Source organism: Rhinolophus sinicus, linkage group LG03 (genome assembly GCF_036562045.2).
Source record: "Rhinolophus sinicus isolate RSC01 linkage group LG03, ASM3656204v1, whole genome shotgun sequence".
Lineage (NCBI taxonomy): Eukaryota > Metazoa > Chordata > Mammalia > Chiroptera > Rhinolophidae > Rhinolophus > Rhinolophus sinicus.
The window spans coordinates 135,823,557-136,052,164 of record NC_133753.1 but is presented as its reverse complement, the minus strand read 5'-3'; the positions used below and the strand labels follow the sequence as shown (position 1 = coordinate 136,052,164).

Below are 228,608 nucleotides of genomic sequence, written 5' to 3'. Positions count from 1 at the left end.
TGCAAAGCAGTTTTAAAAAGTTACTTTAAAAAAATGAGACTCTTGTTTCCCTCAGATTGTAAAACATTGTTGCGTTTTATAGGGATTCCCCAGAAAAACCCAGAGGCATTTAATCAGTATTTCCCATCTTTTTAAATTGGATACATTTTTCAAAAAGGTCCAAGTGGGAGTTTTTCATAATTTACCATTCCCCTCGCCCCCAGACGCACTGGATAAATAAATTCCTTCCTCAGCCTATGGATACAGGAGGCAGACTCTCACGCATCGTATGTGTACAGTATGAATTACAGAACTAATTCTCCTTCCATAGAGTAATGGATTAATTTGAAACACCTGTATTAAGTGTAGTTTCATCACATAAGAGCATTTTTTAAATTGACTTAATTTCAATCCACTAGAATTGGCTAAGTGTTAAGATATGATTAACACTTGTTAATTTAATTTACTAAATTACTAGAGTATTAATTATCTTAAATTCATTGAATAGAAAAATTAGGGCAATCACAAAAAATCCAAAAATATAATTTTATACTTGAATTCTATTTTTTGTGTGTTTGCTTTATTTTGATAGGGAAGTATTTACTTTGACATATGTAAATCCTTAATTATTTTGCCCGGGGGCGGGGGGGGGGGCAGGGGGAGAGGATGGGGATGGTGAGAGGGAGGCGTTTGACTAGAACAAGTAAAACCTGTATCCCACTGCTTTTCTGGTGAAGGTGGGTAAATCCCCGCCCACATGGCATCTTAACTTGACCTCCTATTACTCAGAACCTCTGATGATATCTGAGAGGTGGGGGAGGAGCAAGAGTGGTTTTCACTGTAATTTTCAAATGTGTGACCTGCAGCCACTTTCTAGTAATCGATTTTCTTTTCATCATTGTAGAAAAATTTTTCTCATGCCTTATTTTAGTAGGTAACATAATCTTTCAGTGGATAATAAATTATTGTAGTGAGTTCTTGTTTTTCTGTATTTTTCCACTTTTGAGCTTTGTGACTATAGTAGGAAGCAATGACCATATACAAAGTAATATGGTAATCTATTAATAGTGGTGTTGCATAGTACACATGCCTGCCTGAATCAGATGGCAAGTTGTGATACTGATAAGAGTCATTCCTTTTCAGGAGGCTGATGAAAGTTGCTCTTTGGGAAGTTTGCCATTGGTATAGATGTTTTCTGTATCATTATTCAGTTAAAATAATTATTGAATGACAATTAAGTGTGAAATGCTGTGGAGGTTTAAAAATTAAACAGTATAGTCTCTTATTTAAAGAAATTTTCTGTTTAAACATCGCATATGAACTAACATACTGAAAGCAAAGCAATTAGAGAATTAATAAATGCTAATTCGCGTGGTGGTGATAAGCTCAAAAATGTAAAGAAAGAAGTCTGGAAAGGTTTCGCGGAGGTGTTAGAACTTGAACGTCTCTCAAGGGCTGAGTAGATTCTAGATAAGTGCAGGTGGTATACATGGGGAGAGGCCAACTCAAAATTATCTTAATGATCATTCTAGCCGAACCCATTCATTTTATGAATGAGAAAATTGAGACACCGTTAATTTAAAAGCAATTGCCTACCAACCTTAAAAAATTAAATAGCCAAGGTAGTACATGAGAGCTCTCCCTCTATAGCTTCCAAACAATTTGAATGTTTCCTTCATTCATTTTCACAATGCCTAACTTATTATAACCAGGAGAGGCAGAGGCTGAATCAGCTGGTTAAGTGTCCTTCTAATCACTGTTTACACTGAGTAGCTATTACTTGGATTTAATAACTGAGAAAAAATATGTCTTACATGGTAATGCAGTGCAAGGAAAAGACAGAAAGGAAGTCACCCGATGCAGGGCCTCTTCCATCTCTGATGTCTTAGCGCACAGTGCAGGTGAGGACCTGTGAACATCAAGGCCTTTGCTGGCCTTCAAATGTTAAGCCACCCCTCAGTCCTGTTGTCATACTTAGTGACCATTTCTTACTTCTCTCTGCAGCTGAGCTCATGAGTTCAGATGCCTTCAGGGACCATTAGGTACCCAAAATGAGTGAAGCAAGCCAGACACAGTGCCATTGGGACCGAAGGTGCTGAACTGGGGTGAGCTGGGGGAGTTTGAAGGGCTCAGTGGTTTTCTGGTGCCGGTGATTGTTGCCAGGTGAAGTTGCAATCTTCTCATTTTTCGAGAAAAGCTGGAAATAACAGAATTTTACATGAGCTTTCTGATTTTTATTTGTTGACTAATTAAAAGTTTCAATAAATATTTTGCAGACATTGAAGGTCTTTGGGCCTGAGTTAGCCCACAGCTTTCTAGTTTTCAACCTCTAGCAATTTCCTGTACAAAAGGCCATTCTTTCTTATATCTGTCTTAACAGTTTTGTGAGTTATTTCTTAAAGCCACTTATTAAAATAGTTTGTACTAATGTCTAAATACAAGGCAATGGCTTCTGTTATGAAAGGAGAACACAGAATCCTTTAGAGTTATAGCAGAGAGGCTCTCGGGCGAATTTTCAGGTGGAAATTCTTTCCCCTTGAGGTTCTCTCTGATGCCTCCTGCCCCCGTTGTGTTTGACTCCCCACCATTACACTGTTCTCCTGTCAAGACTTTGCCCAGTCCCATGCAAAAATCTCTTCCTTTCCTTGGACACAACTGAAGTAGGAGCTTGAAGGTTTTAAAAGAACTTCGCTAAAGGTTTATAGGGAGTAAAAGTGAAGTACCTACACAGGGACATAAACATTTGAGGCCTAAACACAGATTTTAAGCTGAACAATTATTGTATCATGTATGATGGTTTACTTCACTCTAAGTGTAAGAAATATCACATTGCATTATTCATCATCATCATCGATAAAGCTGGCTGAGCCCCCCCATCTTGTTGAGTAGTAGAACAATAAATCCACAGGTCTTACAAAAGTCCTAGGATGCATGGGGCAGCCTCTCTGGTTTGTGTCCATCACTGCTGGTATATCCATTAGAAGCGCAAGCATTTCCCTTTAGGAAGGGTTTGGGATTTGGTGCCATCTAGAAGGAAGGAACCAAACGACCTGAATTGAAACTGGGTTTGTACAGTAAACATACTGGTTTTACGTGGACTGTGTATTTATTTGGTGGTGGGATTGAGGGTGGCACTGATGGGCAGTATGAGAAGGAAATCTGCAACTCTCCCCAGCCACTACTGGGCACCAAAACATGTATGATGATGGTCTACATGATTTCCTGAAAGGTAGAGCTCATCTGGGAACTTTGCTGAGATTGACAGCATTGGGGAACCAGGTCCAACCTCCATCTCCAGATGTGCACTTTCCTGGGGAGCTGAAAGGACAGTGGGCTTAGGCTGTACCCTCCTGGGATTGGCAGCTTCTGCCCCTTCCCAGTCTGAGGGGAAGATATCCCAGCCCTGGACTTCCACCTCTACACTCTGTTAATCTTCAAACTTCTTTCCTCCTCCTAGGACACTCTGGTTCTTTTCAAAATTGTGATCTGGGAGTAAGGAAAGTGCCTCCTATCCCCCTGATATTCCCCTACCTCCCGTTCAAATCCCTTTTTTTTTTAAGGTTTCTTTTTTTTCCAATTTATTTTTCAACTACAGTTGACAAACAATATTATATTAGTTTCAGGTGTACAACATAGTGATTAGACCTTTATATACTTTACGAAGTGATCACCTCAGTAAGTCTAGTCCCCATCTGACACCATACATAGTTATTACAATATCATTGACTATATTCCTTATGTTGTACTTTACATCCCTGTGACTATTTTTATAACTGGGAACTTGAACTTATCAATCCCTTTCACCTTTTTCACCAACTCCCCTCCAATCTGGGGACCCTCAATTTATTCTCTTTATGAGTCCAAAACACTAATTCAAAAAGACATATTGCAGCATTATTTATGATAGCCAAATATAAGGAAGCAACCTAAGTTCCATCAATAGATGAATGGATAAAGAAGAGGTGGTATATATACACAATGGAATGCTACTCTGCCATAAAGAAAAGAGAACGCTTACCATTTGCGACAACATGGTTGGACCTAGAGGGTATTACGCTAAGTGAAATAAGTCAGACTGAGAAAGACAAATACCATGTGATCTCACTTATATGTGGAACCTAAAAAACAAAATAAATGAACAAACAAAACAGAAACAAACTCGTAGATCAAATCCCCTCTTTACTCTCGGTGGGGCTGAGCAAGGAGGCTAGGTGTGCAGGACTCATTCTTTCAGATAAACAGAAAACACAACTCAGGCTTCCTAAGAGACAGATGCTCAGACTTTACTAGTACCTTTCCAGCCTTGTTTCCCTCTTTGTTTCCTGCCTTTCCCCACTTGAAGAGCAGTCTCTAGGAATTGTATGACCTTTGAAAGCAAAAGACTCAGGCTCAGTTCTCCTTTACACCAAAAAAAACTCCCTCCTGTACTGATGGAGAAAAATGTTCTACCCACAGAATTGCACAATAAAGTGACTAAAGTGTCTCTTTCTCCCCATGATAATTGTTTTTATGGCTTCTCAGCATACTGGAAAGTGCCCTGAAAAGTTTCAAATAAACTCTGAGAATGAGAAGGTTGACCTCACCACTCTTACTGTTTCCATGCTGTTTTGTACTGAAAAGGAGCACATGTGTTTCTGAATAAATTGAGGAGGTAGGAATACAGGGGCAGGTTGGGAGGGGGGGCGGGTGGCAAAATATCTGTTCAGCTTGTCACTTTTAAACATGCTAATAGTGGGCCAAATGCCGTCAACATCACAAACAATATTGATCATTAATAATAGTTTATTCTTGATGGGGCTTTTCAGTTTACAAGCAATTAAGTTATGTTATCTTTCCGAATTTTCTTTCTACTCTATGAGGTAGCCATTGTTTTATACTCATTTTACCTTTGAGGTAAATGAAGCTCAGAGAGGACGTGTATCACCTGGTTGGTAAGTGACACAGCCTGGTCAGAACCTAATGTTTCCCTTCCCAAATTTAGCACTTCTGTCTTTGAACACGGCTCTAAGTTCTGAGGAATTATACTGAATGTGTCAGGTTATGTATTACAGTAAAATTAATAAAGAGAAAATGGTTGGTTCTACTTTTTCGGGCAGCTGGTGTGTTAGTTTTATTGTTGGTCTTGAAAGCATCACTTACGTCCTTTCCATCACCTTCTCTACACAAACACCAAACAATTTGATTAAATAGTAAGAAGGCAAATAAAATGATCCATCCCACATTGATTTATTATAGTTAGCATATTGAATAGTGAGATTTTTGAAAGCTAATTCTATTTTTATCTGCGGCATAATTTATGATATATTGGAACCCTTGGTACAACAAATGTACGTAGTCACAGGTGTCCATTTTAAAATGTTCATATTATAATTTTAAATTATAAGGGTTTACAGTTGTTATATCTTTGCTTTTATTTCGTGTCGTAGCTATAATTTATTTGATTATGAATCTTTGGTCCCCAAACATATCATTCCCATAGGAAAATACCACTCACTTTGTAACATGGTTTCTAGAATATCGCATTATGGCAAAAAATGGAGAATAAATATATGACACAGAAGACTTTTCTGTTTCTACTTAGAGAATTAGAATTGTAGTCACCCTGTCCCATTTTGTTTTCAATCATCGAATTATTCAATCATCACATCTTTGATCTTTTCATCTGTTACAGCCTACTATTTGGAAGTTTATGCTGTTGCTTTGGATTTGGAAATTCAAGAACGAACATGACCCTTACAGGTTAGAATATTTACATAATTGGAAACATAACTGTATAGTCTAATAGTGGATACAAGACATGAGGTTAAGGGATATTAGACGAGAAGTACCATACAGCCCTAATTCAGAGATGTAGGAGTTCTGAATTGCTAGAACATACTTAGCTCGGGGCACTGGGAGAAGTTTCATGGAAGAGTTAGCATTGGAATATCAAAGGTTTGTAGCTGTGATAATGGAAGTACTGAAACATTCTAAGTTTAGGGATCTTATAAGCAGTGGTTTGCTATCACAAGGTGTTTTGGTGGAAAGACAGTAATCTGGTTTAACTGGCATATGGGGCATATGAAGGTGGTTGTGACTGATGGAGACAGAAAAATGGGGTGTGGACAGACTGTGAAAAGAGCTTTCAATATTGGGATGAGGGGTATGGACTTTTATGTTTGAGCCATGGGGAGCATTTGGAGGCTTCCGACCATGAAGTGGCATAATCTGATCCATATGTTAGGACAACCCAGGTGAAAGCAGTATGGTAATGGGTTGGAGGGTGGGGGAGATACGGGGGAAAGGAAGCGGAATTGGAATTAGCGGGCAACAGGTAGTAAGGCCTGTGCTGGGTTATTGATGATGGGGATGGAGAAGAGGAGGAGGATCTGAAAGGCTCTGCTAAAGTAGAGTTGACTGATTTGGCAGCTTTATTTGGTGTGAGAGGTGAGTGGGCATGAAGAACCATAAATCACTAGCTTCAAGTTTGGTGTACTAGAAGATAAGTACTGATATGAAAAGAAATAAGGAAATCAGGAGACGGAGCTGGTTTAGGTTAGACGTCGTGGTAGAACCTTTGAGTGAAAATGTTTGGCAGGCATTTGGAAATGTGGTTCTTAGGCTTCCATGGCCCATTGAGATAATATTAGGAGTCATGGAATTGGACAACTTTCTGAGGGAGGTTATAAGGAAAGAGGAGAAGGGAAAAAAACTGGAGAGTATTTCTAAGCCAGGCCCACCCTAAAGACTGTACACCTCCTTCCCGTGTAGAATTGTGGCTATAGGAGGCCACGTTACTGACAGGTGTCTTATGCCTGAGGTGTGTGTGTGTGTGTGTTCCTGTATACATTTCCAAGATTTTCCCCAATATTTACATCATCCTCATTCACTTGCCCTCAACCATGTGTTTGGGAGTGGGAGAAAAGGGGGGTAAATTAACAACTGCTGCTTAGGAGATGTGTTGATTTGCACACCTCATTCCCTGGGTCTCTTATGACAGAAAGTAGATATTGTAGGCAGTTGCGGGGGGTTGGGAGGAGCCCGAAGGCACTTGAATTGTAATGGTAACAAGAGCTTATTAGGGAAAGAGCCAGGAGACTAAAGTTCAGAGAAGACTCGGAGTTGAAATAGGGTACTATCAGGGGAAACAATGAACAGTGTGAAGCATAAGCGAGTATTTGCAAAAAGCATGTAAGAGTAAGGGATCATGGGTACTGACAGTAGCTGCAAGCTTCCTGTGTAAAGTTTGCTGGGTGTTTGTTGAATATTATCCATCCTAAATAGATTAAAATTTCAGTGTAATCCTAGGGAATGTTATACATCTGGAAAAGGAAAGGAATACATTTATCCCCAAGGGCTGCTATTATTGCATAGTACTTAAAGTGGTAATGTCCCTTCCAAATTGTTATAGGAAATTCATTTTAACGATGACCAATTAACAGGTGTTTGATAATCTGTAGTCTGATCTCAGAAGCAAGGCCGTTAACTGAGCATAAGGGGAGAACTGCTCTGTTTAGGATTCCATCCCTCTAATCCTTGCTGTGGATAAATCACTTCTCTAAAGTGTACAATGATTTTAGGTGATTTAAATACTCTGGTTATTTGAATTGTGATGTTTCTCTTCAGTATTTCTCAACTGCGCCAACATAAAAATTATAAAAAGTATAGCACATGATTTGATTTACCTGCAGAAGAGTATTAACCTCATATTGCAATATAAATGTATCAAATCAATGTGATATACACCTTAAACATAATACAATGTTATATGTATTATGTTTTAAATACATATAACATGTTTTAAAACCATGTTTTAAAACCATAGTATTAGCCTCTAGCAGGGGCATTTACATTTCTTAAAAACAACAGCAGTCCGGAATCTTAATGATCTATTATGACTCTGATCCCTCATAAAATGGTGCTGGAGTTAGGATTGGATTAAACTTCAATAGTATAGAAAGCCAAACAGCATGATTTAGCTTTGTCAAGTGTTGACAAACCTTGCATTTTGCATGGAGAACGAGGTCTGTCCTATGTAGATTTTGACTTGGTTAGTATTTTTGTTTCATTTTTTAGTTTCCTGAATCTCCTTTTAAAAGTTTCTATCTTGTAGTTTTAAAATTAACCTATTACACATTAACTCTAAGCATATAGATTTGAATAGATCAACTGAATGTTGTTTTGGAATATTTTCCAAAATAGAAACATGACATTGGAAATTTACTTTAAAAATAGAAAATTTGAAGGCATTTTTTGGTTTGCCATGAAAATTATCCCAGAAAGTATACTGTAAAATACTCCAGTGTGAGCTCAGAATAAACTCTTTAAAACTTATTTTTAACTTACATACAATAAAATTTACTTTTTGTTGTATATATTTGACAAACAAAACAGTTCTATTACCCTTAAAACACTCCCTCATGCTGTTCCTTTATCAGACCTTCTCCCCTCTTCCCTCCATTCTTTACCTCTGGCAAGCACTGGTCTGTTTTCTATCCTTATAGTTTTGCTTTTCCAGAATGTCACATAAAAGGAATCATACAGTGGGTAACCTTTTCAGTCTGGCTTCTTCCACTATGCATAATGCATCTGCGATTCATCCATGTTGTTGCCTGTTTTTGTAGTTTGTTTGTTTTTTATTGCTGAATAGTATTTCATCACATGGGTGTTCCATACTTTGTTTAGTCACCAGTTGAAGGACATTGCCATTTATCCATTTTGCAGTGATTCTGAGTAAATCTGCTGTAAACATTCACAAACAATTTTGTATGTAAACATAAGTCTTATTTCTCTTGGACAATTACCTAAGTGCAGGAGTAACTGCATATAGTAAGTATATATTTAATATTATAATAAACTGCCACACTGTTTTCCAAAATGGCTGCACCCTTTTGCATTGGAGAGTTTGGGTTTCTTTGCCAGCACTTCATATTGTCAAGTTTCTGTTTTTAATTTAAGTCATTCTGTAGGGTGCATATTAGTATCTCATTGTGGTTTTAATTTGAATTTCCCTAATTACTAATGATGTAGAGTATCTTTTTATATGTTTATTTGCCTTCCTTACATCTTCTTTGTTGAAGTGTCTTCAGATCTTTAGTCCATTTTTAAAGTTTGGTTGTTTGTTTTCGTGTTGTTGAGATCTGAAAATTCTTTATATAGTCTGATACAAGTTATTTGTCAGATAATGTGATTTGCAAATATTTTCCCCCAGTCTGTGGCTTGTTTTTAAAATTCTTTAAAAGTGTCTTTTGCAGAGCAAAATATGCCTTCTTTAGAAAGCAAAAAAGGTTCTTAATTTTGATGAAGTCTAATTTAACAATTTTTTTTAATGGATAGTGCTTTTGGTGTTATATCTTAAGAACTCTTTGAATAGCTGAAAGTCACAAAAAATGTCCCTGTATGCTTTGTCTAAATGTTTTATAGTTTTACATTTATATTTAGGTCTCTGACCCATTTGGAGTTAATCAATTGACCATAGCATTTATGTGGATCGATTTCTGGATTCTCTATTCTTTATTGATCCATGTGTCTATCCTTTCACCAATACCATACCACATTGTCATGATTATTGCAGCTTTATAGTAGAATCAACTTTAAACATCTCTGGCAGAAAGAAACAAGTTCACTATAGCACTCTCATCAATTTCCTTTCCAATCTTCTTATCCAAACAAATGTATTATTTCTCAATAATTTTAGTGTTTTCTATTTTCATTCAGTCTATATATTGATTATAAACTCAAATGGGCTATAATTTGTCCCAATGTTTGCGAACTTCTTTGACCTCCTAACAAGTATTCTGTTTTGAAATAGTGTTCATAGGTCTATCTGAGCTAACAAAATGACAAGTTTTTGTGGCAATCAGTCAATAAATACACTGAAAAAAATATATAAGAAAAACAAATTTTAAAATATTGGTAAAGGGAAAGTATACTGGTTTTTATGAGTCACCCCAAATTAACATCGTCCTTTACTTTAGAGAAGACAAGAGACTGTGATGATGATGGAGAAAGACCTTGATTAAGTTTGGAATATATCAATCATGGTACTTGTTGTGTGCATGGTGGGATGAAAGGGAGCCTGCTCCCAACAGCCTTGTAGAGGATGGGCCATATTTCTATAGTGATGCTGTATAGCTTCTTTGCCACAGTTGAATTATGCCCCTGAATGTGAGAGAGTCAAACTGTGGCTGGAATTCTTGTAACACTAAGAAGTGCTGATTTCCTATAGCCAATTACAGTTGTGTTAGAAGTTCAGCATTTTATAATATTTGGTAGTAACAGGTAATTTTTAGCTTTGGATTGGTGATACCCTAGGGCAGGAGTTCTCAAACTTTAATAAGAACCCCCTGGGGATCTTGTTAAACTGTAGGTCCCTGGGCTTCAGCCTTCAAAAGTCTGTATTTATTAGGTCTAGTGAGAGGCCAAGAATCTGCATTTTAACAACAACCTCACACCGTTTGGCACCCTGAGTCATCTCTTAAGAAGTGGCAAAATTCTCCTAGCAAACACTATTGTCTCTCAACTGAATTTTAAAAATAACTATTTCATGTAGCACAAGTAGGTGTTATGAAATCTAATGATTGAATGCTGAAGCATTCCAAAGAGGTTAGCAATAACTAGTTTAGATTCCCTATGCGTGAAGTAAGATATACATGCAATGAGCAGTACACAGAGACTTAGGTTAGATTTCTTTCAATTAGAAGTTATTAGTTACACAATTTCCATTTCCAGGTCATCTGTGCATCCATAGATGGTATTAGATAAGGAGGTAGGTAGACCAGGCATAGATACCTGGGGAATTTCACGAGGTTGTCTGTAATCATTTATAGCCTACTGTGCCCTTAATGATGTTACTCAGAATCCCATTAAGTTAGCTGTGAATATAGTAATTGGTCCCTTGACAATAGCCAAGGGAGTGTCAAATCCTGTGGCTCCACCCCATTCTGGTCCTGTTGGAATCAAGGTAGAAATTATTGCCTATAATCTTCAAGGGCACTTTCCTTTCTGAGGACAGGGCACCTACCTGTGCTCCAAAGCAGTTTTCTTAAAACACAGCAGGAGTCCCTACTAGAGTTTTCCTCTAATTCAAGCAGGCATTTATGACCTACTTTTAAAAGTAATTTGAAAATCCCATCAAATACAAGTAATCAAATCCAGATTATCCACCAGGTATTCTGTAGACCTAGCATTGCATCAGTTCCATCTGCCCACACCAATAGTTTAAATATATTTTGAATAGGTTTTTTTAACCTTCCTTTTGTTGATACTTAGATAAGATGGAGGATTTCTAGTTTTTGGATTCAAAGCAACAGCACAAATGAATATGCTAGGATATAAATTGGTTCTTCCTGTATGTTACAAAGAGAGTAAGATTAACTGACCTGGTTTTCAAATTCTAAGTTCTGCAGCTTGCAGAATTAGAACACCCGAGACCGAGGTTGTTCTTCCTTCCTTGGAAGCTTTGTGCTTGTGGTTCATGTATATACCTTAAGAAACTTTGCTAACTTTTCAAAGCAAACTGACAAGGCAAAGAGATTTGCAGAATCTTCCAGAGTTAGAAGGTACTTTAAAGAACCTCTAATCCCATCACTTACCTGTTTTTTTTAATGCCATCGTGCTTCTCTTTTACTTCTCCCACTTAATTGTCAGCATCCTAAGGGAGAAGTTTCTTACTCATCTACATTTTTAATCACCATGAGATTATCTTCATAATCAAGTTCAGCGTTTTTGAAGTAGAAGGCTTTGTTTTGCACAATTGACTGTGGATAAAAAAAGGGGATCTGTGGATAGTAATCTCCCAGAGTTATCTAATCACATATTCCTAACACCCCAGGCATGTAACTTCTTTAGTAAAAGGCTTATTTTTACTTTAAGCAAACCCTGTGCATTGTTTGTGTGCATCTAGGTGAACACTCCCTTTCAGACCCCTCCTTCGAAAGCCTGACAACCTTCTAGAGAGCACATAATCTTTACCGTGTAATCCATCCCTGCTTTGCTTTCTCCCACCCTAATATAATCTTCCTTCTGTTCCCTCCTTAATTTCAAGTGCATAGAAAAACTGCAAAACTGTTATTCTCCAGAACATTTGAAATCTTGCTCCCCAGCATGTGTCATCAGCTGGGCTCAAATAAACTCATAAAAATTTTCTACAGTTGACATGACCTAAATAAAGATTGGCGAATTTGATTGTTAAATTGGCAGATATCCTTTTTCATTCCCTATTTTCCAGTTGCATGGGTTTGGCAACCACATTTCCTCAATTCAGATTCTTGCCCTGTCACTTAATACTTGTGTGACGTTGAGCAAATTACTTAACCTCTCCGTGCCTCAGTTTTCTTCCTTTTCGAATGGCACTCAACAAATGATAGCATGATCCTGACCGCCATCAGCCAGACCATACGATCTTCACTTTAATCATTTCAGGGTGTCTTTTACAAGATTTTTGTCATCTCTCCTGTTTGCACTGGCGCCTTCAGCTCTCTTTAAAATCAGCCTGCATTTTCTGCATTTATTCGTTTTTGGCTATATCTTGCCCAGTAGACTTCTGCAGTACCAAGAATTGTATGGCAGTGCTCCAGGCTCCGGGAAGATGGTTTGAAGGCTTATGAGATGGTATAGCATGACACAGGCTGTGAGGCAGCCTGGTGTGATCCTAGATCTGCCACTTACTTCACTTTACCTCGGTAAACTCAATTCCTTACATGTAAAACGGAGACAATAATAGTACCTGTCATGAGGAATAGTAGTAAGTGATTTAACCTACGTAAAAGCACTCCGAATGGTGACTAGTACATAAAATAAATACCAAGCCCCGCCCTGAGAGTCTGATTAAATTGATCTGGGGTGGGGCTCAGGCTTCTGTATCTTTAAAAAACTCTCTAGGAGACTATTGCACAGTAAGGATTGAGAACCACTAGACTGAATGACTCAAAATCTAGTCCTAAATAGCAGTGGTACAGGCTTCCATGCTTATGCTTCCTGTCCTTTCATTTTACAATTTAAGTTCTGTCTAGAAAATACTATGGGAAGACAGAAGTTATTGAAAGCTGTTGAAAGTATGGAAAATTAGCAGTTACAGTTATTTAGGGTGTACATACTGGACATACTTTATTATGGTTCTCCATGACTCTAAGTCACGCAATTTTTCAATTGAAAAGTGTAATAAGGAGTTTTTAAGCTGATTCAACTCACTGTCCTACAATATAATATGGAAAATAACTGGTTTTAAAAAAAGCAATCTACGTGATTCTGTTAACAAACACAGGATATGTATGCTCATGTAGAGCAGAAGAGTAAATTAATTGGGTATTTGGAGTCTGATAGGTTATAATGAATTGGGTTATCAGGTGGTGAGTTAATTGGGCTAGTGAATGAATTAACACCCCTTAAATGTGGAAAGTTCACACTTAGCTTCATCACTCCTCTCTGTGAACTGGTGGCAGTATCCAAAAGATCAAATTACATTTCTGAAAAAAATCCAAGTAGTTCATATTAAAGAATAATGAGCATCAGAGGCATTAGGACCCTATCATGTAATGTTTCTAATGTGTCCAATAATATTCACTGCAGACAAACTGGGAAACTACAGAGAAATGGAAGAAAACTAAAATCACCTATAATACCATGCCCTGAAACAACCATTACTAAACTACTAAGAACTTTATATAATGAGCTCCTCCTGGCCAAAATTTTATATATATATATATATATATATATATATATATATGATTAAATTTTGCATTTATCCCATTAAACAAACTCACCAAGAGCACCTTGCAAGACAAAATAACTTTTAAGCCTTTGCTTTCTCCTCAGTTATACATGAGATATGCTAAATATTAATAAGTTCAAGATAAAGGATGTAAGTAAAAGAAAGATTGGCACTACTCTGGGTAGAGAAACAAGACAATGAAGAATAAATAATGTGTATTCTTTTTAATACACTTTTTTTATTCATCAATAAATTATTTATGGGGAAGAGTTGGAAAAGGCAAGGATTTAAAGTTATTTACGGAAAAAGTATAGGATCTCAAAAATGCTTGAGAGAAAATTGGTTAAGTTCACTAATGATCTTTTAGGGAGTGGCTCAATGAGTAATTATTTCATGAACTGAATAAGGAAGAACTAAACATAGGAATATAAATATATTCCCTAAAACCTGAAATCCTTTGTTTGTCTTTCTTCCCAGACTTATTATTCCAAAGTCACACTTTTTTTTTTTCTATATTCTGCCACTCAGGAATTTTAATTTCTAAAAGTGGAGAAAGAATTACTGCTGATTATATCTTCTTTTTTAAAATTTAGAAAATATGGAAGTGCTAGTAGGTATAAACACAAAGAACTGGGAGATTTGTGCTTACAATTCTTGGTGGAGGCTTTTATTTTCCATGGTGGAAAGTCTTTGCTTGGCCTTTAAAGAGAAGGGTTTCTTATGTTGCCGAAGGGTTCCTAAGCCATCTTGTAGTAAAGGCTGCTTTTGGTACTCATTAGAGTTCACCATTGAACCCATGCACTGGCCATGTAGGTGTTAGAAGTTCATCTTTTGATTCCCAATAGTCTCTGTAGCACTGGCTACATAATTGCCAGGCCAAGTGCAAAGTGAAAAATGTGGAACCCTTTGTTAAAAGAGCAAGAAAATGAAAATATAAAGCTCTTTCCTTTCTTCCCCAGTCAGTCAGTCAGTAATGGTGTTTATATTTATTGCTTAATGTCCTCAGTTATGGGGAAACTTGCCCAGCAAATGCAGATTATCACAGGGCCCCATCCTGTGACTAAGCATACACGCCACCCACCAGCCACCACATAGACCTGTGTCCTGGCAGGAGGCAGAGAAATCATGGCAGGCATTCCCCCTTTCCCTGGGCCACTGCCCGTGGGAATGCACAGTGGATGGGGGGCCTTCTGAAGCAGTGCAACCTCCATGCCGGAATGTGATAGGTACCTGGATTGGAGGTGGGCTGGAGGCACCAGTCACCTCTGAACACTCCATGTGCTGCCAGCCCTGGATGGGGATGGCTGCTGCGATGCCTTGCCTTGAGACATCTTGGAGCATCAGCAACCCTGTGTCCCGACCTCTGAGGGGCTGGAGGTCAGCAGTCATTGTTGGATGAGGACCGGGAGAGGGGAGGCCAAGGGGTCCCAGAGTACCAGGGCAGCTGACAACCTATCCCAGTGAGGCAGGGACGTGGGTTGGTGGGTAAACTGAGGCCCCAAGCTCCTAGTGAACGTTCTGTGATCTCATAGATCTTCACTTACAAAACATAAAGGCAAATATAAAATTATTAAGAATTTCAAGATAGTATTAAACCTCCTGGGGGGAGGAGAGTCTTTTGGGCCAGTACCCAGTGTGACTGAACTGGTTGCATACTAATGAATCAGGACCTGGGCCTCCGGAATAACCTTTCTGACATGAAAATGAAGAAACTGTTGTTTAAAAGAATGAGAAATACTTGAATATCACTTTTTCAAGTATTTGCTCCTTTTCCAGCAATGCTTCTAAATTTTAATGTCCATATGAATCTCTGAATTTCTTGTTAAATTGCAGATTCTAATTTAGTAGATCTAGGATGGGGTCTGAGAGTCTGCATTTCTATCATGTTCCCAGCTGATGCCAAAGCCGGTCTGGAAATGACCCTTCCGCCCCTCTCCCCACCAAAGGAAAAAGAAAAAACCCATTTTGTTTGGAAATAATTATAGACTCACAAGAAGTCGCAAAAATAGTATATAGACTCCCATGTACCCTTCAGCCCCCAATGGTGACATCTGACATGAAATACAATATGATATGTAATATGACTGTAATACACTATCCCAACCAGGAAACTGACATCAGTACAATGTTGTTAACTACACTATAGACCTGATACCATTTGCATTATTTTTTACCTGCATACATGTGTGTATGTATGTGTGCGTAGTTGCATATTATTTCATCCCAGGTATAGATCTGAGTTAACTACCAGCACAATTAAGATACGGAACTGTTCTGTCACCACAGAGGAACTTCCCCATGCTACCCCTTTAATTCATGCCTCCCCACAGGATGTATACAATACATTGATAAGTTTCAATAATTCATACAATAATAAGACCATTCTTTTTGCATAGAGAGAATTGTCTCTAAGATGCAGTGAATCATGTGTTTGGCAGTTTTAAGTGCACTGAGGCAATGAGGTGAGATGAAGCTTGTGGGACAAAAATAACCCTGGTCATTGGAGGAAATACAACATCCTTTGTTTTAGTGTTATCCATTCATTCTGGAGTGTGCCTTGCATGCCCAAAGGCACGTGCAAATTTTTGGGAATCATTTTACTTAAAAGAGCCATGATGAAAATAAGAATCAGATATACTCAGTAGATGTCCAGGACTCATTATGGAAATCAGTGAATATTAATGGCTAATGATGAAGTAAGATTTTATCATCATAATGTTCAGAGGGCTTTCTAATTGCTTTAGCTGTGCATCAGACAGCCACTAACTCTCACACATAAAAGAAGACTTGTTACCTAAGAAGTGCCCCATAAAAAGGCAATATATATCAGAACTTTGGTAAGTGACTCATAGTTATCAACCTCTCTTGGGACTATGGCTGCCTCTCCTTGTATTTTGGTTGTATAGCCTAGTAATTAAGCACTTTACTTTTATCATCTGTGTGACTTTGGCTAAGTGACATAACATCTCTATGCCCCAGTTTCATTATTATCTGTCAATTGTGGATGGTTATAGGACCTAAGTCATAGGGTTGTAGAACAGTGCTTTGCAGCGCTCAGTGTCAGTTAATATGGTATCATTCATATCGGGGTTGACTTTGGGTGTCTTCTGCTAACAATTGCCCCAACTTTTGCTTCTTTATATTCAAACTATTTTTTTTAAGGAGGGCGGAGCTCAGAGTGGCCCACGCGGGTATCAAACTGGCAACCTTGGTCTTATTAGCACCATGCTCTAACCAATTGAGCAAACCGGCCACCCCTTTATATCCAAACTATTGATCTCAGCAACTTTTATATTGACCATATATAGATTTTTATGGATAAAGGGTCTTTTACAGACTAAGGTTAAGTACATAGGCTTTGGGTTCAAGTTTCAGTCCTTACTAATTACAGACTAATTATAGGACTTGGGCAAAGAATTTCCCTAAGTGGTAGCTTCCTTATATATAATCAGGGGGATAGTGACAGCACTTACCTGATAAACTTGTTATAAGGATTAAATGAAATAAGTCATGTAACATGTTTGGCACATAATTAGCACTTTATTGAGATTAGCTGTTATTTTTTATTGATTCCTGGTTTCCCCAGTAAGTGTAGATAGCTCACAGAGGTCCAGGGGTACTTGTGTGAGAAGTGACGTTAAACCAATTATGAAAGAGTATCTTTCCAGCCCAGTAGAGGTCACACCTTGAGGACAGAGGAGTTGGAGTTGCTAACAATGTAGATCCCCAGGTGCTGCAGAGACTTCTCATTATCCCCAATATCCGTCCTCTTCTTCCTTTTAGTAATTGAACCCTGTGCCTTGCCAGTTTTAGGACAGCACATGGCCCATAGAGCCAGAAACCACACGTTCCCTGCCTGCTTTGTAACTGGGAAGGGCCATGTTTTTTGCCAATAGAATGTGCACAGCTTCTGTGCTTTCTGACAAATTGCTCGTGCTCTACTTTAAAAAAAAAATTTTTAAGGAGGGTGCATGCAGGGATCAAACCTACAACCTTGGTGTTATCAGCACCATGTGCTAACCAACTGAGCTAAGCGGCCAGACCTGTGCTCTACTTTCTTGTTTTCTCCTTCCCTCTGCTGAGACTGGGATAGTCCATGGACATGGTGGGGGACCAGCTTGTACCATGCAAGCAAGGCCGCAATCTGCAGATTGGCAGAGCAAATAGACAGCATTAATTTGATTCCCTGGACAACTTTATGGAATAGAGCTGCCTTCTCCGCCTTGGCCGGCCTGCGTCGTACTGGGCTGTTAAATGAGAAGGAAGTAAACTTGTGTCTTGGTGCCACAGTATTTTGGAGTCTCTTGGTTCCAGCAATTTAGACTCTCCTAACTAATTTATCAGGACCATCTACAAAGATACTAGGAAATGTGCATTTTGATAAGATCCTCCAGTAACTGTGATGCCAGCAATCTAGGAACTACATTTTTAAAAACACAACCAGTGTGCTCTGAAGTTGTCTCTTTGCCTCTAAGCAAAATAAAAGTTTTGAAAAGGGGTCTAGAATTTAGAAGATATGAACATCCCTTGTTAAAATTTTATTGTATTGGAACCAAAATTTATTGTATTGGAGTTCTAAAATAATTAACATGCTACCTCATTTTACATTAACAGTAGGATTACTTTCTAAGTTAAAAATACTGATTTCTAAAGATAAATATTGAAGAAGTTCTTTACAACATTATTCATAATGACCAAAAAAGTGAAAATAATTTGGTTATTCATCAGGCCTTTTGTTCAGTTTTATACCATGGACTCAAAAAGATGAGGTAATTTTATATATGTGTGTGTGTGTGTGTGTCTATATATAATATGTAATATATAATATATAACATATAATATACTATATATAGATTATATATAACATATATAATCTATATAATCTATATCTATATATAGCTATTAATATATAGAATCTATATGTATATTTTATATATATAGACTAAGATGCCCTATATGTATTAAGTTAAAAATAAACAAATATTGCAAATAAAAGAAGCCAGACACAAAAGAATACATATGGTATGATGCCACTTATTTAAAGCCTAAAAACAGGAAAAATTATGGTGCTTAATGATGGGTACTTAGGCAGTAAAATTAAGAAGAAAAACAAGGAATTGATTAAAAATCCAGCGAGTGCAAACCTTTGAGGGGGAAGGTGGGTGGGGTTAGTAAATAGGAGGAATATGAGAAGGGCTTCTAGGGGCTGGCAGCGTTTTAGTTTTCAATCTGGTGATTGTAAGGGGGTTCGCTTTGTTGTTTTGGACACTTATGTATGTGTATACTAGATTTTACAATAAAACTATATAACTACATTAAGTATATATACGTATGTGTGTATGTATGTATATAATCCTGTGTATTAACAGAATTTTATACAAAGGATACACAAAGATAAAGAAAGACCTATGCGCATTTGTTATTACTTTTGTGTAGTAGGAATGTGGGGTAGGGAAAGGTTCATTTTTCATTTTACAATTTGCATTTTGCCATAATTTGTATTTTATCTATAATAATGTGTTAGTTTATTTTCAGATACCCCCTCAAATATTGTATGCGAATATAATCATTCTATTTTTGTATGCTTTTTTCTTATTTGAATTTTCCTCATAATCATGTGCTACTTTAAAAATACTCTCTCAAAATTTGCATATGAATACATATGTATATGCATATGTGGATATTGTGGATACATATTTTCATATGCTTGGAGAATTCTGTGATGATACGCCTAAAACTTTTGTTGACGTTAGACAAGTAGACAGCCAGATATTTCTCCAGCAAAATGGGTTTATTCAGGAACAAAATTTCAATGCAGGCAATCTAATGGTGAGTTCAGAGAAACAAAGGAGTAGTGTGCTCTTTTATGGACCTGGGAGGGGATGTTGTAAACGAAGAGTTCTTTGGAGGAAACTGAAAGTTCGAAGTATAGTGACTTTTCATTGACTGAGGTATGGCAGTCTCCTATTGGCTGAGCTGTTACTGGGCAAGGAGGAATCTTTTCTTCCTCCTGCTGAGGTAGTAAAATGGTATCCCTTCCTGTCTGAGATGCAAGGTACCTCTCTTCCTGCTGGGGTCATTAGTCTGCATTGAGTGGCCCATGGGTGAAAGTTTTCTGGTCTCCCGACTCCATTTTAAATGAGGTTTCTTTTTATTAATTTTCACTCTATAACGGTGGTCACCTCTGGTGGGTGCACCTGGGGACAATGCATTGAGAGAAGAGAACTTTCTCTTTTTACTTTATATACAGAGGGAGCCAAAAAATGTATATACATTTTAAGAAAGGAAAACTGTATTAAAATTGTAATACTCAATATATACCGATAACAAAAGATGAATACAAGTTACGTTTGACTTGTGCAATTACAAGAGGTGCTCAATGTTGTTACCATCAGCGTCCAGACACTTCTGATTACAGCAAACTACTGCTTGAGCAATGTTGACCAAAGTGTCCACTTTTATACCTTTTTTTGGCACCCCTGGTATTTCTGGTTTGTTTCAATATTTTATTTTACAATGAGGATGTGCTACTTTTACATTTATAGCACACACCAAAAGTGGTACATAGTGTATTTCAGTGTATTTTGTTTTATAGACAGAATAAACTGAGAGGAATAGAAAGGGGTCTATTTAACAACATGTCTCATTTGGGAGGAAGAAAAAGATAACCTAGAACACAAACATATGCCTCTGCCCCAACATACACATGCTTGAGCCTCTGATAATGGGCTACTGTGATGGAACCTTTGAAATTTTACCACCAAGTCAGGAATCCTTAACACCAAACACAGGTCCTGGAGGGTATTTATCAGGTATTTGTTTGAATTCATAGGACAAAAGTAAGGGTTTAAATGACATTTTACTAACTAAACTTTCACTGCTTGTCGATGCTTTATGTTTTGTAACATGTAGGTGTTTTTTTAAATTTTATTTATGTATGTATGTATGTATGTATGTATGTATGTATTTGTTTTTTTTAAAGATTTTATTGGGGAAGGGGAACAGGACTTTATTGTTTTTTCCAAGTCAAATTGTTGTCCTTTCAATCTTAGCTGTTGAGGGTGCCAGTCAGCTTCAAGTTGTTGTCCTTTCAGTCTTAGTTGTGGAGGGTGCAGCTCAGCTCCAGGTCCAGTTGCTGTTGTTATTTGCAGGGGGCACAGCCCACCATCCCTTGTGGGAGTCGAACCAGCAACCTTGTAGTTGAGAGCCCACGCTCCAACCAGCTGAGTCATCCCGGAGCTCGGCGGCAGCTCAGCTCAAGGTATGCCATCTTCAATCTTAGTTGCAGGGGACGGAGCCCACCATCCCTTGCGGGACTTGAGGAGTTGAACCGGCAACCTTGTGTTTGAGAGCCCATTGGCCCATGTGGGAATCGAACTGGCAGCCTTCAGAGTTAGGAGCAGGGAGCTACAACTGCCTGAGCCACCGGGCCGGCCCCAACATGTAGGTGTTTTGTTCGTGAGAGGGTTGAGCGGTGCAGAACATGATTGATAGGATGCAAATGGCTAACCTGCTTTCTAAAAACATAAGATAAGTTTCAGATTGTTAATTAACAAGGATAGTATATCCTAATTGTTCTGTGAAGCTCAGAGTAAATTATCTAAAATTCAATAGGAATGATTGAGCCAGGCAAGAACAAGTACTGGTATTAATCAAAGCTCTGATACTGAAGTTCTATGAATAATCTAAGTAGATCCAACACTTTGTTGCTGATAATTAGATATTGCCAACAAATTATAACCAATAAGAATATTTTGTTTGCAACAGAGGCAATCAAGTATACAGATGGAGAAGTGAGCTACTCACTGAAATAGAGCTTTTTTGCAATAATGTTCAGCACTGGTATAAAACTGTGTTACTCAAAACGGTAGTAATTACCTCATGTGGCTACTGAGCACTTAAACTTTGGCTGGTCTGAACTGAGATGTCTTGTGCTGAATATACACTAGATTTTGAATACTTAGTTTAAAAAATGGAATGTAAAGTGTTAATAATCATATTAATACTGTTTAATATTGATTATATGTTGAAATGACAATATTTTGAATTGGGATGAAAAAAGTATTATTAAAATTAACTTGACCTGTTTCTTTTTTTAAAAAAATTTAAATTACCAATGTGGCTCACATTTATAGCTGACTTATGATTCTGTTAGTGCTGGTATAGAAGGTTTGCATTAGAAGTGAACCAAGAATCAGCGTTTTCACTTTTCTTACTTTTCAATAGGGAAAATAATTCTAGGGAGGGAAGTGCTTTGCTCAAAGGCACAAACACAGTGGGAAGAAATGAGGAGTACAGCTTCCATTTTTTGCTTCTTTGTCTCCTACCGTGTTTCCCCGAAAATAAGACCTAGCCAGACCATCAGCTCTAATGCGTCTTTTGGAGCAAAAATTAGTATAAGACCTGGTCTTCTTTTAATATAATGTAAGACCAGGTATAATATAATATAATATAATATAATATAATATAATATAATATAATATAATACTAGATCTTATATTAATTTTTGCTCCAAAAGACTCATTAGAGCTGATGGTCCAGCTAGGTCTTATTTTCGGGGAAACAGTATTTTTCTGGCTTACACAACTAGCCCCTAATGGAAAGTTTGAGGCCATGAGAAACAGACTTCCTTAGTACCTTACACATCAGACACTGTGTTTCTTTCACCTTTTAAGAGCTAGTCAAGAATTAAAAAAATAATAATTCTAGGGATTTGGAATAGGATTGAGAGTTTTTAGGGGTTAGAAGACTTTAATGTTTTATTTTACACACCTCTGTATTAATTTTAAACGTTGGCCATGTATTACTATGAAGAAAGAAAAGAAAAGGTCTGGGGTGGGGTGGGATGCAAAGCAGACAGATAAGATTCAAAAGTTAACTATGGCTTGAAATTCAAGTCTGGAGATATTTGAGTGGCTTTTTCTATTATTATCTTCTTTCACATCTCTAAACACCCTTAGTTTATTCTTTCTGCTCTCTTTGGGGTGCTTCACTTTTTACATTACTAAAGCAAAATCTTCAGGTACAAACTAATTTTTGACTCTGCAGCTGTGGCTGGGAAAACCTGTGTGCTTTCCCGACTTTTGTGAGCAGCAGGCATTAAGAATGATTGGTGATTTTGTTTCAAGAGAATTCAAGTCCTGCCTTCTAAAGGGCACTTGCCAACAGACTAGATGTTTCTATTTGAAGCTATGTGCTCCAATCATCCTTGAGATTTTTTCCTCATGACTTTCAGAGCCGTTACTTGTAAAGGCAGATTCTTAGAACACATTTGGCTTGGCTTCAGAATATACCACAACCTCCTTTTTGGAGCAGCTGTGCTGAGTTCTTGAATGGAGAGATGATTTCCACAGTGCATTTTACAGCCATACCGTTCATGAGGATCATCTAAAACACAAATTCTTTTTATTTTTACTCCTTTATTGTAGGAAAGACATACTTGGCTAGTCTGAGGGGTAATGTTTACAACCGCATTTTCTATTTTTGTGGCAGTTTCCTTCAAGACCTTGCATTGTTGACTTTCTCAACCCCCAGAACTTGATGTAGTGGTCTCCTGACCCAAGACAAGGATAAATGCAGGTTGCCTATGCTCGACAAGATACTTGGAGGACGTATGGGGTGGTATAAATTCTTCTTTTTGTCAATATTCCCATTTTCTCTTCTTATTTCCTCACGTTCAAGCTTTTCAGCCCCTGAAACAAAAAATAATCCTATCCTAGACATTGCTGTCATCGTCTCTAACCACTTTTGTGAGCAAGTGTGAAGGTTCTAAAGGGCCTTTTTAATTTGATTTTTTAAAAAAGTTATTTACCAAATACATATTCAGATATCGAAATCAATCTAGAAACTGAATAATCTCAGTCTCTTGAATTCCAAAATCTGTTTCATTCATTTCACAGTCATAATATTAAGCAGCCACTACTATCTACCAGGGTAGGCTTTCATCCATTAGAAATAACCTTGGAAGCTCATCACGAGAAAAAAAATATTGTAACCATGTGTTGTAATGGATGTTACCTACACTTATTGTCATGATCATTTTGCATTATGTAAAATATGGAATTATTATGTTGTACATCTGAAACTAATATAATACGTCAATTCTATCTCAATTAAAAAAAAAAAAAGTAACCTTGGCAGAGTGAAAAATACTGCACAGAAGCCCTGGGACGACTCCTAAGGACCTTGGGAGGGGCAGAAAGAAGGGATGGAGAGGATGAAGCTGACTAGCCTAGGAGAGCCGCACATTCCCACCTCTAGAAATAGTCAAATGCTACACACTCCCAACCTTCGTCTACCTTTGGGCTTCTGAGTTGCTTTAAAGCATGGGCTTTAAATCCCTGAGCTTTCCTGACCTTTGCTCTTTTGCTGTCTCCACAATTCCATAAACTGGAGCATTTACATATAACCCATACCTGGACCCTGGTCTTAGTGCTGTCAAGACACCAGCCACGTGACCTCACTCTAGCTCAGAGTAACTGTTCTTTGGTCATTTAATCTGCAAAAGGAAAAAGTGGGACTCTTTTTAGAATTCAACTGTGAACCATGCTTAAGAGAAGAGGCAGAGGTAGAAGAACTTCACCACAGCTCCCTTCTGGAAATGGCTATCCACTGCTACGGATCCTGTCACACCCGTGGTGTTGCACAGTGGAAGTTTCAGAGATATGCATGTGTTGGGCCCTGCCCCAGACCAATTAAGTAAAACTTTCTGGGGACTGGGACCTGGGGACAAGTAGTTTTAAAAAGCACACCAGCTAATAATGCAGCCAGTGTTGGTAACCACTGGTACCCTGTTTCCCCGAAAATAAGACCTAGCCAGACAATCAGCTCTAATGCGTCTTTTGGAGCAAAAATTAATATAAGACCCATATTATATTATATTATATTATATTATATTATATTATATTATATTATATTATATTAAAGACCCGGTCTTATATTATATTAAAATAAGACTGGGTCTTATGTTAATTTTTGCTCCAAAAGATGCATTAGAGCTCATTGTCTGGCTAGGTCTTATTTTCAGGAAACACGGTAGGGAAACATCAGGCCTTGAGAGAGACAGGCGTGGGTATAAAAACAGAATTTACCACTTATGAGTTGTAAATCCATAAGCAAGTTACTTAATGTCTCTGAGACTCAGTTTCCTTATCTGTAAAATGGGGACAAAATTGTAACTTCCTCAAAGGTAGTTATATAGCACATAGTAGATACTCAGTGAATAGTAGTTATTCAAATGAGTCTATAGCTGTTCTGTTCAAATGATAGCCATTAGCCATATGTGACTATATAATCAAAATGAAATAAAGTAAAAAAGTTTCTTCCCAAGTCCCATTAGCCACATTTCAAATGCTTAGTAGCCACATGTGGCTAGTCGCTACCATATTGAATAGCAGAGATGTTTACACATTTCTTTCATCACAGAAAGTTCTATATACTGGACAATGCTAGACTATAGGATCTGCTTCATTAAGACATAACTCTGTTCTGGAAAACGTACTACATTTGTTTCTGTCAGGTAAACAGCAGGACTTTTGGCTTGAGCAGAGAAGTGAAGGAAAGTCAGTAACCATCTCTTCTATGGGTTTTTTTTTTCCTTTTTTTCTTTTTCCTTTTCTTGTCCCTATATACCTGTAAATGACTTTACCTAGAAGTAAACAAACAAGTGGGAACATCCAATCAATTGTTCAAATAATGATCTCTCCTCCCCTTCCCACCCTACAAGTTCTGAGGCCACACTTATCATTCAGTCCATTTTTTGAAGTAGAACATTAACTTTTTCCTGCCTTTTTAGTATCACAGGCGCTATCAGTGAAGCTGCTGCTGCTACTGCTGTGTGTGTGTGTGTGTGTGTGTGTGTGTGTGTGTGTGTGTGTGTGCTGGAAAGTGGAAGAGGAAGGGGCAGAAAGAGGAAGAAAGAGCTAGCATTGGTAAGGGAAGTCACTAAATATCTGTCAGTGGGAAAACCAAGGTCCTAGATAAGATGTGTTTTATGATTTTATTGTCAGTAATATTTATTTCAGGTACTTGGATAGCCCTTCTGTTCTAAATATTCTTTAGTGTCATTTTGATTGGCCTAGTGTTGGTAAGAGCACAGGCTCTGAAATTCAGACTGCCTGAGTTTAAACCATATTTCAGTATTTACTAGCTGAGTGACTTTGAGCAGGTTATTTAATTTTTCTAAACCTCAGTTTCTCCATCTACAGAATTAAGATGAATATTAGTATCTACCCCTCATCGGATTGTTACAAAGATTAAATAGAAAATACATGTAAAGTCCTATGTATAACATCTAACACAAGGTAGATGACTTTATGAACTTTAAAAAATTATTTAAAGAAAAGAAAGAATATTTTGTCAGTAAATAAATGATGTGATAGTTTTAACTACAAGATGCATATATTCGCCACAGAAGTTTTAAATCTGTTTTAAAATGTAATGCTCCTATATCCCTTTGTCATATCTTCCAGAATGTGTAGGCCTTTTTGTTTCTCAAAAAAGATTTATAGTTTGTGTGTTACATAAATGTTCCACTTGCACTACTGTACTTGTTTAGTTAAGCACAAGCCTAGCAGCTGGGGAAGTGTCAAAGTCTGAAGAGCAAATGTATTGTTGATTTGAGCTATTTACCATGTGTTAAAAATTGCAATATAACCAAGTGGCCTTAAAAACAAGGCAGGTTCTTGATGGAAAAGGGACCACAACCTACCTCTTAAATTCACTTTATATTTGTTTAGTCTCCCTGCAATGATGTTTTTATTGGCAAAGTTACTTTATTATTTTTTTAAATCCCAAAACATGGCATGTCTTTTGGGTTTTTTATTACTTCTACGTTTCACACTCTTTTGTTTTGTTATTCAGTGTGACAGTGTGACAACCTAAAAACTAACTCCCCAGTGAGTGGAAAGTGCTACTATTTATTTTTAGTAAGGACGCTGTATTGGTTCATATAGCCACTTTCCCAGCTGAAATAACATAGCAGATTGGTGCTGTTTGAACACTGTTAATTGCTGAAAGTTCTTCAGCTAGTAAATAGATCTGATTAGCTGGAATCTAAACAGTAACCCAAAGAGACCAAACCACTTTTGATAAGATAAACACTCTACTAACCTTAAACATTCCTTTTGGATTATTTTACAGTGGCATGAAATGTTAAACTAAAAAATTTTTTTCTATTTTGAAAGACTTCAGGAAAATATGCTTGGGATATTTGAAACCAAGTTAAAGGTCAGTATGTCCATTGTACGATTTAGTAGTTAATTATCAGCAATGCTTTTGCTATGTCATTAGCTCATGCGAGCTGAGCAGTAAAGGTGGACCAGTTCATAACAGACAGCCTTGATTTACGTGTAAGAGCGCGTTGTACCCTGTCACTTTTGTTTGGGCAACTGCAAACAGTAGTAACTCTAACACAGGAAAGAAGAGCTTTTAATAAATAAAGTGTGATTTTATTTATTTAGATTCTTTATTTATTTAGAAGTCTTTCAAAATAGAAAAAAATTTTTCTTAAATCTCAAAACTGGAAAGCTTTCTAGAATAAAATTCTACTTCTACTCAGTATTTGAAATATTCATTGGGAGCATAACTCTCAAAGTCTTTCCATATTCCAGGTTCTTGAGCTTTGGGGTGTTTTATTTAATGTTTTAATTAAATGTTGTTCATTTGAAATATGCCCATTCCCTTAACCATAGAGATACAGTCTGGAACACGTCAAACATAACCAAAATGTGGTATGATGCCCAAAGAGTCAGGAGGTACCAGTTTTAGGGTGCTGCCAATGCACTTTGTGGACTTATACAAATATTTAAAACTCTCTGTACCTCCTATTGATAAGAAAATTGTCTTATCAATGAAGTACAGGAGGTAAACTTTCTAAAGTGTTTTCCAGCTCAGAAATTCAATAATAAGGTAAAGTTTTTAAGATTAAAAAAATCTTACTGTTTTCTTGGCTCACTATTGAAAAATAGCAAGAAGTTTGAAGAAAGAAAAAGCTACAGTCTCACTAGCCATGATTAAGATTTTGGTATAGTAACTTCTAGTCTCTTTTCTATATTAAAAGAATATCAGAATTGAGCTTATACAGAACATACATATACTTAAATTATAATATTAAAAGCTTTTCATAAACATCATTTTTAAAAATGGCTTTGTGAATATAAGCATTTCTTTTTCTATTGGACATTTAAGTAGTATCATTGTTTTATATTATAAATAATGCTTTAGTAAAAATATTTTTGTGTAAGGGTCACTCTTCCCCTAACTCTACTTAACATTATTTTCATTGGTTAGAGTCTCAGAAGTGGAATTTCTATGTCGGAGATAAGAATAATTTTAAGGCTTTTGTACGTTTGTTTTCCAAAAGAGTTAACCAAGCTATATTACCATTTAAAACTATTACTCTACAGAATTATTCCCATTTTACCATAGCATGGACAGCATTGAATAATTTTACCAAGATTTTAATATGATTCTCCCATGTTTGATATTTCAGGATTTGAAATTTTAAACAAGTATGAAACCATCAATTTCATGTAGTCAAATTCATTTGACACAGAGAAAAGGTCTGTTTCATGATCACAGACTGTCTATTTATTGTTGGTGAGCTTTAAGATTGTAAAATGGCTTAGCATAGATTGTGGTTATGACTCTAAAGGTATTTTAAAGATAATAGCATGAATTTGTCCTTCTATTTTTTCCCATCTACCTTTAAGACGTATTTGATGCAATGTTGGGTTCTTCTTCCAGCAATGGCTCATTTAGATCTTACTGAACTTACCTTCTCCAGATAACAACTATAGACTCTGGAATATGTGAACAATAATAATAATAATTATTATAATAGCAGATACTTGAAAGTACAGGAGAGTGAACAGAAACAGACATCCTGGTGAGAAATCCATGATTCTAGGAGGTGAGGGAAATTAAAGAAGACTGAAATAAGTAGAGAGATAAACCATGTTTATGGGGTTGGAAAACTCCATGTTATTAAGATGGCAGTTCTCCTCAAATTGATATATAGATTCACTGCAACCCCAATCAAAATTCTAGCAGGCTTTTAAAAAGGAAATTGACTCTAAGGTTAACATCATTAGTGATGCCGTGTTGGATATCAGGTATCCGGGTATTATGGGATGAGAAGTGCACTAACCTCTTTGTAATTCTTTCTGAAAACCCATGACCCCAGTCTAATCATGAGAAAAACGTCAGATAAAACAAATTGTGGGGCAATTTGTAAAATACCTGACTAGTACTCCTTAAGACCTTTAAGGTCACACATGAAAAATAAGGAAAGTCTGAGAACTGTCGCAGGTCAGAGGAGAGAGGCAAAGACGCGATAACTAAATGCAACAAGGTATTCTAGCGTGTGTCCTGGAACAGAAAGAGGACGTTCATAGAAAAGCTGGTGAAATCCAAATGAAGTTTTCAGTTTAGTTAATAACAATGCTAGTTTCTTAGTTTTGAAAGATGTATCACAGTAATGTAAGATAGTAGTAATGAGGAGAAACAGAAACTGTGTGAGGAGTATATGGGAACTCTTTACACTATCTTTGCCACTTCTCTGCAAATCTAAAATTATTCCAAAATTAAAAGTTTGTTAAAGAAATGGACAAGCTTGTTCTAAAATGTACAGAAAGGCAAAGAACCTAGAATAACCAAACCAATTTTGAAAATAAATGAGGTATTTAGATTACCTAATTTCATAACTTATTATAAAGCTCTAATAATCAAGACTGTGTGGTATTGGCATAAAGATAGACATACAGAAATGGAACAGAATAGAGAATTCAGTAATAGGTTCTCGTTTATATGATCAAGTGATTTTTGAGTGAAGTGCCAAGGTAATCCAGTGGGTGAAAGCGTAGTCTTTTCAACAAATGGTGCTAGACAAATTGGATGTCTGTATGCAACAAAAAATAAACTTTAGGCGGCTGGTTGGCTCAGTTGGTTAGAGCGCAGTGTTCATAACTGTTCCCAATATTCCCCCGCCCCACCAAAAGAACTTTGATCCTTAACTCAGCCTTATACAGAAATTAACTTGACATTGATTACAGACCTAAATGTAAGAGCTAAAGCTGTAAAACTTCTAAAAATAGGAGAAAATCTTTGTGGCATTGAGTTAGGCCAGTGGTTCTCAACCAGAGGCAATTTTGTCCTTCAAGGGACATTTGGCAATGTCTGGAGGCAGTTTTGATCGTCACCACTGGGGTGGGGAGCATGCTATTGATATCTAATGAATAGAGGCCAGACATGCTGATAAACGTGCTACAATGCACAGGATAGTACCCTATGAGAAAGAATTATCTGGTCTAAAACTTCAGTAGTAGGCTGAAAATGCCTGGGTTAATCAAAGATTTCTTAAGTAGATCACAAAAATCATGAATCATAAAAGAAAGCAATTGACAAAATGAACTTCATGAAAATTTAAAACGTTTGCTCTGTGAAAGACACAGTTAAGAAGATGAAAGGGATCAAAGAGGAGGAGAAAGTTTGTATTTGCAAAACATCTGACAAAAGCTCGGATTCAGAATATATATATATACTCTTACAACCAATAATAAGAAAATAAGCAACCTAATAAAAAAGTAGCCAAAGGATTTTAACAGACACTTCAAAAAAGAACATATAAGTATAGCCGATAAGCACATGAAAAAATGCGCAGCATCACTAGTCATCAGGAAATGTAAATTAAAATCATAGTGAGACAACACGACACACTTAATAGAATAACTGAAATTAAAAAGCCTGGCAATATCAGATGTTGACAAAGATGTGGAGCAACTAGAACTCTCATACATTTCTGGTGGGATTGCAAAATGGTTCAGCTTCTCTGGAAAACAACTTGGCACTGCCTTATATAGTAAACATATATTAATCACAGAATCCAGCACTCCTACTTCCTGGGCATTTACCCAAGAGAAATGAAAACATATGTCCATACAAAATCTTGTATGTGAATGTTTATAGCCACATTATTCATAATAGCCTCAAATGAAACAATCCAATTATCCATTAACTGGTTAATGGGTAAACAAGTTGTGGTATAACCATACTATGGAATTCTATTTGGTAATAAAAAAAGGAATGAAATACTGATACACAACAACATGGATGAATTTCACAAACTTCTGTATGATTCCATTCATATAAAATTCTAGAAAAGATAAAACTATGGTGACAGAAAGTAGATCAGTGGTTGCCTGAGGCTGGGTGTCAAGGGAGGGATCATGCAAAAAGGAAATTTTTTTAGGGTGATGAAAATATTTATAACTTGATTGTAGTGATGCTCCACATTGATTATATGCAATTGTAAAAACTTATCAAATTGTACATTTGAAATGAGTGAATTTTAAGTTAAATATAACCAACAGAAATATAAATTGAAAAAAGAGTCTGAGACTTTAAAATTAATAATGCACTATTAAAAGACTATGAAACAAATAATAAAGGAAAAAAGTCGATTATACCCCCTCCCCCGAAAAAAAACAGCTAAAGGTAATTATTGCAATTGAACTCTAAATTTAGCTTCATGGTTCCTGGTAGATAACACAAAAATGAAAATTGCATGTGCTTTATACTTTTTATTATGTCATAAATGGAAGAGGGTTTGCCTGTCAGAAGATGACACATTTTTTATAGTCAGGAAAAACCATGTTTCCCTGAAAATAAGACTTAGCTGGACAATCAGCTCTAATGCACTTTTTGGAGCAAAAATTAATATAAGACCCGGTCTTATATTGTAGTAAAATAAGACTGGATCTTATAGTAAAATAAGAGCAAGTCTTATAGTAAAATAAGACCGGGTCTTATATTAATTTTTGCTCCAAAAGATGCATTAGAGCTGATTGTCTGGCTAAGTCTTATTTTCGGGGAAACACGGGAATACTTCTCTGTGAGCATCTTCACATAAGAACATTAAATGCCACACTGGGAAATATTTTTTAAAGGAGTTTTAAAAAGTTGGAAATATTTTTCATATGGTTGACTCTTATACTGACCATGAATAAATTATTTTTCTAGGAGCAAAAGTAAGGTACATAGCTTCCTATTGTTCTACCCCTTGGGCAGCATTTTGGATGTTAGTAAACTGACCAAGACGACGGATGTGAGCTCAAGAACAAAGGAAGTATGGTTGAAGTCTGTGGATCTAAAAATGAGGTTTGTCGGTGTTGACATTTTTAAAAATTTTATTACATAATAGCTGTTTTTAAAAAATTTATTTTTATTTTTTTTGTTTTATTGTCTTCTTGTTATTAGTTTCAGGTGTACAGAACAATGTAATACTTAGACATTTTACCCCTCATAAAGTGATAACCCCCGGGGTTGACATTTTTATAAGAAGCAAACACCCTGACCTTAGTGAAACTCATGCCCCCCCCCCACCTCCATGGGGTTTTATCTGCTTAATGTTTAGACAAGCATTCTGTTGAATTCCTAAATTTCATATTACAAGTAGAGAAGACAAATTCCATTGATAGGAATTAATACTTACCTGCTTCTTCTATAGAACTTTAATATGAATCACGTGCAATGTTTTGATTTGAGTTGGTCTACAACCTGATAAGCCTTCCAAGTTATTTTCAAGAAATAAACTCAGATAATTATGTTAGTTGACCTACTGAATTTTTCACTATTTTCTATCTGAGTGCTGCTAAAATTTGTATGTGGAAAATGAATATTTGCGCGTTGGCATATTTGATATTGGATTGTTAATTTCTGAAGCAGTTGATTAACAGACTCAGTTATTTCCTGTGGCCTCAGGTCATTAGCGGAGGGGACGATTTTTGCATTCCCATCTACTGTGCCAGAATCCAGCTCAGACTGTTTAAGTCTGGTTAAAGGAGAGGGCGTTTGGAAACAGCTATATTAAATCCCCTTGGGGGCGAGAATACGTTCTGTCAAGTGCTCATTTTCTCGTACATCTCTGAAATGAACCAAATGTTTATGTGTCCCCAAAATTCATGTTGAATTTTGGAGAGACATATTCCCTAAGGTGGGAGGAAGTAGGACCTTTGGGAGGTGACTAGGTCATGAGGGCCAAGCCCTCTTGAATGGGATGAGTGCTATTATAGAAGAGATCACAGAGCGATCCCTTAGTTATATGAAGGCACAGTGAGAAGAGTCTATGAACCAGGAAAGAGGCCCTCCCAGACATTGAATCTGCTGGCATCTTGACCTTGGAATTCTCAGCTTCCACAACTGTCAGAAATAAAATTTCTGTTTTTATATAAACCACCCAGTCTATGGTATTTTTGTTATAGCAGCCCAAACAGATTAAGAGAACCTCCTACATTCAACGAAGGCCCCAGATCTGGGCAATGAGGTACTTCTTATCCCTGACCTCAGTAAGAAGCGTTAACGCGGAGTGGCTGACAGCCTAGGTTCTGGAGATGGACTATGTGGTAGACATATAACATCACAGCAGCTCAGAAGCTCTTGACCATATACTCCATGCTTTGATAGTTCCCTGCATTGTGAATTTCACCTTTCCAAGGTAGCATAAAAACAAAAAGAAAAAGCTACGTTTCCTTGTCTCCCCTGTAGCTAGTGTCCAGATATGTGACCTGGTGATAGCAGTTTGATGCACCAAGGAAGACCTTCACTCGGAAGTGAGGTACAGGAGGAAACAGGCCGGTCACAGGCATCATTCTTTTGTCTCCGGAGTGGATGGCAGAGGCCAGCCCTTCTTAGGATCAGAGGTGGCAACAACTTGATTCATCCCATTCTTAAGTGTGATTACTGAGAGCATCCTGACGAAGACAAAGCCTCAAAACTGGCTGACCCAGCCTAAAGCTCTAGCTGTAAAACCCAACTCAGATATTTCCTCTCTATGATATTTTCTGATGCTCAGTCAATCTCATCCTCCTTTGTGCCCTTATTTAACAATGACAATTATTTTCATGATATTGATAATTTTATAGTAGTTTTTTTGGAGACTCTTTATTCTAGAAGCTTATTATGTAAAAAGTATCAGCACCAAGAATATTATACAAGGCCACTCTGACACATGATTACCAATGAACCTAATGGAGACGTCTGTCATTCTACTGTGGGACACTTGTTTGTGGTGTGAGTCTCTCTAGGACTCAGCACAGCACCGAACTCTCAAACTTCAGCTGTAGAGCTTGTTACGATATATATGCCTGGGCTCTACCCACAGAGATTCTGATTCGATTAGGCTAAGGTGGGGCCCAGGAATCTGCTTTTTTAATAACTTTTCAGGTGATGCAGATACAGGTGGTCCAGAGACCATACTTTTATAAACATTGGACTATACTTGAACTTCTTATACATGTTTACTTATTTATCCTCATTCATCAATGTCAGCCCAGGGCCTGGCCCGTGATAGGTACTCTGTAAGTGTTTACATAATGGCTGAATTTGTTCATTGAATGATAAACAGTAAAAGACAAAAATATTGAAAACAGTGATACTTTACTATACATGTCACTCAAAAGCTAAGAATGAGTTGGAAGCAAAGAACCAAATTGAGCAATATTTTTCCATACAGTGATTCAGCAGATTCTCTAAGGGTCAAACTTCTGGTTCAGTGGGTTTCTCACTAAAGCCAGCATTCTTTTTCTATGCATGGTCAATCTTTTTCTATGCATGTATAAGATACTACATAGTCATTTTTGACTCACATTTTATCAGGGGACATTTTACCCATGTGTCTGACATATTTATCACTAAGTGAGGTGTGTTTTTCCAGAGCTTTAGTGCTTGTTTTCTGGTGGGACTTCCTTTCCTACTTCTCTCCTAGCCCTCCCCTCTATGACATTGTCTCTGGGTGTCTGGAGCTTACATTTTGGAAAACTGGCATTTGTGAAATGGTACCTTTTAAAGTACAATTATGTATTGATGATGTGGATGGAGATAACTTATTCACAAGGCTCACATGAAAGCTCAATTATTTCTGCAATTTCTGCTCTTTATCTGCCTGAGCTTGAATAGTTAGGCATGATAACAGGGCCAACAGCAGGTGAGCGTAGTTTGGCAAGAGAAGAGGAAGATCGGGAACAAGGATTGTAGCTTAAAGCACTCAGAATAGATGCACTCACCCACTGGCCCTAGTCAAAGAGGTCTTGTACAGCTCATTTCTACCTGTGGCAATTCTGACTGTCATGTAGTGTCTTGTTCCGATGGTCCCTCCTACAGAATGACTTTCTTGGTTTTCCCCCATCCAAACCCAATAGGATCTTGCCATCCTCAGAACCTCTATTTCATAGTAATTTCTGTGAATCCTCTATCTCTTCTGTCAAATGGTGAACATTTTTTTTTTAAATTTTATTTTATTAAATTTATTGGGGTGACAATTGTTAGTAAAATTACATAGATTTCAGGTGTACAATTCTGTATTACATCATCTATAAATCCCATTGTGTATTCATCACCCAGAGTCAGTTCTCCTTCCATCAAAATGGTGAGCATTTTGAGAGCAAAGTACCTGGACTGGATAATGATTCCATAAAAATGTGAATGACCTACTGTCAAAGGGCCCACGTTTCCCTGCTGTGAGTGAGAGGATTTGGACATATATGCTAAAATGTACGAAGGGCTTTTGAGAGAGTTTTTGTGTGGGCCAGGGGCGGGGAGAGTAAGGATCTTAAAGATAAAGAGAGTAGAGAGCTTCTGGAAATTGGCAGCATATCCACATAACGGAATACTAAAAGACAACGAAGAGAAGGATTTTACCAAGTGATGTAAGTGGGACAATGATTCATTCACTTGTCTTTTTTGAAAAAACCAACTAAGTGAGGTGTATTTTACATATCATAAAATTCATCCATTTTAAGTGTACAATTCAGTGGTTATTAGTAACTTTACCAAGTGGTGCAACCATCACCGTAAATCAGTTTTAGAACATTTTCATCTATTTCAACAAGATCCCTTATGCCCATTTATATTAGGTTGGTGCAAATGTAATTGCAGTTTAAAAGGTTAAAAACAACTGCAAAAACGGAAATTACTGTCACACCAACCTGATAGTTGTCCCCGTTCCGGCTCCCAGGCCCCGGCAACTGCTCGTCTACTTTCTGTCTATACATTGGCCTTTTCTGGACACTTCATACAAATAGAATCATGCAATATGTGGTCTCTTGTGTCTGGCTACTTTTTCTTTGCATAATGTTTTTGAGTTTCATCTGTAATGTAGCGTGTGTTAGTGTTCCTTCCTTTTTATTGGCAAATAGTATTCCATTACGTGGATATACCACATTTAGGCTATCCATTCACGGGGTGATTGGCATTTAGGTTGTTTCCAGTTAGGGGCTATTCTGAGTAAGTTTTCTATGAATATTTCTATGCTAGTCTTGATGTACACATGGTGTGTGTGTGTGTGCGCACGTGTGTGTAGTCGATTCTAGGAGTGTAATGGCTGGGTCGTTTGGTAGTTACTGTTTAGCTTTTTCACAAATACTAAACTTTTTCAAAGTAGCAGCCCTCCTTTATAGTCCCACTAGCAACTTATGAGGAGGTCCCATTTCTCCACATGCTCACCAATATTTTGTTATTGTCTGCTTTATTTATTAGTAGGTGTGATATAGTATCTCATTCTTGTTTCTATTTACTTTTCCCTAATGACTAAAAATGTTGAACATCTTTTCATGTTTTCATTAGCCTTTCGCCATTTGTACATTTTCTTTAGTGAAATATCAGTTCATATATTTTGCCTATTCTTTTATTGGGTCATTTGCCTTTTTGTTACTGAGTTATAGGGTTCTTTGTATATTCTGAATATGAATCCTTCATCAGATATGTGTTTTGCAAATATTTTCTCATAGGCTATTGCTTGCCTTTTTATTTTTTTAATGGTGTCGTATGTAGTGCAAACTCTTTAATGTTTGATGAAGTCCAATTTACAATTTTTTCCTTTTATGGAATGTGTTTTTTATATCATATCTAAAAAAATCCTTGCCTTACTTTAGGTCTCAAAGATTTTCTTCTATGTGTTTTTCTGTTTAGCTCTTACGTTTAAGTCTGTGATCCATTTGAGTTAATATTTGTATATGGTGTGAAATGATGGTCTAAGTTCCTCATTTTGCATATGGATATCCAATTGTCCTCACTTGTCTTATAAATTGGCACCTATTGAGTGATTGGCTTTGAGGTAGGCCCTGGTGATACAAAGATGAATTATGTAATTTCCAACTTTAAGTACAGGGAAGGGAGGTATATGTCCATAACCAATGAGAACCAATAAGTGTACAACAGAGGGACACACCAACCTAAGATCTGGTGACTTCAAGAAGAATGACTCTAAGGTAAAACAAGGGGGTGACTTTGGTGTCCTCAGGGACCTGCACATATTAGTCTAGTCTAGCATAATGTTTTCAGCTTCTTTGCTTTCTTAGCACACTAGTTTGTCACCATATGTTTTAAAGAGTATCTTAAAAATGTATAATTAAGGGTTTAAATACAAATGTTTGCTAATGATTAAAAACAACACTTGATATGCTTAGAGTGGGGGCCACAGTGATATCTTAGAGTTGAGCACTCTCAGGTTATGTCCTGGGAACATGTCTACAGTGTGAACATTATTAAAAAAAATGGATGAAAACTCTGATTTAGTGGATGAATATAGGTTAGGAATCAAGAGACTTAGTCGTGGGACTAGCACGAATGGCTTTGTGTTCTTGGAATATCACTCAACTTCTGAGACCCTCAATTTTCTCCCAGTATAAAGTGGTAGTTAATTTCCAAGGTCTTTTCCTCGGAATGTTCTATGTGTTCATTCAGTCAGCATTTACTGAGTACTCATTTTGTGCCATGCATTGTAAGGCACTATAAAGCCAAGGTAAGACGAAGATGCCAGATGATTTTATACAGGGATGTGAAAACAAATTATTAAAAGATAATGTTGCATGTTTTATGCTAGTTCTAGGATTCCCTTGGTCTAGAAATGCATATATTTTTTTCTGACTGAGGAGTTAACTGGGGAGAATGTATCAAGAAGGAAAATGCAGGAGAGAATTCACATGTCAAACATGTGACAGAGGAGTTGCAGCCTGTATAGCTGGAACCAACCTTTGGGCAATGAAATTTCCTCACATCGTGGCAAAAAGTTATGTTTATTTCCCTAAAAGTCATAACAGGGAAAGGTATATAACACTTGGGACTATATAAAAAACTTGGCAGATACTGGGTGTCCAGGTCTCTTTATTTTATTGAAAGTTACCATCTATCTATCTATCTATCTATCTATCTATCTATCTATCTATCTATCTATCTGCCTGCCTGCCTGCCTGCCTGCCTGCCTGCCTGTCTGTCTATCTATGTCTGTCTGTCTGTCTGTCTGTCTGTCTGTCTATCTATCTATCTATCTATCTATCTATCTATCTATCTATCTATCTACCTACCTACCTACCTACCTACCTACCTACCTATCTATCTATCTATCTATCTATCTATCTATCTATCTATCTATCTATCTTTTATGTCTGGTTTTCCCAAAAAAGCAAACCTACAGTATAAGACATTTTGTTAAGAATGTTTTTCATATATTGCAAGAACATGAATCTGATATAAACTGAGTTCTCTTTTTGTTTCAAGGCTTGTCTTTCAGATTTTGAGTCACATTATCTCTAATACATTTTCTTCCTTTTATAACTAGTGCACCTCAGACTTGAACCTATAACCTAATAGTCTTTCATGTAAAGCACAGACACTGAACTTCTCACTTTTGAAAACTTTACAGACCAGAGTTGCCCGTGCTCCTTTGGCTTCATTTCCCTTTCCAATTCTCCTCTGTTTACCTCCACACACATGTGCATTTTCTCATCTGGACAGTAGACAGTCTGGGGCTGCTTATATGTGAATAGTGGAACTGTTTGCAAAGTTATAAGAAAATTAAGCTAACATTACATTGTAGTCATATAACTTTATAATCTTTACTTGGCAGATGTATCATTAGGAACAACCAGTGTTCAAGTGTACTTAGATATGCCTTAAGTGTACATTGTGTTTTGAAAAGGCCTTGCCTTGGTGTATTAGTCAGGATACATGGTTGCCAGTGACAGAAATCCAACTCAGATTAACTCAAGCCAAAAGAAAATTTTTTGGCTCTTTTAACTAGAAAGTCCAAGTGTGGCTCTGGCTTTAGCACAACTGAATCCAGGGACTCAACAGAATTCTTGGCTGTCTCACCTTTTGTCACTCAATTCAGCATTCCTGTGGGTAATGGCATCATTCTCAGGCAAATTCCCTGTGTATGTGGTAGTCAAAGATGATAACTTGTACCTCCAGATTTATTTGGTCTTTGTAAGTCAAGATTATCAGACGAGAGACTCTATGGAGTTCATATACTAGATCTCATCAGGGTACTCTGATTGGTCCTGCTTAGGTCATATGCTCACCCCTTGCACCAATCTTTGTGAACAGCAAAAGATATAAAGATTGACTAGCCAAGGAACTGTCCCAGCTCATGAAGCCAGGGCAGAGTAAAGCCCTCTGATTGACAAATTCTCCAAATCCATGTGGGGTGGAAGAGAAGCATGTCCCTAGTGGATGTCAAGCAAGCACACATAACAGATGTCCACTACATTTGATAAGGTGTTATTAAACACTTTTAAATGAAAGGAGAACTGGCTCTCATTTGCCACAAAAAATGTAAAACTGCTAATAATATTGCAACATTTATCTTTGAAGCCATGTCAAATATTCTAGGGATCTATTTAACTCATTGTGTCTTGATCTTACTTATGGTAATATAATACCTTTTTACTGCATTGACATTGTGTCAATTCTTAATATTGATTTTCAAATTTTATCAAGTTTTTGTAAATATTCCCATTGTGATTGCTTGCATGAACTATGTTTATCTCACACTAAAAATCACAAGTATACTAGTTTAGAGAAATCATTTAAAACGTAGTTCCTCTTTGATAACTTAAATGTGTTGATGGTGTTTCATTACCTAGAATTAAAATGTTTTTTGAGTGGGATTTTTCTCAAAACTTTAATATAGACTATAAAAGAGTTTTTAAGTGACCACAGATACAAGCTTCAGTTAAACCACGTTTCTCTTGTATAAAACATGTTCAATTCTCAGATCTTGACCCTAATAAGCTTTCTGATAGGGGAAAATTCCAAAACACATATGAAGAAGAGAATTACATTTATGTGTTTTAAATAGCAAGTCCAAATTCAGTAATTTTTTTTTTCATACTTATAAATTAGGGCAGTTTCGGCTGTTAGAATAGAGTAAGAAGAAGAGGTGGCATGCATACAGAATAAACCAACATTTAAATATAGCACACTAGAATTCTTTGTATATCAAAGACAAGTAATAAAATTTAAGTTGATTTTGGCTTTAGAAAACCTTCTAAATGGTGGTTGGTCATGTCATGTTACCGTGCTCTAGAGCTTTATGGGGCCTCCGTTATAGGATGAAAGAAAAGGTGAAATTATTACAGAAAGGCCTTGATGTATTGTTATCATTAAATTTTTTTGGACTATGTCAGCATAGCTATATAGAGAATTACTATGTATACAGTTAATTTTAGCAAGAGCATATCTTGTTCCTTCAATCTAATGATCATGAAGTTAGAAGCATTATGTGAGAGCATGACTTGTTCCCAGGAAATGCACACTGAAATATTTAGTGGTAAAGGGCAGGATGTCTCCAACTTATTCTCAAATGGTTTAGAGGATAACATGGTGTTATATTACATAAATATTTCATAATTGATTTAATCAGTCCTATGTGCGTAATTGTATGTGGAGACAAATGAGAAAACTGGACAACTTTAACTCAGGTGATTGGGTTTTCTTCAAGTAGCTTTATTATTTGGCTTGAAATGCTATACATTCCAAAGTTTTAAACCATGTTCCAAAGTCGATATACATGCCATTAGACTATACACTTAAAATATGACCCCAAATGACTTGTGTAAAATGTAGGAATGAAGTCATTAATAGATGAGAGATTTCAACACCATTTCAGAAGCTAGAAAGCAAAGAATAAGATGCTAAAACACGAGTGTCCAGTCTGAAAGGGCCACTGAGTACCTAGCACAATGAAGGAGAAGAGACTCTTCATAAAATGTCAGCACCCTAGGAGTAAAGAGAAAATTCTACAAGACCAGCTCATATATAGTAGGTAATAAAACGGCATAGTGTACCTCAGTAGAAATTTTGGAATATAGAAGACAATGATACAATGCTACTAGAATTCTGAGAAAAAATGGTTTCCAACCTAGAATTCTATACTCAGCCAAACAATCTATTGTGAGTGTAGAATAGACAGTTTTAGATAAGTGATGTTTAAAAAATTATCTCCCTTGAGTTTTTTCATAGGAAGTGATTAGAAGATTTGTTTGATTCCAAGAAAATGAGGGTGCCACCCAAGAAAGACAAAATCCTGAGGCCTAAGAAAGTAGTTATCCAACACAGGAGATTGGCGAAGGAAATCTCAGCTTTGCATCAAGCCTAGAGAGCCACCAGCTGCAGACTGGAGCAGGAGAATGGGAGTTCCATTCTCATTGGAAATAAGGGGAATAAATGAAATGGATGAATTATCTGATAACACTAGACTGCTCAGAACGTCATATTGATAGGTCTGTGATAAGTCTGATAGAGCATTTAAAAAAAAATCAAAATCTCTAATATCAATAAATTAAGGATTTATAGCATACATGTTATTTAGAAGCACAGAGATTAAATAACTAGAAGAAATAGATATACAAATGAAAGTGATTACTCATGAGGAAGAATGCAACGGGGACTGATGAATTTCTTTTTTTTTTCTTCTTGTTCTCTTCTTTTTTTTTTTTTTTTAAGATTTTATTGGGGACTTTTTATTGGGGAACAGTGTGTACTTCCAGGCCTTTTTTCCAAGTCAAATTGTTGTCCCTTCAATCTCAGTTGTGGCGGGTTCTGTTCAGCTTCAAGTTGTTGTCCTTTCAGTCTTAGTTGTGGAGGGCGCAACTCAGCTCCAGATCCAGTTGCCATTCCTAGTTGCAGGGGGCGCAGCCCACCATCCCTTGTGGGAGTCGAACCGGCAACCTTGTGGTTAAGAGGACGCACTCCAACCAACTGAGCCATCCAGGAGCTCAGCGGCAGCTCAGGTCAAGGTGCCGTGTTCAATCTTAGTTGCAGGGGGCACTGCCCACCATCCCTTGTGGGACTTGAGGAATTGAACTGGCAGCCTTGTGGTTGAGAGCCCACTGGCCCATGTGGGAATGGAACCTGCAGCCTTCGGAGTTAGGAGCATGGAGCTCTAACTGCCTGAGCCACCGGGCTGGTCCTGATGACTTTATCAGCTTTTTAGTACTTTTTAATTATATTATTAAGTATACCAGTCGTATTGATTAAAATAAAATCAAGTGGCAATAAAAGCCATTCAAACAAAAATAAGTCTTTTAAAGATGTTAATAACAGGGGGAACTGGGTGTGGGGGTATAGGAACTGTTCTTCACAATTTTGTTGTTGTTGTTGTTGTTTTTTGCTGGGAGACAATGAAGTGATCTCTTCATGTTCTTTCCCAGTATGAACTGACACATAAATAAAAAACAGCACAGGGCACAGTGGACTGAAGGCCACATGGTCTTGACCTTATTCATTTACCACCTCTGAGGTGTTCAGCTCAGATGCACTGGTTAGACCTGACCTGACCTTTACTGTGCAGGGAGAATGTTACACAGCGAGACCTTGAGGCCATGCAGACAGCACAGGACCACTCTGGGAGGAGAAATGTCTGCGTAGTTAAAGTTGAACTTCAAAGGATTACACTTATTCTTAGGTGCATCTAGTAAACTGCTAAGGTTGAAGAGTTTGAATTTGGGATGGTTGAAGTCACAATGATGAGAAATCCCTGTGTGAGGCTATGTAAACTGTCATTGTCCCAGCACCTGACTGCTTTCACTGAGGGATGTGCAGACACCTGAGTGAAGGCTGTACTTATTTGCAACCATCCATTAGGTCACTGCACAATTTTTCTATTAATCTAAAACTGTTCTGGAAAATAAAATCTCTTAAAAAATTGAATTGAAGCAACAGGAAAGTTGAAATTAGAGAAGAGTACAGTATAATACATGCTGTATCATATATTAAAGATAGTAAAATAAAATTAATGAATATCAAAATATAAAAAAAATAAAATCAATTTCATTATTGATTTTCAAAGTGAAATAAATTATAATAAACTATTGCACTATTGTTAATAAATATTATCTATACATATGTCTTATATTTTGAATTATTCAATATTACCAGTCAATTTATTCTTCTTCATGGAAACATATGATTTTTAAAGTAATGAATGACCACCCATGTTTAAGATGAAGTGGTTGACATGTCTTTTCCATCAGTGGATTAATATAGTTTGGGATTATGATTATTCAAGCTCACCTCTTCATCTTCATTTAAGCATCATAAATCCCTAAGAGCAGACCACATGAGAAGTTATACAGGACAGTTAGGGGTTGTCAAAGAGCATGTCTGGCTAGGCCACATCTTTAAAATGTTGCGAGATCTATTGTCGGGCATTATTGCTCCCTTGTTCCTCTCAGTCAGTTTGGCTAAATGCTAGTCCAGTTTCATAGGAACTACGTAATTTATCTGCTGATCTAGTGGTAGAATGGGGCTTAGAAATCAAGGCCTCTGATGCTAAGGGTAGGAATGTAACTTTGTTCAGATCACCAAAGATATGTGGTGTCTACTGTTGCTGTCGTCATAATAAGCACTAAACTGGAAAGCATAAACTCCAGGACAGTGAGATTGACCTTGAAGCAAAAGTATGGTGAGTATGCAGTGCTTGGATTGGGCTCTATATCAAATTTTAAGGCAGGTTTACTTATTTTCTTATTTTTTTCTATAATTTTAAAATCTCTTTTCTTATTTTAAGCACTAGACATTGCAGGAAACTCCTCTGATACCTTGTTTTCTCTCTGTAGATCCAGCAAAGTAAATGATAGCCCTGCAATAGCTAAATATCTAAGCTTTAAAAACATATTTTAAAAGCCCTAATTGGCATAATAACCTATAATTTTCTTTTCTTTTTTGGCATCACCCATTTTATACCTTGTACTTCCAGTTTCCTTCAGTCACATAATTATCAGATATTCATTTGGATTTTAAAAGTGGTTTTGATGTCATGTTTTTCAATTAATTGACCAGTGTGCTTCCATTAAGTGTAATCTCTTATGCTTGGACTTTCTGCCTATGGGACATAGTCTAATTCAGTAGTACCCTTTGAGGCTTTTTTCCTGATTTGTTCATGTTAATACTGGTTCTGGGTCCAAGCAAGGACTCTTGGAGGTGGTACAAAGAATGTTCTTCTCACCTTTCATGCAGATTAAGCTTCCCTAAGAGTAATGCTATTTCTGGGTGCAAGATTGAATTAACCATCTTTGGGCCTGTTGATTTTCATTGTGTGAATAATGGCTAAATAAACTTCATTCTTTTGAGCATTCCCTTGACTTTTGAACTAACTTGGTTACAGCTCTTTTGCAGGCTGTTATAAACTGAATGTTTATATCCCTTCAAAATTCACATGTTGAAGACCTTCCCCCAATATGGTAGTTTCTGGAGGTGCGGCCTTTGGGAGATATTTAGTTTTAGGTGACGTCATAAGGGTGGTGCCCTCATGATGGAATTAATGCCCTTATAAGAAGAAGAAAAGACCGAGAGCTCTTCCTCCCCACAAGAACATACTGAGAAATAGCCAAGTGGGCACACCATGAGAAGGCAGCTGTCTACAAGGCACGAAGATGGCCCTTACCAAGAACCCAATCTGCTGTCACCTTGATCTTGGATTTCCCTACCTCCAGAACTGGTAGAAATAAGCGTCTATTATTTAAGCCACAAATAGGTCGATGGTGTTTTGCTATAGCAGCCTGGCTATCTAAGACTCAGGCCGTCTCCAACCTCTCTAGTTTTTGGATTCAGTATGACTAAGACAGGACAGTATTAAGCATATGAAGGTGATGTTTTACTTCCTTCAGACCTAGCACCCATTCATTTTTTCCTGCTACCATACTCTAAAACTAAATAGAAAAAGAGAGTATTTTTGGAGACAGTACCTTTATGTTCTTAAGAGTCTTATTTATCCTTTCATTTGGCCATGCCCAGCATTTTTTGTCAACAACGTAGATAAGGGTTGTAGTGTAAATATCTCATTTTTTCCTTTCTCTCTCATCCATTCCCCTACAACCTGGTTGCAATGCCTTGTTTTCCTTGGGAAATCACCTTTTCCCATTCTCACTCCTCAGTCCGTGTGGTTTTGAAGGGAGGCTTGTCTCATCTATGAGTAGTTACTCTTACTAACTTCATTTTACAGGTGATAGAACAAGGATTTAAAGATATTTAGAAACGTTTTCAAGGCCATATAGCTAAAAAGTGGTAGTGTTGGGTGCTTAATCCAGGTTTGTTATGATGGTCAGTTTACTGTGCCAACTTGGCTAGGCTACAGGCCTCCCTGTGAGATTCAGTCAAACACTAGTTTGGGTGTTGATGAGAAGGTATTTCATACATGTGATTAAAGTCCATAATCAGATGACTTTGAGTAAGCGAGACTATCCTCCATAATCTGCATGGGCCTAACTCAATCAGTGGAAAGGTCATAAGAGCAGAGCTGAAGCTTCCCTAAAGAAGAAATTCTTGCAGACTGCACCTTTAGTTGCCTGAGAGCTCCGACCAACTCTTCCTGATGGTCTGCCCTAGCCAGCTCCCATAATCATGTAAGCCAGTTCTCTGCAATAAATCTCTTAATATGAATCTCCTACTTGGTTCTGTTTCTCTGGTTGTACCCAGGTTGTACCTTTGTCCAACTCCAAAGCTCAAGCACTAACCAAGATGCTACATTCTCTTTGTACAGATGGTCCCTGACTTACAATAGTTAGGCTTACAATTTTTCAACTTCACGATGGTGTGAAAGCATATTCAGTAGAAACCATACTTTGAATTTTGATGTTATCTCGGTCTAGCAATATGTGGTATGATATTCTTTGAGATGCTGGGCAGTGGCAGCAAGCTGCAGCTCCCAATCAGCCACAGGGCCACGTGTGTAAACAACCAATACTTAATAGTGTATTCATTGTGTTAGATGATTTTGCCCAACTACAGGCTACTGCAAGTGTTCTGAGCACATTTAAGGTAGGCCAGGCTAAGCTATGATGTTTGGTAGGTTAGGTGTGTTGAATGCATTTTCCACTTATAATATTTTCAACTGATAATAGATTTATCAGGGCATAACTCCTACCGTAAGTCAAGGAGCATCTGTATATGGCAAATTAGGACTTTGAACCCATGTCCAGATCTCTGTTCTGCATCTGCATGTGAACCACACATTACACTTATCAAAAGATATTATACTGTTAGCTTTTATATTTTGTACCCTCCAACTTGGTAAGCATTTTAGAGAAAGACACCAGGTTTTGTTTATCTCCTTTTCCCTATGCTGTACATCGTGCACACAGGATCCACAGCTATGTTGTCAAAATGCTTTCTCCCACACCTGCACACCACTGTATGTCATTTGCCGTCTTGTTTTTATACTCTCTTAAATTTGGGGGCCATAATTATTTTTCCTTTTCTAACTTTTCTTTCATCTTTCTGTTTTAATTCTTAACTTACAAGCTTTTAAGAGCTTAGAACTTTAGGCAATGTTGCTGTCCTCTGTCTTATTAATTATTAGGGATTTTCCTGGGTAATGTAAAACCTTAATGGGAGAAAGAGGTGTTATTCTCTCAGAGTGTCGAGTAGTGATTTGGTTTAGCTGTTTTAATCTGTGTTACAGTTCATCCAGGGCTGGACCTCTGACAAATACTGACAAGTAAAATTCAAAGTCTTCCAATTCTCTAGTGAGTACAGTTCGTATGGGAGGAACATGTTCCTTGCTATATATAAACCTTAATTCCAAGGTCAAAATGTTATTATCAAAGACCAGATCCTAAGGACTGATTAAGTGATAGGTCCCAAAAGACACTTTTTTGTTTTTCTCCTTTACCATTTGTGTTTTATTTCTTAAGTAAGATCTCCCTTTAACATTTTCTCATCTCAAGTCAGTTAGGCTCAAAATAAATCATTTGCTAAGAGAATAAGAGGGCCTCCTCAGAACTTCTTATGACTTAGCCGGCTTGTTTGTAATAAATTTAACTTTCGCATTCTATGGTGACATTTCCTTTATAGTTCTCAAAGATATGGCGATATTAAAAATAATAACAGTTGGTACTTATATAATATTTGGTTTCATTGTCATGAGTCAATAAATCTTTGTTTTAGAGCATCAGAAAAAGATCTGTATGTCTGTTGCTGTTATAAAGACTAAGGAAACAAAATATAAAAAATAGTAGGCCCCTCTTAGCATTTACTTCAATCATAATCAGAATTAAAATGAGAACTTACATTTTTTGACTGTGCTTAGAGAGTGAGAAATTACTTTTATTTGTTTAGATGGATCATATACTATGTGATCTGAACCACAAAAATGTGGAATGTCTCTCACTTTCCTAAGGTTACAAAATTTTTTATTAAAGTTTATATGGGATACATTTATTTTATTTGAAAGTAAAACCACATACATCTTGTTTTGAAAAATCTTGAAACCAGTATAAAAGCCAAGATAGTTATTTAACTTTATGCCAAGTAATTTAGCTGCTGGTACTGTATTGCCTTGTTTATTTGCCCGCTGAAAAAATTAGGTATCTATGTTCTGCATCCTCTTGCTAATTCTGTTTTTCTACCAGAATTTTGTAAGGAATACTTCCTTACGTGGGAGTCACACAGAAGACATGTAAACATCCAATATACTTTTGCAAATCTGGGAAGTATAAAGTCGAGCATATTCAACTTTTCCCAATATAGACTACCAAGGAAAATATACAAAAATCTATTTTGAAATATAAACATGTATAAGGACCACTGCAAACTATCAAAAAAAAAAAAAAAAAAAAAACGGAATGAAACCTCGTTTGTTTACTTCTAAGTATGAATGACTTGATAAGGAGGTTTATTTAATTAAGTAAGCATAGACATGGTGCCAGGGATGTCAGTGATTATTGCTATTGAGCATGTAGGTTATAGAACACTTCATTAATACTAAAGCCCGATTCTGTTCTTAAAGGGGTTCCATTTGTGTTATCCCTACACTATGAAAAGGGACGTCTGACCCCTGGAAAGCAAATAAAAATGATTATTTTACATTGTTCCCATTGGTATTAAACATATCTGCCAACACTTTGACTTTACAAAGGGCAAGGTTGACTTATCACTTTATAATTTCCCCAACATGACAGCATGTAAGCAAGACCTGTTAAAGAACACTTTTGCAAAGAGAGAATGGAACTCCATAAAGGATGTGGCCCATTCCTGTCTTCCCATAATCACTCTCTTTGGTAGGTACACAAAAATTTAGAGACCGCTCTAGTCCTCGCTCTAAACTCATTGTTTTTAGGATACTTGAGTTTGAATTCTGCTCCCTCACTTTCTAGTTATGTGCTTGTGCCTCACGATCATTAGGGCTGTTCATCAGTATTTTGGTTTCCTCCTTGGGCACAATGTAGGTTTGTATTTCTCCTCCTCCTTGAAGTAGGTCATGGCCACATGACTTCTAGGGAGCATAAGTCACTATCTTTCTCTTCCCCTTGCGTGACAATCAGCTTCAAATCAGACAATAGATGCTCCATCATTTTACAAAGAGCAGAGCCCTAGCCAAATCACAATGGACAGGTAGCACGAACTGTTGTTTGAAACTACTGAGATTTGGGGGGTTGTTTGCTATTATAATCTCACCTGTCATTACTAACGAAATGACCTTGACTAAGTACTCAACTTCTGTCTACAGAAGAAGACTACAGATAAGTCTTCTTATCTGTAAGACAGGAATAATAGTACTGGTTACCTTGGCGTTGATGTGCCGATTAAATGAGATTATCCAGTTAAAGCACTCTGCACAGTGTCTGGCCCAGAGTGCATCTTCAGTCAGTGTTGGCTGCTGTTGACCTCTCATTATCATTATCCAGAAACTTGAGGGCTGAAATATTCCTATATATTTTTTAAATTTCCAGTGTTTACCCCCTGTATGTGAAAAGAATTATTTTTCTTGCACGTCTTTCTAAACTGTATCACATCCATTCTAAGTTAAATAGAGTTCTTAAGGATTTAGGGCCATCATTATAACTGTCAATTATTATACTGTAATGTAATATAGTTCGGGACACTTTGAGGTGTGTAGGGCATCTACTGTGATGTTTTGGGGGTTTTTGTATTTTTTTTATAGCAGTTTTTGTTCTTTGTCACTTCTTTGCTGTTCTCAGGGTACTTTTGACAACATTTTCTTTCTAATCTCATTGACCTCCTAATATATTGCTTTCAGTATGCTACAAATTTTGGAAGACATTAATCAGTGATTTTTAGAATACTACATAATTAAAAAAAAGTAGCCTGAAGTAAGTGACCACTTGGTAAGCATACGTTGCTGTAAAGAGTCCCATCTAATCCTCTGTTACTATTGGAACATTTCCACTTCAATGTAGTTGAGAAGCTAAAGAGAGTCTAAATTGGATAGTGTTTGTATTTCATCACTTTTACCATCCATCAGAAGTATAAGTAGATCAGCCTCACCAGTACACTTCCAGTATAAACACATCAAGACCGTGCTATTGGTCCCTGCCTCGCAAGCCCATCCGAACTGAAAGTTGGGACTGGCAGATATTGCCACTGTTCCTGCCACTTTCATAAACTGTGGTGGCAAAGACCAGTAAAGGTGGGAAAAGAGGGTGGGAAGCAGAGCAGATTTTCCCAATGTACTGCTCCTAATGTGCACATGAAAATGGAAATTGGTCATTACCATTTCCAGGTGATGTCAGTTTATTCAGGAGTATTGGGCATTAAAGAAATAACAGTTTCTAAACGTTATTATTTATCCAATACACATGATGGTGATGAATTATCAGGGAATATGATATCTGAAAAACAATCAAAGGCAATACTTCTGTACATATAGGGTATTTGTTTCCTCACTGGCATCCATTTCTCCTTCCTCTATAACAGCCCTTGGACTTTGCTTTAGGGGTGCAAAGTAAAGGTGATAATTTGGAAAGAAATCTACTTTCCCTCCACCAATCTAGGCCAATTATATGCTATCTCCAGGAATTTGAATCTTGGTGACAAAATGACTTAAACAACTGGAATAGCAGCAACAAAACCCTGATGGTCATTAGCGTCTGTTATCTAGATTCCCCAGAACTGCCTGATGACTGATCTTTCCTGTGGCTTCTCACACCCTTCCAGAAATTCAGTTTCTACTTTAGTCAATTTCTGTTGCTTAAAAAAATTCCTACACAATACACTTTTGTGTTTTATGTTTCACAGTGAGAATTAACACAAATAGATATTTTAAAGGTTATTTACTTTTAAAATATATTAAACAAAAAAAAACATTTTCTTAGAACAGAACTTTAATGATTTTGATTAAAGACAGTTTCTAAAATAGGGGGTTATCTACCATTTATTGAGCATGTGTTACTTGACAAGTATGCTAAATGCATGTGTATATTTTTTTCCATTTTAATTTTAATTTTATTATTTTAATAATGGTTTTATTTTTCAATTAGAGTTGACATACAATATTATATTAGTTTCAGGTGTACAACATGATGCTTAGACATTTATATAACTTTTGTGGTGATCATCCTGATAAATCTAGTAGCCATCTGACACCATACATAGTTATTACAATATTATTGACTATATTCTTTATGCTATACTTTATATCCCCATGACTACTTTGTAAGTACCAATTTGTACTTCTTAATCCCTTCCCTCTTTTCACCCATTTCTCCCACCCCTCCTAACTGGCATCCATAAAAATGTTCTCTGTATGTATGAATTTGTTTCTGTTTTGTTTGTTAATTTTTCTCTTTAGATTCCATATATAAATGAAAGCATATGACATTTATCTTTCCCTGTCTGACTTATTCCACTCAGCACAATACCCTCTAGGTCCATCCCTGTTATTGCAGATGGCAAGATTTCATTCTTTTATATGGCTGAGTAATATTCCATTGTATATATGTATCACATCTTTTTTATCCAGGCATCCATTGATGAACACCCAGGTTTCCTCCATATCATTGTAAATAATGGTGTAATGCACACATGGATGCACATATCCCTTTGAAGGAGTGTATTGGGTTTCTTTGTATAAATACCTAGAAATGAGATTACTGAGTCTTCCTCTGTCTCTTGCGATAGCCTTTGTTTTAGTCTATTTTGTCTGATATAAGTATTGCTACTCCAGATTTTTTGTTTGTTTGCTTCCATTTTCATGAAATATCATTTTCCATTTCTTTACTTTTAGTCTGTGTGTGTCTTTTGATCTGAAGTGAGTCTCTTGTAGGCAATATATGTAAGGATCTTGTTTTCTTATCCATTCAGCCACCCTATGTTTTGACTGAAGCGTTTAATCCTTTTATATTGGAAGCAATTATTGATATATATGTAGTTATTGACATTTTATTATTCACATTTTTTCCTCCTCCTTCTCCTTCTTCTTAACTAAGTCCCTCTAACATTTCTTAAAATACTTGTTTGGTATTGATAAACTCCTTTAGCTCTTTCTTGTCTGGGAAGTTCTTTATCTGTCCTTTGATTCTAACTGATAGCTTTGCTGTGTAATCTTGGTTGTAGGTCCTTACTTTTCATCATTTTGAATATTTTGTGCCAATCCCTTCCGGCCTGCAAAGTTTCTGTTGAGAAGTCAGCTGACAGTCTTATGGGAGCTCCCTTGTAGGTAACTAACTGCTTTTCTCTTGAGGCTTTTAAGATTCTCTCTTTGTCTTTAATCTTTGGCATTTTAGTTATGATGTGTCTTGGTGTGGGCCTCCTTGGGTCATCTTGTTTGGGACTCTCAGCACTTCCTGGACTTATATGTCTATTTCCTTTGCCAGGTTAGGGAAGTTTTCAGTCATTATTTCTTCAAATAGGTTCTCAATCCCAGGTTGATGGAGACTCAGATATGGCAGCTGCCTAAGTGCACACCCAGAGGGGGAAGGGCTGAAAAAAGAAATAATGGGTTTTTCCAGCACTTCTGTCTGGAAAAAGCTGCTCCTTCAGCCCTTGCCCTAAAGCCAGACAACTTAGTTCCTCCCCATATGTCCCTGGCACTTTTTGAGCTGCTGCCCCAGTGCTGGAGCTCAAAGCAAGTAAGTCTGTCAGTGAGTAAGTCTGTGTGGAGGCCTTTTAAGAGCAGTGCTTGGGACTCCATCTCACTCAGCCTCAATCTCCACTGGTTTTCACAGCCAGAAGTTTTGTAGACCTCTCTTTTTGGCACTGGAGTCCTGGGCTAGAGAGCCTTGGTCTGGGGCTGGGATCCCTCGCTCCTCAGGGGGGACCACTGCAGCTGAGATATCCCTCCTGATTTTTAACTGCCACACATGTGTGGGACCAACTCGTTCCATGTCTCTACCCCTCCTACCATTCTCAAGGTGTCTTCTTCTGTATGTTCTTAGTTATAGGACTTCCGTTCAGCTAGAAGTCCTACATGCTTATGTATTGTTCCTGTCTCTCTCTCTCTCTCTCTCTCTCTCTCTCTCTCTCCATATATATATATATATATATATATATATATATATATATATATAATATGTATATATTATCTCTCTCTATATATGTATATATTATGTATATATTATCTATCTACACCTATTATATCTATACCTATTACATATGTAGATAGATAGAATATATATATGTATATATGTATATATATACACACATATATATATCTCCTATATATATGTAGATGGGTGTGTTTATAGTTACTTGTTTTAAATATATGTATAAAAATTGTCATTGCAATGACTCAGCAAGTAAGATTACTATTGCATTTTGCATATGAATATACTGAAGCCTAGAGTATTGAATTTGACAAATTCATACAGCTGCAAAGTGGTGGAGCTAGGATTTATACCCAGGTAGTTGACTGAACCATCATGATATATTGCTTTCTGTCGACATAAGAAATGTCCAAACCTGTAAAGAGGTTTTATAAGAGTTTATTTGAGCTAAAACTGATGGCATATGCTGGGGAGCAAGATCTCAAATACTCTGGAGAGTAAATTTTACAGTTTCTTTTATGCATTTGAAATTAAGGATGGAAAATAAGTAATATTTCATGAAGGTGGAAGAAAGCAAAGTGGGATTGTATTATAGGATAATGTGATTATGTCTCAGAGTCTCAGAAGGATGGGTCTGAAAAGCAACATTTCAAACATGTGTTAACTTGGATACATAGAAATAATGGAAAAGGCTTGTTTAAGGCAATGATAGCCTTTTACTAAAAAGTTATATGCCTGGGCATGACTACTCACCATGACCTGCCCAGTTAGGCATTTATGATCAGATCACCTTGTGAGGTTGCTTTCCATAGAAACCCCACCCCCCCTTTTTTCATCCATACTCCCAGATCACAAATAATGTTATGTTTTGGACTTAACTATAAGCCAATACCTGCACAGAAATTAGGTATGTTCTCTTTATTAGGGCTCTGATTGCAAGACAGAATAAATGCTAATAAAAATAAGCAGCAGATTTATAGCACATCTTTAAAGTTTAAATGGTTGTAAAGATTAGGGATCTAACCCTGTACCATCACTACATTTGTTTCACATTCTGTTTTCAAAAGAGAGAGATTTAATTCAGTTATCTTAGATAATTCTAAGCTTAGTCAGAAGTTAAATTTAAAATTTTTTCATTTAAATTTTACTTGAATTAGAATTTAATTTCTTATTTTTTTAGGATCTGGTATTTTTTTCCTATTTCTTTACATAAATTATTGAAAATCTAGAATATGCCTAATCACATATAGAGCAGGAAAGCAAGTGAGAGTGTTCAACTAAGACTCATCATGAACTCTAGTATCACGCAATGAATGGAGAGAGCTTTATCAGTGTAACTGTGCTTTCTGAAATTCCTAAACATTTATGATGGAAAATTAGCTGACATGACAGAACTTTTCCACACAAAAGAATAATTTAAAAAAATTATAGATGCCTCTCGTATTTAGTGTTGTAAAAGCATGCCACAAGAAACCAGCTTGTGCCTAAAGAGCCCCATTGTTCAATTGTTTCAAGCTAGTGTTATTTATAAGATCCTTGTTGATCAGCATTTTCCATTTTCACAATTCAGTTAGTTTTTGACATTTGTACAAAATTTTTTTAGGAAATGGTTTCCTTATCTTAAAAGAATTATAGATTTTCAATATAACTTGAATGTACTAATTAAATATAATTATATCAAATACATCTATGCCTAAACACTATTGAAATGAAATACCTAGATACCAAAATATATGTCATATTGTCAAAGATTATGGGTTCATATAACAACAACAACAAAAAATCTAATTTCTATCATAAATATTTGCCAAAAGATTGAGGTAGATTTGTGAGACCCTGCCTGTAGTACAAATAGAATTACGTATTTAAAATGAAGCAAAAAAAAAAAAGATATAGAAAAGGCATCTAGTACAGTGGTCCCCCATGTATGCATAGCTAAACATGGGAGAAAACTACTCGTATGTTCTGGTTTCCTACAGGGGTCCTCCCAAGTAGAAAGCATAGTTTTTAGAACCATGGTTTTCCAACATGAACAGGCTTCTTAATTCATGACTTCTTCTCTTAGTTCAGAATATACAAATCCATGAGGTAGGGCCAGAAATGGAATAAAGCTCTGTATCAGTTAGAGTCCTTCAGAGAAATAGAACCAATACGTACATTAATACATATAAAGAGATTTGTTTCAGAGAACTGGCTTATGAGATTGTAGGGACTGACAAGTCTGAAATCTGTAAGGCAGGCAGGCTGGCAGGCTGGAAACTCAGGCAGAAGTTGGTGTTTCGGCCATAAGGCAAAATTCCTTCTCCAGGAAACCTCAGTTTTTGCTCTTAAGGCCTTCAACTGATTGATGAGGTCCACTCACATTATTGAGGGCAATCTCCTTTACTTAAAAGCAACTGATTATAAATATTAACCATATCTACAAAAATACTTTCACAGCAACACCTAGATTAGTGTTTGATTAATTAACTGGTTACTATAGCATAGCCAAGATGACACATGGACGAATCATAGCCTAGTCTCTATGGGGCAGCCATGTTGGCAGAAAAAAGCCTCTGGAAGTTTTTCAGACATAGCCAAACCTGCTTAAAAGTGGTTGGGGAAAGGAGGTAGAATAGGTGTCACTTCTTGCCCTTTCTTTCCTCCAGACATCCCCCATACTCCTTCCCCAATGATTTTGCAGCCATGATGGTGAGCTGAAGGGAAGCTGTGCTCTAGATAAGCTAGGAAATAGTGGTTTCATTATTTCTGGGAAACTTGGGAGTAAGAGATCAGGATCTAAATGATTTTATGGTGGCTCTCGACAAATAGCTCTGGTAGTGTCAGGAGGGCATCATTTTCACTAAAAAAAGATGCCCTTGGTTTCACTTTGCTGATGACAATTTTAATGATAAGGTTTTACTTTGAAATGCTACTTATGGAAGCTATTTATTTGGGCCTCCCCTCTCCCCTTGTCACAAACTTATAATATTTAATAATAAATTGTTACCATCCTAGGCTCAAGACTAGATTTGAGGTTTCCAAATCTCTCTTGCTTTCAGAATCTCTGAAATATGTTTTCTTCTTATATCTGGTTTATGCTAAAAGTCTGTGAACTGGGACACAGAGAACAGGAACAGTAATGGAAAGATTGGGTCCCAGATAAACATAAAATTACTCACTATTTAAAAGTCTTGAAAGTATGGGTCATGGAAATTCTTAAGGACATAACAATGTTATGAGACAATCTTACAGTTCTATTTTGTGTAGCAGGCCAGTTAAATAATGAAGGGTAGGAATGAAAAAATAAGACTTATGTAACATGATAAGGAGATGAAATTTTATTTCCAACTTTACCTTTAGAAACATGGGGAGTTAATAAGATCCTGTGGAAAGTACTTTTCTGTGTCCCCCTAATAAAACCTGACCAACAAGAAAAGGCAATATACTGTGTTCCTCTGAAAATAAGACCTAGCTGGACCATTAGCTTTAATGTGTCTTTTGGAGCAAAAATTAATATAAGACCTGGTCTTATTTTAATATAATATAAGACCGGATCTTTTATAATATAATATAATATAATATAATATAATATAATATAATATAATATAATATAATATAAATGATATGATATGATATAATACGGGGTTTTGTTTTAATATAAGACTGGGTCTTATATAATATAATATAAGACTGGGTCTTATATTAATTTTTGCTCCAAAAGATGCCTTAGAGCTGATGGTCCAGCTAGGTCTTACTTTTGGGGAAACATGGTATTTCCCACTAATGAAACAGTTACAAAATAAACCCAGACTTTAATTTATTTTGGAGTAATTTTAGCCAAGAAACAAAATCACTAACAAAAACCAAAGTTATTATCATCTGATGCCAATGCATTTACTGAAACCATAATCCCCCAAGTTGATACTAACTGCAAATACTGCAGAAAAATTGTCCAGTATTTGCCCCACGTGACTTTTTAGCAAAATCTACCTCTAGAACACCCTGAAAGCTTATTATTTTAAAATAAAGGATTTCAATTTACTCATATTGTGCCAGGACCAGCACTTAGTTCTGTCATTTTTTAATGTTAAGGCTTTTGTGTATTTGCTGTTCAAAAGAGTTAATCAAACTGTATTACCATTAAAAATAACCGGAAAACAAATAATCCAAGACAGGTGGGGAGCATACTTACATGATGCTTTTAAAAGGTGAAAGTCAAAACATTTCTGCACTTGAAAATGACTGAAACCTTGAAGTAATCTTTCACTTCCCAGTTGTGGCCAAGTGGGAAGCACTGTAGCAGTGCTATTTGGAATTCCTAGGGATAGGGCTCCTCTCAAACACAAAGAAAAGTGCTTTGTTTGCTCCAAAGAGAATTTACACGGAATCTCAGCAAAAATATCTGCTGTTTTACAGCAGATAAATCTATTGAGGTTTACAGATAGAAGCAGGATCATAGACAGTTATTAGGACCTCTATTTCCATTGTCTTACCTGATAGAAACAGATGACTTAGACTCTTTACTTCTAAGACCTCAAAGCCCTCTTTACTTGTGTGAAGTAAAGACCTCAAAGCGATTTTCACTTTGTTTTCTTAGGAGTAGAAAAAAAAATCATAGTTTTCCCTTCTCTTTTTCTAAGGCCGCAGAATCAGAGTATCCAATACTCCCTTTCTCAGAACTTGATGGTACACTTTTTTCGCCAGGATAATCTCTTTGGTTTCAAATGGAGGTCAGCCTTCTGGCATGGTTAAATGTCATATTCTAGGTCATGTTTTTGCTAATTTCTTTCTTAACACATTAACAATGTTTTCTGCTCCTGAGTTTCATTTAGTAAAGCTTTGACAGAGCCAGTAAACTAGTGCTTGATCATTTGCGTTTGAGTGTAAGTAGTCTGATGCTTTTCCACATTTCCCCAAACTGAGTTTAATAAAATACTTCTCTACCCTGGGGAAACTTTAGGTAGAAAGTTCAGTTGTTTGACACGAAGTTGGCCAGTGCCCCCAGGCCACATGGACAGTCACTCATGAGAATGAAGTATCCTGTTTGACTGTCTCTGACTTGACTTGCCATTTCCAATTAATGATGCCATTGCTTAAAATAGATGAAGACTTAAATAAGAAAACAAATCCATCTAATAAAAAAACTTTCACTGTTAATTCAACTTAACAACAGTTACTTTGTGGCTTGTGATGTCAGTGTCCAATTACTACAGTCCAATTTTGCTGTCTTTTCCTTTAAAGTACAAGGAAAATCATCAGAAGAGTCAGAGACCAAATATCCTGAAAATGTCTATAGGCCAGCTGAAGTGGCAGAAAGCTAAATTAAAGTTTGGTCTGTGTCCACCAAATATTGGGAGTAGTGGGAAAATGTAGAGAGACACATTATCATCATTTGTTAGCTCTTCTAGTTTTTCAAGTTCTCAGCAGAACCAGGAAGAAAGTCATTCTATAATAAACAAATGGTTTCATGGTAATGGAGTTAAAACTTGCAAAGAAAAGGAATCAAGAAACTTTCTGGAAATACTTGTTTGTGTTTCCCCTGGCTGCTTAGTGTCTGAGTAAAACTAAACACTGAGGATAAATTCAAAAAATATGATCTTTTTAAAAAATGTGCTTCCTAGTTCTCATGTCAATCAGTATTCAAAATGCTTGATTTGAGGAAAATATACTTATTGCTAAAGTTGACCATGCTCTGTGGCCACACTTAAGATTTTGCTAACCAATGAAAATATTCCTAAAATTGCTGTAACGCATATGCTTAGCATGAAAACAGTCTTTTCTATATATAGTATTTACCACAACTTTGGAAAGAGTTCACTGGCACATATGTGCTCAGGTGTAAACACATGATGTGAAATCATGTCAGGGGCCAAAAGAAATTTTCAGTTTTTTTCTGACATAAAGGAAAAAGGGGATTTGAATTAGTCAGAGAGGGCTGGGAAAGCTTTCCCAAGAAGATACAACTAAGCCAAGATCTAAAAGACGAATAGATTTTCTTTGCCACATGATTGACTAAGGTCTAAAAGGGAGAAAGAAATGTAAGATACAGCTGATTGGCTCCATTAGTTAATTAATTAAATCTTGAGTGTCTTCTATATACACAACATAGGCTAAGCTCTGGGGATATAACGGTGAGCCCAAATACACTCCGGCGTACTCCTCTTGTCAGTTCTTCTCTGTGGAGGGAGACAAACACTAATCAAATTACAGAAACAAATGTAAAATCGTCGCTCTGCTAAATGGAACAAGATGCTGTGGGAACGTATACAAAGGGGATTGGAACTAACTGAGACTGCCAAGCAAAGTTTTTCTGTGGAAATTGCAATTGAGCTGAGATCTATGTAAGAGTTAAATAGCCAAAGAGAAGAGAACATAATGTTTTAGGGAGAGGGACAAAAATGTGACTGCCCATCCCTATTAGAAGGGCTTCTGCTCTCCTCACACATAACTTTTTATAACACATGAGAGTCTGAAGAACGTTTTCAGTTTAAATTCTAAGTAAATCACGGAATGGCTGAAAAACTAAATTAATTAGTCAGGGCCTTAAAATGGGCTGGTGGGGACAGTGATTTTGAGGCGTGGAGGCAGTGAACTTCCAAACGGGGGAGAGGAAAATGTAGAAAGATGAGCTCAGTACCGTGCTTAGATCTGAGAAAAAGAGGTTCTGGGCTTTAGAGGACCCTCAAATCACAACTAAATACAACCTTTAAATAATAAATTGCTTATAAACCATAGGCACTTGTGTCTCTAAACATTCATGCTTGTGACGAACTCTCAACATGTTACAGGGAGATTCTTTTCTACATCTTTTAACCTATCTTCTGGTAATAAAAAACAATTGCATCTGATTACTATGACATCTTGTGGGGTATGATACTTCCAATATGAAAAAAAAGAGAATGCTCCAGAGTCCAGGGAGGATTTGAATGGCAGAGGTACTTAAATAAGAGAAAAGATAAATTAATTAACTTGTCAAATCCTTCTTATAGCATGAATGCAATAGGTACTTGCATAATGAAATTTCATTTCCCACTAGTGCTGAGCATCCGTTTTCTTGCTTCTCTTCTTATAAACCAATTCATAGTTCTGGAATTATTCCAGATATGCTCAGTATTTGCAATTATTGCATGTGATGGCTGAGGAATATTTTGTAATATTAAATAATTCATATTGATTTTAAATTTATATGCATTTATGTCTAGATGTAATATACTTAAAATAGGATACCAATTCTTAACGTTGGCAACTAGAAATAGTTTTATTTTTATAACAATGTTTAATAATATTAATTATACTTTCAAATATTAAAATAAAAATTCAGCATTCATTATTTAATTTTGCTTTATAATTGATATTCATCACAGCTTATATTTTGCCTTGTAATTTTAATATTTTTATATTTTGGAAGAAAAATGTTACCACATGAAAAGTTTTCATTTTACTGTATTTTAAATTTACATTTTCAATTAAAATGTATTTAAATTTTATACCCTTCATACAGCTACAATTTACTTTTTAATCTTTTAAACTCACTGAGAATGAGAGCCAGTGAAGACTAGAGAATTGTGGTAGAAATAAGTGAAAAATAGAGACTAGAAAAGAAAAAAGCTAGAAAAAAATAGAAATAGAAAAATTTCAAAGAGGAGTTCTATTTAAATTAAAAAGAAAAATATGGGAACAGTGAAAGTGAGCAGACTTCTGTTAAGTGTAACCCTAATAGAGCTGGAAAACAAGAAATTACAAATTCTTATTTTAACTACTGATCAAAACAATGCAAATTAATAAGGACATTGTTCTCATTAAATCCACAAAATTAAATGGACAGATAAAAGAAAACTCTTGCAACTTCATATTCTTTATTAAATTAAGTTTTAATTACTAATTAAAACAGTGAGAATGAAAAGAGAATCAATTTTATATCAATTTCATAACCCAGAAACAAAAGCTATTCTGGCCTGCCCATTAGTAGATGGAGAAATGAATGGTCTTGAAATCAGCAAATATAGGAAGAAATTCTTCAGAGCATTTGGCTAGATGATAATAAATTATTCTGAAAAATCACGGACTATTGCTTTAAAAATTTTATTTACAATTCCATTTGCCACTACCTCAGCAGAGCTAAGTTTCTCCAAATGGAATTAATAAAACTGTGTAATAATTTTGACCCAAGAAAGTTTGTCTAATTTGGCATTTTCTGTCAGTAGAACTCAAATTATGTAAAAATCTTGATTTAAAAAAAATAATTAGTAATTTTGGTGAACCAAAGGTAGGAAAAAATATATTTTGTAGGATATATAATATTTTATAAATTATGACTGTCTCTATTTTGTTACTCACCCAAATATCACTCAGTTGGATGCATTAATAATTAAATTTAGTAGTCTGTTATTTTGTTGACTTTCAGTCATATAAAACCCATAGCTTTGCACATATTTTAAAAATTTTGTTGGTATGAAATTATTTATTTGCCAAGCTAGGAAGACGTTTTAGCTAACAATTTTGGTAGCCTGATTTGTAACTTAAATAAGGGCCTCCATTTGTGTTCTTGCCACAGTGCTGCAAGTGGTAGGGGTAGGCCTGGGTGAGCTGCTTCTTTCATGTGCATGTGATTTATTAGATACAGAGCAATGGATCTGCCTGTTGGACAGTAGCCCGAAGGCCCGTGCTTGGTCAGCCTCATTTAGGTTAATGATTGGTAGGATTAGATTATGGACAGCTTGGAGTTAGACCATATAAAGATAGACAACAAACAACACTATTAGTGGTGCCTTGAAAGATTAACAGCAGGATGGAAAGAGCTTAAGAATACCAGGTGCTTGAGGATAATGGTAAGGAGGAGAAGGTTATTTTTAAGTGGTACTTTTCACCATCTCTCCTTCATCCCCATTCCCATTCTGGGACTTGCCACCCTAAATTAGACAAGTACCCAAGAGCTACTAGATGATATTACCTAGGCTTAGCCCTAATGCTTATAAACACCACGTATGCACTTAATATCTTCTGTCCGAGTCCCCTCATTTAGAAATTGTATTAGAGTATTAACCTGTTATACCATATTGCTCTGATAGGTAGTAGGTAAAAATAATTATAAGATACGTGGCTCCAGTAAAACCCAAATGAGTGTGCCATGATAATATTTGGTGTAATACATTAAAAACTTATGTTGTTGTGTTTTGTCATTTGCAACATTTCCACTTAGTTGTTAACTACTTTCTTGGAAATATTTTTATATGGATCATCAAAAACTTACCAGAGATTTAAATGAACTTTCTTCAGACTTAATTATAGGCTTTTTTCCAAGAGCATGACCCTTTAAAAAAATAAAAATAAAAATAAGGAAAAGAAAAGTATGTACCTTGGACAGAGAAAAATTCAGTTCTATTTATTTTCTCTCTCCAGGTCTTCTGGTGGTAATTAACAGATGGTCTTTGTTTTCTATTTGATAAACTAGTGAGCAAACATGTGCTTCATCTTTAGCCTGCAGAAGTAGTTTGTCATCTGAGGCTGTGTGTCAGAGTCTGGCACAGCACTGAGCTGGATTTACAAAACCACTTCCACCCAGTTGGTAGGTTATTTCATTTTTCAATCATACTAGTTCAAACATCAAATTCTTTTTGTTTTAAATTAAAGTTCATTGGGGTGACAATTGTTAGTAAAGTTACATAAATTTCAGGTATACAATTCTATACTAAATCCTCTATAAAGCACATTGTGTGTTCACCACCCAGGTCAGTTCTCCTTCCATCACCATATATTTGATCCCCTTTACCCTCAGCTACAATCCCCCTCCCCCCTTCCCCTCTGGTAACCACTAAACTATTGTCTGTGTCTATGAGTTTTTGTTTCTCATTTGTTTGTCTTGTTCTTTTGTTGTTTTTGGTTTATATACCACATATCAGTGAAATCATATGGTTCTCTGCTTTTTCTGTCTGACTTATTTCGCTTAGTATTATAATCTCAAGATCCATCTATGTTGTCACAAATGGGCCTATTTCATCTTTTCTTACTGCCGAATAGTATTCCATTGTGTATATGTACCACAACTTCTTTATCCATTCATCTATCGAAGGACATTTTGGTTGTTTCCATGTCTTGGCCACCGTAAATAAAGCTGCAATGAACATTGGAGCTCACTTGTCTTTATGTATAAATGTTTTCATATTTTTTGGGTAGATACCCAGGAGAGGGATTGCTGGGTCATATGGCAATTCTATTTGTAATTTTTTGAGGAACCTCCACACTGCCTTCCATAGCAGCTGCACTAGTCTACATTCCCACCAACAGTGTATGAGGGTTCCTTTTTCTCCACAACCTCTCCAACACTTGTTACTATTTGTCTTGTTGATGATAGCCATTCTGACTGGGATGAGGTGATATCTCATTGTGTTTTTTATTTGCATTTCTCTGATGATTAGTGATGTTAAGCATTTTTTCATATGTCTATTTGCCATTTGTATGTCCTCTTTGGAGAAATGTCTCTTCAGGTCCTCTGCCCATTTTTCAATTGGGTTGTTTTTTGTTGTTGTTGTTGAGTTGTATGAGTTCCTTGTATATTTTGGATAGTAGCCCCTTACCAGAGGCACTGTTTGCAAAAATCTTCTCCCATTCAGTTGTTTGCCTCTTTATTTTGTCAATGGTTTCTTTTGCTGTGCAGAAGCTTTTAAGTTTGATACAGTCCCATTCATTTATTTTTGCTTTTACTTCCCTTGCCTTTGGAGTCAAATTCATAAAACGCTCTTTGAAGGTCCATAAGTTTAGTACCTATATTTTCTTCTATGCTGTTTATTGTTTCAGGTCTTATTCTTAAGTCTTTGATCCATTTCAAATTAATTTTGGTACATGGTGACAGATAGCAGTCCAGTTTCATTCATTTGCACGTGGCTTTCCAATTATGCCATCACCATTTATTGAAGAGGCTGTCTTTCCTCCATTGTATGTTTTTTGCTTCTTTGTCAAAAATTATCTGTTCATATTTATGTGGTTTTATTTCTGGGTTCTCAATTCTATTCCATTGGTCTATGTGTCTGTTTTTCTGCCAATACCATGCTGTTTTGATTATTGTTGCTCTGTAGTACAAGCTAAAGTCAGGGAGTATGATACCTCCAGCATTGTTCTTTTTTCTTAGGATTGCTTGGCTATTTGGGGTCTTTTATGGTTCCAAACAAATCTGATGATTTTTTGTTCTATTTTTAAAAAAAATGCCATTGGGATTTTTGATGGGGATTGCATTAAATCTGTATATTGCTTTGGGTAATATGGCCATTTTAACTATGTTGATTCTTCCAATCCATGAGCACGGAATATCTTTCCATTTCTTTGTGTCTTCTTCAATTTCTTTTAAAAATATCTTATAGTTTTCAGCATATAGGTCTTTCACATCCGTGGTTAAGTTTATTCCTAGGTATTTTATTCTTTTTGCTGCAATTGCAAAAGGAATTGTTTTTTTATTTTTTTATTTCTTTTTCTGAGATTTCATTGTTAGTATATAGGAATGCAATGGACTTCTGTACATTGATTTTGTAGCTGGCAACTTTACTGTATTCATTGATTGTTTCTAATAGCTTTTTGGTGGAGTCTTTAGGATTTTGTATATATATCATGTCATCTGCAAAGAGTGACAGTTTAACTTCTTCATTTCCAATTTGGATGCCTTTTATTTCTTTCTCTTGCCTGATTGCTCTGGCGAGGACTTCCAACACTATGTTGAAAAGCAGAGGTGATAGGGGACAGCCCTATCGTGTTCTTGAATGTAGAGCAAAGGGCTTCAGTTTTTCACCGTTAATTATGAGATTAGCGGAGGGTTTGTCATATATGGCCTTTATTATGTTAAGGTATTTTTCTTCTATACCTGTTTTATTAAGTGTTTTAATCATAAATGGATGCTGTATCTTTTCTGATATAATCATATGATTTTTGTCCTTTATTTTGTTTATATGATGTATCACATTGATGGATTTGTGTATGTTGAACCATCCGTATGTCCCTGGTATAAACCCTACTTGGTCATGATGAATAATCTTTTTAATGTATTCTTGCATTCGATTTGCTAAAATTTTGTTTAGGATTTTGCATCTGTATTCATCAGAGATGTTGGTCTGTAGTTTTCTTTTTCTGTGTTGTCCTTTCCAGGTTTTGGTATCAGGGTAATGTTTTCCTCATAAAATGAGTTAGGGAGTATTGTTTCTTCTTCAGTTTGTTGGAAGAGTTTGAGCAGGATTGGTATTAGATCCTCTTTGAAGGTTTGGTAGAATTCACTAGTGAAGCCATCTGGTCCCAGACTTTTGCTTTTGGGAAGGTTTTGGATGACTGATTCAATTTCCTTACTGGTGATCGGTCTGTTTAGATTTTCCAGTTCTTCATGATTCAGCCTAGGAAGGCTATACAAACATCAAATTCTGATAGATATTTTCCCTGACTTTTTAGTTGAAGTGAACTTGCCCTGATGTTTTTAATCTATTTTCAGTACCAGTCCTTGATAAAGCAAAGCAAAAAGTTAACAATGTTCGGGAAGTGTAAAAAAAAAAAAATTAAAAAAACATATTGAAGTGATTTTTTTTTTTAAGGCAAAAATCTCCCCCCCTCCCTTCCCTCAAGTGACTGTGGTCTATATCAATGTAGATTGCTTTAGAGGCAAGTATCTACTGTGTTTTGTTTTTTCCATCTAGGTAATAGAAACTTATACTAGTTACATATCAATGCATAACAGATTACTAGAATAGTTAGTGGCTTAAAACAACAAACATGTATTATTTCATAGTTCTGTGAGTAAGGAATAGGGGAGCAGATTAACTGTAGGGCTCAGACTCAGGGTGCCTCTTGAAGTTGCAATATAAACTGGATATAAACTGGGCCTGCAGTCACCTGAAAGCTTGACTGGCACTGAAAGAACTGCTTCCAAGATGGCTTATTCCCATGACTGATGGCAATTTCCCACCACGTGGTCCTTCCTAGAGGGCTGTTTGAGTATCCTAATCACGTGGTAGCTAGATTCTCTTACAGTGAGTGACCTAACCTTTGAAGACACATCTCTTTAAAGACATGTCTCTTGTGTTCATTGGTCATGCAGACCAATCCTGACACAGTGTGGGAGGAGGACTATTAGGTCATGAATACCAAGAGGTGGGATTCCCCGGGAGCCAGCTTGGAGACTGGCTGCCACAAACACGGTTGTGTTCGAAGCACTCAGCAACTAGAATTGAAGCCAAAATGCATCCAGGAGAAGCTGTGTCATTTGAGTTCTTCTTAATATTTGATACATGTATTGGCTAGCATTTGAAGCTATGGTCAAAAAAAAAAAAAGAAAAAAGAAAAGAAATGTTGGACTTGGGAGCCAGAAATGTTGGTTCAAATTCTAGCTCCTGACTATAAATTGGAAGAGGTTTGATCAAAATATGACTATCTCAGTTTGTTTTCTTTAAAATGGAGAAATTAATACACATGTATCATTTGCTTAGTATGTTGTATCCAAGATACAACTTAGTTCTAAGTATAGAACCAGGCATGCAAGAGCTAAACAAATGCCAGTTTCCTTTCTCCTTCCCCACAAGATACTCCAAAGCAGAATATCCCAAACATTGTGCTGTGAAATACCATTTTTCATCTTGCCATCCCTCCGAAGCCCCTGGGTTGGTTGTCTCTGGCTGACAGTGGCCTTTTCCAGTATGCCAAACAAGTATTAACATTATATATGTTTATCCTTGTGAAAGATTTATCCTTGTGAAAGCACTTCTCTAAAAGAGCATTTATTTTAAAAAGCCATTCAAAAAGACATCTAATCAGGTACTCGGGATCTAACTATAATTACTAGTCCATAAGAAAACTTTCAATACAGGCATGAGAACATATTTAGCAACGTCTTAGAAGAGTCTCCCAAACATTCCTGATCCTAAAACCAGAGATTCAGATTAGATGGGAATCTCCAAAGGATGGGGCTGGGGATCCAACATTTTAACAAGAACTCCTAAAATTCTTGAGATTTGGCAAGTCTAGGAAATACTATATCTGGTTAATTTACCTCTGAAAGTGTAATTTGAGGAGTTGGGGTGAGTGGCTGGGCATCTGGAGAAAAGGGAAGCATGTCTTGAGATTTTCTTATAAATTCTGACATTGTCACTGATTTTGCATTTCCAGGTCCATGGTGTGTGTGTGTGTGTGTGTGTGTGTGTAAAGTGGGGAGTGGGGCAACTAACAATCTATGGATATTTTATTTGCAATTCATTCAGTATAACTAGTATGTAGGATGCACTGACTACGTTTAAGGCATCTTACTATGTAGTGGCCTCCCCATCCCTGCTCAGCTACTTTGGGGTGATGAATGAGGCACAACATGTCTCTTCTCCCACTCTGCCTTTGCTACTATTACTCTAGCTGCAACTGAAATGCCTACTATGGCTGGACATGAACTGCTATGAGAGAAACTGACTGGTTTAAGGTGATAGAGAAAAAGATCTCCAAGTGTAATTTTATTGAAAAAAGCAAGATAAAAAGCAGTGTGTGTAATGAATTCCTTTGTAAAGACAGACTATGCATATTTTCTTAAATTTGCATATTTTCTTAAATTTGCCTAAGGAGACTCTAGAACACAAAAGGAACGAATAAAAGATTTTGTCTTGACAGAAGTTGGGGCAGATGGGTAGATAAGACACAGAGGTGGGAGTGAGGTTTTTCACAATATACCATTTAAAAAAAAGATTTTGAACTAGATGAATTTATTACCTTTTTAACAAAACAAAATATAACAATATTTAGGCCAAATCAGACAAGACCGTGGACTGAATTTGTCTCCATGGACTGACATTTGAAACTTCTGTATTACACAAATCCTGAAACTTAAATCATTTAAGTCTGAATCATTTATTCATCCAGTAAACACTGAATACCTCCTAAGGTTCAGTCTTCATGTTCAGGGCACTATCTCTGGCCTCAAGGAAGCTTCTATTTTTAGATTCCAGTGGCCCTTTCGGTGACCATAAAAATATTTTGATCTTAGCTATTTTGAAATAAACCCTCTTAGCCTTGTTTATTCTTTTAATTTGTTAGGCAAATACTTTCTTCATTATCTCAATATAAACTTACACTGAAGCCAAGTCAAATTATTTCAAATTCTAGATGAAATGAATATGTATTAATGAAGCTTAAATATATTTGCAAATGAAGTGTCTGAGAACAAACTATTCTCAATGAGAGACAGGAAATATGAATAAAGAGAGGAGGGCAACCAGAAATAAAATAGAAATCCAACCTGTGTCCCCTTGTAGGTTGTAACATAGCCTCCTTGAATCTGGTAATCTAATCTTAACACTAATAATCTTATCTCTTCTGAAGGTGTATTTTGGCTTCTTTCCACAGCTTGCCCTCCCCACCCCTATTGACTCCCGGAAATGTACAGTTCTTGTAGAAAAGCAACATGTTCTGCCTTTTGGAAGAATGGAGACCTGTGTTCCTCAAACTCTTGTAAAGGTGCCAATAGAAGTTTATATTGGCTCAAATATAGAAATATATTTTCCACCATGACACTGGGAAACATTTCAGATTTCTGAAGTCTTAAGGATTTTGCTGCCTGAAAATCTTATTCAGAAGTTGACTTAGTATGACTAATTGTTAGGCAGACAGAAGAGTTACTCAAGACTAATAGTACTGTTTTTGAACTGACATTAATATCTCTGGAAAGCCTAACTATCTGTATAGAATAATGTTTCTGAACAGAATGCTACCTGAAGAGCCCCAGAGATTACATAACTAGTTGAGAAGAAAAAGACTCAATAACATTTTGTCACATGTCTGGATAAATGATTTCTTCTGGGTGAGAAAACAAGAAAGCTGTCACTATATGCTGTTTAATAAAACATGTTGTAGTTTGAGAGTTAATACCACATCTAGTAGATTTTTGCAGCCATTTGAGTTATCTTTTGCTATATCACAAACCGCCCCCAAATTTAGTGGCTTAAAACAAAAATTCATTGCTATCATTCATGGTTCTGTAGGTTGACCATGCTCAACTGAACTTGGCTTAGGGTCTCTCTTATTGTTGCAGTCAGATGGTGGCTGAGGCTAGAATAATCTGAAGGTTCGACTGGGTTGGACATCTAAGATGGGTTCCTGGCACACATATTTGGCTCTTCAGCTAAAATGGCTGGAAGAGCTAGAGGCTAGTATCTGTCTCTCTTTCCACATGACCTATTCACGTGGCTAGCTTGGGGTTCCTCACAGCATTACAGTCTCAGGATAGAGTTCTTACATGGGGACTATTTCCCTTAGAGTGAGGGTTCAAGAAACCCTGGCAGAAAATGCAAGACTTTTTATGACCTAGCTTCAGAAGTCATGCAGCATCATTTTTGTTTCATTCTGTTGGTCAAAAAAGCTAGTCATACACAGGAGTCAACTGACAGAGCTCCCAATGGCCTTAGCAGGAATAATTTGAGCATTAAAATAAATAAAATAGTATTGTATTATAAACCAAAGTATAAGAGAGATCTGTTGAGTCCATATTGATATAAATAAAGGATTGAATAATAAATAAATGGGGGAGAAGAGACAAGTCTTTCTTCGAAGAATTCCCAATAATTTAGGTAGATACTCCACCCTAAATGAGGGGAAGCATCAATTCCCACTCCATAAGAGCGGGCTGCTTATAATGACTTCCTTCCAAAGAGTGCAGAATGGAAGGGAATAAAAAGTATCTCAGCCATATGATCAAGGTCATTATTGACAGTGAAAAACCATGTCAACAGTATGTATCCTTGATATGGTGTGATGAAAGTAGCACTTCTGTGGTCTTTCTGCTCAAAATCCATAACCCTTGAGAAAAACCCATCATAAAAACATCAAACAAGTTCTAGTAGAAGAACGTCCTAGACAATACTTGATCAATACTCCTTAAAACTGTCAAGGTCATGAAAAACAAGAAAAGTCTGAGAAACTGTCATAGTCAAGAAGAGCCTAAGGAGTCAATGACAAGTAAATGTAATGTGGTGTCCTGGAGCAGAAAAAGACATTAGGCAAAAACTAAGGAAATCTGAATAAATCACTGCAGACTTTAGTCAAAAACATTGTATTAATATGTGTTTACTAATTGTAACAAATATACCACACAGATATAAAATGTTAATAATAGGAGAAATTGGGTGAGGGAGTATGTGAAAACTGTCTATACTATGGCCTCATTTTTTCTATAAATCTAAAACTATTCTTAAAAATAAGATCTATTGAAAAAAAAGCTAGTCATAGGACTCAGATTTGGAAGGAGGAGACTACAAAGGTGTGAATAGAAGGTGTGCTTCATTGGGGGAACATCTACAATAGCATCCATCCTAATGATTTCCTTCTAAAGGATCCATCTCTCTACCCCTATTTCCAGTTCACATGGCTGAAGTCTCATCCTTTGCTTCCAGAGGTGGAGTCAGTTACTCTGGCCTAAGATAATTGGTGACTTTCTCCCTCACTAGAATTGAAGAATTGCATCTCCTTTGCCACAGCTTAGTTTCAGGAGTGGGCAGTGGCTTAAGCCAAGGCAATCAGTAATTTTAAGTAGAAAAGTCCTTCTGGCCTTGAACTTGGATTTGTGTGAGGTGGGAGCTGCTGCCTCTTATGTTGCTGTCAGTAGGGAAGAACTTGGAGGTACCAAGAACTACCAACTAGAGTCTGAGAAAGAAGCCAACAAAATGGGGGTATTTGGTGGGAGTGGATAGAACCAAAAGATGGAAAAAACAATCTGTGGGACATTATGGAGCCCAGAATCCATCCATGCTTGTAGGAACTCTGCCTCTGGACATTTCTTAATTATGCAAGTGAGAATGTAAGCCTAGAAAATCCAACTCTAGAGTCTGGCCTTTAACCATGATGCCTATTGCCTCTAATTTTCGTGAGGGGAGACAGACAAAAACAAACATAGGTACAGAAAGTATCTCAGATGACCATAACTATAACAGAGGAAAAACCACAATATAGAGACAAAGTGACAAGGAGGATTATTGTTTTAAATAGCGTGATTAGGGAAGGATTCCTTTTTTGAAAAACAAGCAAGATTTGAACAGAGACATGAAGGAAGTGAGTGAGCCATGTGGATATCTGAGCAACACGTGTTTTAGGCAAAAGAAATAGCAAGTACAGAGGACCTGAGGTGTGGTTAGTAAGTTCAAGAAATAGCTAGGATGCCAAGATGGCTAAAATAGAATAAGATGAGGGAGAGTGGGAGGAGATGCAGTCAGAGTTAATGACCAACAGATCACGTATGGCCTTGTAGTCTTTATAGGGATATATGAGGTTGGACAATTAAGTTCGCGAACTCATCGTAGAAAAAGTGCTACATACCTCATTGCTGAATATCACTACAGTCACCTTGGAAGTACTCCCCTTGGGAAGCTATGCACCGATGCCAGTGCCTAGTCCACCCTTCAAAGCAATTTTGGAACTCTTTTTCTGGAACGGCCATCAGAGCTGTTGTCATATTACCCTTGATGTCCTGAATGTCATCAAAATGTCTTTCAATATTTCTTTTATCTTCGGGTAAAGAAAGAAGTCATTGGAGGCCAGATCAGGTGAGTAGGGAGGGTGTTCCAATACAATTACTTGTTTACTGGCTAAAAACTCCCTCACAGACAGTGCTATGTGAGGTGGTGCATTGTCGTGATGCAAGAGCCATGAATTGTTGGCGAAAAGTTCAGGTCTTCTAACTTTTTCATGCAGCCTTTTCAGCACTTCCAAAAAGTCAACTTGGTTAACTGTCCAGTTGGTACAAATTCATAATGAATAATCCCTCTAATATCAAAATAGGTTAGCAACATCGTGGCAACAATTTTGCGAACTTAATTGTCATACCTCGTATACATACCGAATGGTATACATAGTAAACATATTAGAGTGAGTGCTTACTGTAGGGAGGGGAATGGGTGAGGGGATATACAAAGGAAGGACTTAGGACTAACCTATTAGGCGAGAGTGTCATAAGTATTATTAACTCAATTCTCCACCTGAGTTGTGGGGTAGAAGTGGGAAAAACTCTTTCATAAGCTTTCACAAAGAGGGGTCTAGACTCCACCTCCACACCATCACAAATTATCCACAAAGTGAAATGATTGCATCAAATCTTCACTTCAGAGAAGAAAGATATGCCCTATGTGTGTTCGGGCTTCTCCATTTCTAACCGTTCATTCCTGTGCAGGCAGCAGTATCTACAATGGGCAGCACTACCCCTGGCCTGCAATGTGATAAGAGACTTCTTTTTCTTTTGACAAAGCATCTTAACAAAAGCGTAATAATAAGACATAGTTCCTAAAAAGACATGTATTAACATCAATCGTCTAAAAAGTGTAAAACCTAATGGTTTAATTTTTCCTAGGAATGTCAGGCATGTTGACAAACTTCACATGTTCATGGTTAAAACATTATGATTTCTTCAAACATCCTGCATGTACACCAATAAACCCCAAGGAGTGCGAAGCCTTATTATTTATGTTTAAAATTAAGTAGGTTATTTTTTGCCCGGGGGAAAACAAAAGTCTACACTTCATTGGTAGTATGAGAGATTTTGTTTTAGGTTAGAGAGGTTTTGATGTTATTCAAGTTAATTATTGCAAATTCTGCCTCCTTCATTATTTTTGGGTTCTCAAAACCCAGAAAAGTATCTTTTAAAAAAGGACAATTGTCCTGTACCAATTCAGATGAAAGGATATTTTAAAAGCATTGTATCCTGGGAGTGCAGAAGTTACACTTTAGACCTCATCAAGGACTTTCAAAGAAAAAAGAAGAGTAGAAAGAGACCCATCTTCTGTGATATGACTCTCAAATGAGCTTCTAGGTTTCAGGTCTACATTAAAATGGAATTGTAAAGCGGGGGCACTCTGCACACAATTGCTATGCATTTATTCATCTGTCCACTACTGAATGTCTCCTGAAAGTCAAACACTGTGTTAAGTACCTGGGATATACTGCTGAGGGAAAACACCTGTAATCCTGCCTCCATAGTGCTATGGGTTATCAGGGTAGTGGACATCAGTAAAGACACAAGCCACACAAACTGCAAGTGTGACAAACACTGTGGAGAAGGGCTCTGGGTACAATGAGAGCCTGTAAGGAGGACTCGGGTCTACTGTGTTTCCCTGAAAAGAAGACCTAGCTGGACCATCAGCTCTAATGCGTCTTTTGGAGCAAAAATTAATATAAGACCCAGTATTATATTACATTATATTATATTAGACCCGGTCTTATGTTAAAATAAGACCGGGTCTTATATAAAATAATATTGATTTTTGCATTAGAGCTGGTGGTCTGGCTAGGTTTTACTTTAGGGGAAACACGGTAGTTAGGTTGGTTAGGGAAGGCCTCTCTGGAGACATGACGATTACATTCTGATCTGAAGGGAGAACCTGGGAATTAACTTGGTGAAGGAGGAAAAGAAAAGGGGGTAAAACAGAGGGAAAAGCCAAGTGATTGGAGAGAACATAGAACTGAAAAAAAGTCAGTAGGGCTGGAATTCTTGGTTAGAGAAAGGAGGAGTATACATGAAGGTCATATTCATTCAAAGTTTATTGAATGCCTACTGTATACCAAATCTTGTTCTAGGTGCTGGGAATGTTAAAGAGTGTTGACTTTGTCGTAAAAGTAAAGAAAGACATTAAAAAGTTTTAACCCATGCAGCGATGGGGGTGATATGATCATATTTGTGTTTTGCAAAGATAACTAGCTCCAGGATGGAGAATGGATGAGAGAGGCCAGAGTGGATTCTGTGGACCAGTTAAGAGGCTATCACAATAGTTCTGCTGAGACTATGATGGCTTGGATGAAGAGAGGGATACTGGAGATGACCGAAAGTGGGTGGCTTCAAGAATAATTTAGGAGGCAAAATAGGACATTGTGATAGGTTAAGGGGGCAGGGAGGGAAATGTCAAGAATGTGTCTGAGGTTTCTAGCTTGCACAGCTGTATGGGTTACATAATATAATGGCCAGCTCTGTTGACCCGAGTTTTGGGGTAGTGAGAGGCTGAGGGTAGGAATTACTGCAGTACAGTTTTTAATCAAAGTATAGTCCTTCCTCCAACTCACCATAAATGACCAAAAAACAATTGCCTCAAATCTGCACTTGTTTTTTTTTTGACAGAGTAGACATATCCTAAGTATGTTAGAATGTCACTGGTTCTGATGCTCCCTGTGAACAGTGAAACCTCTCACGAGTCGCTCTGCTTTGGGTCATGTAGTATCATCTTGAGTCCTTTTTCCCTTTAGACACAGCATCTTCTGAAAAGGACAACAAGACATAGTTTCCAATGAGCAAATTAAGTTTCCAGTGGAGGAGAGAAAGCAAGGAGTAGAGAAGAACATACCCCAGAATCTCAGTGGGGAGCCAGGTAAGATCAAAGCCCCTAGAATAGGGCACCTTCTGGCCTGGTGGGGGATGAGGCTGGAAGACCAGGCTGAGGTGAGTGACATCTGGAAGACCCTCTGCGCTTGGCTAAGGTTGGATTTTACCCAAAGGCAGGGAGGAAATATTGAAAAGGTTAGGAAAATATTAGGAACAAGATTAGATTTGCATTTTAGAAAGATGACTTTATAATAATTTAAGCTATTCTTATTTATGCAATTTCATGTATATGTGTTATTTTCAAAATAAAAATAATTTTTGAAAAAGGAAAGCTTATTTTGTCTGCAGTGTAGATTGGACTAAACTTGGAATGTGAGACAAGATGCAGGAAGACCAGTTAGGAAGCCATTGCAACAGGAGGTTGCTAAGACTTGAATTTGGATGGACCCTGGCTCTGCCACTTCTGGACTGCATGAACTTGAGCAGCGATTTTTCCTCTCTTGGTTTCAGATTTTTCATTTGTAAAAACATGGATAATAGTACCTCCTTACATTATTCTCTGTTGTGAGAATTACGTATATTAAGTTCCCATCATATAGTACTCTCAGTAAACTAGTTACTATTTTAGTGATGGAAAGAGTCTGAATTATGGCATGAGCAATGGGAATGGAGAAGGGGGAATAGATGGCAGTGATGTTAAGGAGCTAAATTGTACAAGGACTGACTGAATGAGTGTGGGGGAGCTGCCATACTTCCCAGGGTTCCCACTGGGTGGAATTAGGCAGATGGTGGTTCTGTTCACCTAGAAAAAGAAAATGGGAAGAAGGTAAGAGTTATTGGTTGAGGGGGTGTTGAGATTAAGGGGAATTATGAAGTCATTGTGAGACTTGTTACACTTGAGATACCCCGAAAACAGTCGGCTCTATGGATCTATAGCCCTATGGGAGAGTTGGGGCTTCAGGATGGATACTGGGGAGGTGGTACTTTTTAATGAAAATATGTTTAGAGTGATGAGTAGAGGATCAAGGATAGAGCCGGAGGGAGCGTGAGCATTTTATGAGGTAGATGACAGGACAGGAGCTGCAAAAGGGGGATGAGAAAAGAAAATGGTCATATGTATTAAGAGGAGAAGTAGGCGTTATAAGCTAAGAGAGAAGAAAATTTCAAGAGGAAAGGAGTGATTAAGGAGTGATTAACTCTTATGAAGAGGTCAGCTGAGGTTTACACTTAAAAAAAACACACATTGGATTTTGCAACTGGGGGTGGGGGTGAGGGTGGTGTCACAGTTTTGCCAGAGACCCTTGAGGGGAGTGATAGGGCTGGAATTGATTGCCGTCTGTGGAGGAGGTGGACGGCAGATAACAAGTGGTGTGGAATCCGCCCCTGTTCTTTTTGTGAAGGGAAAGAGAAAAATAGGGATAGTGAAGTTTTGTTTGTTGGTTTTTAAGAAGTGAACCATTGGGGAAGTAGCCAAACTAGAAAGATGAAAAAGGATGATTGTGAATGATGTGGGAGGGAATTTGCCGGCACAGGTGAAGGAATTAGCCAGCAACCAGAAAAGGGAGGTCACTTCCTCTGGAATGAGAGGAAAGCTAGCACTGATGGGTACCGATAAAAATAGATAAATGCGTGGGTTGGGGAGGTGTGAGATGTTGAGGAAGTTCACGCTGATGATCTCGGTAGTTTTTGTGAAGAGGTCTGTGGCAGGAATGGCACTGGCTCCAGGGTATGAGGGTTAGGAAGAGGACACTTGGTTGCATTAAGCTGTTTGGGGGGCCAGGAGCAGTTGCTCACAAGTGGCCTCTGGGAGGGATTGCTGAGTGGTAATCCAGGCCCTGCTGGAGCTGAAGATAGTCTGCTGGCCAGGCGTCCTCGACCAGTGTCCCCATTGTAGCCGCAGGACTAACGATGGGGCTGACAGAAGAGAAGGGGTTGGGGAAGATGGCGGGCAGGAGCTGAAAGTATGGAGGTGCTGAGTGGGAGGCCAGGGGCAGAGGGCTTCCTGAGGAGTTAGGCCTTGGTGGGTAGCAGGACTGGTGAGCATGTGGTTAGGAATCTGAGGCCATGGTTTTAGCAAAATGGCCTCTCCTCCTCCTCCCCCAACACCTGTAGTCTGAACAGAAAGGCACAGGGTGGGGCACATGGTTAATCCCAAGGCTAGTTTTAGTTAGAAGGTCTCTAGTTGGTGGTCCCTCTGGTTTTCTCTTTCCTCAGAAAAGGCCATGACTTTAAGAAACCTAATTAAAAAGAAACGATTTATGTAATTTGAAGTCTTTGGACACTGGAAACACAGAAAAGATCTTACAATACTGGTGAGACAAAAACAATATTTACAGAGGGATTGCAAACAATTTGGGCCTTATTCTAAATTAAATAAATAAATAAAAAGATTGTTTTAAGACAATGAATACGTTCTTCATTCTTTTTGTCCTAAATTGCCCTAAATCTTTTATATCGTATCTTAGTGAGAGGAAATAAAATGGGTTATAATAGCCATTGTTACTGGATTTTTTATTCAGGCTATTGTGTGTGTGTGTGTGTGTGTGTGTGTGTGTGTGTGTGTGTGTGTTCGCGTGCTTGTGCCAATCTAGGAGTCCCTCTTCACATTTTGTGGCATTAGATGTCAAGTGTGAGTGCTAAAGAAGATCTGTGGGAGTTAATATCAGTAGCTACAATTTTATGAGCAGTTAACTTTTTAATGATAGGAATAAAGTATTGAAATCAAACTTTTCAGGAATTTGTCTTTCACATAAAAATATCTGGCACGAGGTGGACTATGTAAGCAGCTAGACTGGCGTTAGAGGTAACAGGATAGTTCTGGAGGGGGCTAGTTATGCCAATAAATGTTTGCTGCTAAGTGTTCTCTTTTAAAGGAGTGCTTGCCCCTTTTATGGGTTCCCTCCCTTGGGTGCCTTGAACTGGTCTTGTTGTGGGAGGAGAAATTAAGTCTCTTAGGGTAGCCCATCAATGACTCTTGTGGGTAATGGGGTTAGTGTGATGGTAGCCAGATTTCCTGCCAGAAGTCTACCTGGTGCTATAAAATGTCAGGAAAAGTGTTCATAGTATTACTGTTCTTAATAGCCCCCAAATGGAAACACAAAAAGGACAACTATAGGAGAATAGATAAATACATTATAGTTCATTCTCACCATGGAATATGTACTTGCAATGAATGAAAGTAAAGTTACACACAACACCCAGATGAATCTGTTGCAAAATGTTGAGTGAAAAAAGAAAATCCCAGAAAACTATATATAGTACAATACCATTTTTGTAACATTCAAAAACAAGTAAAGGAATAATAAACACAAAGTTCAGGACAGTGGTTACCCCTGAGGTGGCAAGGGTGGAGGGCACACAGAGGATGACATAGAGCATTTAAATAGATATAAGTTATTGTTAACGTCATTGTTTGGGTTAGATGGTGTATTTATAGGTGTTTATATGCTATTTAAAATAAAATAAATAAAACAAAGAAAGCTATGAATGGATTGATGGAGAGAGTACATTGGAAACCAAAGAAATATACATTTCAACCAGCATGACGTTATGAGCAGCAAATATAACCATAACAGGTGTCCTTTTGGCAAGCCCAGCCCTTCTCACCTGGTGAGCAAGACTGAAGAGACTCTTTCCACAGGGGTTTACCTTCTAGTATTGAAGATGGACTGTAAACAAAGAATTTCAGAAAGTCATAAATGGCATGAAGAAAACCCCACCATAATAATATCTCTTTGAGTAGGTATGCTCGTATATAGGTGTTTCTAGGGTAGGTACCTAGAAATAGATTAGTTGGATGGAAGAATATGTACATTTAAATTTTTGATAGATCCTGCCAAATTACTTTCCAAAACAGGTGGTACTAATTTACATTTCCACAGCCTTGTTTTACAACATCCTTGCCAACACTGGTGATTGTCAATGATTATCAATCTTTTGGCTTAGCCAGCTGGCAAAAATATGGTAACTCATTTTTGTTTCAAACAGCCAACTTTTAGATGAGTTTTTGGCGTGGGACTCATTAGTGAATTGAAGACTCTGTATGCTTATTTCTGTTCCATTATTGGCAAAAGAATGGCAGTAGTTGTATTTGCCTAAAAATTCTTTGGGGACAGTTGTGACTGTGATTAGATCTATTATTATTCTAATCTCCTTGGTCAGGAAGTAGAATTTACCTAAAATGCTTGGAGGTGGGAGGGAGGAATAGAAAGGGAAGAGAGATTTATTTGGAGGTTTTGTGAGCCAAGTAGTGGGGCTAGGTGCTTTCACATGTTCTCTCATTTAGTTTCTTCTTCATGGCAGCCATCTGAAGAAATCTGGAGACTCAGAGAATTGACTTGCCTTAATCATAAAGATAGGAAGTGATTTAACTAGCTACACTTAATTTCTCATCCTTTTTCCCCCCTTAAGCCTAACAGAAGACAGTACCATTTTCAGGATTTGGTCTTTTAATGGGTCTATTCCAGTGGTTCTCAACCTTGGCTATACATCGAAATCTCCTGGGAAGCCTGAAAAAAATACTCAGGTCTGGGTTCTATTCCCAGAGATTCTGATGTAATTGGTCTGAGGTGTAGCCTGCACATTAGGATTAGAAATACTCCCAGGGGAGTCTACTGTTCAGCCCAGGTTGAGAGTCACTGGTCTAATTCAATAATCTCCAGATTTCTTTTTAGACTTGCATTACATATAATTTGATTTTGTGACACATTTGCCACCTTATCTTCTAAAAGTTTTGCAACTTTTTTCTTTGGTTTATTTTGAGACTTTTGGAAAAATTCCATCATGGATTTTGGGATAATTGCAGCTATCTGAGTGCGAGATGGGTAGAAAGACTGCATTACTAAATTGAGGTCAGGAATTGCTGAGCTAATTATTTCTCAGATCTTTCTACTGCAGATTTTAAAATCGGTAAACCAACTGCAGCATGACATAAGCAGTCTTCTTCTTGAACAAGAATATCAGCAAAATATTAATACAGTAATGACTTTTCACAAATACATTTTCATCTGAACATCAAATAGGGCAAGGAAGGGAGCTCAGAAAAGGAAATACATCTGCTATAATAAATGACATCTGATTCAAATGCCACTCAGTTTTTCTGAGAATATTTACCCACCGCCCTATTTTACATCTGATTGTGTACCACATAATGTACTAACCTTAGTTGGTAAAAACATTTTTCCCATCTATAATATCAAGATGCCTTCCCCCACCCACAATGCAGCTTTAGAAAAACTAGACATAATTGTTTTGGCATCTCAAATGGGGATCATAACGCCTCTCACCTATTAAGTTGTTGTGGTTCATTCTTAAAATGTGTTGATTTTTGAGATTGTGTTTCTTGGTGGTATGGGCGGCAGGAAAGCCATGTGGTGATTTTAGCAGAGACCTTGTTTTTTTCTTTTCCAAAGCACTTATTATTGTTGTTAATACTTGAACTTGTAGGTTTTTCTCAAACAAGTTTAATGTAACTCTGACTATGAGATCCTGTTCAATTTCTGTGTGTACTGGGAGCTTTCCCCTTCACGTTCCTGTCTTTTTTTCTGAGTCTCATTCATTATGGCCTTGTCGGAAGATCAGCTTTGTAAAACGCATGCGCTGGAAAAGGGACCCCGCGTGATGGCACAGGAAAAGCCAGACTTGGAAGATTTTGCTTTTGATTCCATATCCATGATTTTCCTGTAGAATTTTGAGTTATTCTGTCATGATGTCCTTAATCTGTAAAATGCAGACAATAGTTACTAAGGTGCAAACAATAGACTGAATGTGGAAACACTGAAATATATAAAGTGTAGTGCAGTTCGGTACTATTTATTTTTAACTAGCTCATTTTTCCTTCTAACATCTACAAAGTCAGGAAAACAAATCAAAAACCATCTTGAAGCTATACTGTACTGTGTGATAAGCGTGTGAGATTGGAGGTAGAAGGCCTGGTGTGAATCAGGGCAAATCATTTCATCTCAGCCTTAGTTTCCATCTTTAAAATGAGGACAATAGAAGCCATCTCAGAGGGTGGGTAGATTAAATACTACCATGAATATGAAAGTACTTCAAAAATAGCAAAGCACCTCACATACATTAGCTAATTCCTCATTTAAATTTGGATGCCTGACATTGTTGAAGTCATTAAGATTTGTCCTTCAAGCCAGGTGTTTTCCTCAGCCACAAAGGCCCAGAATCTCAGTGCTACTTCCAGAATTCCCACTTTCTCTCATTTTGCTGCTCCTTTACCAGGTCCTCACATCTAGACATCTCCACTTGCTGACCTTTCCTTCCTTCTTTCATCTTTACTCCCACCCCTCCCCCAAATTACATTGACATTTTCCTTCCCTAGGTTTTATTTTCTTAATTATGAAATGCTTCTGTTAATATACATTACGATTACATTAGCTTTTTAGCAGCTGATTTACAGCTGCTGTGGTTAGCATTTTAAATGCCTAGTTAATCTGCTGAATGAATCCAAAATAAATGTGAATAGATTGTGCTGTTTCTTCAGAGAGTGTGTTGTATTTCAGCAGTGACCCAGAGTCTCAGAACCCAAAGTAATGATGAGTGTAAGCATTTCAGGTCTGTGTTAGATTTGAGGTATGTGTTTAAGGAAAGATGTGCCTTTTGTTACCATTTAGTGTACCCTTTCTAGTCAGCTCTTCGCTCTGCTAAATTATAGTGCTGCTCCTACATGGCAATAAATAGATAAATACATAGCTAAAGAATAAAATTGTATTTCTCTCCTTTTTTTGGATTCTGATGAAGTTATTTAACAATATCTTGATTATGTTTTAAACAATTTTAATAACCTATCAATATAATATATTTTCATTCTTTTGTTGAACTGTGATTCAAATACAAGATAGTAAACTTTTAAAATGTTACACAAATCCTCTGAAACATATGTGTAACATGACATCCTGTCTTTAAAAAAACCCAGTCAGTTCTGTTCCAATTTTAGTGGTATTCTACAATGTTTTCAACCCCCAAAATCTCCCAATATCCTTTTTCTTTAAAAATCGTCATTTCTAGGAGAATATTCTTTGAAGTGCAGAGTTCCTAAAATCAGCTGACTTCCCCCAAGTTATGTATACGTAATGTGGAGCAGTCGATTTTTGAAGCTTTTCTGTGAACTCACAGGAGAAAATAGAAACAAGCAGAAAACCAAACCAAATAAACATCTGTGATTATTCTAGAGAATTTTGTTCCTGGGAATACTTTATCTTTTGCTTTCTTGCAGGTGTTTTACTAAGTCACAATTTTCAACAACAAACCAATTTTCCACAACTACTTTGTATACCTCCCCCCATTACCCCCAAAAAGTTGCTTCTCCTGGATAACAAAGACTTTTGAGAAATTGTTCAAAACAATGCCTCCTTCCCTTGGGCTGTGAGATGCTTTGGGCTGAAAGAGATTGAATATTATGTAGCCCCAATTCCTGTATTTATTCCCAGATGTAGGAACTGGGCCCCAAGGAGGTGACAGTTTACTTGAGTTCACACAGATGAGGCACTTCTTGAGAAAGTGTATGGATGGGCATATCAAGATATGAAATTGGAAGTATCTGAGTTACATTGGTTTGTTAATGAGCTCTGCCATTTCATCTTTCAGATGTTAGTTTTCCATGCTTCTGTTTTCTTGGCAAGGTGGAATAGTAGAAGCAGGATTCCTGTTCTATTGCTGAGCTTGGGAGGCTTTTATGTATAATACATACGTTTAAGGAGGAGTAAAGGAAAAATTAGCTTCTCTTTTATTATTTACGCCTTCCTTGGTCTGGGATGGTCTTAGTCCTTAATCTTTTTTTTTTTTTTTTTAATTTTTATTGGGGAATATTGGGGAACAGTGTGTTTCTCCCAGACCCATCAGCTTCAAGTCAAGTCGTTGTCCTTCAATCTAGTTGTGGAGGACGCAGCTCACTGGCCCATGTGGGAATCCAACTGGCAACCTTGTTGTTAAGAGCAACTGCTCTAACCAACTGAGCCATCTGGCTGCCCCTAGTCCTTAATCTTGGCCTTAGAAAAATAACGTTTTTAATGTGTGTGTGGTGGGGGGACCCCCAGCATTCTCGAGGGAGCCTGGCTTGGATCCTTTGAGGGCAGGGCTATTACTGCTCAGTCCATTGTCGCACAGCTCTAACTATCTGAAAGTTTTTCATTATATTGAGTTTAGAGCTGTTCCCTTTAATTTCTACCCACAAATCCTAGTCCTTCTTTCTGGAGAAACCCAGATCCCATATATTCAATTAACTCCTTTCCTGATGAAGGTCTATCCTTTCTGGAGTAACCAGGTCCCTACCCTTCAGCTTTTCTTCCAGGACATTATTTTCAAACCTCTGATTGCCATTCTCAGGACTCAGTCTGGTTTTGAATTGTGTCTTTTAAAATATGAGGCTGAGAAGTGAGTGTCTCTCCAAATGTGGTTGTTCATTATGGGATATATGGCAGAACCATAACATCTGCTAGTGGCACTATATTTCTATTTTAGAGACTAAATGCATTTACTTTCTTGGTAGTGGTCTTTATACTCTTGAAACGTAGGTAAGCTTGGAAACAACTTCCCCCCTTCCTGAGATATTTTCTACATGAAATGTTATCATATCAGGCCTCCTCTAGTATGTGTTTGCGCAATTAAATATTTTGAGCTGACATTTATCTGTGTTAGATGTTATGTTTTGGTTTCATTTGTGGCAAGAACATTTAAATTCTTGACCCTTGAAATCATTTCTGTACTTCCCTTGTGATGGAAGAACAGTCTTCCACATTTTGAAGGGTGGGGTGCCTTATTTTTCTTAGAAATATCTAGCAAAGAAACCTTGTTTCTTGACCTTATCCTAGGTCTCATTAAAAAAAAAAAAAAGTGTGTGTGTGCGTGTGCATGTGTGTGTGTGTGTGTATGTGTGTGTAGTGTTTATACTACACAGTGGCTATTGAGGTATACTACCCAGATCTCCGCTTCAGAACCAAGTCACTAATTCCCCCAATAACCGAGAAAGTTGGAGGCTGAGAGCGCTAAGCTAAGTCTCTCCCAGGGACTTGCCCTCAGCCAGAGTTGTCTCACACTAGATCACAGCAACTTCCCAGGGGCAGCTTACATATAGTGACTAGTCAGGCAGGGGAATAAAGACTCAATCTCATTGCTTTGAGGAAGGGCCATCCTTGCTCCAGAGATTCCCAGTGTGACAGCTGAATCCTTTGTTGTGACTGCACAGAAGTTCAACTTGTCTCTCTGTCCACACCTACTTCTTTTACTCCCCCTAGGCATCAATCCCAAGGGCCCTCCTCAACAAAATTTCTGTACTCAACTCTCCTTCAGAATCTGTTTCCCAGGGAAACTGACTTACGAGATTTGGTATCAGAAGTGGTCCGAGGCAGCTTGACTCTAAAACAGGATTTTGGAGTGGGGTTCCTGCAGCTGGCTGGCAAAGGTGATGGATAATCCCCATCACGAAGTAGCTGATTGTATGCTTCCACCAGTGGTGAAATGGGATGAGATCCCCATGGAAGGGAAGGATCTGGCTGGTGCAACATCTCCGACTTTTTAGAGGTGAAAGAACTAAGTACAATGATAGTGGTATTGGATGGCTCTTGCTAATTGTCATTAATTCATAGGAGGAAGAGTGATTAATTACCAATTGAAGAGATGTGTGAAAGTCAAGGGGTGATAAAGAGATTTATCTCCTGCAGCCTGGGGGCAGAAAACACTGAGAACCACCACCAGGGTTTAATTTTAAAAGTAGTACATTTCCAGGAAAGGTAAAACTTTCAGTGCCAGCAAATTTGATAAGCCAAGCCCATATGACAAATTTTGTCTGCTATGCCAAATTCTCCCCACTTGGGAAAAGCATAAAACTGTAAAACTTGAGAGTGGAATATCTGGGTCAACGCACTTAGCTCTTCTTGAACGTTCTAGGTCTATAAAAGTAGCTTTTTGTTTCTGTGAGAGACTCCGCCCCTCACCTGAAGGCAGTGCAGAGGCCTTTGCCTTGCAAAACCACATAAGCACCCCATCCCACCCCAGCTTCTCAGATCCCAGCCGATACCTAGGGTCAGGTCAAACTGAACCTGGCCCGGGAAATGCTGAGCTTCTAAGGAAAGAAAAAGGGACTAAACCTGAAAGTAGCTGCAGGATCGAGGAGGATGGATAATCAGGAAGTTGAGGGCAACTGCGTTAATAAAAAGCCACCGTCCTTTGCCCAGGTTTTGGATCTGAGCCCATTTGCAGACTTAGAAGCCATGAATTGAAGTTTCCTTCAATTGGATCCTCAGGAAGAAGCGTCTACTCTTTTTTCTCCAAAATACGACCGGGCCTTATATTAATTTTTGCTCCAAAAGACGCACTAGTGCTTATGTTCAGGGGATGTCATCCTGAAAAATCCTGCTGCGCTTATTTTCTGGTTAGGTCTTATTTCTGGGGAAACATGGTGGTAACAGCATGGCAAATGTATGCGGTAATGTTTCTTTCCATCCTTCCCCAAAGGACCTAAGACCATTTACTCAGGTAACTGCATACTGGGAAAAGGAGAATACTCAAACCTTTGAAGTCTGTTGGAGATAGGGTCCAAGTTGACATTGATACCTGGAGACCTGTGGTCCCTCTGCTATGGAAAAGAGGATAGGGGTGTATGGAGGCCAGTGATAAATGGAATCGTGGCTCAGGTATGGCTCACAATGTGTCTGGTGGATCCGCAGTTCCACTCTGTGGTCACTTTCCTGGGCTCTAAATGTATGATTAGAATGGGTATATAGGTAGTTGGCAAAACTTAGTAGAAGACAGTGAAATTACCCTTCAGCCCCAGCCCAGAGTGTAAATCCACAACAATACCATATCCTGGAGGCAATGGACAGAGATTAGTGCCGCCCTTAAAGACCTAAAGGATACACGTGGTCCCTATCATATCCACATTTCATTTACCAGTCGTGTCTGGCCTCTTGAAAACCCCGAGATCCTGGACGATTAGAGTGAGCTATTGCACACTCCACCAACTAACAGCCCGATATCAGCAACTGTGCCAGATGTGGTATCTTTGCTAGATTAACACAGCCTCAGGTACATGGCATATGAGGATTATTCTGGTGTTCTTTTCCATTCCTAACAGAAAGGAGGAGCAGGAACAGGTTGCATTCATTAGAATGATAATAGTCCTAAGCTTATACCAACTCTCCCACCCTCTAACATGAAAAAGCCCAAAGGGCTGTGCACCATCTGGACATTCTGTCATATGTCACCTTCATCCTCTGCATCAGTAGCACCACATTAATTGGACTGGATGAACTAGAAATGACAAGTATCTTGGAAGTATTGGTAGACACACATGCGTTAGATGGAAGATAAACCCTCTGAAGGCTCAGGTGTTCCCAACAATAGTGAAGATTTTTGGAGTCCATTGATTTGGTACATACTGGGATATCTGTCCAAAATAAATAACACATTGTTGCATTTCAAGCCTCTTATCACTAAGAAGGAAGTACATCTGCTAGGCCTCTTATGTTCTGGAGGCAGGATATGACATCTTGGGAATGTTTCTTCAATACCTTTTTCCGAACGACATAAGTTGCCAGCTTCAAATAGGGCCCACAGCAGAAAAGCACTCTGTACTAGTTCTAGGCTACGGTGCAGGTGGCCTGGCTGCTTAGGCCATGGGACCCAGCAGATTCTGATATAAGAGGTGCTGGTGATGGGAAAAGACACTGTGTGGAGTTGGTGGAAAGTCCCCTGTGTTAGTCTGCTTGGGCTACCATAACAAAATACCAGAGACTGAGGGGCTTAACAGAAATTTATTTTCTCACAGATCTGAAGGCTAGAAGTTTTGGATCAGCGTCCCGCAGGATCAGATTCTGGTGAGAGCTGTCCCCCCACTTGCAGATGCCTGCCTTCTCAGTGTGTTCTCACCAGACCTTTTCTAGTACATGGGCAGAGTCAGAGGGAATTCTCGGGTGTCTCTTCTTATAAGGACATCCATCCTATTGGATCAGGGCCCCAACCTTGTCACTTCATTGAACCCTAGTTGCTTTCTTAAAGGACCTATCCCCAAATAAAGCCCCACTAGGTTAGAGCTTCAATGTATGAATTTTGGGGGACAAACATTTGGTCTTTAACACCGCCCAAGGAGAATCAAAATGCAGATTCCTAGCACATGCAATGTAGAGAATTATACACTGGGTTCTAGACTGTGGGATGCCCAAGGACCATGCGGCTAGATTTGCTTCTCATGAACTGAGGTGGGTCACACCACCAAGTGTAAAGTCTGCTGAGCTCAGCAACAACCAATTAGAAATTAAAATTATATGTTAACGAAGTCCATGCCATCTGCCATTGTTGCACTGGTGCTTCTTTTTCAACTCACATAGAGGGCTGCAGGGATAACACATCCTTATGACTTGCTAACAAAACTCCTGAGCTTGACTCAGATGAGTGGGTGTCAGCCAAAAACACACTGCTGCATTACCACCCCTCAGAGATGGCCCTAAATGGCACTGGTGAGGAGAAATCCTCCTAATGGGTAGGATTCTGGGTGGTGGCGTTGTTATCCATTGTGTGTGCAAAGAGAAGTAGCCTGCAATAAGACTATTTATAAACTCATAGGCTGTGTAAAGCGGTTTGTCTGGTGGGGCAGGGGACTAGAAGGAGGAAGATTAGAAGAGGGGATAAGGAGGTCTGGAGAGAAGCATATAGATGGACACACAGGAGTGGACACATAGAGTGAAGGTATTTATATCATATGTTAATCTCTACCAGAGAGTATCCATCATGGAAAAGGCACTAAACAGCCAATTAGACCAAATGACTTCGCTGATGTCAATCAATCTCTGTTATTGGCCATTTCAATGCTTACATAATGGGAACATAAGTGGAGCAGCCATGGTAGCAGTGATGGAGGCTGTGCATGGCTCAACAGCATGCGCTCACCCTTACAGGGTTCATTTAGTTACTACTGCCGCTGAATGTCCAAATGCCAGCAGTAGATACTGTTTTAGTTCAGGATGCTATAAAAATGTGCCATAGACTGGGTGGCTTATAGATAACAGAAATGTATTTCTTCTCACAATTCTAGAGGTTCGAAGTCTGAAATCGGGGTGTCAGTGTGGTCCAGTTCTGGTGAGGGCCTCTTCCAAGTTGCAGACTGCTGACTTCTCAGTATCCTCACGTGGTAGAGAGCAGAGAAGGGAAGCAAGCTCGCTTGTGACTTTTCTAAGGGCACTAATCCCATTCATAAGGACTTCACCCTCAGGACCTCATCTAACCCTAATCACCTCCCAAAGGCCCCACCTCCTAGTACCATCACATTGGGGGTAGGGTTTTAGCATATAAATACTGGGGGACACAAACATTCAATTCATAACAGGGACCAATGCTGGGTCTATTATATTGCACCATCTCTTAAGAAGAGCAACCAGTCTGGTGACAGCCTGATTACACTGGATCCTTTTCACCTTGGAATCAGCATATGTTTTGAGTCCAGGTTTTCCTTACCTTCCTGCAGGGCTCAATCAGCACTACTATCCTACAGTTTAGCTCAGTCAGCACAGGCTCTGCATAGCATTGTATCAAACCAAGAACACTTTGTACAGCAAAGGGGGAGTGGAAGTGGATACGTGATTATAGGATCCACTAGACTTATCAAATACCACATCACCCAGAGGCTGCCTGCCTAGTCCTGATAGGATAACCTTCTGAAAGCACGATGAGTGCCAGATTGGACCTGATAACTTGTAAGGATGCGGTGTAAGTGCAGTGTGTCCCCTCAATCATGATACAGTTCTGTATGTCCAAGAGGCAGAATACATGAATCCAGGGACCAAGGGTTGTAGGTAGGAGCAGCCCCATTTACCAACTTTCCCAGTGGCCCATTTGGAGGATTTGGGCTTCCTGTCCCATAGCTTTGAGACCTGTGGGTTTAGAGATCCTGTTTCCCAGAAGAGGGGCACTTCCATCAGGACAGCTTTACAATCCTATTAAACTTTAAGCTGTGCTGACATGCCATCACTTCGGGCTCCTCAGGCCAGGAGACCAGCAGTCAAGGAAAGGAGTCACCATGCTGGCAGGGGTAACTGACCCTGAAGAGAAAGCAGCAAGCCTCTGTACCACGGGGCATGGAAAAATCTGTTTGGCACTTAGGTGATCCACTGGGAAATTTCTTAGTACTTCTTTGCCCAATTTTAAGAGTAAATGGAAAAATATATCAGTCATGGCCTGAGAAGGATGAGGTCTGTGTCACCCCACAAATTAAACCACCTACACAAACGTTCAATTCATAACAGAGACCAATGCTGAGTCTCTTATATGGCACCATCCCTTAAGAAGACCAATCAGCAATTAGTGACAGCCTGATTACACTGGATTCTTTTCAACCTGGAGTCGGGGTGCTAGCTGAGGGTAAGAAGAATCTAGAATAGGTAATAGAGGAGGGAGATAATGAATATCAGCTACAGTCTTGAGACCAGCTGCAGTGAGTTTATCCCAGTAACTTCTTCCTTGTAAGCTACCCAGGAAAAGAGACCAATCAGAATCTTGGAGGACTTTTCCTCAGAATTTATAAGAAGCAAGTGGATCCAAGTGGCACAAGTGCAGGGCTGCAGTGGATATGGTGCCCTGCTGAGATTATACGCTTCAGGACTGAGGCACTGAGTTTCTGGGCTGTTGCTGGCTGGTGGTTCTTAGCTGCATCCCTTTCTGGGCACTACCCTCAGCTGAAGAGAGCCACCTCACTCTAGGTCATCTCTCCCTGGGGATTTTAAAGTTGAGTCCCTTGAGTCAAGTGGTATAACTCAAAAGGACCATCCCAGCTGAGTCTTCGGTTGCATTTGCAGTACAGTTTAACCCATCTCTGTGCCTATTCCTATTTCCTTGATTTCTCCATAATTGTTGATTCGGAGGGCATTTCTCAAGAACTTTCCTGCATAGAAACATCCACGTCAGTGTCCATTCCCCTGGGACACAACTGAAGCCATACTGCATCTTATTCTGGTAGATCAGCAGAGATCAGAAACCCCGTTCAATCTCATCACACGTTATAAAACTGTACTTCGGTATACAATCCTGATGTATGGTCTTATTTAGTTGGGGGCTATAGTAGGCACTTTACGTGCCTTATTTTATTTAATCCTTTCAACAACTCTGGGAGGTAGCTTTGTGTGATTCCCAATTTGCAGATGAAGAAACTGAGGAGCACAGAAGTTAGGCACGTTGCTGAATTCACACAAGTGGTTAGCCCCAAAGCTGGGATCTGAGGCTCATCATTCCGCATCCTACTACCCTATGCTGTTAGAAAGGCTTTTGGAACACAAGATAGTGCCTATTTGTTGGAGGCTCCTAATCCATCCTTGGTTTGAACTGAGTATGTAAAACTGTGGGTAAGGGCCTCCTAAGCAGTCCATGATCCGTTCCTAAGTTTACCTGTGGCGAATCCAGTCTAGTGGGCATTGTGGCTTACCCTCAGATGGAGACAGGAGAATAATTTCATTTGGTAACTTTCTCAGGATGGATTTAATTGTGAAAGGATTTTAAATGGCACCGATTTATATGTCCTATTGGAAAAACATGGTAGCAAAGGAAAGGTAGTTCGTTCTGCGTTGACTCCAGTGTTTCTTGATGCTACGTACTAGATGGTGGTTGGAAGCCCCAGCTGTTCTCTTGCCTCTTGTTGCCGTGGGCAATAGTGAGTGTGGAATAGAGATTATGTGAGGGAGTGGAGGAAGTCAGAGACCCTCGTAAACCCAGGGTCTCAAGCCTTTATTTAAATTGCTTTGCTGAAAACTAACTTTGGTTCTATCATGTTGCAAATAAAGTTGGCATTAGAGTCTTACAGACAGCTGTTGAGTGATGGGCAACAGTATGTAATTGCAGCTCTTATACAGATTTCATTTTTGTCCTTTCAGTAAATTGATGATGATTAAATTTAAAGACTTCAGCCTTTACTAATTACAGAATGTGCTTCAAACCCTGACCATGGGGTAGTTATTGTGGTGAAGTCTCTTGGTGCTGTCTATAGTTTATTGCATTTGTGAAACTCCTTTTCATTCTGTCTTATTTTCACAAGTGATATTTATTGTCTGTGGTTTGTGTTATGTGGCCTACAGGGGAAAAAAGCCACCTGCTTAACTATTTAAATAGTCATAAGGCTATAGTTTCCTGAAATAACCCAGTCTAAGTTTCTCAGAAAGGTGTGAAATTCCCTTTTCTGGGAATTGTTTTTTGCTTCTGATTTTGCCCTCAGTGACATCTAGGCTGGTGTCTTATTTCCATGCTAAGCGAGATAAAGTTAAAAAGCATAAAAATTAACAAAAGTTTTCCCCCCAAAATAGCCAGGTCAGATGCCCCCTTGGTCAACTTCCTTCATCCTCTTTCCACTGACCTCACATGTTAATCATGGCTCTATACTGGGGTGTGTTTCTGGATTAAATTTTTTAAAAAGTTAAGAATTGTCTCCTGGTACTTGTTGTTCCTGTTATCAAATATTTCTCAGACATGATTTTTTCCTAAAAATGTTTTTTTAAAAAATCCCTAATGAGTGAATTCAAAAGGCCAGTGTTTGATGAGAGGGGTAGTACATTTTTTCTTGATGTAAACCATGAACACAGGTAAGGGTTTTTTTCCCTCTTTTTTCCATCACTATTTTTTGAATCTTTGAAAGCACATCAGTGAATCAAACCAGCTTCTCCAAACATCAGTGGATTGAGCATAGCTGAGAGTTATTGTCTCTAACTTTCATTTTTACTTTAAAAAATGTTTCAATGCTATGGAAAAAAATTTTTGAGGAAGTAGTACAGAGAGCCTTTTGGGTGCTGGAAATTATATCCTGATCTGGAATGGTGGTTACATGGGAATGAGTGTGTGTGTGTGTGTGTGTGTGTGTGTGTGTGTGTGTGTGTATGTATAAATTCTTCAATTTGTGTGCTTAAGACTTGTGCTTTGTGCTCTGTATATGTTGTACCACAATAAAGCAAGTTAATATTTTCTGGTTTTGAACGGCCTTTTATTTTAAAGCATTTAGAACATGAGATAAGGGAAGGGAAAGACTTTTAAAAGTGTAAAGTGCTATTTAGTTAAAAGATATCATGATCTAGAAATAGAACTGGCATATTTGATATACAAATTGGATTGTCCTCCACCCTCTAGCCCTGGTTCTTTTCCACTCTGCGTCAGTCCCTCAACTTGAGGCCAAAGAGGGAGCTCTCTTTGTGCCGGGACGATTGTTACCTCTGCCCCTGCTGTGGAACTTACAGGTTTAATTCTAGGGAAATTAACCTGCAGATATTTCTCAAAACCTGTCACCTGACAATGACTTATGAAATAGCACATATTGTCCCTGGGATACTCCTGGGCAGAGTTTCCAGCAGCTGGAGGGGGATTCAGTGGAGTCAGGGGCTTTCTCAGGAAACCCATCAAGGAGGTAGAGAGAACGCATCAGAAGGGTATACTGAGGACAACAATAAATTAGAACACTTACGTTCCTGTCAGCACTTTGTTCAGCATTTTGTAACAGAAAATGTTAGTGCTGGCAGATTAATGAAGAGAGAAAAACTGTTCTGTGAGTTCTAAACTAGGTCCCTCATTTAAAACAGGTTTAACTGTCACTTGGACACTGTCAAGTTATAGTATATCCTGTGAGTATGCGTCTTGCAAACAGTCAGCCCAAACGACCTGTCCCTGAGAGCCAGCCGGGCTGCCTTTTGCTATCGCGGAATTTGATCTTGCATGATTTCAGACTCTGTTTCCTCCTCTGACTCTACTGTCCCATGTGTTCCCATACCTTGCTATTTGATGACAGCGTCTCTAACTACTTCCATTTCGTTTTTCTATCTCTGCACTTTCCACCTTTGCTTCCCATTTTTAAGTCCTTTCCTGGACTTGTTTGTAAGCCAGCTTGGGTACAAACTGTTGCCGTTCTACCTCTCACCCATCTCTCCTTCAACAGCAAGCTCAAGTTCCATATCTCTCACCATATTGGTCTCTCCTTTCCTGCTGCGCTGGCTGTCTGTGACTTTCAGTGTGGCACTACATGCTTTCTAACCTCATTTCTGAAATGGTTCATGTGAAGGGCTTATTTCTCCATCTTTCTTGGAGGGAAAGCTTTACTCACATTTTGTTTCCACTTTAAGGGATAGATAGTACAGTGCTGCTTTAGAGGTAATAGATAATCAGAAAATACCTGTGAACAAATGATATATTCAAGTCTTCTATAACATCAGTTAATCTTTTGTTTAAAGTTAATGCCGTGTAAAAATGGGTACATAAGGACATTATAGTATTTTGAATCTCCAGTAATCTCATTCGTAAGGTTACATTCTTTATTTGCTTTAAATTTTCATTTTACAATTCAGCCTGACAAGGGGGGCCATTTGTGCAAGTGTGAGAAATCCTTGGCCCAATATAGCTTTCCAGTAAATACAGGTTTTAAATAATGCAATACGGATACAGCTCATTATAGTCTCTAAATAATTACCGGGACCCTTCAATAACGGAAATACTTTTCTGATGGATCATTAGAAACACATTTGAGGTAGACTTTTAAACCATTCATAATCATAGACACTGTCTTAATTGCTTTTGGAGTGAAGAATTCTTTTGAAATATGAAGAAACACTTGCTAATATATCTATTTTGCTAGACTGGATTTTCTTTAATTGGCTTGCTTTAAAATGGGCCTATTTGCACTTTAAAAAGCTCCAGAGACCTTCCATCTATCTAAAAATACAAAAATAGCAGTAATGACTGACAGTCACCCCCTTCCCTCCTCTCAGTTATGGGGACTATTTAAGGTTCTATCTTTTTCATGCTCTAGAAGTAATATACGGTTTAGATTCAACTCCCTTTAATCTGAAACACTGACTGAGCTCCAAACCACTTAGCAGCCTGCCATTTTTCAATGGGAGGGGAAAACAGCAATGTAATTTACTGTCCACATTTTATAGTTTTCCCTTTAAAAAACCTGCTTACACAGTCCCTGTGTTTGCAGAGTCTAGAAATGGCTTTTAAATGTGGCCCTGGCTGGGCAATTCCGGAAAGCCTACAGCACCCGACAGGCTACCCTAGCTGGTGCAAGGTGATGAGAGGTAAGAGGTCTGGGAATAACGGTGTCCGGGAGACTGTAAGGGAAGATTTAGGGGACACAACAGGTGTGATGAGCCAAAAGCGGAGCACAGTATGGGAATGACAGAGGCTCAGGGCTGGCTTGCACTGCTGAATGTAGGTGCACACCTAGGTAGCAATTGTGTCATCGTTTTAGTCAGGCAACAGCGTGTACTGGGCACTGACTCACTGCTTGGGAGTTTCTTCACCATTACCCTGTCTGAACCCTGGTCTCTTAGAGGTTCAGTCAAAAGAACCTCTGTCTTTATTACTGAATAGGCAGTGTCTGCCCTGGGCCTTGTCTAGGAAAACTGGGTAAGCGGTGTGATTCCTGAAGCCTTGCCCTCAGGATGGTGTTCTACCCCACCAGGCCTTTCCTCTCACTCCTGCTCCCCAGGCTCGATTGCCTCACATTGGTCAGCAGTTTTCTGAATCTTCTGCTATTCACTTCATCCATTCACTTCCAGCTCCATCCATTCATGGGGGCAGTTACTGAGCATCTACCATGGAAAGGCATGTAGTGGAGAAATAGTGTATTAGCCAGGGTTCTCAGAGAAACAGAATCAATAGGATATATACACACATACACATATCCCCCATAGGATCTATCCCATCTATCTATCTGTTTATCTATCTGTCGATCATCATCTATCTATTCATCTTCCTCTAGATTTATTTTTAGGAATCATTTTGTCACTGTGGGTAGTAAGAAAGGCTTTGTCATTTGTGGTGGATGCAATTTGTGGTAGCTGTAGAAAGCTAAGTGAACAAAGGTAAGGGCTGGGGAGAGGAAAACATCCTAGGTCCAGCAAAAACAGAGCTTGAGATCATTTGCGCTCATTTTTTTTTTTTTTGAGGAACCTCCATACTGATTTCCACAGTGGCTGCACCAATCTGTAATCCCACCAGCAGTGCACGAAGGATCCTCTTTCTCCACATCCTCACCAATACTTGTTGTTTGTTGATTTATTGATAGTCATTTTGACCGGAGTGAGGTGGTATCTCATTGTGGTTTTTATTTACATTTCTCTGATGATTAGTGACATTGAGCATCTTTTCGTATGTCTATTGGCCATGTGTGGATCCTATTGGAGAAATGTCTATTCAGGTCCTCTGCCCATTTTTTTAACTGGATTGTTTGTCATTTTGGTGTTGAATTGTATGAGTTCTTTATCAAGTTGGATGTTAACCCCTTATCAGATATATCATTGGTGAATACCGTCTCTCATTCAGTAGGTTGTCTTTTCATTTTGTTGATGGTTTCCTTTGCTGTACAAAAACTTTTTAGTTTGATGCAGTCCCATTTATTTGTTTGTTTCCTTTGCCCTAGGAGATATATTAGAAAAAAATATTACTAAGAGCAATATCAGAGAGTTTACTGCCTTTGTTTTCTTCAGGGAGTTTTATGGTTACATTTAAGTCTTTTATCCATTTTGAGTTTATTCTTGTATATGGACTAAGAAAATGGTCCAGTTTTGTTTTTTTTTTTTGCATGTACCTGTCCAGTTTTCCAAACACCATTTATCAAATAGATTATTTTTACCCTATTATATATTCTTGCCTCCTTTGTCATACATTAAATGGCCATATAGGTGTGGGTTTATTTCTGGGCCCTCTCTTTTATTCCCTTGATTGATGTGTCTGTTTTTATGCCAGGAAATTGCTGTTTGGGTTACTGTAGCTTTGTCTTGTGTTTTTTCTTTCTTTTTTTTATTGGGGAAGGGGAACAGGACTTTTATTGGGGAACAGTGTGTACTTCCAGGCCTTTTTTCCAAGTCAAGTTGTTGTCCTTTCAATCTTAGTTGTGGAGGGCGCAGCACAGCTCCAGGTCCAGTTGCCATTTTCTAGTTGCAGGGAGCACAGCCCACCATCCCTTGCGGGAGTTGAACTGGCAACCTTGTGGTTGAGAGCCCGCTGGCCCATGTGGGAATCGAACCGGCAGCCTTCGGAGTTAGGAGCATGGAGCTCTAACCGCCTGAGCCACCGGGACGGCCCTGTCTTGTGTTTTGAAGCTGTGAAGTGTGGAGCCTCCATCTTTGTTCTATGTTCTCCAGATAGTTCTGGCTACTGGGGTCCTTTGTGATTCCACACGTATTTTAGGATTTTTTTCTCTTTCTATAGAAATGACATTGAGCTTTTGATAGGTGTTGGATTGCCTTCAAATTTCATTGAGGGCAATTTCCATGCCTTTTACTGTTCTAGGTGCTGATGGAATGCAAAGAGGATGCATCTCTATTCAGAATAAATAACGATAGTGGTTACTCTTTGTGAGTGAAGCTTGTCATGTGTCAGGTACTATGCCAAGTGTTTACACTCATTATCTCACTTATTATCCTAACGCCCTGTAGGAAAAGGTCTCAGTGGTGAAGCTCAGCCAGTGGAGTGTCATCTCAGTGCACTGTGGGGGTTCTACTGAGTATATTCCTGGGGCCCAGGAAGGACAGGGAATTGCCCAAGGCAGAGAGGCTGAGGCTGAAGGGCTTTTTCATTGCTAGGTTGGGCCTGGAGCAGGCAGGGCTTAAGCCCAGCCTGAGCTCACACCCCAGGTGATTCTGTAGCTCTTCTGGTATACATAGATGGAACTTGTGTGACAGTACCCAGGGAAATGGAATCTGTAATAGTCCTGTCTTCAATTCTTTGCTAAATTTGCTTCCACTAAAGTAAACACTCTCATTATCCCAAGAAAACGGAGAATGGGAGAGCTTAAATAAATTTTTCATAATTCCGCAGATAGTAATTTGAGGTTCAACCTGTGATGCCTGACATTAAAACTTGTGCTCTTTCCACTTAGCCACCTTACCTCCCAGGCTAATGGGCCAACAGTGATTGCTATGGTTGGACTTTTTGTGTCCCAAGCCCCATCTCCCAAATTCATATGTTGAAGTCCTAATGCCCAATATGATGGTATTAGGAGGAGGGGCCTTTGGGAGGTGATTCGGTCATGCACATGGATCCCTCTTGAATGGGATTAGAGGGACCCCACAGACAGAGCACCCTCAGTCCTACCACCATGTGACGATGCAATGGGAAGTTTACTAGATAGAGGAGGGCCCTCACCAACCATGTTGGCACCCTGATCTCAGACTTCCAGCCTCCACAACTGTGAGAAATAAATTTCTGTTGTTTATAAGCTACCCAGTCTGTGGTATTTTTTTTTTTTTTTTTTAGCAGCCGGATGATGAAGACAGTGATGTAAACAAATAACTCCAAAGAAAGGGTCAGTTATATACTGGAGGTATCTCTAAGGTACAGATGACAGAGTGATGAGATCCATAGGAGATGTGAGCAAAGGTATAAACATTGAAGGGGTGCTAAAACAAGGGGGCCTGGGAGCCGACTTAGCCAGTGGAGCCAGAACCAAGATAGAGGCAATGGGAATGCAGAGGAGAGACTTAGCATTAGAATATTTCATAATCCAGAAGACAAAACTTAGTAACTGATTTTGGGAATGTGGAGCAACTTAGGTGTCAGGGCACTTACTTGCAAGCAAAGGAACACCCTTTCCTAACTGAAGTAGAAAAAGGGTATTTTGTAGGTCACAGGATTTCCAGGAAATCCAGATGGGAGCCCTGTAGTCAGGAACCATGCTCACACCACGCCGTATGAAAAATCCGCTGTTGGCGCCACTGGACACTCCATATCACACCACAGGTGACCACTGATGCTGGGCATGGGATGCCAGCATCTCTTCCACTGCTGGCCCCAAACTGCACACGTCTACCTCCAACCTCATGAAAGTGCTACCTGTACAGCTCTGGTTTCCTCACTGGGTCAAAAGCCTGTACCTGGCTGCAAAGGCGGCTGCGAAAGGGCGGTTCTAGCTTCTACTTTTGGAAGTTTGTGGAATTTCTCAAATGTAGATGCCAGTAGCCACAAACATGCCTACTCCAGGTGGTGAAGGAGAGGAAGGAATCAAAACTGATTCCAAAGTTTCTCATTCAGCAAATGGATGACTGGAGATGCTGTGACCGAGATAATGAAAATGGGAGGAAGAATAGATTTGTGGGGCTGAAAAAGTTCATTTGTTTTTGAATACATTGCATTTAAGATATCTGCAGCATGTCAATGTGGAGACAGTTGTACAATAGGCATTTAGAAATTTGGGTCCTGGGCTCAAGATGACAGGTAGGGCTAAGATGTAGATTTGGAACCAATATATAGATATAGGAATAGGTGACGTTGGTGAGGAAATGTGTAATCCTGGTGAACATTAGCTCTGAAGGGCAGATAGAAGGGGAGGAAGACCCACTCAAGGATTTTTAGGGCAACAAGTTGGGGAGATAGATTGAGAATCTAAAGACTGAGAAAACTAGAATGTCGTGGAAATCAAAGGGGCAAAGGAAGGAGTGGTGATGAAGAGCAAAATACTACAGAGAAATGAGAAGAGTGAGGGCTAGAGGTCACTGGGTCTCACAGTTAGGAATTCATTGATGGTGAGCAGTTCTTTCACTTTAGGCCAAGGTCATGACCTACTTAGGGTGGACAGTCACATACCCTAACCTCTCCTCAGTCCACACCCAGTGTACAGCTTTCATTGCTTTGTTCCCACCAAGTTTTCAACTTCCCTTCTCTTAACCCTTGCAGTGTCCCTTCTCAAGACAGCCTTACTCTCCATTCCCTATCAAAAGACCCCTCCCCAAAGCAGCCCACGACTGTGCTTTCCCCAGTGCATGTCACTGTTCCCTCAACCTCTTCTCCTTCTCAGTCTCAGGTCCCAACCCCTCTCAGGTCTCTTTGGTGTTTCTCCAAGGGCAGGGTCACTTATCTAGCACTTCTTATCAGTCCCAGGCCTGAACCGGTTCCCCGATTTCCATCCTTCCCATCCCTATTCCTGGGTATACTTCCCATTCAGCAATGGCACTTCCATTTCCCCCAGAGTTCTGCCAGCACTTCCTATACCAGAGCCTTCTCCTGTACCCACCATTTTCCTGGCACGAGGACTGTTGCTCTCAGTTTTCGGAGACTTTGCTGGCCAGCCCTTGTCCTACTTTTCTCTGCCTGTCTCTCTCATTTCTAGTCCCTTCTCTCGCTTTGGATGGTGTTTTTCTCTCTGGACAATGGTCCTTCCTTTTGTACCTGTCCTTTTTCCTTATCTGCTAATTAAAATATATATATATATATATATATATATATATATATATATATATATATATGTCTAAAAAAATCCTTGTCTTTCAGGAACACATACTGAAGTTTTGTTTTTTTTAATGCAATGATATGATGACTGGGATTTGATTCAAAATATTTTGGATGGGGCAAGCAGGGGAGTATAAATGGAGAAATGACTGGTTATGAGTTGATAATTGTTGAAGCTAGTGAGTACATAAGGGCTCCTTACATTATTCTTTCTGGTTCGTATATGTTTACAATTTTCCATTAAAAAAGGTTTTACTTAAAAGAGTTTAAACGTATGTAAGTAAATAAAATGAATTGATATCAAGAAAACTGTTAAGTAATACTGGTACAGATGGCAAAAATATGATGGTGACATTGGAATGCATGTCGTGAGGGAAAGACTCAGATAATAGAGAAGGAACTCAGAATGAGCGGGGATACAGAGCATTAGAGCAAGCTTGAGGAGAGAGGGAAGGAGTCTTAGCAATTCCATTATTTAGGCCTGACCCTCTTGGTGAAGGAGCCCATATGCTCTCCAGGGAGTGAGGGGGTAGGGAGCAGGGAGGACTTGAATGAAGAATTTTCAGACAGCCATTGTGGGGAAGGGAAAGGAAGCCAGCTAGAGGAAGGCTGCAGCTGAGTTTGGAGGACACAAATCTGTAGTCAGGCTGCTCACCATTATCTTAGTCTAAATAGTCTTCTGAATGATTCTAGGGATCCTCACTGGTGCTTCAGCTTTTCTGCAAAACATGAGAAGTCATATCTGTAAATCAATAAAGACGTAAACTGCCTGTAGAACCTATTTGTTTAGGAAATCTGTTTTACATACTGGGTTTCAGGGAAGATTTTTATCAAAAACTGTTTCATTGCTAAAATGTTGGACTAAGTAACATTATCCCTGACATAGATGTGTAATTGTTGGTGTCTTACGGACTTGGTGCTACTTATTTTAAAAATTTTTTTACTAAACTATAGTTGGCATACAGCATCATATTAATTTCAGTTGTATAACATAGTGGTTCGACGTTTATATACTTTGCGATGTGATCACTACACTAAGGCTAGTACCCATCTGTCACTGTGCAAAGTTATTACAATATTATTGACTATATTCCCTGAGCTGTATACTACATCTCTGTGGCTTATTTATTTTATAACTAGAAGTTTGTGCCTCTTATTCACCTTTACCACCCATCTCCCCTCTGGCAACTGTCAATTTGTTCTCTATTTCTGAGGCTGTGTTTTTTGTTTTGGTTTTGTTTGTTTGTTTTTAGATTTCATATATCAGTGAAATCATATGATATGTGTCTATCTCTGCCTGAATTATTTCACTTAGGATAATACCCTATAAGTACATCCATGTTGTCTCAAATGACAATTTTTCATTCTTTTTTATTTCTGAGTAATGATCTATTGTGCATAGCTACCACATCATCTTTATCCATTCATCTATTGATGGACACCTCAGTGGCTTCCATATCTTGACTATTGCTTTTAACGCTGCAATGAACATTGAGGTGCATATATCTTTTCAAATTAGTGTTGTTGTTTTCCTGCGCTAAATACCCAGCAGTGAAATTGTTGGGTTGTATGGTAGTTCAATTTTTAATTTTTTAAGGAATTGCCATACTGTTTTCCATAGCGGCTGCACCAGTTTACATTTACATTACATACTGCACAGGGATTCCCTTTTTTTCACACCCTCGCCAACACTTGTTTGCTGACTTTTTGATAATAGACATTCTGACTGGTGTGAGGTGGCATTTCATTGTGATTTTGATTTTAATTTCCCTGATGATTAGTGATGTTGAGCATCTTTTCATATGTCTGTTGACTATCTGTATGTCTTTTTGGAGAAACGTCTATTCATGTCCTCTGCTCATATTTTAATTGGATTGTTTGTTTTTTTGATATTGAGTAGTATGAGTTCCTTACATATTTTGGATATTAACCCCTTATCGGGTATATCATTGGCTAATATCTTCTCCCTTTCAGGAGGTTGTATTTTTATTTTGTTGACGGTTCTCGCTGCTACTTATGTTGTAGATGTTAGTGGGATGCACTGGCACTGATGGATATCGGGTTCGGGTTTGTCTCAAAGGGAGAATTTCGAAAGTGGCTGTTGCTCTTTGCCATGGTTCATAGGGGTTTATCTTCCCTGTGGTTAAGGCAGTGGTTTTCAACCTATGTGTGTGTATGTGTGCACAAGCACACACATGCATGCGCGCACAAAGTTTTGCATGTCATTTCAAGGAGTTCAGACACCAAAGACCCCAGTTAAAGTCCCAGATCTAAGCCACATGGTGAGAGACCTCAAAGGGGAACATGTGAATTTGTGTTTAGCCAACAGAAAGCTCATTTTTTTGGCTCTCAGAAATGGTGAGCAGTATTGACACTGAGATCTTATGTTCTGCAGACCTCTAATGTCTAAACTTGACCTTCTTGACTTAGTCCAGGAGGATTTAATCAAACTTATTCATTTAAGTCAGACTCAAAGTCCGTTATCCCTTTAATGTCAGATAATTGCTTAATATATAAAACAGTTGTAACAGTATCACATGTCCACATAGTACAAGTTGCATATGATTTTGTATTTTAGAAGTGAACTCTGTGTGTGCACAGACTTATACAACTCATCAGCAGCTGTCCGGCCATAAGTAAGAGGGAGAAGGGAAGGGACTTAACATTTGTTGAGCATTAAGGACACAGCAAGTGCTCTGTGTGTAACTTATTTAGTTAATACCGTGTTGCCTTTAGATAGATCTTACTTTTCCATTTTGAATGATGCAGAAACTGGGGTTCAGAAAGTCTAATAAATTCACCCAAGATGAGCAGTGAATGAATGGCTGAGCCAGCGTTAAAAGGGGGCAGATGAGGGTAAATGGGATCAAATATATGGTGATGGAAGGAGAACAGACTGGGTGGTGAACACACAAAGTGATATGTAGATGACGTATTACAGAATTGTACACCTGAAAGTTATGTAACTTTACTAACCGTTGTCACCCCAATCAATTTTAATTAAAAACAAACAAAAAAGAAATACTGTTTTCTCTTAAGTCTTTGCTTAACAGAGAACATTGTCATTTGCTATTTTCTGGCTACCTTGTATTCATTTTTCTCTCTCTTTTTTTTTTTTTTTTTTGGAGAATTATTCCCCATTCTCCACCCCACCCCCACCCCTTCTGTAATGTGCCCCTAAAACTATTAATCAAGATACCCAGCCTCACAACTCAAGCTAGGATAGTCACATTCTCTTTGAGTGGTTTGAATCTTGCATGGGGAGAGACGCAAAGATGGAAAACTTTGTTGGAAGGGGAAGGGATGAAGAAGCATAAACTGGTAGTTACAAAACAGTCATGGGATATAAAGTATAGCATATGGAATATGGTCAATAATACAGTAATAACTATGTATGGTGTCAGATGGATACTATATTTATCAGGGTGATCAGTTTATAAGTTATATAAATGTCTAATCACTATATGGTACACCTGAAATGAATATAATATTGTACATCAACTGTAATTGAAAAATAAAAACAAGAAATAGAACTTTGTTGTAACTAACTCTTTGTAGTATTGACACCATGAACGAACTAACTGGTGGTTCCTGCTACCTTCTCCTCCTGAGCTACCCTGCTGGTTCTCTAGATTTCTCTTTCATTGTGTGAGCTATTCAGTATCCTTTAATCAACTCATTTCTTTTGTAGGTTACGTAGTGCTATGGGCTGAATTGTGGCCTCCCACCCACTCCTGCCAAATTCCTATGTTGAGGCCCTAACCTCTCATGGAATGATATTCGGAGATGGGAACTTTGGGAGGTAATGAGGTTTCAATGAAGTCGTGAAAGTGAGGCCCTCATGATGAGATTAGAGTCTGTAAGAAGAGACACGCGAGCACTTGCTTCCTCTCTCTCTGCCATGTGAGGACAGTGAGAAGGTGGCTGTTTGCAGGCCAGGAGGAGGGTCCTCACTGGGGAACCAAATTGGCCATCACCTTGATCTTAGACTTCCCAGACTCCAGGATTGTGAGAAATAAATTCCTGTCTATGGTATTTTGTTAAGGCAGCCTGGGCTGACTAATATAAATGGTTTCTGTTGATTGCTACCAAAGAATTGACGGCTATACAAAATGACTGGTGAGAAGCCATAATTTTAGCTTTTAGTACCTTGGTTCTGAAATGGGGAAGAAAGAAAAACGAAGGTTCAAACTAGCAAATTTAGTGATTTACTATCATGTCTAGGAGGAAAAGTTTTTTGAATAAGGAGGGAGTTGAAACTATTTCATAATGTAGGATTTATTTGGGAATTATTTATGGATTATACTAATTCTTATTCTCCTTGTGTCCTGTTTGCACATTCCTCATTCCTAACTTGATCATGATTTAGCTCTAATGGTGATAAGCCAATGCAGAGTTAGAAAATAAGTTGGCCCAGGATAACCTTTCCTTCAGGCTGCAGAACTGGTAAAATGAAAGCTAATCCCTAGAAAGTGGTCTGCCAAGAAGAAAATCTGCTCTAAAATAGGCACCTAAATTTTTCCTTCCTACTTGTTTGCTTTGGTCTTGAAGAATGTAAGAAATTCCTCCTGCAGAAATTTCTTTACTGGCTCCCAATCACCTCTTCCTAACATAGGTTCATCTTTTATTTTTAGAGCTTTGTTTTGATCTATATGTCTTTTAGCTCTGACTAATTCATTCCGTGAGATGATTCAGTTCTGAGAAATCAAGCCAGGTGAAGATGAAATGTAAGGTTTTACCACCTCTATTACACTTTATCTGCTTTGAAAAATGTATAGCTTCCCACCAGTATTTCTTGGCACCATCTTTTTCCCCCCTATTAGTTACAGAACAGTTTGAATTTGATGGTATCCTAGCAATCATGCAGTTTGTCCTTCTTATTTTGCAGATGAAGAAATAGAGACCTAGCAAATATCTGGCTTGTCAATAATTATGTAGTTAATTAGTAACTGAAAAGGGACTTGAACACCGGTTTTCAGATTTCCAGTTCAACATGCATTCTGCTTCCACAAGCTGATGACTAATTGACCAAGACAAGAGAATAAAAGAAATTCCCATTCAACCCGAACCAAAGAAAAATACGGAAATGAAGAAGAAATTGAAAGAGTTTTCCAAGTATTGAATTTCACTGAGCAAAAGGGGAAGACTTTGAGCCATGTGGAGGAAAGAGGCAGAGGGCAGGGAGGTAATGCTTTTTTGGAAGGATTGCTTTTAAACCTACTGCCAGATTGCTTTATTCTCTGGACAAGTGCCTGCATGTTTATTTCATGGGTTAAATGATCCCTATAAGGTGAATGAAACACTGTCCCATTTCCTTGTGAACAAAAATTTTAAAAAGAATTTATTTTTTCCCTTGAGAGTTTGTCACATTAAATCCACTTGGTTTCGGCATCTATGTTGAAAACAGGCTAAGGGCAGCTGGGACTTCATCTTATTTCTCTAATTGGCTGTGTGCCTTCCTGTCTCGTGAATGTTGTCTGGGCTCCCTGCTCCCTTTTCAGCTCTAGAATGAACATTCAGCGTCTGTTTGGTAGCTTGTCTCTTTCTGGATAACCACGCCCTTGGTCAGGATGGTTTGGTTTTAGTATAGGGCCAGCTGTTCCAGGATTACGTTTTTCAGGGTTGGAAACCATGAGTTTGGACTCTGAGGCAAAAGGCTGAGAATAAAAATGTAAAGAGAAAGGTCAAGTAACATTTTGTTGGATTGTCGACTTTCTGTTTGAAACTGAGTCTTTCTTTAGTATTCCTGCTCTAAACATTGTTCTAAAGAGCATATGATGAAAAGTCATAAATATTAAGTGAAAATATAACACTATGGGCTTGGGTTCTGGGCCTGCACTCTCAAGTCCCTTTGTGTGTAAAAAAGAAGACAGCTATCAAAGCAAACATTTTGATGAGGAAAACAACTTCAGAGCCATCCTTGCATAATGGGCTACTGAAGTTGAATAATTAGTAGTTACAGAATTTAGAGCAGGGTTTTAGGAAGTCAATCTCTGTGGCTGAAAGCATATGCCATGTCATAAGGATTTGCTGTGTCATAAGAATATTCAGTGAAAGAAAAAGAAAAGTAATAATATCAAGTTCAATAATTGAAACTTGTATTTTGTAAAAAATTGGCTATTTTTTTCCCTTGTATTTAGATTATACTTACAAACCTTTGAATGCTAAATCCCTGTGATTTTTAATAAAGGTCAACAATAATATAAATAAACATTTGAAAACAATTCATAATCACATTTCTTCATACAATGATACATACTTTCGCATAATAGTTTCTAGTTCTTCTCATAGGCCTGTGTATTTTGTAATATTTACAACCATGTTTTATATTATGCTTTTTTCATGTAACATTCTCAACATTAAAATTTCCTGTGTTTTTATATCACATTAACAATTGCTATTTTAAATGAAATGCATATTATCTATCTTAATTTGCTAGCTTCTATCGGCCACTTGCTTTAAACTTATTAAATTATAGAAATCTAGATGTATATTACAGATAATGTTGTATTGAGCATCTTCTCGTCTATGGCTTTTGATTTTGTTAGTATTCAGTTGAATTGCTTTCTCATAATTAATTTCCCCCAAATGATATAAAAGTTAAAGATTATGAGCATCTTTATGGTTCTTGCTGCTTATCAACACACTACTTTCTAACATGTGACCGTTTGGCTTCTGCTGTAGTGTCACGTGTATTGGGTATCATCATTTGTTTGTTTTAATTTGCTTTTTTTTTATTACTACTGGAATGAACATTTTTCTTTGTAGATTTCATTCTATCATTTTGGCTAGTTTTATTTATTTGAATGTAACTTGTCTATGACAGTTTAACAACTTATTTTTTCCTGTTTAGTAATTTCTCTGCAGAACAGTATACTTTGACTTCTGGACTCTTGAGTTTCTATTCTCAGGTGATCTTCAGGCCAGTGTGGACGAAAAAGGAGCCACATGCTATACCTGACAAGCTCAGGGGATGCCAGCATGGTGGGTCCTACAAATTCAGAGACCGAAATGAATCACATAGGATGGTCTGAACATAAAATTTCCTAACTAAAATCACATCATGGTATGTCACTTTTTTGACAAAGCTCAACCTTTACCTTAAATGAGGCTGTCTGTTTTTCTGCATCTAAGATAACATACTCTTGAAATGTCAGAGTAATCCCTTTTTTTTAGGACCCCTCAGGGTACAACGTGCCATACTGGGGCACGAGACCAGAGAACCCCTCATTGTCATCTTGTTTCCTGAATCCTATCTCTATGTGCTATAAACATTAATTATTAACTACCATGTACTCACCAATGTAAAAGAAGTATGTGTCTCTCCATTTTACTTTTCATCCAATCCCAGAGATTTCTCCACTTTGCTTTCTCCTTCCCCCTTAATCTACCATCAATGGATTTCATGTAACCCTTCTTATGTCTCCTCCTTTGATTCTAATGTATAAAATAAGCTGCAAAACTGCCCTTCTCCAGCACATTTTCTTAATCCGTTGAGATTTTGCTTCCTGACAATTGTCATCAGTTTGGTTCAAACTCATTAAAATTCTCTGCAGGTTTGGACATTTCTTATGTTAATACCAGGAACATTAGAACAACTTTTCTATTTGTACCATGGGGAAAATATCCCACCTTCTCACTGTGTCTTCACTTAGGAGAGAGAGAGAGAGGAAAAGAGGGTCCTTTCTGGTGTTTCTTATGAGGGCATTAATCCCATCATACGGCCCCATCCTTACAACCCCATCTAACCCTAATTACCTCCTAGAGTTCCCATTTCCAAATACTATCACATTGGAAGTTAGAGCGTCAACACATGAATTTGAGGGAGGGGGACACAAACAGTGAATCCATAACACTCCCCCTTTCCCTCAGGTCACCCCAGGGTTTACCCAAATATACAGAGGGTGACTAAAAAATGTATACACATTTTAAGAAAGGAAAAAAAAAAAACTGTATTAACGTTGTAATACTCAATATATACCAATAACAAAAATGAACACAAGGCACCCCCGGTACATCCTCCTAGTTAAGGGGAATTTGGTGAGTGTTAAAAACAGATAAAATGTCACAAACACCTGTTTGAGCTTTCAAAAAACCAAACCAGGAGATATGGAACAAAATGAAACAAACAAGCAAAAGAACGGTCATTGGAAAGAAAGTCATTGGAGCACTTTATGTCAGGGTCACCCACTGAGCATTATTTGTCTTATGGGTATTGATTGTGGCATGTGGTGTGTGTTGGGACTTAAGAGTCCATTTGAGGGAGTATTTTTACATCTTGTAAATCCTGTACTCTGAATTTTGAATCCTGTCTTGAATGATATGGATGGCGCTTCTTAATGTAGCCATCTTAGCAGGAATTTCCTCTGGTACCATCTCCTCCACCCTCCCTTTCCCCAGCGCTTCCCTCATTTCATTCCTTTCCCACATCCCTTGCCCTAAACTCCCAATATACCAACTGACATCAGGCTAGTTACACATTTGGCAATTTTTAAAATTTTCTTTTGTGAGTCAGAAATGAATCAATATCCTGGCAAGGAGTTTAGAAGGCTGTTTTTTTCAAAGAATTGCTTTGTAGGTGACTACAAACACGATAATTTGAAAGTGCTTAGAAACACTTTCAAGTGACTATGTTCTTTAATTATATGATTCTTAAGCTTGAATGGTTATTTTAGGATTAAAAAAATTCCATTCGTTGATAATTAAAAAATGTTTGTGGAATCTGAATAAATCTTATTTGCACATAGTAAAAAATGCAAACATTACCAAAAGGTACGCAGTGAAAAATAAGCTATCTTCCCATCCCACGTTGCCAGTTCCTTTGTCTCTCTTCTCCTCGGAGGCAACCACTACTAATTTTTTGCTAGCACTCTATAGAAACACTCTCTATGTAATCAAATATTATTTATACACCTCTCTTTTAACAAAACCAAGTAGAAAATACTATGTACACCGTCTTCTTGCCATTGTGTTTTACTTTTAACTTAACTATGTCTTATTTCTTGGAGATTGGTCCATTTAGGCATATCTAGCTTCATCCTCTTCTTTTTACTATCTGTATGAGGAGGATATGCTGTAATTTATTAAATTAGCCCCCTGTTAATAGGTATTTAGGTTATTTCTAGTCTTTTAAAAAACAAACCGCACTGTAATGAAAATCTCGTATGTATGTATTTGTGCACTTGTGTACGTATGTTAGGTTGGTGCAAAAGTAATTGTGGTTTAAAATGTTAAAAACAATTGCAAAAACTGCAATTGCTTTTGCACCAACCTAATAATATATTTGTAAGCTGAGTAACAGCATGAAGAGAAATGTGGTGGTGTAGTGGTTAAAAGCACGAATATTAGGGTTTTGCTGTTCACTACCTGCCTACCACTTACTAGCCATAAAACTTATCCCCAGTAGGGAAAGTTACTTAATTTTCTGTGCCTCAGTTTACTTATCTATAAAGGGAGTATAAATAATACTACATACTGTGGAGATATGAGTATGAAGGCATCTAGTACAAGTACAGCATTCTGACATCGGCGTATAATACGTTCTTCAGAAATTATCTTATTAAGATTCTTTTCTAGAAGTCAGGACCTTCCTTTTTAGAAACATCAATGATATTACTAGAGCATAACTTCCTTTTTTTCAAAACCTCGATAAAGAAGAACTCACTGCTAAGCTTGTTACACATGTTGATATTGATGCATAAATTTGGCTCGAAGGAAAAGGGTGGGAAAGTAAATAGGAGTTCCTGCTGTAGGTAGAAGTGGACCTCAATGTTCTTGTCTATTATATGCAGGGATTAGATTAGATGATCCCTAAAGTAACTTCCAGTTCAAACAATTATGTCTGTGCTTCTTCCGTTCTCAAAATGAGATGTAATGAATATGATTTAGCCAGTGGAGATAAATTTAAATCATGACTCACGTAACAGTGTCACTTTGCACATGTTGTTCCTCCTGTGCGGAATGCCCTTCCCCTTTGTCTGAATGTGCAGCTCAGCTCTGACTCATCATCAGACTGAGCTCTGGCTGGACCCTCACTGTGAAGTGTGCCGAGTGTCCCAGGTCCGTTACGTACTTTTGCCCTTTGAGCTGTCTTAGCGGCTGCGTTATGTGGTGGGATATGAGTTTTCAAACATTAGCTGATAGTTTTTGTTACCCCAGACTTGTCTTTGGTATGGCATTTCTTTTTTCACTTTTTGTTTGTTTGTTTATTTACTTATTTATTTTATTTTTTTATTTTTTTTTTGGTATGGCATTTTTGATGTATCGAGGAAGAGATTACACAGTCTTTTCTTGGGTTTTAAATGTCAAAATTCTGGGCCCTTCATGGAATGAAGAGATACATATATGCATAGATAAAACAACCACTGGGAGAAGACAGTGTAGAGCTTCCAAGCTCCAGAAGACAGAAAGTGCTCCAGACAAGTGTAGGCAAGGGATGAGCTGACACCTTGGACCTCTGACAAAGAGCGAGACTCTCAGCCTAATCTCAGCACAGGGACAGGAGAGTGACAGAACCCCCTGGGAGGTGTGTGAAATCTGAGCACAGAGGGAACCCAGCTTTCCTTTCCTGGAGAGAGCTCAATTTGGTAAGAAAAACCCAGTGTAGAAATGGCTGCACAGGGCACCCAGGCAGACAGGCCCGAGGAAGCTTGCCGAGGTTCCGTGGAGCCTGGCAGGGCACGGGAGCAGGACAGTATCCCAGTGCTGCGAGAGGAGCATGGAAGCAATAACGGGCTGAGGATGGTCCTGGAACACAAGCTCTTTGAGGGAGGTGACTAGCTCTTTAATTTCTACTTTATTTGTTCCTGTATCTTACAAGTGCCAACACAGAGGAGTCGTACCATAAGCTTTCTGAATGAGTAAATGGACATTTATTGGATGGCTATTCCGTGCCACAACCTATCCTAGGTGCTTTCCCAGTCCTGTAGACTAGGCATCATTAGTTCCATTTCACAGGTAAGAACACCAAGGCGCAGATAACTAATATAACCTACTCATGGGCACGGGGAGGCAGATCTGTCATTCACACTGTACACCAGTCAGCCTTCCTAGGTAAAAATGAATCTTTTCTCTTACTGTCTGAATATAACTATGGATTAAGAATGAAAACTAGTTTTTCACTTGTTTTAGTACATTTTTACATAGTTCTTGCTTTAGTACTTCCAAATAAAGAGCAGAGTGTTCTGCTCATTTTACTTTTATTGTAATTACAAATTAGAAAAAAGTACCTGGTACAGTATGACCATGATATCATAAATATAACAAACACAGATAAAGCTTAATATTCTTGCAAACACTGCCTTGTTTATTTATAAAATAAATAAATGTTCTTTGTAGATGATACATAAATAAATGTAAGAAGTTAAAATTCACGAATAATTCTGCTTTCTACATATACCTATTATTAACCTTCAGTTATAGTTCACCCTGATTTTAGAAAAGTGGAAAATGGATATCACTACGTTGTTAATATATCATACCACGAGAGATCTGCCTAGCACAGGATGTTTAGAGCTCATGGAACAGAAACTCTTCAGATGGCAGTGCTCCATGGGAGAAGAAGTTATTGGGGTTAGGGGGTCACTGGTCAATGGAGGTACTCAATATGCAAATCTAGATACTCTACTAGAAAACTTTTAAAGATTCAAGGACAGTAAAAAGATACATATAACCCAGTAAGATTGTCATGACTACAATAAACTTTAATTGCAATTTGAAATAGGAAGAAAATAAAAATCAGCTCAAACATGGTTTGTGAATGGCTTACCAGTCCTGCTGGAGAGAGGAGGGGCCTCATATCCAGGAGGGATTTGACCCCCTGACCTCAGTGTACCATCCTTATCCAGAGACAGATTTGTTGCTTTTTCTGTTTTCTTGAGCTAAAGAGAGAGAAGTTAGAAAATCAGCCATGGGCCCCGCAGTGATGGAACAATTGTAGCAACATTCGTCCTCCATCTCTCACAGGTGGTGAAACGCTGGGCTACAACAAGGAGTAAAAGTTTAGCATTAGATTTACCTTCCAGACTTTCCAGAAAAGGAACATGTCTGTTTCAGACCAATTCAAGGAGAAAGGCACCTTCTACTCAAGGTAGTCAAATCTTTTCAGTGTGAACGGAAACCACTGTTGAATGTTTTGGCTGTTTCCTTGGTGTTTAATAAAGAGGAGGTCTGGAGAATACTCCAAATTGACTCGATGATTTTAGGTTTTTGACATGTGGGGACTAATCTTATTTCCATGCCAATGTACCTGTCCATGGTTGCAGATAAAATATGATTAGCTCTCCCCTTTAATTGGCCATGTAATAAACCCATCATCTCAAAACCATGGCTTGGTGGTTCAGAGGACAGTCTTGGAGCCAGACTGCCTGCACTTGATTCTGCTCTTTATGGGCTTTGAGACTTCAGGCAAGCTATTAAAGAGCTTTAGGCCTCATTCTCCTCATTTGTTCTTATCTCGGGGGCGGGAGTTAAAATGTATAAAGCACTTCGGATATTGCCTGGTGCAGAGTAAGAGCTATGCAAGTGCTAAATAAGAAGTAGCATCATTAGGCTTCCAATTGGTGCTTGCTGATGAACTGGAGGCCAAACAGCTCACTGGGAGTGGGCTAATGACACACGGCTGACTTGAACATCTCATACTAATGAGAGGGTGCCAATGTTTTCGTGGCAGAATGGGTGGGCAGCTAAGCAAGAAATAGGAAGGTTAGGGAAGAGTACTGTAGGGTCTTTACACCCACTGGGTTGCTTTACTAGACAAGGTGTATTAGGGCTGGCCTGGGGTATGACTTGGAAAACTTCAGGAACAGGATCAATATTCAAAGATGGACTGGGACTTCTCAGATGACTTACCTGGACAGTGGGTAAATTTTTTAAGAGAAGCAAACTGAGTCTGGGAATAGAGTTATTCCTTCTTGCTAGGCTTTTGGATAAATCAGATAGATTTTTAATCTTCATTTCACTATTTCTCTTAGTTACCATTTGTTGGGTGCTAGCACATAAATCACTTCTGTCTAACTGAATCATAGAAGTAATTTATTGGAAGTCAGGAAGGTCAAACAACCAAAAGGAAAAGCAAGAGCCTTGGAAAGACTGGGAAGTAAGACCACTGGCGGTTGGGAAACAGAGACTGCTGGCTGGTCCCTTTGGGGTCAGTCAGCCTCTTGTCGTAGTTCATATTCCAGAGAGAGAAATCTGATCAGCCTCGCTTGGGTCAGGTGCCCACCTCTTGGATAGAGAACATAAGAGCATCCTGACTATATCTGATGGAGGAGTTCCTTCAAAGCAAAATCAGCATGCTATTACCAGAAGGAAGAAAGAAAGCACGGCTGACAAAAACAACAAATGTCCATGTCACTACTCTATATGGCTTCAAGCAACTGATGAAGAAGATGGAAGGCATAAGGAATGAAGGAGATCCTGAAAACTTTGATTTTTAATCTTTCTCCCCTATCCAGTTGTCTTCTCCTCTGACCCTGAAGCTAGGTTCTAAAACCTGGACTTACACCGGAAGGAATCCTCAGTCTCTGATGGAATTTTCTTCTGGTCCTACCACAGTCTGACTTAAAGAAAAGAGCTCAAAACACTGTATGGATTTTCATCTAAATGACAATAGTTATTCTTCCATTAGATGCTCATTGGGTGTCTACCATCCATCAATAAGGAACAAATAATCCCTGTCCCCTGCTTTTCAGAAATTTATAGTCAGGGAAGCATGACAGACATATGAACAAATAAATTACATGATTACAGTGCTGTGTGGAGAATAGTATAATAGAGGAACCAAAAAAGGCACAGCTCAATATGCCTAGGGGAGTCAGGGGAAGTGATATTTGAATGAAGTCTTGAAAAATGAATGAGCACTTATAATTTTAAATTGAGGCATTTAGCATGAAAACAAAACTGACCCAAAATTATAAACACTTTTCACACCGCTGTCAGAGACACCAATGTTATGGCAGCATAAATATTGTTCTTCTGTCTTCTAAGGCTAAGAAGTGAGCTGAGCTGGTAGATACTACTTTGAAAGTTAAAAACTGAGGAATAAATAAGCTGTTGCATTCCTAAATTACAATTTGTGAACAAAACCCTGTTGCTAATAATCGTAGTTTCCTGAACTTATCTAGGTGTGAAATGTGTCAGATTCCCCCAGGATTTTGGAAACCCTTCTGTAGCTGTCACCCATTGGCTGGGCTTCTTGAACGTCAGACCCTCTCCTGGATCAGGCAGGGGTCTTGGGTCAGCTACTGACTTTTTAGTAGAGGGGCTACTTATGCATATAACATTCATATCTTGACTAGAACTCATTTATAGTCTGCCTTTCGGTTAGCAATGTGACTGGGTTTCAGTCTTCTCTAGGAACTGTAAAATGAGTGTTAGGAATACAGTGGTCACAAAGAACTCAAAATCAGTGGGGAGAAAAAGAATCTCATCACAAACTAGAATGATCAATCCCCACCTATTAGTAGATTATTCTCAATTAGTAAAAATAGTGTCAGAATTTCTTATAATGGGAGTGTATGTTTCTGTGGAAAATGAATACTTCTAAAGTGTTGAAAATAGTTTTATGTTGATACACATGCTTTATCTTGTTGCACGTCACGTGTCTTTCTCTTTAGGTTACCTCAGATCACTTTTTAGACCAAGATGGGAAAGCAAAGAGGAAATGAATGACTGACTGAATGAATAAGGTCTATTTTAAAAGTTGCATTAATTATCTAATTTGAGTTCATGAAAACTGTCCAGAGTCCTATACAATGGATCCTTTGGCCCTCTTAGTTTGCTGCAGATAAACTAGGAGTTAGAAGACTGGAATTTTGCCTACCTGTGTGAGCCCAGGTGAAATACTAGGATGACCCTGATAGATTAATTGAGGAAATTTCTAAATGAGTTGGTTAGTCCTACCTTTCTGAAATCTTTTCAAGTCACTTATCAATTTACCTCAAGTGTTACCACTACTTAAAATAAATCAACCCAAACCATATAATCTGTGAAATATTAGTGTAGACTTATTTGGTTGAGGTCCTCTTTTCATTTTAGTAAACAGTCCTACTATCTGTTTTGATTAAAACCTTTCTGATACAAAACACCTCTTAAGGCTGTTGGTGGGCAAGGATAGATTCTAGTTTACCTACGGATTTCCCTTTTGTAGCAACTCAAGAACACCTTTCTCAATAGTTACATGATGAGCTTTCATAAAACTACTATAATAGATAGTATTCCCTAAGTGTTGGTGGGGAGAACTCATTAGGCATAACATTTTGATCAATGCAGTTTATGTATTGGATTATTTTATTATTGAAGGTCTCATTCATTTTCCTGGAGTCATCTTAAATTATATAACATAGAAGAGCTAAGAGTATATATACGTTTTTTATTGTTTTTAGCATATCCCACTTAAAACTTGGAAGACCAGTCTTATGTAAATTTTGAACTTCGGTTTAATTATTTTCCTTTTTTAAGATTCTTAATTTCCTCATCTTTCTATTTTTCATAGATTCTCATGAATTCTTGCTTATGAAATCTTTCTCTATACCAGAAGTACATCACAGTGAAAAAAAAGCTCAGTGGAATGGAGGGAGTGAGGTAATCATGGAAACCCACATTGATCTAAACGAACCCTGGAACACAATCTGAAGATGAGTGTTCCAAATTATTTTTTCTCTGTCCAGATGATGGACTAATAAAGGAATCAATCAATCAAGCAATCAATCAACCAAACTTCATCAATGAGAATGGGGCAGAGCTCATCTGAGTGGTGATGGATGGTACTTGAAAGTGAGTTAGTGACTGATTTGCAGAGATTTCAGAGGAATTGAGCTAACAATGGCAAATCAGGTTAACTTATGTATTTTGTTGACAGGATGAGGGAAAGGCGACAGCAAATTCTACCCAACAGCCTCCAGCTGCCGGTGAAGCTGACCCAAAGTCTGCTTCAGATCTGATGGATCGAAACAAGTTCATCCAAAATCCTTTTTTGCAGTCCTGTAATTTTCATAATAATAATGTATTGAGCCTAAGAAACCTACATTTAAGTATCTGAATACATCTGCACAGAGACATACAGCTCCCAATAATACCTCCATGACAATATGCTGTTGGTTGCTAACTGGAAAAAAAGTGCAAGTAATAATTATAAGGCGTTCTGTTGCTTGCTGGGGGGCCGGGGTGGTGGTGGTGTCTTTCCCTAAATGGTTAAAATATTCAGCTGGGCAACCACCTGGTCTGAAAATCTTTGACAAGAGGTGTTAGCAGTGCATATTGACTTGTTCTTTTAGACATATGTTACCTGTGCACAAGCTCAAAAATCTAGCCAAGCTGCATATGGTCATCAGTATGACCACTGCTAGGACCTCATCACCCCCTCCAGAGACAAAGTCCTTCTCATGTCAGTGCATCATCAGTGCCCACTATGCCCCTGCCCTTCCTCTCTGTCCTCTCAGGACCATGGTGCCAGCTCTTTTCCCTGGGTGCTGACAATCAACACTGCATCGAGGTGATTTGCCAAATGAAAGAGGAACATTTTGTAATGCAGTCTGTCAAACCCAGACTTTCAGCAGAGTCAGGTAAGCAAAGTTAAGAAAGAGAAAGCGTCGGCTTCACATTCTCTCAGCCTTTGAAGCCCAGGATTCCTGCTCAGATCCTACAGTTTTGATTAGACTGCACCACTGGATGGAATGTGGCAAGTCCATTATGGGTTTATTCACTCTAGAAAGTTTTTATATTGAAAAATATAAGATGTTTCATTTGTGCCATATCTATCTCCCCCTCATTTCTGTACAGTTAGGAGACTTGGCAGTCTCCCTTTAGTCTTATGTTTCTGCCCCTCCCCTACGCTCTTTTTCCCCAGCGAGCAGCGATAGACAGTAGATTTGAATGTCCCTGCTTGTGGCAGATGTCCCATTCCTGGCTCACAGCCAGCTCTGGCCTTGTGCAGCAGGCTGAGGAGGGGGGGTTACCGGGATACCCAAGGGTGACGCGCATGGCTCTGGCGGTACCCTGGTGAATTGAGCTGATTAGTTACAGCCAACTGCTTGTTTTCAGGTATTTATTCCATTTTTCTACTTTGCCAATGTCATCTATTTGAGGACCAGATGCTTTTAATCAGCATCTTCTACAGTGCTAGGAGCTCCAAAAATCTCCTTTTACTCCAGCAATCTAATGCCCAGGCCTGAATATAAAGGTGTCCCCTATTCATTCTGAGGAGGAAGTTTGTGACTTTTAAAGGAGCAGGTGAACATATGGTGCTTTTCTTTTCAACAAAGAATGGAACACTGTTTTGGAGACAGTGGGGGAAGAAAGCATGAGTATATATTTTAGGGATTGTAAATTTGTGCACACTTTTTGGAGGCATTTTGGTTCTATGTATCAAGATTTAAAATGCACATGCTGTTGATCAAGAAATTTTACTTCTAAGCATGTATTTCCAAAGTATACCAACATACATGTTCAAGGAAGAATGTATAAGGTTGTTCATATAGCATTATTTACACTAACGAAAGATTGGGAACAATCTAAGTGACCATTTACTTAATAGCGGATAGTTAAATAAATTGTCATACATCCATACAAAAGTATCTTCTATCAATTGTTAAAAGAATGAGACAGGTCTATATGTACCAATATGGGAAATTGCCTAGATATACTAGGTAGTAAGAAGGGATAGACAATGCTGCAATTTATGTGAAGAAAGGGCTGTACGTACACACGTGGGTACATTTGTGTCTGTGTAGCCTATCTTGACATATTATTATCAGCAACTGCCTCTGCTGAAGGGAACTGGAGAACTGAGAGAGAGGGATAGAAGGAGTCTTATTTTCATTGTGTGCCCCTTATGAAATGTTTTCCTTGTGCATACAATTCCTATTCAAATAAGTAGACAAACAATTAAAAAAGATGTTAATTTTTCCTCCTCTCTTTAGGATTTCTTCTTATTGCTTGCTTTTCACAGAAAGGATTTTCTTCCTAGGCCTTGGGGTCTGATAGACTTTTAGTTCTGACTAGTTGTGTGATACTCAGCAAATGATTTAGTGTTACCCAGAGCCTCATCGTTTTTTCCCTTGTAGAAGAGATTACTATCTCAAAACTTACTGTGAGGCTCAAATAAGACAAGGTTCCTCTGTAGTGCCTAGGACACAATCTTTCATGGAGCTCCAATAAAAGGGAATTCTGTTCCCCTTTTGAGACTTCCAGAGATAATGCTGGTGGAATATCTGTTTCTAGCACCTCACTGAAGCTCAAATTCTTTCCTTTGTCCTTTTTTGAAGGCAAGTCTTCCCCTCACAGCTCACTGAAGGTTTTATGGCTTGCTAAATTAAAAGAAACAAACAAAAAAAAACAAGAAGATATCATAAAATAAATAAACAAAACATCTCCACTGGTGTTATGATTCAAAACAGGTTTCCATGAGGGCCTCGGTCTGGAGTGAGAGCAGGTGGGGCTGTGTCCCGGCTGAGCTCCCAGCGTCCTCCCCAGGGCCCCCAAAGCTTTACGGTTCTTTGTGGCTGTGACCCTTAGGCCCTCTGGGGTCCTCTTAGTTTGGCAGCTGCTCAGTGCAGAAGGGCCAAACAGCCACTGAGCTACCCAGAGTCTTTTTCCCCATTTGCCTGAGGCCTTTACTTTCAGGAAGAGTTTATGTTTTGCTTTGTTTTGTTTTTTTCTTGCTTTTAATTTTTATTTTTCAAACATGTGTACAATATTGTTTCTATTTCGGTAGGAGGAAGAAGGTACTTTTTGAATCAACTACTCTCCAGGGGAATTGCTGTGACAAAGGAGTGTGTGTGCCTGTGTGTGCGTGTATACATGTTTCTTTTTGGAGATCAGCAGAGAATATGAAGCAACTGAAATATTTCGCTTTCGTCCCCCTGTGGCCTTGGTCTAGTTGCAGTACACCACATCCTGGGTAGTTTCACACATCAGCCTCAGATGCTGTTGAAGTCGGAGGCCATGGCCTTGAACCCACAGAGGACGACCAAGTTCTTTTGACCTCTGGTGACAGGCCAGATACCCACCCATTCTTCCCAGCTTTTGGGATTTGTTCTAGTGTGCAGGCGTCCAGGTGCATTTTGGTGGGGGTGGATAGGTCTGTGAGTAACAAAGGACATATGCTCTGCATCCCACTGCCTCCATTACCACTGGCCACATCATACCGCCCACGTCAGTTTCTAGCGGAGCCTGCAGTGTGGTGGAGGGTGCTGGCTGTGGAGACAGACATACCTGGCTTTGAAAGCCAGCCTTGTTCCTTTTTAGCAGTAGCCCTGGTGTCTTCATTTATTCACGCGACTATCACAGAATACCATAAACTGGCGGCTTATAAACAACAGAAATGTATTTCTCACAGTTCTGGAGGCTGAGAATTCTAAGATCAGGCTCTGGCAGATTTGGTGTCTGGTGAGGGCCCACTTCCTCATAAATTGTGTCTTTTTGCTTGTAACCTCACAGGGCGGAGGAAGGGGTGAGGGGTTTCTCTGGGATCTCTTTTAAAAGGGTACTAATCCCTCAGGCTTCATCCGCATGACCTAATTACTGATCCCACCTCCTCATACCATCATATTGGGGTTTAGAATTTCAACATATGAATTTTGAGGGGACACACACATTCAGTCATAGCACTTGGGTAAGTTACTGAATCTCCCAAAGCCTTAGTTTCTTCATTCATGATAGAGGGATTGTAATGGTACCTGCCTCATGGGGCATTTACTTAGCATCGTGCCTGGAACAGAGCCCTCAGTCAGGGGCAGTACTAGCTGGACCCGTGGTCTTTTCACTTGACAGTGAGATCTTGTAGGATATACACCGTGTCGTTGCCTTTATTATATCCCAGTGCCCAGCACATCCCTAAGCGCTGGATGGATAAATGAATGAATGCGATCCCCAAAGCAGAATCACAGTGTGGCTGGTTTTTGTGGCATATTTACCGTTCCTGTTGGACTGGCATCCTGGGAACACCCCCTTTGAACCTCATTTCCTTCTTGACTCCTCCTCTCCCCTTTGAAAACTCTCCTTCTTCTCTGTATTTCTTTATACATTGTCTTTCACAGGTGCCTTATTATAACTTATTTTCTTTTTTTTTGTCTTAAGAAACTCATTCGGAAGATCTCATTTTTTAAATTTTGGTCTTAAGAAACTCTCTCATCCTCAAGACCAAATAGAAAAAAAAAAAAGAAAGATCTCAGAGACTTATACCTTATTTGGTTAGCATTTCTTGTTACTTAAAATATGTATTTGGCTAGAAAGTAGGAGAATATTTGCTTTTCAGGATTTTTTGGTACACAATTCTCTTAGATCTACACTGTGGCATTCAATATATATCCTTGGACTATTTCCTGCCAAACCTGAGTTGGACCTCTTAAATTTTCATGTAGCTTCATGATGTAGTTTTATGACATCTAAATTCAAGATAGACCATTACTGAGTTGATTCAAAATATAAGTTTTCACTTTTAGAAAGTGAAAACTAGTGACCTCTTTTTTATTTGACCTAGAAGGTTACTATAGCATGTTACCTAATAAATGGGAATAATTTGATACCAATTTTCCCTCCAAATATTAATATTGTGATTATAAAGGTAACACAGTGGGGTTTTTCTATTTCCTCTTTAAAACCTCTTTACTTTTGCTTTTCAGACGTGACCAAACGAGACTCTGATACTTTGTTGGCAGCTTTAGAATCACAGAAAGAGCCGAAAGGGATCAGAGAGGTCACCCAGTTCAACCCCTCATTTTGCAGAGACATTGCATGGCTCAACCAGGCTCACAGAGCTAGGTAGTCGCAGGGTCGTGCCTAGAAGCCGGTTCTCCTAAGTCATTGTTCAGTGATGTTCTTCTAGTTCACCCAATGCCTTTTCTCCTACACTCAAGCTTGAGAGGTTTTACTGATGTGTGGTCTGATGTTGTTATTCTTAATTTAAATAATTTGAGGATGGATGGCAGAAGATTGATTTCATTGAGGACATTCCATAGGCAGTGATGAGAGTGTGCCAAATGATTAAAATGGAAAAAAAAAAAAAAAAGGAAGGATCACATGAGATGTAGTTGGGATCACATTTGGCATGAGGACCAGCATTCTGTGACCTATTTATTATCTAGTTATGGAGACGAGTCTGGTGCACGTGAAATGAGTTGTGAACAGTATACAGATGTTTTGTGAAGTGATAGATTACACGGCACAGAGAAAACGTTGGTTAAGGAGTGCCAGAGGGAGAGAAGGCTTCACGGAGGAGGTGGGACTAAATCTCTAGGCCCTGAAGAATGAGTCGGGTTTGGATATGCAGTTGGACAAGCAGGGCTTCCACACAAGAGCAAGCAGTATGTGTGAAATAGTGGAAGGGGCACTAGAGCAGTGTGGGTGTGTGTCTTGTGTGTTCATGAAGGAACGGTGAGAAAGCCAGTCTGACTGGAAAATAAGGACAGGCCGGTAGGGTGGAGGCAGCTTATGAAGGACTTTGAAAGTGAGGTAAATGAGGTCAGACTTCTAGACCACAGGGAGCTCACCTTGCTTTTTGAGCTCAATTGTCTTGCTAGAGACCTGCTGGAGATTGTCACGTGGGCAAGTGAGTTTGGAGTCTGAATGACTAGCTCTGAGGCACTTGAGTATCTGGCAAGAGATGGGAAGATTTCAGAGACAAGTGGAGATGGAAAAGAAGGAGAAAATATAAAGATATTTCAAAGGAATAATCACTTGGGGGTAACTGTTTAGATTTGGTAGATAGAGAGAAGAAATTGTTCAAGGTTGGAGCTCAGGATTTTAACCTGGCTGATCGAGCTCCAGAAAGTTTGTCCACGTCCCTGAACTTCATTTCCTGCCAGGATTAGGGTTTGAGCTGATTGCTCTACTAGAACCTATTCCAGCTTGTCAATCTTTCTCTCCCCACATCGCTTTTCTTCTTGTTTCAGGTTACAGAACTGTTGTATTAAAGGCGTGTCTTATTTCCCTTAAGGAAAAACAATATTTGTAAAAAAAGTTGCTTGGTTCGTCGCACCTGCCTTCTGATTATTGTTGACCTTGCCATTTAGTTATCTCGTTGTTAAATATATAGAGAAATATCCCTGGAGCCCATTAGTCTCTGCAGGTGAGAATGTATTTAATCTATGGGAGAAAACAAAATTACTTACCTGGAATGTTTGTTCTCTGACTAATAGTGTAGTCACATTGATCTACCCTCTATGCCCGGTGAGTTCCCAGTGAGGTTTTGGTGTGGGGAGGGGGCATTAGAAATGATTTAATTCACACATGTAACTAAGAGAACTAGTTGGGGGACCTTGGTAACACTCACTAGGAGACTGGCAAAATTTAAAAAGACTCTAGTGTGTAGAAGCCTGCAGATCTTTTACAAAGAGAGGAATTTTTTTCTAGTACAAGGGATGTCCCATTCTATCACTGCTGTATCTTCATCCTGAGAGAGGCTGAAAAGATACGCCAGGTGATGGCCGTGCTGCAACTTTTTCTAATGCGAGCAAATATTTATGTAGTAAAAAAACATTCTTATTATTGTTATTATTATTATTATATCTTCACAGTACTCTTGTGAGGTAGGTATAATTATCAGTCTCATTTTACAGATAATGATACTGAGAAAGGCTGAGAGAGGTAAAATGAGTTGAGTGTTAAACCGGCCATCTGACTTTAATCCTGAGTCTGAATTTTTTCTCACTCTACTGGGCAGATCATGGTCAAGAAATCAGGCTCAGAGAACCTGCCAGTTTGTTTTCATGTTTTATTTTTCAGTTACGGACATTGGTTCTTTGTGGATTGTTTGGACGTGTATATTACAGCAAGCAATTCAGAGGGTTGTGTGTTTCTTTCCATTTGCGATTAGCTCCTGTGAACTAATTATGCTGCAAAAGTCATCCTTACAGCTGTTTAAATTATGCAGCAAATCCATATCCTTGTTTTGCTTCTTACAAGGTCCTGCTTGATATGGGAAAAAAAAATAAAATAAAATAATGGGTGTTCCATATTTGTCACTATATTTAGCTGCCTGGAATGGTAACTTGTACCTGCTCTTTGGGACTTTGGCTTAAGCCAAGGTGGCTGCACAAGGGAAGGGTGAAGTGTCTTCATTTAGGCTGTGTCTTGTGTCAGCCATTTTTTTACAAGGCAGCAGCATTTTGAGAAAAATGTTACCACATGGCTGAAAGAAATGCTGATTTGCGAACATACTTGGTGTAGTTTGCTATGATTTTTCTCATTTGCCAACCCCCCCCCCCCATTACCCCCATTAAACTTTTTTGATCAGCTTGCCTTTTGGCCCCTTCACTCTAAAACAGAGTTCTCTGAAAGGTGGCATGTTCTTTGCTTGAACCTGTGGCAAATCATCAACATTTTCCCTTTTGAAATTCCAAAAATACATGCTAGGCACAAAGGAAAAACTGGTTGGCGTTTCTTCTGCATGTGATACAATCATTGCATTCCTTCACTCAAGAAACCTTGAAAGGTCAACTTGTGCTTTCTACCTTGCTCCTATCTTCTTGACATGGATCCATTAAATGTATCCTCAGAAAAGGCATCAAATTTTGTTAAACCCCTTTGGAGGGTACAACTTTTTGTTATGAAATCTAGTGTTTAGCAATTTAGAATGTGTTTAAGGAACAGAAAATAAAGCAGATGATGACAAGATCTACTAAGTCTTGTCATAGCCATCTTTCCATTTGTTTTGGCCCAATACACAGCCAAGCGAATTGATTATGTAAACATCACCTATTCGTATGGAAGAAGACGTCAGACTGGATTATATGACAACCCCCTTGCCCCTGCCACCCCCCCACCCCACCCCCCGTCATTCCCAGGACCAAAAGTAGTTCGATGGCCTTAGCTTTTACTCTTGTGGGCCTGGCATGAGTCCTGCCACACACAGGTTGTGTCTGGTGTGCCACATCTGAGGGCTGTGTGATCTCTCGGTTGGATGCCTCCTTCCCCCAACAGGTTGGCTTCTGCCTCTGCTTACCCGCCTAACTTTCCAGTTGGTCTTAGCCCACTACCCCAGTCCCCTGCCTTCTGCTTACTGCCTGGCTCTGGCCTCTTCTCTCCTGTGGTCTGCTCTCTGGACTCCCTACCAACTGATCCCAGAGCTCATAGAGTGGAGTGACCTGTGGGGCCAACAGTGGATCTCTAGAATTAACCTGCCTGGGTTGGAATTTGGCTCAGCCACTGTGAACTTGGGCAAATGACCTAACCACTCCTTGGTTTCGTCATCTTACTTTCTCCATCTTTCATACCTTAGTTTCTTCATCTGTAAAACAGAAACAATAGTATCTACCTCACAGAATTGTAAGAATGAAATGCGACAACACATGTAAAATACTTAGAACATGCTTAATAAGTGTAAGCTACTCTTGTTGTGATTATTACTGCTACCGGAGAGTGGGCCCTTCGTGGTGAGAAGTCTGGGCTTGGCTCCCACACCCAGGGGGGTGGCCTGGGGAGGAACACTGGGAAGCTTAGCTGCGACGTTACCGAAGGATGGGCGTACCTTGATGCTGTGCCCAGGTTCTCGGCATCTCGAGCAAAGAATTGAATGAGATACCGAGGTAAAGCAGTGAAAAAACAGTTTATTAGAAGAAAAAGTACATTTCAAAGAAACAGAAGCAGACCTGAGCAGTAGAAAATGGCTCAAGGGCCTTACTAGTAGAGAAAATACACTCCAAAGGGTTTGGGGCAGGCTCCGAGCAAAAGCAGGGCTCAAAAAGGCGTGGCTCTCAGGAGCCTGGGACGGGCTGTTTCTCTCCGGGTGCGGAACCACTTGATTGACACCTGTGATTGACAAAGGGCTATTACCTTATCTCTCCAGGCTGTGCATGTTCTCTGCAGTTTGAAATTGTTAACTACAAACTGATTGTCCCTTCCCTGTACCTGGGCAGTTAATCTTGGCAGGCTCTGTAGCTTGAATGGTTTTGTTACAAGCTAAATGGCCCTCCCCACCCTACGCCTGAGCCAATTACTCTGGCTGGTCCTGCAGCTTGAACAAAGTTATTTCCTCTGGCTTTGTTATGGTCTCGGCCTTAATTCCTTCCACTGTGGCCATGTCCCTGACTGCTTATGATTTTTCTGTCTGATTGCTGGCTTACTTAAAGCCATGAAACCATTGCCTGCTTGATTGCAGATTTCATCTGCTACATGAAATGGAGTTCACCACTTCTTTTGGACACCATCTATTGTGCTGCCCAACACATGAGTTCCCAGCTGCTTATTCTCTCCCATCTTCACCCTTCACTTCCTCACAATGTTAGCTATGTTTCTGTGGACCCTCAAACCTCTTTCCCAACCAGTCTCATTTATGACAATTTATTCTCTTCAGTTTTCTTGCCTTTTTTTTTTTTCTGACTGAATTGACCAAGTTCTTTTTTGGCTTTAATTTCCAATCACTCAATCATCCTTATGCCTCCACTTTAAATCTTTTCCAAATTCTTTTCTCATTTAGTTGCTGAAACCAAAGGCAGTTTTTAAAGGCTACAAACCAAGCTGAGAGTGGTGGAAAGATTATCTTGGGGTTTCTACACGTTCCCCCCAATTCTCCATTCAGGATCACACTAACATGGTGAACCTCAGAATGCAGCTGTTCTTTGGCTGCTTACATACGCTCCCTGGCACCCAATAATTTTCTGTATTTTGTTATATTCTTTTACAAAAATAAATAAGATCTCCTGAAGAAACTGTCACTCTATTAAGAGAGTCTTAGATAGGCTGCTTTTTTTGTTTGTTTGTTTGCAATGGTGAAGATAGGGAATTAATGATGAGACAAGAAGGAAAAGAGTGTTGATATTTATTCAGTAAATATTTAATTAGTACCTATTTTGTACCAGATGTTGGTCTAGGTGCTGAGGAGAATGTGAATTAATAAAATAGGCAAAGATCCATGTCATGGAAATCTTCCATCAGAGATAGACACAAACTCAATAGTTGTTTTATAATAAAAAATATTTTTGTTAAAATTTGGAGGGCAGAAATATTTTAAGATGTGTTAAAGTTTAAACAGATCATCAAGGATTAGGAATTATGACATTTTATAACATACTTGGCACAACACAGATGTTATCGATGATATTTGTATCAGTACACAATAAATATAATAAATGATAAATGTAATCAGTTTTTGGATTGACATATTTTACATTTTCAAAAGCTAAACCAAATAATGAAAGGCATACAATTTTGTCCTGGTGATCTGGAATCTTTTAGAAAATGTTGATGAAGTTATGAGGCTCTAAGGTAAATTGTGTGTGGTAATATTTACAAATACTGTTTGACAGGGCTCAGTCGACCTTTAAGAGGGATTAGCAATGAGAGGGGTTCAAAAAATCAGAACTTCATTTATTATTTTCTCAGTAGTAGCAGGTGTGATGTCCCTATCTGAGAGGAGGTAAGAGTGATGGTGGCAAGAATGGTGGGAGGGCAGGAATGACAGTGGCTTAAAGATCATGTTCTCTGCACGTTTGTGTTAGTGTTATCTGGTGGGTGTAGGTTATTTCAGGACACTCTGGGGGCAGCAAAACTGACAGAGGATACAGAAAAGGGAGGGTGGTTCCCCCCAGCCTTTCTAAATACAGATCACTCTGGGAAGAGTCCCATCTTAACTCTTTACAAACTAACGTCTTAATATGGGAAAGAAAAGTGCATAAAACTATGTTTTAAAATAGTTCTGATATGTTAGTGCATTTAAATTATGTGTTGAAATATTAAAAAGAGAAAAATACAGCACAGTTCTTAAAAGAAACAGAGTGGAAATTCAGAAATTCAGGGAGAACTCAACAACTGTTACAAAAATCCAGCCTGTATCCAGCATTTGCCAAGCCTTGTGAATACAAAAGTTGGCTAAGACACATCTCTAGTTCTCAAAGAACTCACGATATAGTAGAGGGTGAGGGTGACACACATAACACCAGATAAATACTGTTCAATGTTGTAGATGGTCTATCAGGCTAGATTTCCTCCAATTACAATGGGGTGGAGGGTGAGCTGGTTCTGAGAAGCTTTTTTTTGTGTGTGTTATTGCTATTCTTTTTTATTATATATAGCTATCTATCTATCTATCTATCTATCTATCTATCTATCTATCTACATAGATTTTTTTTAGGTGTACAAAACAATGCAATAGACATTTCACCCCTCACAAAATGATAACACCCCTCCCCCAATCTACTACCCCTCTGACATTGTATATAGCTGTTCCAATTCCATTGACTCCATATCCCATGACTATATATATTAAATTTTAGTTGACATACAATATTATTGGTTCTGAGAAGTTTTGTTTTCAGGTTTTCTCTTTCTCTCTTTTACCCTTGTGTTTTTTTGATCTTATGTTTTCATTGTATGTGTGGCTTTTTTGTGCAAGTCATCTCAAATCCTTTTGAGTAGTAGACAATGTCCTTTAACAATGAATTGATAAAGATAATCCTCTGATAAAGTAAAATTTGAATACACAAATCATAGAGTAAACTTAAATCATTATGTATAAGACACCCCTCAAACAAGTAGGCTGTGCAGAAAAAGTCTCAGAGTGAATTAGCTGGCGGACTTGTCAGAAGTCATGTTTTTTTCCTGATTCAAAGAGATTATCACTGGGTAATTTCCTTGCATCCATATGTCAGTTAGCTAGTTCTTTGTATTCTAGTCAAGGCACAAAGAATCTGGCCAGGATTGGGAAGAGAGGGTAACTGAAAGAGGAATCTCCAGAAAGGAAGGCTGGTGAAATTCTGGTTCTGCTGTATTGTAGGAGGAGGAAAATGGGGCATGCCTCGGTAATTAAGAAGGAGACGGTTAAAAATTTAGATTCTATGTCTAATCCCATGTATGATCCCAGGGAGCAGATTGAACAGGTAAACTTTCACTCAGTAGCTTGAGAGCATAATCAAATGACTACGTACAACATAAATATTTCCCATTCTAAAAATAAAGGCAGAGAGAAATTTTGTTTGGGTCTGAGAAGCAACACTGCATTAAATTAAACAAGTGGTGGCAAGAGTCAAAGAATCATGTGATGAAAGACACCAGTTTATTTGTATGGGTTTGCATTTCTTTAATCTTATTTTATGTAGTTTTAAAACTATATTTTATATTGTTTTCAATTAGCAATGTTAATGAGTAGTTTTCTCTGTATATTGTTAGTTTAGTAGAAGTTTCTTTTATATAAAAGGAAAAACTGACACAATTCTATGCTGAATATTCTGAGAGATTGGCGAAAGTCAGTCGGAATACATGACATAATCCAGGAATCCATCGTATCCCCTAGTGGTAACAACACAAATTGCAGGCATAGTGATCCTACCCAGGAAGAATTAACCATCCTTGCAAATTCAAACCTACTGAGTAACAGTAAACATCAAATCATGTCAAAGATTGGTTGGCAAACTCTTTAAATCAAGAATGGAGCATATTACCATTGCTTACTCCTATACCCTCCACTGGGTGATAGTTTTGTGAGAGCAAGGACTACATTTGTTGTACTTAAAGTTACATCTTTAGAGCCTAACAGTATGTGATTCATAGTTGATATTTGAGATAAGTTATTAAATGAATGAGACAGTGTGGTGAGGATTGGGGAGAGAAGGAAAAAAAGGAGATAGGAGGACCTCAAAATTGACCTGTATTTATTTCCCAAATTTGCCTAGAATCCTTCTTGGCTTTTCCCATGAGTCATAGATGGTTGACTCCACCGACAAGGGCTTCTTAAGTACCAAAGAGAGTCTTAATTTTAGTTTCAAAATATAGATTTGTATTTCCATCAGCAGCATTTTAACAAAAATGTTAGTGATTTGATTGGTAGTTTCTTTGCAGTATTGGAAGTAAGACTGCAGGACAAAGATGTGAGATTTCAGACCACATTATATTTTCCATCACCTGAAATGCACCAAATCAAATAAGACTATTGTCTCTGGGGAACCCTCGGCATGCAGGCCTGTCCATTTTATAGACAGTAGGTAAGGTGACCCCTTTATGAAAGAACATACTTAATTCGTCTGAATTAAGTGGGAACAACAAACAGAAGAGATTTAACCACAGAAATAAAGTAACCGTCTGAACTGCCAAGCGAAGAATGAGTCCAAGTTAATGGACACACATTAGGAAAGGCTTAGGAGAGCCCATAAGAACAGGCACTGCAAAAATACAAAGCGGAGTCTTGCAAAGTCTCTTCTCCATAAGGATTAAGGATTAGTGCTTTGAAAATATCCTAGCACATAGAAAAATAGCATTAGGAACTGAAAAAGCCATTTTCCAAAGCAGCTGTTCTCACCCAGAGTGCAAAATACGCCTTTCAGCTGGAGTGGCTTTTGCCATTGCCTGGTGCCAGGACGCTGCAGCGTTGGCAGGCAGTTTCACACAGCTCCCTCTCTGCAGGAGTGCCAGCAAGGAGAGGCTTCCAGTGCAAGCCTGCACAGGAGACCAGAACGCTCAGGTTCCTTCAGGCCTAAATAAGGAGATTCATTCTGACGAGGATTCTCCCTTAGTCAATTCTTGCTGACTCCAGAGACAGTGGCCCTGTTGGTTTCATTACGGTATTTAAAAGAATGTATTGGAGAAAATGTTAATACTCGAAGGACCCTATGACATTATACCACAAGATAAGGTCAATTTTTCACGCCTTTTATATTATTGGTCTCTCTATTTTATATACTACTAGCCAGACTTCTTAGGTCTTCCTAGAATTTCAGTGAACAATCCCAGACATCCAAGAAACATTTTTGTACAAGTACTGTTTTTCAATAATGAGCATATGAAAATAAAAATTTGACCATCACTTCTCGGCAAAGGTACCTTTTTAGATGGCAAATAAACAGAAGGTTGTTTTAAAAGTGTAGCAAACCTGGGCAAGGAGAAGCAGTCTGGAGATAAATACAAGAGCATGAGGGATGACAGAAAGGGGAGGAGCAATGTGGGTGGGATATTCTACAATCCTGTGACTTGAAGCCTGGGCTGTGGGCCGGTATATCTGCAACATCTGGCAGAATCTGTGTTCCCCTTCTCCACCGACCACGGAATCAGAATCTCCTTGTTAAAAGGATTCCAGGTGATCTGTATGCACACTGAAGTTTGAGAGCTCAGCTCTAGGAGTCCTGAGAGGTAGGGTTCTGAGTAAATCTGCAATTGCTAGGGCTCTCCAACTTTTGTATGTATGGGAAATACTTAGGGAAGTTGTTAAAAAGGCAAGTTCAGGGCCCAGATCCAAGAGGTTATGATTCCGTAGGCTTGTGTGGTACCCAGACATTCTGTATTTCTAACAAAGTTCCCAGGGGTTCTGGCAAATTTGGTGTTCATTGGACCATTTGTTAAGAAACCTCTGCCTCTGATATCATATCTGGTGAAGGAAGAATATGCTTACAACAAAACCTATTGAAGCAGCACAATCAATTGAAATAGCCAGGAAAAGCTCCCGTCTTCCAGTAGTAATGGAGTTCCCTGTCTGAGACATGATAACTGGTTGCAGGACTACCAAGAACTCGTCTTCCTAGCTTTATCTGTGTTCTAGTTGTATCGCCAAAAAACAGGTTCTTGCTATCATTGCAGGAAAGAATTGAAGGACGCATCGATTAAGCCAAGCAAGCAGTGAATTTATGAAAGAAGAACAGTAGACTATCAACAAGGTGAGAGTAGGCAGGCCCTGAGAAGGGTAGCTGCCCTGAAGAACAAAGAGGCTTAAGAATTTATTGCTTCTGAAATGAGGATGTGAAATATTCAAGACTTAGGGGTGGCGTTATAGGCTTTCCTAGGTGGGTCCTTGCTGACCACTCCTTCCTGTTGGGAGGAGGGATTTTGTTGTTTGGCTCTTGTTGGAACTGTCCTGGTGGCACGGCAGGTGGAGATTTTCCCTAACTGTAATGCAAATAATATTATAATCCTTTATAATTAGCTAAAGTTGACCTTGAGGGCCAAGATGGCATCCTGGGTCTACTATTGGCCACCAAAATCTAGTTCTGGCCGGTCTGGTAGCTGTGCTTTTCCTTAAGGGTGATCTCATCTCCTCCCTCCTTTGTCTCCCCTCACCTCCTTCTTCCCTTCTTCCCCTTCTCTCCCTGTAATAAAGGCCCTATTCTTTATTCCTACAGTACAGTTGCACTGAGCTTAGTTCTTCCCCCAAACTCACTATGGGCTGTGACACAGTATATGCTATGCTGTTTCTCTGTACAGGTTTCAGAGTATGAAAGGCTGCGTTTGGGTTCTAATCTAAGGCACGCACTAGTTTGGTGACCTCGGGCAAGTGATTTACAATCTCTGACACTCAGTTTCCTCATGTGTGAAATGGGTACTGTAGTACCCCGCTTAAGGGGTCAGTATAACATTTACAAGAAAAATGGCCTGTGCAAAATATATGTAGTACAGTGCATAGCATTTAGCAGCCATTCAGTACAGAATCACAACTACTGTTTGTACTTCTTTTTTTTTTTTTTTTTGGTCTGGAGAACTCCCTTCTTCCTTCCAAGACTTGGTTGCTCTTTATAACATTCCTTGCTGAGCTCCCCTTACTGCCCCATGAATTGCTCATGCTTCTGTACTCTCATGGTACTTAAACAGCTCTCTCTTTTTGTCCTTTTTGACATGTTACTCGTTTGTTCTGTCTCTCCACTGAACTATGGAATGAACAACAACAACAACAAGCACTGTTTTATCCCTCATTGTAGCTTTGTCACCCTGTCCATAGTGATACTTAAGGCAGGTGTTGTTCATGTGCTATGCACTGTTCTAAGCACTTTTTTTTTTTTTTTTTAAGAACTTTTAATATATTAATGCATTTAATCCTCAGAACAACTCTATGAAGTCAGTACTACTATTATCTCCATTTTATAGACGGGAAACTGAAACAAACACAATGAGGTTAAGGAACTCGTCCAAGGTCACACTGCTAAGTGGTAATTTGAAGCCAGGTAGTCTGGTTTCAGGACCAAAACTTAGCAGACCTTCAATGAATACTCGAATTGCATCACATTGTGAATACATGCCCTTCAAGTGAGGTCTTTCCTCTTCAGAAAACGGTGTTCTGAAGATGACAAGAGCAAGTCAAATCATTGTTCAATTTTCTGATGTATCTTATCAAGTTGAAACAATATCAAAACAAATCACAGATATAAAATGTTTAGTGGGTTCCTTCTGAAAGGAAACCTCAAGTCTGTTATGAAAGTGTGAGGATATGTATTCAGATTATTTCAAAGAGCGAGATTTTGTAGAATAGCAGACATAAGTGAAGGCTTCCTGCCACTGAGATGGACTGTTTTAGATTTATTGAGGTATAGTTTCCCTACAATAGATTTATTCATTTAAGTGTACAGTTTGATGAATTCTGGTAATCAAGTATAACTGCATAACTGCCACCACAGTCAAGATACAGAAAATTTCCATCACCTTAGGAAGTACCCCTGTGTCCCTTTGCAGTTGATTCTATCCTTTAATCCCTGCCCCCAGGCAACCATTGATATGCTTTCTGTCACTATAGTTTCGCCCTTTCCAGAATGTCATGTAAATAGAATCATACAAAATGTTAGTCTTTTGTGTCAGGATAGTTTTGCTGAGCATAATGCTTTTTGAGATTTACCTGTGTTGTTATTTTTATCAGTCATTTTTCTTTCTTCTTGATGAGTAGTGTTTCATGATTTGTTTCTCCATTCACTAGCTCATGGGCATTTATTTGGGTTGTTTCCACTTTGGGATTATTATGAATAATGTTGCTATGAACATTCACGTATAAGTCTTTGTGTGGACATATGCTTTAATTTCTCTTGGGTAATACCTAGGAGTGAGTTTGCTGGGTCCTATGGTAAATCTATGTTTAACTTTATAAGATACTGCCACACTGTTTTTCAAAGTAACTATATCTTTTGCATTCCCCCAGCAATGTATTAGAGTTCTGGTTGCTTCTATCCTTGGTACAATTGATATTGTCAGTCTTATTAACTTTAGCTATTGTAGTGGATATTTATGGTAGCTCATTGTGATTTTAATTTGCATTTTCTTGATAATTACTGATGTTGAATATCTTTCCTGGGCTATTTGCATATCTTCTGTGATTGTCTTCAAATCTTTAGTTCATTTAAATTATTGGGTTATCTTTGTATTGCGTTGTATATACATATATTTTCCAAAAAATACACTCTGTCAAATACACTTTGTCAAATACAAGGTTTTGCAAATATTTTCTCACAGTCTGTAGGTTGCATTTTTGTTTTCCTAATGTGTCTTTTGAAGAGCAAACATTCACTTTGCCCATTGTTTTCTGTTTTGCACTTTTGGTGTGTTGCTTAAGAAATTTGCCTGACTCCATGTCACAAAGATTTTCTTCTAGAAGTTTAACAGTTTTTTACATTTAGGTGTATCGTCATTTCAAGTTAATTTTGAGCCTGACATAGCGATTTAAATTCTGCTTTCACTGGAGTCCTCTCTTCTTGCTGATGTGCCAGATAGCTTGTCATGTAACCACGTCAGGTTAAACAGGGCCATGTAGAAACTCCAGTAAGAGAGTGTGTGGGTGTGAGACTCAGGGAAACCTTTGAAAGCTGGTAGCTGTTCAATCCTCAAGTCCCACAATAAATGCGTTGTTTAAATTAAGCTTGTGATTCTTTTTTTTTTTTCCTTTTTTTGTGGGTTGTGTAGAAAGCATGAGAGGGAAATATCTCATGGTAGACATGAAGTTCAAGTAATTTTTTTGAAGTCATTAAACTCTGGACAAATAGATATGTTTGAATCAAAGTTAACAGGATAGAAAAGATATGACTATAATGCCTTATCACTCCAAATTTTATTGAATCTTTTAAATATTGGGCCAAGTGATATAATATTGTTTTGTTTGGTTTTCTCTTTTCTGCCCATTTCCAGGAAGCACAAAGTTTTATTTGAAGAGAAAAAACACTTTTCTTATTGCTTGAAACCTGTTTGAAACAGGGTAGGATCAATCTCGAGAAAAATTGTCAGCCTGATGTCTTTTTTCCTAGCCTTCCTTTTGCCCATAACAACGCCCACACGCTCTATTCCTAAGATAGTCTGAAATTTCAAAATGCCAACAAAAAATTCTCTGTATTTAGACTGTTTTGGATTGTTAATTATTGGTGGCAATGGATGAGTGTTCAGCACCTTGGAACTTTTGCAAAAGAAACTTAATAAGGATACATTTGCTGTAGTTGGAAAAGTATTTGATGAACAGCTGACCTTTCAAATGTTTACACGAGTTGAATCTCTGAACTGCTAATGCTAGGAAGGTCCAAGTTCTAATTCAGACTCAGACACTGAATCTCTTTGTAGGGAAAGCTTTTAAATATCTTCGGTTTTCTCTCTCTCTCTTTTTTTGAGGCTGACTTCACCCACCAATTAATTGGTTAATGTTTGTGAGTACTTTGAGAGGATGAAAAGCACTTTCTCAGGGCAGTGCCCTATTGTTCCCTCTCAGGATGGTCGTTTGTCCTTCACCTGAAGTAAGTGGGTAAGTCATGTGCCAAGTTTGCATTGTAGAAAGGAAATGATTCTACAGATCTTTAATCATGGGATGGAAAAATATGTTCCTTTCACATGGACCTTGTGAATAAAGCTTCTACTGTTCTGAGGGAAAAATGGAAAAGGAAGCCTAGTTGTCTGGATTAGGTCACTTATAAATACATTTAAAATATTTACATAAATCTCCACTGACAAATCAGCTCTCTGAGCACATTCTATAAAATTTTTTTCTCAAGTAATTTCTTTTGGAAATTCACACACACACACACACACACACACACACACACACACACACACACAAATTCCATTGTGTCTTATGTGAGGCCTGGTGTTCATGGTGCTTGGTCAACTTACAGAAGCCAAGCCATGCATCTAAAAGAACTAGGGAGATGATGGGCTGAGGAAGAAAGCTGGGGTTGAGGAATTCTGAAGGGTTCCCTTTCTCTTGTGGCTTTTCCCTCTGAGGTCCGGTTTCAGCATACTTTTTTCTTAGATTTAATTGCTTCATGGCTTGAGTTCCTCTTTTAGATGAGTTCTTGCATCCCTCAGCAACTGCCCCAGTCACCATGGCTGTCTTCCTCTAAGCAGTTGTACAACTTTCCTTATATGGTTCTGGACATTACACAGAGACCAGCACTGCCATTTCTTCACTGGCAGATGTCATTTCGAAATTGTTCTAAAATCATTGATCATTGTGGTTGCAGTTGGAGTATGAAGGGAATTTTCAGGGAATCACATCTTTGTAATAGACGTCATCTCATTCCCATGAAGGAAAGAAAGGCTTGTGATGTTATTGGAAACAGGAAAAAGAAATCAAAGCATCTGGTTATCTCTGTTGAGGTCTGATCACACCTTGAACGTGTCTAGAATGGAGAACGGAGGTCACAGTTAGGTATTTTATTTGACCTATATAGTGTTCAAAAATTAAAACAAAACAAAGCAAACCAAAACAAAAAGCCACCGCTACCACCAACAGAAGTTTTCAGACTAACATTTAAAAACAAAAACAAAACCCAAAACCTAAAACCAAAGTTCCTGGCATTTAAAATCTAGAGGTTTCACATAAATATCTGGAATCTCAGCTTCTTTTGAAAAATTGGAAGATCTGGTGTCTCTGCATCTGCATTCTGATTTGGCAAAATTGGCGGAATTGGAGCAGCAGCTGCCCCTTTGGAAGCTTTGAAGGCTCGTATCACCAGCTTGTCCCCTGGAGATATGATCTGTAGGGTTTATATACTCAGAAGAAAGGTCCAAATATATCATCTTAAGTCATTCTTTTCACTTTTTCTAGATAGTTCCCTTTTTTTTGAACAGGAAATAGACATGGGGAAAGCATGATAAAAGAATCAGTATCTCTTTATCATGTTTTCCCATGTCTATTTCCTGTTCAAAGGACAGGAACTATCTAGAGTAAAAAGAATGACTTAAAATGATAGATTTGGACCTTTATTCAGCTGTTTATGGTCAGCAATTTATGAGGTTATCCAAGTAATTCAAATTCAAATATACTGATTCAAATATACTTCCTTTGATTCTTCTGAGGGGAAGGTATATATGTACTATGCATTATATAAGCTTAAAAAGAAGATTAAATATTTTTCAAAATGGTTTATCTAGACATTTAGGACATTTTAGGCAAAAACTTTGTAAGTGTGACCATTTGACAGCAAAATAATCTCCCCTGTAGTCTGGTGAGTGCCAGGATTATTATATTTATATCTAATGAGAGGTAAAATGATAATCAGATACTACCCTACTGAAAAGTATGGGTCAGATACTTTCCTTACTGAAAAGTATGGGTCTGTATGAGACCACTTTCATCCTGAGATCTCTTTTGTTTGTAATTCTGCCTTTAACCACCAGACATAAATTGCTTCTTAGACTAGGCTTCCTGGCATTCATTCTTCCTTCCCAATAGCACCCCAATTTCCTTTTGGGATGTTAGCTCTCTCCCATCTAATGCATTCTTGGGGATCTCTATTTAAAATATTAGGAACTTCCCACCACTGGCATTTCCTATGCATTTTCTAGTTTATTTTTAAAATTTTATCTTATAGAACTTTCTCACTATCTAAAATACCGTGTGATTTTCTTACTGATTTTTTTAAAAAATTACCTATCTATGTCCACTGGAGCGTAAGCTTCAAAAAGGCATATAGTGTTCACTTCTGTATCCCCAGTACACAGAATAGTGCTTGGCACATTAATTTGTTGAATAAAAGTGCCCTTTGGGGGAGCAGTTATGTTTTATTTGGCTTGTATCCTTAATATCTAGCATAGTGTGTGGCACAGAATAGGCACATAATAAATATTCACTTCTGTTGTCGCAAGCTGCTGGAACTGTTAAAGACGACCGTCACCAGGATCCATTTCCTTCATGGTTTCACTCTTGTTGATAAATGGTTTGTCATAATCATAGGAATTGTTTCCATCAAGTATTTGAGCTCATATTCATTTTGATGGGGAAAAAAAAAAAGGCAACATGATCAGGACAGAACTTTCTTTTTTGGGGGGGAGAGGGAATCACGTATATTTATTTTGTAATTACATAGTTTTTTTAAACATTTTTTTTATTAGTTTCAGGTGCACAACACAATGTAATAGTTAGACATTTATCATTTATATCCCTCACACAGTGACAACCCCCCATCCCCCATCCACTATCCCTCTGGCATTGCACACAGCCATTACATTTCTGCTGTCTCTTTTCCTAATGCTAGGACAGAACTTTCTTAAAGAAATGCTCAGATTAGTTTCAGCCGGTTTACATAGTCAGCAGTTTGGAGGGGAAACTGAGGTTGAATCAAGCCAAGAAATACAATTGATCATCCTAGTCGGCAAATTTCATTTGCAAGTTCAATTGAAGTGTAAGTGGAATGGGATCATATTATTAGTTCTCTTAGAGGCACAGATTTCCAGGATAGGAAAATGTGTGTGTGCTTGTCTGGTCAGTGAGACGCGGGCTGTCAACACAGATGTCCCAGGGACAGTTCTTGGAGGGAAAGGACATAAGAAGGGACTATTACTAAGCAAGATATTTTGATCCCTCCATCATCTTCTCCACCACACTCTCCCTCCCCAATGCATACCAGTTAAACCAAATGGTTGTGATATTGTGACAAAAAGATACATATAATTCTAATCTAAATTTAGTCCATTCTTTCAGTCAGAATATTTCTTTTCTTCCTTTTGCAATTAAGCATTCAAATTTTCTTTTCTCACTCCAAAATTGGGTCTTTGAAGCCCTTGGCAGGGCTTCAAATGGTATTAATCATAATTTCTAATTATTTAAACTATTTCAATGATTGAAGAAATTTTCAGTGATTATAGGATACTGTTGAATAATGGGGTTCTTTCAAAATCTCATTGGTCAGTTCCAATTTTGTTAGGAAAAACATCACAAAGGCTAAAATATAAGTTTTGAGAAGCTACACTTTTTAGCTTCAGAAAAACACGAGATTGTGTTCTTCTCATCACAAGTAGAGGAGTAAAGGTTTTGTTGCAAACGTGGGAGGATACTGCTTAAGTTAAACTTTGTTAGAACGTGATGAGAACTTTTCCTTCCCTGCGTTTCAGAAAATTTGAAATGCTGAGATACTTTGTTTTTCCTTTATAACTCAACTCTCGAAACCCAGAGTTTATTCCTTGGTTTGTGAATTCCCAACCCCCCAAAGCATTTTGAATCTTTTTTATTTTTAATAATAATAATGAAACAACAACACTGGCAGTATTTGAGTTAAGGAAATCCCATTTAAGGTCAAGTCCCCTTGTTTGAGACCTGCTATTCAAATCAAAACCACCTGGGGCCTGATGTCCTTCTGTTGCATCCCTGTATCTAAGGAAACACGTGAGGAGCTCCCTTAATCGGAATGGAGAGTTGGCTGTCAGACTTCATGTGCAGATATCAATGAAAAAATAAGGTAATTATCCAAAACCTCCTAGTTTACTGGTTTTTGTTGGTGGTGGGGTGGTGAGTGGGGGTTGTTTTATTTTTGTTTTAGTCAAGCTTACACATTTATGGAAGAGGGATTTGTTATGTGGCTTTTTAATGGATATTCAGATTGCTGCATCAATTTTCCATTTTTATTTTATCTTGTGTCTACTTCAATCGACGTTCTTATACGCGTGAGGTCAAATAAAGTAACTGTCCAGCTCACACTGTTATCATTTTCGTGATGTATAAAATGCGCATTTGTAATCAGTGGAGGAATTGTAAGTTCCTGATGGCGGGGGCCATTCTTACGAGTTTTCTTATGCCCAGAGCCTAGCACGATGTCCAGCATATCGTAGGTTCTCTATACCCGCTTAATATGAATCAGCTGAATGAATGGGATCATTTGTTACTGTGATCTACTTTTTTGACCTATAGAAATGGCATCAGTTAGCTCTTTGAAATGTTCTATTCTCATTACTATGTCATTTAGAAGTTCTTAGGATACATGTAGTAGGCTTGTATTAATAGTTCCTTGAATTTGAATAAGTTTGAGACACACTCATATCCATTATTTTAGCATGTTCTCACCACATCTCTATGAAGTTGGAGGCAGAGAAGCAGAGAGGTTAAGAGATTGTTTATCATTCTTTCTTCTGACATTTAGGCCAGGTCTCGATTTTTTTACTAAGCATATGGTGGGTATAAAGAACACATTATTAACTTCAAATAAAAAGTTTCCTTCCTAAGATCTTGTTGGTTGACAGTGTTAAAACAATGATGAGGGATTCAGAAATCAAGCTTTGGACACCTTTACATTGTTGGCATGAATTTTAGCGTTTTATTTTAAGAAACTATTTTCCAATTTGAAGTTCAGCATGACGGAAAAATCAACTCTGGGCTATCTGTTTAAGAATTGTTTACTTGGTGGATTAGTGAAATGGCTGTTGGTTAACTCCAAGGTTGGCTCCTCACTAGGGATCCCTGAAGGCTGGTATGTACCGACAAATTACAAAATAATTCTAATAGCAAAGTCAACATAATGGAAATATCTTCTGAATTGTTACTAATGCATCTATTACCCAGCACCCCAGTGGGGAGAATTGAGAGATGATTTTGTGAACACTTGTACATTAAAAATCTTATTTAAGTTTTGCAAACGTATTAGACAAACAATGGCCTATCTTTTCTTAAAATTGTCTGCTTAAGTTATTTTCCTCTGCTTTGCCTATTTCATGGTCTTTCAATTCTCTTCTCCTCAGAGTCCCAAGGCCTGAGATTCTATTCAGTTGTGTCTTCTTTCCATAAACAATTTTTTTTCCAGTTGGTTCTCTCAATAACACAGGCAATATTTATTTTGTTGATTGATTTTTCAGAATTTTAGATCTGGAAAAATATTAAGTTTTCTCACCAAAATTTATTTATCCTAATAAGATTGTCCTTATATTTGCCCAGACCAAACTTTCCCCATGTCCTAAAATTTTTTGTAAAGGTAGAGGTAGTTAATGCTGCCAGAAATTTTACGGCCCCTAAATTGTACCTTAGTCTTTTGTTTTTCTCTAAATGATCTAATCCCAAATCTTTAAATATTTTCTTCTTTTTAAATACTCTCTACTTGAGAATACCTTCAAACGTATACCCAACTTGATGGTTGACTCAGATTTAACTACAATTCATTATAACTTACAAATTTTCTCATCTAAATGTATAAACCCCTATAAGGACAGAGACATTAATTTGTTCCATATTCCTCTTTATGTTATTGTCATATAGAAAGTGGTTCCTTCCTAGGTAGAGCATCATACATGGTTATTTACTTAATGAGCAAACTGATAGTAGTCTATACTTGTATTTTGTAATAGAAATAAACACTTTCAATATTGATCTCATGTAAATGTTAGACAAGTTAAGGAGAGTGGTAACAAAACAACACAAATTGGTTTTACAGAACTAAGAATTACAGAAGCTATTAATGCATAATAATGTGTGCTGACGATAATGGTAAAGTTATCTCAATCTCATTTTATTTCATGTCCTCTCATGTTGTTTACCCCATCCTTTGATGTATGAATTGGCTTTAATGACTTGTCTTACATAGTTATCGTCTTTACCCCCTTGATTAATTTTTAAAAAGACTATCTCTATTGTTCAGCACAAAGTGTCATGGTGAGGGCAAAGATAGGATGGTTTATATGTATACCAACGGCCCGTATCTTACCAAATCAGGCTCTGATTCTGTGCAGATTATTCTAAGCCTGTTATTTAACCAGGAGGATTTTGCAGCCTTTAAGAGCAAAGCAATAATCGGATGTATTCTCCAAAGTTGATGATAGGTTTTTGCTTAACATTTGACATGGTACCTAAAGTGCCCTTAAATTTAAAGAGTGAAATTTTGGGTTGCTAGCCTAGTGATTAAGAACTCTATAAATGTCATGCTTCATGGATAGATATAAATAATTGTAACTTATTTACAGTGACCTCAACGATTTCCTTTAGGGGCACACATCTAAAGGTTAGCTCTTTAAAGTTCAAAGCTAACTTAGATGGTGAGACACTGGGTCAGTTGTGTGTGGAGTTGTTCTCTCATGTGGGGCTTTGTGGGAGAGCTTTGGAGTTAGACTGCCTGCCTTTGAATCCTTGCTCTGCCATTTGCAAGCCATATGTAAGTGCCAGCAAATGATTTGACTTTTTTGTGTCTGTTTCCTTATTGGCAAAAAGGGAATAATAGCACTTTCCTCATACAGTTGTTATGAGCTTGAAGTAAGATACTTAGCTTAAAGTGGTCAGTTAGTACTCAATAAAGGTCAGATATTATTATTATTTCTATGAGATAGCTCGTGTGTGTGTGTGTGTGTGTGTGTGTGTGTGTGTGTGTGTGAAAGAGAGAGATCTGTGTGACTTTGGCCAGGATTTACCTGCCCCCTGAGGACTATTTCAGCTTATTCCTGAGGATCCTCTCTTCCTCTTTTCTCTTTTCCTCCTTTCCAGACTGGCAGGGAATCCAAACTTTCTAATTTGTTGCCTCTTCCATTTTCAGAGTTTTGACGTTACTTCCTAAGAGAAAACAATTTAACAATCATGGGGAGACGATAAAGTTTAAGTTCTACAGAGTTCTTATAGTTATGGTCTCTGGTATGTTTCTTGTCTTCTTTGGAGAGATGTTCTCTGTTCATTCAAACTATTTAAATACAAAAAGTCCCTGTTCTCTCCTTCCTCCAAGCATCAGTACAGAGGGTTGTGGGCTTGTTTGATAAGGTGACACCCATCTAGTGTTACAGATTTCTGCTTCATGCAAGAATGGTTTCTTTGGGAAATTTGTTGCAAACCTAGCACAAAGTGCTATATTATTAACTTCTCAAGTTCAAAAAGTGCTTCTGATTGCTTAGTATGGGATTTCCGACTTCAAAAAACAAATTGTTTCACTGCAATTTGACGGGGTGTCTATATTGAGAAAGCCTGTGAAATTTATCTTTTGTAAGGATATTGTCAACGATGTTGTTCATTCCGTCTGTTGTCCTCTTTTGAAAGACTTTCGGGAAAAAATTCTTGTCTTGCTTTAGTGCCAGTTAATTATTGATTTATTTTCCTAAGAAATTATTCTGTTATAGCTTAGGAATTGTACTATATGTAACTGACGAGACTCATCTTTTCTGACATTTTGCTTTTTAAAAATTAACTTCATTTTTTCTCTTTTTTTTGTGTGTTTACCTTTTGATTAATGACTTTGTATTTTAAATATCTTTATAAGCTACCTTAAAGATTTCCTGAAACCAAGGTAGCGTATAAAAGCTGTTATGTTTGTAAGTATTCCAACTATGGCATTCTAAACATCCTTATTTCCTCACAAGCAGTTATCATTTGTTTATCTGTATGTACCACACTTTGCAAATCTTCTCTTTTAATCCCCACAGCAGCTCTATGCAGAGGATGTGTTTTTGTTTTTAAAGGTGAGAAAACAAGTGTAGAGAGGTAAGGTCATAAAATTAGTAAATTCGGTAGTCAGGTTTTGAGCTCAGTTGGACCCAAAGCTTGAACCCTAGTTTCTACCATTTCGAAAAATGTGAGTTGGACCTCCACATTTTGAAGGCTTATTGATTTATGTCTTTTGTATGTTAGGAGAATAAGTATGTTGTCTATCCAAATCTTCATTGGCAATGGCATTTGAACAATTCAATGTTCTGGGGCTTTAAAATATGTTGAAGTAATTTAGCGTTATTAACAAATGTCAAATTACAGATTAAGAAAGGTATAACAGACATTTTTATTAACAATCACCTCCAACATAATTTTACCTGAGCTGACTTCACATTTGTAGAGAGTGGCCAGAGGACATCACTAGATGAATTACTATGAATTATGATTTTTGTAAAATTGTGAAATTCAATAATTGCCCTCATGAAGACAGATGCTGAGGGACCAACTTTTATTGTTGTTGTTGGTTTCAAAAATGAACTATAAATTCATCTGAAAATAAGCTAATATAGTTGAGTGTTGCCACTTGCTGTGCAGAGAAGCTGGAGTGATTTATCTCAGCCACACCTGGCTGTACTGATGAACTGCAAAGGAGAGGAAGAAAGGGCAGCCTGTTTTCTTCTCTTGATTGAGAAGTCCAAAGATGTGTTTTCTTCATTTTCAAGTACTCCTTATGATCTTCCTACAGAATAGTAAGTGACAAGAAAAAGATGTTTTTTCCCCTTTTTGTTTCCAGTTTCTATTATTATTGTTATTATTATTATTATCATTATTATTATTATTCTTTTTCCTAACAGTTTTGGAAAGCATGCTCCTTCTAGGCATTTAAAAGCTTTTTTGGCATCTGATTCTGCCAGTGTTAACACCGGCAATTGGTGCAATTTACAATAGTGTATTAACTATAAATCTCATTTTTACATCTCTTGTTTAAAGTCAATTTGTGACAAAGCTTTGCTGGTCATGATAGATGTACATTATGAATTATTGCATGTTTAGTCCTTGCAGTTGAGCTATATGGAGGTAAGCAATTACATGTTTATTTAAGAAGTGTTAATGCATCGCTACAACTTAATTTTTGTCGTGGCTTTGTCAGCTTTGAAAAAGGCCCAAAGGAGTTTCTATGTCCTTGAGTTAGGTAATTTCCGTTCTGGGAAAGGGACACCAAGCAATTAGATTAAATGATTTTAAGCACTTTTTAGAATTTTAAATTAACTTCTGACATAAACCTTTCTCATCTGGGTTACTTCTTAGCCTTGAGAGTTTTTTTCTTTTTTTGCGGCATGCCTTGCTCTCTTTGTGTAATTCAACATCAGTTTTAGGATATGTGGGCATGTAACAGCTTATCTCAAATGTTTTGGGGCCCCCTGAGGAGTACAGAGAAGCATAATATTTTCTAAGCTTTTCTGGTCTGTCTCTTTCCTTGAACGGGAACATTTGTTTTGGTTTCAGCTGCACTGTATTTGATTTTAGTCTAACTGGTGTTTCTTCGGCCCTGGCCTCTGCACAGTTCTGTTTTCCTTAGAGCACTCACCCTCAATGAGTCTAACTTTTCTCTTTGAGTCCTTAGTTCTCTAGAGACTTTCTGGCTTCTGGTTTATTTTTTTATTGTTGTTCTAGGGTCTGTGCCTTTACCAAATTAGATCTTTCCCCCAATTTAACCTTGCTTTCAAAAATAGAGGGTGAAAGTGATACTGTCCTCAGCCTTTCTTAATTTTCAGCTGAGGTTTGTGTGAGAGAAGGAAGCCTTACTGAAAATGATTCAGGACTAGTTTTCTCAAGTCTCCCAAGAGTGGTACTTAGGTCGTACCCTCCTGGATGCACAGGAAAGAAATTAATTCATTACATCTAGTGGATGCCTTTGGGCGTTAGGGCTAATTCCCTTGCAGAGCCCTAGTTTAGAAGGACAGTAAGACTTGCTTTAAATGTACACTGAACAAAGGAAGGATCAGGAAGCCCAACACTTTCTTAGTGCCTGCTTCGCACCAGCTGCGGGGACCTTTCCATGTATTATCTCATGTAATGTAAGACTTGACTTGTAAAGCTGTGAAAATAGGGCCACTGATAGCACTTCAATGAGAATTTGGTTTTTTAGGTTTACATGAAACCCAGGCTACGTTGAGTATGTTTGATTCCTCTTTCAGCTGGAAGAGGGCTGCTGAGACCCTTGAGCCACCTAATGGCAGGGATTGTGTATCCTCAGCACCTTCTCTGACCTGAGCGCCTGCATTTTCTGGCCTACTACAGGGGTACAATAACTATTTTTCTGTAAAAGTGAATGTAGTCTAGACCGGATATACTGCACATATTTATTCTTACACTCCTCCGAGATAGTTTTACATGCTTTTATTTACAATTTGTAGAGAGTTGAAATTGGTTATGACTCTGATTATGGTCTCACTGAGCCCTCAGGTCTTCATCGAAGTGAGTAAAGATTCAGAGAAGGCTAGATGTGAGTGGACTTGTTTTGTGAACTTGTGGGGGAGAGAGGCAGCGATCAACAGGAGTGTGTGTTTTTCTCCTGCGCAGAGTTGCGATGCCCTGGTTCATGGGCCTCTGGATGATGCTGCACCAGGGGAGACAAAGCAGAAATTCTAACAGCACGCTCCCCATCAGGAACTGTCACAAATCACTGCTTTTATTGGGACAAAATTGTTCTCAGTAATATGAAGCCCTTAATACAAGAGTGACCGTCACTGGCACAGGAGTGCATGAAACAAAGAACTTGCACCACTTCTAGTCCCATTTGGAAACAATTAGGTTGAGAATGAGAGGTTGTTCTCCATTGTATGTACTAAGAGCAATGTGACTTTAGTGACAAGGACTCTAGCGAAATCACAAAATCATTTAGAAAATGTAGCAAGGCTTTGACAAACAGAAAAATGTACACAATTTCAAATCCAACGAAGCTGTCTATAGAAAGTATTAATTATAATAGTATCGTCTTGATTACCTTTGGCTTGTTATTTTTTTCTCCAGAGTGTGGTATATTATAAAGCATGCATTAAATGACTGGTGCGTTGTTGAAATCAGCCCACCAACCCCATGGCCTTACACATGGTGCCATTGTTTTGTTAAGAAGAAATGTACCTCACTGGCCCATGTGGGAATCGAACTGCCCAATATTCCCCAATTTAAAAAAAAAAAAATGTTTTTTAAAAAAGAATAAATGTACCAAATAAGGAAACAAACACATGTTTTTTTTTGTTTTGTTTTGTTTTGTTTTTTTAAAGATTTTATCGGGGAAGGGGAACAGGACTTTATTGGGGAACAGTGTGTACTTCCAGGACTTTTTTCCAAGTCAAGTTGTTGTCCTTTCAATCTTAGTTGTGGAGGGTTCTGTTCAGCTTCAAGTTGTTGTTCTTTCAGTCTTAGTTGTGGAGGGCACAGCTCAGCTCCAGGTCCAGTTGCTGTTGCTAGTTGCAGGGGGCACAGCCCACCATCCCTTGCGGGAGTCGAACTGGCAACCTTGTGGTTGAGAGGACACGCTCCAACCAACTGAGCCATCTGGGAGCTCAGCGGCAGCTCAGCTCAAGGTGCCATGTTCAATCTTAGTTGCAGGGGGCACAGCCCACCATCCCTTGCGGGACTCGAGGAATTGAACTGGCAACCTTGTGGTTGAGAGCCCACTGGCCCATGTGGGAATCGAACCGGCAGCCTTAGGAGTTAGGAGCATGGAGCTCTAACCGCCTGAGCCACCGGGCCGGCCCCCAACCACATGTTTTAAAATGAAAGAAAATAAAATGGTTGAAGGATTGACAGTGGTGAGTGGAGGTAGGACGTGAGGACAAAAGAGGCAGAAACACAGGATAATGATGAGATCCTAAGCCCTTGGGGAAAAAGAGAATTCTTAGGGAGATCTAGTTCTCCCTGAGCTATAGAGCTGAGGGTTCAAGAATGCCCTACCCAGCTCTTTAGCGTTAGGGAACCGCTGCTGATGTCTGGGTAACATTAGTCAGCATCTCAAGCTATTTTCCCAATGTTGCACCAGCCTCTCTCCCACTCCACATTCAAATCATACAACCAATCACTTGCACCAAAATCTAGGAGTCATTCTTGATTGTGCCTTTCCCTTTACCTCCCATAGCCAACCCTTCAGCAATTCTGTAGTTCTATTTCCAAAATAAACTTTGAAACTATTTACTTGTCCCTTTTTCCACTGCCACCCTGGTCCCAGGACATCTTTAGTTCCTTCCTGGACAAGTGCAAGAGAATTCGAATCTGCATGCCAACCACTGTTTTCCTACTCTTGCTCTCTATGCTCCTTCTTCCATAGCATAGTGATACATGGAAACAGTAGTAAGATCAGGTCTCTTCTTTGTTTAAAATCCTCCAGTGGGTTCCCATAACTCTGAGGCTAGACTGCAAACCCCTGCAGTGCCGGAGGAAGATGGTCCCTCACCCTGGACCACCCACTTTCAATAGGTACCAGCCACACTGCCCGACTGTGTTCTGGGAGATGCCACGTTTTCTCCTGCCTTAGTTCTTTCATTCTTGCTGCCTCCTAGACACATCTTTCTCCTCATCTTGTCCCCATTTTCTCACCCGTCCGTGTCAGTTCACACACCTCTTTTGTGGAGGTCTTCCCTTTCTACCCTACTGAAAGTTGTCCCCATTACCACATTGCTTTCTTTCATAGCATCTGTTAAGATCTATGACTTCTTTCTCTTCTACCAGGGGCAGAAACCTGTGGATTTTTCTCTGCTGTATTCCCATTGCCACAGTATAGTAAGCACTCCATAAATGTTTGTTGAGTGAAAGAATTCTTTATTTAGATGTCCTTCTGTGCCTTAGGGAAGCACTGGGTTACCACCAATCTCTCCCTATGGCTCAGAGAAATCCCCGAGCCTTGCTACTCCATTTTTCAACTTTCATGTAGCTCTGTTCTGCTCCTCATGCCAAACAAACCTCTTACAAATCAAGTCATGCCAACAGGCCTCAGGCAGAGTTGGGGAGCAATCCTTCTGGTAGGTCATTGCAATTTCAGGTGAGGATTTAGAACATTGCAAAAATTTGTAATAAAAACAATTGGCTAAAATTTGTCTCTAGCCTTATTTTTCAAAGAGTAAAATATGGGAGACTGGCTCAAACTCAAAACCATAAGCACAAGTAAGTTTCTATTTAAAGCAAAACAGAACACGTTTCAGTTATAGTACATGATGTATCAGACTGTGCTGTAACCTCACTTCTCTCATGTTACAGTGAATATTTTGGGAAACTCCAGGGTCCCAGAGCTGAGACGAGAGCCTAAGTTGCCTGACTCCTGTGAGAGCACTTTTTCAATTATTCTGCCTCTTCTTCACACTATATTCTCTCAAAATCACCGCACTGAAGGAGACTTAAATTTTCCAGGAAAAAAATATGCTTTTTCATGAGTGTTTTGAGGCACCTATGACAAGAACCAAAAGAGCCTTTTGAACCAGAGTACACACCTTTGCAAAACTTTTAATTTTCCTTTTGTCTGGTCACAGCTTATTTTTTTTTTCTATCTGCTCTTGTTTTTGCTGCAGCAAATGCTTGGGTATAAGTAAAGCTTTTAAAACATTTTATGTTCCTTTGTGAGATCCTTTGGAGTGAAGACGTACCCCTTATGAGACAGGCATGGTTACAAAAGAAAGCACTATAATTTTCTTAACATTTCTGAAGCTCTAATCTGCAATACACTCATATTTTTATTTGGTATGTAGGCTCCTTGTAGCATATTATCTTTGGTCTACTTGTCTAGAAAATGTAACATAAAGTCTAGTGGGTGTGCTTCAAGCTTGCTCATAAAATTCACATTCTAGAGGTTCATTATGACTGGGACATTTTTTCTTCCATTTGCAAGATTGGTGCTAACCAGGTTGGTATAACACTGTAGTTTTACTTCTGTCTGTTCTCTCAGTTCCCACAAACTCGAGGAGTTCTTCCTTTTTATGTCCATAGTCTTTCAAATTTAAAATTAGCTATTTCTCTAGTGAAGACTTGCAGCATTTTATTACTTTCCTTCCAACTGCCTTCCTCTGTCCCTCTCCCCTCCCCTTCTTCCTTTAAAACACATTCATTGACACTGCTTTGTGTGAGTGTATGATTATAACTTCAGCCAGGTGTTTGGTAATTAGGTTGAATAGCTTTAGATGCCATCTTTCATCTGTGTTGTTGAACGAAGCTTTGACTGTGTTGACTGTAGAAGAAGCAGAGCTGTTCTCAAATATTCTGCTAGCTTTTCTCTTTTCTGGCTTTTTCTTTCTAGATTTACCCAGTTGGGTGTGTGTCTATTTATTATACCCTGCAACACTTGCTGACTATACTTCTGGTTTCAGACATCGCCTGTGGTTGTTGATGTCACCTGAATTGAATTTATTGTTTTTGGTTTTCCTGTGTATGATTTGGGACTGTGTACACTGGACTTCATTTTATTTACAAAAAATGCTGTTTCTCTGAATTGTCACAATCAATTTCAACCCTTTCCCCAACTTCTAGGGTTAACAATTGCACGCACTTATAGGCAAATACATAAAGACTTACTGGGTTCGTTTCTCTCATGTAGGTCACTGATAAAAATAAACAACTTGGTGCTTTTTCCCTTGATTCAGAAAGTAGGTTACTGTGGGCCCATGGAGAATATCTTCTCATTTTACTGTGTTACAATGTTGCTTCTAGACAGTGAATTGCTGCAGCTCTGTCACCAATTTTTCTGAACACTCCACAGCTAAATGTAACATAGAGCAATCATGTTTGCGGTTATTTTATTTATATGTATACAAAGAGTAACAAGAGATTAAATCTAAAGCTGCATCCCATTGTCTTGTGTTACCTGATGTTAACAACCAGGTGTGCAGTCTTTCAAAACTACTTAAACATAGAGTTACAGGCAGAGGGTTTTAAAAATACTTTCATGCTGAAACAGATTTGTGAGACTTTTATAACCAGTCATATTTCAATTTAAAATATTAGCAAAAAGTATTAGTTTTATATACATCTCCTACATTCCCAAAAGTTGACATTTTGATAATTTTTAAAAATACTAAGTCATACTTATTAAAATTAGGACACATTTTCTCTTTGAAGTAAAGAACAACTAAAGGTTGCTCAGTCTCCTTCAGGATACATTCTGTCTAACCCTTAACTAAGGTGTAGGATTTTAAAATAAAATGTGAGGGAAATAATTTTATGTTTAGGTTATATGTCAACAGTGTTAATTTTAACATGATTATTGACTGAATAATACGTTGTTACCAGCAGTTGTGAAAGAAATATTGCTAAAAGGATCTGGGCCTAACAAATAAATAGTTCCTTTTCTGAGTTCTCAAAATCAGTAAAAAAGAACTAATAAAATCAATAGAAAAGAATTTAGGAAGCTTGAGAATATCTGATCAAAATATATAAATTTCACTTAAATAAACTATAAGTATCTGTAAAAAAAAATTTCACACTACATGTATTATTCTGTAATTTTATTTTACCACTTAAAATTATGTGATAGTATCTCTCTAGGTTAACAGATTACACTGTACTCTTTGAATAGTTGCATAACATTCTACAGCATGGATTTACTATCATTTATTTAACCATTACCCTGTTGATGGGCATTAAGGTCGTTTTTAACTTTTCACCACTAAAAATACTATGTAACAACATTACAATGTTACAATGAAAACTCTTATCTGTATATCATTTCCTTTGGTGCTTTTATTGCTGATTCCCTAAAGTAGGGATCCCTAAACTAGGAATCCCTAAGCTAGGTCAAGATGTATAAGTGTTTCTTACTGCAATAGGTATTGCCAAGTTACTTTGCAAAACATTATAGCAATATGCATTTCCGTCAGCAATGTTAAGAGAGTGTCCATTTTTATGAATCCTTCTAAACACTGAATGTTTTTAAACTTTTAAAGGAAAGCAGGCCAAACTGACAGTATCATGTTTTTATTTCTATTTCCCTTTGTCCACTGATAAGGTCAATGTCATTTTTTGGTTTGTTTGTTTACATTTAAGGGTCATGTGGATTTCCTGTCCTGTATCCTGTTCATAGTCTTTGCTCATTCTTATTTTGAGTTGTTTGTTCTTTTCAATTTGTAGTTCTTTAGATTTTAGAACTAATAATCTCGTATTTGTATTTTTTAAATAAATGTTTAATTTTAGAAGAGTTTTAGATTTACAGAACAATTGTGAAGATAGAAAGGAGTTCCTGTATTCCCCTCACTCTCTCTGCCCCCATTTTCTGCTATTATTAACACCTTAACATTAGTAGCATGTATTTGTCACAATTAGTGAGCCAATATTGATACATTATTAACTAAACCCCGTACTTTATTCAGATATCCTTAGTTGTTTTCCCTAATACCCTTCTTCTCTTCTAGGATACCACCCAGGATATCACATTACATTTAATCACCATGCCTCAGGCTCCTCTGTGCTGTGAAGTGTTCTGACTTTCCTAGTTTTGGATGACCTTAACGATTTTGAGTAGTACTGGTCAGGTATTTTGTAGATTGCCCCTCAGTTGGGATTTGTCTAGTTTTGTCATGATTCGACTGAGATTATGGGTGTTTGGGAGGAAGATCACAGAGGTAAAATACCGTTTTCATTGCGTTGTATCCAAGGTACATTCCATCAACATGACTTATCATTGCTGATGATCACCTTATTCACTTGGCTGAGGTATTATTTGCTGTGTTTCTCCACTGTTAAGTTACTCTTTCCTTCCCACCCCACCCCTTCCATACTTACTGTGCTCTTTGGGAAGAAGTTACTATGTGCAGCCTAAACACTTAAAGGGTGGGGAGTTATGCTCCACCTCTTTATCTACATAAATTATTTGTAAATCTTCTGCAAGGGAGATTTGTCTCTTTCACACCTTTTATTTCTTTATCTCTCTCTCTCTCTCTCTCTCTCCTCTGTTTTTCTCTCTCCTTCCTTATTGGTACTATAAGATGCTCCATGCTTATCTTGTGTATTTCCTGCCTTATTCCTAGAATCAACCACTTTTCCAAGGGACCCTGCCTCCTTTTACTGGGCAATGACATTAGAAAATAACACCTGCATGTAGGTATGCTATTGCTACAGAATCAGCTCACAGAGCAAGGAAATATGCATATATATACACATATGAATAAATTTTTCTATATCTAACCACCTGTATCTATATTACACTAAACATAAATTCAGACTGTCTCCAACTGTAATTCATTTCCACATAGATCATTCTAGTCTCCTCCTCTTATTTATTTGTAACCTCCCACTCAACAATGAAAAACCTGGTTCCCCACAAATGACATTCATTTTCTTAATTGTACCATTATGTAGAGTGGTATCAGAATTGTTATCCCTATGTACCTCCAAGGGAGACATCTTCCTCAGCAGGTGTCAGTACATATTTCAATTTTGTTTTGTTTTTTAATTTTTGCCTTATAGATTATACTAATTTCTCGTAATTTAGATCAGCATCCTTTACCTCTGTTCCCTACCATGAGGTTGTTTCAGACATTTGTAACACAGTTGTATTGTTTTGCCACATTCTGCATTCCATCCTGAGATCCTCTGACCTCCTAAATTATGTTTTTAAAATTTGCGTACATTAAGGTTTACTCTTTGTGTGTACAAGACTGTGGGGTTTTGACAAATTCGTAGTGTCATGTATTCACCATTAAAGTAACATATAGAATAGTTTCAATGCCCCAAAATATCCTTGGTGCTTCAGTTATTCTACCTTTCCTCCCTCCATAACTACTGATCTTTTTACCATCTCATTAGTTTTTCATCTTCTGGAATGAGATATAATTGGAATAATAGAGTAAGTAAGTAGCCATTTCATACTGATTTCTGTCATTTATCAATAAGATCAACACATCTTTTCATAATTTTATACGTATCATATTTTTTTATCATTAGATGGATGTATCATAATTTACTTACCCATTCACTTATTGGAGAATTTCTTGATTGCTTCCAGTTTTGGGTGATTATGAATATAGATCCTGTAAGTATTCACGTGCAGGTTTTTGCGTGGACATAAATTTTCAGGTAGGTAAATGGCACCTAGGAGTGCAATGTTTGGGTTATATGGTAAAACTAGGTTTAGCTTTGTAAGAGGCTGCCAAAATGTCTTCTAAAGTAGCTGTAACCACCAACAATGAGTGAGAATTCCTGTTGCTTTACATCTTTGTCAGCAATTGGTATTGTTAGTTTTTTATTTTTTTATGTTAACAGTGGCTTTATTCATAACTGCCCAAATATGAAAGCAACTGGGATGTTCTTCAATAGGTGAAAAGATATGTAAAATGGGGTACATCCAGGCAATGGAATGTTATTCAGCACTAAAAAGAAATAAGCTACTGAGCCATGAGGAGACATGTGGGGAACCTTACATGCATATTACTAACTGAAAGAAACTATCTAAAAAGTTTACATATCATATGAATTCCAACTACTGTATATGGGACATTTTGGAGAAAACAAAACTAAAAAGGTCAGTGGGTTGCCAAGGGTTTAGGGTGGAGAGAGGGAAGAATCCAGGAGTTTCTCATCCCAGGATTCCCTTACCAGCCCCAGTAGATTGAGATCTGGCAAGATCCCACTACTTATGAGAAGAATGGTTATGGCAGCAGGGCCTCCAGTCTGATTTCACCATTTTCTAAGCTGCCCCTCACGCTCAGTGCAAGTTTTTTGGATTTTAACAATTTTAATAGGTGTGTAGAAGTAGCTCATTTTTGTTTTAATTTACAACTCCCTAATTATGCATGACGTTGAGGATATTTTTATGTGTTTATTTGCCATCTCTGATGAGGTATCTGTTAAAATATTTTGGCCATTTTTTAGTTGGGCTGTTTGTTTTCTTATTGTTGATTTTTAAGGGTTCTTCACACATTTTGGATATAAGTCCTTTATCCAATATGTATTTTGCAAATATTTCCTCTGAGCCTGTGGCTTGTCTTTTCATTTTCTTAACAGCATCTTTTACAAGAACAGATGTTTTTAATTATAATAAAGTCCAACTTATCAATTGCTTCTCCCATGAATTGTGCTTTTGATGTTGTAAATAAAATTCATCACTACACCAAGTACACAGATATTCTCCTGTGCTTTCTTCTAGAAATTTTATAGTTTTACATTTTAAATTTAGGTCTATTTTAAGTTAACGATTATGAAAGGTGTAAGGTCTGCACCTACGGTATTATTAGCTATTTATTTATTGCATATGAGCATCTAATTGGTCCAGCACATTTGTTGAAAAGACTATCCTTTTTCCTTTTCCTTTTTTTTTTTTTTTAAGTGTGTTTTTCCAGGACCCATCAACTCCAAGTCAAATAGTTGTTTCAATCTAGTTGTGGAGGGTGCAGCTCACAGTGGCCCATGTGGGGATTGAGCCGGCAACCTTGTTAAGAGCACAGTGCTCTAACCAACTGAGTTAACTGGCTTCTCCAAGACTATCCTATTTTCATTGACTGCCTTTGCTCCTTCATCAAAGATTAGATGATTTTATTTGTGTGGGCCTATTTCTGCACTCCCTTCTGGTCTCGTGTCTATTGTTTTACCAATATGACACTGTCATGTAGCTTTGTATTAAGACTTGATATTGGGTAGTATGAATCCTCCAACTTTGTTCTTCTTCTTTAGTATTGTGTTAGTAAGGTGTTTTGCCTTTCCATATACACTTTAGAATCAATTTTTAAGTATCTATGAAATAGCTTGCTGGAGTTTAATTGAGGTTTCATTAAAGCCACAGACCAAGTTGGGAAGAATCGACATCTTATCAATGTTGAGTGTTTCAAATCACGAACACATACTATTTCTCCATTTATTTAGATTAAAAATATTTTTTATCAGAGTTTTGTAGTTTTCCACATATAGACTTTGTACATATATAGAGGGTGTCAAAAAAATAGATGTATACACATTTTAAGATAACATCTATTAGAATGTGTATACATTTTTTTGTCACCCCCAGTGTATAAGTATTTTATTTTATTTATTGGTGCTATTGTAAATGGTGTTTTTTTTTTTTTTAATTTCACATTCCATCATTACTGGTTCATTGGAAAGCAATTGATTTTTGTGCATTAACATGATATCCCGTGACCTTGCTGTACTCCCACATTAGTTTCAGAAACTTTTTGTTGTTGTTGTTGCTATTGATTGTTTGGGGAGGATTTTCTGTATATGCAGTCATGCCGTGTGCAAATCAAGACAGTTTGATTTCCTCCTTTCCAAAATGTTTCCTTTTATTTCCTCTTCTTGTCTTCTTTTCCTGACTAGGACTTCCAGTACAATGATGAGCAGGAGAGGTGAAAGGGGGCAGCCTTATCTTGTTCTGGATCTGAGGGAGAAAACATCCAGTTTCTTCCCAGTGAGGATGATGTTCGTTGTAGGTCTTTTGTAAATGTTCTTTATCAATTTGAGGACATTTCCTCTATTCCTAGTTTGCTATCTGCAATAGATTTTGTAAATATTATCCCTGTTCTCTAATTTGTCTTTATATTTTGTTCTATTTCTTGCCATATACACTATTTACGCTTGTTTCCCAAGACCATCATATATAAGGTCTCAAATAAAGCTGGAGCTTCTTTCTATCACTTACTTTTCCATTCATCCTTTACTTCTCTCTCTAACACCTGAGACTTCCTAGTGGTCAAGCATATGAGCTTAGGAATCAGACTTTTCTGCATTCAGTTCCTAGATTTCCACTTACTTATTTTCTTAGAAAAGTTATTTTGCCTCTCAGAGCCTCAGTTTCTTCCTCTGAAAAAGTTGGTGTATTAATCCTTCCTCAAAGGTCTTCATAACATATTTATAAGTGTTCAACAAGTGATTGCTATTTTCTTTATCTTTTATTGAGAAAGTTACTGTATTTTTTTCTGGAACTCATTAAGATTACACTATCCAGCTGTGTGACAAATCTGGGGAACAAAAGTTCTCCAGAGTATAGTTCCATTTATGCAACTGTTTCTTCTGTGAGCAGAGAAAACATCCTTCCAATAAATAACATCCTTCTAATTATTAGCCTTGACCTGAACAATAGAAATGGTATTAAATTTTTGTTGCAGAGAAATTTGGGTTAAACTTTTACAGATATGAATAAAATATTGTGACTATAAACTAGAAAGTTGAATGCTTAAATAATTTACAGCAATTATAAGTCAATGCAAGAAATGTTATTAATGATTTATTAGTGCACAAAAGAAAATTCTTAGTATACTATTATTTCATTATTTACATTTGAATGGGATTTGTGGTTCCTGTACACTCAGTTGGTGGTGGGAGGGTGGGGGCAGGGAGAAGTTGATGACTGCTGTCCTTTTTTATCACAGTAGTTACTTTATATATCTCAGATTGACATCACAAAGAAGGAACAACTTGCCTAGAAATATCTAAAGTTTTGCTGGGAAGAAAGTTTAATTGGGAATGTGCTCTTGGAATTTCTGAATTTGAAGACCTATGATTTTTGAAAGCATGCCACATGTTTGGAAAATAATATTTGCCAACCATGTAAAACTAGCATGAGTCCTGGACTAGAAATTGAGCCACTAGGGTGATAGGAACTCATTGTTTCCTTTGCTTTAAATTGCTTAACCTTTCTTGATTTCTCCAGATATAAAACAGTAATCCCACTTTCTATTATTTAGCTCACAGAATTTTGTAAGAACAGAATAGAATAATGTAGCCCTAAGATATTTCATTTGTTTTCCATTAGCTATAGGCTGAAATCCAAATTCCTTTGCAATATCATAGTGGCTGAAAACACAGGTTTTGGAGTCAGACAGATATTGTGAGCCCAGATTTTCACTCTGCCACACAGAGCCATGTGGACAGTTTACTTGACTTTTCTAAGCTTCAGTTTTCTCATCTATAAAATGGAGATAGTAATAGTTCCTTCCTCGTAAGAGTTGCTATGAGAATTAAATTGGGTAATTATGTAGTGTGCAAGCACGGGTTTTGGTGCATTTTATGTGTTCACTAAGCCATAGCTGCTGGTATCCACATCACCGTGGCATATGAGGCCTAGCCAGCGGGTCTTTTCAACCTCACCTGCCTTCATTAACCCCCTAAACTCACCCCTATTTATCTCGAATACACTATTACATCACACCCCACTCATCTCCTAACTTTTCTCCACCATTAGGCTGTATCTCTTTGAGGTCAGAAATGTTAGCCTATTCATAGTTGGACCTTCTTTAGTTACATGTAGTGGGACTGTAGCCAGTTGACTCAAGAAAACTGTATAGAATTAAAATAATATGGGATAGTCATAAATATATAAGGATTGGTCAGATCAATATATATTCAGTGCATTAATAATAAAGTGAATGAAAATCCCTGTGTATGTAAAACATCTTAAACCAGTGGTCAATGGGCCAAATTAAGTATAAATCTATTTTGTTTGGTCTCATGATATTAAAATAAAACAGGAGAATTTGCAACAAAATTTGAATTTTGAAATGGTTCAGATCTAGCAACTGAACCTCTACTGCTACATAGAGATGGTTGGGGTTCTTCAATGAAACCCACTCTTCACACAAATGAAAAGAAACACAGACACTCCACAATAGTGGCTCTTTCTGTGGCTACCAGCAGAAGGTTCATCTTTTCCTCCAGAAGCTGATTAATACAGAAATAGGGAAGGTACTGCTCTTAGGTCATTCTTAGGTCGGCAGGGTGTAACTGATGTACCTGTAGGGTATAGCCACCCACACCGCATCCCACTTTGCTGAAGTAATTGTTCTTCAAAATATTTGATCTTGGTAGAGCCTATATCTCTATTGCTATGTATAGTCTTGCTTTTGAAAATCCTATTCAAAATTGCTTTTTTTGATTTTGTACTGTGCTTTTCTGAGAAGCCCTACAGTTTGTGAAGATGAATGTAAGTTATTTATGGAGATGGTGGCTTATGCTAGTTGAGCCCTGTTCTCTTATAGCCCTATGACCCAGGGGCGTATGGGCTTGGCCACAGGGTGACAGGGTTGGGGGACCATGTGCACGTATGTTAAGAGGCTGTGGAGGAGAATGTTTGACATGAGCATCAGGCCAGTGTACAGGTGAGTCCTTTTTGGGTGTACATTCAAGTTTTGACCACTTGAGTAATTACATTAAATGTTTGTCCTCTCTTGTGGCTACAGGTACATCCCATAAATTCCCATGCTTGGGAGAATACCCACAAAGACCAAAGGGAAATGACTTAGCAATAATCAAGTTAATTTGATCAATGTAGACACCCCAATTGGCTGTATCATATTCTGTTTTGAAACTTGAATTGTGCACTTTTTATTGTTTACACTGACTAAATTGAGCATAAAACTGCCAGATCACTTTACTCCATGTTTTACAGTACAGCATAAAAGCCAGATTAAGTAAAGAGATAATATTTTTCTCTGAGCAGAGTGTGGGAATTTGAGGTTCTTATCAGACTTTGAAACATGTGAATGTTAAACTATACTAGGTCGGTACTTCCTGTTTTTATTTGTCATTGAATTTATTTTCTTCTTCTGAAGCCCAAAGTGAGGTTTCAACTGTTCCTTTCATACACTGATTTGGGAAGAGATGTGATAGAATTGCAGCCGGGAAAATATTTAAAAATTTATTCAAGAAAATTTTGTGTCATTCAGCTCAAGTACAGGAACACGCGTGACTTGTCTGAGATTTGGCAACCTCTCATTCCTCTTTCAAAACGAAGTGCATCTAAAACACCTTCATGAAGTATGTACTAATTGGCCTTTGCTGCTTGCTAGTTATTGTGTTATTCCCTAATCTTATCCAAGCAGACATCTGAAAGGAGACCTATTTCCAAGAGACAGTATGATTCAGTGGATTAAGTACAGCCCGTGAAGTTTGACACTCTGCTACCTCTGACTTACTTGCCAGTGTCTTGGGAATGTCAATCAACATTACAATGCCTGAGTTTCAGTAAGGGACATAATGGTTTTCTTTCCCACACGTCCAACATAAAGATATTATAATGACTGAAAGGTAAATTGTGAAAGAAAATAATACAATTCAATGAACACAACAAGAAGTAATTGGATATACAGAAAATATATATAAGAGAATGTAGTAACAATGACTCAATTTTCAATCCCATCTGACTCAACCACATGCATGATCTTTCTTCTACCAACAGTAACTCTACACAAATACTCTGCTTCTTATCTGACCTGTGAAATGGGTCGATGGGTTAACTTAAACTCCACTGTGGTGGAGATAGTGTCCCACAGGTATGCACTTTTAATATCTGGCAAAAATCTCCTTCTATGAGAAGTCTCTCCAACTAATCTCCCCACTCTCATCCGCTGATCTCTCTTCTTGGTGACACCACTTAACTTTTCTTACAGAAGTTGTGACCCAGAATTACATCTGTCACTTTCACGGTGGGTCTATTTCTAAGCATAGTGCCCTGAGGGCGGGACCCACCTTCCTCATAGTTGTATCCCCCGGGGCAGGTAGAGTGCCTGGTCCTCCCTTGCCTGCTCCATGCATGATTATTGAATGGATGTATCTCTCCACCAACAATGGTTTTTTGGAACCACTTACTCTAATAAGGCTAAGTTACTTCAACTCTACAGACCTCAGACTTCCCTATGTGTGAAATGAAGATTTGGACTAGCTAGTAAAAAAGTTTTCTTACAGCTCCAAAATTTGACTCTATGATTTGATGTATTATAAAACATGGCAAATATGCACAACCTAAAGTGTTTGTTTGGATGATGTGGGAAACAGATTTTGACTTATTGAAATATTATTGTTTAATGTTTATTTATCTGTGTATTTATCCTCATTTGTATTTCAGAAAGTATTATGAAATAACATGAAATAACATTTGGGGGCTGTTTATTTATATACATATACTTCATACGATGGCCTCTAAGGATTATAGTAAGAGAATGAATAATGACTTAAATAATATACTAACATAAATAATGAAAAGAAATAAAAACAATAAAACGTAATTAGGTGTCTTAATGGCCAGGAAACATCAACCATGACAGTTAGCATAGAGTATTGTCCTAAGTGAAACTTTGTTCCTTTCACTGGAAATTTTAATGTTTGAAAGTTATCAAGAGTTGTGGTGTATTGAAAATTCTAGGTAGACTGAGCCTTCTGTGCATATGGAATTGACTTTCTCTTAATTCCAGGTGACTCTTTTATTATGACATGGCCACGGACTGCTTTCTTAAAGATGTGGATGACTGGTCAGGAAGGGGTGTGGGACCTTCCTTTACTTTATGTTCTTTTAAGGTGCTGAAAACCTTTTTTCTCTTCTGCCCAGGCCTGACTTGCTTTGGGGAGCTCAAAGCTGCAGGGCCTGTTTAGCTGCTGCTATTTACATGTGCTGACCAAGGTTTCTATCCCAATCACTTATGTATCAGAACTCAGTAGTTGAGAAATCACCTTTGGAAAATTCAGTGATGCCTGTTCCTGGAGGGATTATATTTGAAATTCTTATTGCTCCTTCCTCTTCATTTTTGTCTCGTTTCCGTCTTCTTTTGCTCTGATTCTCCATTCATTCATTCATGAATGAATACATACTGGACACTTTCCATATACCAAACACTGTGTTAAATCATGAGTATAGAGATATAGAGATATGCTTCTCACCATCTAAGAGCTTACTGCCCACTATCATTTTTTTTTGGTTCAAGGGCTTTGCAAGATTGGTCCTCTGCTATTCATAACCCCTGGGCATCTACTTACACCTTGAATGCTTGGCTTTTGGCTCTTAGCTTCAAACACCTGATTTCTAAATTTTGTTAGGTGTCTGTGAAAGTCAACCAGCTCAAGCTGTCTTTAGTCATCAGTTAATAGATAGGACCACTTCATATTAGTTTTATTTTGCAAGTATCTCTTTTTCAACAAGAAATTCAAAACTAGGATAATGATTTTGAAACTTAAGCTTTCTGATAACAGGTTCTGATCTTGTTTGATGACTACATTTGGGGGTGAATGTGGAAAGGAAAATGTTTTTTAGGTTGCACATCTCCCTCCTCTTTCAAATAAACTGTATTGAATTCCTCTGATGGGGTTATAAACCGCCTGCTTCTACTTCCTTTTCTTTCTCCTTAACAATCATGGATATGGCAGAAAAAAGACTTATATCTCCATATGCTAATGGGATAGCCAATGGGATAGTCAGAGAAATAATTGCAAGCTTCCAGAGGTGAGGATGGAGAAGCTACTTACTATTATTATTGTAACGAGGCTAAAGAGGAGGGAAATATTAGGAAAAGGCCATCAGAAGGTGCCATAGGAGTCAGTCTGTTTGAGCCAAAAAGGAATTTTGAGTAAACAGAACGTATTGAAAATTGACTTTGATAGTACTTTTCAAAAACAATGAAAGTCAATGTTTTAAACTTTTATTGCTCCATAACTTTCCTCTTCTCCCAAACTTGGTGGCTTAAAACAACAGCCATTTTACTACATTTCCTAATTCTCTGGGCTGACTGGGTTCAGTTGAGTAGTTCCTTTGCTTCACATAAAGTCATCTGGTGCTACAACTATCTTGGAGCTCAACTGGGCCAGAGCATCGAAGACGGCATACTTAGGTAGTGAACAGTTGATGCTGGTTGTCAGCTGGTAGCTCAGGTGGGACTGTCAGCTGGGGGCCTAGATTCTCCTCAAGGCGTCCTATGCTTCTTCTGATGGTTGCTTAGGCTTCCATGTAGAAATGGCAGCTGGACTTCAGAGGCAAGACGTGGAAGCTGCTAGTTCTCTTCAAGACTAAGCTTGAAAGTGGTACAGCATCACTGCCCCTATGTTCTATTAGTCACTGCAGTCACAGGCCCAACTTTTAGTCAGGAGGTGAAGAATTAGACTTCACTTCTCAGTGGGAGCTGTGACAAAGAATTCGCCGTTGTCTTTGATCTATTACTATAGTAAATCTGTATGTAATTAACCAATATAAAAGCTGATGTTAGACAAAAAAAGGGCGGGCATAAAAAAGACTAGGAATTCGGCATTAGGTATCTCCTGAATGTATATGATACAAAAGGAGAAATTGCTGCATGATGATCACATTCATACGGGCTGAAGGAAAGGTTGTCTTAGACCACTGGTTCTCAAACTTGAATGTTCATCAAAATTACTAGGAAGCCGTGTTACAATGCAGATTGCTGGGCCCCACGCCCAGAGTTTCTGATTAATCAGGCCTGGGGTGAGGCCTGGGAATTTGCATTTCTCATAAACCCCCAGGTGAGGCTGATGCTACTTGTCTATGAAACCACACTTTCAGAACCACTGCCTTAGACCATGAAGGTCAGAAACAGTGAGAAAATTAAAAAAATAGAAAAGAAGGACACATATTATTTTTCCCCTAATGGCATTTTGAAAAGCCTAGTGTCAGTAGTATAATTTAAGTTTCAGGCTGCCATGCACATATTAATATAGAGCCTTTGTTTGTCAGGGTAATTAATCCTAGTACTGCATCATTAACCCCTGAACTCTCACTAGCTCCACACAACAGAGGTTTAGTCCCACTTAAGTAAAGTCCAAGGTGAGTCAGTAGCTTTCCTCTGCATGTATAGCAGTACAGCATCTTGAACAGGTGGCCCTCAGGGTTGCTGAGGCACGGGAAGAGAAAAGAGAGAGGTGAACAGGGAGTACTGGCTCTTCTCTTAACTGTCTCAGCCTGGAACTGACACCAGTTACCTTCTCTCAAGAGTCCATTGTCAGAACTAGTCACGTGATCTCAACCTAAGTGCAAAGGAAGCTGGGGAATGCGGGCAATTCATGGATAGTGAGTAAGCCCTATCTCTGCTCTAGCACCCAACTAACCTTGATGTCCCACATGTTGTGATTAGGCAGAGCTGGAAGTGAAAAGAGTTCCACACACTGTCACACTGTCAAAACCGTATGAGCACCACACGCAACAATAATCATTCAAACATTGTTGTTACTTTAAAAATGTCTATTCTCTTCAGTGAGTAAATTACAGTTTTATTCCTAATTTTCCATGGAGTGGAAAATGACATCTCACTAGCTCAAAAGAAAAATCTGCCTAATGACATCTCACTATCTCAGAAGAAAAATCTGCTGTAAAACTCTTATCCCCCTGTTACAAATAATTTGGTAAGCCCTTGTTATCAGGCCAGTTTAGTTGTTCTGTTAATGACTGATCAAATAAGACACCATCTCTTTCTTTGCTGATTTCGCCTAGTACATAATTCTTTAGGTAATTGCTGAAGTGATTAGTTATGCTGCTGGAGTCTAGACAGCTTGTACTGATAGATGACAGGACATTATCAGGAATTGAAAACCATCCTGTGGACATTTTTAAAAACAAAGGAACGAAACTTTTTTTTTTTTTCTCCCATCAATATAAATCCCACTGTTAGCTAAGTATTAGATACTATTGTCAGTGAGAAATAAAGCACAGTTTGGGTTTAATTCCTTCATCAGATTCCCTCTTACTGCTATTGCCTACCTCTGTCTGGAATTCTTTTCTTATGGTGCCTCCACACAAATGGATACTGGTAAGAGGACGTCTGGCCGCACAGAGACTCTGGTCATGGGACCGCGCTCCTATTTTTCCCTGCTGATGGGAAGACCTCACTGGGCAGATCAAACCTTAAGAACATGCTACACACCCAATCTCAGTAGCTTTGAGGCAAATTTCCATTCTAATTTAGTCTCTTACATTGTGCAGGCTTAATTAACACCTCTGATATGTTGAAACAATATGATGATGATATGTTTTCTGTAGAAACATGCTTGGCTGGTAGCAGTCACCTGTCTTTGTTTGGTAAACTGAAATAGTGTATATCACGATTATTAGAAAGCATCTGAGCTATGTACTTGGATGCTTTCATTATATGGTCTCAGTTTATACTTAGAATCTTTATAGGACCTTTTCCCCACAATTATTTAGAAGCTACCAGACAGGCAGATTCTTTATATTAATAAGTGACAGATCAGCATTACTCTTCCCACTGAACAGATGAAGAAACCGAGACAATTTTGTGACAAGCCCCAAGCGTCCTGGTGAGTCAGGGAAAGAGTTGGGATTAGATTTAGTTTATATGCTCAGGCCAAAGCACCTTGTGCAACTCTGAAGTTAAATTTCTGGAGGCTAGGGACACCCTGTTATTTTAATATTTGCTAGAACAATAGAATGATGGGCTATTATAAAAAAATGGAGACTGTCTAGAACAAGTTATCTGATCCATCTCAGAAACTGCTTGCAGTCTTCTACCTGGGATGGGTAAAGACAACCTTGAGTATACACAGAAGGCTGTGTAATCTAGTGGAAAGAGCGGGATGCTACAGGTGGCAACAGCAGGTTCCAGTGAGAGCTGTGTCACCTTGGTCACGTCACTTAATGGCTGAAGAACCTCAGTGTCTTCACTTATTAAATGTGAGGCGTCGGAGCAGACCTTCCCTAAGGTCTTAATTTCTATTGCAGGATCTCTGTGTTAGGAAGGTTGCTCCTGAGGTGAATCTTAATCCAACCAAAATTCCCATTCTTTTAAAGATTTAGTTTTAGGTGCAATTGCTATGAGAGACAGTTTCTTTGGCTCCGACTCGGCATCTGGAATTTTCTCTCTGTCATCAGTTCTACTGAAGAGCACAGAAGGGAATTGGGGAATGAGGCTTGGCTGTGAAGAGGCTGAATCTGCAGAGCAGGCACAAACTTGTGAGGCCAGGCCCCCTTCACAACCCTGCTTCCCGTTCTTCCCAGAGTTGGACGCTGAACTCTAAACCACCTAGTCCTACTCATAACACCTTACTGATGGACAGGAGAATTCTTTGTGTGGGGAGGGAGTTTGCTGGGCTGCTTTGGTAGCAGCTCCTGTATCCACCCTTCCCCCCATGCACTTGGTTGGTTTGCCATGTAATGAGTCTGGGGGAGTTTTCTTTTTCAGCTTCTTTCCCTCCTCCCAACCTTTTGTCAAGTGAGAAGTAGAATGTGGCATCAGCTTCATGAGAATACATTGTGCCTCCCTATTTCTCCACCTGCCCCTCTGAAAAGGAGCTTGGTGACGCATCAAGGGCAGAGCATGGGGGTTGGAGTCCCTTTGAAGGGTTTTCTCTGCAGAGGTCCAGGCTTATTTCTGAATGTCACTGACCCAGAGGCCAGTTTCACATCCTGCAGAAAAGCTCTGAGAGAATGTGTCAGCAGAACTAGCATTGCATGTCTAGACAAAGAATTGATATTAGCATCATCAGCCAGCATCCAATCTGTTAACTCTTGTGTAAGCATTTGCTGTCTGTGCTGCAGGCATTTTTTTTTTCTTTTTTGGCTTAAAATGAAAACTGTAGCTCAAAGATTTAGACTTAGTTCTTTCAGGAGGTTCTTTCAAGGGAAGGAATCACAAGGTACTTTATTTCAAGATCAGATATTTTATTGATTAATATGAAAGTCTCATTTTTGGGTTTTCTCTTCTTCAGTAAAATGGTGGCTGCATCATCACCATCTTCATTCTATTATACATTCATTATTTCAAGAAATATTTATTTATTAAGTACCTACTAGGGTCCTATACAGGACATTCTGCTAGGCTCTGCTGATACATTGGTGAATAGACTAGCTAAGATCCCTGCCCCGCCGCCTCCCGCTCCCCCCTGGAATTTATAGTTTAGTGGTGGAGACTGACCACAAACAAGAGTAACAGGATATTTCTGTCTCAGTTTCGGCTGAGGCACCAAAGAACAAAGCAATAGGTGTCAAGTTCCTTGGCTTTCTAACGTGAGGTACTAGACTACCTCTGCAGGATTTGTAGAAAAGGTACCTCAGAACTGGTTCTGCCAGCCTGAACCCATTATTCACCTCCAGGGCACTGAAGAGAAGGCTTAGTGTTCTTGGAGGTTCGAGCACTAGTAGTGAAGGTTTATTTGAGGAGAGTTGTCTCTATGCTGTGGCTCTCTTCACCTCAGGGAGGGGCTATGTGTCCCCATGTGTCACTCAAACCGAGTTAGGAGGAGGCTTCCAGGGGAACCACTCAGAGCACTGTCCTATGTTTCCTGGAGTTTGGGGACTTGGCATCTGAGGCATCTGAGGCATCTCAAAGCAGAGGCTGGGGTGAGGTTAGGGGTGAGGCATGAGGAGGTGGCAGAGAGAAGTGGTGGCCACATTGGGAATGGACAGTACTTTCAGAGTTGACTGGGCAAGAATTGACACTGAACAAAGAGCAGAGTGGGTCATCTCAAAAGCAAGTTGGCAAGGAGGACTGTACGGAGGGGTGAGGTCACTGGGGAAAAAATGGGCCTCTGGAATGGGGTAGCTAAGTGGGAATGAGGGGAAGTTCTGGACCAACCAGAAAGAGCCTTGACCAGCAAGGGTAATTGGGTAAGACATCTGCTGTGATGGGCGTCCCCGAAAACCCCATAAAGAGTGGGTTTGGGAAGCTGGAGTCTGCCAAATGCAGGCGCACCAACCCCAGATTACACCCATATCTGACAAGTTAGATCTAACTTCCCCAACCTGGGAGGGCCCAAACCCACAGCTAGCAAGATGGGAAGAGGTGGAGTGCGCAGAAAGCTGACAAGTCTGCCTCCCAGATAAGCTTCCCAGCCTGAAGCAAATCTGAGCTGGCAGAGGGAGAAATTGTAGGTTGACTTACCTTTGGAGTTTTGATAATAAAATCACCCGAGAAAAGCAAATATTTATTTATGACCAGGAAGTAACTGGGATGGCTATGGGACTGGTGGGAGATTTTTCACCTAGTGACAGGGAAAAACACATGCAGATTTGAAGAAGCAGAAGTGGGAGAGGATAAACCACTTTCAGTTCACACCACACTGATCCTGGTTCCTTTAATAACCTGGGTATGCTAGTAAATTAATAAAATACGGAATCATAGTGCTGTTCTTAAAGGATAGTGGGGAGCCTATTTAGATAGCTGGGCACGGACGACCTCTCAGGAAACAACAGTTAATGAATGAGAAGGAGCCAGCTGTGCTGTGTTTGGGGGGAGCAGGGAGAAGGTGGTGCCTACAGGGTCCAGGCAGAGGGAACAGCAGGTATAAGGTTTATATGGAATCATGATTGGTACCCAGAAACATTTGGGTGGCTTCTACCAAAGATATTTTCATTCTTTGTGCAGGACACTGAGTTAAATGGCAGGTCTACAAACAGGACAAGTGTCTCCTTCACTGAATGTTTAAGGCTTCATTGATCAATGTCGGGGGAAAAAAAAAAAGCACTTTAATAAAAAGTAAGATCTAAAGGCTCTACAGAGCAAAGAAGCTCCTGCCCTCTGCCCTCACACTCCTGATGGCCGAGATAACGTTCTCTTTTTCTGAGAACTGCCATGACAACCAGAGTCTCCTAGTGTGCTGGTGACCTTTTGTGGAGAGTAGGGGCAGCTGGGTAAAGAAACAGAGCTCCCCTGGCAGTCCGCAGGGGGAAGGAAACCCTCTTAACTTGTTCTAGGACTCTGTTTATGTGTAAGGCTTAGCAAAGACTACTTGTTGTAAGCGTGCCATCCAAAATAACAGTGGTAAATAGATGTCAACAACTCGGTCAGTAGGGGCAGATATAATTCCTCGCTTTGATACAGTGACTGGAAAAGTTGCTTGCCTTTGCAAGCATAAGTTTGTTCACTCAGGAAATAAAAATCACAGAAAACTGAATTGGTGGCCTGCTGAAGGCCTGGGAGAATCACTGCAGGAATGTGGACTCATCCATTTAAAGCTTAGATCCTGGGCAGACAGTGACCTCAGTGAGTGTCTATGCAGGTGGCACTTTCCCAGCCTCGCTGGGGTTCCAGCTGGCACTCAGCCTCTGTGAGGAGATGGAGCATTTTGGGGCAGGAAGCAATGCACCAAGGCCTGGGGGTGGGGGTGGGGGGGCTCTGGAGACAAGGACTGATTGACAGCCCCTGCTTTCAAGGAACTCTAGTTGGGAGACAGAACCTATATTGCCAACACATCCAGCAGTCACATGGGCAGAGCCAACCCAAGGAGGTGAAGAGAGACAGGTAAAATATGCTTCCGGTGAATTCCAAGAAAATACAGTGCCATTGAAATTACCAGAATTTTCCATGTGGAATAATTATCTATTCATTTTCATGATAACACATGCATGCTCAACCGAGAAACTGGAAAGTGCAGACAGTGTAAGAAATCAGCTCTTTTCATTTTTAAAGAATATTTTGCAAATAGAGAAAGGACTTGTGATTTCTGGAGGAAAGACTTTGTGCTGTGTCGTTCCTCTTTTCCCAGCGGTGGGGAGAAATAATTTGCCCCATTAGAACCTGCACCCCTAAAGAAGAGCCGATCCCCAAACAGGCTGCCTGGTGCACAGAAAGTTCTCAATAAATGTATTTAAAAATCAAAGTTAAGGGAGTAAAGGATCTAAGGATTTCAAATTTATTCAGTTTTTTATTTTTTTTTAAGTTTCAGTTAGAATGCTTTGTAACTAGTCTGTCTGGGACCCTGCCCTAGATTCCCACTTTGGAGCATCTGACACTCTGAAAGCTGCAGTCTTCCTTATAGAGAGAGAAGTCTGAGGGGCCAAGAACACAGGCCCACATGAAACCTCTGTCCCTGTGTTCTCAGGACTCTGGAATTCCTGCCCAGACAACTGGGAACACATTTCCAGAGACTGCTGGGGCCTGGGACAGGCTGGCTGGGCTGTCCACCCTTATGGTGCAGGATGGACCTGACAGGAGTGGGTGTGAAGTCGGATGAAAGGAATATTGGGCAGTGGACTGGGGAACTTCCATGTGTACTCTTACATTGGGTCCTGAAAATAGCCGGGATGGGTCCCTCACATCTGACATTGGGTCACCCTGTTTGACATTTCTGAAGCCCATTTTTCTCCTTTGAAAATGTATATAAGAATCCCTATTGTACAGATTTTAAGGATCCAATTAGGTTATTATATAAACATAATTATATGGAACATATTCAACAATAACTTCTTATCACTGCAATCAATCATGGCTAGAGTTTCAGACTAAACTGAAAATGTCTGCTAAAGCTAAATACATACAAGCGCAATGCATTACTAATTATTTTATTAGTACTAACAGTATTTCAGCTATATGGTCTCTGATCTGAAACGTTTGGGGCTAGATGTTTTCAGAATTCAGAATTTTAGAAATATGTGCATAAACTATGTACTGCATTCCACCTGGAATATTTGAGGCAGGTCCATGTTATCAAATACATTAATATTTTCACTTCAAAACCTACTGAATGAATATGTGTGATAAGTAAAGACCATACATAGCTTCATGTCAATTCAAGTCAATATGAAGAAAAAAAAATAACTTTTACAATTTTAGAATACTTTTAGGTTTATAGAAAGATTACAAAGATACTGCAGAGAGTTCTCATATGTTCTGTGTTCAGTTTTCCATATTGTTAACATCTTACCTTAGTATGGCATGTTTGTCACAATTAGTGAAGCAATATTGATACATTATTATTAATTAAAGTCCATCCTTTATTCAAATTTCCTTAATTTTTACCCAGTATCCTTCTTCTGTTCCTGGATCCCATCCAGGACACTCCATTACATTTAGTCAGAAGTTCTTACTGGCTGTGACAGTTTCTGAAACTTTTCTTGTTTTTGATGACATTGACAGTTTGAGACTTACTGGCCAGGTGTTTTGTAGCATGCTTTTCAATTGGGATTTGTCTGGCAGTTTTCTCATGATTAGACTGGGGTTATGGGTTTTGGGGAGGAAGACCACAGAATTAAGGTGCCATTCTTGTTACATCTGAAGGGTACATGCCATCAACATGACGTATTACTGTTGACGTTGACCTGATCACCTGGCTATAGTCGTGTTTGTCAGGTTTCTCCCACTATAAAGTTACTCTTTTTTTCCTCCCCTTTTCATTCTGTCCTTTTGGGAAGGAAATCGCTATGCACATGCATCCTTAAGGAGTGGGAGTTGTGTTTCCCCACCTAGAGGGGGGAGTATCCAGACATTATTTGGAATTCTTCTGCATGGGAGGTTGATCTCTTCTCCCCCATAGGTCAAATTTTGCTTCCAAACGGGTTAAGAAATCTTTTTCTTTTACTTTTAAATGTTGGTACTGTGGATAAGGGCTTATGGACCAGAACTCGCATTATATCTAAGTTAAAAGTCTCATACAGTGTTTGCACACACTTCTGTCCATGTGGTGACAGAAAAGACTAAGTTGGCAGTTCCTTATAAGAAGAGAGAATGACAAGGACGGGTAGGAAGAGATAGATAATGGTGGCCTGTCTCCCAGAGCCATGGATGCCCTCTGCCCATCACACGTCTTGGTTGTACATTTCTAAACAAAAAGTATGTTTGGTTGTTTCCAAACCTTCATAACAATCTCAGCCTGAAAGGGAAATATTGAAAAATATGGTGATGGCCACGTTAAGAGCATAAGTTTTAAAAAAATAAGACAATTTTTTCCTTTTATGCTTTTGTCAGACTTTTGAAACATGCATTTTCATAGAAATCCTTGAATTGGCCTGATTCAGGACTGGGAGACGTGTGCAGAGAAGGATATCTAGGTGGTTCTTGCCCAGGGCGTGCAGACTCACTTCCGCCGTCACAGAGGGAACTGCCCTATTCTCCTACGTTCCCGCCTTCCTCTGCAATGCCGCATACCCACCCCAGGCAGCGCTACGTGCCACACAGTCTCAAGCTAAGTCCCAGTTCTCGCCAGTTCTTATCTCTCACCCCCTCCCAGCAGGGTGAGACCCTCGTAGGATTTTTATGGTTCAATTCTAGCTCCCCCGTGGTTTCCTCAAAGCTTCTGAAACTTGCTTCTACCCAGGGGTAATATTCAAAGTATCTGACAGCCTATATCCCTGAGCTGCAGCTGGGCCTTGTGCCAGCCGCCCCCTGTTTCGGAACAGAGGTCCAATGGAGAGGCTTCACTGAAGGATGTGTGAGGTGACATGGAATGGTTGAGAGCTGCACCTATTACTCACCAGAAGAGGACTCTTTTCATATTTTAACATTTGGGGAAAAAATAAATATTATTAAATGTGTTTCGTATCATATTAGTCATTGGAGCCTTCCAGAATTAAGCCCTCATCTCCACTTACTGATTACTGACATACTGCTTACACACTCTCAGGGCTGACTTTCCAACTTGTGGAGTTGTTCACTGAAGCACCAAGAAGGCATCCATGTACTTAGGGCAACATTGTGACCTAATATTGATATGTAACTATTCCAACTTACCCCTGAGACCTACTAGTCTGTGCCATTATGGCCTTAGAACTAACTCGTCCGGTTAGGGAGAAATAATTAAGCATGTTGGCATTGAAGAAATAAAATATTTCAAACCATTCTCTGATCTTGGTTGCGTCTCTTTTTTTAAAGTCCAAAAATTAAGCATAATGATGGACTAGATAAATGAGTTTATTATCCACCATCCAGTTATGCTACTTGGTGAACTGACTGGAATTCTCAGAGACCTTCCTTTCAAAGGCCCTCCTGCGCTGGGGGGCACCATCCCCTCAAATCTAGTTCCTGTGGCGTCTTTAAACTGCTTATCTCTGGGTTTAATTGCCTATGGCAAAGGCCTCTAAACTTTTTTGTCAAACTCATCTATCCATAAAAATGATTTGACTACTTAAGTGTTGTCATACATATGATACACTCATTACTAAAATAATATGTATGTTATAAAACTATATAGTTGGTTTGGAAATTTCTTGTGTACTGCCTTGTGAAAAATCTTCCACTGTATCTTGAATTGTTTTTTAAATAGTTAATTGTTATTTACAGTTTCATGGTTTATGTTTTTCCCCCCTCTGGATAGATTTATAAAACTGTTAAGGTAAAAAAAAAAATTCTCTGTTTATAACAGAACCTTTTGCTTAAATATTGTTTTGGACCAGAGTCTGGTCTGGTTTTGCCACACAGATGGGGCACTTAACTTCCACAGGCCCTGCTTATCTCATCTGTAAAGAAGGCCTCGGACTAAATGATATCTTACATCCCTCCACTTTATAATTTGGATAATAGGATTTGATTTGGCAAATCTCCCAAAAGGATGTTTTTTGAGTTTGAGAAGTCTGTCCTAATTTGACCATGGATGTTATAAATTTGGAAGAACCTCTTTTAGAAAACTCCCCAAAGACAAAAGCATATTCACTGGCTCTAGAGTCTTGGTGCCTCAAACTTGGCGTCCCATCTTTCTGCTGCACAGTTCAGACAGTACGTGTGTGGGGGTGGGGTGGGGGGAGGGGTGCCCGTGTGGAATCCCACACCCACAGCATCGTGGCAGCATCATGGCAGCAGAGAATCATTAAACCGTCAGCAACAATATTATTTGTAAAGAGAACTTAGGGTGAGAGCTGAATTCATTACATGTCAGCCCAACGTGCCAGCAATTGGCTTCTTCCCTTTTTTTGGTTCTATCATGTATTTTTTCCCGAGCCTTTGTGTACAGCCATGGTGTTTAGAGAAATAGATGCATAAAAATACAAATCAAAATGTGACATCCTATAAACATACCGTAAGCTGATTATTTTAATGTTTTTATTTCCTCAAGCAGGTGGATTTAGGACATGACAGTAGTAATAAACGCTCATCTAAAGAACAGATTTTAATCAAGGAAGTCTCCTATTGTTTCCATATATAATCTTGACTCTGTTGGCTTTCCCAGGGCAAAAATTGCACAGAAGAAACAAACCACAGCTCGTGAAATATAATACATATCAGAAAAAAAAAAGCAAACAAAAAATAAACAAAACTTCAAGACAAAAACTAAAAACCTGGCCTAACAATGCAAACGAGAGCTTAAATAAGATCCGACCACACCTTAAATAAGATCCAGCCACCCATATCCAGTCTGTATCCTGGAAAGACTTATGACTAAGCGAAGAGAGGAGAGACCATGAAAAGAGTCAGTCATGGATTTTTAATTTGTAAGCACAGATTGATCCAGGAAAGACTTACAGCAAATTTTATTCTAATGCCTTTTGTTGTTGTTTTTTTTTTTTTTATCATACAATCTGTGTCTGTGAGCAGCAGTCTTTGGTTGCTTCTTTAGCCCTTCTGAAATGCTAGGAGGATCCTTGTTTAACCAGTTTTTAATAACTGCATCTCTATGTCACCCTCACCGTCATTTCATTTACTTTCAGAACCAGAGATCTTTACTCATGTTATAGTTGAGGATCTATTATAATATGATTAAGGGAGGTGGACAGTAATTATACAGGAAATAAAAAATCAGAAAGCTTATATTTCTGTCCCAGGCAAGGACCATAAATTAAGTTAAGCCACAGTGGCCCTCTTTCCCATCGGTTTATTGTTATAACATTGGTGACAACACATCTGACATTTTGTGTAAAAGATGCTTTATATTTGTCATATAAAAAATGTGACTGTGCCATGTGCATCGGCATGTCGTATGTAAGCAGATGTAGATAAGGAGGTGAGACACTAGTGGAGATTTCCTATGAAAAACTGATAAATGTGTATTTCATGAAAATGATCGTCATCATTACTTTAAGCAGATAATGTGGCCCTCAATGAGGAGAATGTCGAATAAATGCCAGTTGTTTTTATTTTATGCCTCAGTTTTTGTGTTAATTGTTAGGTTAGTTATCCTGATTATATAATTAATGCTTAAGTTGATTTAGTAACACTGATAAGTTTGTATTTTGTGATCCTCAGTTGTTCAAGTCAGCTGTTTTACTCACCAGGTATGCTCAAACTAGAAAAAAAATAAAAGTTTGGGAACCAATTGAAGTCTGATGTAGACTTTCTTTTAGACCTAAAAAGAAAAATTTTAAATTATGAAATTCCACAATGGGGAATATACTCTATTATCATATTATCATATATCTATCTATCTATGATATGAGATATATATAAGATATGAGAGATATATGATATATATATGAGAGATATCTATAATATGAGATATATATAATATATTATATATCATATATATTATGTCATATATATATATATATATATATATATATAATCTCCAATGAAATTCCCACAGCATGTTCAGGGCTAAACAAGCAGGAAGGACACAGACCATCCTTAGTTTTTGCAGTCTGGGTATTTGGGAGACTTTCTGTGTCAGCACCCCTCCTCTGTGCTTTCCTCCTTTTCTGCCTGGGAGGGCTGTCCTTACCTGTGGGGAGGGTAAGTGGCTTTCCTTAAAATGCTACTTTCCCCCTTTCAATTTGTCCTTGTTAGACATCTATCTGTCTGCCTATCTATCTATCTATCTATCTATCTATCTATCTATCTATGTATCTATCTATCTATCTATCTATCTATCTATCTATCTATCTATCCATCTATCTATCTATCTATCTATCTATCAATCATCTATCCATAGTCAGCAAAGAGAAGTCCCTGCCCTCATTCAGTCTATACTTTAGAGGCAGGCAAAAGTAGATAAAAAGCACAAGAAAATTTTAATCAAGTAAGATGTGGAGGTTTTGAGAATTTTTTAGCGTGATGCAATATTGAAGCAACTTCTCAACACTCAAGAGATCACAGGTTAACATAAGAATATATATATACACACATATATATATGCACATTTGACAATGGCACACTTTGACATACTTTTCACTTTTCTGAGTGGAACTAAACTACAATGTCTGAGACACAAGGACTGTCTTTTCCTTTGTCCTGAACCCTTTCTGATCAGGATTGCTCCATAACTCTGAATCCCATGGGTTCTCAGTAGCATTAATTAAATAGAAAAAGACTGGTAGATAGACTGGTAGTAAGAGTGCTACTGATATATTAAAGTTGGAACTCAGTGAAATTATATTGTTTTGCAGAGATTCATTAATAATGTGACTTTGAGTGTAGGACTGCAGCATCCAAACTTTTCTGCCATAGAACTTTTTGGAAACAATTTTAAATTTGGAAGGATGTGCTATTAAAATACTTACCAAATTAAGGGAACTTTTTATTTCCCAGTGTATTTGCTCTATAATATTAAGAGTTGGTCACATATGTGAGTTGGATCTAAGAAATAAAGTTTTTGTGTTTAAGAAATTTTATTATTATTAATATTGTGGAGACAGTGGAATTACATTTAGTTAAAAAAAGATACCTACATTTTACCAATAAGTTAGATTCTGCTTAAGCACCAACAGAGTGTCTAAAGATAAGTTCCAAATTGCCGTCAACTTCTTATTTTTGGAAAGAAGAAAGCAGTCCAATTTTAAGCCTCTGTCTCTTTAACATAAAATGCGAGGTGGTGAACAACGTGGTACTTTTGATTATATGTTGAAACTGCACTAAGTCCCTGAAATCCAAGAGAATATTGCACTCTGGTCCTTTGTGCAGAATGGCCGCATGAGTGCTCACAGGAACCATTCCAGAAGCAAATTGCTGCTGATAGTAACTGACAGCATGAATTACTGCACTCTCAGAGACTCTGCCAGCATCAACCCGGATGATCTCACTTTTGCTCATACGGCTAGCCGAATTTGTGCCTGTGCTAGAACTGGCCTCACAAGTTCAGGGAACAGCAAGGTCTCTCAGCAATTGTTTGAAAATAGCCAGCACCTATGAAATAAATCACTGTGGCATCTCGTCAGCTCACCCTTATAAAACTGGGAAGGTTTTTCTTTGTGGAGTTTCTGACCCTAATCATGTAAAGTCCCTTAGGAAAAAGAGAAACTGACTCATTTGTTTATTTGTCGTATGAAAACCAGACATGTCGATGAATGTGGAGGGCAATATCAATTTCTCTTCAGCAAGCTGACCCTCCTCTACGTCTGCCACTTGCTGTGGTCCATTTGGAGACATTCTGCAGCTGGTAATTGCTATGTTGATTCAAAGCAAACTTCGGAAATCTTCCTCTGATTTGGAATAACTGAAAATATTGAAAGAAGAACTATATTCCATTAGAAATGTTCACTTGAACACATATATACATATGATGGGAAATGCTCTATACGTGAATTTATTTTTGTGTATACCAACACAAGCAAGATAACTAAAGTACAATTCAAATTTGAGAAGCATTTATCTCAAATATACATGCCTGGAAAGAAAAGCAGGAACTGGAAAACTTCTTCCAAGGGATGAAATCATAGACCCAATATCCAAAACCCAAGCTCAGTCTTAATGTCTTCTCTTATTTCAGTCCATTACAAACTCACCTTCATAGTATCAAAATTATAGGGGGAAAAGCCCTGATGATTTAATGCCTTTGCCCATCATTAGCAATATAATCTACCATTTCTGGGAAAACATAGATCTTCTGAGGTCTTGAACTTTCTTCTTGGCAAAGAACAAAGAAGTCTTCCAGGTTATCTTTAAAGGCATATTTATTTTTGATTCTTAAGTCTACACATGTTTTCTGTTAATAAGTTGGAAGCTTAAACAAGATTGTTATTTGCTCTATTTGTTTACTTTAGAAAGTACCCAGTTCTTCTGAAACAGCGGTCCTTTTGAAAACGGGTAAAATGGAGGAAAAACAGGCTGTCTGTACTCCCTGTTTTTGCTTTCTCCAGAAGGGGTGATAGACTTCAGGCCTTGCAGTAACCTATACGGATACTTCCGAGTTAGTCAGCACTGTTCTAATGAGAGAGAGGAAAAATGGGAGAGCCTGGTTTGTCAGGGTAAGCGTGGGCTGATGGAGGTTACCCTGAAGGGGAGGTTTTTAGATTAGACAGTCCTTCCTCTTGAGGGCAGTTAGAGGTGGAAGATAGACAGCCCCAACATGGCAGCACGAGGTAATGCAACAGGTACGGGGCACACAGACGAATGAGCACTTACTTTTTAACATGGGAGTTCCATAGGCCTTTCCTGTTCAACAGATTCAAGCCTCAGCCAATCACCTCTTGCTTCCCCTCCTGTATTCCTGATCTCCATGCAAGTCCCAGTGTCCACCCAGCAAGAAGGCAGAGAAACCTGGGCTTCCCTCTCGACTCCTTGTGCAGCCCAGCCTATCTATCACCAAGTCCTTTCACTTCTCACTCGTTCATCTCTCAAATTGTCTTCCATGTTCTTCATTCCCATGCTAAGTATACATGCCATCTTCTTTAGAAACAAGTCTCCTAACTGCCCCAGTCTTGTTTGCTCCGATATGATCTCCATGCTTTCAAAAAGATACATTTGATCATCTCATTATTCTGCTTAAAAGGATCCCCATTGCCTTCAAGAAAAAGAAAATCTAAACTCCCTTGAATGGCATATTTACCTCTCAAGTGGCATCATTTCTTCCAGGCCTTTTTTCACCATAGTTTCTATCTTGAATGCCCTCCCCTCCTCCTTTCTTGTCTTGGATAATCCTACTTGTCTTTCAAATTTTGATTCAGCTGTTATCTCCTCCAAGAAATCTCCCCCCCCCCCATCCTCTTCCTGGCCCCATCACAAATTGCTGCCAAGTCACCTCTTTTGAGCTTGGCGCAACATTTTTATTTCGCTAACTCAGCTTCTAGCACAGTATCTGGCACATTGCAGGTGAATGAATGCAGGGAGCAATCAGAGACAGTCACACAGAGAAGATGGAGTTGAACTGACTAACTCTCAAGGGAGAACTAAGGCAAAGTAGAGACGGGTATTTGAAGCAGGAGGATTACTGTGTAGGAACACAAGAGAGCTTGCCATGTTTAGAGAACAACAAATCGTTCAGAGCTACTAAAGAATAAAAGGTGAAATACAGAATTCTGTGTCATTACCCATGTTCAGAATTATAACACATTTGTTATCATCTGTGACCAGCTTCTCTCAAGGGCTGGAAAGGCTTCCTGCTGCTTTTCCTGAGGCTGTAGGTATAGTTAAGAATGAAGAAATGTCCAAACAGGATTATACAAAGTAATAGTCTTATACACTTTTATACACATTTAACAAATTAGCCCCTTTGAAACAAACAAAAAAAATTACAAGCAGGTTAATTTTGTTATTTGTGAGAAATCATGTGTGTGTATGAATGGATAATGTTTAAAGTAGACTACAAGAGGTACAATCAGGCAGAGGGACACAGTTTCAAGCTGTGAGATAAATGTCTTCTGTTAACATTGTTGCATATCTATGGGACTACATATGTAGACTTCTTGGGAGGTAGTATCAAAAGTCTAACTTTCAAATATGAGCTGGCCCTTCAAAACTCGCAGTCCTTTATCTTCTTCCTACCTGTCCCGCCTGTGAAATACTTTGATAAGAAAGTTATGCAGGAGGAATTTACTCCTGTGAGCTTTCTCTGCTTATTTCCACTGTTTTTTGGCCCCTTTTAACGGCTTAGGAAATGGCAAAAGAAAAAAAAAAAGTGAAAATGAGAAAAGGAAAAACTTGAGAAATGAGACTAGAAAAAGAAAGACTCCTTACAGAAAATGTTTAGAAAACTTATTTTAAATTGTTGAAGTTGAGAATGCTTTAGAAAAAAGAAAATCAAGCATATTTATAATTTCAGGTAAAATCGGTCACACTCGCTCAATGGAGACATTTAATTACTATCGTTGAGGAAAATTGTCAAAGTGTAATTTCTTCATGCAAATAGTGGATGCAAGAACAAGTAAACCCAAGCGTGGATCAACCTAGTGAGCAAACGACTTCCCTGACCTTGCTGGAAGATTCAGCTGTCCGTCCTCCAGAGTACTGGAAAAGTCTAGATGGCATCTAGAACCAAGCTGCCAAATAAAATGATGAGTTTATTTAAGATAATTGTTTTATATGCTAATATATGTCTATATACAAAGTTACTATGGAATACCCTGCTTTTCTTTTTCCTTTTTGCACCCTTATTATAGTTGTTTTCTCTTCTTGCATCAGATAAGAATGCATGGGTGCTTTGAGAATATTCACAATAGGAAACACGCTTACATTTATAAAGTGATCAAGTTGTTGTGTCTTTATTCCCTAATAGATTGTCTTAAAATCTTCACGTGGGCCCAAATTTTCCAGATTACTTTTAGTCCCTGATTCAATTTTGGAAGAAAAGGGCAAAATTGACATATCAGGATTTTTCTCCTCTGGAGTTCATGCAAAAACTTTCCTCCCTGGGCTGTGGCCAAATCCTGGTGAGTTTCCAGAGTCTGCATCAAGGCCTGCCTTTGTCCTTTGCCTCTTTTCTGCCTCCTCTCTGGGACTGTTGTCACCTTCTGGAGTGGACTTGGGACACAGGGCATCAGATGATTTTGAAGAGCCACAGTTAAGCTCCCAAGGAGCTTAGCAAGACTTGCAAACCACTGCCGTTTTTTTCTCATTTTTCTCTATCACATAATTGACTCAGGTCTTGGTTGCTTGGGAGAAAAGAGAGGTGTAGACAGATGGAGTATCACTGGTGACTCGGTGGTAGAAGCTGATTTGGGAAGAACACAGCTTTTTGCTCCTGTGTTTTTGTTTTTATTTTTCTCAATATTTGATTTTACCAATTTAATGTTTCTCAATATTTTATTTTTCTTAGGATTTGGTTTCGGTTATTTCTTCATTAAGGGAATAAAGGAAAATACGTTTATACTTTAAGAGACTTTATATATAAATAACTTTAAAAAGTGGCTAAACTTGTAATATTTCATTTAGTTAGTTGGGTAAATATGCAGACATTAAAATAGACAACTTGGAGCTTATTGTAACATTGCTTTTTTGTTGTATAAACACACCAAGAAAGATTAGAAGTGGCCATTTCATTTGTTATGTTTTAAACAACTGGAGGAACTCAGTAATACCAGTTTTCAAAACACATTTTCCTCATTTTTATAAAGTAGATGAGGAAGAGAACATGAGCTGTGTTAACTTCTTATTTATATGCATAACCTTTAAATGAAGTCCTTAGGATCTAAAACAATGCCTTTTATACTTAGCATCCATCTTTAACTTCCTTAGTGAGGTTTCAACATCCTTGATAAAACTTTGTGACTCTCTCTCTCTTTTCTCTTTCTGAGGTGTATCTCCATGTTTTATGCCCCGGCAAGCAGCCCTCTGAGTTATAAGTTCCCTCCACAATTTCTAGGGTGTCTCCTAGTTAGCTTGTTAACGTTCTGGAGGGTACAGTTGAAAAGGCATCCGGCGATTTGAACTAAAGATGCTAGGCCAGTCCTCACGTGGGCTTGGGAGTAGGGCCAGGTGTGGGCTTCACTCCTCGAAGCCTCCTTTGGGTTGGGGAAAGGAAGGGAGGAAAGCAGTATCCCACTTCTGCATAGGCTCTGGTTGTCACTTAGGATTTAATTACAGGTGAGCCTAGAGGAGCATCTTTAATCATGATGTCTACTTTGGGAAAGGATGGATTGATTTTAAATCAAGGCTAGGCAAAGTTTTGAACTCATCCAGATAATGGCGTTATATGTCAGGTTTTTGCCATATAAATATTGGACATAATGTGTGATATACAAAGGCTGATAGAAAATTCCAATACAATATAGTATTAATTCATTTATTTATTCAGCTAATATTTATTGAGTACATTCTACAAGCCAGGTGCTATGATAGTTGCTGGTAGATGTCGTAAGCAAACAGAACACAGTCTCTCTAATATGGTCTATTTAAAAAATACAATATCTCTAGATATATAATATTAAGGAAAAGCAAGCTAGTGCCTATTTTTAAAATATTTCCTATTTTTGCTTGGATGAAACAGAAATTATGTATAAGCCGATGGTTAGCTAATTGCCATTTCCCTGTCTACTTTAACAGAACAAAATTATTTATTTTTAGTAATTATTTATTAATTTAAATAATTTAAAATTTAATTATAATAGCATGAAAAGAATATTTTACATTTGGTAGCTAATATGTATACATTTTATCCAAGTAGGAAAAAAAAATCTCAAGAAAAACAAATGTCTTTTAAAAATTATTTGTAATTTATTTCAGAAACACTGGTAGTTTTAGATCTATTGCCAATAACTTAGGTAAACCTTATTTTTTATTTCATTATCTTTGATTTTTTCTATCTTTTTATTTTTCTTTCAGCATAATACCCAGAGGAAAGAGCTTTTGGATATTCTAGACCTGCATTTCAAAATTTGGTTAAAATCCAGGCTTTGCCCGTTGTGTTTCTGTAACCTTGGGAAGTCACATTTATCCTATCTTGGCCTAGTTTCTTCTTCTGTAAAATGATAGCATTCTATTGAATAATAGTCAAGGTCCTTTCTAATTTTAACATTCTTTGCTTCTTTAATCTTCTGTATTTGAGGGTAGAATATAGACACACAGACATGAACACATGTTGAGATATACTATTAAAAATATAAACAACCCAGAATTTTGGATTTAATTGGAGTTATAAATGAGTTCTGGTTTTGCTTATACCACAACACAGACTTCTGTAATCTGTTACATTTATACTTTACCAATTCATATTTTCCAAAGAAAATGAAGATGTCTGGGTAAGACAGGCATTTGGAACGAGTGTAGCATTAATCATAGAAATTCAGAGCCACCCCAAACTAGAGATGCCGACCTTGTTCTTTGCCAGGGCAGGTACAGCTCAGATAACATCACTCTCACAGTAAGTCCCACATCACAGTTGCATCACAGCAGCACTAGCCTGCAGGCATCCTGTTGACTCAGGCCCAGGGTCCCAGCTCACTTCTGACGTCTCCTCGCTTAGTCTTTCCCGATCCCTCCCTAAGTTGAAAGCACTCTCTACCTTCTTTGTGCTCCAATTCACTTGCATCCAGTCTTGCATTAAAATTAGTGATGTACGGTTCTCTCGCCCTGTGCGTGGTCCCTAAACTTCCTGAGATAAACAAAATGGATCCGTTTTGTGTATCTGTGTGTTTTCCATGGCGCCTCGCACAAAGTAGTTCACTCTGTCATATTTTGTTGAAGTAAATACAAAGTTGAACTCATTTGCTGAGACTCCTGATGTTAAAAACAACCACAAGAGTGTTGTCTTGTATCTCCTTAAATTCCAACACAAGGTTAGAGCTTAGCAGAGGTACTAAAACCTGAACTTCGTAATGGCAGAATGGCATCCGATTGAGCCTCAGCCCTACTAAGGCGTAGGAATCTGACAGCTCAGCCAAGATGAAAACAGATTCTTGCCTGGGTTTCTGGGAAGGCACTCCACATGCCTTCGCAGTTACCCAAGGGATGGCATTCACCTTTGCTCAGCCCAGTCAGTAATCCCCTCTCCGACCTGGGCTGTCTACATTCTCCAGTAGAGCCTGGCCATGGGTCATACCAGTTCATCATGTGATTCATTACTTGTTGTCTATATAGGCCTAAGCTTGTATGTTGCACATAAAAGTGCTAGCCTGAATAGAAAAGGAGATACTAAATTAAAAAAATCGTCTAGTATAGAAAGATTTAGTAATAAAATATACTGCTCTCAGACCTTTTGGCAAATTTCATTCTTCTCAGCTAAAATCACTTAACTTTTTAATGGTTTCTTCTAGAAATATAGTAATATGTTTATACTGCTATTTCTTGATTACTCAACTTTATTATTAATGATTTTCTGCTTTGAATGTTGTTGGATTTGACTTATTGAAACACTACTCACCTCAATAAATTTAATAAAAATAAAAAAAAAGAAACACTACTCAAGTTTTCTTCCATTCTTTCTCCCAATGTTTGGTATTATATTATTAATTTTAGGTTTTCTGTTGTAGCTGTCTCCATATCTGCAATAACAGTATGCTTTATATCTTCTTCCCTCAACTTAAATGTATCTGTTCAATCAATACTATATATGATGGTGATGACATTTAGTGGCCCTTTACAATGTGTTGACTTGTATCTTTCTACATTTTCTTCTTTTAAAAAATGTTCCTCAGTTTTCTGTTCTCTTTCTGAAACCCCAATTGGTTGAACTTTCTGACTCTTCTATCTTGTCTGTTTCATCTTTTCATTTTTCTATTCTATTTTCTGATATATTTTTAAAAAAATTACTGCCCTTTTATGAATTTTGGATTTTTACCTTTAAAAAAATTTTAAGAGCTAGATATCATGTGACCTATTCCATTTTGATAGATTCTGATTCTTGTTTTTAAGGTTACAATATCATTTAAAAACTCAGAAGGAGTCTAATTAGAATTAAAAAAAAAAGATTTCTTCTGTTCTTTGCATTTCCACTATAGTCTCTTGGGTCGATGGTTCTGACTTACCTTGATCTTTCTCTTTCATGTTAGTTAGTCTTCCACATTTGTCTGGTAGGCCTTGCTTATCAGTTCCTATTTTAGGCTAAATGTTTAGGTGCATTATTCCAAGTTTCCTTGGCTGCTGTATAGGTCAACTCTTTGTCCAGGATGTCTCCTCTCTGGTTTGAAGGCTCTTTGTAGTTAGGTAGGGCTTATTATCTGCATAATTTGCAGAAGGGTGAGTAGGTGAGAGCCTGAAAAACCAGAGCTCATGCTAACAGCCTGTAGTCAGACAGCTTACTCAGTTCCTTCAGGTGACTGTGCTGTTTTCATCTTAATAGGCGTGAACACTGGCTTGCCTTTTATCCTGCACATAGAAGTGTGCTGCACGTGTATGTATGGAGCGCAACCTGGTGCAGCTACGTTGTTGAAGAACTTACAGTGAATACCCTTGCTGCCGATTTGCACTCTCCCCCACTATAGTTGCTCACTTTGAGCTGGGAGTCTCTCCCAAGTCCTGTTGGAAATTAGGTTCTGCCTTTCACGGTGGCCCCCTTCCGCTCTTCTGTGCCGTGGCCTCCTGTTCTCCATTTCCCTGGTTCAAAGGATTCAGACTGTTTTCTGTTCCTAGGAATTTGTTGATTTGTCTCTCCTGTTCTCTTTTCTGTTAAGACTTCATTCCCTTTGGAATTTCTTTATTGTCTTTTTCATGGTCTCAGGAAGAAGGTGGGCAACCTGAGCTGTGAGCCCACTCTCTCGTACTGGAACTCTTCCTGTACTCTTTCTGTGGGTGCTAGTTCCCAGTTTGATGAGTACTCTAGTAAGCTCTGAAGGGAATTATTCTAAAGAAGAATGCCATATATAAGGTTATAAGAAATTGTGACTTCTGTATCTTAGCAGAAGCAGAAATACTACCGTGCTTGAGGCAGTTTAACTATATGAACCAGTTCTAACAGGCACATAGGGCTACTTATGAGCCAGGCACTGTTCCAAGTAGTTTATATAGATTAACTCATTAACTCATTTAATCCTTAGAATAACAGTATAAGGGATGTACTATAATTGTCCCCATTTCACAGATGAGGAAACTGAGGCACAGACCATTTAGGTAACTTGCCCAAGGTCATGCAATTCATTAGTGAAAAAGCCAAGATTCAAGTTTATCTCCACAGACTGACTACTTAACCTTTATGCTATATTGCTTCTCATAATCATGTCATTAAAAAAATAAACCATGAGGATATAATAAAGATGAAGGATCAAATAATAGCTGATGAAATATTTTCCTTACAAAATACGACTTTTTCAAGTGGAGACTCCAAAAAAATGAATATAATTCCATGGTAATTAGGAGGGCTGAATTATGAAATTCTGACTGCACAATTAAAAATATTCTCAATGGGAAGAAAGTGGGGAGGCAGGTAGAGAACCTGACATGTTTGCAGTAGAAGCTATCTGATATAGCTGAAAAATAGCTACATAAATTATGGCTAGGAGAATATGTAACTAAAGAGAATACAAAGGAATGGGACAAGAATTTCAAGAGAGTGGAAGCCAAGCATTAGCTGAGGCTCGCATAAACCACTAGAGACAGCAGCAGCAATTTTTAGAGCTATTTTCAGAAAAATAGATAGATGAAAATTATAGGTCCATTGCTTGAGAATGATAGTATCATGTTAAAAGAAAACACTGCACTTCAGCTTTTCTTCTGTCTATACCAAGAAGAGTGAGCTTTAAGCTGGCAACATCGGAAGATCATTGCATTTAAGAGGTCATTGGCATCAACCATAAGAGAAGCTTCACAATAACTTAAATATTTTAGTTGAATTCAATTCCCTGAACTCAGACAAATTACATTTTAGGCAATAAAGAATCTCACTGATATGATCATAGTACTATCATATTTGAGAAATATTGAAGAACAATAGAATGTAAAAAGGTACACATGACCTCAATTTTCAGAATGGGAGAATGTAATAGATTATATTATATGTTTAAAATATTTACTACCCTTTTTTGCAGGCACCTTTCAATTGGGGCCCTTTTGTATAGGGAGATTATATTTCCCACTCCATTATCAATGTTAGGCTTGGCCATATGTCTTGCTTGTGGCCAATGGAATGTGAGGAGTGATATTAATGATTTCCAAGCAGAATCTTTAAAAAACACTGTGTTTTCTGCAATCACTGTTAAAACATATATTATCAATTACCTGAATGACAGCATAGATGTTATATTTCTCAAGTTTACATGACATAGGATACATTACATAAGATACTCTCTAGAAAAGAGATTCAATATGTTGAAATTGAAAATTATCTGTTGAAAAGACAATGTAACAAATGTGATAAAATGTATAACAAAATTGTACAGTGAATATGTGAAATTGTATTTTTAAAAAAAATTTATTAAAATATAGCTAACATACAATACTATATTAGTTTCTGGTATACACCATAGTTATTCAACATTTATATACTTAAAGAAGTGATCCCCAGGATAAGTCCAGCAACAGTCTGACACCGTGCTGTGCTATCACACTATTATTGACTATATTTCCTAATTTGACTGTATTGACTATACATCCCTGTGACTTATTTGTTTTTACCTGGAAATTTGGGCCTCTTATTCCCCTTCCTCTTTTCTCCCCTTTTTAAATTCATCAATTACAGTTGACATTCAATATTATTTTATATTAATTTCAGGTTTACAGCATTGTAGTTAGACATTTATATAATTTAAGAACTGATCCCCCTGAACAGTCTAATACCCATCTAATACTATATAATTGACTATATCCCCTGTGCTTTACATCCCCATGACTATTTTGTAACTACCAATTTGTACTTTTTAATCCCTTTACCTTTTTCACCCTGCCCCCTCAAGCCCCTCTCAACTATCACCTCAACAAATCTAGTACCTATCTGACACCATACATAGTTATTACAATATTAGTGACTATATTCCTTATGGTATGTCGTACATCCCCATAACTACTTTGCAACAACCAATTTGTACTTCTTAATCCTTTCCCTTTTTTTCACCCACAACCCCAACCCCCCTCCCATCTGGCATCCATCAAATTGTTTTCTGTATCTATGAGTTTGTTTCTGTTTGTTTGTAGATTCCACATATAAGTGAAATCGGACTGCAGCTGTCTTTCTCTGTCTGATATGCTCCATCAGCACAACACCCTCCAGGTCCATCCATGCTGCTTGAGATGGAAAGAATCCACTCCCTTTCAAAGGCCGAGTGATATTCCATTGTATATGTACCACCTCCTCTTTATCCATTCACTCATCAACAGACACCCAGGCGCCTCCACATATTGGCCTTGTAAACAATGATGCAATGAACATATAGATGCATATATCCCCACGAAGTAGTATTTTGGGTTTCTTCAGATAAATACCCTGAAGTGGGATTGCTGAGTCCTTCATTGTCTCTTCTTATAGCCTTTGTTTTAAAGTCTATTTTGTCTGGTATAAGTATTGCTACCTCAGTTTTTGTGTTTGTTTGTTTTTCATTTCCATTTTCATGAAATATTTCTTTTCATCCCTTTACTCTCTGTCTATTTGTGTCTTTCAATCTGAAGTGAGTCTCTTGTAGACAGCATATGTAAGAGTTTTGTCTTCTTATCCATTCATCCCTTCTGTGTCTTTTGATTGGAAAGTTTAATCCATTTACATTGAAAGTAATAGTTGATAGATATGTAGCTATTGCCATTTTATTATTCATCTTTTTTCCCCCCCTGTTTTCAAGAAGTCCTTCTAACATTCCTTGTAATACTAGTTTGGTGGTGATTAACTTCTTTAGCTTTTTCTTGTCTGGGAAGATCTTGATCAGTCCTTTGATTTTAAATGATAGCTTTGCTGGATAGACTAGGCTTGATGTAGGTCCTTGCTTTTCATCACGTTGAATATTTTGTGCTACTCCCTTCTGGCCTGCAAACTTTCTATTGAGAAATCAGCTGACAGTCTTATTGGAGCTCCTTTATAAGTTACTAGTTGCTTTTCTCTTGCTGCTTTTAGGATTCTTTCTTTTGTCTTTAACCTTTGCCATTTTAATTATGAAGTGTCTAGGTATGGACCTGTGTGGGTTAATCCTGTTTGGGCCTCTCTGCCCTTGTATGTCTATTTCCTTCTCCAGGTTAGGAAAATTTTCAGTCGTAATTTCTTCAAATAGGTTCTCAATTCCTTGCTTTCTCTCGTTTCCTTCTGGCACCCCTATGATGTGAATTTTGTTTCTTTTGATGTTGTCCTAGAGGTCTCTTAAACTATCCTAATTTTTTCAGATTCCTTTTGCTTTCCAATTGGGTGTTTTATGCTACCATTTAAGCTACCAAATTACTGATTTGATTCTCTCCTTTATCTGGTCTGCTGGTCGTTCCTTCTAGTGCATTCTTCATTTCAGATATTGTGTTCTTCACTTCTGACTGTTTCTTTTTCATGGTTTCTGTGTTCTTTTTTATGCTTGCTATCTCTCTGTTGAAGTTCTCACTAAGCTCCTTGAACATTCTTACAACCATTGTTTTGAACTCTGTATCTGGTAGGTCGCTTGCCTCTGTTCCATTTAGTTCTTTTTCTGGAGTTTTCTCTTGTTCTTTCATTTGGGATGCATTTCTTTGTTTCCTCATTTGGGCTGCCTCTCCGTGTTTGTTTAATGTATTAGGTAGATTTGCTATGCCTGCCAGCCTTGGCTGGGTGGCCTTATGTAGTAAGTGTTCCTGTGGGGCCCAGTGGTACAGTCTCCCTGATCACCTGAGCTGGGTGCTCCAGGAGTGTCCCTGGTGTGGGTTGTGCATGTGCTCCTGTTATATTTGAGCCTTGTTTCCTCTTGATGAGTGGGTGGGATTGACCCTCAAGCTGAATGGTTGCAGAGTTTGGCCACATCCATAGCTTATGGGCAGCTTACTGCACTGGGTGGGATTCACGCCAGCAGGCTCTGGTGCCTGTTGAGACCATCTTTTGTGTGTGCCACATGTGGGGCTAACTGGGTAGTGCTCTGCTGTGGTCTGAAGCCAACCTCCAACTATGTTGGTTCTAGGACCTCTTGGGAGGGGCTCTGGTGCAGGCCTAGGTCACACACTGCCTGTGACTGTCTGTGGACTACCTGGTAGGAGCTACAAAGTGATCCGCGGTTGTTCACTGCCTGTGCTGGATCTGGAGGTGTGTGGGAGATGCCACACTGCAAACTGAGGACAGCTGCCATCAGTACTGGGTCTGGGGTAGCGCCGCAAAATGGCAGGACACCTCGAGGCCTGCTGCCACCTGCTGGCTCCCTTAAGTTTCAGCCACTGATAACGTCTCGTGTGGTATGAGAGTTGAGTGAGGCAGGATCTCAGGGGATCCCTAGAATGGGAAGAATTGTGGTCACCAGGTTAATGTAAAGTCTGGTTTGGTGTCAATGTTGAGCCTGGAGCAACTCAGCAAAAGTCTCAGAGCACACAGAGGTCAGTCACTGCCTGCCTAAGGCCCGTTTTCTAAGAAAGAGTGCAATGTGGGTGGGGCTGGCTGCTTTCGGAGAAAGTGCCTCCAGCTGTGTGCAAGTTGGGTGGGGTGGGGTCCCAGTGAGTCTGCGTGATGGAGCAGTGAAGTTCACCAGGCCAATCAGATTCAGATTTGGCCACAGTGGGCGGGCTCAACACAGGAAAAATGGTGCCTGCCTACCAGCTGCACTGAAGATGGACCCCTCACTGGGAATATGCTGACTGTCCTCCAGTCCTCTTCCAGAAGCCACGCAGCTCAGTTTGCCCCCCATATATCTCCGAGGCCTCCTGAGTCATCATCCCTCCACTGGAGCCCAAGGTAAGTGCCCGCGAGCAAGTGAGACTATGTACGGGCTGATTAAGAGGATATCTGAGTTTCCTGTGGGTTTCCTGTAGTCTTCCAGCCCACTTAAATGGTTGGAATCCCCACTGGTTTTCACAGCCAGATGTTTTGGGGGCTCTTCTTCTCAGCACCAGTAATCCAGGCTGGAGAGCCTGGTGTAGGGGGCTGAGGTCCCTTGCTCCTTTGGAGGGAACCAAGGTGGCTGATATATTCCCTCCTGATTCTCAACCACCACACACAGGTATGGGGCTTGTTCTGCATCTCTGCCCTTCCTAGCAGTCTTTCTGTGGCTTCTTTATATTTTTAGTTATAGGACTTCTGTTCAGCTAGACTTCAGATGATTCTCCATGTTGATTGTTTTGTAATTTAGTTGTAATTTTAATGTGTTCATGGAAGAATGCAGGCACAGTATTTATCTACTCTGCCATCTTGGATCTCTCCTTGAAGTTGTATTTTTAAACATGAAAAAGATCTGCTGTTGGAATTTAGGTGAAACCAGATAGTATAGAATGGTTTAAACCTCAAATAACATCTCTGTGTTGGTGCCTCTATAAAAGTGAAGGTAATCTGAAGCTATATTAATAGCTGTTTGGTGTCCATATTAATAAGGGAATAATCATGTACTAGTATTATGTCCAGTTTTGGCACTATGCTTTAATAGGAGTATTGATAAATACCAAGAGTTTTGGGGTCAGTTTATTGGGTGGAGTTGGACAGGCAGAGAAAATGTGTTTAAACTTAAAGCAAAGGACTCCTGGCCTGATAAGAGAAAGGCTTAAAGAGTAGAAAAGGGTAATAATTGCAGATGTGTTCATACCTAAGGGAGGGAGCAGGATAACATTTATATATCAGGATCTGCCTGGCTGCTTTAAGACACTTGACCAGATGTCTGCTCTTCTAATCAACCCTGTTCCCTGGTGATATTAAGTTATAAATACATAGAAAAGACACACTGAATAAATGCGCATCATGAAAGTGATTTCTTATCCTGGATAACCATCAGGATCATTTGGGGAGCTTAAAAAAAAAATACAGATACTGAACCTCACGTCAGACCTACTGAATCATAATTTCTTGTGGTGGAACATAGAAATTTGTATTTTCATAAAACTCAGTTGATTCTAATGATATAATGATTCTAATTATTTGTGAGCTACTGTATCTTGTGATGTGGTGGATACTCGAGGGTCAAAAGTTAAATTAGAGAGCATTGGTATATCAGCAAGGGAGGCAAGGCTAGGACAATTGTTCCCAGATTTTGGTCTTTATGGACCAGTACAATTCTTAAAGAAATAGGGCTCATCTACATGCAATGGCTGAGTTCCTAATATAACACGTAAACCAACCAAGCAAATTATTTTCTTTATGGTTTTATTTAAAAATAAAAAAAAGAAAATTAAGTTTAAACAGGACCTAGGCAGGACATAATATAGGAAGAAAATACAGTCCTTTAGATAGAATGAACTTAGTCATTTTTCTCATTTCATCATGGACTGGTGACAATTTCTTCACCTAGTGATATCATTTGACATGTCAACATTTGAAAACCAATAGTATAGGGTATGTACAGTTCCATATGGTCTCTGGCAACATGCTACTCCATTACTATGCAGGGTCAAGTGATTCATGAGATAGTTTAGGGACTCTAGTTGTGACAGTGGAAACAAAGGCTCTGAAAAGAGAATATGGGGTGGCCGGATGGCTCAGTTGGTTAGAGCCCGAGCTCTGAACAACAGGGTTGCCAGTTTGATTCCCACATGGGCCAGTGAGCTGCACCCTCCACAACTAGATTGACAACAATGAGCTGCCAATGAGCTTCTGGAGGGGCGGCCAGATGGCTCAGATGGTTAGAGTGTGAGCTCTCAATGGCAAGATTGCCAGTTCAATTCCTGCATGGGATGGTGGGCTGTGCCCCCTGCATCTAAAGATTGAAAACGGCGACTAGACTTGGAGCTGAGCTGTGACCTCCACAACTAGACAGAAGGACAATAAGTTGGAGCTGATGGGCCCTGAAGAAACACACTGTTCCCCAATATTCCCCAATTAAAAAAAAAAAAAATATGGATGGTGTGGTAGGGTACAGGGATACCTTTCATGATGAAAGATCTGTGAGCAATTGTTGAAACTGGCTGTTTGGCAAAGAAAAACTTGTAGGAACCTGAAAGCTGTATTAAAATGCGTAAGGGCTTTCATGTATAATAACGCTTGTTATGCCAGAGGGCAGAACTAGACCTATGCTAGGAAGTCACTGGCAGACCCATTTCAATTGAATGCAAACAAAAGCTTTCTGACAATCAGGCCTTTCCAATAAAGGTTAACAAACTACTTGGAGATTGCCTCCTCTGAAAGAGCTCAAAACGCATCTGAGTAACATTTTGTTAAGAGTGTGGATAAAGGGGGTTCTGGGCTGAGCTGACGGTTAGACAAAGATCACTGTTCTCTAAGCCTGGCAGGCCTGGGTCACAACTGGGAAGACTTTCAAACAAATACAGATTCCTGGACCTGTCTTAGATCTATAGAAACAGAACCTCTATGACTAGGGCTCAGGAATCTGCTTGTTTAATAAGCCCCCCCCCCCCCCCCCCGGGAATTCTGAGTTTCGTTGCTTGCCGCCTTGGAAAACAATTAGGCAAGTGAACTTCAATGTCTTGAAGCATCTATGATGAAAGAGTCTATAAAATGTGTAAAGAGATAGCATTTTGTTATCACATCAATATTTGAATATCTACTTAAATATCACATTTTATTGTTGGTTACTTAAAAGTTTTGTCTGAAGCAGCCAGTTATCTGATCATCAACACAAGCTGAAAGCTTTGACCTGTTTGTAAAACATGTTTGCTTTGAGCTTGAAAGAGGAATTAGCTTCACATGAGGAAAAGGAGTCATGGACCTAATTATGAAATATGGATGTGTAAAATTGCCAAACAGATAACATGTTTGTGCCAAAATTTTTTATTTACAAGATCGGTGACTCATTCTTTCCAGTCTCAAAGAGCATATTAGTTTAATATGGCATTAAATATATGTTTATTTCTGTGAAAGAGACATTTTATTGGGCCTTTTGTTATTTTGAAATAATTTTCAATTTTCATAAATATTTTTCTGTTATAGCTTGAGTGACTGTCCTGGTAATAGAATTATCAGGACAGAATGGCAGAGTGGCTCAAAGGTCCCCATCAGTTTTTAGAGTCTGCAGTTCTGATTTTGACTTTTCTCTCTGTTGAGTTTCTAACCCAAGCTTCTCTGTATAGATTATCTAAAAGCCTTTCAACTGTTGATAGGAAGCTAGGCACTTAATTACAGGCAAAAGAAACTAGACAGAAACCATCAATGAAATGAATATGTAAATCATTTCTTGAAGGTTTTTGAAGGTCTAACCACTGAGAAAAATTTTCCTAGTATCTTTTGAGCCATCCAACTCCTTAGAAATATATTATCATAAACACATTTTCCTTTGCTTGTTTTAGTATCTAAGTTCTATTGGCATATTATTCATTTACATATTCAGCAGAAACCAAGTGGGAGCTAACTTTATCTCAGGCACAATGCTATCTAGGTATTGGGTAAACAAGGTTACTGTCATGAAGCTGTGTTCTAATAAGGAGAAAGATAGTAAACTTGCAGAAAATATATAAGATTTGCAGCTTGTGCAAAGTGCTATAAAGAAAATTAAATAGATCAGAGAATTATTGAGGAAACTTTTTTAAAGATGGAGCAGTTTGGAAGAAGAGGTGATATTTAAGGAAGACTTGAGCACTCTGAGCAGCTGTGAGAAGAGGGCTTCAGGGAGAGAGAAAAGCCAGTGCAAAGGCCCTGAAACAGAAATAAGCTGGGGATTGAGAGGCCAGTTACCATTACCATTAACATGGTAATGAAAATTTGGGGGTACAAAGGAGGTCAAAAAGAAGACAAGGGCCAGATAACACAGGATTTTACAGCCTATGGTAAGAATCTGAATCTATTCTAAGTGTAGTAGGTTCTAATCAGGTAGTGATATACGTTTGTATTTTACAAAGATAACTGAAGCTCTGTGTAGAGAATAGACTACAGTCAGGTAAGAGTGAAATGAGAAAGACAAGCTAGAAGGCTGCTGTTGCATTAGCTTTCGGCTGAGGGAATGTACATGAAAATCATATATGTGTCCCTTTCAACAGACATTCTCAATCAAGAAGGCCAGATGACTCTTAGAACATGATTCTTGAACTTATATTTTTCAGCCTTAATGTTCACATGTCTAACCCTATCAGTTTCATTTCTCCCTACACTTAGCCTCCTACCTGCTTCAGTTGAGAATCACTAGATGAGATGATTGGGCAGGACAACTTGTTCTTTATCAGGCGAAATGGTGTCCATCCCAGTTAAAATCCAGAGACCAACCCTTAGTTGTTTCTGCCATTTCCCTTTTTTTCTTCCCACAGGCTTCTCTTTCCCAGTTTCTACAACTTAATTTTCTAATTTTCTGTCCCCAGAGGAACACAGGCTCCCAGCTTCTGTTTACAATAAAAGATACATAGATCTTTCTTTTTCTTTCTTTTTTCTGTTGTTTTGAGGGATTTACTTTTTGTATGTAGAGAAATAAAGAGATGAATACAAATAAAAAATACAGAAAACTCTTCAATGTATTCTACCAAAGGAAGGGAATAAGTGAGGAAGTTACCTTTCCTTTTCATTAAATTTTAAGTCGAGCTGGAGGGGATAGAACGTGTTTTCAGCACCTTTTTTTTAAAGGGAAGTAATATGTTGACATGGCTGTTGATAAGAATATAATAAAATCTAGCATTTGTTGAGCCGTTGCTATGTGCCAAGCGCTACTGCAGGTGTTTTCTTAGAGTTATTCTCCTATTGCTATCTCTCTTCATAGGTAAGGAAACTGAGGCACAGAGCGATCAAGTAATTGGCTCAGGATCCCACAGAGGGTGAGGTGCCAACCCACCATTTGAAGCCAGGTTTCTCTCTTCTCTGGGTTATGCTGCCTCTGCAGTGAGATGACTTGGGAATCTGTAGAGAAAGAGGTCTTTGCAGGTTTGAAGCTGAAGAACCATTAAGCAGATATGTGCCTTGCCTCTCGCCGTGGCCCTAACTCCTCCTCCGGGCTCTCTTTGCTCAATCTGCTTTTTACCTCTGGGCCTTGCTTTCAGCTCCAGATCACGTCAATCAACTCTTCACTTAGGCCTTTGTTGAAAAGTATCTCTATAAGTATGTGTTTGCCAAAATTAAAAGAACGATTTCTCCTCTGCTTGTCACTGAACTTCTGACTTGGATGATCCCGTACTCATTTGGTTGAGCAGCTGCTGTCTGCTTCTCTGTGGGCGCGCTCCTTGTGTCTGCAGGGGAGACTGGGAGATCAGGGCTCCCTAAGCTAGAGGGACACAAAACTTTTCTCTTCGTGGTGTGTCCCCTTATGTGCCGAGACTTTCAGGTATCAGCTTGTCCTTCTCACAGGTATACTCTTGGTCACAGCAGGCTCCAGGAGATTACTTGTCTCACTACTGAATTTCCTTTATGTGTGTTTTTTTTAAGTATGTATGAAATTATAGTCTTGAGCTTTCCTTTTTCATACACAAACTAACCATTATGAAACCCAATAATGATCCCCGAGGGAAAAACCACATGGAGTGAAAGGGCTCAGACGTGGAGTGAGGGTGTTGGACAACAGACATCGTTCCGGGACCTGGGGACACAATTCTCTCCGGGGGGTCAGTGCACCGAATTTTATGACTTGAAGCTATTTTTCAGGCTATTACGCCATAGTTTCCATGAAACAATTGTGTGCTGTAATGTCCATTTTGCATGTTCCATATCATTTTTCAGCCTGAAATTGTAAGGTTTGAGCCTTTTGTCTTATTGATCTGATGGTTTGGCTTAAAGTAGAGAAAAAAGTTTAAAGGAACAGAAAAATCAGAAACACTCTAAGAAATAAAGGGACCGTTTTCTATAATCCCTTTGCCAAAAAAACCTTTAGCAGTTTATATTAATACTTATGGATTTTGTGACTACAAGGTGGTTAACTTGATAATTTGCCTTTGAGTATAAGAAAGAAGTATGAGAAAGAAATTCCTTTTAAATTTGAGATTTAAATATGATTTTTCTTCCACAATATAGGACAGACATATATTTCAGCATTTTACTTTTGAGAGAGAATGATTTTGGTATTCAGTTTTAAAATTAAAATAGTCCTATAACGGGGCAAAAATCAGAATAAGGGAAAGTTCTGGCACATTTACCTCTCAGAAAAGGGTGAGAAATCTCACTTTTAATCGTCTAGCAAAGTCTATTCTTAAGAAAGACTCAAGTACTTGTTTACACTAAAGCGAAAATGACTGAACACAGCTTAAAACATGATTTCTCCCAAAGGAAGTTCCAATTTCACAAAGATCAAATCTTGGTGAAAAAGTGGAACCTTCCAATTATTGATTTATCTATGTATATTTGTCCATTTGCTTTTTTTTAAAAAAAAAATTATATTGTTTCAAAAAATGAGATTTATAGTCCATGCATCATAAAATAAGAAAAAAAGTAAAAGTAAATTATTGAGAATAGTAGGATGTCTTTAGCACTGGGCATTTTGGATTCTAAGGGAAAATGGACAGTACTCTTTATTTTGTGGTTATTGGAAACCCTTATTTTACCTTGAAATCTCAGCAGGGTAAGGGTGGGTGGAGTCACCAATTCCGCTTACAGTAGACCACCTTTCAGCACATGTTAGATAACTTATGGTGAAAAAGTTAGTTTTTTGTTTCTGTTTTTTCAAACTTTCAGTTTGCTTGGGGCATTTAGTACCATTTGCAATTCTAGGTTTACTTCTTTGGTAGCCATCTCTTTGGTTATTTATTAACCTCCATTTAAAGTACAACTTAATCATTCAAGGTACAAAGTTCAGTTAATGTTTCTATTGATCCTAATTATGATAATACATAAGGCCACTGTATAACTTGGAATACCTCCTAAAACATAAAATTCATATATGAAATAATTAGCCTTTGGGGCACTGGCTCTGAATAGCAGTGTTTTACAGGGTAATCCTGCAGTAACAGGAAAATGCTACCCCTGGTAATGGGATGTTTATATGATTCCTGTGTTCCAAATGTATGCTTCACTCCTTAGCTCCACCTTCCTCTATTGCTAGCCACATCAGGATGTCAAAAGAGATCAAATACTCCTCCAGGGGACTCCAGAAAGAAGAAAGCAGTAGATCTCTGCCTCCCTAGAGACATGTCTATTTTGCGACTCATCAAGGATGATGATTGGTTAGGATCCAGAACACAAACTGAAGACAGGGGCTCAGTTTATTCCCCGTTTGAAGTAGTGAAAAAAGAGCCCTAGAAGACCTGAGTGAGTTTCTAGGTGCTACATTTACCAATTAGAAGGAGGTTGTGGGTCCCTTACCTGCCTTCCCAGAACCTAGAACACTGCCTGGACATCATGTGTATTCAGTAAACACATGCAAGATGAATGTAAAAGGAAGTCTCCCTTCTGAAACCCAGTTTGTGAGAGTCAGTGTAATGGGAGCTCTAAGGTACTTATGAGGTACAGGAAACCCTTCAGTCTCTAAGAGGATTCTTTGAGGCTAGAAATAATTGGAAGTTCAAGGACTTAAAGACAGATTCACATCCACCTGTGACTTTTTAAGTCACGTAATAATTAAACGGACATTGAAAAAGGACTGCTTTCCAGGGAAAGGTAGGCACGATCCAAAGGATTTTGAGTCAGGAGTAAATATTGATGGATTTCTCTCTTCAGAGAGATTTTTAGAATTACCTCCAATAAAATGAAGAGAGTTTATGGGTCTAAAAAATAAAAATAATTTTTAAAAGCCATAAATATGAGAATTTACTTTGAAGTTATTTTTTTTTAACAAACATGCCATGCGTTCAATAAATATTTATTAAGCAACTGCTGTGTAACAAGCGTTGTGTTCGATGCTAGGGAGAAAAAGTGAAAAAGGCCTGGTGCCTGTTCTTAATGAGTTTAGAGAACCTTACCAATCAGATAAGCAATACTCTTCAAAGTCATTATTTGGGGATCCTACACATTTATTCCAATATTACAGCTGTTGCTGGCAACACCGTCAAACAACTCTTGGGCAGTGCCTTCAGAGTCAGGGCCTGAGCCATACAAAAGCAGCAGTGTCTTCTACTTTTGGAAAGACAAATACTCAGTGGACATTAAAGTACTTCATGTATCCTTTACTGGTGGGTAAAGGCCACAGGTCAGACACCTCCGTGTGCCCACCCATCCCCACTGCTACAGGTTCCTCTGTAGGACCCACTACATGCCTCACAATCCAGCTACGAAAGAGTTAATACCTGCATCTTATATCCTGGATCTTAATACCTGGATCTATACCAGGTCCTCCAGGAAGTTGCTTTAGTGACATCTGTCCTGATTGTCCTGATTGATCTGTGTTCTGCCATACCTATTGTTGACTATTTTAAATGCCACCCCTAATATAGGATCACATTACGTTCCCCCAGTTCTTCTGTCACATCCAGTTTTCTACCTTGTGCACCCAGGGTTCCATCTACTACTCTAGATTACTTTTAGCTACTGATAAAGATGGAATCTAAGGATGTGGTTCGGCTACCTTTAAAGACATTGGTTTAAAATACTAGGTTGGTGCACAAGTTATTGTGCTTTAACAGGTTAAAAATAACCACAGAAACCGCAATTACTTTTGCACCAACCTAATAAAAAGGAGCAGACTACAAACAAGTCCAAAAGGGAGGTCCTAAAATTGTTCTGAGCAAAGGCAAATGCCATTGAAGAAGTTTGTCTGGTGTTTCTTAAGGTGACTGCTCAGAGGGGATGACATTGATTTCTTATGTACGTTCTGGTGTTTGAAGAGTTTTGTTTTAAAGCCATCAAACCTTCACTTAGGAGCATTATTAAAATTTAGCATATTTTTTCAAGCTAACAAAAAAATGTTAGCATATAAGGGGTACAATAGGCATTTTGTAATACCCACATATAAAAGTAAAATAACGGTGAATGTTTTTTCCAGTGATTATATGATTCAAAATTATTCAGAACTGTAAAATATGGCACAATCATAGAGGAAAGAGAAGTTTTTGTCTCAGGGAATGTGAATTCAGAAACATGTATCATTATGAAATATGCTTATATTTAATAGGAGGATTTGATGGTGGGATCTAAATTTACTTCTATTTTGTTATAAGACACTCAAAAATACAAATTGACAAAACAAGACAAAAAGGACTTTCTGAAGACAAAATTATTGATTGGTGGGAAACCATTTTGAAAGGAATGACTATTTGATACTTGTGCTAAAGACAGAATTGACTTTAGGTCCCATAGAAAATTGATAAATAGTGCATAATTTAGATTTCTACTGGTTCAGCTGCAAAGTCATCTGTATGAAACTCAGTAGATTTTTTTCTGTAATGATAGTGGATCCTATAGATAGCATTAATTTATTGTATAATATTTGTTCAATGAATGAACATACATTTCTTCAGAGGTAAAAGTAACACACGCTTTTGATCCTTTCTTAGGACTTTGCTTCTTTTAAGATAACAATTTTACGTATTTTCTTACAAAAATAATTACACATTGACAGAAAATTTTTACAAATGAAATAAGCAAAATGATTACCCACAGTTCCCACCATCTGTAAGCAACCACCATGAACATTTTTGCATGTGTCTTGACACCCATTTTCTATATATTTGTATTGTAGGGATGTGAATGAGTATATGTGTGTGTTTGATTTATAAAAATAATCATAGGGACAGCCTTTTCTTTTACATAACATATTGTGATGCCTATCTATGTTTACCATTAAATAGTGTTCTATAGTATTTTGTTTAGTGACTGCATAATATTCCACTGTGAGTATATATCATAATTTATTTCATCAATCTCCTGTTATTGGAAATTTAGGTTGCTTAGAATCATTTTGCTATTGTGTTGTAGAGACTTTTGGCTATTCTAATAATTTCAAATCATTTTTGTGCTGTTCTTCCCTTGGACAGTCCAGTTAATCGTATGAATTCCTGCTCAGAATTTTTTTTTTTTTTTCATAAAAATCGTAGGGTTACAGAAGAAACCAATTATATTGAAAGGATAATAAAAATATTTTAAAATTTCATGATATATGTGCTTCATTATAAACATATTAAATAACAAGATCTAATGGGATGTCTGATAACTATCATAATTTTAATTAGTGATGAACATAAATGAATTTTGAGATACCTGAAACAATTAGAAGGCAAGATAAAACTGGATGATGCTGTGTTCCATTTATATTATTGTGATTTGTTGCTTACATTAATTATAGAAGGAAATTTCATTTAGAGGTTAATGAAAATGAGGATGTGAAACTTGTTCCCATCCACACTTGTGGATAGCATGAATTTTAGCCATGAACTTTTATAGCCACAGACCTCACATTAAGAACCTCTGTGAACAATCAGGTTAACTTGGAAGCATTGAAAATAATAATAAGGAAGAAGTATGTTTGTTCCCCAAAGATTAGCAATATGGACTTAAAATAGCAAGATGGTACTAAACTTAGGGAAACCAATGGGGGTTGAGAATTATAATCTGTAACACAAATAGACCAGGATGATGAGTAATGGTGGAAAAAACCTAGGAGGAGTTGTGGGAAGCTAATTATGAGTAGGCTTTCAAAGGAATGGAAGAGCAGAGAAAAACCCTGCTATTTCAGGCTTCTAATGAAAAGACATTGTGTTATTGAAAAGGGGAGAGTGATCTTGTCTCTTAACTTAGTGAAACCAAAATGTCTCAGCCTCAACAACCAATGACTACAAAGTGTTATCTTATTTCCTCTAAATATCCAAATGATGTGAGCTGCAGTCTCACAGACTAGCCCAAGTGCCTGAAATTGGCCCCGCTCTCAAAGGTTCCACCAACTCCTGCATTCCCAAGGTTGCTGTCTTGAAAATGTGCAGGATGAAGCAGGTGGTCTTCCATTTGGGCTTTCTGCAAAGCCAGCACATGCTGCCTCTGCTGTCAATTGCCCTTGTGAGGTTGATGCGCAAAGATGTTTCCACCATCTCTCTGACCTGGTGTTGGGGGACAGGGGTCCTCTTTGTACTCTTAGCTACTCCATCCAAAGCAAAAACCAGTTCCTCTCGTAATTCCACACACAGCAGAGACCAGATTGCACATTCCCATAAAACTTCACCAAACATGGTGAGCCGAGGTGATGTTGGGAATTACCACACGGAATAACATATCCAGGAAAAGAGTCTCTAGGACCAGCCCTGTTTCAGGGCAGTTAAAAGGTTTCCACTTTCTAGATCATTCTGGGAGTGTTTAAATGTTCGCAAGAGGCCCCAGACAGAAGAGAGTTTTTCCTCTTTCCAGTGAAAGTCCCAGTCCCTAGAATCTCTACATTTCTAGTCCAGATCTCTCCTGGGATTGACAGTGGGAATACTATATGGGGAAGACCCAGCTCTACCCACAGAGGTTATTAGTTCAGCATCTCTACACAATCTGGATTATTTAGTCCTAAATAACATCATGAGTAGGAATTGCGAAGTCCAGCCTGTTTCTTTTTACGTGTCCTCCAGGAAGTAATGAAGTTCATATCTACAAATCGTTTTTATAGTCTTTAAATTCAAGTCTTCTGCAGGCAATTGCTGTGACAGGGAAAAACATATCTTCATATCTTTTGCCCATTTTCTAATTAGCTGTTTTGTTTTTTCACTGCTGAGTTCTAAGAGTTTTCTTTATACATCCTAAATACTAGTTCTTTGTCGAATATGTGATTTGTAAATATTTTCTTCCAGTGTGTATCTTGTCTTTTCATCTTTTTTACAGTCTTTTGCAGAGTAACAGTTTTCATTTTAATAAGGTCTGGTTTGTCAATTAGCCCTTCTATGAATGTGCTTTTGGTGTCAAGTCTAAGAACTCTCTGCCTAGATCTCAATCTCAAATATTTTCTCCTGTTTTTTTTTTTTTCCCCAACAGAAGGTAACACAGTTTTACATTTTACGTTTAAGTCCGTGAGGCATTTGGGTTAATTTTTGTATAAGATGAGAGGCTTAGATCAAGATTCTTATTTATTTTCCTATAGAGTCCAGTTGCTCCAGTACCATATGTTGATAAGGCCATCCTCTCTCCATTAAATTGCTTTTGTACCTTTGTCAAAAGTCAGTTGGGCATATTTGTGTAGGTCTATTTTTAGGTTTTCTATTCTGTTTCATTGATCTATGTTTCTCTTCCCCCACCAATACCAGTTTTGATTACTGTAGTTACACAATAAATCTTGAAATTGAGTAGACTGATTTCTCCACCTTTATTCTTAAAAACAATTTTTTAGCTATCCTAGTTTCATTGACTTTCTGCATAAATTTTAGAAATAATAATTTTGCATTGTGTACAAAAGTTCTGACTGGGATTTTGATAGGAACTGGATTAAATCTATATATCAATTTGAGGAGAATTAACATCTTTGCTATCTATGTTGAGTCTCCCAGTCCACAAACATGGTGTGTCTCTCCATTTATCTTTGATTTCTTTCATCACCCTCTTATAGTTTTCAGCATACAAATCCCGTACAAGTTTTGTTAGAGTTATACTTAAGTATTTCTCTTTTTTTTTGAATGATCGTAATTGCTATTTTAAATTTTGCTGTTCATTAGTAATATATATATATATATATATATATGTATATATATATATTAGTTATATATATATATGTGTATATATATATATATATATATATATATATGGAATTGATTTTTATATATTTATTTTGTATCCTGCGGCCTTGTTGATCTCAGTATTTCTAGGCGTTTTCTTGTAGATGCCTTGGGATTTTCTATGTAGATAATCATGTCATCTGCAAATAGGGAGTCTTATTTCCTTCTTTCTGATCAGCATGCCTTTTATTTCCTTTTCTTGTTTTATTGTACTAGCTAGAACTTTCAGTAAGTACTGTGTTGAGTGAGAGTGCAGATGTCTTTGTCTTGTTCCTTATCTTTGCGGGAAAGTGTTCAGTCTTTCATCATTAAGTATAATATTAGCTATATTAAGATGAAGAAGTTTCCCTCTATTCCTAGTTTTCTGAGAGTTTTTATAATGAATTGGTGTGAATTTTATCAAATGCTTCTCCTCATCAAGTTAAATGATCATGTGTTGTGTTTTTATTTTTTTCCTTTAGCCTGTTAATATGGTAGATTACATTGAGTGATTTTCAAAAAACTGAACTAATCTTGCACCACTGTAATAAACTCCACTTGGTCATGGCATATAATTTCTTTTATTTCTTTTTTATTCTATTTGCTAATTTTTTTTAAGGACTTTTATTGTATATTTCTGAGTGATATTGGTCTGTAGTATTCGTGTGTTCTGTCTGGTATCAGGGTATCACATACTAGCTTCATAAAATGAATTAAGAGTGTTCTCGCCTCTTTTCTTCTCTTGAAGAGATGTGTAAAATTGGTGTCATTTCTTCCATAAACATTTGGAAGAATTCTCCATTGAAACCATTTGGGCCTGGAGATTTCTTTTTTGGAGATTTAAATGATTAATTCAACTTCCTTAATAGTTATTGGACTCTGAATTATCTATTTCATGCTGGGTTATTTGTAGTGCTTTGTGTTTCTCAAAGAGTTGGTCCATTTTACCTAAGTTGTCAGACTTGCATGTGTAAAATTGTTTACAGTATTCCTGTATTATCCAGGATCTGCCATGATATCCTTGTTTAATTTCTGATATTGGTAATTTGTGGCTTCTCTTTTTTTTCCCTTTGTCAGTTTTGTTAGAGGTTTGTCAATTTTATTGATCTTTTCAAAGAACCAGGTTTTACTTTCATTGATTTTCTGTTGTTTCTCTGTTTTTAACTTCATTGATTTCTGCTTTTTATTATTTCCTCATTTATTTTGGGCTTATTTTTCCTTTCTCTATTTAGATTCTTGACGTGGATGCTTAGATTATTATTATTTTTAATTAAAATTTATTGGGGTGACAATGGTTAGTAAAATTACATAGGTTTCAGGTATACAATTCTGTAATAACATCATCTCATATGAATTAATAACATCAATTCATATGTTGAATTGTGTGTTCACCATTCAGTGTCAGTTCTCCTTCCATCACCATACATTTGACCCTTTACACTCTTCTACTGTACTTCCTCCCCACTTACCCTCTGGTAACCACTGAACTTTTGTCTGTGTCTATGGGTTTTTGTTTCTTTATTTGTCTTGTTCCTTGTTGTTTTCAGCTTTATATCCCACATATCAGTGAAGTCATATGGTTCTCGACTTTTCCTGTCTGACTTATTTGGCTTAGCATAATAATCTCAAGATCCATCCACGTTGTCACAAATGGCACTATTCCATCTTTTCTTATGGCTGAGTAGTATTCCATTATGTATCTATACCATCTCTTCTTTATCCAATCATCTATCGAAGGACACTTTGGTTTCCATGTCTTGGCCATCATAAATAAAGCTGCAATAAACATTGTAGCACATATATCTTTATGGATAAACGTTTTTAAATTTTTTGGGTAGATACCCAGGAGAGGGTTGCTGGGTTATGTGGTAATTCTATTCTTAATTTTTTGAGGAACCTCCACACTACCTTCCATAGTGGCTGCACCAATCTGCATTCCAGGGTTTCTTTTTCTCCATAGCCTCTCCAACACTTGTTATTATTTGTCTTGTTAATGATAGTCATTCTAACTGGTGTGAGGTGATATCTCATTGTGGTTTTTATTTGCATTTCTCTGATGATTAGTGATGTTGAGCATCTTTTCATATGTCTGTTGGCCATCTGTATGTCTTCTTTGGAGAAATGTCTCTTTAGGTCCTCTGCCCATTTTAAAATGGGTTGTTTGTTTTTTTGTTGTTGAGTTTTATGAGTTCCTTATATATTTTGGATATTAGCCCCCTATCAGAGGCATTGTTTGAAAATATCTTTTCCCATTTGGTTGGATGCCTTGCCTCTTTATTTTTTTGATAGTTTCTTTTGCTATGCAAAAGATTTTTTGTTTGATATAATCCTATTCATTTATTTAAGCTTTTACTTCCTTTGTCTTTGAGGTCAAATTCATAATGAATTTGATGCTTAGATTAGTGATTTCAGAACTTTCTTCTTTTGTAATATAAGCATTTAGTACTACAAAAAAAGTGTCCCACACTTTTTTTTATAAGTTGTTTGTTCATTTTCACTTAGTTCAATGTAATTTTTTATTTCTCTTGAAACTTTCTCTTTGACTCGTGTATTGTTTTTCTTTCTGTTATTGATTTCAGTTTGCTTCCATTGTGGTCAGAGAACACATTCTGTATGGTTTAAATTCTTTTAAATTTGTTGGAGTTTGTTTTATGGCCTATGATATGATCTATGTTTGTATATCTTCAATGAATTCTTGAAAAAAATGTGATTTCTGCTGTTGTTGGCTGGACTGTTCCATAAAAGTCAATTAGATTCTGTTGGCTGATGGCGTTGTTGAATTTTCTATATCCTTGCTGATTTTATGTCTCATTGTTCCACCAATCATTGGGAGAAGGATATTGAAGTCTCCAACTCTAATTGTAGGCAAATCTATTTCATCTTTCAGTTCCTCCGGTGTTTGCTTCAGATATTTCATAGCTCTGTTGTTTGGTGCATACACATCCAGGACAGTCATATCCTCCTCGTGGATTGACCCTTTTATCATTATGTCATGTCACTCTCTGTCTTAAGTCTACTTTATCTGATATTAATATAGCTACTCCTGCTTTCTTTTGATTAATGTTTGCATGATATATCTTTTTCTATCCTTTTACTTTCAGTCTTGCCTATATTATATTTGAAGTGAGTTTCTTGTAGACATCATATAGTTGGGTCATATTTTTTAATCCACTCTACCAACTCTCTTTTGTAATTGGTGCATGTGGACACACTTTCATCTATAAAATTTACTTCTTTAAAATTAGATAATTAAGTAATGCACACAGTGTACAAAATTCAAGAGATACCAAAGGGTATACATAAAAAAGTCAGGCTCCTTCCGCCCTTTCCCCTAGTCTTCCCATCCCCTACCTAAGAGGCAAACATCTCTAGTTCTCTGTTGTCTTCTTTAAGAGCCAGTCTACACACATGCAAATATTTATAGGACTATATATCTTTTTCTTTAAAAAGAAAATACAAATAATAATAAAGTATATATACTGTTCTGTCTCTTGCTTTATATATACTTAATAGCATATCTTGGAGATCTTTCTATGTTGGTACATATAGAGCATGCTGGCAACATTTAAATAAAAATATTTTCTTCTAGTTTCAAACTTGAAAGTCAGTCTAGGGAAGTGTGCTCTCTTACATAAGAAGACTAAATCTGAAAATCTATATGAATTGAAGACATTTAAGGAGCAGAATGGAGAATGTAATTTGTAATGAAATATGTAAATTGCTAAAACCAGAGAGTTTAAATAAGAAATAATTTAGAAGAAATATGGTGGAAATCTACTATTTATATATAAGTCATAAATGTCTGGGGAGTTATGAAGTTATTTAGCAGCAACTGCCTATATAGCTAAGAATAATGGGGTGATACCAAAAAAGAAAGGTACTATGTTATGTCTAAATATAGCTCCTGGAAACTTTGTAAAATATTTGATGCTATTATTCTCTTATGTACCCAAACCAGGGAAAGCCTAATATTCTGTGAAATAAAACAGAATTCTGTATCTTGGAATTTTCCTTTGTTTTTTATGATTTGCAGAAATAAACAGCCTTGTGAAGAGGGAATGTTTAACCTGTTAAACAAATATGTATTAGGAACCTACTGTGTTCCAGACACAGTTCTAGTTAATGAACGAGACAGACAAGGGCTCTGCAATCTTGGAGCTCACATTCTGGGAAAGGCAGTAGAGGAGAAAGAAAATAAAGGAATAAAAACCAAGAAAAAAGCCAGGCAGTGATAGGCATTTTGATAAGAACAAAATAGGGTTATGTGTTACAGAGACACAGAGATTGGTTTACATTTGGTGTTAGAAGATGCTGTTAAACTGAGAAGCCCAGGAAACCATATCCATAATCCAAGAAAAAGTCTTTTGCTTACATTGCTCTAGTTTGCTCTGTCCTCCTCTGACCTCCTTCTGGCCAAATCCTTAAAGCCACAGCACAGTCCCACATTCTTGGTAAAGCCTTCTGGGATATTTCTGCCAGGAGGAATAAAATGCACCTGATGAGACAGCCACTGTAAGTACTAGACTAGAGAATGATCTGATTGGCTCAGGGCAAGAAGGGTTGGAGAGAAGAAACCACAAGCAGAAAGCCAGATGAGGAAATTAAGCTAAATATATACTATCTCAAGAATATTCCCAGAAGTTACTGTTAAAATTAAATCTCTGCTTACAACGAAATACTGTACAGCAGGCGTTCTCACACTTTTTGATCTGAGGACCCTTTATGCCCTTAAAAATTATTGAGGACCTTAAAGAGTTTTTGATTGTGTGAATTATAGCTATTCATAGTTGCCACATTTTAAGTTAAAACAAATTTAAAAATATTTATGTATACATTCATTTAAAAGTAACAATATTAAACCCATTGCATGCTAACACACATATTTTTATAAAGTGACTTTATTTTTCCCAAATAAATAAATTTTTGGAAATAGAGGCATTGTTTTAAATTTTGTAATCTAACAAAGAGCTTATGAAAAAATAGCTGGTTTCTCATCTCTGCTTGATCTATTTGATCTATTGCTATATGTTTTATTTAAAGTATATAGCATATAAAGAAAATCCAGCCTCACATAGATAAGTAGTTTTTTTTTATAAATGTAGATATCCTTCTTTGATGCTACATTAACATTTTACAAGTAGTAGTTTCTTAAAGGTTAGTTACAATGTGGATTCTGAACCACACTGATGAATTTTTTCATATTCTTTTGTATTAAAATCCACTGGTTTATCATGATCTTTGAATGGCTCTCTTACCCATGCATAGTTTTGTATCATGCATTGGTTATTTAGATGATTTTGGTTCACTGAGTTATGCTGATCCTCTAAATGTTCACATATTTTTTTTACATAATATTTTAAAAATCACATATAGTAAAGTCTGTAAGTCCTGGGACACTATCTTCATGGCGGTGGACAAGTTTTCCAAAATTTTTGTTTGAAAAAGTTCAAATTTTGTCTTTGACATCAAATACAGATAGTTGTTTTCCTTGAAGTTACAGACTCACTTCATTCATTTTTGGGAAAATGTTTGCCAAATACCCAGGTCTGAATAACCATAGCTTTTTTTGTCAGTCATTCTTTCAAGTAAAAATGATGCTGTATGACAAAAGTGATCAGTTTAGCTTGCAACTCAATTTGCTTTTCCTCATGACTTCTTTTCATCCATTATACTTTGGATGCAGCAATACTTCATACGTACTTTATATTACATCATCCAGAATATTAAAAAGACATGACTCAAGGGTTAAGCGTTAATACAATGAATTTTTTTTTACTGAGGATATTATTTAAATTAAATTGGCATTGCATTTTGTTTTGTTAATGTTTTTGTTGTTATGTTATAGTACATACATGGTGTTGAACAGTGATAGAATGATGACCAGTACAGTTGGTCTCACTGCTTTGATTTGTGCTAAGGTACCAGCAATTTTACACACTATTGCCTTTGTGCCATCAGCAAAAATGTCAATAAAGAAAAAGTGACAAATTATACCTTACTATATTTATGAAAATTGTTTACTTCTGGACCTCACTTTGAACTACTCTTACGAACCATACTTTGAGAACTGCTGCTAGACAAAAATGAGAATGAATGACCTATAACTACCCACAACAATAAAATGTCAGAAATACAATGTCAAGTAAAGGAAGCCAGACCCAAAATAATACGTGATGTCTGACCCCTTCTATATAAAATACAAAAAGAGGCAAAACTTATCTATGGTACTGGAATTGGAAATAGGACAATGATTATCCTTAGGGTTCCTGAGGGGAAGGAGACATGAGGCAGGCCTCTAGAATACTGCAAATGTTCTGTTCTTGAAAAGTCATTAAGTTGCATGCTTATAATATGTGTACTTTCTGTATGTATATTTTAATAAAAATGCAGAAAATAAAATAAGAATTATTTTCTTATGTTTTGTTTCTCACCTCAGTTACTTGAAAGTTCTAGGTGGTTGAGTTTGAGTAATAATAACCGAGAATAAGTGACTTTTTGCTTTTTTCAACATTAGCATTGTAAGTTATTTAAAAGAGCTTTCCTTAGTTCAAATTTGAGTCTATCATTTTTGGGAGACTATGTCACTTACACTAACAGTATTTTTTGTTGTTGTTGTCATTTGGCATTCCTTATATACTTTTCTTCACAGTAATCTATACTTGATTAGTTAACCTTGTGAACATTGACCATTTTTCCCTAGTGAATATTTTTTAATGCAGTACACAGAGGGTGCCAAAAAAAGTATACACATTTTAAGAAAGGAAAAAACTGTGTTAAAATTGTAATACTCTATGTATACCAATAACAAAAGATGAACACGTCATGTTTTACTTCTGCAACTACAAAAGGTGCTCCAAGTGGTTACTGTCAGTGTCCAGACACTTCTGATTACAGTGAACTACTGCTTGAGCAACGTTGACCAACGTGTCCACCTGTATATATATATTTTTGGCACCCCCGTTATATGGTTGGAGGTAAGCTGTCCACAGGGTTTCTGACTTCTATGCAGTTTTATATTTTCAATGGCTTGTTGTATCTGGGAAAAGGTCACAAAGAAACAGAGGCAATATATCATGCCTGTGGTCTAGTAGAAGGGGCTGACTAAAATGAAAATAATGTAATATGCTTGTTCACGCTATGAAATAATGAATTATACAACTAAAAATATTCTGTTGGAGAGGTAGAATTAGTCCCCTAAAACATTTTGGGTACTTGGCTTTTGCTAAAATAATATTTTTCCCCCCCAGAATCCTCTTTCTCTTCACTACATTTTCCAAGCTTGGCTCAGGCTCTGCCTCGCCCACAAAGCCTTTCCCAACCTCTACAGCCTGGGTTACCTCCCCTCTTCTGAACTCGGCACCCTTTATACTGCCTGTTTTCTAGTTTATTTATTCATTGGTTCAACCTATAGTTGCATATTTATCTAATTCCTACCTCATGCTAGGTTTAGGATCTAAAGAGAGATGCTTAAACTAGCTGAGGAGAAAGACCAGTTGAAGGCTCACTTCAGTCGGTCTGGTAAGTGTGACACTAGAGATAAGCACAGAAGGGGGAGGCAATACACGGGTGAGGTACTGATTGGGGCAGTGTCAGGTGGAATTTAGAGTGAGTCTATCACAGACCTCACTCTCTAAATCTCTTTCCTCAAGTAGAAAATGGAGATAATAGGTGTTCCTATCTTAGGGGCATTGTGAAGAGTAAATGAAGCAATGTGTATAGTATATGCTTGGCACAGGATCAGTGCTCCCTGAATGTGAGACATTATCACTGTTATTTTTTTTTTTTTTTAATGTGTGTAATGCCATGGCCCATGAGGTGGATTGTTTGAGCTATATCACAACAGCAAATGTGTAATCTCAACTCAATTTTTTTTTCCCTTGAACTCATAAAGGAGCAAGCTTAACATACAATTATACTCCTTAAGGAAATATTTTCTTTTTTTTTTTTCCTTCCTCATCTATTTCCATTATACACTCAGGATCTGGGCCCATACTTTTCTTTCTAAGAGTCCTCATTCAAAACTATTTATTGCGTTTCTTCTATGTTGTCCCTGTCACAGGCCCCAAAGCGGCCATTTGGATAAGTGGGGAATGTTTTGGGCCTAGCCAAGGGAGATAAATGGGGGAATTGCCTAGCTTAGTCAATGTACATAATAGGCTCCCTCTAAATGTTTTTGCTTGATTGAGGAAAGTTTCTTCCAGATAATGTGTCAGTGCCCATTATCCTATTGAGATGGGAAGTGGGGAAGGGGTATGATCTTTACAAATAGTGGTTATCGTCCAGGGCTCCAAATCCTCCTGTTACCCTTAGTTATCCTTCATCACTAATCCAGTTCCCTTGTAATGATTGTTTCTGGACAACAGGAACAAATTAGTAACTTCAGAGAGTCTTCCCATCTCACCGTGACCATGCCCTTGAGATACCTTTCCTGTAGAAGCTCACCAGGGAGAGATCTGCTTACTTGTTGAGAGAGTGGAGCTAGACATCACAATACACATTATGCCAAGCCATTAATAGCCCACTTTTAAGGGTTGGTTACCAACAGCCCCTTTCCAAGAAGTCTGTATAATAGTTATGAAAGAGAGGGCGAATAAGGGAGAGAGTGGAGAGAGAGAGAGAGAGAGAGAGAGAGAGAGAGAGACTATCTTACCTAATTATAATTAATATAAATTAATTATGTTAAGGGCTTTCTTTCAAAGAAAGGGAAGTGGAAGGGTAAGTTAGGGAGAGGGAAGAGAGAGAAGGAAACTAACATTTATTGTGTACTTACTGTATGTCAAGCACTGTGCAGATACTTTACACATGATCTTTCTTTTAATCCTCAGAACAAACAAACAAACAAAATGAGGTCACTCTTGTACCTATTTTATAGATAAGGAAACAGCCCTGTAGAGATGCTCAATAATTTATCCCAGGTTATACAACAAGTAAGTGACATTGTCTAGGCCATGCCAGAGTTGTTGGCATTACTGACAAAAATTGATATAAAAGAAATTATTTTTTCTCATTGTATCCACTGAAGAACTTGCTCTGTCTGTCCTGCTAAGGGGCTGTCCGAATCAGTTACAAAGGTGCTAAGTCATTTTCGTTTGGGGCGGAGAGTATCTGGCTGATCCTGTTTGTTACCTAATGAACAGCCGACCATTCTTCCTTCCCTTTCTTCCTTGCTGTGAGAGCCTGTTTCTCATGACAGAGGCTGAAAATGCATATACTGGTTTTCCCTGCCTCCTTTGTTGCTCTGGTTTAGGCCTATGACTCAATTTGGCTAATGGGACCTGAGGAGAAGTTTTTCGCAGGGGCTGCTGGGAAGGGTTTGCCTGTTTAGTACAAGGATGTGTAAGAGGAGTCTCTACCCTTTCTGTCATTCCCGCTTTGGACGTTGCTTTGTGACGATGTCTTAGAGCTGTGGCAACCATCTGGTGACCATAAATTTTCCTCCTGCTTTTTATTCTCACTTGAAAATAGGTACCTTCAGGCATCCTAAGACTTACCTATGATTAATTTCTTTTGTTGATTTGTGCAGAGCAGGTTAGATAAATGTTAAAATGACCATGGTAAAAAAGAGTGTTTTTTTAAAAACATTTTTGAGGAGGAAAGGACCTTTGAGAGTATCTTGATTATCAATCCTTCATTTTACAGAAAAAATAAAAAAGAAACTTAGATCAATTAAAGGTCCTTCCTAAAGTTATAGAGCTTGTTAATTATAGGGCCTGGACCAAAACCTAGGTTTTCTGACTCTGTATCAAACAGTTCCACAAGACACATTTTAATGAATAATAACATTACTCAGATGTAGCTATGCTATTGAAAATATTTGTGACTAGTAAAGGATCATCTGAAATGATTCAACTTGTTTGGTTCATTTTGTTTCTGAATAGTTCTGAGCTTTGTTGGCTACTTAATGAGATTATCTAACTTTTTTTTTCTTTGAGATTCTTCCTTGAATTTAGTAAGTTATTTGAAATAAAAGTACCACAAGTTCAGTTATTCTGCCTCAGAGAAACCCAACACACTTTCTATGATGTCCTGCTCTGTATCATTTATAAGAAAAAGAAGAGCTGTATGACTTCTCATTGTATGCTTTACTGAAGGAGATTGCAATTAATTTCACTCATAACATACATTTTCAATGCCAAATTAAGGAGCAGCAGCTTATTATGGGTGACTTGAAGGTCACTTTGTCCTCTCTGGCCTGTTGAGGGTGTATTTGTGGCCCTCAAGAAGATATGTTGAAGTCCTAAACTCAGATACCTGTGAATTTCCAAATACCTTGCTTGGAAATAGGGTCTTTGCAGGTATAATCATGTTAAGATGAGGTCACACTGGATTGCTGTGGGCTGCAAATCCAATGACTGATGACCTTATAAGGAAACAGATTTGAACAGAGGACACAGAGACACACAGGAAGCACAGGTAGAAGACCTTATGAAGATGGAGACAGAGACTATCGTGATTCATCTACCAGCCAAGGAACACCAAGGCTTGCTGGCAGCCACCAGAAGCTAGGAGGAGGCCAGGCAGGATTCCTCCCTAGAGTCTACTGAGAGACCATGGCCTTGCTGGCACTTTGATTTGGGACTGCAGACTTCTAGCCTCCAGAACTGTGAGAGAATAAATATCTGTTGTTTTAAGCCACCAAGTTTGTGGTGATTTGTTATGGCAGACACGGTATACTAATTTACCTTTTCAAATGACACATGACTGGCAAGATGGCTGTCAGTAGCTCCACTCAGAGTTCAAGTAGTTTAAAGAAGAGAACATTTGTTATCGTGGATTACATACAAGTAGCAGAATTGTCTCTGAAGTGGCCAACTTCGCTCAACTGCCCACCCCTGAATCAATTGGTGTGTCTAGGGAATTAGGTGTTCTAATTGGTCAGATCTGAGTCATGTGCTTGCCTCTGTATTCAAGTGAAGGCCCACCTATCCACATGGAGTGAGAATTGGTGCAGCCTGTTTCCCAAAGGAGGTTTGCCAATGAGCCCCAGACCAGCATGTATCCACCGTAAGATTCTCATCAGAGTTCCTTCATGTAAGGACTCTTCTCAGTCAGTCCTTAGTACTTTGCTTTATAGATCACTTAATTAAAATAGTACACTATGATTAGTTTTGCATTTCTATGATTTCTTTTCTAGATTGTAAATTCCTGAAGTTTAATGGAGTATTTTATTTTCAGTTAGTGGCCCAAATTGCACATGATATTTTCTTGTTGGTATTGTGGAATTTAATATTAAATGAGTTAAATAACAGTAAAATTTAGTGTTATTGTGCTAAATATCTCACTGCAAAATTAGCCCAGAATACATTCAGGTTCATTCAGTACAACATAACCTCAGCTCTATCATATTTTTTCTATTACATATTTAACTCACAGTACACATTTTCTTTCTTCAACCTCCTCCATCCAATTATCTTTCCGTTAACCCACCACACCCAAGTTTTATTTGATTTCTGAACAATAACAGCTAAGCAGTCATGTATCTTCAGAGCCTGAATTGCTTTCTGACCTCTAATGTTTGTGTTATAGGTGTCTCAGAAAACAGAAATTTCTTTTTCAAAACTTCTGAGGCAATTGTATTGATGCTATCTAGCATTTAAATGACAACAAACTCTGTCCTCAGTGATAAGGGACAGCTGTTAGAAACTTTTCCTCTCCTTAGGAATGTGAACTTGACATTTATATAAAATTGTTGACTGATAAATGGGGAATGCATTTTTATAAGGAATGCCTTAGATCTGAAAAATGAACCATTATCAGAGGAATCAGAAATGAATTTAAATAGAATAATAAAAAAAATCAATACCAACCCAGTGGAGAAATGAAAAATCAAATTCTAGATGTATTTGAAGTATATTCTCTCATCCACTGTAAAACAAAATGTAAAAGATAAATTTTCTTTCACAAGTTGAAGTAATCAATACCAGTAATAGTCTGATTTTTAAATAGTTATTTAAAAGAAAAGAAGAAAAACTCTCTTTTAGCACATTGATTGACTTTTAGCTGTTTTGCATTCTTTAATTTTAACCCAATTAAGACAAGAAATTTACAATTGTCTATTAACCTGCTTATCTAGGAGTAATGCTTTTGGAATAGATATGAAAAAGAAAACCAAATTTGAAAATTATTACATATCACTATAATAATGAGGGGTAATTTGGTATATTTCCTGATATTGGAGATTATTTAATTGTTGAAATATTTTTATGACGTTAATTCTTGTATGTTAGTACATGAACAAATAATTAGATAAATGCACTTATCGAAGTGTGAACTGCCCAATGCTAAGTTAGTAACCATGAGTGTTTTATATTTTCCTAAGTGAACCAGAGTCATTTCCAATAAGCTTGCATATTTACATCTCTAGAAGAAAAGACATAAATAAAGGACAAAAGGCACTCCTTAAAGAGGGCCCTGCTCTAACAGCCCAGGAACTATAGGAGTCTGGGGAGAAGGAAAATGGGGCACAGTCACTTATCTTACACCTTGAAGACATAGAGGCAACTCTTCTGGCTTTGATCATACATGGACTCTAAACTTAAAACCATATCATATACATGGATGAAATTAAAATTACTCCACCTATTAATATGAATATAGAGGCAGTACCACCTCTGTGCCATTTGCTAACAATGGTATTCAATAAGTATTTATTGCCTTGGCTTCTTTTCTTTTTTCTCCTTCCTGCCCTCCTACCCTCCTTCCTTGCTCACTGTCTCTGTTTCTGCATTGCATGGTTAAAAACAAAAAAGTAGATCTATGGAAGGTTACAATGATATATTACAATTATTTATATATATATATATATATATATATATATATATATATATATATATATATATATATATATATATGAAAGGCAGTGTATAATATGGGGGGTGTAGGGATGTAACAATTAGAGTAGCAACATAGGATGCAACTTACACTGTCACGTGCTGCGTAACATTTCAGACAATGATGGACTGCATAGTTTGACGGTGGTTCTAGAAGATTATAATGGAGCTGAAAAATTCCTATTGCCTAGTGACTTTGTAGCCATCATGACATCGTAACACAGTGCATTATGCGCATGTTTATGGTGATGCTGGTGTAAACAAACTTATTGTGTTGCCAGTCATATAAAAGTATAACATACAATTATGTACAGTACATAATACTTGATAATGATGATAAACGACTATGTTATTGGTTTATGTATTTACTAAACTATACTTTTTATTGTCATTTTAGAGTGTACTCTTTTTACTTATAGAAAAGAACGTTACTTGTAAAACAGTATGCCATGTTACCTGGCAGCAACCTTATACATCTTGTGTTTACAGTCTCTTGATTGTATCATTTTTCTCTTGTGCTTGATTTAATCTCATGTTGTTTTGTTCATCATGGCACCTAAATGTGCAAAATCCACTGCTATTGTTTCCAGGAAGAGAGTATGTTGAGTGATTGACCTGGAAATGATATTAAAAGTAATTAAGAGCTATGAAGGTGGAAAATTAGTGATTGCACAACAGTCAGGCATGTCCCATTGCACCATGATTACAATCTTGAAGAACAAGGCCAAAATGATGGAATCTATTATAATAAAAGACCTGCTTTATTGAAGGCAATGAGACTAACAAAAATTTGAGAAGGGCCTGTATCAGACATGGAGAAACTTCTAATGACCTGGACTGAACACAGACTATCCCTCTCAGCACCATGACAATCAATGCCTTAAGCAAAAATTTATGATGTTGAAAGAAAAGGCTGGACCCAACTACAATGTCGGATGTTGAATTTACTGCTAGCTCTGGGTGGTTTAAACGATTTAATGTGAAAATGAGTAGAGAGTCTGCAAATACTGATGTGAAAGCTGCTGAAGAATTTTTGGAAACTCTAGACAAGTTGATTGAGAAGGAAAATTACTTGCCAGACCAAATATTCAATATGGATAAAACCTCTTTATTCTGGAAATGGATGCCTGAAAGGACTTTCATCCATAAGGAGGCCAAATCAACACCAGGCTTCAAGGCTTTTAAGGACAGGGTAACAGTCTTGTTTGAGGGAATGTTGCTACAAATTGAAACCCTTTTGTGATCTGGCACTGAGAAATCCAGGGCCTTCAAGCATCTCACTAAGCACACACAGCCAGTGTACCACAGGAGCTATAAGGAGTCGTAGATGACCCAGCTCCTCTTCCAAGATGCCCTCTTGAATCACCATGCCAGCGATATAGAGAAGTACTGTTTGGAGAATAGCACACCTTTCAAGATTTTGCTTGTTGCTGATAATGCTCCGACATCCTCCTTTTATTGGTGATCTTCATCCCAATATCAAAGTGGTGTTTCTCCCTCCAAACATCACCTCTTTGATCCACCAATGGATAAGTAGCTATAGCAGCTTTTAGGGCCTCCCAGCTGAGGAGGACCTTTGCCCAGGCTATGGCTGCAACTGAGGAAGACACTGAGAAGACACTGATGCAACTCTGGAAGGACTACAACATCTATGGCTACACAAGAACTTTCCTTGGGCTTGCGCTCATGTCACCAGGAGTGTATGAATGCCATCTGGAAGAAGACACGCAAGAGGTTCGTTCATGACTTCAAGCGATTAGACAAGGATGAGAAAGTTGCAAAAATCAACAAGGCTGTAGTTGGGATAGCAAACACTTTAATCTTGGTGTGGATGAGGGTGACCTTGAGGAGCCCTTGGAAGTGGTTCTGAGAAATTGACTAAAGAAAGGTTGTTGGAACTGGAACAGGAATGCATAGCTAAAGAAGAGACAGAAAAGGAACTGCAGGAGAAGTAAAAAAGAACCCCATAGACAATTCACAGTGAAGCCTTTAGCAGAAGGTTTTTCAGATCACAACAAGCTCTTTAAAAAGTTTGAAAACATGGACCCCCACACTCAAAGGTTTTCATTAATAGAGAGGAGTATTCATGGTGCATTATCTGTTTACAAGCAAATCTATGATTACAAAAGAAACAAACCAAGCAAACCATCATGGGTATGTTTCTGAAAAGAGTGACACCTCCTTGAGAAGAGCTTGGACAGGTCCTTCAGCAGATATTCCAGAACAAGGCACTGTTACCATAGGAGATGCCAGCTCCGTGCCTCTTATTTCCCCTGCAGACCTTCCCAGTGGAACAAGATGTGGAGTGGGAGACAGTGATATTGATGCTCCTGACCCTGTGTAGGCCTAGGCTAAGTGTGTGTGTGTCTTAGTTTTTAACAAAAAAGTTTAAAAAGAAAAAAATTTTAAATAGAAAAAAGCTTCTAGAGTAAGTATATAAAAAAAATATTTTTGTACGGCTGTACAATGTGTGTTTTTAGATAAGTGTTATTACAAAAGTATTGAAAAGGTAAAATAATTAAAAAGTTTATAAAGTAAAAATGTTACTGTAAGCTAAGAATAATTTATTATTGAAGAAAGAAAAATATATTTTTTTATAAATTTAGTGTTGCCTAAGTGCATAGTGTTTGTAAAGTATACAGTAGTGAACAGTAACGTCCTTGGCCTTCACACTCCCCACTCACTCACTTACCCAGAGCAGCTTCCAGCCCTGCGACCTCCATGTAGGGTAAGCCTCCTATACCCCTGTACCATTTTTTATCTTTTATACCATATTTTTGCTCTACTTTTTCTATGTTTAAATATGTTTAGATACGCAAATACTTGTCATGGTGTTCCCATTGCCTGTAGTACTCAGTACAGTAACACGCTGTATAGGTTTGTGGCCTAGGAGTAAAAGGATATATCAGATAGCCTGGGCGTGTAGTAAGTAGGCTCTACTATCTATGTTTGTGTAAATTCACTCTGTGATGTTCATATAATGATGAAATCACCTAACGATGCATTTCTCAGAACATATCCCATCATTAAGTGGCACATGACTGTACTATAAAACACATGAGGAACATACTAGGTAGAAAAAGGTTAAGTGGGAGTCTAAATATAAAGGGTGGAAGAAGTTCATCTATGTTGCTGTAGAGAGGAGAAGGCATTGAGTGTACTTGAAAAGCAATGAAAGTAAAATTATAGATATGTTGGAAATTTTCTGAGATGTTTTTAACACTACCTTACTAACATATATGTAGATAGCTGTATTTCTCTCTAAATTTAGCTGATTTTCTTAGGGGTCTGTTGTGATTTCTGAGTATTTGTAGACATAACAGAAACAAATTATTACTTAAAGATAGGCACGTAATTGAGAAATATCATTGATGAGAAGTAAGTTCTCTAAACCTGTAGCTCCACACTTGGTGAAAACTCTTCTATATCACAAACTTATTCAGGGAGAAAAACCGATTTGGTTTCCCCTACCTCCTCTTTCCCTTTGCCTTTGTCCTTCCTTTTCCTTTGAATTTCTACAGCTCTTCAGTTACTAAACTACTTACCTCAGCAGCCCTCCAAAGAAGGTCAAACGCCCAATGTGGCATTTACTCTACTTATTTCCTGACCAGCCTCTATTCTTACCTGTCCTCACCTTGTACTTCTCAGATGGGGAGAGAATAACAAACCACAAGCGTTTCTGAACCTGAAGAAATTCTTACCAAAAGGCTTCAGCTGCCTATTGGCTGTAGTGGCTGGGAAATAAAGAAGAGTGGGCGTCATCTCTTGTCTCTGTATAAACGGCATGCCTTCCCTTAGTGCATGTATCAGCCTGGTGACTGCTCCAGAGGTGAGAAGCAGGGAATTACAACCTTTGTGACAGTGAGCAGTTGGGACTTTTTGAAACAACCAACCTTCTGGGTAATGACAAATGGAAGGGGAAAATCAAATTTATTTTGGATTTTAAGAATCTATTTTATTGCAGATAGTAAGGGATGTTTTCACCTTTTTCAGCTTCTTGTTCTCTAGGTTTAACTCTTTTTTTTTTTTTCCTCTTGGCTCTGCCCAACAGCCATCTTGGCAACTCCTCTCTGGAATCATTTCCTGTCATGACATTTTTAGAAACCAAAATAACAGCATTTACAATGTAACAGCTAAATATTTCCATAGAGCATCTTGGTGAAACAAGCATTTTTGCACGGTAGTTCTGAACACACCACTGGGTATGTATTTAGATGGAACCTCTTCTGGGTGTCCACAGTTTCTGGCTAACCAATAGGCTGATTGCAGCATTGTTCACTGTTACTCTACAATAACATCTGGCATACACAGCTGGCGACATTCTGACTTCCATGCTTTTCTCATGTAGTGTCTTGTTTTAATTTTAGAATGCACATTTGTTCAGTGTTGGGGGAGGTGCTCTTACTCATAAAGGGCAGCTGTATAAGTCTCTGTAAAAAATGAAGCAGAGGTACATTGTACTATTACATGGGAGTATGAGATACCACAAATGGAATGTCAATTGGACAAGTTCAATGCATTTTGAATTCTTCGGATTTTTTTTTAAGAAGACGATCACTCAAGCTTTTTCCAATATAATTATTTACTTAGCCTTTTACATCATTAATTTTGCATTTTAAATTTAGTGCAGCATAAACTCAGAGAGGTGCTGGGAAAAATATCCAAAGTTTCTGCAGACAGTCGGTGTTCTTAAGCCATGATGGCAAAACCTCAAAAATAGATGCAGCCCCATCACAGTTAAATTGAATGACTCAGTGTCTGGACCACTCGGAAGGTTTTTTTTTCCTTGTTAGGGGATGGAAGAGACTGAGAGACTGTTCACTTTAGAACTTTGGAATCATAGAGGGAGGAAGTTCATTTTGTTTTGTTTATAGAGGAAGGGAAAATTGTTATCACAGGGAATTTGAATAAAAACTAAAGCCTCTAAAAAATACAATATATAAAGAAGTCAGGTCACTGGGTTTTCATTACTTTTTATTTAAAAGAATTACTCATTAGTCTAGGGCTATACCTGAGAGATCAGTTTGCCCAAGTCCCACATTTTATAGACAGAAGCATGAAGTTCCTTTCTCCGTTGTCTGTTTTCCTGTATGGAGGCTGGATAAGACAGATAGTCACTTTCCCAGACTCTCTTTTATACAGAGGTGGTCGTGTGACAAAGTTTTGGCCAATAATATATAAGGGATAATCTATTGGATTGCTTCAGGGAAAAAGTAGATAGATAAACATCTTTTTCAGCCTCCCTGGCTTCCTGTTTTCATTGGGGCGTGTGATGCCTGGAGCTTAATAGCCATCTTGGGATTATGAGATGACAAGACTAAGGATGGAGAGACAATAGAGTAGGAGAATGGAACGAGCTTGGGTCTTTGATAACTGCAGCCAGCCACTGCACCAAATCTGGAACATCCTATCTCTGGATTTCCTCCTAGAGGAAAGTGAGACAATTCATTGTCTCTACTTCTTATGCCATTTTTGGTCAATTTTTTTGTTACTCATATCTCTGCACATTTCTAATTCATATACCCTGAGAAATTAATCAACTTGCTCAAGTTCATAAAAGAACATAGTAGCGTAGTCTTGAATGGAATTAAGGCCTTCTAATTTTTTGTTTATTATCTGTTCCACACTTCTTCTACCCTGTTTCATCACCAGATTAATCTCTTCATGAATAAATGAGTTTTTGTCTTGATTAAACCTGTTTTTAACTGTGGATTCAGTAAATTTTATTTGTCCTGTAGATTACTGTCTGTGTTAGCAATCCAGGTGAACTAAAGGTCCTTTCATAAATTTTATAATCCATCTTTGGTTAAAAAGTCTTAACAAAGTAAGTTCAGGATTATGAGATGATTCATTTTTATATTGAAAGCCTTATTTTGAGAAGAAGTAAATTATTCTGAGTCACATTTATACGGAGACAGTTTAATATGTCAACATGCTTACAAAGTTGTTTGTATTTCAAATCCTCAAATTCCTGTCCTGGAGATTGTTTTAAGGAACAAGTAGATAACATTATATCAAAATGGAAAAATATGAGCAAATATTTAACATTAAATATTAAAAACTTAAAAGAATATAATACTTAAGTAACAATATCTCAAAATATATGGAATTCTGGACCAAAATTATCGGAAAATTGAGCTCTGTTCCTGGATCTACCAATTATTTTTGTGTAATAATAAACTTACTTGGTTGGTTTTCTTTATCTTTAAAACAATTATTTTATGGCAACATAGAATTCTAAGGTTGAAAAGACTTATAAGTTCGTATTGTCCATTACTTGGCTTTAAAAGAGGACCCATCAAGCCATTCCACTTCGGTGAGAATGGATTCTCTTCCAAATCTTCTTTGTCTGTACAAAACAGAGAATGATCAGGTGTCATGAACACATATCACATCATGTGTTAAGAGTGCTTCTAGCTTGTTATATGAAGGATGCCAGATATAAAGGACACTGCTTTTTTCTCCATCAGGTCCTTTGAAGATATTTTGTTTGCTACTAGGCTGTCAAATGACCTTTTACACTTTATAATTGTGTTGTGACTGAATCTGTTTTCCATGAATGATGCCTTCTAGAATGTCTTCACAGTACAGTGACCTAGTTTAGAAAGTGCCCACTGGAAAAGAGACATGATTTCTATGGCGGTAGCAGCAGCAGAAAGATAATGAAGCTTGGGGAAGCAAAGAGATGCAGATGTCAAATAGTAATGCCTTGCTGAACCTAGCAACCATGGAAGTACTATAGGACACTTTTTTCTTTTTTTTTAAATTAGAGACTCCTAAATGTATTGAATGTGTAACACAATGTATCAAATAGTTCACATTGAGCATTACGCGTAATTCTGTATTGTATTTTGAAGGGAAAGAATAATGTTTTAACACAGTGTGCCCTGTTTTTCACTCAAGTGATCCATTCATTGAATTAAGAGACATTTCTTTTCACATAATGTAGGAAATATGGAAGCAAAAACTATTGTCATGGGGATTAAAAATCCCCATGATAATAGTTAATTATTTCTCTGATAAAGTTACTTTGAAAGGCCATCAGTAATTTCTTCTTTTATCCTCACCTGTTATAAAATTTAAAAAATTATAAAATAACAGTATCTTTCTGGTTATTCTTCCTGGACATGTAGAATAGCTGATCAATGGCCCTTAGTATTTGCCCACTGGTCCTGAGACATACCGTGTTTCCCAAAAAATAAGACCTAGCCGGACAATCAGCTCTAATGCGTCTTTTGGAGCAAAAATTAATATAAGACTGGATCTTATGTAACATAAGTAAAATAACACCCAGTCTTATATTAATTTTTACTCCAAAAGATGCATTAGAGCTGATTGTCTGGCTAGGTCTTATTTTTAGGGAAACATGGTAGCATCTATGGAGTGCCAGAGATGGTGACAAAGCAGACACTTTCTCGTGCTCATACATAGATCTTTGCCATTTGGAGAAAGAGATATGTCCCATTCTCACTGTGACAAGTGAATGCTCAAGCCTGTATGGCACCAAGCCTGTACTTCTTGTAGAACCTGAAAATTCTTCCATTCCCTCTAGCTGATGTCCTGCAGTCTGAGGGCAGGAGTTAGGGTTCCTGATTTCTTGCCTGTGGTCCACAGCTGTCAGAGCTGCCTTGGAGTGTCCCCCAGAGTTTCCTTGAGCAGAGGTACAAAGTCCTCCTATGACTTGTCACCAATCTAGTTTCCCTACGTACTCCTTAAATCCTTTTAGGTGCACCATGACTTCACAGTTTCCTCTTCATTAGTATTGTCTTCTCTTTATCAATCTGTCTGTAGTCAAAGTTAATGCCCAGGGACTATCCCATAACCCTAATCATTATTATCTGTAAAATTACACTATTGAAATGCTTTCTCTTGATAGTTCTCTGATTATACCACTTTGAATCTCACTTCCCATTCATTCATGTCTATAAAAAATAATCATGGTCATAAAATTCTTAGATGAAAACACAGAAGTAAATTTTCATGATCTTGGGTTAGGCAATGATTTCTAAGATACAACAGCAACAAAACTAGAAATAAAAGAGAAAATTGTTAACTTTAACTGCAATTTCATCAAAGTTAAAGACTTTTGTGCATCAAAAGACACCATCAGATTGGTGAAAAGACAGCCTATGGATCGAGAGAAAATATTTGCAAATCATATATTTGAAAATATACCATACTATGTAAAGAACACTTACAACTCCATAATAAAATGACAATCTAACTTTAAAATGGGTAAAGGATAAGAATAGGTGTTTCTCCAAAATAGATATACGAATTACCAACAAGCACATGAAAAGATGCTCAGCATCATTAACCATTAGGGAAAAGCAAATCAAGACCACAATGAGATATTACTTCACATTCACTAGAATAACAATAATGAAAAAGACAGACAATAACTGCTGTCAAGGATATGGAGAAATTGGAACTTTCATACATTGATGGTGGGAATGTAAAATGGCACAGCCACTTTGGAAAACAGTTTGGCAGTTCCTCAAAATGTTAAACATAGAGCTACCATTTGACCCACCACTTCTTCTCCTAGGAAATACCCAAGAGAATTGATAACATATGTTTAAACAAAAACTTGTACATGAATGTTCACAACAATATTATTCATAATAGCCAAAAAGTGGAAATAACCCAAATGTCCATCAGTTGATTAATAGATAGACAAATGTTGTATATCCACACAATTGAGTATTATTTGGCCAGAAAAAGAAAGGACTGATATGTGCCACAATATGGATGAACCTCAATAACATCATGCTGAGTGAAAGAAACCAGTCACATAAATCACATATTGTATGATTCCACTTAGGTGATAAATACAGAATAAGCAAATTTATAGAGACAGGATGTAGATTGATGGTTGACTAGGGTTTGTGGGAGAGGGGGGAAGAGGATAAGAAGTGACTGCTCTTGGTATGGGATTTCTTTTGGGGATGATGAAAATGTTTTAAAATTAGATTATGGTGATTGTTCTACAAGTCTATAAATATTCTAAATACCACTGAATTATATGCTTAAACATACTTAAATAGGTGAACTTTATGATATAAATTATATCCCAATAAAGCTGTTAAAAATACTTGTGATATAATGACATGAAAATAATGACATTGTGTAATACTTTATAATTTATCATTTTCCTTGTAAAACAATAATGATTAGACTATTAATATAAACTTTTAAAAAGAAAGCAAAAAAAATGCATATTGGAATTTGGCTGTGACCTAGGTATTTAGATGCTGTTCATTAAGGCATTCGAGGTCAAAACAAAAGAGATTATCAGGTTATGTAACGTAAGAATCTGGTTCAGAGTGCCAACCTCAATTACAAGTGGATGCCTAAACTGATTTTACCCATCAGGATTTGATGGGGGAGAGGTAGGAATGCTTTAAAGAAAATATTGTATATCTTGGTGGTGAAAGCATTAAAAAAAAATACAGATTTGGTATAGGCCAGAACTTTGGATGTATACTTTGTCTAGAGAAGTCCTTCTCAAAGAGTGACCTAGGGTCAATTTGCATCAGCACTTTAAAGGGAGAGAGTACTTACTAAAAATGAAAATTTATCAATTTCACCCTAGATCTATGAATCAAATCTTTGGAAAGTGGGGATGATAAAAGATTAAAAGAAATCTGCCATTTTAATAATGTGATTAGGCGATTCTTTTTTCTTTCCCTCTTTATTGAGGTATAATTGACAAAATTGTATATATTTTAGGAGCAGGACTTGGACTTGACATTTTGATATACATATACATTGTGAAATAATTGCCACAATCAAGCTAATTAACATATCCATTACCTCATATAGTCAGCTGATTCTTTTGCAACTAAATTTGAGAAACTGACACAGAGTAGAAAGGTCTTGTTGATTGGACTTATGACTTCCGTTCTAAAAACTCCCTAGGATATAACAAAGCTTAACTTGAAGTATTTCTCAAGGCTTTTATTGTAATTTTAAATAGGAACGGACAGTTTACCATATCTGAGAGATCTAATTCAATGAATGAGCAAATTGTTGTGGCCCAAGATCATCTACCTTTCCTTCTCAACAAATACACCTTCTCAACAAAAAATCCTTGTTTTGTCATCATTTTGTAAATCACCACTGTAGAAGAAATATGTTATATGTAATGGTTTGTTGTAGTTGAAGGAACTTATTTTGTACTTACTTATGGACTAAGTAGTTTTTATGGGCTAGTGTGAGAATTTAACTATCATTTTCAATAATGTTTCCATTAGAAAAGGTTTTTCATGTTTATGATAACCTACTTAATAAATGAATAAGATTATATACTGCTCACAAGTGGATGATTATCTTTTGGGAAAAGAGCAGTGACGAAGTGGTGTCTGTCTTTAGCAAAATGGCCCCATTCAGATTACACAAACCAGTAGTACCAGTACAGTAGGAAATGATCAGGTATTTATATTAATATTTTTTTAATGTTGTAAATGTTTACTGTTAATTTTGATTATTTGCCTTAGGTCCTATGAAAACAGCTAATTGTATTAATAGATGGAAGGTATTAATTATGTGCCTTTTCATCAAGTGAGATGACTTTGTTAAAAATACCTGTTAATATATGAAATTCATTTTTTTAAACTAATGATTTGTTTCTCAAAGGTCCCCAGACTTCTAGAATGAATATAGAACTGAGTGGGACTTCAAGGTATGGCCTGAAGGGTAGAAGAAGTTTAACCCACGTTTATTTAGAACAAACAGAATATTTTGAACAAAGTTTTTTATTATAGTCATCAATTATATATTCATTCAAATAATCTATTTCTGGACACTAATATTGAACCTTGGAAATTGTTAGAGATATTAACTCATAGCAAATGAGCATCATTACAAGCATTTTTAATAGGCAAAACAAGACAAAGATGCCCTTTTTAAAGCTTTTCTTCTAGATGATGCTATAAGTCCTAGCAACAACAACATAAAACAGGAAAAATGAAAGTACAAGAATTGAAAAATAATATGTTTGCTTGAAAGAAAATATAATATGAAACACATAATATGTTTGCTTGAAAGAAAATCCATGGTAATCTGCAGACAAGGAGATTTGGAAAATACGAAAATATCTATAGGTGAAAGAACTGTTGCAAAAGCCCAAAACTCAAAACATCAGAGTTTGGAGTAAGGAAAGGATTTTTGATCAAGAAGGTGCTAACCAAGAATATGGGAAACCTTGTGGTACCTCAAATCCATCTTAAGAAAGCAGAGCATTCAGGCTTCTTTTATGTCAAAAGAAGGGGAAATCGGAAATCGGAGGGATAAGAGGTTATTAGCCACCTCAGACATCTGGATGCCAGCGAGGGTCCCAGAAAGATTGTGCTAGCTAATATGAGTTAGATCTAGAGGTTCCTGCAAATCTTTGATAAGCAATATATACTTTCTTTCTTCTCAAGCCACCAGTAGCATTCCTTCAGTGGTTAGCATGTCTATATGCAAGACTAAGCAGAAGTCATTAGCCTGAAGGCCATGGGAACAAAGCAGGCTTGAACAAGACGGAGTCAGAGAGACTAAGCATTTCATTCTGTTACAGAACTTTAGAATTTGTAGTGTTCAGCAACTTGCTGAGTACAAAATTAACAATAAAAATAAAAATAAAAAATACCTCAGTAGTTTGTGTGTAACAGCATAACTTTATAGAAATGCAATATAAGAAGTGATATAACTCAAAAGAGCAACAAATTTAAAAAGAGAGTGAGGAGCAGGGAGGAGAGTGAGAGAAAGTGTAAGATACCTAGGGGAATAAAAATCTCACAAAAACTTTTCCTTTCTTCATGTATGAAATCATGAAACTTCATTTAAAGAGAGAGTGGAAACGATCTAAGTATTTGGAGAGATATACCATATTAGTGGATAGGAAGACTCCTAAAGATATTAACTCTCCCCAAATTTATCTAAAAAGTTAATGCCATCCCAATCAAAATTCCTAGAGAGCTTTTTATAAAAATGCACAAAAGTGTACAACAATTCTACTTGAAAGTACAAGCATACATTTTACAGAAACACTTGTATATGTGTACAAAGATTTTTAGTATAGCATTGCTTGAAATAGTGAAAAATGAAAAAATCTATCTACTAGTCAGGGAATAGATAAATTTACTGTAGATTATTATAATTTCACAGTTAAAATGAAGCCCTTTCATGAATCTGTGGGTATCGGTATAAATAGATTTAAAAAACAAAGTATTCAAATTAAAAAGCAAATTACTAAAAAAAAGTACATATGATCTAAAATATGTGAAATTTAAAAAGCAAAATTATATATATAGTATTTCATGCATATACATGTAGTAAAATTATGTAGTCTTTTATGGAATTGATTCTCCAAAACTTTTCCAGGATATCTCTGTGGAAGAAGGAGAGGAAAGTCATGGGGGTGCAATTAGAGCTTTAGCTATATCTGTAAATATGTTATTAAAGAATAAAACAAAGAAACACTAATATTAACATCTGTTAGATCTGGATAGCCAATAATTAGCTTCTGTTATATTTGAAATATTTTAAAAACAAAATCAATAAACAAAACTTGATTTGTAGAATAGAGTTTTCAATAGTGATCAACTCTTTCAAATGAGCTGACTTATAGTCCTATACTTAGTTTAGATCTTCTCATCAATATTTGCCATACCTGAAAGCTGGACAGATGGAAAATATAATATTCTTTCTCCTTGACAGATGGATGAACAGGAAGGTTTATTTACTTTTTCCTAGTTACCTAACAAGTAGCCCTGGAAACGAAATATTTTGGTCAATAACTTGGAGGTTGGGCCATCACACAAAATGTCAGAACACAATGCTAAGCCTCAGTTTCTACTGTGAGACAATGTAACATTCACATATATGTTCTTTTGCATAAACAAAACAAAAACCCTATGTCTTCATGTATAATCAGGCACTGTAGAACAGGAAAAAAATAGTCTTAAAATTTTAGTTTTTCTCATGGCTGCTGTTGTAAATGAACTTTTCCATTCTGACATATTCCAAATAAACGATAATTTATTAATCTTTTTTTTTAAGTGAGAGCTTTTGACATTAAATAAAAGCCAAGTAAATCATGTCTCTTACCAGAGAATTTTATTTTCCTACTCCAGAGATGGGTATTTAGGGCAAAGAACATCTGGCTTATATTCAGGAGACATAAATTTTCTTCTCAAGTCTTCCATTGGCTAACGGTGGCCTACATCAATTCTTTAAATCTTCCAGGGACTGTAAAATTATAGAAGAAAGATGTATCAGTTTGAGAGAATAGCATTAATCTTAAAATACATTGCTTATTTGGAACATAGCAAAGAGCCTGCTAGAGCTGGAAGGTTATGCTTATGGAAGGCTGTAGCAGGAGATGAGACTGAAGAGGCTTTGCATTTTACTCGGAAGCAATTGAAGGTTTTTGAGGAATGGTGCTGTGTTATCTTCATTATGCTTTGCTTGGGAGTATTGTCACTCAACAATTGCAAGCAGCAGATGAAGAAACCATACACTATGAAGGTCGACTAAATCAAGACTTATTTTGCTCATTTTGCTCACAGAACAAGAAATCGGGAGGTGGACAGGCAAAAGCAGGTGCTGCCTCTTCAGAAAGTCACCAAGGACTCAGGTTCCTTCCAGCTCCCTGTTTCACCAGCCTTAGCTGGAGGCTTTTGTCCTCGTTTTCTCAGGAGGCTATTTCACCTCTGGGTAGAAAGACAAGTTCATTCCAACTTAACAGTAATACAGTAGCGTTGATAGAAAACCCATCTACTGGACTTAGCCTTGTTGGCCAGAAGTGGATCACAGGAAGTCTGGGCAGTCTGTGCTGTGTGTGTGTGTGCGTGCCTGTGTGTGTAGTTTACTATTTTATTGAAATATAATTACATACAATAAACTGCATGTATATAAAGTGTACAATTTGATGAGTTTGAAATTATGTTAATTAAGATACCAAATATTTCTAGGAGGTGAATATTTAAAATGGGAAATTTGTCCCCTGAATAAATCAAAGTTCTTTTGGCAAGTAAAAAAATAGATATTTGAGAGGAAACTAGAAATATCTGCTACAATTTTTAGATTCATAAATTCTCTCAGTGTGCCTTTTTAAGTGGTTCTTCGAGTTCAGCTTGGTGACCCCAAGAGAGCGTGTAGGGAGACAGCCATGGCAGGAGCTGGCCTTGGGATTGGTCCTCGCCTAAGACTGCCTTCCCTGGCAGTATGACATAGAGGCAAGTGTGGTTTTTAGAGTTAGACCAGGATTCAAATCGCAGCACCCTCCACTAACTCATTATGTAGCTTTGAATGATTTATTTCAGTGAGTACTTACTGAGCACCAACTATGTGCCAAGCACGCTGCCATTCCCTGGGCATATAGCAGTAAAAAAAAGGCAGACACAGTTCATCACTTCACAGAGTTTACTTTCTGGTGGCAACTAACCCTTTTCTATAAACAGAAGTTCTGACAGGATAAATTTAGTTCTTGCAACATGTAAATGCCAGTTAAATGGTAATTGTTCAGAAGCTGTCCTAGATTTGTTTCGTTCTGCTGAAACTAGTACTTACATTTGGGAGCTGGGATCTCTCTCCACCAGAAGTTCTGCTTGCTTTTGGATCTGTCCCAGGAGTTCTGCGCTTTTTTTGGAGCTAATTAAGGCCAACTATCCTCTCTCTCCCCCAGACTGTGACCTTAAACCTCATTGGGTTAAGAGCACATGAGCTACTTTCTTCATTCTCAAATATTGTCTTGGTATCTCATAAGTTCCCTGCCTCTGAAAATCCTTCTATTTTCAAGTCACTCAGGGACTGGAGCATATTTCCCCCACCCCTCTGTGGGTAACTGGTTTCCTTTTTTAGCAGCAGGAATCTGAGAATGATCTTACCACCTAGAAATGATCCTAGCACCCCAGACATTGGAGTGTTTGGGGATGCTGGAATTGACCCTGGATTATGGGGACCTTGATACTAGACCACAGGATACCTGATTTCTCCCAGTCATATGAGGAAATGCTGGGAATATCAACGGTTCTCGTTCTCCTTGCAACTTCTTTGCCTTTTGATAACATCAGAAACGTAATGGAATATTATAATGATTACCTCATTATAGTAGTTTAGTAATTACTGTACTATGAGCTAAGCATTTTATATATATAAATATATCTATACATGCTTATTTAATAACCTTGCAATTATTGCCATTTTACAGAAAGGAAACTGCAAAAATGAGGAGCGCTCTGCCCAAAGTCACTTAACTCACAATGGGTGGAATTGGAATTCATACCGAGCTCTGTCTGACTTCAGACCTCTTTTTTTAAACCACTCTGCTATACTGTGGCTGTTTTTGGAATTACTTATTCTTGGGAAATATTTATCACAGCTGTCTTTGGACGTAGTTTTGTGGAAATCCCAAATACCATAATGGTCAGCTCTATTTCCTTTTTAAAACTCACAATTCAGTGATATGTCCAGGAAAAGTGGCTGTCTTTGCCAAGCTCCTTGATTTTCTGCTTTGGGCCTGACTGTTTGCTCCTGGCCTGGCCCTGTGGGCAGTTGCCAGTTCTGAGAGCTTGGGGCACACACTGCCCTGATGGAGACCAGAGGCGTGCTCACGACACACACTTGCCTCTCTAGGACTGCCTCCCTCGGGGACTCTGGAGTCCTTCCCTTTTCTCGGCCCAGAGTTAGCTGTGTCTGAAATGTGTTTGGATGGGCACTTTCAGTGTATCCCTTTACATTTTTAAGTGAGTTGAGGGGTAAGGAATGGAGGAAAGGCAAAACAAAATATCCTATGAATGTCCAAAAGGCATGTTAAAGGCATTCTTGCTGAACTTTCCTGGCCCTGTGGTGGTTTTCCCAAATGCTGCATGTTTTGGACACATTTATACTAGGTATTATCTGTTTATCTAACATTCAAATGTAACCGGGTGGCCTATATCTTACCTGGCAACCCTAAGTTGGACAATGTATTTATTATGATTCTGCCAGACTGGACCTGGGTTCTTATTCTTTTCTGACTGTGTTGTCTTCCTCTCCATGTGTGATGATGCAAACGGGTCCAAACCCTGTCTTTGGAGAGGTAACTCAAATGCCGCCTCTTTCCTGATCTTTGTCCTTCCAATTGAAGTAATATCTTCTTCCTCTGAGTCCTGTAGCCTGCCTCTTGTTTTGTTTGTGTGTCTGAAATATAGTTGTGAAAGGATTTCTCGAGGAGCTGAGACCCAGATGCTTCTGATGGGTGAAGTTAGATGGCAGCCCTCTTTCCTTTTAGTGGTTCTAATTATCTGATGTTCAACGGGAAGTAAAACTGCGTGAGGTCTGTCCACACAAATCTGTGTCATAGACGGGGGTGACCCTCAAGAGACTAATTCTGTAGGGAGAGAGAAGTACAGCCTTGAAAGGAGGAATCTGGAAGATCTAGGGTGAGCCACCCTAGAACTGTCGCACTGGGGCTAGTATTCTTGGTTTGTCTAGGCTAGAATTTGATTTACATGAATCTTTTTTTTTTTTTTTTTTAAATGTGAGGTTTTTTTCTTTCTTCTTTTTTTTTTTTTTTTTGGTAGATCTGTGTGCTGATTTTGTCTACTATGGGAAGGAGGATAAATTCGTTTCTTAAAACAGTATTTAGAAGTTTTTACATTCTTCCCTAAGTCTATGGAAGTGATTATGACTAGTTTGAAAACCATCAATTCCTTGGAAATTGTCTATAATTTTATATAAAAATCAAAGGGGTCTGGAACCATATTCTAGAAATAAACTTTGACAAATTTGGAAATTTATATTTTTTTCTATAAGCGTATCATTTTTATTCATACTTTATTTTTCATAAAATTATGTGTACATATCTTTAGCAACCGAAAAAAAAATTCTTCCATAGTTGCTGATTTGTCTCCTTATTCATTCTTAATTTTTCCTAAAGCTTGTTTTTATCCAAAGAATTGGTTCATGGATTTATTTTTCATTCTGTCTTTTTCCATTTTATAATTTATTAAAATATATTTTTACCTTCAATTGCTTCTTTTTGTTTTTTAGGTTTGCTTCACCCTCTAATTTATTGAAATCATATGCTGACTTCTTTCATTTTAATTATTTCTTGATTAACAATGAAAGATTATAAGTCTTACCAAAAACAGTTTAAATTATGTCCCATAATTTTTAAAAAAAATTAATGTTATTATTTCAAATGATACTCAAAAAGTAAAAACAAGAAAATAATAACCATTCATAGTCCAACTACGAGGTTTAACAAGTTTTAACCTTTGGGGTCATATCCTTTTACATTATTCTAATTCCTTTGCTCTCTTTTTCTCTCTATGAATATATATTTTTAAAAATGGCATCATACTATGTATGCAATTTTACATTTTTTTACGTTTTAGATAATCTTTTAATGTTATAAAATTCAAATCTGTATCATC

General features: G+C 37.9%; 1 long non-coding RNA gene across 1 annotated transcript; it reads left to right on the top strand.

Annotated features, from left to right (window-relative positions):
* The first annotated feature begins 25,524 nt into the window (after nt 1-25,524).
* Nucleotides 25,525-113,827, top strand: LOC141570404 (uncharacterized). Its single transcript, XR_012494408.1, has 4 exons — nt 25,525-25,599; nt 31,688-31,825; nt 113,187-113,275; nt 113,553-113,827. It is a non-coding gene; the product is annotated as an uncharacterized LOC141570404 (long non-coding RNA).
* The last annotated feature ends 114,781 nt before the right edge of the window (nt 113,828-228,608 follow it).